This window comes from Pelobates fuscus, chromosome 5 (assembly GCF_036172605.1).
Source record: "Pelobates fuscus isolate aPelFus1 chromosome 5, aPelFus1.pri, whole genome shotgun sequence".
NCBI lineage: Eukaryota > Metazoa > Chordata > Amphibia > Anura > Pelobatidae > Pelobates > Pelobates fuscus.
In genome coordinates, this window is record NC_086321.1 from 291,250,924 (window position 1) to 291,539,281 (window position 288,358).

At 43.2% G+C, this 288,358-nt stretch overlaps 4 protein-coding genes across 5 annotated transcripts; all 4 read left to right on the forward strand.

Moving 5' to 3' along the window:
- Positions 1–883: 883 nt before the first annotated feature.
- On the forward strand, positions 884–38,391 carry TMEM38A (transmembrane protein 38A). Its single transcript, XM_063455428.1, has 6 exons — positions 884–1,079; positions 25,140–25,296; positions 32,371–32,555; positions 36,866–36,953; positions 37,041–37,158; positions 37,608–38,391. The coding sequence occupies exons 1-6, from the start codon at positions 956–958 to the stop codon at positions 37,821–37,823; spliced, it is 888 nt and encodes a 295-aa protein (XP_063311498.1). The 5' UTR covers positions 884–955; the 3' UTR covers positions 37,824–38,391.
- Positions 38,392–62,970: 24,579 nt separating this feature from the next.
- On the forward strand, positions 62,971–114,955 carry LOC134611501 (tetraspanin-33-like). Of its 2 annotated transcripts, XM_063455426.1 has the most exons (8): positions 62,971–63,096; positions 63,871–63,928; positions 65,239–65,363; positions 67,987–68,061; positions 68,821–68,916; positions 76,200–76,328; positions 89,501–89,662; positions 114,130–114,955. In XM_063455426.1, the coding sequence occupies exons 1-8, from the start codon at positions 63,040–63,042 to the stop codon at positions 114,385–114,387; spliced, it is 960 nt and encodes a 319-aa protein (XP_063311496.1). In that variant the 5' UTR covers positions 62,971–63,039; the 3' UTR covers positions 114,388–114,955. The 2 variants fall into 2 exon arrangements, with proteins under 2 accessions (XP_063311496.1, XP_063311497.1); XM_063455427.1 differs by lacking the exon at positions 89,501–89,662.
- Positions 114,956–124,037: 9,082 nt separating this feature from the next.
- NWD1 (NACHT and WD repeat domain containing 1) lies at positions 124,038–196,452 on the forward strand. Its single transcript, XM_063455429.1, has 22 exons — positions 124,038–124,187; positions 128,106–128,203; positions 128,628–128,713; positions 129,811–129,927; positions 138,544–138,898; positions 146,788–147,137; positions 148,170–148,493; positions 148,577–149,175; positions 150,793–150,996; positions 151,952–152,111; positions 152,241–152,358; positions 152,509–152,673; positions 168,973–169,170; positions 173,088–173,210; positions 177,139–177,335; positions 178,266–178,544; positions 182,210–182,300; positions 189,694–189,848; positions 190,409–190,685; positions 191,928–192,475; positions 195,093–195,198; positions 195,878–196,452. Exons 2-22 carry the CDS (start codon positions 128,110–128,112, stop codon positions 196,135–196,137), a joined length of 4,806 nt encoding a protein of 1,601 aa, XP_063311499.1. The 5' UTR covers positions 124,038–124,187; positions 128,106–128,109; the 3' UTR covers positions 196,138–196,452.
- A 24,315-nt stretch (positions 196,453–220,767) lies between these two features.
- Positions 220,768–264,565, forward strand: SIN3B (SIN3 transcription regulator family member B). The gene is made up of 20 exons (XM_063455430.1): positions 220,768–220,856; positions 222,812–223,027; positions 225,621–225,727; positions 226,139–226,292; positions 226,762–227,010; positions 228,905–229,048; positions 232,006–232,128; positions 232,219–232,308; positions 234,947–235,065; positions 237,526–237,736; positions 238,483–238,599; positions 240,145–240,383; positions 240,819–241,002; positions 245,228–245,825; positions 250,339–250,508; positions 250,896–251,069; positions 258,031–258,123; positions 260,663–260,757; positions 261,939–262,143; positions 263,453–264,565. The coding sequence occupies exons 2-20, from the start codon at positions 222,947–222,949 to the stop codon at positions 263,681–263,683; spliced, it is 3,384 nt and encodes a 1,127-aa protein (XP_063311500.1). The 5' UTR covers positions 220,768–220,856; positions 222,812–222,946; the 3' UTR covers positions 263,684–264,565.
- The last annotated feature ends 23,793 nt before the right edge of the window (positions 264,566–288,358 follow it).

The following is a 288,358-nucleotide window of genomic DNA, read 5'->3' on the forward strand; positions in this document are numbered from 1 at the left end:
TGCATGCTCAGTGTGCACTTCCTGTCAGTCCGGCCGGTTACAGGAAACAGAAACTCCGCGCGGAACAGGAGTTTCTGTTTCCTGTAACCGGCCGGACTGACAGGAAGTGCACACTCAGTGTGAACCTTCCCATCACTCCGGCCGGGACCGCGGACCGGAGACCAGCTCGGCCACGCTACAGGGGAGGGGAGGGAGGGAAAAGCTGCTGCAGCCGTCTGAGCGCTCTTTACAGAGCGCTCAGGCGGCTGCAGCATTTAAAGGGCCGGCCCACCGCGGCCGGTCCTAAAAGAATTTCGGGCGGCCTGGGGGGCAATTGCCTCCCTGCCCCCCGGCCCAGCCCGCCCCTGCCAACGTCCATAGGAAAGCATTGAGAAATGGACTGATTGAATATGGACTGATTGAATGCGCGCGCAGCTCTTGCCGCACATGCGCATTCGGCGGATGACATCGGTAGATGGAGGAGAGTCCCTTCAAATTAAGTCAAGCGGTAGAAATGTTCACTTGGCTATTAAACCTATTTAAAACCTTTTATTGTGCAATATACCACTGGCATGCTAATGTCACACATGCTAATGAAACAGAGTTTAAAAGTAATAGAACTACCCTGTAGCACGTTTTACTGCAAACACTGGGTGTGACAGGTTCTTGCTATCAGCTTTGACAAGCAGGCTTGTGTATCTTAGCTGATACAATGTTTGCATCTCGCAAATCACTATTTGCAAAAGCTAACAGGCCCCCTCCTTGAGCATCAGAGGAGTGGCTTCGCTGCAAGAGTCTGACAGCTAATTTTAGCATCCCCAACTGAGGCTTTATTTTTACTGAGTGGGGAGGTGGCTGTGGGGACAGGGATTCCCATAGAAGCGGGTTGTCACATCTAACCAAACCAGCCCCCCCTGAGATCCTTCTGCAGTTGCTGTCATTTCATCAGCAGCCAACAGCAAAGGACTGATCCAGCATGGACTTCTTATCTGCCCTCTGCTTAGAGGATCTCATATCCTCCTTCTCCAAACTACCTGTTTATCCAGTGTTCGATGTGGCTTATTATATCATCTCCATTCTATATCTAAAGTATGAACCAGGTGGGTGCTATAGTCTTATACCTGAAACAGTATACTGTAATTGTCCACCTGAGACTTCTTGCCCCTTCCCACTGTGAGGGCTATCTGTGTTTGCTGTGCAGATTGTGCTCGCAGAGAATTGTTCTTTTCTTTTTTAATTATTTTCTTTGCACGTTTTATTCACTCCTCATCTCTAAATGCTCCAGAACCTTTTAAGGGTGTGAAAAGTCTTGTCCAGGAACACAATGAAAGAATTGTCTGCACATTCTGTCTAAAAATGCTGTGCTAGAGTAATATGAAGTGTGTCTGAGGTATGTCGTATGTGTTACTTTCTATATTTAGAGAAGCTCTCACGCAATACTTTTTTTCAAGCAAAAGTACAATCACATTTTCTGCCCATATTTGAGGACACATTGCTTTTAAAAAAAAAAAAAACTTTAAATGTTTCAAATAAAACTGGACTGTCAGAATAGCATTATGTTGCATCAGTACATCAGGACTGTGTCTTAAATGATTGATTGGGCCAGATCATATGGAATGGAGAAAATAACTTATACAGACGTGGTTTCCTATAAAGTGAAAGTATTTTCACAGTTCAGATTTTAATTTATAGCAAGATTTTACTTTTCCAGTGTGACTGTAAAGCGTTTGATAAAGTTAATTGAAAAATCTAGTTTTTGTTAGAGTTTTGGGTGCATTGCACATTTGGGTTAGACATCTAAATCAACCCATTTGTCTAGACACATCTGTTCTCTTCTTTCTGTACCCCACTTAACCCCAGTTCAACCAGGAACGATTCATAATAAAGAAATTGGATTATTTGCCGTTATATTCTTGGCCCTTAATCTTGCATTTGTTTTGGGGATGTGTTCTTCCTGAATTTACCATTTAGAAATAATTTCTGTATGGACTCTTCTTAATACTACCTACTAAATCTCAATATGTTCACCCACCCATGGGGTCCATTCTGTCCCACAACGAATGTGTCACTCTGACCTACTGCATTAGTTTTATGTTGGTTGATGAGTCCATCCCCCCATTAATCTATACTATGCTCCCTGACTGACTCACCAACACTGTACACTTTATCTCCTGGTTTATTGTTACCAATGTTCTACTGTCTGTATTCCCTATTCAGTACACGTTGCTGTGGGTCTTTTTCATTGCCAAACTAGACCCAATATCTAGAATAACACTTCTGCTTCCTATTGATATTTACTTCTAATCGAACATGTACCTGCTTTGTCCTCAGCAGTGCCCAGTGTGCTGACCGAGTAACGTTTTGCACCCAAAGAGGACCTCAATACATTTTATTTGTTTAATTAGTTTTTTTATTCAGACCTCAAGAAATTGTAGTAAATACCTCAGGTTGTTACTCTCAGTATAAAATATGATAACTCTATACATACAATCCAATTTTTGGCCATGAATGCCGTTGGATTGCCTTGAACTATGAAGAGACCATTTATCAAATGGAGGTTAGGCAGCATAAATAGTTTATATAATATACATACCTTGAACGGTGGCACTGGCATGTCAGAGGTATTGCTCATGAGAGAAAAGAAAGTTGAATTCTAAAGACAAGTACCCCAAAATTCATTGTACCCAGGCAAAGGAGCATATCCCATGGTACCAAGGTCTCTTCATGGATTAGCCATCAGCTGCTATAATTGAAAGTCTCTCTGCATAGTGAGTAGAGTACTTCAGTCATCCCACTGGGAGTCACACTGGCTTTTTATTCTATTCTGTTTACATTCGCTTCAGCTAGGCATACACATCATCTATAAATTATGCAAGTGAAATCATCTTCAAATGCATAGGGTAACATTAATATTTGCTTATACCGCTTTCAAGGAGGCTTCTAGTATGGATACAAGTGGCTGCCTACGGAGAAATGCACCCACCTCAGATGATATGCACGTTATTCAACAATGCACGGTGCTTGTGCCATTTGGGGGTGGGCCCCAGAACTTGCAGATGCTCCCATTCATTTTTGGTGATCTACTATGCAGTTTGCAACTTGGCAATTTCCCCCAATGAAAATGTACCAATTCATTTATAGCACTACTAAATGAGAGTGTTCAGTTTGCCCTGTTTATCGACAAAACTAAAAAATATTTAAGCAGTCCCCAAAGAGTTTTGTAATTTTTATAAAGAGGAACTGTTATTTTACAGGAAACGAGAAACTGTTATTTGTGATATCTATTATCTAACTAGAAGTTAGCTATATTAGTTATGTTTTTTTCCCCCCCTTTCATTTGAAAGCTGTTCTGGTCCCGTCTGGCATTCAATGTAAACTCTAAAAGAGTGCTATTAGAGTGCTTTATGCTTACCCCTATGGCAAAACTCATTTCAGTACATGCCTTCGATAACTATTATTGGGGCTAGTTAAAGGAAAACTGTAATCAGAAAGGTGGCATTTCCACCTATCACTATGGGTATAATATACAAAACAAAAAGGGAAAAGGGTGGTGCTAATTAACAAAAGTGCTATTACTGCAGCATGCAGCAAAAACACCCAAGTGTACAGTCACTAATTTACACTTACATATACAAATAGCAAAACGAAAAAAAAGGTGATTGTGCAATTTTGGTATAACTCCAAGGTTATGTAGGTAATCCCTAGGCTCTGTAAATACAGAAAACCAACATAGGGTAATACATTTAGACACCAAATATTGGAAATGAAAGACTTGGGAAAACTCACAATATTTAGAGCATTTCTGAGTTTGCTCTAAACTATGAAGGCAGAATACATCAATCAGATGTGGATATGTCTGTCCCCTCAGGAACCAGGTAGCCAAATGAATATATAGTGAATACTTTTATTTATACAAAATAAAAAGCAATAAAAAGCACAACGCGTTTCTACCCAATGCAATGGGTCTTCCTCAGGTGTATGTGTAGTTACAACTGCATCAATTATCATTTATATATAGCAAACAATTAAAAAATGAATACAGGTGTATTAACAATGTTGTTAATACACCTGTATTAGTTTTTGGATTGTTAATAAACCTGTATTCGTTTTTTAATTGTTTGCTATATGTATGATAATTGATGCGGTTGTAAATACACATAACCTGAGGAAGACCCATTGCATTGGGTCGAAACGCATTGTGCTTTTTATTTTGTGTAAATAAAAGTATTCACTATATATTCATTTGGCTACCTGGTTCCTGATCCATCCTACAGAGGACTGCAAACACCTCCTGAGGGGACCAAGCACAGACATATCTCACTTCAGAGAGAAATATATATATTTGTAACTTTAGTATCTAAAATTGCTGTGAAGGTTTAAAAGGTGATTGGTGATCTCATCCAATGCAATGTTTCCCCATAGGGAAATGATGGGAGGCTAGTTCACATGCATGTCAAAATGCCACACAGGTGCATTTAACCCTTCCATGTAAACACGGCAGTGTCTGCAAAATGGCACTGTTTTACATGAAAGGGTTAAAATGACAGAACCACTGCACCCAAACTGGGTGAATTTAGTGGTCCTTCGCTATTAGAAGCATTAAGAACATTTGGTATCATCATGCTGGGTGTGATGACGCCAAACATGAAAAACCTTCATTTTTGAAGTTCCTAATGAGGAAATGACTAGTGTCTGTCAGCTTGACAGTCACTAAAGGCATGTTATCGTGAATGGAAATGGAAATGTTTACATTTGTCAGATTGCAGAGGCAGGGTCTTTGCGCCAAAACCAGTTCTTTAAGAGTTGTGGTTTCGGTGCTCAGAGTATCCCTTTACCTGGGACATTGCCTTGGGGTTTCTGTCACCATAACCACAACATTGCGCTGTGTGACATTAATTTATTCCCCCTGTAATGTGTTATAAAACTTAACAGACATAGAACTGTACAGTCATTAAAGTTCAGTGTAGGAGGAATGTAACAGCACAAATGTATGCTTTGATGTTTGCAGGATAAAGGTTCAGTAGAAGTATGGGCAAATCATTCTTAGCACATAGGGTTAGTGAAATATAAAGATTTATTTGCTGCTGTAGGCCCAGCCAAGTCTGTGCACTTGCCTGAAAAATACTTATTCACACCAGAACGCATAGTCCCACTTTACCATTTAATCATGTGTGATTAAAGTCAAACGTGTGTAGCAGAACTCTCTGAAACAAATCTAACAAGCCATGCTGTCTCTCTCAACAAAGTCAGCCACACAAACACACTAAATAACATCTGACACATATCGCAGAGGTCGAAAAATTCCCTCTCAGAGGTAGAAAGATTATCCTGTCTCCTCCAGCTGTAGTTTAGGCTTTTCTGGCAGTCGAGATAAGAAGGAGTGCTGAAGTTTGTAGCACTAATCATTCTCTGGTCTCTGGAGAAGCAGGGGAACTTTGCATGCGTTGCTTCCTCTGATGCGCTTCAGCTTGACAAACAGGGTTGCAATGCACAATACTTGATAAACTGTTGATGGTAAAAGTTTGAAAGTGTGTCACTAGAGGGCAGTGGAAAAGTGCTCTCTTATTGCAATCTATATATAGGGAAACAAGCTAGCAGCTGCTTTGAGAAACAACTACCTAATGGAAATGAACAAAAAAAAAAAATACCACACACGCTGTTTCTACTGCCCTCTCACTATCCTACCACTCAATACATTTGCATTTTGAAAGAGTTTAAAAGTTGGGCAATATCGTGACTTACTGACAGTGTGACAGTGGAGTAAAAGCAGATCTATCACTTTTTAGTATTTCATAAAGATATAATCTTTATGAAATACTAAGACCAAAGCTACCACACGAGAAAGAAGGGACTGCTTTGTCTTATTGTAAAGCAGGGGTGGGGAACCTTTTATCTACCAAGGGCCATTTGGATATTTAATACATAATTTGCGGGCCATACACAATTATTAACGTAAAAATTAGGCTGCTGTATTTGGTCAAACATTTAATGAACATTTAAACATTTAATTAACTCACTCCTAATGTGATGGCTCCAACTGCTTCTCTTTGGTGTGATGTTGGTAAGAGTGGTGCAGTGTGTGAGGAGTGCAGTGTGTGTATGTGAGGGGTGCAGTGTGTGTGAGGGATGCAGTGTGTGTGTGTGAGGGATGCTGTATGTGTGTGAGGGGGTGTTGTGTGTGTATGAGGGGTGCTGTGTGTGTGAGGGGGAGGAGCAATGTGTTTGTGCATGGGGTTCTGTGTGTGTGTGAGGGGTGCAGTATGTGTGTGAGGGGGTGTAGTGTGTGTGAGTGGTGCAGTGTTTGTGTGAGGTGGTGTATTGTGTTTGCAGCCCACACACACACTACACCACCTCACACACTACACCCCGTCACACAAACACACTGCACCTCACACACACATAACCACTGTGTGTTTGTGTGAGGGGTACTGTGTGTGTGAGGGGTGCTTTGTATTTATGTGAGGGTTGCTATGGGAGTGTGTGGGAGGAGCTGTGTGTTTGTGTGTGGGGTACTGTGTGTTTGTGTGAGGGGTGCTGTGTTTATGTGTGAGGGGTGCAGTGTGTTTATGTGAGGGGTGCTGTGTGTTTGTGTGAAGCAACTGAAACATCAGGCGCCAAAGAGGACCAGCAGCATGAAGATGGCGGCTGCGAGGGACAACCTGCAGTAAGTAAAACTCACCTCATCTGTCTGTTGCAAAATATTCAAAGACCCCCGAAATTGACAGATCCACTTTAGCTAAAAGGCCACAGAGAGTGAGGCCAAAGCCATGCAGTGCCTTGCTCTCTCTTTAAGCCATATTTCAGTATTGTAGTGTACTGAAATCAACTACTTTGCCTAATGTTTTTGGAACAGAATGGTTATATATGAATATATGATTGTATATGAATGAATCTTATATTTGTATGCTTGAGGCAATTTTCATGATTAGACTCTAGATATGGTAAAGATGTAAGAAATTCCTAATAAAGTAATACATTCAGTGGAGACTGAAAAACTAAGATTTTCTTTCATTTTACCTGTAAATGAAACTATATCAGTAAAGAAAGTCTAGTAGTAGTTTATTGTTGCAGGCAGTATTTTGCCACATGTTTTTTTTTTTAAAGGGACACTATAGTCACCTGAACCACTTTAGCTTAATGAAGCAGTTTTGGTGTATAGAACATGCCCCTGCAGCCTCACTGCCCAATCCTCTGCCATTTAGGAGTTAAATCCCTTTGTTTATGAACCCTAGTCACACCTCCCTGCATGTGACTTGCACAGCCCTTCTTAAACACTTCCTGTAAAGAGAGCCCTATTTAGGCTTTATTTATTGCAAGTTCTGTTTAATTAAGATTGTCTTATCCCCTGCTATGTTAATAGCTTGCTAGACCCTGCAAGAGCCTCCTGTATGTGATTAAAGTTAAATTTAGAGATTGAGATACAATTATTTAGGGTAAATTACATCTGTTTGAAAGTGAAACCAGTTTTTTTTTTTCATGCAGGCTCTGTCAATCATAGCTAGGGGGGGTGTGGCTAGGGCTGCATAAACAGAAACAACGCTATTTAACTCCTAAATGACAGTGAATTGAGCAGTGAAATTGCAGGGGAATGATCTATACACTAAAACTGCTTTATTTAGCTAAAGTAATTTAGGTGACTATAGTGTTCCTTTAATGGTTGCTCCTTGTACAGCTGTCATAGTATCTAAAGTGCTTTGCGATAATGGTTCCCTCCCAAAAATCATTTAGTGAATGGCAGTTTCTGGCAGGTAAGACTTGACTTTCAAGTTACCATACTGTATATATAGCCCATTGAAACAAGATATTCTCTCAGGTGCTTAACAGGGTTTTGACATAGGATGTTTTATTTTCACTTCATGTTTTATTAATTAAAGGGTTTTTATGTTTGGGTTTATTCACTAAACTGTGAATTATGGACAACTGACAATGGGATTGCAGATTGTATGCCAATATAGCCAATTGGAAAGATAAGTAAGTAGGAAAATATTTAATTTGGCACATTTACCAAAAATGTGCAATTATCTTGTTATTTCACCATAACTCAAAATTAAACACTTTTATTTACACAGATTTTTTTTGTTGTCATTTTGGAAATGTGTAAAGATTCTATTGAATTGGCACATTCTATTTCTGTTTTCCTGCAGCAATATAATAGCCCACTGTTGAATGAGATTTACTAATATTGTATATATGATTAATTATAGGAGATATATACTTTTTCTTTATGTCACTATCTCAATTGTTCCAATGAAACCGTAATAGAGCAGTCTGAGGGGATGGTTTCCTCAATGACAATTCATAGCTTTTATTATATAGTGCTAGAAGTAGTTCCTTTATAGATGGGATGGTCAATGATTTCCAGTAACAAGATTTGACTGACATTGCTGCAGTAAGAATGTGGCCTATCATGATTTGATCAATTTTGCTAATTGTTTTGTTCTTCTGCCATTCTAATACTGTGCATGCTGGTTGAATAAACTGTTAGATAAAAAAATGGATTTAGTCACATCTTATGGCTGAACAATACTTACGCTGCTATCTAAGTCAGAATACTTAAGTTTTAAAAGGCCATATTATTTTTATTATTTACTTAATACTTTAATAAATGAGGGATTACTTTTCCGAATCTTCCAGTGTTTATTCAATGCCTGAACACATCTTAATTAAAAAAAAAATCAATATAATAGTGAGAGCACACAAAACAAAAACAAGGTTTTTACCACAAGCTGTAAAGTTTAAACCTATAAAAAAAAAAAAAACATAAAAAAAGACCATAGAGTAATACAGTAAAACCAATATTTTATAAAACCCAAGTTTGGTACCACTCATATGGTGCTGAGCAACTCAAATAGTCCACCCCGACCCTTTTTTATGTATGGAATCTAGTGTATTTTAAGTGCTACAATAAATTGTTATCCCTTATCCCTGTACTTGCCTTGTATGCTGGAGTTCATAAGGCTTAAGGTGGGGAGCTGCACTAAACAGATTGCCAAGGAACATTCACTTTATCCTTTTGTTGATCAAGCTTCCAAGTCTGGGCCAGCGCGTCCTAAAGGCCTATAAAGTGTCCGCCTAAGGCCAGGGCCGGATTAAGAGCCCAGTGGGCCTGGTGCTGATAATTATGATGGGCCTAATTACAAAATCTTATTGACCAAAAACACTAAAACAGTCCTACCTCCTAAGCGTCATGTATCTGATGGAGATGATGCTGTAGGGAAACTCATAGGATGCAACTATGAGAAAACACATACCCTTTGCTAATCTCATGCTTTCATCTTTCAAGTAAACCCATACCCCCTAACAGCAGTGTCCAGTAAAGCAGGAAGTCTATGGATGCGGTAAAAGGGTGGGCTACTGACACAAATCACATAACCAGAACGTCCGAAAGGGCGAACATACACAAAAAGGGGGAATGTCTGTGTCCCTATGTCTCCCAGTCCCATAGTATTTGTGTCCTCATGTCTCCCAGTGTCCCCATGTCACTAGGGGACATTGAGAGACATTGGGACACTGGGAGACATGGGGACACAGATACTAGGGAACACTGGGAGACCTGGGAAATCTGAGACTCTTGGTGACACTGGGTGACAGACACGAGGGGACACAGGGAGACATGGGGCACTGAAATACTGTGATATATAGGGGACACTGGAGACTTGATAAAAACCTGGGTACAGGTCAAAATGTTGTGGTGTCCAATAAACCTGCTTAAAGCTATCACAGTGAGTGCCTGAGATTTTTTTCTTTTATACTAGGGGACACTGAGACACTACGGGCACAGAGACACTATGGGCACTGAGAGACATGGGGCACTGATACATAGGGGACACTGATACATAGGGGACATTGGAGACTTGATAAAGACCTGGGTACAGGTCGAAACGTTGCGGTGTCCAATAAACCTGCCTAAATCTATCACATTGAGTGCCTGAGATTTTTTCTTTTATACTAGGGGACACTGAGACACTAGGAGACATGGGGACACAGAGACATTGGGAGACTAGGGGACTTTGGGAGTCTAGGGAACACTGAGACACTAGGGACACTGGCACACTACAGACACTGAGAGACACCAGGGACACATGGCGATACTGAGATACTAGGGACACTGGCTGGGAGACATGGGAACACTGCCATGTCTCCTATGTCTCAGTCGCCCAGTGTCCCCATGTCTCCCTGTGTCTCCATGCCTCTCAGTGTCCCCATGTCGCCCAGTGTCCCCTAGTGTTTGTATCCCCATGTCTCCCAGTGTCCCTTAGAGTCTGTGTCCTCATGTCTCCATGTGTCCTGATGTCACTAGGACACTAGGGGACACTTAGAGACATGGGGACACTGGGAGACATGGGGACACTGAGACACTAGGGACAGTGGCTGGGAGACATGGGGACACAGACTAGGGGCCACTGGGAGACATGGGGCCACTGTGTCCCTAGTGTCTCAGGGTCATGGGCATCCGAATGGGGGGGTAAAGGGGGTACTTGGCCCCCCTGGATTTTTCAGCTTGTGCTGCTATTTTTCGTTTTAGTGTGAGAATACAGTGCAATACCAGCGCTGGCCAGTAGGTGGCGCTGTGAATTGAGAAAGACAGGAAGCTACAGCTTATCCCTGCCTCTCTCTCATGACTGAAACCGCAGGGGAGCAGCACAGAGGCAGCCTACAGAGCAGGTAAGTGAGGGATGGGGGGTGGGGGAGACCGCATAGAGGAAGGTAAAGTAGAAGGAGCAGAAAGGTTCTGCAAGGGGCAGGAGGGGCCAGCAAGGAATAGAAAGGGGCAGCAAGAAGCAGGAAGGGGTCGAAAGGTTTTCAAGGAACAGGAGGGTAAAGTAGAAGGAGCAGCAAGGAGCAGGAGGGGTCAGCAAGGAGCAGAAAGGGTCTGCAAGAGGCAGGAGGGGTCAGCAAGGAATAGGAAGGGGCAGCAGGAAGGGGTAGGGACGGTCTGCAAGGAGTAGGAAGGGTCTGCAAGGAGCAAGAGGGGTCAGCAAGGAGTAGGAAGAGGCAGCAAGGAGCAGGAAGGGGCAGCAAGGAGCAGGAAGGGGCAGCAAGGAGCAGGAAGGGGCAGCAAGGAGCAGGAAGGGGCAGCAAGGAGTAGGAAGAGGCAGCAAGGAGTAGGAAGGGGCAGGAAGAATCAGAAGGAACAGAAAGGATCAGCAAGGGGCTGCAAGAAGCTGGAAGGGGCAGAAAGAAGCAGGAAGGGCAGTAAGAAGCAGGAAGGGTATGCAAGAAGCAGGAAGGGCCATCAAGAAGCAGGAAGGGCCATCAAGGAGCAGAAAGGGATCAGAAAGAGAGCAGAAGGGCGCAAAATAAGCAGAAAGTAGCAGAAAGGTAAAGGAGCAGAAGGAGCCTCAGAAGGCAAAGAAGACTGTGTCAAATGAAGGAGAAGAAAATGAGATTGGAGCACTTCATTCTGGACACCACATCATTAGGCGTTGGTACCTGGGCCTGGCAGGGAAACTTTGGACCTTCTCATCTCCCCAGGTAAAAACAAACAATATCAGTGTTAATGTGTTCACTTTTATTTACTGAGTGTCAGGAAACACAGAGGGCCGCTGGGTAGGGGTGCCGCTGATTGGCTAGATGGGTCAGCTAGCACTCTAAGCCAATCAGTAGCTCCCCATTCATAAAAACGTAAAACATTTTTATGAATCGGGAACTAGCGATTGGCTTAGAGGCTCAGCTGACCACTCTAGCCAATCTGCAGCACCCATGCCTGACGTCAATCTGCACTTCCTGACACTCTGTTTCAGAAGTTGAATACCACTGAGCGACCTGGAGATCTGGAGCTGAAGGAAGCCTTTGGGGGTAAACCATTTGAGAGCGGTTTAACCCCTTCAAAGAAAGAGCACCCAGGGGCCTCCTTGCATCACATCATTTTCATTTAGATAAAGTTGTTATGGTGACCAGAATGTTCCTGTAATTTGATGAAAGGAACACTATAGTGTAAGGAATACAAACATATATTCCTGACACCATAGTTGTGAAAACGCTATTCACCCTGGCTTTATGTGAAAATGACTATGCTCCTTCCCTTTCATGACACTGTCAAAAAGGGGCCAAGCATGGATGTCATTACAATTATGTCCCCCCTCCCCCCCCGGAAAAATTCCTGCGGACGTCCATGCTCAGGGTCCCCATGTTACCCAGTGTCCCAATGTCTCAGCGTCCCCATGTCTCGGAGCTGCTGTCTGGACTCTCTGTGCAGAACTGGTCCCCGCGGATCAGTGAGTAGAGAGATGCAGGGAGGGAGATGCCGTAACTTCTTATCACTGCCTCTCTCCACACAAACAGCGACCCCTACTGGCCGGCACTGGTATTGCAGAATAAACTATGTTTATACTGAGACAGACATTTGTATTGCCGGTATTACTGCAATACCGGCACCGGCTAGGCAGCCTCAAATACCTGAGAAATACTTCTGAGAAATACCTGGCAACCCTAAGAAATACATGAGAAATACCTGGCAACCCTAAGAGTAGTGTGTAAAAAAAAAAAAAAAATGTTAAAAAAAAAAAATTTTTTTTTTTTTTTTTTTTTTTTTTAAAACCAATGGGCCTATTCCATGGGCCTGGGCCTGGAGCTGCAGCTCCATCAGCCCCTATGTTAATCCGGCCCTGCCTAAGGCGCTTGTTAAGGGAGGGCACCAGGTCAAATTGTGTATTGCGTGCCGCAGGTCATGGCACTGGGCGCTAGGGAGCACTTACATAATGGCAGACTAGCGCCCGGTGCCATCAACCTCAGCCCGCAAAGATCACAGAGTGCCGCCCTTCGATACACCTCTCATTTGTCAGCAGCGCACAGGCACATATTACGATTTCTACCGCCCTTTCCCCTGCACTCGCGGTCAAGTGGGCGGGAATATAGAGGAGGCGGAATTCAAAGAAAGTCAAGGCAGCCATGCGCAGCCCAGATGCCTGGAACCCACGGAGAGCTAACTTGAAATGAAGGCAAGAGGGGGACTTAATAGTGTGTGTGTGTGATTTAAACAATGTGTATCAACCTGCTTGGTTCGTGTGTGTGTGTCTATGCTTGCGTCAGTGTGTGTGGGTGTCTGCTTGGGTAAGTGTGTGTGTGCTTGGATCAGTGTGTGTGTGTGCTTGGGTCAGTGTGTGTGTCTGCATCAGTCAGTGTTTGTGTCAGTCTGCATCAGTCAGTGTGTGTGTGTCTGCATGGGTCAGTGTGTGTATGTGTCTGCATGGGTCAGTGTGTTTCTGCTTGGGTCAGTGTGTGTGTGTCACTCTGCATGAGTCAGTGAATTTGTGTGGACCATTCAATGTGAGTGAGTGAATGAGTGAGTGCGTGATTGTATGTATGTATCAGTGATTGCATTTGGGCAAAAAGGACCATATGAATAAAAATAGAAAAAGATCAGTACATTTAAAGGAACACTATAGTGTTAGGAATACACCCTGTTCCACATTATTATGCAAATTCTATTTAAGTGTCACAAAGATTAAATATTTTGTTTTTCAGTTGAACTCATGGATGGCATTGTGTCTCAGGGCTCTTTTGATCACTGAAAACAATCTCAGTCACCTGTGATAATTAGATTGCCAGGTGAGCCAAGTTTAAGGAAAATCTACTAAATGAGGGTGTTCCACATTATTAAGCAGAGCACCATTTTCATGCAATATGGGGAAGAAAAAAGGATCTCTCTGCTGCCGAAAAGAGTGAAATAGTTCAATGCCTTGGCCGAGGTATGAAAACATTAGATATTTCACGAAAACGTAAGCGTGATCATCGCACTATTAAGAGATTTGTGGCTGATTCAGAGCACAGACGGGTTTGTGCAGATAAAGGCACATTGAGGAAGATTTCTGCCAGATCCATGCATCGGATCAAGAGAGCAGCTGCTAAAATACCATTACATAGCAGCAAACAGATATTTGAAGCTGCTGGTGCCTCTTGAGTCCCACGGACATCAAGGTGTAGAGTCCTCCAGAGTCTTGCAGCTGTGCATAAACCTTCTATTCGGCCACCACTAACCAATGCTCACAAGCAGAAACGGCTGCATTGGGCAGAAAAATACATGAAGACTAATTTTCAAACAGTCCTGTTCACTGATGAGTGCCGTGCAACCCTGGATGGTCCAGATGGATAGAGTAGTGGATGGTTGGTGGACGGCCACCCTGTTCCAACAAGGCTGCAACGTCAGCAAGGCGGTGGTGGAGTCATGTTTTGGACCTGAATCATGGGAAGAGAGCTGGTCGGCCCCTTTAGGGTCCCCTAAGGTGTAAAGATGACCTCTGCAAAGTATGTGGAGTTTCTGACTGACCACTTTCTTCCCTGGTACAGAAGGAAGAACTATGCTTTCCGTAATAAAATCATCTTCAATGCACCATCTCATGCTGCAAAGAATGCCTCTGCATCAATGGCTGCTATGGGGATAAAAGGAGAGAAAGTCATGGTGTGGCCTCCATCCTCCCCTGACCTAAATCCTATTGAGAACCTTTGGAGCATCCTCAAGCAAAAGATCTATGAGGGTGGGAGGCAGTTTACATCCAAACAGCAGCTCTGGGAGGCTATTCTGATATCTTGCAAACAAATGCAAGCAGAAACTGTCCAAAAACTCACAAGTTCAATGGATGCAAGACTTGTGAAGCTGCTATCAAATAAGGGGTCCTATGTTAAAATGTAACGTGACCTGTTAAAATGTTTAAAAAGTTAAAATGTTGCTATAAGTTTGATTGAAATAGCTTTTGATTTCAGTAAATATGCTGCAAACACAACAAATGACAATTTTCAGTTCTTTACAACCTATAAAGTGTTTTGAAACTTACTGTGCGTAATAATTTGGAACAGTGTATTGTACGTTTTTTATGTTTAAAAATATGCTGTTTTCATTAGGAGGTTTGTTAAATAAAATTGTACTCTTGATAGTTGATAACATGAGAATTATGCTGACTGTTACATCAATTATTTAGGTAAATGAGAAAAATATAATTTGCATAATAATTTGGAAGAGGGTGTATAAACCTGTATTCTAAATACTATAGTGTCTCTGCCCCTACATAGATGTAAGCCCCCCTCTGCACTGCTTGCCTCCTAACCTTGCTCAATTTTACTGATTGGGCAACGCTGGTCCAATCCAATGTTACTCATACAGGAGCATTGGGGACCTGATGCGCATCAGTGGCAAGCGCTATGCACTTCAAATGCTTCTCATAGTTAAACATGGCATCTTTGTGGAGGCGCCTCTAGTGGCTGTCAGTGTGACAGCTAGTAGAGGCTTGTTTAACCCTTTAAGGTAAGGCAATGTTTTATCTTGTGGGGTTAAGCATACATGACCACTGTGGAGCTAATGGGGCGGCAAATTATTTTTGCCTACGACGGCAAAAATCCTTGCACCGGCCCTGAGTCTGAGCCAGCTATTTGAGTGGCTCAGCACTATGTGAGTAGGACCATACTTAGGTTTTATAAAATATTCGTGTTTTATTGTATTACCCTATGGTCTTTGTAATGTTTTTTTTTAATAGGTTTTAACTGTACAACTTTTGGTAAAAACCTTGTTTTTATTTTGTGTGCTCTCACCAGGGCCGGCGCGTCCAGAAGGCGGCACAGGCGGCCGCCTTAGGGCGCCAGAGGAGGGGGGCGCAAAAATCAGAATCCCCTGCCTCTGGCTGGAGACTCGGATTTTTAAACTCACCTCTCTCCCTGCAGCCTGCACACAGCAGGAGCCTGGCAGTGAAGTCAGCCGTCCTCCTCTGATGATGTCAGAAGGGGGCGGGACTTCTACTGCTCCCAGACTCCCCAGCGGTCCTGACTGCAGCTCCAGCCTCCAGTGCAGCCCATCCCAGCCGACCACCAGTTGTAAGGTTCTCCCTCCCTGGCCCAAGGTAAGCTTCTGGGGGAGGAAGGGGGTGGGGGAAGAACTTTTAGCATTTTTTTTTTTTTTTTTTAAATCAAAACGTTTTTTTTTTTCAGCCCCTTTCTACAGCCCCTGCCCCCACCATACTCCCCCTGCCCCCACTATACTCCCCCTGCCCCCACTATACTATCCCTGCCCCCACTATACTATCCCTGCCCCCACTATACTATCCCTGCCCCCACGATACTATCCCTGCCCCCACGATACTATCCCTGCCCCCACGATACTATCCCTGCCCCCACGATACTATCCCTGCCCCCACTATACTCCCCCTGCCCCCACTATACTCCCCCTGCCCCCACGATACTATCCCTGCCCCCACTATACAGCCCCTGCTCCCACCATACTCCCCCTGCCCCCACCATACTCCCCCTGCCCCCACCATACTCCCCCTGCCCCCACTATACTCCCCCTGCCCCCACTATACTATCCCTGCCCCCACTATACTATCCCTGCCCCCACTATACTATCCCTGCCCCCCCTATACTATCCCTGCCCCCCCTATACTATGCCTGCCCCCCCTATACTATACCTGCCCCCACTATACTATCCCTGCCCCACTATACTATCACTGCCCTCACTATACTCCCCTGCCACCTCTATAGCCCCTGCCCCCACCATACTACCCCTGCCACCTCTATAGCCCCTGCCCCCACCATACTACCCCTGCCACCTCCAAACTGCCCCACCATACTACCCCTGCCCCCTTTACAGCCCCTCTATAGTGCCCCTGCCCCCTCTACTGCCCCATGTGCCCCTCTACAGCACTTCTATTTCCCTATATAGCCCCTGCCCCCACCATACTGCCCCCTTTACAGCCCCTGCCCCACTATACTGCCCCTGCCCCCACTATACTGCCCCTGCCCCCACTATACTGCCCCTGCCTCCACTATACTGCCCCTGCCTCCACTATACTGCCCCTGCCTCCACCATACTGCCCCTGCCCCCACCATACAGCCCCTGCCCCCACCATACTGCCCCTGCCCCCACCATACTGCCCCTGCCCCCACCATACTGCCCCACCATACTCCCCCTGCCCCCACCATACTCCCCCTGCCCCCACCATACTCCCCTGCCACCTCTATAGCCCCTGCCCCATCCTACTACCCCTGCCACCTCTATAGCCCCGCCCCCACCATACTGCCCCTGCCCCCTTTACAGCCCCTCAATAGCCCCTGCCCCACCATAGTGCCCCTGCCCCCTCTACTGCCCCATGTGCCCCTCTACAGCACTTCTATTTCCCTCTTTAGCCCCTGCCCCCACCATACTGCCCCCTTTACAGCCCCTCTATAGCCCCCACCCCTCTATGTCCCTCTATATCCCCTGCCCCACCATACTGCCCCTGCCCCCTCTACAGCCCCTCTATGCCCCTGCCCCTCCCCCTCTATAGCCCCTGCCCCACCAAACTGCCCCACCATACTACCCCTGCCCCTTAACAGCCCCTCTATAGCCCCTGCCCCACCATACTACCCCTGCCTCTTAACAGCCCCTCTATAGCCCCTGCCCCACCATACTACCCCTGCCCCTTAACAGCCCCTCTATAGACTCTGTCCCCACTCTACTGCCCCATGTGCCCCTCTTTAGCACTTCTATTTCCCTCTATAGACCCTGCCCCCACCATACTGCCCATGTCCCCTCTACGTCCCTCTATAGCCCCTGCCCCACCATACTGCCCATGTCCCCTCTACGTCCCTCTATAGCCCCTGCCCCACCATACTGCCCATGCGCCCCCTATACAGCCCATGCCCCCCTCTACAGCCCCTGTCCCCACTACTGCCCATGCCCCCCTCTATTGCTTTTGTGCCCCCCTCTTTATACCTGTCTGCATGTCTCTGTATGACTGTCTGTCTGTGTATGAAAGTGTATGTATGTCTGTGTCTGTATGTCTCTATATGACTGTGTCCGTGTGTTTCTGAATGTCACTGTATGCCTGTGTCTGTATGTCTCTGTATGACCGTATCCATATGTCTCTGTATGCCTTGTTGTATATCTTTGTGTGACTGTCTGTGTATATATGTCCCTGCATGCCTGTGTAAGTATGTCTCTGCATGCCTGTATGTATCTGTATGCCTTGTTCTGTATGTCTCTGTATGCGTGCATCTTCATGTCTCTGTATGTCTGTGTTTGTATAACTGTGTCTTTATTTATCTATATGCCAGTGTCTGCATGTCTCTGTGTGTATGTCTGTATGACTGTATGTCTGTGTACCTGTATGTGTTGATTGTATGGCTGTGTTTGTTTGATGTGTGCCTGCATATTTCTGTGACTATGTGCCTGTATGTGTGTGTAGCTATATATCTATGTCTGAGGGGAAGAGGGACACAAAAAACAGGCTGAGGGGAGAGACCCACAGAAAAGGGCTGTGGGAAAGAAAGACACACAAAGGGGCTGGGGGGGAAAGGAGATACACATGGGGGTTGTAAGAGACATACAAGGGGGTGTAAGACACACTAAAGGGGGGTACAATACACTACATGGGGATTTCAAAAGGCTGGATATGAGACACCGCTAAAGATACATCTTATTTGTGGGGGGGGGGGGGGGGGGGGGGGCAAAATTCATCTTCGCCTGTGTAGCCAAAAATCCTTGCACCGCCCCTGGCTCTCACTATTGAGTGATGTTATTTGTGTGTTTAATGTGAACACATAGGTGATAGTAGCCCCAAATCACAATACCCTAAACTAATCCTTTAATTTATTGTGTATTTATACATCTTATTTTAAGGCATTTTCAGCTCGTATGTCTTTGCTGATTATATAATTTATCATCATTATGATGCTTAAATGCCATGGAGACAAACTATTTTCAACTGTTTTCAGTACTTTAAATTTAGTAAAATAACTTTATGGTGGGGATGCTTGCTGAAGAGTAGATATCAACACTGTTTTTGGGCAAATAATTCAAAATGGCCACCCAAACTTTGGTTCGACTGTGTTTTGGTTACACTTTGGTATGGGTTGCTCTGTCACAACATCTTTGTTCCAAGACTTAGCCTCAGTTTTGGAGACGCAAGAGGATCATAGGGTTTATTGAACCCTGATGTTTAGCAATTGATACAGTAATTGAAAGTATATCTTGGGTTAGCTAGGACCCACCCTGTAATCTCTATCATACAAGACTTTCACAATCTTTATCACCCTCTCATCTTTAAAACTTGACCAGATAATTTTGCTGCTATTGAACAAAGTAACGCATTGTTTTATCCAAGCTCCCATTGACCAGGCACCATATCAAGCACCAATACCTGCTCACAGAGACATCTGTTTATTATCTACATCTATTGCAGCAATATCACTATGTTATTTTAGGATCTTCCAAATCTTTTGAAAAAAAAGTTTAATTTGTTCTTAATCTAATGACTATTGGCTTGTTGTGTCTGTTAAAATGTTGATTTTGGGGGCGGGGCCGGACCGCCGAGCTGGACGGTCGCACTCGACACCAGCTCCTGCAAAATATGCCCAAATAGGCATTGAATATGCAATTTTGGGCAGAAAACCGTCCAGCACTGGTGGCCCTCAGCGGGCAGAGAGCCCTGGATCCAGGGAGAGGCTGGCCAGACAGGCTTCAGTCCTCGGGAGGAGGGTTCCTCATCGACACCTCAAGGCCTACTCAGGCGACGAGCGGGGTGGACGGCCGCTGCCCCGCCGCCTGCCGATCAGCGTGCAGTCAGGAGTCGGACCTGGTGATCCCAGTCCTCACCCTCAGGACCCAAACACCACAAAGCACCTGAGGCGCTGCAGCTGGGCCGCCGAGACCCGCAACCCAAGCACTGCAGCCAAGATGGCGGAGGCCACGTGCGAAGGCACCGAGCCATAAGCAGAAAGAGACCACCTGCATACACCCTCGAACCCAAATAAGCTACTCACCTCCGCTATGACTGGAGTCTCGGAGGCCCTCTCCCTCCTCTGGGCAAGGACCAAGACGACACACGGATTCGCCTGCTGCCCGCAACCACTACGCAATGGCGGGGCGCACCGACACGTGGTAAAGCAGCTAAGCAATCACCCCTGCTGTCGAGGAGGTTATCATATGCCGCAAGAACTCAACAGAACACCAGCCTAAAGAACAGCACCCAGCGACTGGCAGCAGACTGGGCAACCTGGTACGCCAACTTTGTAGCTGCAAGGGATCTGCATACCAACGGCTCCAAACAGTACCGGCTGCACTTGGCACCTCTGGAGCAGAGACTTTCCATCAGCAGAGGACTGTAAAGTAAAACTCACAGCCTAACCATTGTAACTGTATGCACTTGCATTCTGCACTCCGGTACGCTTAGGCCATGCTCTTATATAGCCTGTCACTTATCAGTATAACTGTGGTATACCTACCTGCCTAGCAACCTACATGTCTTAATTATAAGTCTGTTGTTTCTTTTTCTTCTATATGCATAACCTGAGATGCCAGCAGATTAGTTTAAGCAATGTCCTAGCCTATGTAACGTGTAACACTAATCTCACAAACTGTAAGTTTAAGCTAACCATAATATAAAATTGTGCCGTGTAATCAATTGTCCCGCATGTTTTGCGTGGTAAAACTTGAGGACTGCTCTCGGGGCACCTCATGCCTGCTTGTAACGTTTTATGCGCACTGCAAAAAAAAAAAAATTAAAAAAAAAAAAAATGTTGATTTTAAAATGAAGACTATGGCTTGAGCAAGCCTTTAATTGAGTTCTGTTTTACATGTAGCTGTTAAGGGGTATTTGGAGGTATTATTAGAAGACAAAGATAATTTGGGGCACATATCCAGTCAAGATGCTGTGTATTTTAGCTTCCATCATTTTGTAAATATACTTGAAATTTTAAATGCTCCTACCAACATGGGAAGGCGCTCAAAGAAGTTGCATGCCCCACCAGCTACAGGTTCCCGAGATATCTGCGACTATCTGTCCTGAGTCCTAAGCAGGCATTCTCCTAAGATAGTGGCTGCGCCTGTGGAGGAATCTTCATCCTCGGAAGAGCAGGTGTTGGATGCATTCGGTGACTTGCCCTCATCGGGCTTTTACCACCCTTACTCGCATAAGGAAGACACAATTCCCTGCACTAAGTGGGGCATTAAGGCTTTTCTCAGGGACCTGAAGCAGATACTAGCGACGGAGGTGGGGAAGGTCCAGAAAGAGGTACACAAACTCGGCGGCCGCATGACATCGGTGGAGAGAGAAGTCACACTGAAACCCTGTCTGACCTTCAAGGGACTTATGAGGCTATATATATATTGGCAACTACTGTTGGACATAGGATTATTTTGGGTGTTGCTTGTGCATTCATAACCCCAGAATGCATAACTTCTCATTTATCTACATTAAATTTCATATGTCATTTGAGAGCCCAGACTACTAATCTATCATAATCCCTCTACAGCAAATGACTATCCTGTTCTCTGAAAAGAAATTAAGCTGTAGTGGTTCTGGTGACTATAGTTTCCCTTTAACATGGTTTGAGGCTCAGTACGTGGGGGTTGCAGTGACCTTGTGAGGGTCATATCTAGCCTTTATCTGCACTTATTGATAGAAGAGAGTTAAGAACCTTTTATTCATTTAAATAAGAATGGGAAAGGATCCTGAATACATGCTTCATGGACAACAGTGAGCTAATGCCTTTCTTCTACACCAGAAGAATTTTATCAGTTCCAAGTACCAGAAAGTCCACTACAAATTACTTTCCCTTTGCTACTGCACCCCTTATCTGCTGTAGGGGCGAAGGGTAGTTAGGATTTATCCAACATATATGGTGGGATTTCCCACGTATTAAACCATTTTTGCAAATGAATAGGGATACTCTCACTGATATTTTCGAGACACCACCTTTATTTGCATTTGAAAGCATTCTGCTTGACATTACTCCTGTTCCCATGTCTAAATGTAAAAAAATATATTTATTGAATGCAGCAAAGTTACTTGTTCCTACCCTCTGGAAATGCCATGAAGCACTGAAGTACCCACTAAATAGCAATGGTTGGCTAGGGTGGAATAAATTCAGTATGTAATGCAGAGCTGCTTGGACATGACATATGACTTAATGGAGGACGAAGAACAGGAATAGTCGAAGGCTCTACATATTTGTATTAGGTGTCTAGAAATGTAGGAAGCACTTCAAAACTTTGCAGTAGTTGATAAAATGCAACATAGTCCTTCACACTCTAAAAGTGTTTACTGCGTTTACTTGCCTTTATTAGGTGTACAAAAATACTAGACTGAATTTAGGGTCAAAATAGAAAGAAAGTATGTTAATATGCAATAAAGTGCCCAGTACTGTATCTAAAACAACACTATTAAAACAACACCCTGAAGCACTAAACACTAAACAATGGTTGTCTCGGGTGGAAGCAATGAAGGTCTCTGAAGCCTTGATAGCATCTCTATCAAATAACAATGCTAAACATACTGAACTGGGGTACCCCTGGAAGCCATGTATGTCCAGAGGGAATGCTTAGTACTAGGTTCTGTAGACACTATATCATGACCTCTTCCATTATGTTTGGGTTTGCAACTCAGTAAGCAGGGTGTTCTCCCTGTCTTGTGTCCTTAATCTGGGGCTTCCTGATTGGGTGAATACCCTAAAGCCTGGAACATTGTCACCTGCCCTCCAACAAGTTTGGCACACTCACTGGGCAGTGCTCATTAACAGTGTTCACAGGATATTGTTGGAGATGGCAGCTTCTCTCTTTTACTGTATCCTACCATCTTTTCCACCTAAGTATCTTTACTATGTGTGGAAATTGAAAAGTCTTGAAATAAAGATTGTCAAAAAAATAAAACCTGCGTTGCTTATGAGACCTCTTCAAGTATGTGACAATCATTGAATACAATACAATACAGTTGAATTAGTATTATTAATATTATCATCATCATCTTTTGATGTTGTTGGTATAATATTTGAAAATGTGGTTAAAATGTGCATATTCATTTGTTATGCACAACCTGACAGCTACACAGGTGGCTCAAAAAAACTAAAGTACTAAAAAAAATTTACTTTTTTATAATTAGTACATTTATGGTACTGCTCTCACCCATGTGAACACAATTGCAGCTTTTATTGGAGTAAATAAGGCAGCAAAGTTAATTTAAAAAACGTACTTACATGTTGCTCCATGATGCTTTGGGTGGCCTCATGCACCCTCAGGCATCTACGTAGAAATTCTGTACAAGCACACGTCTGTAGCATTTTCTTCAGCAGTGCCGTACGAGTGCTTGCACTGTGCGTATGGGCACTTCAAAAGTTACGTAATCAATTTATATGTAAATAAAAAAAAAAAATTAAACTAGTGAGGTTTGTGTGTATATGAAATCATGTAGCACATGATAATAGTCCTATACAAACAGTAATATATGTTGTACATACTGTAAATAAAGATTGTGGGGGAAGAACCTTAGCGCAGGAACATATATCAAAATGTGCATGGTTTACTACTCTAGTGACAACAAGGTCTGTCCTTGTTGTCATGGTAGGTGGATGTTTTGATATCCAGCACATCCATTTTCCCAGTAGGACTCATTGTGGGCCTGTAAGACCTTCTCCTGGTCTATACACTCTACACTCTGCATTTCTGCCTTGTTCTTGTCATTATTCGTGACGACCAGTGACATGTGTTGCAGCCACTGCTCTACAGTGACCTGGCTCCTATTTATAGCACAATGCCAAGGCATCAGCTTTCTGTCTACTCCAAAGACTGCTCAATCTGAGTGTTATTTTCTACATCTTTATTGCCATAAGACTCAGAATAAAAAAAATATACTGAGAATAACTATAACTATACTATAACTATGAAGGCAAGTAAACACAATAAACACTTTTAGAGTTTTAAAGTTTTTAAGTGCTTCTGACATTACAGACACCTAATACAAATATGTACAGCCTTCGACTGTTCCTGTTCCTCTATATCTTTCATATGAAGTCAGAAGTCATGTTCAAGCAGCTGTGCATTACTTAGCATGCTGTTTCAGTGAAGGGGCACAGTTTGTATTTGGCCTTAAAGGTACGCTATAATGTTAGGTGAACAAACATGTATAGTTTTAATCTACTTATTCTGGTGTCGTTGTCCCCTGAAATGTGGGAGGGTTTAAAGGGAGAGTCTTGCCGCCCTGTTTCTTTGGCTGGCCAATCAGATGGTCTATATGAGATTATCTGATTTAATAGCCAAGTTGAACTCCGCTATTGTGGTGGAAGCGCCTCTAGTGTCTGTCTGGAAGACAGCCACTAGAGGTTGCTTAACCGTGCAATGTAAGCATTGCCATTCCTGCAGAATGGCAATGTTTTCAGTTGCAGGGTTAAAACTACACGGATGTGGCACCCAGACCACTTAATTGAGATAAAATGATATGGGTGCCTATAGAGTCCATTTAAACATGTTTATAGAGCCGAAGAGGTGCTCTTCAAAAAACAATTTTTGAAAGTCTTCACACGTGGCATTGCCAATACTATGAACGCTTCTCACAAAGGAAATTTAATTTGGGTGCTTTTCTATGAGAAGAATGCCAATGGCTGAGAGTGGCAATCATGCCCAGTAGGGCCCCATTGCTTCAATATGAGAAGCATTGGCTTGGACCAAAGATCATCTTGGCAAATGAGCTCAGAATAGGAGGAGCCAGGTGAAAACTGCCCAGAGATTTGATATTGAATTAGATTTTGTCGGCCTAGGAATGCCAGAATTGTCAATAGGCTGTTCTATATGCTCTTACATAAAGGGACACTTAAGGCATCAATAAAGCTTTAATTTATTTGATTAATATGCTGTATATTCTGCCTGCTCAAAACTATGGTTATGCAAGCTGTTTTTAGATATATCCCCAATGAAAAAATGCATAGTTAAATGCATACAATTTTTCGTTTTGGGTATTTCTACTAAACAGTGATTTGTATATTTTTTTTGTCTCTTTAATATGAAATAATTATGATGTATCATAATTGATGTGTTTTACTCTACCCCTCTAAATATTGAATTCATTATTTGTAAGCACCTTGTAGGTATATTGGTGGCGCTTGACTTGTTCCTGATTGTAGACTCCCTTGTACTTGTTTAATATACATTATATCAGGGTTTATCCCAGAGTTTTTTGTTTTAGTTTGCTTTTTTTTTTTTGCTTTGTACTTATCGTATTCTGATTGTCTCTAGGGAACACTTTAACCTTAGGTGCTTTGTGTATATCAGAGCATAAACGTTAACTAATTGTTTGTGTTTTCTCCCAGAGTTTACAGTTATACAGATGTGTGATACTTTTTCATGTTTTCCATTAATATACCTGCCATTGTGTTTCAGTGGAGAATATTTGTATTTATGATATTCCTTGGTATGTCCATTCAAGGTGCTGTGAATCTTTCCCGTCGTAGTCCAGTGGCATCATGGCTCTGTGCAATGCTATACTGTTTTGGGAGTTATATCCTTGCAGATGTCCTCCTAGGAGACTCTCCTATTCATTATTTCAGCAATAATGCCAACATACTCTTGGCGTCAGCTGTTTGGTAAGTGGATTTATGGCTGCTCACAGTCAGCATGATAATGGCTGTGGCATAATCACTGATTTAAGTAGATGGTACTAACAATACCCTTTTACATCAAACTCAAACATTATTAAACTAAAACTTGTGTAATAGTAACAATATGATACAATATACAGTATAGATATACACAAACACAGTTTGTGGTTCAGCTCACTAAAGGGAGGAGAGAGAGAGCTCAGTCCAATAAAGACCCAGAGAAACTGGGATGAATCTAATGAAGGTAATTTATATAAATGATTTTGCTATATATTATATTACAATTGAAGGATGAGTCACTGAACTAATGTTACATAGTTACATAGTTACATAGCTGAAAAGAGACTTGCGTCCATCAAGTTCAGCCTTCCTCACACCTGTTTTTTGCTGTTGATCCAAAAGGCAAAAAACAAACCAAAAAAAAAACCCAGTTTGAAGCACAATTTTGCAACAAGCTAGGACAAAAAATTCCTTCTTGACCCCAGAATGGCAGTCAGATTTATCCTTGAATCAAGCACATATTACCCTACATTGAAAGATTATATCCTTGAATATTCTGTCTTTGCAAGTATGCATCTAGTAGCTGTTTGAACATCTGTATGGACTCTGATAAAACCACTTCTTCAGGCAGAGAATTCCACATCCTGATTGTTCTTACAGTAAAAAAACCTTTCCTTTGCCTTAGACGAAATCTTCTTTCTTCCAGTCTAAACGCATGGCCTCGTGTCCTATGTAAAGTCCGGTTTGTGAATAGATTTCCACACAATGGTTTGTATTGGCCCCGAATATATTTGTATAATGTTATCATATCCCCTCTCAGGCGACGTTTTTCTAAACTAAATAGGTTTAAATTTGTTAACCTTTCTTCATAGCTGATATGTTCCATTCCTTTTATTAATTTTGTAGCCCGCCTCTGCACTTTTTCTAGTGCCATGATATCCTTCTTTAGAACAGGTGCCCAAAATTGCACAGCATATTCAATATGTGGTCTTACCAGTGATTTATAGAGAGGCAAAATGATATTCTCGTCCCGAGAATGAATGCCCTTTTTCATGCATGACAATACCTTACTGGCCTTGGCCACTGCTGATTGACATTGCACATTGTTGCATAGTTTGTTGTCTATAACAATTCCCACGTCCTTTTCGTGTGTTGTTATCCCTAATTCACTTCCATTAAGGGTATACGTTGCTTGTGTATTCTTTACGCCGAAGTGCATAACTTTGCATTTTTCAACATTAAATTTCATCTGCCATTTGAGTGCCCAGTCCCCCAGTCCATCCAAATCCCTCTGCAGCAAAGCAACATCCCGCTCACATTGTATTATTTTACAAAGTTTTGTGTCATCTGCAAACACTGAAACATGACTTTCAATGCGGTCTTCAAGATCATTTATAAAAATGTTAAATAGAAGGGGTCCCAGAACAGACCCCTGAGGGACACCACTTGCCACCTCTGTCCAGCTTGAAAATTTACCATTAACGACAACTCTTTGTATTCTGTTTTTAAGCCAATGTTCTACCCAAGAACAAGCATTTTCATCGAGACCGATTTCCTTGAGTTTGAACACTAATCTTTTGTGTTATGTTATAATTGACGACCCCAAACTGAGGGAAGCCACACGCTCTAGGCAGGCGGGCTAGCTCCCAACCCTCCCCCATGCCACTTTCTACTCCACTTGACCTTCTCCCACCACCTTCTCTTCCTCCCCATCTCTTGTTCCTCTCTTTGACTTTTTAATTTTCGCTACGGCGACTGCATCTTCTATCTTTCCCCTCCTCCTACACATACAGTCACATGGCAGGGAGGGACGACACTAAAACACTTACAGACACAGCAACCAACAGACACTCCGCAAACCCATTGCCATATACCCGCACTGACGGCTCTTCTAACACTGAGCGCTACCTACTGAGTAATGTTATCCTACATAAGACGTGACATCCTTACCCACCTCATGCTACATGGAGCAAGCTAGGACACTGTTTCTATTATTCTTGTACAATCATATACATTACGTTGACACTTAGCATGCATTGCAGACAGATTCCTTTCCGCTTCCTGATGCTTACGATATTGACCTTATTATACCTTGTTATAGGGATCTATGTTTCTAATATATTTGTTCCACTTACGAACATACTACTGAATGTTGCAACTGCCTCACAAACATATTGCTGTTCTGTTACATGGAAACGATCAGTATACTGTCCCTGCTGTTATTGCAAAATGTTACAAGGATACTTAGCCTGAATTATAGGACCCGTATTGGCTGCAATATGCAGCTTAAAGGACCACTATAGTGCCAGGAAAACATACTTGTTTTCCTGGCACTATAGTGCCCTGAGGGTGCCCCCACCCTCAGGGTCCCCCTCCCGCCGGGCTGGATGGAGAGGAAGGGGTTAAACTTACCTCTTTCTCCAGCGCCGGGCAGTGAGCTCTCCGCCTCCTCGGCTGAATGCGCATTCAGCCAGTCTCATAGGAAAGCATTTACAATGCTTTCCTATGGACGCTGGTGTCTTCTCACTGTGATTTTCACAGTGAGAAGCACGCAAGCGCCTCTAGCGGCTGTCAATGAGACAGCCACTAGAGGCTGGATTAACCCTAATATAAACATAGCAGTTTCTCTGAAACTGCGATGTTTATAGAAAAAAGGGTTAATCCTAGCTGGACCAGGCACCCAGACCACTTCATTAAGCTGAAGTGGTCTGGGTGCCTATAGTGGTCCTTTAATCTGTTACCATGCACAAGCCATTGAGACCTGCGTGTCTAATTTATCTGCTGCAATCTCAACCGTAATGTTGACTGTTATAACCTTGCTCAATAAACAGCTTTTTGAACTAATGTTATAATTGAAGAATGGTTGATATTCTAATTCTATATACAGTTGCAATCAAAATTATTCAACTCCCATTGAAAATCAGGTTAATTGTCAAAATGTACAGAATTTCGGCTGTTTGCAATGAACAAATCAAACAGAAGCAATTGAAACAAAGCTTCAAGTGGTCTCCCTGAAGTTCAACCTAAAATGCAACTTATAATGACTTCTCCAGTCCAAAATTATTCAAGACTTTTAGACGCACCCCATTCACAATTCTACAATATACAGAGAATACCTTTTTATTTGGTCTCAATTGCAAACACATTTTCTCAAAAGGAGATAGGGCAGGTCTGACAACTGATGACTCAAATTTGCTTTCATTCTGTACAGTGTGGTGATATTTATGGGATAATAATAGTAAACAGTTGAGAATTGCCCACTATTTCAATTCTCAGATCCCAAAGATCGTTATCGGGTAAGTGAAATGTATTCTAGATAAATAAAATCACAATTTGTTATAAAAATAGAATTAATTTATTGTGACATTTTAAATAATAAGTAACATGCGTGACAATAATCAATGAAATTTCAGTATAACATGAATATGCAATACAATATGGTAATGTAAAAACATCTCCCAATGGCTAAGACAAGATTTATGACTGTCTTTCACAGAGACAAAGAAAGTGAAAGTTTCACACAGAGAACAGAATTCCTCAGAGTGCAGCGTAAGGTCGTAAAAGTTTAGCTGACAGTTAGAATAACCCTTTCAATGCTGGCTAGACCTCCTAAGTAATTAAGATCTATTCTTATGTAATTTTTATTAAAATAACAATTAAACCAGTTCATTAGTCACTTCCTGGAACCATCAAATAAAATAAATCTATACAATTCTACAAGCTGAATTTTTAACTTGCCTAAACAGATATTTTATCTTATTTTAGAGCAAATCAATACACCTGGATAATATCACGATATGCTAACACGTGATATGTCACATAAATACAGAATTATTGTTTCTATCTGCAGAATAGAAAGTTTAATAATGTACTTCTTATTTAACTAAGATTTCTAAATATTGAAATCTGATCGTGATTTATCCAGTCATATATCATGCTATTAGAAAATTTTAATTAATTTAAATTAATTAAATGAAGCCAGTATAATTACCAGTTAAGTAGATATTTTCATCAGATTTTCTCAGGTAGCTAAGTGTCAAGGAATGTTTCTTTCTCGCTCTGATTCTGCTTGCTTCTTACTTAGCCTGCTCCCGACTTTCTCTGCATTCCCCTGCTTTCTCTCTTGATTCCCCTCTCTTCCCTTTGTCTTAACTTTTAAAGGGAAAGATTCTCTGTTCGTCACTAGGTAATAGACCAATAGAAAATTGGGGTGTGTGGTTGTCTTCTAGATAACAACTTAGTATTTGGTCTATAGAGGGCAGTCTCGTCCCACTAAACATACCCATCCAGGAAAGAGTTAACTTTTCCTGGTGGCTATTTTGACGTCATTTTGGCTTATCTATATGGTTGCCATAATTTAAGTTTTCTGTCAGATCAAACAGTTTCTTTAAGTTTTGTCCAGACTATGTGTCTGGCAAATTCTGCTATAATTTCTAATATGACAGTTATGACTAAGTGTGACCTCTAAACTTACAATGGGATCTTGTACATATAGAAAGTAGAATTAAATTATCTAATCTTCTCTGTCACAAATGTCTGGGCTTAGAATTTATTCCATACCATTAGCATTTTAGACAGTCTCTTATCACTTGGTTTGTTTATACTATGCATTCCTTTAGCTCTGGCAAAGTGGTTAGTTTTACAGAAAGGATAGAAATTTCGTGTCTCTTTGTTAACTTGAAAATAACAAAATGGAGTCTGGTCTGTTCAGAGTGACTGACAATATACACTTTTAATTTCTATCATAGCACAAAATGTCTGCCAATATAAATACCCTGACAACAGTAGGGCTTTAAGTTGCAAATAAGAGAATATGGTGTAACTAACCAGTTTAAACTGGGTTTACAGTTCAGCATATGGTTTCAGTGAGCCATTAGGGAAAAGATGGTCCAAGTGAGTAACTCCCTCTGTGGACCAGGGTTTATGATTACAGGTCGGCAAGCATATTGAGATTGAATGCAGTGGTGCAGCCAATGATATAGTGGAATATCCACAAAAGGTATCTTGTAGAAGATCCCACGTATTAAGTATCAGTTTTGTGGGAGGTTACATTTTGCAGGGGGCCTCATATGACAAAGAAGGTGGTGTAAGCCTCTTGGTATAGTCCAATAGGCCCCTACCTCCACCCACTGAGGATTGCAATTGGGTAGAGATAACAGTACTCATAAAAGGTGTTCGGTAATAAGCTTTTAGATTTGGCAGACCTAGTCCCCCCCTGCTTAAGTCCCTTTAATATTTTTAGCAAAATATTTTTTAAAAATGCAAATATAATTCAATGTAACCCACGGATAAGACACAATCATCAAACAGGCTCAAGAACAGAAACAGTAAAAATAAATGATTTCTAGATCATTGAAATCTTCTTGTTATAACATCATATTTAGAATAGGGGTATATTTGAACAAAGAAACATGTAATTAAAATGAAATAGCTGTCATTACACACAGTCTTTCAACAGTCACATTGTAATTCAAACATGCAACTGTAACCCCAATTCTAAAGAAGCCCAACTTTAACCCTAACTCCCCGTCCAACTACCGTCCTATCTCCCTACTGCCTTTTGTGTCCAAGATCCTTGAAAGAGTTGTGTATGCGAGATTGACAGGCTTCCTTGAGTCCAACTCTCTGCTAGACCCTCTTCAGTCTGGTTTTCGCGCAAAGCACTCTGAGGAAACGGCACTGACCAAAGTATCCAATGATCTACTCGCTGTAAAATTTCGTGGTCACTACTCTATCCTAATTCTCCTTGACCTTTCTGCAGTTTCTGACACTGTTGATCATCAACAGCTTCTTCTCATCCTCTGCAATATTGGTCTACAAGGTATTGCTCTCTCCTGGTGCTCCTCCTACCTCTCCCAGCGCTCTTTCAGTGTTTCGTTCTCTGGCTCTGCTTCTTCTCCCCAACTCCTCTCTCTTGGTGTCCCCCAAGGTTCAGTTCTTTGGTCCCCTACTGTACTCCATCTATACTACCTCCCTTGGTAAACTCATTAGCTCCTTTGGCTTCCAATATCATTTCTATGCGGATGACACGCAAATCTATCTGTCCTCTCCTGATATCTCCCCGTCTCTCTTGACTAGTGTCTCTGACTGCCTCTCTGCTATTTCTAATTGGATGGCTGCCCACTTCCTTAAACTCAACTTGACCAAAACTGAAATTCTGGTCTTTCCTCCCTCAAGTGTTGCTTCTCCTGTGTCTGTCTCCCTCCAAGTCAACAGTGCTAACATCAGCTCTACCATGCAGGCTCGCTGCCTAGGTGTTCTCTTTGACTCTGACCTCCCCTTCACACCTCATGTTCAGTCTATCGCCAAATCCTGCAGCTTCCATCTCAAAAACATTGTGCGCATCCAACCCTACTTAACGCCAGATGCGACTAAGGTGCTGGTCCATTCCACTGTCCTTTCTCGCCTTGACTACTGTAATCCGCTTCTGAGTGGTTTTACGTGCTCCCAACTTGCACCGTTACAGTCCATAATGAATGCGGCGGCGAGGCTCATCTTCCTGTCCGCCTGCACCGCCCACGCCTCACCCTTCTGTAAGTCCCTGTAAGGGCTCAATTTAAAATCCTGGTTCTTGCTTTCAAATCTCAACATAATGCTGCTCCCACCTATCTATCCTCCCTTATACACAAGTATGTCCCATCTAGATCCTTACGTTCTGCTGCAGACTTACGTCTATCTTCTGTCCATACTCCCACCTATGATGCTCGCCTTCAAGACTTTTCAAGGGCTGCACCATTGCTGTGGAGATCACTTCCCTCCTCCGTTAGATGCTCACCCCTTCAAAAAATCATTAAAAACCCACTTCTTCATAAAAGCGCATCAATTAAACTGTTAATAACTCCCGACTGATTCCTCTATTGCAACTGTCATTAGTCTAATACTATCCTTACCTTTTGTGCTTGGATATTGACTGACACTACGACCCAGTCTGTTGATGGGATGTTAACTAATGTACATATTTCACTTTAAATGAAATCCTAGCTATACATTGTCTGAGCGTTAATAAACTGTAGTCCTGTAACTAAATTGTACTTTTTTTTTTAATTGTCTCTGTTGTAGGTACCTGATGTTTTTCTGCCCCCTTAATCTGTTTTACAAGTGTGTTAGCTTTCTGCCAGTGAAACTCATCTTTGTCGCTATGAAGGAAGTAGTCCGGGTCCGTAAGATTGCTATAGGAATCCATCATGCTCACCACCATTATCACCATGGATGGGTCGTTATGGTGCTGATTGGATGGGTGAAAGGTGCGTCTGAACACCAGTAACAAGTAGAAAAGGTCCTCAAAAAGTATGGTCCAGGTACTCAGGGTCTTGTGCAGCAGTTTTATTATTATCATTATTATTTTTTTTTAAAAATTCTTTATTTTTGTATGTGCACAGGTTTACAACCGGCATGCAGAGCCACGACAGCTTCTGCACACTCTTGATATCATTTTACAGTGTAGACAGCACATTTTTTTTTTATAACATGAAGAATACAGGCATATAAACATAGCATATAAACAGAAAGGCAGTATGGGTTAGACTGAACAGTTAACTAACATTTTTAGGTGAGGTCCCTAAGTGGCAGGCAAGGTACACGCTACAAAGATCGACAATCATGACGTTACTTGCTGAGCATATACATGTTAGGTCGAGGAAACTTTAGACCATAGTAATAAGATATGATTGTAACAAGCGTGGCTAAATAGTGAGATTTCTAGAGTAAAGTAAGCTAGACATCGTTTAACAGTGCTAAGTTAGTGTCATCTATATGGGTAACAAGATAGTACTGTATAATATGCTAGACAGTTTGAAACAGATTGTCACGTTAGCTCTCCACACATGCTAAACACCATGTTAATTACCACGTTGGACCCTGTTGCAGATACAAAGTATAGTCGCTGCGCCTATCTGAGCATGGTGGTCTATCTACGCTAGGGTAGGCTGCATTATAGGCAATTAACTGAATTTAGGTACAGTTGAGTGAGGGCAGATTGCCAGTGGTGACCAAGCATCAATACAAATTATAGAGAGTTAGACAACAGTATTCTTTGTCATGTTTAGTCCCATAGTGGGCATAGGTTGGGGATGAGGATAACGCTTTGTGATAGACCCAGCGTTGTCATCTAAAGACTGTGGTGGAAGGGAGGCATAGTCCGCAGTTGACCTGTGGGAGATGTCTGAGACTGGGTATTCCTCTGTAGCGAGAGTTCGTAACAGTCCAGGTCAGGAATACCTTTGGGGCAGCGTGTCAGGCAATTCAGCCTATGCCCAGTGTTGGTAAGTACCGTGCATCTAGGTAGCTAGTCCCGGCAGTGCGGCCATAGGGTCCGGTGTCTCCTTTCCGAAGGACCGATCTGGCGGTGCCCCCCATGTTGTGGGCCCACGTGGCTACACGTATTGTGGTTTCGGGTGGGAAGATGGGCTTCATGTTGCGCTGGCCGCCAGGGTTCTAGTCAGGCTGGAGATGTGTGTGCGTCGCTTGGTTCACCTTCATGACTCTATTTATGTGAGTATAGAGGCTTGTACCTGATGGGTTTAGTGTTTTGCCCTGTTTCAGAGCCCGGCGATGTGTGTTGTTACGAGCGGCCATCTTGGGAGCTCGTGGTACCTGGTTGTAGTGGCTGCGCTTTGCTGCTGGACGGATCCACGAAGCCACCATTAAGTAAGCTTGTCGGTGGGTTGCTCCCCTGCTGTATAGTGCTCTCCTGAGGATTGTGCAGAGCCGGTCGAAGAGTTCCACAGGGGACACGTGTCTGTTCGTCTGGGTGCTCCGCTGTCTTTATGGATGCTGGTCGGCCATTTTGGCTAACCTTCGTGGGTCAGTTGCCCTTTTGTGCTCTGGTACCATTCCGCTTGCTGTTCCATCAGGTTTGTGCGTCCTGTGGGGACCGGGATATCCCCCGCCGGTCCAGGGGGGGGGGGGGGGGGGGTAGGTTGCAGCGCGGTCGTGTGTAGGTTTTAGTGCCGAGGAGAGCGGCCGCCTCCCCTCTGCTGCAGCTCCAGTAGGCCGCATTTGGATCTCCGCGATTCCTGCTCGGATCGGTCCTGGGGTGGTATCAGCGGGTTCGGCGGGGCACCCCCGACGTGGGCGGTGCACCCTTGGGTGAGTGTTGGCTCGGCAGCCGTCGATTTGATCCCCGATTCTGCCCGCGGGTCCGGAGCTCGCGCTAGTTGCGACCGCAGAGCTCGGTGGTCAGACTCCGCCCCCATTATTATTATTATTTTAACTCCCGTGGGAAAAGAAAAAACTAAATTAATTAATACATGATAAAAAAAAAAAGGAAAAAAACTATCTAATATCATAAAGACAAGTTAAATCTAACCTGTTCTATTTTATAAAGGTGCTCTCCCAAACTACAGGTACCGACCGAGATTTATTTGTAGTAACGGTAGCCTCTGGGGGACTGTCAGGATACACTAATATGTCAAACACGCAGAACTTAAGTAAAAATAAAGAAAACCCTAAGGCGTATTACCGGGCCTTAGAACGGCCGGATTTAATGTATAAAAAGAAAAACACAAGCAGGGCCGGACTGGCCCACCGGGATACCGGGAAATTTCCCAGTGGGCCGCGACATCTGGGTGCTGCGCAGGTAGGTGCCACCGGGTGGCCGGTCCAGTGGCACACTCAGAGGGGGGCGGCCGCGTTCCACCCATACACACATTGCCCCACACACCCTACACACTGAACCTTTCACACAAACTGCATCCCTCACACATTGCACAACTGCTCCTATACCCTACTACAGCCCCATATCCCAGCAGACCCCAGGTAAGTTGACAAACTGTTCTTAAACGTTTTGACCACTACTTACTCTGGGAGCGGGTCCCGGCACTCCTGGCACCATAACCACTACACAGAGCAGTAGTGGTTATCGTGCATGGATTATTTCTTTAAATAATCTATAAGTGCCCCTCCTGAGATCAGGCTCTGGATTCGCCACTGGTATATATATATATATATATATATATATCTCATGTATATTAATGTGTGTATTAGTTTTATTTATATATATATATATATATATAATTATGCCTATTATATTTACACATATATTAATGTACATTTATATATGCATAATGCACAGAGAAATTTCATTGATGTGTACCTTATGTAATGAGCAGATATTGGCCCAGTCTTGTTGCTAGGTGCATACTCCAGCACAATAACATGTTTAAAGTGAAGAGCGCACCCACAGGACTTCAAAATAAACAAGATAACATAATTTTTTACAGTTGTGCCCTACATACATTCACCATTTCAGTCCCATTACCAAGCTTTCCTTAATATGTCATGGTAGTTGGACTGAAACATTGGTTATATGCAAAGGCACGTCTGCTTAAAATAAATCTGCACTCTTGGTTTTTTTTAAGCCTATATGTGCATTTTTTCACGTTAGAGTAATAATTTTTTATTTTAAGTTATCTTTTCTAACTCTGTATCTGCACACTATGCTGGCGCGACGCATTATGGGGCTGGTAAATAATTTTTTTCCAGGGCTGCTTTTAATTCCCAGTCCGGCCCTGAGCACAAGAGTATACGTAAACGGTAGGTAAGCCAAAGGTCAATGAATACAGAAGTCAGAATAGTCAGGAGCCATGCCAAAGTTCAAGGGATACAGAGATCAGAATAATCAGTAAGAGAGCCAAGGTCAAAATACACAAGAAACAATACCAGAAATGCGCTTTTGGATAACCAGAATGGAAACCACGACCGAGCACAGAGAAATGGACAAAACAGTTTTAATAGCCTAAGGTGCTCCTTGATTGGCTGCAGAGGAGCATATGACAGTGGTTATTCACTAAAGGGTTAATTAAGAACCTTAAAAGGTTCTTACTTGCAGTGTCCAGCGTCTCTAATGTTTACAGACCCGGCCGCTGTGTGAGGAAAGGAGGTCCTGTCAGTGAGGCCAGCGGGTGCCGCAGGAGGAGGTGAGTAATTGGCGCCATTGCCATGTGGGAATGCCGCCGCAACAGGGTGCAACTGCTAGGTCCCTGTCCGCTCTGGCAGGAGCGGACCCGGCAGGTGTCGTGACCAGGGGTAAGTACTCGGTGGCATTCCCCTTGCGATGTGGGAATAAAGCGGCCAGACGGGTCCCAGACGCTCTCTGGCAGAAGCGGACCTGATGGGTGGCGTGACTGGGACAAAGTTCGTAAGTCACATGTGACTTACGAGCTTTGTCCACCAGAGGCATAATAATTGCGTAATAATCTATTGCTTAATTGTATGCCTTATATAAATTGTTAATGTTGCATTTTGGAGATCGAACCGTTGCACTTTGATTCTGTTTTCCAATAAAACTGCTGCACAAGACCCTGAGTGCCTGGACCATTCTTTTTTAAAATTATTGGAATAGGAGGTGAGCCAGCCCCAGGTCTGGAAGCACCGGGACCATTATAAGAGTGTGTATTCATCTCTTTTTTGTGGTTATTTGTTACCCAAAATTGTATAGACAATGTTGTCAGCTGGAGTGATTACTGACACAATAATACTATTTACAAAGTAATTTATTGCTCACCAGTCCAGCCTTTGTTAACATCCAATGCACATACTGTTTGTTTTTTTTCAGGTTCGGGAGTAGCCCTGATGTCTAACTTGGAACAACTTTTACGTGGTGTCTGGAAGCCAGAGACAAATGAGATTCTCCATATGTCATTGTGAGTGTGTACCTTGTTATAATGAGCTGCTGATTGTTCTGCAACATTTGAAACCAGATTGATATACAATGTTATGTCTCCTTACAGCCCAACTAAGGCCAGTCTTTATGGAGCTATCCTGTTTACTCTCCAACAGTCCCACTGGCTACCCATCTCCAAAACCAACTTAATCTTCTTCTTTACTCTCTTTATGGCTTCTTGTAAGGTATGGCTCACATTTCATGGTGCTTCCCATCCACCCTTTTCACATTTACTCTTTTATTGTCCCATGCTGTAGTGGTTATGTTCTTTTAACGTTTGAAAACAGTAGAATATGTTATGTTTGTTGTTTTATCATTTTGTCATAAGAATTAGGAAAAAGTTCATGTCATTCTATATTTTTAGGAGCTTACAGTTGCTATATGCTGTTTGCTAAAATTTCAGTCCTGTAGATCCCATTTTAGAACCTTGGAGCTTTGGAAGAATTTTGTGTGTACTGTATATAAATGGTCTTTTACATCTTCTGGAAAAAACATTATTTTTTCCTATTTATGTTTGAATACCAGAGGTGTGAGCATGTCTGTGAAATAAACATATTATTGTCTCTTCACTTATTCATAAGATTGAACCAATCTCATGTCCAAATTAACAGCTTCCTTTTCTTGCTTTGTTCAGATCTTCATGACCGCAACTCATTCCCATGGATCTCCATTTGCCCCACTTGAAGCTTTCATTTGCCCTTTCCTCTTTGGTAACCCTAATGGTGACCATGATGATCATGGTGACCACCACCATCACCATGACGACCATCATGTGTCCCACTCAGTGACAAAGTCCAAGGAAGATCTGAATGAAGGAACTCGGAAAAGAAAAGTGAAGAAAGCTGAATGAAACAGCAAGGACAGCTATTATATTAACCATAATTCCCATTAAAATGGCCATCAACAAGGCTGATTCGGTGTTATATGCCAAAGCAAAACAAATCCCCAACTTTGCAGTGTATATTTTTTAATACATTTTATATATGGTGAGAGGCTTTATAACATCTCAAAAGTCCCCTTGTCTTGGAGATAGTTTGGTTGATACTAATTGCTAGATGCTACTGATGTGGATGCCAAGTTTGCCAACAAAATCTTCTCACAATGCTATATTTTGGATTATTGCTCCTATTAGACATTTCATGCATCATGCCCTATGCCTGTTTTGTGAATTCTGCCCTGTGTCTAATATATTTAAGAATATTTTAGAAGATATTTAAGAATTAAAGAAACTGTAAATACACAATTTAAACATCACACCAGCAGTAATGTCAGTCAGCTTTTATTTTTGTATTTAATGTAAATCCTCATTTGAAAAAAGAGAAAAACATTATGTTCAGGTTTATGTTCAGGTTTATCAAGCCATATTTGTAACATATGTAACTATATTTAAGAAAAATAAAACACAATCTTCTAATTTATTGATTTTCTTTTCATTGCCATAATAAACATAATTTGCAGGTTAATTGGTTAAATAGTTAATATAAAATCGAAATGTAGGTGTTTTATAAGAGATTAGTCCTACAGTTTTAAGGAAATAATCACTTTTTCCCAAAAATGTATCATGATCTCACTGCAGCGGCACTACCTGGCTACAAGTTCCTTCTCATTCCCAAGCGTTGGACTCTGGTGTCATGTTGCATGTGGTTTCTCTAATATCAAGTGTCATAGTATTCTGAGAACATTGGGGGACATGTGCATGGGCATGGCTTAAAGTCAGTACACCCAGCAGTTGTTTTAAATGCAGGTGAGGCGATACCCACTTGGGGTGATCGCTTCCATGACCCGATTTCGCCTATAATGCTCAAGAGTACACTCCAGACAATATTCGACTATTTTGGTTTTCCTGCAGAAGAAGCCCAGCTTTTTTCAGTTTCATCATATCGTTAACTTTTCAATTCTTGGACCAAATTTGCCATTCTTCACCTGACCCCTCTCAAATGTGATATCTTGATTTCCTTAGCTATGAAAAGCCCCAGTTCCCCCCCAAAGACATCTTATGACAATGTTATGATCTTAAGAAATGTATATCTTTTAATCTATGCATTTGGTTGTAATATTGCTAGAAGGATGTGTATATTACATATGATTATCTACATAAAGCTCACCTCGTCATCCACATGTTTTATAGATGACAAGTTGTCTGTAAAGCGATCACAGCTTGTCTTGACTGGCCCTTGTTTCCTGATAAGACATTGTGGACAATAAATGTACACCCAATGGAAATTCTTTGCATAATATTATTCATATTTACTGCCGTCATCTCAATTGCATTGCCTTGGGCAACATACAAGAAATTCTTCACTTGAACAGGTTAGTGCTATTTATTTCCTGTTCATTGATTGGGCTTATATATTCAGATAAGAGTTAAGCAAACCCCTCCTTTGCAATACATACTTAAAAAAAAACGGGTAAATTTTCAAAAGTCTGATTACGCCCAAAAATGCATTTTTCATAAGGATAATTTTTTATGAAATACCACTTTGACTGTGTTGGAATTTCACTAGAATTCCAACCAAGTCAAAACAAATCATAAGACAAAGTATGGACAAAGAGAAGTTAGTCTTCACTTTGTGCCAATGACATCTTGAAGAGAAAATGGGATAATATATTTTAAGCATTTAAATATACTGCATTTATAACATGTGAAACATATTAAAATTCTTCAACCTGGTCATGAATTTCGTTTTTGCACCACCAGTGTCCCTGTCTGTTTAACGTAACATTGCCATCAAAAATGTATACATTCCATCTTTTCACCTATATATATATTTTTTGATAGTTTTTTTGTAAAAAAAACATTTTTCACTGAATAAATTGTCTAACTAGGAAAGAGATATAAAAACATGTACTATTTCCTCCGCTATGGGAAATTAAGAGGTACCCACCATTCGCAAGTTCTGGTTGGCTGTTGTAGTCAAAATGCTTTCAGTGGATGTCAATCGGGTGAAGATTATCAAGGATTGAATATTCGGAACATGAACTGGCTCAAGCATAGCAAGATCATATCTTTGGGTAAATGGTAAATCCCTATTGAGGACATCAGCAAACTCCACACGATCTATTAAAAGGGAACTGTTACTTTTCTGAATTTTTAATATTGGGCATACTTATACCTGTATTTAAAAAATGTGTGAGGTATGAAAAATGAAATGTAGAAATCCACACCTGTTTATCCAGCAACTGGGCACCATCTTAGCTCCCGTTCAGTCATTGTTATAAGCTTTGTCCTTTGCATCTTATAGACAGCATGGAGAAAGCATATAGAGAAGAGGAGTAATAAAATAATGTTTCATTTTTATACTCATTTGCAATAGTTGCCCTGGTTTTGTCTCGTCTGAGCTGGATTATGATTTAATTTGGGAGAAGGCAGGCCAAAGAAGCTCAAACTATAATGTCTGGTAGGGGCTAGTTGTGAGGCGTCTGTTAGAGAAACGGCTGCAAACCGTGTTACAGGCACAGGACCTCTCGCAGTATCCACTGTGTATCCACTGTGGCGGGAACACCTGGAATGCCCTTCAGGAGCAGTGTTATGGAGCTCCAACTCGTCAGTGTGTCAAGACTGGTCGATAATGCTAAATGATAATATTTAGCATCTTGGGAAAAGGTTAACACAAGTTATAGGTGATTTTGAAATGTTTTATTTAGTGGTGTAAAGTGACAGTTCATCTTTAAAAGCATCAAACTTACTATGGCATAATGTTGGGGTTTTAGTGCCAAGACTATGTCCCTGCAGTCTGACAAATATAATCATTGCCTTATATGTGGAATGTTTAGATAATTCTGTCAAAATGCTGTCAGTGGATGTCAATCAGGTGAAGATTATCAATGACTGAATAATTGGAACATGGACTGGCTCAAGCATAGCAAGATCATATCTTTGGGTATATGGTAAATACCTCTTGTGAGGACATCAGCAAACTCAGCTGAAGTAGCAAAGGAACAAAACTGGCCATTATCTACAACCATCAGTACCAAAGTGTGCTCCTTAGAAAAAGGAAGATCTAAGAGGAAGTTCAATATATGATTTCGACTGTGAGAGGCATTTTCCTCTTTGTCGTGGAAATCCTGCTACTCTTAGCATAGCTCTATGAAGTATGCAGCAGCCTTAGAGTCATGCAGTCCTTATTAGGTATGAATTGCAGAATCTTTACATACGTGTTTTACAAGAAAGAGAGTGCAACACAATATGTAATATGTAATAATAAATGCTCCAATGTATGCCTGGGCCATTAATTTTCACTTACGGATGTAAGGATGAAATGGTGATTGGATTTTGTTAGTACAACGTATTATATATAAGTGAGACACTAAAAATATAGCGAATTATGAAGCAGAATTAACAAAATGTGTGCCAATATAATGATGCATAAAAACTGTCATGGCCAGGTATAACGGAACACAAAAAACTGAGATAGATAAAAGAGAGAGGACAGAGTATATAAGGACCAGGCTAAACCCAGGACAACAAAGGTAAATAAGTAGTAGATTAAAACAGGTAATTTACCATCCGGGTTCCCAAGGATCCGGGTCCCACAAAGCAACAATACGAGAGTCACAGCTGAGGTCAGAAGTACATGAAGTCATGAAGTCCTCTTACAAGCTCCAGTACTCTGTGATTCAGTGTTGCCGCCAGTTATCATGGCCACGCTCTGAATAGTTGGAGCCAGGGCCGCCATCAGAAATTGTGGGGCCCCTAACACAGCTCAAGGTCTGGGCCCCCAGGTGCCCGCCTCCAAGCCCCGCCTCCAAATCCCACCCACAGAAATACACCCACAGATACAAAAGAACACAGACACACACATAGAAAGATACACACATACTAACAGACACAAATACTGACACAAACATACAAACAAGCAGGCATACTGACACACACATACTGAAACAGACACACACACATATACAGACACATACACATGCATAAGGAGATACAGATACACACACACACATACTGACATACAGACACACACACCGACGTACATACATACTCACATACTGACACACACAGTGGTGTATCCTGGTTTTGTGCTGCCTTAGGCATGACAAAACTCAGGCACCTCCCCCCTCCCCCGGCGCCACCCCACCCTTCTCCCCTGCCCCGCCTTCTAAATACACACACACACTCACTGACAGACACGCATACACTAGCTAACAGACATACACACTCACTAACAGACACATACAGTCACTAGCAGACACACCCATTCACTAACAGACACGCATACACTCTCAGTAAGAGATGCACACATAGTAACACACTCACTAACAGACACACACTCACTAACAGACACACACACACACACACACTAACAGACACACACACACTCACTAACAGACACACACTAACAGGCACACACACACTAACAGACAAACACACGCTCACTAACAGACACACACACACACACTCACTAACAGACACACACACACACACTAACAGACACACACTCACTAACAGACACACATACACACACTAACACACACACACACTAACACACACACACACACACTAACAGACACACACTCACTCACTAACAGACACATACACTCACTAACAGACACACACACACACTAACAGACACACACACTCACTCACATTAACACACTCACTTTTTTTTTTATTCAACCCCCCCACCCTCCTTACCTTTGGAAATGCTAGGGGGGGTTCTCCTTTCCCTGGGGTCCAGTGGGGCTTCTGGTCGGGCGGTGCTGGTGAGGGAGCACTTTCCCCTGAGCTCTCTCCTCAGCTATGATGTCATATTCTGGCTCCAGGTGACCGGCATCACTCTGCGGCGCGCAAGGAAGCTGAGCAGAGAGCTCAGGGGAAAGTGCTCCCTCGCCAGCGCCGCCTGCCCGACCGGATTTTTAGTTAGCCGCCAGGCTAACAAGACATTTGCCCTGGGCATTTGGGTGCGGCTTTTTTTGCCATCCCCTGGAAAATGCCCCCCAAGGCAAATGCCTTGTTTGCCTCGCGGCTAATACGTCCTTGCACACACATACATAGCGAATTATGAAGCAGAATTAACAAAATGTGTGCCAATATAATATTGCATAAATACTGTCATGGCCAGGTATAACGGAACACAAAAAACTGAGATAGATAAAAGAGAGAGGACAGAGTATATAAGGACCAGGCTAAACACAGGACGACAAAGGTAAATAAGTAGTAGATTAAAACAGGTAACTTACCAGTCAAAGACAATCAAGGATCCGGGTCCCAGAAAGCAACAATATGAGAGTCACAGCTGAGGTCAGAAGTACATGAAGTCATGAAGTCCTCTTACAAGCTCCAGTACTCTGTGATTCAGTGTTGCTGCCAGTTATCATGGCCTGGGCCTCCATCAGAAATTGTGGGGCCCCTAACACAGCTCAAGGTCTGGGCCCCTAGGTGCCCGCCTCCAAGCCCCGCCTCCATATCCCACCCACAGGAATACACACATAGATACAAAAGGACACAGACACACACACAGAAAGATACACACATAATAACAGACACAAATACTGACACAGACATACACACATGCAGGCATACTGACACACACATACTGAAACAGACACACACACACATATACAGACACATACACATGCATAAGGAGATACAGATACACACACACATACTGACATACAGACACATACACACATTCACTGACAGACACACATACACTAGCTAACAGACATAAACACTCACTAACAGACACATACAGTACCTAGCAGACACACACATTCACTAACAGACACGCATGCACTCTCACTAACAGACACACACATAGTAACACACTCACTAACAGACACACACACTAACAGACACACACACTCACTAACAGACACACACTCACTAACAGACACACACACACTAACAGACACACACACACACACTCACACACTAACAGACACACACTCACTCACTAACAAACACACACACTCACTAACTAACAGACACACAGACTCACTTACATTAACACACTCACTTTTTTTTGTATTCAACCCCCCCCCCCCAGCCTCCTTACCTTTGGGAATATCTACTGATAGATATAAACACACACACACACACAGGCTGGGGATTATGGGAGCGTATCCCTTTCCTCTCCTCGGCTGTCTCTCCCCCCGTGCGGAGTAAGCTGGGAGGAAGTGACCGGCCGTCACTTCCTCCCAGCAGCCCTTGTGATGCAGCCGCAATTTTTTTTAAAGGGGCCCGGTCGCGCTATTACACGGCCGGAACGCTGACCGGGCCCCTGAATATGCTTGGTCCACCTGATGGGCCCCGGTGCAGATGCACCTGCGGCAGTTTTGCTGCTTCACGTGGTGCCTGGGCGGCCGGGCCCCCCAGGGCCGCCAGGCCCATGACAACCGTCATAGTTGTCACCCCCTGATAGCGACCCTGGTTGGAGCAAGCTAGACTTGGGTCTTCATGCTCCCTCCACCTATTGCATTAGGCTGAATTGGGCTGGTAAGGGACATCATAGGTCTCCCTCCCAGGTCATAAAAGCACATAGAAGACTTGGCAGGAATATTAAGACCATACAGTCAAGATTATATCTGTTAGGGAGGGTTATACTGATATATACTCCCTATAAAATGCAGAATAGTCAAACAGGTCAATGGTCAATACCAAATATGAACAGGAAAATCTATAAACGCACTATTTGGCACAAAAACCAGACATCACAGCAATGGAGAGAGGTGTTTACTGATGTCAAATTGACACCATGAAAACTAGTGCCCTAAAATGACGTAGGCCTACAGCATCATTTTAAGACTGGTCATTGAAATGTCAAAAAGGTCTTTGGTTAGTGAGGTCATTCAGAGTCAGGGACATCATAGGTCTCCCTCCCAGGTCATAAAAGCACATAGAAGACTTGGCAGGAATATTAAGACCATACAGTCAAGATTATATCTGTTAGGGAGGGTTATACTGATATATACTCCCTATAAAATGCAGAATAGTCAAACAGGTCAATGGTCAATACCAAATATGAACAGGAAAATCTATAAACGCACTATTTGGCACAAAAACCAGACATCACAGCAATGGAGAGAGGTGTTTACTGATGTCAAATTGACACCATGAAAACTAGTGCCCTAAAATGACGTAGGCCTACAGCATCATTTTAAGACTGGTCATTGAAATGTCAAAAAGGTCTTTGGTTAGTGAGGTCATTCAGAGTCAATAATGATGCAGGAATGAAACACTGCCTGAATAAGAGAATACCAACAGGGGTAGATATCATGACAAACACACACTTACATAGTTCCTGTTTTCACAGTACTACTAGGTCCAAGTCCAACACGGATAACTTTGGTCATGTCTAGCTAAAGTAGGAATGTAAATAGAAATTACCGATCCTTAGAACTGGTGGGGCTTAGTACAGATGCTGATTAGCAGCAGCCTTATTTTTAGGCGAAGGAATAGTCAGAGAAAAAGCAGAGGTCTAGCATTACAGAAAAGTATGTAAACAGTAAGACAAGACACAAGACACAGTTAAGGAGTATAGCGTGAGAAAAGGTCAAAGAACCAACTGGCTATAAATTAAGTAATAAAAACAAAGAAAAGAATGTACTCTTGAATCACCACATGGGAAACCAACAATAGGCCACAGTACCTGCAGACTGTGCTTAAATAGCCATAGAGAGCATACACTGGCAGCATTTGTGGTGTAAAAAATACAGAAAAAAAACAAACTGCGCCAGGTAAGAAATACTGGATAATCATATACAGCTATATATATATACAATACTAATATAACAAGAAAATATTGATATATAACAATATTGAAAGTCCCAGCAAAAAAAGTGATAAAAAAGCCTATGGGTGAAATGCGTTGTGATTATATAGAAGCCTTTTTTTTTTTTTTTAAACCTGTTTTTATTTTGGGTGGTATATTACAGTAAACATTGTTTTAACCCTCAAAATGTTGTGTTTATTTTTTATGTATTTTTTATCCTGCTTTTTAAAAAAAAAAAAAATCTAAAGGAACTTCCACATCTTCCTACATATACCCTTGGTGGGGATCACACCACCCAAGCTGATATCATTGAGCAAAAGGTGCTTGTGAATTGTGAATAGATTTTATATATATTTTTTTTTTTAGAAAGTACTATTGTTCAAACCGTGAGCATTTTATCTTGTTTTATTCCATTCACATGCTGTTTACATTGTGAACATCTAAAGGGGACAGCTCAAAATTTATCCTTGAGCGGGGATTGTACCGCTCAGAGCTGGGGGTGCCACCTGGCCGGTATTTTACTGGCACAGCCGGTATTTCAGGAAGTTACATATCCCTGCCTCTACTCACTGAATCCGCGTGGGGAGCAGCTCAGAGAGTGCAGCCAGCAGGTCCCAGCATGCGGAGACACCTTACAGATAACTAGGGGTGGATGGGGGCGGTGGTATACAAGTGGGACGACATGCTCCTCTCAGAAAATAAACATCCCAGTCCAGTAACATATAAACTTTACAGTCCTTATGATCTAGGACTTGGACTGTTTTTTTCATGGAAACTAGCTGGGACTCATCAGTTTCAGCATTATAGAAAATAATTAGTCTTTTCTCTATTAAGTGAACTATCATTATCCTTTAGGGAATGATGAAAGGAGAAACATGTTTCTAATATGACACACTAAAAGACAAATGTCCTGATTTCAAACCTGCAGTTTTTTTTAAAAAATTCTTTATTTGTAGTTTTTTTGTGCAGGTGAGTACAATATCTTTGTCAAGACGCCACAATAGCGTATATATATGCATGAATACACATCTTAGGTAGTGGCATAGTTTCCTTGCACTTATTTAACAGGTATAACAGGTTCAACGTTAGAAGTCTATAGGTTGAATACATGGCTAATATTCTGTAGCCCAATGTAGCTAGAGCGCAGCTAAGCGGAAAAAGGCCTTGAAAGGGGTTAGGAGGCGGGCTTAGGAGGAAGTAAGCAAGGATTGGAGTTATGGGTAAGTAAGTTTGGCTATTTAAATAGGCAGCCATTTTAGGTGAGTCATTCTAATTTCCTACCTGGTTGAGTTTGTGTTCACCCCTGTGTGCACAGATTTGGCTTGGAGGGATTTTCTTTTGTTTCCTCTGCAGGGCCAATGGACGACCTGGAGCGTTTACTGGAGGGGATCAGGTCGGCGGCACGGCATCAGGGCGCAGACTGGCTGCGGGCCCAGCTAGGCCCTGCCTTGGCGGAGGCGGCGGAACGGGACGGCGGCGGTGGCAGACCGGTCCGGGCCAGGAGGCCCCCAAGGAGGCTAAGCCCGGGCATGGGGCCCGGTGAAGATATCCCTGGTGGCAGTGGAGTTTCCGTTGCGGGCGGCAGCAGGCCCAGTAGCCGCGTGGTTGAGGCTCCGCCTCCCCGCGAGCGGCCGGAGCCTCGGATGAGTGCCCGGCGGCGGAAGGATATCGTGGACGGGGGCGCTGCGGCTCCCGGGTCGGAGGTGACTGGGCGGCCCCCTGGAAGGCCGGGGACCACGGAGGTGCGGTCCAGGAGAGCCTCCACCCCGCCGGAGCTCGGGGATGACGGGGCCGGATCCGGGAGGACGCATGGCCGGCCCCTGAGGCAGCAGGCAAGTACAGGGGGCTCTGGCCGGGGCCCTCTTGGCGGGAAGGACACTGGGGGGAGCTCTGCTAGGGGTGGGGACCGGAGTGTACCAGTGGGGGGCGTCCAAGTCTTAGTGGAAAGGGGGGGGCTCAGGGGCCCCTAAGAGAAAGTGTGGCTTAGGGGGGGTTGGGGCTAGGGCTGGAGGGGTGTTAGTGGGCTCTGCTGGGGTAGTGAGTCTGTGCAGTCTGGGTCGGATAGGCGTGGGGGGAGGGATAGGGGGGCTGAGGCTGTCAGTGCAGAGATAGGGGTTCAGGGAGCGGCTAGGCAGGGGGTCGGTGTAGGTGGGGGGTTGGGTCCTTCCATGGGGGGTGGGCAGTTGGGGGGTCGTGGCCTTAGGGGGGGTCGGGTTCGGGGGGTAGTAGTGGCAGTCCTTCGCCGGTCAGAACCTCGGGGTCCAAAGGGAAAGGGGGTAGGTCCAGACGGCATCGCTCCCCCTCAGGCAGCTCAGCGGATGACGGGGAGGCAGCCCCCAGGTGTGGTCGGCGGGGGTGGTCCCCGAGTAGGGATGGGAGGAGTCATAGTCCCAGGGGTTCCCACACGCCACGGGTACACAGCGATCAGCGGGAGGCTTTGGTGATGGGCAGGCGCTCCCAGGGTCGTGACGGAAGGGGAGTTGGTGCTCGTTACACCCTACCCAGGACTTCTTCTCCTTTTTCCAGGTCTTGGAGCCGTTCTCTCTCTTCACAGGCGAGGCACCGGGTTGGCTCCCCGGTTGGCGAGGCTGTGGCGGAAGTCTCTCTTCCTGGACATCGGGCGCTCGACAACGCAGCCCCTACCGCTCTGGTGTCGGGGGGCTTGGCCGGTGAGTCCTGCGGGTCATTACACTCCAGCGCTTTAGTTACCACACTTCAAGCACTACTCCACTCATTGGGGGCGGGGAGTGACATGGGGGGCGGCATTGGTCAGGTGTGGGCCCCAGGGGCTGGGGTTACAGGTTCTCGGGTCGGGATTTCTGCAGGGCCTAGTTCAGGCGGGGACACTGTGGTGACGCAGGAGGCGGCGGAGGCTGGGAGTGAGCGGGCTGAGTTGTCAGGGGGTATTCCCGACGCGGCTAGGCAGCACGCGTATGTCTCCTTCGCAGGCCCGCTGGGGGTTCACCTGAAACAGGACGTGAAGGAAAAGATCTGGAAAGGTGAGTTTTGCAAGATCTTTTCCCTTCTCCCCTTGGAGGACTTTATTGACCTCAAGGAGGAAGATAAAAAGGATGAGAAGAAGGAGGAGGAAGAGAAACGGAAGCGGTATCATAAGATTCCTAAATCCTTTGGTAACTGGTTGAGGGCCTTTTGCGTGCTGGCCAGCGTGCTCGGCAAAAAATCGCCGGGGTTATGCTCGTCCCTGTTTTGCTATTTGGACGGCATTTGGGAAGCGTACCGTACCTATGGGGGGTTGGCTTGGTGGCGGTATGACGAGCAGTTCAGGCAACGGCTAGCGGCTAATCCAGGTATGAGGTGGGATCAAATGGACCTGCCTCTCTGGATGAAGCTAATGATGGCGCAGAAGGCGCAGCCCTTTCAACACTCGGCCGGCGCAAGGGGGCAGTCCGCCTCGTCGGCCGCCTTACAAAAGGGCTTATGCTGGCTCTATAATGAGAGCCAGTGCAAATGGGGGGCCACCTGTCGGTTCAAGCATGAGTGCTCTGGCTGCGGGGGCGCTCATGGGCTCAACCGCTGCTTCAAGAAGGGTAAGTCTGGAAGCGTCGGAGCAGCTGTTGCGGCTGGGGGAGGGGGCGCTTCCGCTACCTCAGGGCCTAACCCCGGTGAGGCTAGGCGCGATGGAACCGTGGCTAAGCCGCTACGGTAACAAGGCCGACGCCGCTGTACTCCGGGCGGGTTTTGGGCGCAGGTTTTTTATTCCGTTCCAGGAGCGGGGGGGGGGTCGGGGAGGCTACACAACCTGAGGGCCTCCGGGTTTCCCCCCTCGGGGTGGTCCCAAAGAAAGAGCCGGGGAAGTTCAGGCTCATTCACCATCTCTCATACCCGAAAGGGGAGTCGGTGAATGATGGTATTAGTAGGGATTTGTGCTCGGTCTCGTATGCGTCATTCGACCGGGCGGTCGAGCTGGTCAAGCGGGCCGGGCGTGGGGCTCTAATGGCTAAGGTGGACATTGAAGCGGCTTTTCGACTGCTGCCGGTCCACCCGGACTGTCATCACCTACTGGGTTGTTTTTTCGAAGGGGCCTACTTCGTGGACTTATGCCTGTTCCATTTCGTGCTCCTATTTTGAGAAATTTAGCACTTTTCTCAAATGGGTGGTACGGGTGGAGGCGGGGAGCCGTTCTGTAGTACACTACTTGGATGATTTCCTGTGTGTGGGGCCGGCTGATTCCTTGGAATGCCTGCGCCTGCTGCGGACGATTGAGTGGGTGGCGGGCCACTTCGCCGCTGTGGGGTGACGGGTTGCACGACCGGAAGGTGGTCTTTTTCTCGGACAACATGGCGGTGGTACACGCAGTAAATCGTCAGTCTGCAGCCTCTAAGCCGGTGGTTAAGCTACTTAGGCATTTTGTATTGCTGTGTATGTCTCGGAATGTTGTTTTTCGCGTGCGCCATGTCCCTGGGTATTTGAACGAGGTGCCTGACGCTCTGTCTCGTTTTCAGTGGTCTCGATTTTGGATGGTGGCGCCGGGGGCATTGAAGGAAGGTCAGGCTTGCCCGGACGAGATATGGCAGCTGGGAGCATCCTGCTTGGAGGACTTGTGAAGGCTTCGCTGGCACCGGCCACCTGGGCCTCATACAGTAAGGTTTGGGATTCTTGTGAACGGTCGCTGGACGGGTTGGCTCTGGACAACGGGGATGCGCTGCGGGATGCTTTCTTGTGGTACACCTGTCAATTGCTGGCTAAAGGGGTGTCCCCAGCTGTGGTTGACAGGTCCATGGCGGCAATGGCATTTTGGTTTAGGTGGCGCGGGAAGGAGGATTTTACCAAGACCTTCGTTATCAGGCAAGCATTGAAAGGTTATCGCAAAGGCCGCAAGTCACCGGATACTAGGCGCCCGGTATCGGTTCGGGTGTTGGGGGATTTGGTAGGTCTGTTGCCCGAGGTTTGTTTCGACGGGTTTGAGGTCTCTCTGTTCAAAACGGCGTTTCTCTTGGCGTTTTTCGGGGCGTTCCGCATTGGGGAGTTGGTGAGCGCTACTAAGGTGGTGCCCGGGGGCCTGCAAGTTTCGGGAGTTCGTAGTTTGGATGGGAAAGTGGTGGTGCACCTTGGCAGATCCAAAACGGATGTCCGCGGCTTGGGCCAGGATGTAACACTATGGGCCTTGCCGGGCTCGGCATTATGCCCCATGGCCGCCACGGCGGAGTACCTGGCGCGGAGGCCGGCGGTAAGGGGTTCCTTGTTGGTACATGCAGATGGCTCGTCCCTTTCTCGGTTCCAGTTTACGAAGGTTTTTCGGTTGGGTCTAGGTAAGTTGGGGCTTCGGGCTGAACGTTTTGGAACTAACTCATTCCGTATTGGAGCGGCCACGGAGGCCGCGCGGTTGGGACTGGGGGATGAGGTCGTGAAACGGATAGGGAGATGGGAATCAGTACGATTCCGTTCCTATGTGCGGTTGGGTTTGTTGGATTAATTAGGCTACAAAAAAAAAAAAAAAAAAGAAACAGGCGAGGAACACTGTAATGTTTTCGGGTTGGGGTGGGGGGGTCTCTCTCGGACTTCCCTCACCGTTTGTTTTTCTCCTCCCCAGGGCGTGTTGCATGGATCGTGGGCCATTCCTTCGTCTTCTGGGCCGTGAGGAGGGCCGCCGCTCGAGCACAAGGCCAGCAGCTGGGCTTTCCGAGGGACCAGTTGGCGGTCCGATAGTTTGGGGGGCGCTGTTTAGGATGCTGGCAAGGGGGCACACGCCGGACCCGCTGGTCCTCCATGCGGGGGGTAATGACCTGGGTCTTACGCCACAACGCCGGCTGGTGAAGTGGATGAAGCAGGACATTAACAAGTTGAGGGATCTGCTTCCTGGAATTATGTTAGTTTGGTCGGAGATTGTCCCGCGGCGCCGGTGGCGGCACGCACGGGATCCGGTGGCTGTCGATAAGTGCAGGAAGAAGGTGAACAGCTTGATGACAAGCTTTGTCAGGAAGGTGGGGGGAGTGGTAGTGAGGCACCGCGAGTTGGAGGAAGGGTTGCCAGGGTACTACCGCTCGGATGGTGTTCATCTCTCGGATGTGGGTCTGGATCTGCTCAACTTGGGTTGGCAGGATGGTATTCAGATGGCGCTATTTCTTCGGGGTGGCGGAGCTCAGACAGCTTAAGGGGTCAAGGTCTGAGCTTGTGGCGGGACGGGGAGCTGAAGGAGAGGAAATAGGCTCCCCAGGATGAACGTGAGGTGAAACAAACAAGTTGTGGTCATCGGTGGTTGATAGGTTTCGAGTCCTGTCGGTGGCTCAGAACCTGGTGGGGTAGGGGTATCCGGGTTAATGGATGGTTGGCACTTTTACAATTGGTGGATTGGAATAATGTTGGTGTATGTTATATGTATGTATATGTGTTATTTATATGGGGGTCATTGCCTTTTATATGTTATCAGAAGGAACAGGATGCGAGGGCGGAGTATGGGGGGCAATGACCCATGTTTACCTGTTAATTTATTACTATCGTTATTATCGTTATTATTATTATTATTATTATTATTATTATTATTATTATTGGTTAATAAAGCTGTGGACAAATTTTCCCATATTCCTTAGTGTCTGCGTGTTATTGGGTTAGGATATGGGTTTGGTTGTCCTGGATTCCGACTGCCCAAATGGCGACTATACACCTGTCAAGTCAAATTTAACATTACATTGAAAAGAAAAAACTGTTAGTAGAGTACGCTTATGTTGCGGGGATATATTGTTCGCTATGACATTTGCTTCACAAAGAGCAATTGAAAGGAGCGTTATTACATGGTTAAACAAATTAACGGTATCAGCCTTGTTTGGAATGTGCTCCCAAGAGAGTCTGCCACGGTTTTATGGTGTATGTGCAGTTTAATACAGGCTAGGTTTACTTATTGCATGAAATTAACAAAATAAAGGTGAAAAATACGGTAACTGCGTTTCACGTGAAAATTATAGTAAAAGGAGCATGTTATACGAGATGTAAGCACAGTGCAAGCTGAGATAGTCTGTCTCATGCAGTGTGTCATGGTTGGGTCAACACGCTTGTGTCCTTAAACATATCAGCCTGCTCAGAGAGCGTTAAATGTGGTAGAGTTGGCTTTCAGGGATATTGAAAACAAGGATGAAAAGTCAGAATTTAACTACCGTATGGTAGCTTAGATTGACCGGTTAATTGTCGTCTCAGGGGATACGTTATGTATAGGTTATCTGTAGTTATGGGGGTCCCTCAAGGAGAGCAAAACTGACTCGTTTACTACTATCAAGCATCTAGAGAGCACTAAAGGTGCTCACATGATATCTTAAGAAACACATTGCAACCATCATTTGAGTGGCAGATCTCTGATCCACTTTAGGTCTGTGAGGATATAGCCAATTATACCGTATTTAGCAAGCAGACTCTGTTTAACATTTTTACCCAATAGTAGAATAATAGATCTGATTATGCACTTAGAACCAGAGATAGGCTGTGGACCAATTATCTGTAAATATATATACCTGGTTTGTGTGTCTTTCTTTTTTAGGCATTGGAGAGGGGGTACATTGTTATATGAGTTAGCATCACAGTAGTAAAACATACTAGGCGGAACGTGAAAACATAGGATGGCATGCCTCCGGTGACAATGTTAAAAACAAGAAGCGAAGAACACGCTGTTTAGCAGGCTGGTGTTGCTTACACTGCTTGGTCATAGGTACTTTTTGGCTAAACTGGGCATGTTCTAGGGTAGCATGCATTTTGTTCGACTAGCGGTGCGGTGTGTCGCTTGTGTATAATGCTAGATTACTGATATGTTGTGTGAAAATGGGAAAACTTCCGGTTAAGAGAGCCTTGTACATGTGAGGGAATATGCTGGCATAATCAAGTAATAGTGGAGCCTGTATGGAGTCCGCCTACCTTGTGGGAAAGGGGATTTGGCCCATACTGCTATTGTGGGTATTATGTGACGCTGGAGATGCGGTATAATTAGTGGGGGAGCATTGCTGTGCGTCTTCGGAGGGCAAGGCAAGTGGGGGGGGGGTCCTGTGTCCTAGTGTCAGTGTTGGGGGGGGGATGAAGGCGATAGGTAGGAGCTTGTGTCAGCTGGAGTACGTTCACAAAGGTGGTGGTTTGGGGTCGGAGTTGAGGCCCTTTCGGAGTGACTATTAGTGTCCTTAAAGTTAGAGTCTCTATTGCGAAGTCCCATATCCAGTGGAGGTCTCGCTCAAGGCGAGCTGAGTGTCAGGTCGGTATTTCTATTCCGTACGGTACCGTGTACTCCTTCAGGTGGTGATCGCCACATACGGGTCAGGCGTGCCTCCCATTGGTACGAATGGGATGGATCTCTCCGGGTCCCACGAGAGTTGTTGGGGAGTTGCCCTCTCAAGGTCTGCCGGATTGAGGGAGTCTAGTGGTAGACCTAACGCTTGCAGGAGCGGGGCTGCGTCGTCTAAGTCCAGGATCCTGTGGGAGTCTGGTCCTAGCTGCACAGTGAGTATGTGTGCCGTCTGCCATCTGTATTTAAGGTCCCGTTGGCGGAGCAGTGTAGTGAATGGCTGGAGGGAACGCCGCCAGGCCAAGGTGTCCCTCGAGAGGTCGGCAAAGAAGCTCACCGCCATCCCTTCAAATTGGTGTGGTGTCTTGCCCCGCAGGGCGGCTTGGACCGCCATTTTGTCCTTCCTGGCTTGGAAGGCGAGTATAACGTCTCGCGTGGCTTCGGTTGGCGCTTTAGGTGGTTTTGGGATTCTGAAAATGTTGGTGAGGGCCATCTTGTTGGCCTTAGCGGGTGGTAGTATAGTGGCAAGTAAGCGCTGGACCACTTGTGGTAAGTCTGTATCGGGGATCGTTTCAGAGAGCCCCCTGAATTTCAAATTATCTCGCCTTCCGGCGTCCTCCTGTTCCGCCATCCGATGCTCGTGTAATCTTTGCTGCCGTTGGAGATCTCGGACAGCCTGTTTAAGTTCCCCAAGGTCCTGAGTGTTGGTGCCGGTCGTGCATTCGAGTGCAGTTAGGCAGGTTGTCAGACCCTTCAGGTCACCCCTTAAGGCCGTGATATCGTCACGCAAGTCTTTGTGGTGGCCTGCAAGCAGCCTCGTGAGGACCGCTATAGTCACTGGAGTGGTGTCAGGGTCGCTGTTAGTCGGCTGTGTCGGCTTGCTCCGTGTTGGGGCTGGCAGATATTCCTCCCCGGATAGATCATCAGAAAAGTCGGAGCAGCCACCGTGAAGCGCCGCCATGTTGGTCTCATTTGCCTCGCGGGCCTGTCTCCACATATCCTCAATTGTAAGCCCTGGAGTGGGTTTTTCTTTGGGTATTTTTCTCGTTTTTCGCCCCATGACATGCAGGGGGGTATATAGTGTCGTTTTTGTAGTTTGAGGGCTTGTAGTCTGGTTGTTTTTCCGTGTTTCCCTGTTTTTGCCGCAGAGCTCTCCTTCCATGCGACTGCTCGGCTCGGCAGTCAAGCTCCGCCCCCTCTTCCTGCCTTTTAACAGACCATTTCTCGGATATTAAGCTGGCTTTAGATGTCTCAGCATTCCTTCTTATGTCTTCCAGCAGACCTCTCCCATATCTCTCAGCACACCTTTCTGTGTCCTCCATTTTGCTCCATTTCTTGGTTCCCTGCCGGGCTTCAGTGCTTGCTGGAGGTTTAGTGATGTGCTTCCAGGTTCTGCAGGGCCACAGAAGTCCAAACCTGCAGTTTTATGAAAGGTCTGACACCCGCTGTTTTGCTCCTAGACTGCAGTTGTGAGCCATGAAAAGGCTGCAGTCTTTATAACTGGTCCTATCAAACTTCTCTTTTATGGGATCCATATCCTGGCTTTTCAGACTTGGCATATTAAATCTTTTGCAGGACTGGATCCTTGATGTTGTTGAGGAACAGGGGGTGCTTGCTGCGTGAGACTCTGAGGAGGCAGGCTGAAAGCTAGCCAGGAAAAGGGACATGTGTGAGTGAGAGGGAGGGTAAAATCAGGGCAGGGGAGGTGAGTGAGCTAAGGGGTGGAGCCCTGGGAAAGGGTGGTGTTACTATATATAGGTGGCCATTTTCTGTAAGGGGCTCAGCCATCTTAATAATCTCAGCTTGGAGAAGCTTCCCTGTGCTGTTGCCAGAGCTTGTTTTCGGCCAGAGCTTGCATGGATATCGATCATGTCCTTGATGCTCTTCGTGCTGAGGCCCTTCAGGATGGCGGGGCGCTGGGTCGGCTGTGTCCCTGGCCCTCCAGGGCCTGGTACGGCTGAGACCCCTGTTCCGGTGGGGCCGGCGGCGTTGGCTGCGCTTGAGGCGCCCGCGGTTCTCGGGGCGGTCCCTGCTACGGTATCGGAGGTGGCTCCGGCAGCACATGGTGTGTCGTACATGTGTTAATCGGGCCAGTTGGGGCTTCATTTGAAAGCGGAGGTGAAGGAGAAGATATGTAAGGGGGAGTTTGTGGAGATATTCTCCCTGCTCCCTCTGGAGGATCTCCCTCTGTCTGATAGGGATGCTAAGGATGCCGAAAAGGACAGGGAGAAGTTCCGTTACCAGAAAATCCTGAAGACGTTTGGCAATTGGATAAAGGCTTTCTCTATTTTGGCCAGCGTGATCGGGAAAAGGCCCGGAGCACTGCCCCGCCCTATTTTTTTTTATTACCAAGACTTAGTTTGGGACATATGTCAGGTGTATGGGGGTTTATGCCCTTGTATTAAAAGAGACATGAGTGACTGCGCATTGACGGTGCTTTCCTCAAAAGGTGAACAATGAACTTTCTAATGGAACACAAATACCTTTCCTTTAGTTTTAACATACTGACCTGCTGGTTTATTGCAGCACTCATAACCCCCATCCCAGTTTTTCTATGGTTCATAAATGTTGAGAAAGCGCCACATCAGCATGAAACCAGCTCAGCCACGGTCTATCCCCCTGCTTCTAACTGTATTTATAATTTTAATTTGATAATAAATGTTGATATATATATATATATATATATATATATATATATATATATATATATTTGTGTTAAGGGCTCATGATAGTACAGAAGATACAAACACTGATAAGTGTAGGATGGTATTAAAAGAGCAAGTCGGTTGTGGTGTGCCGGAACCGACGATGAGGTAGGCCTGTAAATAAAGAGGGCCCACCAAGAAGAAATGTAAAGAGAAAAGGAGTTAATAATGAGGAGTGGGTGGGAGGGTGATGCAGCGCTGACCTCGAACGATATGGAGCCAGGTAAGGGGTGTCCCTTAAGTAGGGAAGAGGTGTGTCATACGCCCCTCCCACAATTACAGGCCAAAAGGCCTTAATACTTGTGTTAAGGGCTCATGATAGTACAGAAGATACAAACACTGATAAGTGTAGGATGGTATTAAAAGAGCAAGTCGGTTGTGGTGTGCCGGAACCGACGATGAGGTAGGCCTGTAAATAAAGAGGGCAAAAGTAGAAAATCAAATTTATTACATACCAGCAATATACATACTTTAACCAGACATGTCTTGAAAGGCATTTCTTACTTCTTGTACCGGGTTAGGTATGTATCTACAGTAAGCCGATGATTTCCAGCGCCCTAGTGACTTGATAAACATGAACTGGAATGTTTGCACTGGATGCTGTGGAGGCCGCTCCTATGCGGAATGAGTGGCCCGAATAGTTAGCTGATTTGAGGCCCAGCTGTGTAAGTAAAGACCTGACATGTGTCATAAAGGTGGTGGTAGTGAGTACCGAACCTTGTAGACTGAAAGTGGTTGAGATGGTGGTTCGTTGTTATGCTGGGTATACGAGTCCAGTAGTTTGACGGGGCTCCACCTGTTGTGAGTAGGATAGTACTTAACCTCTACTGAAAGTGCATGTTGACTTGTTTTGGAGTGAGGCAGAGTCAAGATATAATAGTCCATGTGTTTGTTAAGTGTGAATGAAGTAGGATGTGAGTGGACTGTGTTGTGCTGATGGCGGTAAATTCTCTTGGTCTCAAGAAACCATAAACAAGGCTACGTATATGGCGGTTTTAACGATGAGGTTTGTGTTGTTGGCAAAGGGTTTAAATCTAGTGAATTGTATAAGTCTTTAAAAATATGGAAATCTATGGGTAGCCTCTGGGCCGTACGTGGGGGTTCGGATCTCTGAATACCCCTAAGGATGTTCTTAATTGGTAGGAGGACACTTGATTTGTCTGGTTGTAAAGTTAGCATGTGATGTTGGATGCCTGTCAGATATGGTTTGATTGTGTTGTATGATAGTTTGAGGTGGCAAAAAGAAGCAAAGCCCAACCAGGATGTCACGATGAAAGGTTGTAAGATGTTGTGTTCAGAAAGGAATCTTTAAATCAAATGAAAGCTCTATCGTAAGTTTCCCGGGTATTAGTAGACAGTGCTAATTGGGACAATGTTCTGCTATGTTGCATAATAGCATCTAGTCCATTACTAGATGGTGGAATAGTGGGGTGTTCGTGGCTGTGAGTGCGGCTGATGGGAGTATTTGACGAAAAGCCTGGAAATTAAAGCGAGACAAATTGTAAACAGCAGTGTTACATACACCTGGAACATGAATACAAAACAAGAGAAAATTATGACATGCAGCCAGCCAAGTGAGTTTCCTCAAGAATCTCATAATAGTCAGTGATTTGGATCGGCCTTGTTTATAATGTGACAAGTTACTTGGTTGTCTGAGTAGCAACGTACAGACGAACCTTCCCATAAATGCACCCATGCCACGGCAACCGTCACGATGGGATATATCTCAAACAGAGCTGAGGTAGTGGAAAAAACCTCCAGGTCCTGAACTTCTGAAGGCCAGCTGCCCCAAAGCCATTCGTTCCTGAAAAATTGCTGCAAAACCTGTGGTAGACGCCGCGTCTGACCAAATGGTAGGTGAGGAGTCAGACAATTTTGGAAGGAACATGCTTTTACCATTCAAGGTGGTTAAAAATTTTCTCCACATAATTACGCCTGCCGTGGCTTGGGTATCCAGGGGTGACCTGTGTCCATCATGTTTAAAAGTGGGAAACATGTAAAGGAGTTGTGAGATGAAAGCCCGGCCTTGAGGTATGATGCGAAGGGCAAAATTCAGTGACCCAAGCAGAGACTGTAATTCTTGCGGTTGCAAGTACCGAGTGTATGTAGAGATTATGTTGATCAGAATGTTTTCTACCTTGGGCATGGCAGGCTAGCTTGCATGGTGGCTGAGTCTAGTATGATACCCAGGAATGTGATGAAGGTATCTGGTCCTTCAGTCTTGGTGGAGGAGACTGGGACACCCACCTGTTCGAATAGACCGATGGTTTCTTTTAGGCTACTGGGAGGGGAAATATTCTCCTCGACCAGTAAGAAATCATCCAGATAATGTATAACTGTAGGGCATCTGGCTATATTTAATAAAACCAGCATAGGGTTTCGGCGAATACGTCGAAAATGTCCGGACTACTTTGGAACCTAAATGTTAAACGTGAGCAAAATAGTAGTTCCCTGCCCACATGATACCATGCAGGTGACACAGTGTATGGTGGATAGGCAGTAACTTGAAAGCATTGTTATATCAGTCTTACTGAGCCATGCTCTGGCCCCTGCCTGCATGATAGCCGTAATGGCGTGATCTATGGTGGAATATTGCAGTGAAAATTCCTCAGAGGGTATGAGGGAGTTCAGACTAGGAGTGGCAGAGGTGTGAGGTGTTAATAGATCAATGATAAGTCTCTGTTTGTGAGAAGTTTTCCCCGTGACAATACCGATGGGGTTTGTCCGCCATGTGGTGAACGGAGGGGACTGGAAGGGCCCCCATAGGAAGTCCTCTGTCACTTCCTGGCTATGAGTGTCTCCACCGCTGTAGGGTTTGTTGTGCGGATTGTAAATTAGGACATTCCAGGATTCCGGAAGGCATGTGTATGAGGCCTGTGTGAATCCTTCTGATAGACCCGAGATAATGAATTCCACCAAATGTCTAGATGGATGATGTGGCAGTAATGTCGTAAGTACAGAAATGTTTATTGATGTTAAGTATAGTTTTGGGATACATTTTATTTGGACACAGATTTAGCATGTGCCCTGAAACAGATGGCTGGAGAAAGTGATTGCAACTCAACCAGTGCTGGAGGGGTCGCAGCGGCCGACCCAGCCATGGTAAGGGGTGTAGTGACCGATTCTCCAGGGGTGATACTGGCAGGCTAACTAGGCCTGAAAGGCGAAAAATTCTTGTTTTGTGACAGGTGAGGCCCTGCTAGTTGCCAAGTGGCTATGAGAGGCTCTGTCTATGAGTTGGCGCGAGGGGTTATTGAGGCCACCCGTCGTAGTGGCAGGAATCGTAGGCCTCTCGGTGATAGTAAAAGAAAACAGGGGGAGGGAGTGACAGGTGAGGCCCTCTCTATAATATTGCGAGGCGGCTAACTCACGTGTGGCCCGATGGCGTTTGCCTCCGAAACGTTGAGGCGGGGTGTTGGCCTCGCGGACCACTAAACGATAGGCAGAAATGCCAAGAAGGGAGGTACCTATTTGGGCCTATACCCCTAACTTGCCAGTACTCTATGGCCTAGAAGAATGAAACGTATGTGAACTACAACGTGAGCAGGCTTACGTACCTGGTAGTATGTATGAAGTTTTGAGATTCGACAGGTATGAAAACCTGGATAAACCTAAAAAGGGATAGAGTGAGAATGGATCCTGTGAGACCTGTGTAATCTGTATAGGCTGGGATTAGGGATTCTAGCAGTATGTGTGGGAGGTGTAAAATCTATGAGTATGATAGTGACATGACTGCCCTTGCTTGGTGACAAGCGTTACGCTGAGTCCGATACCTGGCAGCAGGGGATTGGCCGTGTAATGTGTATATATGGAAGGTGATCAGATGATATGCATGTCACTAAACTGATCTGGGAATGCAAGGGACTTTTTAATGTGAAGTGACAATATGCAGAATCATAAATGTTGCTGTAAAGTGACGTATGAATGTATGAACCAGAACGTGTGATTCAAAAACCGAAAGTCTTGTGAGACGTATATGCCGTGTTCTTGAATACTCGTGTTACGTCGTCTGAGTGTGTCAAGAAAAGGCCTGAGTTTGTAAATGCCATGTGAAATTATGTGAAATGACCATCTATGCAGAAAATGTTGTAACGTGACGTATGAGTGGTTGAACCAATGCGTGTGATTCAACCCGAAACCCTCTGTGGAAGGTAGGACTGTGTTCTTATATACTCGTGGTATATCGTATGAGTATGATAAGAAATGGCCTGAATAGTTAGTGCCATGTAATCGTAATGTACATGGTTGTAATAACATCATATCTCCATTATACTCTTTGAAAATAGGACCGTGTCCTTGAACTTGTGGTATGTCGTACGAGCATGACAGAAAAAGGAGCCGTAATGTAGGCTAACCATAACAGTAATATACATGTAATATCTGCATTGTAAAATAAAATAACTATCGTGTAAAATAAGTATTTGAAAGTTTAACCGATTACTGTGCAGGAAACGTATGATTGGTTGGATCAGTACGTGTGATTCAACCCGAGTATGCATGAAAAGGAATTAAATCCTTGTGTCATGGTTAACAACAAATAAATGAGGCCTGTAACGTAGGCTGATTTAATTGTAATGAAATGGATAATTATTAAAAAAAAAAACTCCAGTAAGCGTGGGAGTCCAATGTCTATACAGAAATGTTAGCTGGTTTTATACCCTTGATGTAATAAGTGATACCTTAAAAATAGCATGAAAATGGTCTGTCTATTTAACCAAGCAACTTTTTAACCAAATGTAAATACATGAAATGATGAAATGTAACTCACGAAAAAAGATCTATGTGAATACATAGCAGAATAACCGAATCTTAGTATGAAGGGAAACAGAAGTTAGCATGAATAGCTTAACCGTATGCATTTTAATGCGAACAGCAATCGTGCATAGAATATACTATGAATAAGTGCCGACCAGAAAACACAAACCGAAATGGCAATCGTTTAAATGAAGCAAGGTTGTTTTTACATGAAATGCAATAATGTCTGAGAAGCCTGTAGTACACTGAATGACCGGTAGGGGTCAGTGTGTAGGCGAAAATGCAGTGGTTCGATGGTTTGTACATGAAATGCAATAATGTCTGAGAAGCCTGTAGTACACCGAATGACCGGTAGGGGTCAGTGTGTAGGCGAAAATGCAGTGGTTCGTTGGTTTGTACATGAAATGCGATAATGTCTAAGAAGCCTGTAGTACACCCAAAGACCGGTAGGGGGTTTAAACGAATGATATGCATGAACATGCAATGGTTTTAGAACAGACTTAGACAAAATGCAGCCGTAAAGTGAGGACCTGACCCGTGCATGGTGCCGTGGGACTGATGCCTGGCATAACGGGTAGGTTGACTTACAGTTTGTGAGTCACTTGGACACCATCCACGGCGATGATTGAAGAAAGAAGGTGGTAGGCCGGAAAAGCCTGTGGCTGGATTCCTGACACAGCTCTGCTTAAAAACCTCATGGAGTAATCAGGTAAAATGGCGTCTGGATGACCCGGAAGTGGAAATGATGCAGCGCTGACCTCGAACGATATGGAGCCAGGTAAGGGGTGTCCCTTAAGTAGGGAAGAGGTGTGTCATACGCCCCTCCCACAATTACAGGCCAAAAGGCCTTAATACATATATATATCATATGGTCCAGAGAGGCCAAGATGCTGCTGAAAGTTGAGTGCTCCAGCATTGAGTGGCTATTGACTAAATGAGGCTGTGGCGCGCACCACAAGACAGGATCCACAAGATGTATCTGAATATGCTGAATTGGGATCACTTTAGCTGTTTCTAGCATCTTTCTAGAAACTTAGCTAGATGTGATGCTGTTGTGGCTGGAATAACTTCTATAGCCCTGCTTCTTCATTTTCTAATTTTATTTATACATTGAGTTCCATGAGAAGTTAATGAAAAACCAACAGGTGAAAGCAGTATAATCACCAGTGGAGATTTTTCAAAATGTTCTGTTCTAACAAAATTGTTCAAAAATGGAAAAGGAAAGAATCACCAATGGAATTTGTCTTCTGGTTTCACTGGTTTCCATGGTGATTGCACCATTTGTTTTTTAGCATTTTAGACCACTTTTTTACAACAGTATACTTTGCTAAATCTCCACTACTGTGTTGGTTCACCACAGCCATCATTGACTGGCACAGCTCAGAGTTGTGGAGTAGACCATTCTAAAATTACATCTATTACATACAGTGATTGTGACACTCACAATGGATATTTGTACTGCAGCAGCGACATACGATTAGGTAAATCTTGGCTCAATACATAAAGCAAGCAACAAACGTATGAGTGCACATATAGCATGATCGTACATGTCTGTTAGTTTACTCACTCCTCCCTTCCTTTCCCACTGCCACATATCTTTGTTTCTTATTATCTCTCTGTTGAGCTGTGTATCGTGGATTACAAAGTTCTTTGAAAACAATCTCAGGCGACATGAGGACCACTCACATTGCAAAGTATTGTCTGTTTGTGTCATGTTATATTTTTTGGGTGAGTATTGCATTTCGTTTAATTTTGCTGTGCTTATAAAATGTGGTACACCGTACAACTGTATATAAACAGGAGTGAACTGCTTTGGATGAATCAGTGAGAGTAAAGGGAGACAAACCCTAGAGCGTAAAGACACGATATGCGTTTGTGTGATTGATGTAACTGTCATAGAGTTTAAAGCAGAGTGGACATACGATATAGGTTCTTTATCTTTCTATGTTTCTATGTTGCTAGGTTATACTGACTGTATAAAAGAACTTGCTGTAGTTCAAGTGGGTATTTTTAGTGGAAAACTGACACTAATGTATGATAGAAGTAATTTCTGGTTTGAACAGCAATGATGCTTAAATCCAGTTAGGTTTAATCACCAAAATGTTGGAAAATAATATCATCAACTATGTTTTTATGTACAGCTATTTTGTTGCAAACAAATGTTTTGAAAGGCAATGTTTACATAGCTGCCTATTGCAGCCTCTAGCGGCAGTCACTCGGAAAGCCAGTAGAGGGACTTCCTAGACGAGGTCCTGCAATCTTTCCAGACAATACGCCCCTGTCCAGTGCGCCCCAAGTTGGCCACCTGTGTTGCTTTATGGAATTAAAACAGACACTGTAAGTGGGGCAGATAAATTGGAGTGTATTGTGAGTCAAGATGTTCAATAATTAGTTAGAAATAAGGAAGTGCTCTGGAAAGTAATACTTTAAGGAATCGTGATTTTGTCTTGTCCAGTGAATATATTAATGATAATGAAAGACATTTCTCCTCTTTCTGAACAGGTGGCTAGCGGACTAATGATTGCTGTAGGATTGTATGCTAAACTCAGTAGTGAGAAAAGTGAGTATAACCACACTGAAACCAAAACCAACCAAACCTAAAACAGATTGTGGAGAGTTATGAAAGTGGCATGTTCTGGAAAATAATGCACGTAAGGCATTCACCATTGGAAGCCAGTAAAACCAGTATGCACATTCCATTGGTGACTCCGTCCCTTTTACAAAAAACTTTGATAACTTACCCCGTTTGAGGTCTGTTCCCTAACTGACAGTAGGGATGAGCAAGTGCGAAAAAATTTGATTTCGGAAATTCGGGTAAGTAAAAAAAAATAAATAAAAAAAAATTCATCTGCTTAGGCAATTCGGACCAATGGCATTCGGTTCGGCACTTCAGAGCTTCGGACATTCGTAAGCATCCGAATTTCACGAAATTCGGCCAAATGTACATTTGGAACGAAACTAATTGCTCAAGTATAAATGACAGTCAGTTGTACAGATTCAGCTAGTTTGCGCCTATAACGCTAAACCTCCAACACTCACCTGCTGCAATGAGACATAAACCTGTGTCCATTGTTGTTTCAATACACAACTTCTCAGTAATGTTATCACTTAATGAATGTGCCCCTGTGATTAACTTGCTAAATACACTTTCACACAGGACAATCCTTATACCAGTGGAAACTAAAATTATAAGCAAATTATAGTCACGCTGCACAGGCAATACTAATTATATAAATAGCTGCAGTCACTAATGCTACTGCTCTTCTTAAAATGTAACCATGTATAAAGGAGTGTATTTTGTGGATGCCTTTGTTATCGTATAGTATAGTCAGACCTCTTTGAAATGGAACAACAACATTGCAAAGCATCTAATAATGGTGTATATATTGTACATAATACCATAAATAATGAATTGCTAAGCTATTGCCATATTCATAGACGGAATCCCCTTTAAAGTTTAAAGGGGCATTCTAAACATGTTCACAGCAGCATCGTGTAGTGGCTATGGTGTGGTCCTATGTGTTTCTGTCAAACCCTTCTTGTCCTCAATGTTCTAAGGTTATCAATGTACCTACAGATGAGTCAAACTATGGGAGTTGGGAAAGCCACGTATTTTCTCAAACTGACCTAAAATGTGGTGACAGAAAAAAAGATGGTATAAATAGCTGAATAGGAAAAAAATATTTAACTCAGCTTACTGACCATTTGGTTTTGCACATTCAGTTTTCAATTTACCATAATGAATTCCTTTACTTGTATACCATAGGAATATATACTGCTCGCAATATTAGACAATACCAGTAATGTGCTGCTATTCGTCAATGAACAATGTATAAAAAGAAAATAACTGGATTCAATCTGGTCCATCAGGTATTGTGGATTCTTTTGTCACAGACCCCTCTATCATACTGATTGCGGTGGGAATTCTAATGTTTGCTATAACCTTCATAGGATGCATGGGAGCCCTCAGGGATATGCATACACTACTTAAAATTGTAAGTAGACATTTATATGTAATGGTATATGATGTATATGACTTCCACTCAGTCTGCGGCTGACTTTCATGGCATAATTAGCACCATGTAAAGATTTCTAGAATGAGCAAGCCTAGAGAGGCCATCAAGCAAATATCCACATAAAATAGACTCTTTATTTAGCAGATAACACAATACTAAATATACCAAACAAAAACACACAAGTGACAGAGGCTAATACCAATACGCAGTACAAGTGAATTTAAACAAACACTTACACAAAGCCTCTAAGTGCTGGACACTTGGTGCTGGAAACCTACAATCCCAACGTTTCGGCACTAAGAAATGTGCCTTTCTCAAGGGACAGAATAGTATCTGCATCAGCATCTATGCATTTCTGTACAGCTTCACATAAGATACAGAACTAGATTGCAAAGAGGACTAGAGTTATTGTCATGGTCTTAAACAGGGTCAGGTAAGAGACTTTGGCCAGGGTTAACGTTTGGTTCTTTATTGGTAACTTTAGACATGGTAACTCACAATTTAGTACAGCTATGAAGCCAAAGTGGGAGGAGGAACTTATATAGAGGAAGGTAAGTTAAAAAGGGAGAACTGCAAGAAAATAGAGTCAGGTTAATCTATAAGTGAGATATTGACAGAAGGTAGACGGAGAACCTATAAGTGAAATTATAGGTATGTATAAGGAGATAAAACAGAAATCAAGAGTTAGGCAGTATGCCCCAGATACAAATACAAAAAGAGAAGTCCTGCGCTTAGTCCCATTACCAGCTGGGCCAGCAGAAAGGACTACAATACACATCAGCCCCAATATATAGTAAAAACCAAAGAAAAGAAAATGTTACTTGCGCTTTCTCCTTAATCCCTATGTATATTTAGACAAATGGAGGTAATTTAGTTGCTCCAATGGCCATTGGAGGGAATGCCCGCCTGCCAACGTCAAGGCAGACCCCCCTAAGCGGGTCCTAACACCCCAGATACAGTTGCAAGAAAAAGTATGTGAACACTTTGGAATGATATGGATTTCTGCACAAATTGGTCATAAAATGTGATCTGATCATCATCTAAGTCACAACAATAGACAATCACAGTCTGCTTAAACTAATAACACACAAAGAATGAAATGTTGCCATGTTTTTATTGAACACACCATGTAAACATTCACAGTGCAGGTGGGAAAAGTATGTGAACCCCCTAGACTAATGACATCTCCAAGAGATAATTGGAGTGAGATGTCAGCCAACTGGAGTCCAATCAATGAGATGAGATTGGAGGTGCTGGTTACAGCTGCCCTGCCCTATAAAAAACACACACCAGTTCTGGGTTTGCTTTTCACAAGAAGCATTGCCTGATGTGAATGATGCCTCGCACAAAAGAGCTCTCAGAAGACCTACGATTAAGAATTGTTGACTTGCATAAAGCTGGAAAGGGTTATAAAAGTTCATCAGTCCACGGTAAGACAAATTGTCTATAAATGGAGATAGTTCAGCACTGCTGCTACTCTCCCTAGGAGTGGCCGTCCTGTAAAGATGACTGCAAGAGCACAGCGCAGACTGCTCAATGAGGTGAAGAAGACATCCCAAGAATATTGCTGAACTGAAACAGTTCTGTAAAGCGGAATGGTCAAGAATTACTCTTGACCGTTGTGCACGTCTGATCTGCAACTACAGGAAACGTTTGGTTGAAGTTATTGCTGCCAAAGGAGGTTCAACCAGTTATTAAATCCAAGGGTTCACATACTTTTTCCACCTGCACTGTGAATGTTTACATGGTGTGTTCAATAAAAAACATGGCAACATTTCATTCTTTGTGTGTTATTAGTTTAAGCAGACTGTGATTGTCTATTGTTGTGACTTAGATGATGATCAGATCACATTTTATGACCAATTTGTGCAGAAATCCATATCATTCCAAAGGGTTCACATACTTTTTCTTTCAACTGTAGGTTATTAACAAGATATAATTAGATAGTAGAGAAAACCTATCGATTAAAGTATAGGTTATTTAGAGGGACAAGACAAACAGAACGGTTTCAGATTTGCAAGTAAAATAGACGTTTAGAGAATCAGCCCCCTGTTTCAAAAGAAGTACTGGTATTTCAGGTAAATTACACTTCGCAATCCTGGTTAGTAGCGTAGATCAGGTTCATATAAAGCAGGTTAGTAACCTTAAGCAGGTTTATATTGTAGATCAGGTTCGTATAAAGCAGGTTGGTAGTGTAGTTCAGGTTGGTTTAAAGCAGGTTGGTAGTATGCAGGTTGGTAACCTTAAGCAGATGGGTAGTGTAGATCAGGTTGGTATGAAGCAGGATGGTATCCTTAAGCAGATTAGTTGAGTAGATCAGGTTGGTTTCAGTTACGTTTATAGGAGCCAGGATACGAAGTTCTTTCAGGTAGACCATATCTTCAATCAATGTAAAGGCCCCCTTATGAGCAAGGTGTGGCTCTTTATAGACAGATGTAGTCATTCATTCGAGGCAGGTGAGAGAGAGACTGTGGATTAAGACTAGTGGCTTGGGAGGCCACTATTGGTGGAAAACTGGAATTGTTAAAATAAAATAAATGAAACATGATTTTGGATGTCAGGATAGGATCCTGACAGTTATTGATGCTGTTCTGTTTTACAGTTTGCCTACATGCTGGTCATAGTACTGATTCTTCAGTTCGTGGCCGCAGTACTTGGTTTTATGTTCTCTGGAATGGTAAGTACCTCTTCTTGTTTCTATGGAAATACAACACAAGTGGCCATGATTTGTTTTTGTTATCACAGCATGATACCTTCTTTCAGGTCTGGACTGGGAGAAGAATTCAGCCTTGGCATTTTTTAATCACAGCAGCCCACTAAGAATGGGGCGGGGCAGAGTGGGTGTGTTTTGTTATCACCAATGACAAGCACAACCCCTCTCAAAGTGAGCATGTTGGTTTAATGCTATTCTAGGGCAGACCATGCTCAGAGCTCTGCTGAAGAGCTCTAGCATGAGAAAAAGGCCCTGTATTTGTTCTGCACAGCGCAAGCAAATTAAATAATATGCTTGCGCTGTGTTTCCTTGCAACTTGTCTCTGGTGTCTTTATAAATGGATTGCGCGGGCCCTGCAAGCACCAGCAGGGGAGATTCTGTGACCTCCCCTGCCAGCCCTGGCCCATAGCCATCGCCGCCCCCCGGACATTTGCCAGGTGTGCCAGGTGTGCCTGTTTTTTTGTCTTAATCATGAAATATGTTTAAAGAAAGCCTCTGGAACCCCTAAAGCAGCTTTTCAGCTTGCTGGAAAGCTTTATGTGTGAAGAGTGTGTCCTCTTTTTTCATTTTACAAAAGTGCAAATTTCAATAAAAATCATTTTGTCACAATATTGACAAAATTGGATTATTATGGTAGTATTGCCATTATTTTTGCATTTATGCATTTTTTTGTTTGTTCTCTAATATTTATACATGAAGATAATGGTATTTTTGACTTTGTAGGTTCTAGAAAAAGCTGCATCTGTGATGACAAAAGCGATAACTCGATATCGAGATGATCTGGACCTGCAAAACTTTATTGATTACATTCAAAAGAAGGTAAGAACCCATTCACATCCATTACAGGGCCATTGTTAAAGGGACACTTTATTCACCCAGATCACTTCGGCTCATTGAAATTTCTGGGTGCAGTGTCCCTTTTAGTCCTGCAGTAAAAAAAACATTGCAGTTTTAGAGAAAATGTAATGATTACATTGCAGGACTAACACTGCCTATAGTGACTGTCAATCATATTGGTACTTGCGAGGGTGTGGAGATAAGGTGATGGCGCACACAATGGTAGATGGTTATCTTGATATTGGTATAAAATACCGAGGTGCTGTAAACATAAAAGACCAACATAGGGCAATATGTATATACAGAATAAATAAGATAAGATAACTTGGAACACTCACAATATTTAGAGCCCATATAAGTCAGCTCTAAACTGTAATAGCGGGTTCATCAATCAGATGCAGGTGTAAAAGTGTATTTAGGTCCCCCGGAAGGCGATGGAATTTCTCTGTATGGTAAATCAGGAACCAGATTGATACAGGATAAAAACTTTTACTCACACAAAATAAAAGAAAGCACAATGCGTTTCGACCTTATAGAATAGGTCTTCCTCAGGGTCATATGACATAGCATATGAGCAAATGTTCATATATACCATTAACAATCAATTAAAACAATACACATTTGGTAATTAAAACAAACCCATCCCCTTCTCCATATATGGAGTAGTTCCTGAGTATTTCTGCCTCAACAAGTATAGAGGATGAGGCTGTATCCTGAATGGGCGTGTGCACGACCTTCCTAAGATGGCCGCGCATCTATTGCGTTGTTCGTTCTTCCGGCAGGCGTCAACTTGTACGCCTGTAGATTTCGCCAATAAGTCCATGCCTTACAAAAGGAGTTGTCCATATAGTCCCGCATATATATAGAGCTCAAAGAAGAAGTAAAAAAAAGCCGCCATTTAAAAAAAGGGAAAAGTGAGGGTAAAAAACATTAAAGGGACACTATAGTCACCTGAACAACTTAAGCTTAATGAAGCAGTTTTGGTGTATAGAACATGCACCTGCAGCCTCACTGCTCAATCCTCTGCTATTTAGGAGTTAAATCCCTTTGCTTATGAACCATAGTCACACCTCCCTGCATGTGACTTGCACAGCTTTCCATAAACACTTCCTGTAAAGAGAGCCCTATTTAGGCTTTCTTTATTGCAAGTTCTGTTTAATTAAGATTTTCTTATCCCCTGCTATGTTAATAGCTTGCTAGACCATGCAAGAGCCTCCTGTCGTCAGTGGTGTATCCTGGTTTTGTGCTGCCCTAGGCAGGACAAAACTCAGGCGGCCCCCTCCCGCCCGCGCCACCCCCATCCAACCCTTCCCCCTGCCCGCACCACCCCCACCCTTCCCCCGCCCCGCCTTCTAAATACACACACACACATTCACTTACAGATACGCATACACTAGCTAACAGAAACACACACTCGCTAACAGAAACACACACACACACTTACAGACACACTCACACTCACTAACAGACACACACTAGCAGATACACACACACTAACACTAACAGACACACACACGCACTAACAGACATACACACTAACAGACATACATACACACACACACACACACACTAACAGACATACACAGACACACTAACAGACATACACAGACACACTAACAGACATACACAGACACACTAACAGACATACACACACACACTAACAGACATACACAGACACACTAACAGACATTCACACACACACACACACACACTAGCAGGCATACACAGACACACTAACAGACATACACAGACACACTAACAGACATTCACACACACACACTAACAGACATACACAGACACACTAACAGACATACACACACACACTAACAGACATTCACACACACACACTAACAGACATTCACACAGACACACTAACAGACGTACACACACACACTAACAGACATACACACACACACTAACAGACACACACACTAACAGACACACACACTGACATACACAGACACACTAACAGACATTCACACACACACACACTAACAGACATTCACACACACACACACACTAACAGACATACACACACACACACACACACACACTAACAGACATAAACAGACACACTAACAGACATACACAGACACACTAACAGACAGACACACACACTAACAGACATACACACACACACTAACACACACACACACACAGACATTCACACATTCACAAACACACACACACACACACACACACACACACTAACAGACAGACAGACACACACACTAACAGACAGACACACACACTAACAGACAGACACACACACTAACAGACAGACACACACACACTAACACACACACACACACACACACACAGACATTCACACATTCACAAACACACACACACACACACCGACATTCACACATTCACAAACACACACACACACACTAACAGACATACACACACACTAACAGACATACACACACTAACAGACATACACACACACACACTAACAGACACACACACTGACATACACAGACACACTAACAGACATTCACACACACACTAACAGACATACACACACACTAACAGACATACACAGACATACACAGACACACTAACAGACAGACACACACACTAACAGACATACACACACACACACACTAACAGACATACACACACACACACACACACATTCACACATTCACAAACACACACACACACACACTAATTGACATACACACATACTCACTCACTCACATATTTAACACATTTTTATTTTTATTTTAAATTTACCCCCCCCCCAGCCTCCTTACCTTTGGGAATGCTGGGGGGGGGGTCATCTTTCTCCCTGGTGGTCCAGTGGCTGCTCGGCAGTGCTGGCGGCCAGCCGGCCGGCGAGGGAGCACTTCCTCTGAGCTGTCTGCTCAGATCCCTCGCGCGCCGCACAGTGAGGCTGGGAGGCGGAGCCGGAATATGACATCATATTCCGGCTCCCAGCCTCACTGTGCGGCGCGCGAGGGAGCTGAGCAGACAGCTCAGAGGAAGTGCTCCCTCGCCGGCCGCCCGCCCGCCCGCCAGCCCGCCTGCCAGCACTGCCGAGCAGACCGCCCAGACGGCATGTCAGTTAGCCGCAAGGCTAACAAGGCATTTGCCCTGGGCGTTTGGGGGCAGCTCTTTTTGCCGCCCCCTGGAAAATGACGCCCAAGGCAAATGCCTTGTTTGCCTTGCGGCTAATACGCCCCTGCCTGTAGTGATTAAAGTTCAATTTAGAGATTGAGATACAATTATTTAAGGTAAATTACATCTGTTTGAAGTGAAACCAGTTTTTTTTTTTCATGCAGGCTCTGTCAATCATAGCCAGGGGAGGTGTGGCTAGGGCTGCATAAACAGAAACAAAGTGATTTAACTCCTAAATGACAGTGAATTGAGCAGTGAAATTGCAGGGGAATGATCTATACATCTGATCTTTATTTAGCTAAAGTAATTTAGGTGACTATACTGTTCCTTTAAAAAAAATAACACGGATTAGTTTTATAATCATCTTACTAGTAAATAAAAGAAACATAATATGTTAATTCTTCCAAGAAATAAACCGTTTAATATAACATACACAGTACAGGTTAAAAGCTTGTTTTAATAAAAATATACATTTGATTAAAAAAAAAATTGTAAAAAAAGATAAGAGAGGGTGGATTGATTAAAGGACCACTATAGGCACCCAGACCGCTTCAGCTTAATGAAGTGGTCTGGGTGCCAGGTCCATCAAGGATTAACCCTTTTTGCTGTAAGCATAGCAGTTTCAGAGAAACTGCTATGTTTACTTTAGGGTTAATCCAGCCTCTAGTGGCTGTCTCATAGACTGTAATTTTCACAGTGAGAAGACGCCAGTGTCCACAGGAAAGCATTGAGAATGCTTTCCTATGAGACCGGCTGAATGCGCGTGCGGCTCATGCTGTGCATGCGCATTCAGCCGATGACGGGAAAGGAGGAGGAGAGTCCCCAGCGCCGAGGGAGTCTGGCGCTGGAGAAAAGGTGAGTTTTTAACCCCTTCATTACCCTAGAGCCCGACGGGTGGGGGGCCCAGAGGGTGAGGGGGTCCCAAGGACCCTATGGAGCCAGGAAAACGAGTATATTTCAAAGTCAATATTTAGCCCTTTTGGGCACAAAGTCTGTAATTCGAATATCCAATTAATTATTTTTTTTACTTAAATTAAAAACATTATCACCACCTTTCCAGTGGGTTGATACTTTTTGGATTGCCATAAATTCCATTTCTTTTGGATTGGAATTATGTATTTCTAAAAAATGCTTTGACACACTGTGGTTTAAAAATATCCAATTTTGATATTTCTAATATGCTCATTTATTCTTGTCTTAAGGGGTCTCAATGTCTTCCCTATATATTGCAATCCACACGTGCATTTTAATAAATACATTTAAAAAAATTGATTCACACACATGTGATAAAAGAAAAAAACATTAAAATCCTTTTTTGTTATGGTGGATGTAAAGTTTTCTTTCTATTTCTTGATAATAAGGGTATTTTTACAAGCATTACAATTCCCACGGTGATAAAAACCTTTTTGTTTCCTTTCTCCTTTTGAACATAACTAGAGGTTAAAATGTGCTTAACATTTTTAGCCCCTCTAAAAATAAATCTGGGTTTATCACCTATAAAATCATAAATATCATGTTCTTGTTTAAGAATATGCCAGTTCTTAGTTATAATTCTTTTAAAACACCTATGTTACTGCAGTAGTTAAAAATGAGTGGGATTTGTTTTTGTTGTATTGTTTGATCTCTTTTTTCATAATTTAGTAATTGTGATCAATTTAGAGCTTTGATGCTATCAATACTTTTTTGAAGATTTTCTTCTTTGTATCCTTTCTGTAAAAATAGTTAAAAAAAAAAAAAAAAGATGACTGGCTATTAAAATCTGTTTGGTCCAAACAATTTCTTTTTAGACATAAAAAAATACCTTTAGGTATATTTTGTAGCCATGGGTGATGGTGGCAACTGCTTTTTTCAATAAAACTGTTAACAACGACACGTTTAAAAAGAGAGTGCATATTTTAAAACTATTATCTGGGATATAAATATTAAGATCTAAAAGGTCGATACTAGTGGAGCTGATGTTTTTGGTTAATTTAATACCCCAAGCATTGGAGTTAAGACAATTAAAAAAAAAATTGAATTATAAATGTCATCACTTAAATAGGACCAAGTTTGCTCCACAGCCATGTCCCTGGTAAATAAATAATATTTCCCAATATGACATAAAAAGATTGGCATAGCTGGGAGCAAACTTGGTTCCCATAGATGTGCCTCGAGTCTGGAGGTAAAAATCATTTTCAAACCAGAAATAATTATTATTTAAAATCATCATGACTCTCTTAGTAATAAAATCAATATGTACATCTAAAAACTATTTTGATTGTTTTAAGTAAAAATCTACTGCTTCAGTGCCTATACAGTTTTCTATAATTTTATATAAACTGGTAATGTTACAGGTGATTAAAAGATATCCTTCTTCCCATTTTTGGTCTTCTAAAATTTTTAAAAGGCTCTTGGAGGTATGAGGGGCAAGATTTAACTAATGGTTGTAAAAAATAGTCGTTAAATTGTGATATTGAAGATAAAATAGAATCTATGCCTGAAACAATTGGCATGCCTCTGGGATTTTCTAAATTTTTATGAATTTTTGGCAAGGCGTAGATAACTGGTATTTTAGGGTGTTCGGTCAAAAGAAAGGAATGCTTGTTTTTATCTAACGCATTGTTATTCAATCCTTCTTGTCAAAATGATTCATATTAGATTTTTATTTCTGTAGTAGGATTTTTATTTAGTTTTTTATAAGTAGTCAAATCTCGTAGCTGGTATCTAATTTCATTAAGATTAAGATATGGAGGGGTCTTGCTTAAGGTCTTTCATAACCTTCCTCTCTTTAAAACATAAATTATGTTTGTATTTTGATAGAGGTTTTATCTTGTAAATTTCCTCCAAGCATGCTTTTTCAAATACTTCCATGCTCTGTGATTTAAGAAATTGTGGATAAAATGTAGATTTTTTTCTTAAAATTAGTGTGTTTAATTGTAATACCATTATGTTTATCGTTATCAGCTATAGTTAAAACTTCACCTTTACTTGAAATTTAATTTTTACATAAAAAAATGTTTTAAACAATTTTCTAGTAAATCTATTTATATCAAAAAAGCATACAATTTATTAATAGAGCAGCTTGGGGCATATTTAACCTCTAGTTAAAACTTTTTCGTGTGTTGGAGATAAGATCTTCTTTGATAAACTGAAAATCCTTATCTCCGTTGTTTTTTTCTTCCTTTCCTGGTTTCACTCTCCCTCCTCTAGTACCTCTTCTGACATTCTGTGTCTTTTTATAGGAGTTTTGTATAGTTTGTCCCTTCTCCAAAGGGGCAGCGGGAGGGGGAGAGGGGGTTGGTGTAGTACACCATGTCTTGAGTACCGGAGAGCGCGTGCTCCTTCTTTACAGGAGCGGGTACGCTCCGAGATAGTGAGCTTCCCAGGGTTATGAGGAACATATGAGCGTTACCATAAGTAATCTATAAGAATGTAACATGTCGGAACCATAGAACAAAATAAAACAAGATATATGGGGACTCTCCTCCTCCTTTCCCTGGTTTCATGCCTATTGTTATGCGAGAGTGTGTTCCTGATCTTGATTTTCTGGTATTTGACTTTGGCTTATTTTTTTTTACTTCCCTGATATCTGGTATCCTTGACTTTTGGCTTTCCCTCATCTTTGTGTCTGATTCTGTGTCCCTGACCTCGGCAAGTATTTTGACTACTCTTGGAGACGTTAAGTCCGGCCATTCTAAGGTCCGGTTATACGTTATCCTTAGTCCTAAGTGTGACACAGTGCTGCGTGCTGGATCAACTTGTAATCCTGACAGTAAGTAGCTGTGGTGGGCCAACAAGACATGGACACCGCTGGATCAAAGGTGAGTTTAAGTTTCTTATTTTAATCTCTACAGGGAGGTCCTGAATCTAAATGGCACCAGGGACGCTCTAACAAGATATATATTTATAACAATCCGTTAAGAAACCCGCTTTCACTTTTTAAACAGTACATACTACACTTCTCTAAATAAACACCTTTATTAATCTCACCCAATATTACCCCATGAAACTACATTTATAGGGTAAAGTCACCTAATAGTGTACATACAGATTTATGATATGATTATGTGATACTGTAAAGTGAAAAGCATTGCATTAATTGTTAGTAGTTATGTAATACGTAAGCAAACTTATTTTCTCATTTTCTCTTTGTCTTACAGTTTGAATGCTGTGGTGTCAACGCCTATACAGACTGGTCCCAAAATATTTACTTCTTCTGTGTAGATAACAACCCAAGTCTGGAAAGTTGTGGGGTGCCCTATTCTTGCTGCATCAGGGAAAAAGGCGAGGTAACAAGTACTGCTACTGTGCACTTTGCTATTAATAAATAAAACACACCTGATGGGTTCTACAAATCATAGAACCTGCTCTAGAACCTTAGAATTATCAAGAATACATACCTTTCATTAACCCCTTAAGGACTGGACTTTTTTTGCGATGTTGTACATTTGCGACCAGGCATCTTTTTACACTTTTGTGGTGTTTGTGAAAAAAATACATGTTTTTTGACTTTTATGTGAAAAATCTTTTATTCATCTACAAAAGCGAATGAAAAAAACTGCTAAATAGATTCAAAATTTTGTCCTGAGTTTAAAAATACCCAGTGTTTACATGCTTTTTGCTATTTTTTTGCATGTTATAGGGCTATAAGTACAAGTAGGATATTGCGGTTTCAAAACATATATTTTTAAAATGTATCAATAGTGACATTGTAACACTATTATCTGTCATAAATCGCTGAATAACACCCCACATGTACATATTTTTTTTAAAGTAGACAACCCAGGGTATTCAATATGGGGTATGTCCAGACTTTTTTAGTAGCCACTTAGTCGCAAACACTGGCCAAAGTTAGCGTTCATATTTGTTTGTGTGTGAAAAAAGTAAAAAACTAAATTGAACGCTAATTTTGGCCAGTGTTTGTGACCAAGTGGTTACTAAAAAAGACTGGTCATACCCCATTTGCAATACCTTGGGTTGTCTTCTTTCGCAAATGGTATGCCATCATGGGGGTAATTCTCATTCCTGGGCTACCATACGCTCTCAAAGGCAACGTAACCAACCTGGTCATTTTCAATGTAAAAATATTTGACCCATATATTTGACCCTGTAACTTTCAAAAACGCTATAAAACCTGTACATGGGGGGTACTGTTATACTCAGGAGACTTTGCTGAACACAAATATTAGTGTTTCAAAACTGGAAAATGTATCACAACAATTATATCATCAGTAAACGTGCTGTTTATGTGTGAAAAATGCAAAAAAAGTCACTTTCACTGACAATATCATCGCTGTGATATGTTTTACTGTTTTGAATCACTAATATTTGTGTTCAGCAAAGTCTCCCGAGTAAAACAGTACCCCCCATGTACAGGTTTTAGGGTGTCGTAGAACGTTACAGGGTAAAATACAGTGCTAGCAAATTAAATTCTCTAGACTTTTGGCCTGGGTTGGCAGGCAGGTCCCTTAAATTGCAATCAATAAAATAACTTAATTATGTAAAAATATTACATAAATACGCACGTAGAATTTAAATATATATGCATATTTATATATTTGAAGTCTACGTGTATATTTATATAATTATTTATGTCATTTTGTATATGGACATATGAATAGTTCGTATTCTTTTTATTTATTTATATATACATAGATATATATACAATTTCATTCTAAGTGTATTTTGATATAAATATATATATATTAATATCAAAATACAGTTAGAATAACATTTCGTATAGATATATAATTTTTTTTAATTTTTATTATTATTTTTAATTTTTTTAATTTAATTTAAATTATTTATTATTCGTATTTTATAATAATATATATATACAATATATATATATAGTTATTATATATATTATATATATACGTGTGTAAATTAATTATAAGTGTATTTTTATATTAATATATGTACATATTAATATAAAAATACACTTAGCATGACATTATATATATGATATATAGACATATATTATATAGGTATAATATATGTCTATATATCATATATATATATACACATATATAATAATATTTTTTTTTTATTACCTTTCACTTTAAATTTTTTTTTGATTTTACACTGGCAGGGAGACTGCCTGTCAGCACAGACAGTCCCCCTGCAGGCAGAGACTAGGACACCTATTGTGACCATGTGGTCGCTCTGTTGAGCGATCACATGGCCCCAGGGGTCCTAATCCGCCATGGGGAGACTGTCTGGGCTGCAGGCAGTCTCCCCACAACGGGAGCAACGCCGATCGCCGCCGGGGGAACGACGGCGATCGGGTAAGTACATTTTAAATTTAGGACGGTTCAGGACCGTCGTCGGTCGGCAACGCAAAAATGCCGATGACGGTCCTGAACCGTCTTGCGTCCTTAAGGGGTTAAAGGAACATTATAGTCACCAGAACAACTATAGCTTATTGACTTTGTTCTGGTGAGTAGAATCATTACCTTCAGGCTTTTTGCTGTAAACACTGTCTTTTCAGAGAAAATGCAGTGTTTACATTACAGACTAGGGATAACTTCACTGGCCACTCCTCAGATGGCTGTTAGGGATCCTTCCTGAGTTATGGCTGCCTAAAATGCATCCAAACATTCAGTGTCTCCTCTCTCTGCATGCAGACACAGAACTTTCCTCATAGAGATTCATTGATTCAATTCATCTCTATGAGGAGATGCTGATTGACCAGGGCTGTGTTTGAATCCTGCGGTCTCTGTCCCTGTTCTGCCTCCTTGTCAGTCTCAGCCAATCCTATGGGGAAGCATTGTGATTGGATCAGGCTACCACTTCTTATGATGTCAGCACACTGCTTGTTTTTCTGAGTCTAACAGCATGCAGATTTACAGCTTCAAGCTTGAATACAGTAAGATTTTTACTATATGTATGGAGGCATGAGGGACCCAGGGGGGCTAGATGGTGGTTTTAACACTATAGGGTCAGCAATACATGTTTGTGTTCCTGACCCTATAGTGATCCTTTAATTTATTTGCACACAGCTTTATCGAGTAGGAAATTACAGGATATACTTACACCATTGGTTTATTTACGATAATTGCATATTTTTCTCCGCTCTGTGAGTTTTATTGACGTGAAGTTCTCTGATTCCCTCACACATGAAATTGTGAGCTTTATTTACATGGAGCTTTGTTATACAGTCATGCATGACAGCTTTGGGTCGTTTTAATGCATTCTTACATAGTACACATTATTGTGTGTTTTGTTACTGTGCAGCTCTGCTATACCATCATATACACAGCACATTACAGAGAGCTTTATTGCTCTGGAGCTCTGTGATTCACTAATTACCACCACGTTTGCTGTGAGTTTAATTGTCATGGAGCTCTGGGAAACACATGTATAGATAGTACATTACTGAAGCTGTATTCCTGTGAAGCTCTGTGATTCCCTCATGCATGCAGATTCAGAACTTATAGAAAACACACAGTGTGAGGAACACTATTGTAGTAATTTGGGTCCTTTATGAGGACCCCCCCTTTAAAATAAGATACACTTGGGAGGTGTGCTGCTATGTCACATCCATAAGTGCTTATAACTAGTTATATTTCATTTTTAGATTATACATTTTAATTGCAATATGTTGAGAAATAATGTAAAATGAACATTGCTGTTTTCATCAACTAATTTTTTTTATTTTATTTTTTTTCATGAGAACACAGTATCTATTTTAATACTGTGAGTTACAGTTCATTTTTCATGTACAATAGATTAAGTCTTGAAGTGCAGTACTTCAAGTTCTATATGTTTGGTCCATACAGTGGGTTGAGAGACACACAGGGTTTGACTAAACAATGATAAACAAGATAAAAGTCAAGCTGTACCTATAGATGATGTGGCGGCCTTTTCTATATGAGCTATTCTGCCTAAATTCACTGCGATTTACTGTTGGGTGGCTAAATTAAATTGTCAAATATTCAGCAGTATTCAAAACGTATTAAAAAAAAAAAATCAGAAACTGCAAAAAGAAGATGATTTCATATTTACTCTAAATTCTTAAATGTTAGAAATGTTTATGGAGAAAGCGCTATGGCTGTTTTACATGAGTGAAATCTACCGGCTGATTTGAATCACTAGAAATGAAAAAAAAAAAAAAAGACATTTACAGCTATAACATGGTCTCCTCACCTATTCCTATACATTTAGCGAATAGCCATAAGGTGGGTGTGCAGTTATCTCTGCCTGCTCTTATACAAAGAACAATATCTGAAGTAATGATTTCAAGCAGACATGATGGCAGAAGGTGTTGTCACCGTTACATTAACCCTGGAAGTAACATTTTGAGAGCCAGGGGTGTAACATAGGACAATGCAAAGAAAATCAGTGTGCTCAGCTCTCCGGCACTTACAGAGTTAACTGTATTGATAAGCTCTGATGTCCAATACTGGCGGATCCTGGATAACGGGATATAGTGGGAGGACACACACAGGACACACACGTCCTACTTCATGCTGACTGAGCCCACATTGCCGCAGAATCGTCCAATCGTCTTATACCTTCCACAAGGGAAAACTATGTCAGGTGTTCCCTGCTCACTAATCTTCTGCCTGCTTCAGATTTTGAAGCTCGGTCACCAGATCTGATCCAGCATCTCCTGCCTTCAGGGCAAATCGCATGACATTTGCACAGACGTTATTCGGCATGTGCTAAAACTTTATATAAACCTTTTGCACAGACGTTATTCGTCATGCACTATAACCTTAAACTCAATAAGACACGGACACTGTTAATTCTGTTTGGAGTATAAAGTCCACAGCTTTTATTAATTAAATTATTAATTAAATTATCATAAATTAACATAATTAACATAATTTAGGGTCATTGTCCAACTATACATTAAATTACTATACCCCCCACACAGTACCCCTGACAATGACCCTACCAATTGAACAATATATAACCAAATAACAATTCACTTGAAACACGGCCTACCAAAGAGGCCCCACATCATATTGTTAACTGTAGGGGTGTACCTCAGACACCCCTACACCCACAGGTTCGTCGCCACCGAAGAGCTAGAACCAACCAGTCCTTAATTCCATCAGCCCTACACCTCGGCCTGTCCAGTTCAAACTCCACGCCAAATTCCAATTTTTACTATGTCCTGTTCCGCCACAGCACATGGCTTGACCTCCTTAAGCGCATGTGCGACCCCCACCACACCTAAACAGGGCCTGCTCAATACCTTCGTGGAAGCCAAGGTTCAACAAATCATTCCCCACGTCTGACAGGTGCACCTCGTCCCTCCTAAAATACCCAGGCAACATGCCCTCTAACTCCCTGTGACGCACCACTACGCCCCCAGAACGTCTGATAAAAACTGCCATTATCTTATTAATTTTACCCCTTGATCGAGCTATTGCAGCCGGATCCCTGGCGTGCCTCCACGCAAAGCGTGGAACCATCTCGGACCACACCACCACCACACCAGGAACCAGCTCCCTCAGCCGATCCACATCCCTTTTCATCCTTCTCACCAATTCCCTTTGCGGAATCCCACCTAAGTCGTTCCCCCCTCCATGAATCAACACCACATCCGGGACCGACCCACCAACCACTTTCTGAAACAAGAAATTACATAAACTCTGCCAACTAGCGCCCCTAAAACCAAACCAACATAGAGTCACTCGTTCCAAAGGAAAGCCCAGCTGTGATCCGCTTCTGCGAACTGCGGCTCTCTTCTCCGCCCAGTACACATACGAGTGGCACAGCAACCAAACTTCCAAACCCGAAAAGAGACAAAATTAGTGGCAGAAAAAAGCAACGTCCCCATCCCATATTCTTGCACCCAAGCAATTACACCAACTTATCTGGCCTTACATACGAGCGGAATCGCACGGACTCCCACCTCCCTATTTGTTTGATCCTCTCGTCCCCCAAACCTAAACGCGCAGCCTCCGTCGCTGCCCCTATGCGGAAAGAGTGCGTCCCAAATTGACTCGGCTCCAGGCCCATTTTCTGCAATCCCATTCGAAAGACCCGCAGAAACTGAAAACGCGACAACGCCGAACCATCGGCGTGTAAAAAGAAACAACCCTTCCCTTCCGGCCGAACCTCACAGTACCTTGAGCCGCAAGCCACCGGGCAAGCCCCTGATCCTGGCAACTCATATAGTACCACCGCACGTCCCTTGCCGTAAACGTCCGTTTTAGACCGGCGCAGCCATATCTGCACCCGATCCCTACCTATGACCACGTCCTCAAACATCAAACCGCCGTTCCCCAACTTGTTGGCACTCACCAACTCACTAATGCGAAAAGCACCAAAAAACGCCCAGACAAACGCCCCAGAAATTAGTGCTACTTCGAAAGGGGAATTACACAGATCGATCAACACCCCTAACAGGTTTTGCAAGACCGAAAACGACACCGGTCGCTTCGGTTCCGCGAGCTTCTTACCCCTCTTAAAGCCTTTCAAAGCCTGGCGTATTAGAAAATTCTTCGTAATGTCCTCCCACCCGTTGAACTTGAACAAAAACGCCATGGCAGACATGCACCTATCTATCACGGCCGGTGACACCTGTTTAGCAAACAAGCGACACAGTACCCACAACAGCACGTCCACCCTCTGCCCCTGCGAACTGTCACCCCCTACCTGCTGTACCGCCTCGTCCCATTCTTTCCAAACCTTGACGTAGCCTGACCAAGTGCTCGGCGCCAGAGAATTCTTTATACACTCCCCAAGCATGCGGTCCCGAGCTGCCACATCTCGCCAGGGCAAGCCTGCCCCTGCGCCATAGCTTCCAGCGCCGCTTCCCGAAATCGTTCCCACTGAAAACGAGAAAGCGCATCAGCTACCACATTCAACATACCAGGGATGTGCCTAGCCCTAAACACCAAATTAAAAGACATACAAAGAAGGACAAAACGCCGCAGCAAACACAAAACAGGGGGAGACGACGCCGACAAACTATTGATCGCCTGTACTACCGCCATGTTATCTGAGTGAAATACAATATGCTTGTTGGACAACACCTGCCCCCACAAACTCACCGCTACCACCACCGGGAATAGCTCCAGAAACGCTAGGTTTTTAATCAGCGAGCTCTGCCTCCAGGCCTCAGGCCATGGCTCAGCGCACCAGTGACCCCCCAGGTAAGCCCCAAAGCCTCTGCTACCAGAAGCGTCGGTGTATAGACCAACAACCTCCCCTGATGTCGCCGGCTCTCGAAAAATCACCGTCCCATTAAAAGCCTGCAAGAACCGGTCCCACACCATTAAATCCGCCTTCATATCCGCCGAAACCCTAATGTAATGCGACGGCAGTCGCACCTTACTCGTAGCTTGCGCAAAGCGCCTACAGAAAACCCTCCCCATGGGTATGACCCGGCACGCGAAATTAAGGCTCCCTACTAGCGATTGGAGCCCACGCAGTGTCACCTTCTTGGCCCTCCCTACCGTGGCCACCAGCCCACGTAGCCGTGATAATTTGTCCCCCGGTAGCCTGCATTCCCCTTTACCGGAGTCAATTTCCAAACCCAGAAAACTAAGGCACGTCGTAGGCCCTACCGTCTTGTCCTCCGCCAGGGGAACCCCTACTTTGTGCGCCACCCACTGAAACACGTCCAATATCTGTTTACAACGGTCCGAGTCCCGCGGGCCCACGCAAAGAAAATCGTCGAGGTAATGCACCACCGCGCCCCCTGCCGATTCCGTCCGCACAACCCACTCCAAGAAGGTACTAAACCTCTCGAAATAGGCGCACGAGATCGAACACCCCATAGGCAGGCACAGGTCAACAAAAAATTCCCCCTCAAAACAGCAACCGAGCAGATGATGGCAGTCCGGGTGTATCGGGAGCAGGCGAAATGCTGCTTCCACATCTACCTTTGCCATCAGCGCCCCATGCCCCAGCCTCCGAACCAACTCGACTGCCTTGTCAAATGACGTATAAGAGACGGAGCTAAGAGCCGTGTCGATGTCATCATTCACCGAAGCCCCTTTCGGGTACGATAAATGATGAATCAACCTGAATTTGCCTGCCTCTTTCTTAGGGACCACGCCCAGCGGGGATATTCGCAAATCGGGCAACGGCGGTGACGAGAACGGTCCCGCCATCCTCCCCAGTTGCACTTCCTTATTTAGCTTTTCCTTCACTACCTCCGGGTGTTCCCGTACTGACTTAAGATTCCCACATAACGTACCAGGTCCCCTAACTACGTAGGGAATAAAGAACCCCTCCCGAAAATCCCGCCACAAGAAAATAGCATCTTCCCTGTTAACGTATCGCCTTAGCCAAGGCAACATCACGTCTATTTTCACCGGAGACACTCCCAACGGAAGCTGCAGTAGCCGCCGCCCCTGCGGGCCCACTTCCCCCGCCAGACTTACCCTTTTTGAAACAACGGTTGACACCGTGGGTCCCCCCGCAGCCTGAACATTCGTGCCGGAACCTGCAATTATTTCCCCATTTGCAATATCCCTCGTTGAACATCCAACAGAAACCTTTCTTTTGCCCAGCCGACCCGGCCCCAGAGGCCGCGCCGGCTGCCCCGGGAAAGGGCGCCGTCTTTTGTGCCATCATAAGGCGCATCCATAACGGCAGGTCCATTTAGTCCCACCGCATGCTCGCATTCGCTGCCAGCCGTTGACGAAATTGTTCGTCGTACCTCCACCAAGCCAAACCTCCATAGGTTCGGTACGCATCTCCTATCCCATCCAAATAACAAAATAGTTCCGAGTAACGCCCTGGAGCCTTCTCCCCGATTACACTAGCTAGAATGCAGAAGGCCCTCAACCAATTCCCAAAGGTCTTAGGTATCTTGCGATACCTCCGCCTTTTTTCTTCCTCCTCCTTTTTGGCATCCTTCTTATCCTCCTCCTTCAAGTCTAAGAACTCCTCTAGGAGAAGGAGGGAAAATATCTCCACAAACTCACCTTTCCATATCTTCTCTTTCACTTCCACTTTTAAATGACATCCGAGGGGGCCCGCGAAGGACACGTGCACATTCTGCCGCGCCGCATCCGGGACATCACCTACCTCACGCTCCTCGCCCCCTCCTTCCAACCCAGACAACTCAGCCCCCGCTCCTGACTCACCTCCGCCGGGCACGGACAACCGTGTCCCTCCGAGCCCCGCCGCCCTGTCCCGACTACTCTCTCGCGCCCACACCTTCCCGAATTGCGCAGGCGACCCCTCCGTCCCAGACCAAGAATCTAAAAATGTTCTTAAATCCTTTAACAACTGTCCTGGGTGTCGTGTGTGTGGGAACTCACCACTCGAACCTCTGGCCGCAGCTGGCTGCAGAGGCGCCGTCCTTCCGTCCACCTTTTCAGGCACCGGAGAATCCTGTTGTCGCCGACTCCCATCCGCCTGGACTCGCCTCGAGACCGTAGGGGTATTGCTCCGAGACCTGTAGGGAGAAGGAAATCTGGGAAGTCTATCCTGAACCGTCCTCACCCGCCTTTCCTCCCTACGTTCCTCCCAATCCTCCTTAGCGACGCTTCGTCTCGCAGGGCGACTGCCCTCACGAGGTGGTCCCCTCCACCGATCACTGAGCCTCCCTCCCGGTGAACCTGATCTTCTCCGCTGACTCCTCCTCCTGCTATCCCTGGAATCACGCCTCCTGCAACAGGAGCCTGCTACGCTGCACCCGCTCCGCGCAGGTGATCTTTCCCTGCTCCCTGAACTCCTTGTTCTGCTCCTCGAGACGCTGCGCCTGACGCCAGAGAAGCGTCGTTCTGCTCTCCCCTCACTCCCTGCGACCTCCATGTCATGAAGCTGACCCTGAGAGCGGCCAGATGGGCCCTCTCGCCTACCGCTGACATCCCGAACTAACTTAACAGGAGGAGCACCCTGCCCTTCAACTGTCAGTGCCGAGCCTGGCCTCTCCTCGGCCGTCTGCCCCAAGCCAGATTCCTCATCACTATCCTGGCAGACTGCCGTGCGCCCAGACCCACTCGCTTCTTGTGAGGTCCCCTTGTCCCTGCATCTGTCTCCCTGACCTGCCTCAGCCTGAGACGTCCCTGCCATTACTCCGCTGTCCTGGCCTCCCCCCAAGGCCTGAGGGGCCGTCATGTATCCGCCATCACCATCACTCCCCTGCCCTCCAGCATTCACACTAGTGGCTGACTCACATGACTCCCAGCCAGCCTGGCCTCCGTCCTGGCCGTCTTCTGAGATCCGCCCGGACCGTTCCTCCTGCCAGCCGCGGAACCGCGTGGCTTGGATCCTTCCGCCACCATGCGCTGTACGGCCGTCCTCGCCAGGCCGCTGCCGCGCCCACCGGAGCGAGCCGTGCGCCTGCCTGGCTCCGTTGACCGGGCCTCACCCGGACCGTCGGTCACACCACATCCCGCCGAAGGGCTCCTCCTCCGCCGCGCTGCGGGCCCAGCGCCCGGGCTCAAACGCTGAGGTGGTCTCGTCCTCCTCGCCGGTCGACGGGCCGGTACCGCAGGAGCAGGCCCGGCAGTCCCCAACTGCTGATGAAGCCAATCCAGTCCTCTGTCCTTCACAGCTGCCCGAACACCATCCAGGATCTCATCTAGCGACGCCATAATCCTGCAGAAACGACAAAGAAAAAGAACCTCGCCGACCTGACACAATTTACAGGTAAGAGAGGCTCTGGTTAAAATGGCCCCTATTCTAAAATGGCTGCTCTTTATACTCCCTGTCTCCGCCCCCAAGCTCCATTAAACTAGTCCAACCCCCAAACACTAGCACCTGCCCACTCCCTGGCTCTGTCAAGGCCCACTCCTCCTACTGCGTTGTTCCATGGGCTTCAGAGCTGCTTGTGAGAATCCCAGTGTGCGCAGGCTGCGAGCATAGTCTGCAAACACGGCAGAGATCAGTTTATTATTCTCATCGCTAACATCAATTGCCGAACACCGCAGGCAGGCTTCCAGGAACAAAGCTGCTCGGTCAAAACACCTCATGCTATGCAACATTTCTATAACTCTGCGAAAGCATCCAAGAGAAAGGAGGACCAGAATCACTTTGTACTTCTGATTTATGTGTGGGGAACAGAGATGGTCCACCCATCTTTTTAAGACTTCAGCGCATTCCTCTGGGTTTAATCGCACCTTAGCCAGCCAAGCAGCGTGGTTCCATTCATTATAGGTCTGCAGGTAGCGACAGGCGTCTGCAGCCTTGTCTATCAGGCAGAGTAACTGCACTCCCTCTGCCAGCTTTCCATTAGCGATCATGTTTATTGCCACTAACTTGATTGTGCTCTGGGAGGGACCAGATGAGGTGACAGTAGTGACCAGGCAGGCCTTTAGGGAGTCGCAGTAATACTGTGGGTTATCAGCGCTGGTCTCCAGCAGTAGCTGAACTGCTCGGTCAGTCTGTCCTAAGAGGAGAAGCTGGTCTGCACATTTTCTGGTGTGTTCATAGCTAGAACGTTTTACTTCTTGCAGATAAACTCTGTCCAGCTGAAATTTTGTAAGTGGAGCTCTGTTGCAATGGGCTGCATGGTGACCGGTCATCCGTTTTCTTTCAGGTGCGGGTCTCGCTCCTGGTTGCCGTCTCACCTGTGTGGAGTCGCTGCGTTTTGCAGGCGGGAGTGCTCTTCTGCCTCGGGGTTGCGTGAGGGCTGGTGCTTGTGGGCCTCGAGCCTGGAGACCATCATTGCGGTGAGGAATGGTAGTCGCTCTTCGTTTGTGGGATGTTGGGCGAGTGTGTAAGCCTTTCGGACGCTGAGGTCGTCTCGCAGCGGCCATTTTGTGCTCTCTTCGTGGGTGTTTTGGTGAGCGGGCGCTATGTGCATGTATGGCATGCTGCTGCATGCGCCGCTCCAATTTGGTCCAGAACGCCTCAAATATTGCCTCTAGTCTTGCGGCTTGTGCAGCTTGTTCAGCGTGGTAGTCTCTTGGGCCCTGTGTGCTCTCCCCGAGTAGCGTGGTCGTTACCACGGCAGCAATTTCAGGAGCACTTTGAGTCCGGTTGGTTAGGCCGGGCCCGGAGCGTCCGGAGCTCGGTCCTGAGCGGGAAACTGCAGCCCGTGCTGTAGCGTGTGTCCAGTCGGTGGAGACCGGGATAACCCCCTCCGGTCCATAGGGGGGGGAACGGAGGTCCAAACTGCGCTTCGCTGAGTGTTTCCGCGGCAGGAGAGCGGCCGTCTCCCCCACCGCCGCCATGCTTGCAGGCCGCAACCTCGGGAGGGTCGAAACCGGAGCAGAGAGCCACCTGCGTGGTGTCGGCTCGTAGGTCTCAGTAGCCTCTGTCGCTTGGGCGTGACTAGGAGTTGATTCGAGGCCTCAGCTCGTCGGTAATTGCCGGTTAGTGCTTTTAGAAGCGGGAGCAGCCGCGACATGCGACCGCTCCGCTCTGCAGTCAAACCCCGCCCCCTCATCAACTAATTTTAACACATTAAAGGTAATCTAAACAACGAGGAATGAGTTATAGAATTATAAACAAAATTATATAAAACTAACCAAATACAGTGTGTTTCGTTTGCCAAGCGTATTATTAAAAAAAAAAGTACTAGAAATGCATTTTATGTTGTCTTGCATTTTATTTTGAAAAACACTTAAAGCGACACTGTAAGTATCCAGACAACTTCTTCTCTCAATTAAGTGGGCTGGGCGCCATACCCCCCCTGTTTAGATCCTGCAGCTGAAAACATTGCCGTTCCACAGAATGGCAATGTTTTCGTCACAGGGCTTAAATGCCTACAGTGGCTGCCACTCAGTCAGCCACTAGAGGTGTTCCAGTCCAAATAGAAGAAAAATAAACTATTTCTATTCAGGGTAAAACTATTCTACATTTCTATATGTGAAAGCATAGGATTGGCCGATATCATCGACCTCAATGATCTCAGCCAAGGAAGTAGAGCATCTCTGAAGAGACTGGTACTGCAAGGGAGAAAAGGTATTTAAATTACTGTTTTTTTCTCCCTGCAGGTGGGGGCCAGGTACCTAAATGGCTCACGGGGCACTATAGCGTTAGGAATACACATTTGTATTCCTAACACTATAATGTTCCTTTAACTATAATGATATGTTTAAATCGCACAAACAATACAAGTTGTGAACTGTTCACTTCTCCCTGTTTCATTCCCTCTTCCTCTCCTTTTCAATTGACTCTTGATTTTCCAGCATCGCGCCATTTCCCTCTCTACAATTTGTATTAATTCCTCTACTGATTTACCCTATCTACCAACTCCCCCGCTTTAACTGAGCTCACCTGTTTTTACAGGTCAAAAAAGTGTTCTAGTATGCCCTGCCACATATTTTCAATGACGAAGATCCTGATCTCTTTCTTTAAGTCAATAAACAGAAGCCAATGTCTTTTTCAGAGTAGTTTATGCTTTTTTTAAGCCACTGAGAACCCAAAGAAAACAAAATACTGATAGAGTAATTTCTATGCAATTTTATTCTGATTTAAACAAAATAAGTTACTTAAAGCTCCTTCTGTTACACCATATATTTCAATCTATTTCCTGATTTATGAAATTGCATATACTAGTATAACTCAATCCCGAATTGACTTGTTCCCGCAGAATGTCATTAATACAATGTGTGGGTATGAGACCCAAAGACTTAAACGGTGGGATGCAGAGGATCGTATCTTTGTAGATGGCTGTTTGGATAAGATTGTCAGTTGGGGTCGGGTGAACCTTCTATTTCTTGGTGGCTTAGCCACAGGACTAATTATCCTAGAGGTAAGCAGCTAACATATTAACACTCTGGTGTATCATAAAAGTGTAACATGTCTTCTCTATTTTTGGTTTGTTGATGCTATAGGGGTTGTCAAATTACTTGCCTACTAGTTTTGTTTAATTTAACTCCTATAAATACTATTATTAATAATTAACAACAGTGGGGCTGAAAAGAGCTCCCAACTCTAAATAAGCAGGGTATGCTAAGCTGGCACAAGTATTCTGGAATAGATATATGCAAAATGAGGATACAGCTGTAGATCTACAAAGAATAAATTAAAACAATAGTTTAACACTGTATGATAAAATATGAGTGCGCTAAGTAGAATAGAACTCACAAGATTGATGAATGGTTTGCGCCCAAGGGTGCCTCCCCTGATATCATTGGGGGGGCGTGAACACTGCTCCTGCTCCAAGGAAGGTGAAGTACGACTCAGGAAGTGGAGTAAAAAAGTATTTCTTCTTTATTTAAAAAGATTAAAAGTATAAGTATACAAAATAAGCTGTTATAGTACCAGGTCCTACGCGTTTCGTCCAAATGGACTTCCTCAGGGACCTCCTGGTATACAGATAGGTAACAGCAATAAAACAGATACAAGTGAACAATTGAACTATTGTTCACTTGTATCTGTTTTATTGCTGTTACCTATCTATATACCAGGAGGTCCCTGAGGAAGTCCATTTGGACGAAACGCGTAGGACCTGGTACTATAACAGCTTATTTTGTATACTTATACTTTTAATCTTTTTAAATAAAGAAGAAATACTTTTTTACTCCACTTCCTGAGTCGTACTTCACCTTCCTTGGAGCAGGAGCAGTGTTCACGCCCCCCAATGATATCAGGGGAGGCACCCTTGGGCGCAAACCATTCATCAAACTTGTGAGTTCTATTCTACTTAGCGCACTCATATTTTATCACACAGTGTTGCACTATTGTTTTATTTTATTCTTTGTAGCTCTACAGCTGTATCCTCATTTTGCATATATCTATTCTATATTCGAGGGATTATTGCTGGGATATCCCTGGAGGAAGCTGTCACCTCTGTCTACTAAGATAAGTGTTGTATATTCAGCTTTTTGTTTTAAGGGCAAAAAGTGATTGTTCTTTTGTATTATATACATACAAGTATTCTGGAACCTGACAGCATCAACCATTTATCCTTAAGAGGTCAATAAAATAAGCACCATTCATTTGTGTTATGAAAATAAATACATATTCTGTTAATTTTAGATGTATTGGGTACATGTTACAGGTTAAATAGGTAGTATTTGTTTCTAAAGTTATATTTTGGCAATGAGAGATCTGTGTAACTTGTATATACACTAAAATTCACCCCCTGTCAATTGATATATTATTCATCATAGAGATGATAAAGAGAAACAAAACCATATGAACCATACATACTTTATGTCCGCTTTGCCCTAAAATGTTGATTGGACTGAATAACAAATACATTTTTTTTTTTAGAGAAAAGTGACAGGTCCTTGCTTTTTAACTTCAGTAAACTTATTTTTTTGTACTTGGGAATTTGAGCATCAATTGAGAAATGCTGTATTCACTCATGCACAGCAGTAATTTTCTCTAGCAGTACCATACCCATGCACGTGCTATGCATACCACACTGGGAGAGGTAACCAATTTGCATATTTTTTTTCCAATTCTCTTTTTATTTGTGATTTAAGCAAGGTACAAGTACATAATGTAACAAGCAGGCAGGGGATCAAAGCTGTTACCTGCGCAGCATATTGAAATATACATTCAGACATAACACAAGCGTATGTGTGTACGATTAAAAATAAAGACATACAAAAGAGCAGAAATGGTACCTCAGACAGGGGCGAAAACTACATTTCGTTATTCACCAAGGTGCTACAGATTTGAGGTATCCAATTTGCATATTTTGACAAAGTTTGTAAACAAATACAAATAAACTATAGAGAATTTTAAAATATTTTGTAGAATACCCTATTGTTAACTTTTAGTTACTAGCTATTGGGTTATGCTAGAAAAGTGACAGTTCTGTAAAGCTTAAATAAAATGTATTTTTATTTTTAAGAATGGGTCACCAGATGTTGGAGGTTCAAAAATTCATGGGTCAAATATTACTTTATGCAATGGCAACTACTGGCTATTAAAGAAGTAGCAGGGGCCTGAATAAAATGAGAATGAGAGAGACTAAAAAGGATACCAGCTACGGTAAAATAAACTGATACAAATGCTCATATTAAAGTTAATATGTGTACGGTAAAATTATGCACTCAGGATTATGAAACAGCAGCTCCCTTGACAAATATATCTTCTCTGCTGCAATTGAAACACTAGGGGGCGATAAGATCTATAAAATCAAAACATTGGATAGTCAATACATTGTTAAACACGTATCTGTGTCAACTACTCACTGACTTCAGGTGAAAGGGGTTTCCAATCACTTCCACCTATAACTTTCTTGCTGTGTAATCAAAACATTAGAAGACAATAAAACTGTCAATTCTTAAAAAAAAATGTATTGCAGTGAGCAACAGGTAAAATGCTTTAATTTTCCCATCAAATATTATTTACATTCAGTCAGGGCCGGCCTTAGGCATTTAGACGCCCTGTGCGAAAAATCTTCACAGCGCCCCCCCTCCCCCCCCCCCCCGTCATCCATGTATGCTCTAATGTTTGTGTTGTCTGTGTATGTGATAGTAGGTGTGATGACTGTGTGTGATATGTATGCAATGTGTGATATTTGTAATGGGTGTATTAACAGTGTGTGATATGCGTGTATTGGTTGTATGTGACACACACACACACACACAGAGTCAGACGGCCATACACACACACACAGGAAGACATCCACACACACACAGACACACAAAGGCAGACAGTCTCACAAACACACACAGACACACACAGGCAGACAGTCAGTCATACACACAGACACAGACAGTAATACACACAGACACACAGAGGCAGACAGCCATACACACAGAGGCAGACAGCCATACACACAGAAGCAGTCATACACACAGAAGCAGTCATACACACAATCACACACACAGAGGCAGACAGTAATACACACAGACACACACACAGAGGCAGACAGTAATACACACAGACACACAGTGGCAGACAGTCATACACACACACACAGACACACACATGCAGATAGTCATACACACAGAGGCAGACAGTCATACACACAGACACACACACAGAGGCAGACAGTAATACACACAGTGGCAGACAGTCATATACACACACACACAGACACACACAGGCAGACAGTCAGTCATACACACAGACACAGACAGTAATACACACAGAGGCAGACAGTAATACACACAGACACACACAGTCATACACACAGACACACACAGAGGCAGACAGTCATACATACACACACACACACAGAGGCAGTAATACACACACAGAGGCAGACAGTCATACACGCAGACACACAGAGGCAGTAATACACACAGGCAGACAGTCATACACACAGACACACAGAGGCAGACAGTCATACACACACACAGACAGTAATACACACACACAGGCAGACAGTCATACACACAGACAGTAATACACACACACACACACACACACAGACAGTAATACACACACACAGGCAGACAGTCATACACACAGACACACAGAGGCAGACAGTCATACACACACACACACAGACAGTAATACATACACACAGGCAGACAGTCATACACACAGACACACAGAGGCAGACAGTCATACACACAGACAGTAATACACACACACACACAGACAGTAATACACACACACAGGCAGACAGTCATACACACAGACACACAGAGGCAGACAGTCATACACACAGACACACAGAGGCAGACAGTCATACACACACACACAGACAGTAATACACACACACAGGCAGACAGTCATACACACAGAGGCAGACAGTCATACACACAGACACACAGAGGCAGACAGTCATACACACAGACACACAGAGGCAGATAGTCATACACACACACACAGACAGTAATACACACACACAGGCAGACAGTCATACACACAGACACACAGAGGCAGACAGTCATACACACAGACAGTAATACACACACACACACACACAGACAGTAATACACACACACAGGCAGACAGTCATACACACAGACACACAGAGGCAGACAGTCATACACACAGACACACAGAGGCAGACAGTCATACACACAGACAGTAATACACACAGGCAGAGAGTCATACACACACACAGACACAGACAGTAATACACACACACACAGACAATAATACACACAGGCAGAGAGTCACACTCACCTGACAATCACACAGTTACCTGTGGAGTTCATTGTGGAGGCAGTGCAGCTCCTGGTGACTGTTTGGTGGGGAAGCAGGGACTCCTTCCTGCTTCCCCTGTAGCAGTTTTCCGGCGCTTTTAGCTCCGCCCCCACCGCACAGTAAGCTCCGCCCCCGCTGCAAATTTAAAAAAAATAAAAATAAAAATTTTTTTAAAAAATCCCTGTGCGGCCGCACGGCGCCCCCTGCTACATGGCGCACTGTGCGGCCGCACAGCTCGCACACCCCTAAGGTCGGCCCTGCATTCAGTCAATTTTAGATTTGTCTTTGTCAAGGCAGACTTAATTCAGAATTAAAATCTGGAGATATTTCTATATCGCATTTATTTTCCTGGCAAAATACAGTTAGTGTTAGTGTACAAAATCCTAGTTTTTCTTCTATACAAACCAATGAATATGAATAACTGTTATGTATCATCAGCATATCTCACATAGGACCTGGGGAAAGATCTACCTTTCAAAAGATTCAGAGAAACCATATCTCCACAATTCTCAAAATTCCCATAGAAGTTGCGCCTTTGTACAATCAGGAAGTCGCCACAGTTGCATCAGTTGGTGCGCAGGCTCAGCTGGCATAATGGAACCGATGCGCCCCTTACCTGGATCTTAGGAGGCTCTGCCAGGGTCACCTTGCTCCTGCGTCAAGCAAGCGCCCTTAGGCAGACCCTGCCTATAAAACCCTAGAGCATGCCTGACCCAGTGCTGTTATTCTGTAGCACCCTGTTCTGGCGACCTACACTCTGAGCCTTCTCTCCTTGCTCCATTCCTTGTTACTTGACATGACATTTGCACAGACGTTATTCGGCATGTGCTAAAACCTTATATAAACCTTTGCACAGACGTTAATCGTCATGTATTATAACTTTATACCAAATAAGACACAGACACAGTTAATTCTTTGGAGTACAAAGTCCACAGCTTTTATTAATTAAATTATTCATTAAATTATTACTTAAATTATCATAAATTAACATAATTAACATTGTCCAACTATACATAAAGTTACTATAACCCCCACACAGTACCCCTGACAATGACCCTACCAATTGAACAATAAATAACCAAATAACAATTCACTTGAAACCCGGCCTACCAAAGAGGCCCCACATCATACTGTTAACTGTAGGGGGGTACCTCAGACACCCCTACACCCCCAGGTTCGTCGCCACCGAAGAGCTAGAACCAACCAGTCCTTAATTCCATCAGGCCTACACCTCGGCCTGTCCAGTTCAAACTCCACGCCAAATTCCAATTTTCACTACGCCCTGTTCCGCCACAGCACATAGCTTGACCTCCTTAAGCGCATGTGCGACCCCCACCACACCTAAACAGGGCCTGTTCTATACCATCGTGAAAGCCTAGGTTCAACAAATCATTCCCCACGTCTGACAGGTGTACACCGTCCCTCCTAAAATACCCAGGTAACATGCCCTCCAACTCTCTGTGACGCACCACTACGCCCCCAGAACGTCTAATAAAAACTGCCATAATCTTATTAACATAACCCCTTGATCGAGCTATTGCAGCCGGGTCCCTGGCGTGTCTCCACGCAAAGCGCGGCACCATCTCGGACCACACCACCACCACGCCAGGAACCAGCTCCCTCAGCCGATCCACATCCCTTTTCATCCTCCACACCAACTCCCTTTGGGGAATCCCACCTAAGTCATTCCCTCCTCCGTGAACCAACACCACATCCGGGACCGACCCACCAACCACTTTTTGAAACAAGAAACTGCATAAACTCTGCCAACTAGCGCCCCTAAAACCAAACCAATATAGAGTCACTCGTTCCAATGGAAAGCCCAGCTGTGATCCGCTTCTGCGAACTGCGGCTCTCTTCTCCGCCCAGTACACATACGAGTGGCCCAGCAACCAAACTTCCAAACCTGAAAAGAGACAAAATTAGTGGCAGAAAAAAGGCAACGTCCCCTTCCCAAATTCCTGGACCAAGTCATTTACACCAACTTATCCTGCCCTACGTACGAGCGGAATCGCATGGATTCCCACCTCCCTATCCGTTTGATCCTCTCGTCCCCCTCACCTAAACGCGCAGCCTCCGTCGCTGCCCCAATGCGAAAAGAGTGCGTCCCAAATTGGCTTGGTTCCAGGCCCAGCTTCTGCAATCCCATCCGAAAGACCCGCAGAAACTGAAAACGTGACAACGCCGAGCCATCGGCGTGCAAAAGGAAACAACCCTTCCCTTCTGGCCGAACCTCACTGTACCTCGCGCCGCAAGCCACCGGGCAAGCCCCTGACCCTGGTAACTCATACAACACCACCGCACATCCTTTGCCGCAAACGTCCGTTTTAGACCGGCGCAGCCATATCTGCACCCTGTCACTACATATGACCACGTCCTCCAACATTAATCCGCCGTTCCCTAACCTGTTGGCACTCACCAGCTCGCCAATGCGAAAAGCACCAAAGAACGCCCAGACAAACGCCCCAGAAAATAGCGTTACTTCGAAAGGGGAATTACACAGCTCTATCAACACCCCTAACAGTTTTAGCAAAACCGAGAACGACACTGGCCGCCTCGGGTCCGCGAGCTTCGTACCCCTCTTAAAACCTTCAACGCCTGGCGAATTACAAAATTCTTCGTAATGTCCTCCCACCCGTTGAACTTGAACAAAAACGCCAGGGCAGACATGCACCTATCTATCACGGCCGGTGACGCCTGTTTAGCGAACAAGCGACACAGTACCCACAACAGCACGTCCACCCTCTGCCCCTGCGAACTGTCGCCCCCTACCTGATGTACCGCCTCTTCCCATTCCTTCCAAACCTTGACGTAACCCGACCAAGTGCTCGGCGCCAGAGAATTCCTTATACACTCCCCAAGCATGCGGTCCCGAGCTGCCACATCTCGCCCGGGCAGGCCTGCCCCTGTTCCATAGCGTCCGGCGCCGCTTCCCGAAAACGTTCCCACTGAAAACGAGAAAGCGCATCAGCCACCACGTTCAACATACCAGGGATGTGTCTAGCCCTAAACACCAAGTTGAAAGACATGCAGAGAAGGACAAAACGCCGCAGCAAACATAAAACAGGGGGGGATGACGCCAAACTATTGACCGCCTGTACCACCGCCATGTTATCTGAGTGAAATACAATTTGCTTGTTTGCTAACACCGGCCCCCACAAACTTACCGCCACCACCACCGGGAATAGCTCCAAAAACGCTAGGTTTTTAATCAGCGTGCTCTGCTTCCAAGCCTCAGGCCATGGCTCGGCACACCAGTGACCCCCCAAGTTAGCCCCAAAGCCAATGCTACCAGAAGCGTCGGTATACAGACCCACAACCTCCCCTGTCGCCGCCGGTTCTCTAAAAATCCCCGTCCCATTAAAATCCTGTAAGAACCGGTCCCACACCATTAAGTCCGCCTTCATATCCGCCGAAACCCTGATGTAATGTGACGGCAGCCGCACTTTGCTAGTTGCTTGCGCAAGGCGCCTACAAAAAACCCTCCCCATGGGTATGACCCGGCACGCGAAATTAAGGCTCCCTACCAGCGATTGGAGCCCCCGCAGTGTCACCTTCTTGGCCCTCCCCACCGTGGCAACCAACTCCCGCAGCCGTGATAATTTGTCCCCCGGCAGCCGGCATTCCCATTTTTTGGAATCAACTTCTAAACCCAAAAAACTAAGGCACGTCGTGGGCCCAACCGTCTTGTCCTCTGCCAGGGGAACCCCGAATTTGTACGCCACCCATTGAAACACGTCCAACACCTGCTTACAACGGTCCGAGTCCCGCGGGCCCACGCAGAGAAAATCGTCAAGGTAGTGCACCACAGCGCCCCCTGCCGATTCCGTCCGCACAACCCACTCCAAGAAGGTACTAAACTTCTCGAAATAGGCGCACGAGATCGAACACCCCATTGGTAGGCACAGGTCAACAAAAATTTCCCCTTCGAAACAGCATCCGAGCAAATGATGGCAGTCCGGGTGTATCGGGAGCAGACGAAACGCTGCTTCCACATCTACCTTCGCCATCAGCGCCCCACGCCCCAGCCTCCTGACCAACTCGACTGCCTTGTCAAATGACGTATAAGAGACGGAGCTGAGGGCCGTGTCGATGTCATCATTCACCGAAGCCCCTTTCGGGTAAGATAAATGATGAATCAACCTGAACTTGCCTACTTCTTTCTTGGGGACCACGCCCAGCGGGGATATTCGCAAATCGGGCAATGGCGGCGCCAAGAACGGTCCCGCCATCCTCCCCAGTTGCACTTCCTTACCTAGCTTTTCCCGCACTACCTCCGGGTGCTCCCGAACGGACTTGAGATTCCCACATAACGTACCCGGTCCCCTAACAACATAGGGAATAAAGAACCCCTCCCGAAAACCCCGCCACAAGAAAATCGCATCCTCCCTCTTAACGTATCGCCTTAGCCAAGGCAACATCACGTCTATTCTCACCGGAGACACTCCCAGCTGAAGCTGCTGGAGCTGCCGCCCCCGCGGACCCTCCTCCCCCACCAGTTTTGCCCTTTTTGAAACAACGGTTGACACCGTGAGTCCCCCCGCAGCCGGAACATTCGTGCCGGAACCTGCAAGTATTACCCGATTTGCAATGTCCCTCGTTGTACATCCAGCAGAAACCCTTCTTTTGCCCAGCCGACCCGGCCCCTGTGGCCGCGCCGGCTGCCCCGGGAAAGGGCGCCGCCTTCTGGGCCATCATAAGGCGCATCCATAACGGCAGGTCCATTTGGTCCCACCGCATGCTCGCATTCGCCGCTAGCCGCTGACGAAACTGTAACGGAATGCAGTATTATAGTCCACGATCTCCGTTGGTATCTTAGGTAATCCACAGTCAGAATAGAAAGCACGGCAATATTCCCAATCCTCCCAATAACCGGACGAAACACAGTTTGGGAGTCAACTAACTTGCTTTATTCACAGACTTCCATATTTATGCAGTTCCCCTTGCAAGGGGTTTCCTTACAGATGTTACAGGGGATTTCTCCCATCAGGCAGTATGATTATCCCAACAGGCATTGCTGCACGAGAGGGATACTCCCACTAAAATGGACGATTAAGTGGATTATCTCCTCGTGCAGCAAAACTGGCAATTTATACAGAAATCCATATTTTACACAATTTTACTCGCTTTTATACGAATGACCGTTCGGTAGATAGCTGGGGTCGGCGGGCACATTTAGTGAGAATACCGCTCCGATCCCAGCTAAACTAACCGAACGCCGCACCAAATACATTTAACCATCGAGTTCGGTTTGAAACTACCGAACATCGATGGGGAACAGAATGTGACGAACGCGGAGCTCCCGAACACTCTGGAAGTCCAGCGGTGTTCGGATCATTGAGTAGCCGTTTTCAGTTCCAGGCTCTCAACGACCGAACACCGCTGCAGAGACGAAGGATCCAAGATGGCCGACCGCCGCATGGTCGGTAGCCAAACGACGGCCACCTAGGAGAGCCTATAATTACCGTTTGCAACATTGTTGCAATCGGTGAATTGGTGCCACACGACTTGTGAGTGTGTGGTCTACCTGGGGAGCCCGTATTCGTCTGGCGAACGGCCCGGATAGCCATGTTTCGTCGAACGAAAGGTTTGCATGCTGGTAGCGTACGGCGGCCAGCATGCGAACGGCCATAATACATTACATACACAGTTCAAGATATACAGTACACATTCAGCCTACGGACAACCTTTAGTAACTATAGTTCAGAAGTGGCTAGGTTTGCCACAATGCTCCCCCAGAACCAAGCCGGCATACACAGTCTGATCCCAACGGATCGGCTTGGGGATGTCCGGGAGAGTACTCACAGATCACTTCTCGAGTTCAGTTTGTCTGGATAACCCGTCGGCGTTACTGTTTTGTTTTCCTGGGCGGTAATGGATAGTGAAGTCAAAGGGCTGCAGCGCCAAACTCCAGCGCAGCAGCCTGGCATTGTCCCCAGACACACGGTTCAGCCACACCAACGGGTTGTGATCTGTGAGTAAGGAAAAAGGTTGTCCATACAAATACGGCTGTAACTTTTTAAGGGCCCACACCACGGCCAGGCATTCTTTCTCAATGGCGGCGTAGCTCACTTCCCGGGGCAACAACTTTCGGCTTAAGTAGGCTACGGGATGCTCTCCGCCATCTGCTCCCACTTGGCTCAGCACTGCCCCCAATCCAAACATTGAAGCGTCTGTGTGGACAAGAAATCTTTTAGTTGGATCAGGAGCAGTTAATACAGGAGCATTAGTCAGAGCCGTCTTGAGTTGTTGGAATGCCCGCTCACACTCTGGGGCCCAGACAACCAGTAGGGGAAGGTTCTTTTTGGTCAAGTCCGTCAGGGGTTTGGCCAGGGCGCTGTAGTCGGGAACAAATTTTCTATAATATCCGGCAGTCCCTAGGAACGCTAACACTTGAGTTTTGGTCCTTGGGGTAGGCCACTTGGCTACGGCCTCAATCTTGGCTGGCTCGGGTCTCTGCTGCCCACACCCTACTCGGTGTCCCAGATACTGCACTTCGGCCATCCCTATGTGGCACTTGCTGGGCTTTAAAGTTAACCCGGCTTCCCCAATACGGTCTAAAATCGCCCCTATATGGCGTAGGTGGTCTTCCCAGGTCTGGCTAAATATGGCTATGTCATCTAAGTAGGCACAGGCATACTCCTGAAAGCCGTCCAGTAGCCGATCTACCATCCGCTGAAAGGTAGCCGGAGCGTTTTTCATTCCGAAGGGCATGACCTTGAATTGCTACAGGCCAAACGGAGTGACAAACGCCGACTTGGGGATGGCGTCATCGGCTAGAGGAATTTGCCAGTATCCCTTACACAAGTCAATGGTAGTGAGATACTGACCCCGTGCCATCTTATCTAGCAGCTCGTCTATCCGAGGCATCGGGTAGGCATCAGACACCGTTTTGTCGTTTAGCCTCCGGTAGTCGACGCAGAACCGGGTTGTGCCGTCCTTTTTAGGTACCAGGACTACCGGCGATGCCCAGGGGCTATCGGATGGTTCGATAACCCCTAGCTGTAACATTTCATCTAATTCCGCCTTCATATGGGTCCGGACTGATTCCGGAACCCTATATGGAGCCTGTCGCATAGGTAGCTGTCCCGGGGTTTCGACTCGGTGGGTGGCTAGCGGAGTGTACCCAGGTAAATTGGAGAAGGTAGCCCCTTTAGCTACAATCAGCGCTTGTACCTGGGCACGCTCGTGAGGGCTGAGCCGCTCCCCCAGCTGAACTCCCCGGGAGGGCTCTATCGGCTCTTCCGGTTCTAGTAAGTCAGGTAGGGGCAGGTTCTCCTGATCTTCTAAGGCGGAGGCACAGATCGCCGTCACATCCTCTATCCTCTCATGGTAGGGTTTGAGCATGTTCACGTGGAGCATGCGTCTCTTCCCTACCCCTGAGCAGGGGCCAATCACATAGGTAGTGTCGCATCGCTGCTCTACTACCTGGTATGGGCCTTGCCAGATGGCCTGCAGCTTGTCTGTGCGGACGGGTTTTAAAATTAAAACCTTCTGTCCCACCTGAAAGCTGCGGTCTCTGGCTCCTTTATCGTACCAGCGCCGCTGGCGTTGCTGAGCCGCCTGGAGGTTGGTGCGCACAGCCTGAGTTAGCGCCTCCAGAGGGTCTCTGAACTCCAGTACGTATGATACTATAGGGGTTTCGTCTGTAGTACTCTCTCCCTCCCAGTGTTCCCTAATCAAGTTCAAGGGTCCCCGCACCCTCCTTCCAAACAGTAGTTCAAACGGGGAGAATCCTGTCGACTCCTGGGGGACCTCTCTATACGCAAAGAGTAGGTGAGGCAGGAACCTCTCCCAGTCTTTGTGGGTCTCCCCGAACGTCCGAAGCATCTGCTTCAGCGTCCCGTTGAACCTCTCACATAGTCCATTGGACTGGGGATGGTAGGCGGAATTGACTATTGGCTTAATGCCACATACCTTCCACATATGTTGGGTGACCTCGGCAGTGAATTGGGTGCCCCGGTCCGATATTATTTCTTGGGGAAACCCTACCCTGGAAAACACCTTCATCAAGGCTTCAGCTACGGTTTCAGCATGAATGTTAGTGAGGGCCACAGCCTCGGGGTACCTGGTGGCGTAGTCCACTACGGTTAAAATGTACTTTTTGCCAGAGGGACTGGGTTTTGGCAGGGGCCCTACTATGTCTACAGCTACCCTGCTGAAGGGCTCTGTAATAATGGGTAGGGGACAGAGCTTGGCTTTGTGGCGGTCCCCTCGTTTACCTACTCGCTGGCAGACGTCGCAGGAGGTGCAATACTGTCGCACGTCCTGAGAAATTCCGGGCCAGAAAAAAGCATGCGTTAAGCGATATCGGGTGCGGGTCATCCCTAGGTGTCCTGACAAGGGAATATCATGAGCGATTCTAAGTAGCTCCTGCCTATATTTCTGTGGTGCCACTAACTGTTTGTTGGTCAGGGTGACCGACCCCCCCACTTCTTTTGCCGTGACACGGTATAATAACCCTTTCTCCCACGTGTACCGCTCCCCCTCTAGCCCTGCCTGGTCAGCGTGTGCCCGGTCCCTATATACTTGTAGGGTGGGGTCTGTCTGTACTTCGGTCGCAAAGGTAGTCGGGGTATCCCAGGACGTGGGAGTCGGGTGGGGTTCATGGTCTCTTACCTGAGCCTCAGAGTGTATCGGTGTAGCCGTGGTGCGAGCCTGCTGTCGTGTAGTCACGGGATGGGCCTCCTGGTATGGAGCCTGGGGTATAAAAGCAGACGTCATCTGGCCCAAGTCATTCCCCAGTACAACATCTGCGGGTAAATTTTGCATAAGCCCCACTTCCACAGTTCCCTCTCCCACACCCCAATTCAAATGTACCTTGGCAGTGGGTAGCCGGTATACTGCTCCCCCTGCCACCCGTACTGCCACTGATCCCCCAGTGTGAGTTGCGCCTGGTACCAAATGCGGTGCAACCAAAGTTAGAGTGGCTCCCGAATCTCGGAGCCCTTGTACCTCCTTCCCCTCCAGGGTCACTAGCTGCCGATTATGTTGTCGGTTGTCGGTGGCTCGGACCGACATTACCTCGTGGAGTACTCCTAGAGGTTCCTCGGTTTGAGCGCTCAGCATTTCCTGGGTGGCTGGTGCTACCTGATAGTGATGCGCAGCAGCCCTTGGTGTTAAGTTTTGTTGCACCTGGTTCCATGCTTGTCGGCTCCGGTTTTGCGTACACTCACGAGAAATATGTCCCCACTGCTTGCAGGTGTGACATTGGATGTTAGCCCGGCCATTGTATCGAGAGGGGGGTGGTGGGTTATTTAGTGTTGGCCTGGACAGGGTTACTGTGGGGCCGGTAGGAGAAAAGTTATTGGGTGGCCCGGTAATCCGAGGGAGAGTCTTATTTTGAAGTCCGTGATGCCTCCTGGCATCAAAATGCTGATCCGCTAATCTAGCTGCTTCGGTTAGGGTGAGTGGTTTCCGATCTCTCACCCATTCTTGTGCTTCTGGGGACAAGCCATTAAAGAATTGCTCCAGCAGCATCAACTGCCGCAATTCTTCCATATTGGTAGCGTTGCTGGCTTGTATCCAGCCTTGTGAAGCTTGGTCCAGCTTATGTGCCCACTCTGCATGTGAATCCTTCTCAGGTTTGCGCAAGCCCCTGAACTTGCGCCGGTACGCATCTGGGGTAATGGCATACCTCTCCAAGATCGCCCTCTTTACTTTAGGGTAATCTTTGCTGTCCTCTCGGGGCACAGCGCGGTAGGCTTCGGCTGCCCTACCCGATAATTTGCCTGCCAGTAGGGGTACCCATACTGCGGGTTCCAAGTCGTGCAAATCACACAGCCTCTCGAAATCCTGTAAATACCCGTCGATCTCGTCCTTTTCTTCACAAAACACTTTAAATGCGTGATGTGGGACTTTGGGTTTTACCTGTCCGTATATGGAGGCAGTAACAGACTCTGCCCTAGGTGGTGTCTCTGGTGTGCGGTTTGCCATCAGATAATCATGCACATCTGACATCAGCACGGTCATTATTTCCATGGGTACTGGCTGTGGTAGGAATTCCATCCTGGTTCTCAGCTCTCTCTGGTATGGGGTCTCTTCCATGGCTGGTGGAGGTGTAGCGCTGCGGGCTCTGTCTCCCTCCATCAGCTCAGCGATCAGCACAGCTTTAGATTTGTTGCTGGCTATCTTACCCCTGGCTTCCAGTAGTTCCTTTAAAGTCTGTCGTTTCAGTACGGTATAATCAATCTCCATACGAATTGCCCTTGCTTTCCTTGTTCGGTAGTTTCCGTTTACACGAACGCTGCTTTTCGGCTGTAAGGTTCGGATCCCGTCGCTTGCCACCAATTGTAACGGAATGCAGTATTATAGTCCACGATCTCCGTTGGTATCTTAGGTAATCCACAGTCAGAATAGAAAGCACGGCAATATTCCCAATCCTCCCAATAACCGGACGAAACACAGTTTGGGAGTCTTGCTTTATTCACAGACTTCCATATTTATGCAGTTCCCCTTGCAAGGGGTTTCCTTACAGATGTTACAGGGGATTTCTCCCATCAGGCAGTATGATTATCCCAACAGGCATTGCTGCACGAGAGGGATACTCCCACTAAAATGGACGATTAAGTGGATTATCTCCTCATGCAGCAAAACTGGCAATTTATACAGAAATCCATATTTTACACAATTTTACTCGCTTTTATACGAATGACCGTTCGGTAGATAGCTGGGGTCGGCGGGCACATTTAGTGAGAATACCGCTCCGATCCCAGCTAAACTAACCGAACGCCGCACCAAATACATTTAACCATCGAGTTCGGTTTTAAACTACCGAACATCGATGGGGAACAGAATGTGACGAACGCGGAGCTCCCGAACACTCTGGAAGTCCAGCGGTGTTCGGATCATTGAGTAGCCGTTTTCAGTTCCAGGCTCTCGACGACCGAACACCGCTGCAGAGACGAAGGATCCAAGATGGCCGACCGCCGCATGGTCGGTAGCCGAACGACGGCCACCTAGGAGAGCCTATAATTACCGTTTGCAACATTGTTGCAATCGGTTAATTGGTGCCACACGACTTGTGAGTGTGTGGTCTACCTGGGGAGCCCGCATTCGTCTGGCGAACGGCCCGGATAGCCGTGTTTCGGCGAACGAAAGGTTTGCATGCTGGTAGCGTACGGCGGCCAGCATGCGAACGGCCATAATACATTACATACACAGTTCAAGATATACAGTACACATTCAGCCTACGGACAACCTTTAGTAACTATAGTCCAGAAGTGGCTAGGTTTGCCACAGAAACTGTTCGTCGTACCTCCACCAAGCCAAGCCTCCGTAGGTTCGGTACGCGTCTCCTATCCCATCTAAATAACAAAAGAGTTATGAGCAACGCCCCGGAGCCTTCTCCCCGATGACACTAGCCAGAATGCAGAAGGCCCTCAACCAATTCCCGAAAGTCTTTGGTATCTTGCGATACCTCCGCCTTTTTTCCTCCTCCTCCTTTTTGGCATCCTTCTTATCCTCCTCCTTCAAGTCCAAGAACTCCTCCAGGGGAAGGAGGGAAAATATCTCCCCAAACTCACCTTTCCATATCTTATCCTTCACCTCCGCTTTTAAATGACATCCGAGGGGGCCCGCGAAGGACACGTGCACGTTTTGCCGCGCCGCATCCGGGACATCACCGCACCCTACTTCACGCTCCTCGCCCCCTCCTTCTAACCCCGACGACTCAGCCACGGCGCCTGACTCACCTCCGCCGGGCGCGGACAATCGCGTCCCCCCCGAGCCCAGCCGCCGGGTCCCGACTACTCTCTTGTGCCCACACCTTCCCGAAATGCGCAGGCGACCCCTCAGTCCCAGACCAAGACTCTAAAAGTGTCCTTAAATCACATAACAACTGATCAGGGTGTCGTGTGTGTGGGAACTCACCGCTCGAACCTCTGGCCGCAGCTGGCTGCAGAGGCGCCGTCCTTCCGTCCACCTTTCCAGGCACCGGAGAATCCCGTTGATGCCGACTCCCATCCGCCTGGACTCGCCTCGAGATCGTAGGTGTATTGCTCTGGGACCTGTAGGGAGAAGGAAACCTGGGTAGTCTGTCCTGAGCCGTCCTTACCCGCCTTTCTTCCCTACGTTCCTCCCAGTCAACCTTAGCAACGCTTCGTCTCGCAGGGCAACTGCCCTCGCGAGGTGCTCCCCTCCTCTGATCACTGAACCTCTCTCCTGGTGAACCTGATCTTCTACGCTGACTCCTCCTTTCGCCATCCCTGGAATTGCGCCTCCTGCAACAGGAGCCTGCTACGCTGCACCCGCTCCGCGCTGGGGACCTTTCCCTGCTTCTTGAACTCCCTGTTCTGCTCCTCGTGCCGCTGCGCCTGACACTAGAGAAGCGTCGTTCTTCTCCCCACCCGCTCCCTGCGGCCTCCATGTCATGAAGCTGCCCCTGAGAGCGGCCAGATGGGCCCTCTCGCCTACTGCTGCCATCCTTAACTGACTTAATTGGAGGAGCACTCCGCCTCCAATCTGTCAGTGCTGAGCCTGGCCTCTCTTCAGCCGTCCGCCCCATCCCAGATTCAGCATCACTATCCTGGCAGATTGCCGTGTGCCCGGACCCACTTGCTTCCTGTGAAGTCCCCCTGTCCCTGCAGATGTCTCCTTGTCCTGCCCCTGTCTGAGACGTTCCTGCCATGACACCGCTGTCCCAGCCTCCCCCTAACGCCTGAGGGGCCGTTACATACCCTCCATCATCATTACTCCCCTGCCCTCCAGCACTGTCACTAGTGGCTGACTCACCGGGACGTGTCTGCTTCGAGCCGCCGCTCACATGACCTCCAGCCGACCCGGCCTCCGTCCCGGCCGTCTTCCGAGATCCACCCGGACCGTTTCTCCTGCCAGCCGCGGAACCGCGTGGCTTGTATCCCTCCGCCATAGTGCGCTTTACGGGCGTCCTTGCCAGGCCGCTGCCGCGGCCGCCGGAGCGAGCCGTGCGCCTGCCTGGCTCTGCTGACCGGGCCTCACCCGGACCGTCGGTCACTTCACGTCCCGCTGAAGGGCTCCTCCTCCGCCGCGCTGCGGGCCCAGCGCCCGGGCTCAAACGCTGGGGTGGTCTTGTCCTCCTCGTCGGTCGACGGGCCGGTACCGCGGGAGCAGGCCCGGTAGCCCCCAACTGCTGATGAAGCCAATCCAGCCCTCTGTCCTTCACAGCTGCCCGAACACCATCCAGGATCTCTTCTAACGACGCCATAATCCTGCAGAAACGAGAAAGAAAAAGAACCTCGCCGACCTGACACAATTTACAGGTAAGAGAGGCTCTGGTTAAAATGGCCCCTATTCTAAAATGGCTGCTCTTTATACTCCCTGTCTCCACCCCCAAGCACCATTACCCTAACCCAACCCCCAAACACTAGCACCTGCCCACTCCCTGGCTCTGTCAAGGCCCACTCCTCCCACTGCGTTGTTCCATGGGCTTCATCCCTCTTGTCATACTGGATTTCTGGATTTCAGAACTTTGGTTCTGATCTGTGTGCCCCAACATTTGGACGAACTCTGGCCTCTTCCTGTTCCAGTCTCCTTGAATTAAAAAAAAAAATCTTGTTTTATTTATAAAGCTCCCGTGGTACTGCAGACTTCCTGGGAGCCAATCTTCAGAACTTCCCTAGCAGTGGATATTCACAAAAGCATGCAGTTTGCCACAATAATTTTTCAGCTCTTTGTACAAGTGAGTCTCTGTATTTAGACTCTCACACACATGTTGCTTACTGTATATCCAATATATACAATCAGGTTTATTCACTAAAGTGAAGTTGATGCAGAGTGTATGTTAGTGTAGTGAATGCAGAGTGTGTGTCAGTATAGTGAATCCAGAGTCTGTGCATAGTTTAGTGAATGCAGAGTGTTAGTGTGTAATAAATGCAGAGTGTGTGTTAGGGTGTAGTGAATGCAGAGTGTGTCAGTGTAATAAATGTAGTGTGTGTGTAAATTTGTAGTGAATGCAGAGAGTGTGTTAGTGTAGTGAATGCAGAGAGTGTGTTAATGTGTAGTGAATGCAGAGAGTGTGTTAGTGTGTAGCGGATGCAGAGTGTGTGTTAGTGTAGTGAATGCAGAGTGTTAATGTGTAGTGAATGCAGAGAGTGTGTTAATGTGTAGTGAATGCAGAGAGTGTGTTAGTGTGTAGTGAATGCAGAGTGTGTTAGTGTAGTTAATGCAGAGTGTGTTAATGTGTAGCGATTGCAGAGTGTGTGTCAGTATAGTGGATGCAGTGAGTGTGTTAGTGTGTAGTGTATGCAGAGTGCATGTTGTATTAGATAATGCAGTGTGTGTATTGTATTAATGTATTAGTGTATGCAGTGTGTGTTGTATTAGTGTGTACAGTGTGTGTGTTGTGTTAGTGTATGCAGTGTGTGTGTTAGTGTATGCAGTGTGTGTGTTGTATTAGTGTATGCAGTGTGTGTGTTAGTGTATGCAGTAAGTGTTGTATTAGTGTATGCAGTGTGTGTTGTGTCAGTGTATGCAGAGTGTGTGTTGTGTTAGTGTATGCAGTGTGTGTTGTGTTAGTGTATGCAGAGTGTGTGTTGTGTTAGTGTATGGCGTGTGTATTGTGTCAGTGTATGCAGAGTGTGTGTTGTGTTAGTGTATGCAGTGTGTGTATTGTGTTAGTGTATGCAGTGTGTGTTGTGTTGGTGTATGCAGTGTGTGTGTTGTGTTAGTGTATGCAGTGTGTGTTGTCAGTGTATGCAGTGTGTATTGTGTTGGTGTATGCAGAGTGTGTTGTGTTAGTGTATGCAGAGTGTGTGTTGTGTTAGTGTATGCAGTGTGTGCTGTGTTAGAGTATGCAGTGTGTGTTGTGTTAGTGTATGCAGTGTGTGTGTTGTGTCAGTGTATGCAGAGTGTGTGTTGTGTTAGTGTATGTAGTGTGTGTGTGTGTTGTGGCAGTGTATATAGTGTGTGTGTGTTGTGTTAGTGTATGTAGTGTGTGTGTGTGTTGTGTCAGTGTATGCAGTGTGTGTGTGTTGTGTTAGTGTATGTAGTGTGTGTGTTGTGTCAGTGTATGTAGTGTGTGTGTGTGTTGTGTCAGTGTATGTAGTGTGTGTTGTGTTAGTGTATGTAGTGTGTGTGTGTGTTGTGTCAGTGTATGTAGTGTGTGTGTTGTGTCCGTGTATGTAGAGAGTGTGTGTTTGTGTAAATGTGCAATCTGGGGGGAGGGGGAGAGGGAGGGGGAGGAAGGGGCATTTTCGCATAATTTTTTAAAAACAAAATTACATTTAATTAAATTGTTTCCCCCCTCCCTGCTTACCTTTGTCCAGGGAGGGGGGAGATTCCATCCCTGGTGGCCCTAGTGGTATAGTGTCCCCAAATGTCTCAGTGTCCCCATGTCTCTGTGTCCTCAAATGTCTCAGTGTCTCTATGTCTCCCAGAGTCTCCATGTCTGTATCATCAAGTGCCCCCATATCTCCCAGTGTCCCCAAGTGTCTCAGTACCCCCATGTCTCCCAGTGTCCCAAGCATCTGTGTCCCCGTGGCTCTCAATGTCCTCATGTCTCACTGTGTCCCCATGTCTCTCAGTGTCCCCTAGTATCCTAGTGACACGGGACACATTGAGACATGGGGACACTGGGAGAAATGAGAACACTGAAACATTGGGAGAGTAGGGGACTGGGCGACATGGGGACACTGACACTGTGATACATAGGGACACTGATGCCAGGCTGGCCTTCCAATTCTTTGGACAGACATGCCCCCTTTTTGGGCATGTTTGGCCCTTTTGGCAGTTCTGGTCACGTGATTCGCATCCGTGGCCCACCCTTTTACCCCACCCATTGACATCCCGCTTCACTGGACACTGCTGTTATTGGGTATCGGTTTACTTGAAAGATGAAAGCATAAATTAGAGAGATTAGCATAGAGTATGTGTTTTCTTATAGCTGCATCCTTTGAGTTTCCCTCCAACACCATCTCCATCAGATACGACGCTTGGGAGGTATGACTGTTTTAGTGTTTTTGGTCGATAAGATTCTGTAATTAGGCCCCATCATAACTGTCAGCACCTGGCCCACTTGGCTCTTAATCTGTCCCTGGTACCAGGGCATTCGCTACATAGTCCCCCTGAAGTCTATTCGCGGTTTTGGTCCATGTGAACAAGCTGGCCGCCACCTTGTGGTAGTCTATTGGAATTGCGGCCACCCAGGTGAACACTTAGACCACAGAGGTGGGAATTGCAACCATGTATCAATTAAACTTAAAAAGCTCCAGGGTGGTCTCTGGTTTGTGCCGCTGTTCGGCAAATGATTCATATAGCCCCAATTGCACGAACAGAGCCTGTTATTAGTCCAAGAGGCACAATTTGTGTTTTTTAACACAGAGGCCATAGTCACAGGGTAGGAGGCTGGCAAACAAGTTCTCCAAAAGCCAGTGGCGAGGTCACTTTCACCACACTACCTAATAAAATGTGAACAGGATATTGCTTTACTGCAGAGGGTGTAGATAGATTGGGGGACTGGGCACTAAAATGGCAGATGAAATTTAATGTAGAGAAATGCAAAGTTATGCACTTCGGGGGTCAAGAATGCACAGGCAACTTACACCCTAAATGGTAGTGAATTAGGGATAACCACACACAAGAAGTATTTGGGAATTGTTATAGACAACAAATTAGGCAGCAATATGCAATGTCAATGTGCAGTTGCTAAGACCAGTAAGGTTTTGTCATGTATAAATAGGGGCATAAATTCTCAGGATGAAAATCTAATTTTGCCTCATTATAAATTGCTGGTAAGACCACACCTTGAATATGCTGCGCAATTTTGGGCACCTGTTCTAAATAAGGATATCATGGCACTAGAAAAAGTGCATAGATGAGCTACAAAATTGATAAAAGGAAAGGAGCATTTTAGTTACGAAGAAAGGTTTAAACATGTAAATCTCTTTAGTTTGGAATATATTCGGGGCCAGTACAAACCTTTATCTGGAAATCTATTCATAAACAGGGCTATACATAGGACACAAGGTCACGCATTTAGGCTGGAAGAAAGGAGATTTCATCTAAGGCAAAGAAAATGTTTTTTTTTACAGTAAGAGCAATAAGGATATGGAATTATCTTCCTGAAGAGGTGGTTTTATCAGAGTCTATACAGGTGTTTAAACAGCAATTGGATAAATACTTGCAAAAACATAACACAAAGGGATATAATTTCTAATTAGTGGGGTAATAGCTGCTTGATCCAAGGAGATATCTAACTGCCATTTTGGGGTCAAGAAGAAATTTTTTCCTAGTTTGTTGCAAAATTGGAAGCGCTTCAGACTGGGTTTTTTGCCTTCTTTTGGATCAACAGCAAAAACATATTTGAGGAGGCTGAACTTGATGGACGCAGGTCTCTTTTCAGTTATCTAATTATGTAACTATGTAATATCTATAAGCATGAGAACAAAATACACCGGACTCCATAACCACTCCATAACCACTACAAGCTATAAGGGCTACAATGCCAGGCCTCTCTGGCACTGTCTCATTTTTAAGAGTTAAAACTAAATTTCAATTGGTTTGACATATATCCCAGACACCTATAGACTGTCCATTTTCACAGATAAAGTAAATTAAGCAACAAATAAACTGTTGTACCTGGTTACACAGGATGCAATAGTATATCCTATGTAGTAGGCTTAGAGTACTTAGGGTTAGAGGGTGTATGGTTATGGGGTAATTAAGGTTAGTTTTGACTGGTTGAGAATGAGTGGAGTTACAGTCTACAGGCTGGAAGTCTTCCTTAACACTTAGCGCCGCCCCCCCCACCCCCAATTTGTAATACCCCATAACCCAAACTCCATACGCCTAAGGACGTCCTCAACTTTCCCCTGACCTCCCACTAACACTAACTTTACCCTAATCTCTGTCCTAACCATATACTTGTGGCTTCGTTATATATATTATGTTGCATTCTTATAAACACAGCATCATTTCACTACATTAACAGCATTTAAAACATGTTCTTTCAGTCCTTAAGAGAAAGATTTGGCCCCATTTTATGCATAAAGCGTTAACTACCTTTGGACAATAATGCTACCCCACTAGCTGGATAACACAGCTACTCTCCAAAATCTATAGTCTGCTTCAGAAGGGGTCCTCAGCTGCGGTCCTTGCTCCCTTTCAAAAATCATGGGCAGCTACACTGCACATTCAACTGACAGAAAGAATCGACAAGAATTGCCAAAAAAAGAGACTGGTCGCATATTTTCCAGAAGGTCATGTTCACACCACTTAGCCATATCAAGAGGGAGTCATTCTATAAGAGGGTCACTCGTTGGTAACGTACTATACAGATATTACATACACTCTTCCCCAACATCAGTTATAATTACTGGTGTTGTAATTCAGGAGAAGGCACTACAGAGCAATTCTGGAAACAAGTGCTCAATTGCATTAAGTTATTCTACCTATCACTAATTCACCTTCGCAAGTTTTTACTTTGTTCAAGATATGAGTAATCAAAGACTACTACGGTTCCTCTGAAATTATTCTAATTACATGATTCCTAAAACCTCAACCTCTAACTCTACAACAGTGGGTGAACAGAGTAGATGATACAAGATCCAATGATAAATTGCACGAGGGGGCAGACGGCAATGCCCATCAATACAGGAGAGTATGGAAACCATGGCTAGATTTTTGGTCCACTAACTGCAATATGACCGCATAGCCTATCATGCTACTTCATCTTGATTACACATGCAACACACTCCTCCTACCTCACTAACTTCCCCTGAGACACCGCCTTGCTGGGTCTCAATTGCTTCTCCAGGCATCCTGACTTATATTCTAACTAGCCTCCTGTGCTTTACGTACTACATAATTAATGACTATACTGACGCATTTTTTTTCAAGTATACTTACCTACACAATTGGCATTCTTTAACCCTTGTTTATCTTCCATTATTCTCTATTATTTTCTCACAAGTTCACTTAATCTTTCATTTTGAGTTTTTTTATTTGTATAAACCATGTCAGGGCCTAGCACTATATGCATGATTGGTACAGAGTGTTTGTGATTCATATGCAATGTCACCTTATAACACACTTGACTTTGTAGAATGCTTTAAGCCAAATGTACATCTAACAACCTCACGGTGACCTTGAATGATTGTACATGTTATAACATGCATATTTCGACTGCAGCTATTTTATTGTTGATATCTCTTGCTCTTTATCAATAAAAAAGCAAGCATGTATTTTTGCCTTGTAAATTAAAGCGGCACTGTCATGGCCGGATCCAGTTTTTTTTTTTTTAACCCTGCCTCGCAACTCCACTACATCTAATTGTCCCTCTAGTCATCCTCAAATGCCTCTAAACCCCCCATATTACCTATTTTCTTATCTTTATTTTCTGCCCGGACCTAGGTCCTGGGGGCTGCCATCTTTGTGTGGTTAGATGAAGTTCCTGTGGGACACGTTATCTGCCCATACTAGATAGTGCTGTGAGAAAGAAGAATAAATTAATAGAAATTTCAAACGAATGAACAAAGACCTAATTTATTACAAGGAGGGAGCTACCGGCGCACAGCTCCCTCCTGGTAATATGTAAAAATAGAAGCAGCAGGGAGCAGTGCTCCCCGCCACTTCCTAAGCCCCCCATGTCCTCCCTCACTCTATGGGGGTTAATATGACCCCCATAATAGCATAAGGGAGAATAAAATCTAGATTAAACTCGCTATGCCGCAAGTAGGGGTTTGTATACTAAACAGTGAGCAGCCAGTGGTTGCTCACTGTTGTAAAAAAAAAAAAAGCCCCCATCTAAAAAATGGGCACTCACCCGTCGCTCATGGCGGGTGGGGGCCCTAAATGAAAATGGGAAATTTGGTCGTTTTGCCGGCATTTGGGAATACGGAAAGCAGGCATCGCAAGAACACGGAGGAAATGTGAGAATTGTGGGAACATTTCTCTGACCCCAGGAAATGGAGCACATTTTGCTCCGCGCTGGTCATAGATGGTCAGGCATAGGAAACCTCCATAAGACAAATAGTCTCTACTTTGTCTTATGTTTTAAAGAAAACTAGAGCAGACAGGAAGAAATGGAGAACAGATCCTGAGAGAGGGAGAGAAGAGGAAGCAATAAGGGAAAGGTAAGTTCGGCATGACAGTGCCGCTTTAAGTTATACATCGGTATTGTAGTCTGAAAGGAGCCTATCTATAATTGTAACGCTTGCTTATTTTTATTCTCATTCCTAGCTTTTTATCATCTTTTTGGCATTTGTTTTGATCTATGAGATTAATATTGTGATGAAAAGACGAAAGAGCACAGTTCCTATGACAACAACACAAAAAAAGATTGATGGAGGTGAAATGTTTCTGAGAGAAATGGAGTGCATAGAGAAAGAATTTGAAAATGAACTGGAGTACATGGAGGTAGAGGAACGAGAGGAAACATTTGTCAGACAACGGGGTTACATGGCTGCCATAGAATGTGAATACCATGAACAATCATGATACGAAAAGTGACTGAGCACCAACAGACCCTAAGGACAAAAATTCCAAGTAGAAAAATACATGTAGTCTGGACATTGTATTTTGAGACTGCTTTTCTTGGATGATTATTTAACTGTGAATAATAAGAAACAGAGACTGTGAAAACTGGCAATAGGCTATGATCTGGTTACAGATATTATGGTCCTGGAAAAGTTCAGCATTTCAGATGTGTGAAAAAGAAATCTGGTTCTATTGGTACTATGAATTTTAATCTCTCGTCAAAGGATCAGAGCTTGTGACATATGTGTTCTCCAGGAAACCAATGTATTGGCATTGACATGTGAAATGTTATTAAACAAAAATATTTCATAATTGATGCTTCTGTTATGATAGAGTTGGGCCCTGGCAAGTTGATTATTCATTACCACCTGCATTCATAACAGTTTGTGGTTCATTACAAATATTGAAACATTTTCTGGGCAATTTAACACCGCTTGATGCTTGTCATTAAGAAGTGCTACTCTGCGTGCTTCTCATTCTACTTTTTTGGGGGGGAATTATGTTTTATCTGTGTGTAAAAGTGTATGTTTGTGTCAGTGTGTATGTGCGTGTATCATGGTGTGTATGTGTCAAGGTGTGTGCATATGTCAATGTGTATATGAATGTGTGTGTTTATATGTGTATATTTGTGCACGGAATTTTCTAATACGTAATGGAATGTAGAAGGGGAAGCAAGGTTGGTTGAGGTGTGCCGAAACCAACGTACGAGTAGGCCTGTAATAAAAGAGAGCCCACAAAGGTGAATTGTAAATATACATGGGTGTAGGTGGGTTGGGACAAACGGCTTGCAAGACAAAGGTAAGTAGGAGGGAAGGGGTTTAAATAGGGTCATAACTCCTCCCACAAATTCAGGTCAAATGTCCTTCCAACTTGTGCTCGGAATTTTCTAATACGTAATTGAATGTAGAAGGAGAAGCAAGGTTGGTTGAGGTGTGCCGAAACCAACGTACAAGTAGGCCTATAATAAAAGAGGGGTTCAGGGAAAACACACTTTATTGCAAGTTTATACAGCATGAGTACCGAAAGCTTGTAAGGAGCTTTACTCTGATTGAGGTATGTATGTAACTGAGCTGATGATTTCTTGTGACCCCATCGCTTAGTGATGTAGATTGGGGTGTAAGAGTTTTAAGCTGCAGCTGTAGCGCTTGCTAAAGAGACCAGCGGAGGAGACAGGATGAAGCTCGAGCTCAGTGGAAGGGTTAGACGTAAAGTAATGGATTAGGACTCATAGTGAGTGGTTGCCTTTGGAGACGTAACAGCTGAGTGACAGCATAGAAGGTTTTAATTAAGATGCTTTGTTTGTAAGTTTAAAGAAAGAGGCAAAAATGACCATGATTTTAACTGCAAAAGTCTTGAATTCAAGCAAACTTCTGCTTGTGACATGGTACAATACACAAAGCCCTGGCGTAAGTGATGGAATAGTCGTGAACCTGCGTGAAGCGTGCATACCTGTGTGTGGTGAAATTGTGCTTAGTCCCAGATTAGCTCATGGAATGGTGGTATCTTGGATGGAAAGTGGTGGGCCATGGGGAGTGCCTGAAAGAAAACATTAATAAATTGGGAGCGTGAAAGAGCGTTGGCTGCTGTGTTGTGGACACCAGGAATGTGGATACAGACTAGAAAGAAGTGAGAGGTAGCTGCCAGCCACGTCCGCCTGCAAATCAGCCTCATAATTGTTAGTGAGGAGGACCGACCTTTGTTAATGATGTCGCAGGCTGCGGAGTTGTCGGAGAAGCATCTAACTACTTTGCTGGTCCAAAGATGACCCCATGTGTGGGCGGCCGCTACGATTGGGTAGATCTCAAATAAAGTAGACGTTTCTCTAAAGGCCGGCAAGGCATCCGTCTCAGTGGGCCAGTCGTCCCTAAACCATTGATTGCCGTAGATGGCTGCGAACCCTGTATGTGCCACTGCGTCTGTATGAATCAAAGGTGAGTGCTCTGAAAGTGGGTGAATGAGCAAAGAGATCCCATTCCAATCGGCCAAAAAGCTACTCCACATGTGTAAATCTGCCCTAGCTGGATCGTCCAAAATAATTGGGCAGGAGACGGGCACACCGTGGAGCAAGTTGAGAAGCCTGGAGACAAAAGACCTCCCCTGCAGAATGATATGCATTGCAAAGTTGATGGACCCCAATAATGACTGGAGGTCCCTCCTAGTGCACGTAACACTCCGCAGGAACAGGACAATCTCGTTCCTAATGTGGGACAGTTTGTCTGGTGGTAGACTGGCTTGGAAGGTAGCGGTGTCCAGTACTATGCCCAAGAAAACAAGCCTGGTAGAGGGACCGAGTGTTTTGCTTGATGACAAAGGGACCCCGAGTGTCGTGAAAAAAGCTGTGGCAGAGTGTATACTGTGGGGATTGTGAACCTGGTTCTATCAATAAAAAATCATCTAGATAGTGGATGACATAGGGACACCTGATTATATTTAGGAGCAGCCAGCAGAGGGCTTCTGCGAAGATATCGAATAACTTAGGGCTGCTCCTGGAGCCAAAAGTGAGCCGGGTGGCGAAAAAATACCTGTCCCTCCATTTAACACCGTGTAAGTGCCATGGTGAAGAATGAATAGGTAGTAGTTTGAAGGCATTAGTTATTTCTGTTTTGCTCAACCAAGCCCCACTACCTGCTAATATGATGGCTTGCATGGCGTCATCAATTTTAGCGTAATGTAGTGAGAACTCTGTGGTGGGAATGAGGGAGTTGATACTGGGAGTAGAGGAGGAGTGAGGTGTGGAGAGGTCTATAATCAAAGTTTTTTGTTGGAGTATCTGTGAGTAGCTTTACCGATGGGATTGGTACGCCAAGATGAGAAAGGTGAAGACAGAAAAGGGACGATCATGAAACCGGCTGTGATTTTTGTGGACAGAAGGTGGTCCTCCGTAATGGGGTAAGTGGAAGAGGATAAAAGGTTAGGGCATTCGAGTGTACCTGTGGGGATGGCGATAAGGCCCATGTGAAACTCCTGTGAAAAACCCATCACCAGATGATCAACCAGATGCCAGCTGGATTTGACTGAAGATAGTATTCCAGGATTTCAATGTTAACCTCGGTCAGGCGTTTCTTAGGTGACAGATGGGCTGGGCAAGTGGACTTGGTGTGTGCTCTTAAGCAGATGGAGCAGATGTGCAGTGCCCCGCATGCCGTGAAATTACATACCCCTGCATTAAAGTCACTGCACACCCGAGCCTTGCCCAGAAATGTAATGGGACTGTCCGGCGTGTCTCTGTGCCCATCTCCCTGACTAGTGTGTGGGGTGAGGGGGTGGTGAGAAGTGGAAGTGTCTGTCTTGCTAGTGAGCGTAGTTTGGGAGGTCAGCAGTAGGGACATCAAATTAACGTCTTTACCCTCAAGAATTCCCTTTTTAATGGACTTTGGGACAGGGTGGGCCGGGGAAACGTATGTAGTGGGTATGACTGAGACAACCAGGGGAAGGTTTGTCGAGCCCAACAAGACACCTGGTGTGGCTATAGCCGATTCCACTTTCGCCAGCCTGTGATTGATCGTGTGGAATCCAAAGTGTGGGCTGGCAGTCTTTGTGAAATAAAGACTGGCCTAGGGACGTTGGCCTGTGTGGTCATGAGACTGTATAGTTCGGCCTTCCTGGCAGTGGCAGAAAAGGGGATAACCCTGAGTCTGAGCTCTGCTGAGATTTTTGGAATGGTCCAGTATCTCAGGGACCTGTGGGTAGAAGGGGTGAGGGATTTCTCCGGAGACCCAGGCCTGACTGGCAAGCTGGGTATTTTGTCCGATGGTAGATCGATGATCGGTTCTTGTGACATCTGAAAAAGGAAAAATGATTTGGATAAGTAGGGTGAAGAGGAGGTGAAGGTGAGACCTCTAGAGAACTGGCCTGCTAGCTAGTGCCGAGGTGAAGAGTTTACCTAGACCAAGTGACAGGTGAGGCCCTGCTAGTCCCAAGTGGCGGAGAGAGGCTCTACTTATGATTTGGGCCGAGGGGATTTTGTGGCCACTCGGTGACCGTAAAGAGATTCAAAAACGTGTGGCCGTGACTTGGGAAGCCCTAGCTATAGCCCAAAAGAAGGGCGAGCGAGGTGGCTAACTATGATTTGGTCGTGGGGCCGAACCTCTGTGTATGAGGTGGGGTGTAGACCTCGCGGGACTGGGTAGTAACTTTGATAGCGAAGGCCAGAACCTAACCCTAGGAGCCAGTTCTCTAACCTTGAGTATTAGTCCTGTTTGTTTGGACAAAGCACAGGAAGACTTTGATATGTCTTTATATTTGCTTCTGCAGGAAGCGGGCTCGGTCCGGAAACCTAAGGGTAAAGGAGATGCTAGTGGGCCTGAGGCGGGCCACTGGTGTGCCAAGTGTGAAAACGTAGAACGTATGGGTAAGTGTGTATCAGAGATACTGTAACGTAAGCCTGTGTAAGCTGAGGGACCTCAACGTTGGTCCGTAATTAGAGACAAGCCCCTGGGATCCCACAGATGTGAATTTTTTTGAATGATACGAAGGCGAAGTGAGGCCTTAAAGAGAACGTAATCGTAGTGAGTAAGATAAAAAATACCTGGTACTGAATGCCAGGGACCGGGAAGCCTGTTGGTTGTTGATAGCGCAGGTCTAAGTAATGATATGAAGAAATGATAAACAGGAATTTCATGTTAATATAATAGTAGCACGGTTGTGTAGGTTTATGAGATTTGTTGGCATCTTGGTGAGGCGTCTTAGACCTGGTGTGTTTGAAGTTTAGAACCCACTTTGGGAGGTGGGGGGGTTTTGCATAAGGTCGTGGAGGCTGAATGAGGCCTCAGGAGAAACGTAAAATTGGTAAACCTTTTTACCTGATACCGTGAAACTGGATACCACTTCCTGAAGATTTGATTGAATAAGAGTAGTAGAACCTAAAACATATGCATTCTAAGTATGAGGCACCAGAGAATAAGGTTTTATTTAAGGAACAGAGATTTGCAATATGAGCTACTGAACTGAAATAAGCCTGGGAAACAGGGGAGAGGGGGGTGGATTAAGTTACTGCAGGGTGAAAAATTAGAGGGTTGACGGTGGGTTAGCCTACTGATATAAAAGTGTAAATAGGCCAACTGTTCCTTTAAGAAGATTCCCCTGGGAAATTGTGTTCATAATTAAATGTGACAGTGGGCTGTGAAATAGTGCCACACAGACTTAGTTAAATACGTGGTGTAGAACCAAGCTATACATAATTAATAAAAGGAAATAAAAGAGAAGGGAAAAAAATAGGTGGGGGGGGGGGTGCTTAGTTATAGTAAAATGCCATACTGAGGTACATGCATAACTTAAATAGAAAAATACATGCTTAAACCTCCCGCGTTCGGCTAAACGAACGTGCGAGAGGAATATAACTAAATCAGCTGCAGTCTGTTTAAGTAGAAACTAACGAAAGGCTGCACGAAAAATCCGTATGCAAACATATTCGGCTGTACGAACGTACGAAAGAACAGACGAACGTAGGGTAAGTATGGGCGGTCGATAAATTATTTAGACGAAAGTGAAACGAAAGCGTGTGTACTCTGCGTTCGGCTGCTAGCCATCCTCATTTATAAGTCAACATTACATCCAAACACACATCTGCACTCAAACGCAAACATTACATATAAACACACACCTGTATTTAAATGCTGAAATTATATACAAACACCAACAAGCCAACATTACACACAAACACAACCCTACATTCAAATGCAAATACTACACACAAGTGAACATCACTGCATTCCATTGGCAACAGTACATACAAATACATACACACACATGCTCTATGCAAAAACATGCTTACATTCAAAACGCACAAAAATTGCTCATAAATACAACCCTGCAAGGATGGGAAAATGGTAGATCCCCAGCTGGAATAGCATCATGGACGTTGTACGATAGAGGGGGCCCAAAAACTTCTTGCGGGGTCCTCTATACGTTAGTTCTGCCAATGCTTGGGATGTTTTTCACATGATTAGCCATCAGTGGAATAAATATACAGTATGTTTATTAATTATGTTACCTTTATATGTTATTTTGCTTTTTACACATTGTCTATTTATTTATGTATTATTGTATATTTTTTAACATTTTTCATCTTTGTGCAGATTGATCATTTTAGGTTCTGGCAAGATGACCAGTTATGCTATTCTGTCTACTACTTTGGCTTGTTGTTTTAGTTGGACAGCCTTCCTGGGCTTTGGTCTGTCTTTTCCCTACCCTTCCTTAGGTTTTTTCTTAAGGTTTTACAGTTTTTGATTCTTGCTAGCCCATCTGTGGATTTTCAGACTGTCCAGTGTCAGCCCACACATGTGTAATGATCGACAAACATGGCAAAATGTTTTTACGCGAGAATGACTTGAGTAGGGCAGTGGAAGCCATGGCGACCATCTTGGAAGTGAAAAAAGGCCACAATCTAATTCAAGGCTACCAAGTGCCCCCCAGTAACACCTATTATGAAATATATAAATGGAGGAGACTAAAGAGCAAATTTGAACTTCAAACTTACTACCTGCCTGGATTCTTACCTGCTTGCTCCAATTTGCCATTTTGCTCCTTACCATAGGTAGGAGACTCTGCTTCCCTCTACTAATAGATGTTTAGCTAAACTATGTAAATATTACATATATTTATTTTATGCTATATTTTAGTAGCCCATATGGCCTATTCTTCAAAGTCCCAAAAATGACACTTTGTTTCAATGTGAATTGGATGTAATGAAGCTATATACTTTATAATCATCATTTTATAAAATATTTTTGATATTATTTTAGTAAAAAGGAAGGGATAATCTCTTCCCCACCTAAAACAAAGAAGGAATGTACGAGATGTGAATGCAAAGCAGTAGAAGGTAAACATATGTGCTATAATTGTCTCCAAATGGCAGTGTCTACTGCTAGTATACATAATATAGCTATTCGCTAATGGATATGAAAAGAAGTTGCACAGGGCATTTCAGAAGCCATTAATCTTAAAAAGAAAGCAGAAAAGAGTCCGCGGCATAGAGAGAATTCCTCAGACTCTTCAGACGCTGAAATATGACTAAATCGAATCAAATGAAGAGGAAGCTAATTTGGTTCCTGAATCATTAGATGATAAGACACTTGAAAAATGAATTCAGATGTTGAGAAATACCTTGGAGATAACCTAGAGCACCTCAGATAGGTACCTTGGTGATCTTAAAAGACAAAAACATTATTTTTTCTTTACATCAAGCCATTAGAATATCATATTAACTGAATGGAAGAAACATGTCTCCTTTCAAGGTAAACTATGTTGGTATACAACCATGAAGAAGAAACAACCAAACTTTTAACCACTCTTCCCAAGATGGACACACTAATTTCCAGAGTTGCCATAAAGTCTGGCCTACTACTAGATAGTTCTGCCTCTTTAAGAGAACCAATGGATAGAAAACCTGATACAGATTTATCTAATGTCTACACTGCAGCTGGTGCTAGTTGTCATCCAGCAATAGCCTTAACTTCCGTATCCAGAACCATGAGGATTTGGCTATGTTAGCTGGAGTCATAGAGAGAGGGGTCAAGAGATCTGACCTCAAGGATTCATTATGGAAGCTAAGAATGGTAAGATTTATTTTCAGAAGCCCACTTGGATATAGTTAAAAACATTCTCAAACTATGGTGCTTTCTCATTGCAGCAAAATGGGTGTTATGGCTTTGGTATTGGGGAGCAGATGCATCACCTAAATCTAATTTATGCTCCCTTCCATTTGAAGGTGATCTATTATTTGGAAAAGCACTGAAATAATCCCTCAAGGGAACAGTAGAGGGAAGAATGATTTTTCTCCCCCAAGAAAGAAATGCCAAAAGCCACCTTCTTTATGGGTGACCAGGAATCTTATTTTAGGGATAGCTGGGCCTACAAACCGGGAATAGAATTTAATAAATCTCCATTGTGGTGCAGTGGACAGTCATCTTCAGCCAGAATCAATTGTAACAAGAAAAAAGAACAAGTCCATTTGTTCAGGTAACAAGACATTCTGACTATAAGTTGTGTGTAGGAGTCTGTCTATTGGCATTCAGGACACCTGAGAAAGAAATATTAACGACTCCATCAGAAGCCCCAGAAGAAATTTCTTTATCCAAACACGTATACCTCCAGACAGTGCCCTAAAAGATTATGTGAAAGATCTGCTAAGAGAACAGGTGATTATTACGATTCAACCTCAAGAAAGATTTCAGAGTCATTATTAGTGGGTGAAGTTCTCCTACAGTCCCCGGTGTCAGATCTTGATAGAACTGCACTACTTCAATCCATGGTGGGCAATTCTGTGCAGCATGCACTAATGCTTCCTAATTTGAACATTCTCTCGGTTGGGCAGAGGAGGCTGTCGGGGAGTGCAGAGTTCTGTGGGCACGGTCCATAAGGAAACCTGAGAGAACGGTAAAAATAAGTGTTCAAAAACAGTGAGTGTCTGGATGGCAGTAAGGCTTTTTCTGGAAAGTGTGTTGCTTTTACTTTCTGCCACTGCCAATGATGGAAGAAGCGTCGGAATGTCTTACACGCTTCAGGGTTAATTATAACGGTCTATAGCTAATGTTAGCATGGCTAAAACGCATGAGTTTCCGGAGCTCTAACAAGCTGCGGTCATTCTCGATGGTAGTCAGGCTCTGCAAACCATAAATGAAATGATTTATCTTCCAAATGGGAAAGAATTGAGCAGTGACATTGCAGTGGCATGAACTATACCCCCAATCAACCTCACTAAGCTAAAGTTGTTTTGGTGCTTAGTGGGTCCTTTTAATTTGCATTTCAGTCACTGCATAGTGCTCAGTCTGTAACACTGTAATCAAACAATAGAGAGAATTGCACGGGGATCGTCCCTGGGTTTGCTATATGTCACATATATCTCAGGTATATGAATTGGGAAGTTAGGTTGTACGTTTCAGAGTACTAACCAGACAAACACTCTATTTATGTGCACATTATATTTGCATTTTCTTGCAAGGGTGAGCATACATCTCTGCCTGCCGGACTCCCAACCCAGGTAAGCCCTGACAGTTTCACATCCTGAACAAATGATGGCATGACAGTGAATTATAACAGAGCTATAATTATTATTATTATTTTATTATTTATAAAGCGCCAACAAATTCCGTAAACCACTATCCCTGGTAATTTGGGTAGTAGGTCTATTCATGGATTGTTGTATTTTATTGAAAATTTTTAACAGGAAGGTAATTAAAAAAAAATCGAAGAAATAATAACAGTTTGAAATGTAAATTGTTGCCGTCTTTTCTGCATCACCAACAGCTTTGTGAATGACAAGGTGGCCGTTGATAATGGTCAAAAGACCATCAGAACAGGTTAAGCCTGTCTGTCTCACAATGACAGAGCGTGTGTGTGTGTGTGTGTACAAGCCAGCCACAAGAATAGAGATCTCCCCACTCCCAGAGGGCTCGTTTAAGCTCTACCCAGAGGAAAAACATTTGTTGTTATAGAGATGGGACAATGCTATATACACTGTTTCTCTCACAACATTTTATTTGCAGAAAATCTGATGAACTTCTTCTAACGTCTTCATTACCAATACAACCACTTAGACTTTTAACAAAACAGTGTTTTTCAGTTTAAATTCTAGTTATAAGGTTTTTTTGTTTTTTTTTACATTTATTTTTCTTGAAATTCTTAAAACCTCCAGGGACAATATGTGTAAAATGTTCTGACTTCTGAAATTTTTATTCAGGAAATGCAATTTGTAAGGCATTTAAATTGGACATAAGGTATTGGTCCCCCAGAAAATTGGAAGAAAAGAACAGATTATCCAGGTAAATGTGTGAATGTGTTTGTATGACAGGATAAAGTCAGGAGTGGAGTTACAGTAACATAGATAATCTTGCAAGGTTTGATAAAAAAAGATGCTTGTACTGTGCCCATTAGGGCAGGATGTACATATTTCAGTATGTTTACTCATTGATGTGGAGTTGGCAGTCAGATAATTAGTTGGTCCCTTTTTAGGATCTTTTTATTCAAAAGCCAGTAAGCTGTCCAATGTAGTGCAAAAGTGTCTGTAGGAACTTGAATGGGGACAAACTAGTCGTGCATTAGACACATGTTGAGCACACTTAGGCAAATATCAGGTGACAATGCTGTGGAGTGCCTTTTTAATTTCAGAAGTTAATGTTATTTGCCATGAATAACAACGATGTTATGGAGAAACACAGCATATATTCATACTTGGTCTGGAAAGGGATTTAAAAGAAAATGTCATATTTTATGCCAAAGAGCTTAATTTTAATTTTGAATATTTTCATATTACATTTGCAATTCACTTTGAATTCCAGACAATTCACATTTTAGTGAAAACCCTGTACATCTTAACAACTCCAAGGTCTACACAAAGTTCTAAAGATGTTTAACTTCAGATTATGATCACTGGTGCAAAAATATAGCACTGTGATAATCGACATGGATAGTAGAATTAATCTGTTCCTCTCTGCCTGGGAGAACCCGGTATAGATAGTCAGACACGTAGGTTTTAATAAGTGTAAAATATAAATAATTAGTAAATGTTCAAGCTTTTGTGTTCAAGTCAAGTTAACAATGGACTGTTTGGACTTCACAGTTCTTCAAGAGTATTCAAGTATTCCTGAAAGGCAAAAGAGACACTCTTATAGAGCTGACACTGAGAACAGTGGTGTATCTTGGTTTTGTGCTGCCCTAGGCAGGACAAATTCAGACACCCCCCTCCCCCCCCGCGCGCGCGCCACCCCCACCCAACCCTTCCCCCCTGCCCAGCCTTCTAAATACACACACATTCACTGAGAGATACGCATACACTAGCTAACACACACACAGTCAGACACACACAGTCGGACACACACACACACTAACAAACACACACAGTCGGACACACACACTAACAAACACACACAGTCGGACACACACACACACAGTGAGACACACACACTAACAAACACACACAGTCGGACACACACACTAACAAACACACACAGTCGGACACACACACTAACAAACACACACAGTCGGACACACACACACTAACAAACACACACAGTCGGACACACACACACTAACAGACACACACACTAACAAACACACACAGTCAGACACACACACTAACAAACACACACACTGACAAACACACACAATCGGACACACACACACTAACAGACACACACACTAACAAACACACACAGTCTGACACACACACTAACAAACACACACAGTCGGACACACACACACACTAACAGACACACACAGTGAGACACACACACTAACAAACACACACAGTCGGACACACACACACTAACAGACACACACACTAACAGACACACACTGTCGGACACACAGTCAGACACACACACTAACAGACACACACACACACTGACACACACACACACACTAACAGACACACACATACACACTAACACACACACACACACAGACACACACACTAACAGAAAAACACACACACACACACACACACACACTAACAGACACACACACACACTAACAGACACACACAGTCAGAGACACACACTCACATTAACACTTTTTTTTTTTTTTTTTTACTCCCCCCCCAGCCTCCTTACCTTTGGGAATGCTGGGGGTGGGGGGGTTCTCCCATTCCCTGGTGGTCCAGTGGCTGCAGGGCGGCACTGGCGGGCAGGTTGGGCAGCCGGCGAGGGAGCTCTTCCCCTGAGCTCTCTGCTCAGCTCCCTCGCGCGCCGCCCGCAGAGTGAGGCTGGGAGGCGGAGCCGGAATATGACGTCATATTCCGGCTCCCAGTCTCACTCTGCGGGCGGCGCGCGAGGGAGCTGAGCAGAGAGCTCAGGGGAAGAGCTCCCTCGCCGGCCGCCCAGCAACCAGCAACCAGCCCAGCATGTCTGTTAGCCGCAAGGCTAACAAGACATTTGCCTTGGGCATTTGGGGGCGGTGTTTTTTGCCGCCCCCTGGAAAATGCCACCCGAGGCAAATGCCTTGTTTGCCTCGCGGCTAATACGCCCCTGACTGAGAATACATGTGCATATATTGTATAAAATACAGGTTCATATGTAGCCCACATTTTTAAACATTGTGGGCTAATAATGAGTCTACTTTGAGATAGAATGTGTCCCTATTTAGGGGCAGTTCATAATTTGGGGCCGAATCCATCTGTTCCTTTTTTCTATCTAATGTCCCTAGAATTCTGGTTAATAGTGTTATTGTGTTGTGATAGAATGCAGATTAATAATGTGTCTGCACTGTGATAGAATGTAATACAACAATAGTGTGTCTCTTCTTTGACATAATGCAGGTCATTATTGTGACCATACAGTGCCAGAATGTAAGTTAACAGTAGAACTGGATTACACTTTATATGGCCTAGATAGCTGAGCTGGCAGAAGAAACAAAAGACCTTTTTGCTTGGCCCTGCTCCCTCTTAAAAGTGCAGATCACTTTAAGTAATAGCTCACAGTCCCAGTGCTTCTCAATGACTTAGAGTGAAGGCAGACAGTGCTCTGAGTCAATGACTGAGTGGTATGACTGGAAGGAGCTCTGACAGTATCTGCAACTGACAGTGGTGCAGACCACATGCTCTACCAATGGACTACCAGGGATCCTGCCCAGAGTGTCCCTCCACTGGGCCACCAGGGATGAGCAGGAAGGGGGGAATTATACTTTTATTAAATGGAAGGAATGATGTGTGGACACAAACACAACATTCTGCAGCCACACGCAGTGAAAATTAGCCTCCACCGAGAGGCGCCACACTCAGACACCGAACGTACAACAAACAAAACTCAGCCCCCCACCCAGACACGCACTATTCAGCCACTACACACAACTCCAAACAAAGTGCTTCAGATGGGCAATCAGCCCAGGGCCCGGGCTATCCTAAATTAACTCTAGTTAAAAGTGTGCACATTTTGCGCTAGAATGTATGATAATACTGAGCTCAGTCTTTGACAGCATACAGGTTACTCTGCTACCTCTTATCTCCCCAGTTTACCTGTTGTATCGGTCTGTTCTTATTGTGTTGTCTTTCCAACTGATACAGCACTGTGGAATATGTTGGCACTTTATAAATGCCAGTAATAAATAAAATCAATAAAATTGCATGAACACATTGCTACAGATTGCAAGTAAATATAGGGCCAGAGCTGCGATGAAAAGAAAGTAGTGTTAAAATGCAGGTTAATATTTTGCCTTCACTGTAACAGAATGCAAGTTAATAGTGTGCCAAAATGCTTTGTAAAATTCAGGTAATGTCCAAATTGTTATTAATCCCTCCTACCACCCCCCCATCCCCAGCTGCGGACTTAATCCACACACTTTCGAAAACACGGACGTCTGGCTCTGGCTACAGCTTGGGAGCCCCTAGATAGACTAAGACAACAACTTTCCAGGGACAAAGGCACCATAACATTAGGCCCTGCGCCACCAAGAGGTGACCCACGCACAACAACCCCTACAATAGCACACTTTGACACCTCAGGGCCCCAACAGAACCACATAAGAATCCTTACTAAGAACCCTACTAAGAATACACAACACACTTCCCAAGATTTCTAAAACAGCAACTAATTAAGGATGGCTAGGGCTGAAAGTACTTGATGCACTACCGAGCAACCTGTCAAATTTCACCTATTTGATGTTGAGACACTAATAAAGACTGATTTAACACAAATTGTTATTAAATGGAAATTTTATAAAATTTACCTCTCCTGTTCACTCAACAGTAAAATGGATATTAAAAATATACTTAGAGGGAGAAAGACCACCCTTCCTACAGAACCATCCAACTCCGTGAGAATTTTCATAAGTTCCACTTTTTCAGGTAAAGTATTATACATCATACATACAGTATGCATGCCAGAAAAAAAAGCCTAGACACTCATACGCTAAAACTTTAGTACTTCTTATTTATTTTTTAAGAGATTGGATTAACACCACAAAATGAATGCAGATACACAATTTGTCAGGAAAATAAATTAGAACAATATAGTGAGAAATAGTGAACAGTGTACTGCTTTTGAAAAAAAAAAAAAGCTGCATGTTAAGTGCCTTTATGTCATCTAAAGTACCTTTAACCCAAAATCACACACCATTTGTGGTAGGAATGCTTTGATTTTCATACCTTCATTTGGTGCTTGCAGTTGCTGGGCAGCTATTACAAACAGCAAACATTTTAAATCCATGGACCTAGTTCTACCCCAAAATAGCCCTGAATTAGATTAGAAATAACAATGTATGTTTTCTAGATATGGCAGAAGAGCGTGATATGCTTATGGAGCTGGCCTATCCGGAGATACAGGCTTTTTGCCAGAAGAACGGACTCACATTTGAGGTACTATTTGGGCAAATCATTAATATAACAAAATGAAAGTGAAATTGATTTGGGTAAATGATGGTATAGCATTTCCAGCATGGTTCTAAATCTTATGTCTACAGTGTTTTACAATAGTAATGTGCTTTGGAGAAAATGTTTGGACTTCCAAGACTAAAGGAACACTTCTGTGTTAGGTATACAAAGAAGTATTCCTAACACAAATGTGTTCATCTACCCCACTCTAACCCCCTGTGCCCCCTCCCCTAAAGTCAAATAAAGGCTCCATCATGCTCTCCTCAGATGTTCACGCTGAGGAGTGACCTAATATGCATGGGCGGCAAGTGCATTAATCCTAGGGGATTTTCAACACGCAAATGTGAAAAACTGCAGGAAGTGAAACTGCAGGAAGTGCCTCAAGAGGCAGGCTCAACCCTGCAGGCTCAACCCTGCAATATAAACATTGCTGTTTCTCTGAAACTGCAATGTTTTAGATTGCAGGATTAACAGAACAGGGACACTGCTCCCAGACCACTTTAATGAAATTAAGTGGTCTGTGTGCCTATAGTGTCCCTTTAAAGTGTTAGTAGATTGGATTTATTTTTACTTAGATTGTGTGTCTTCAGTTAACACACTCATATTCAATTGTAACTGTCATTTATACTATTCAATGTTGCCAGTAATCCCTCTGCAAATACAGATCATGGCATGGAAGCAGAGGGCAAGGTAAGTGGTGACAGTTTCACTTTAAATTCTAGTGTAAACCCCCCCTGGCAAGTGCAAAGGTATGTGTAAGTAACAAAGGGAAGAAAAATTGTCCTTTGAAATAATAGAGTTGACTGCTGTAGATCCAATGCCAAGTCCTTTGTTTGGGTTCCATAAAATGAAACAATAGGAATGATAACCATGGCAGTAAAATCTCATGTATGTACAAAATGTTGATTCTCCAGGACAGCACAGATCATTAGACCCGAGATATACCGGTAGTTACTCATATTATTAGGACTCTGTATAGTAACTTAGAACAGGTTATGAAGAACACATTATTTATTTCCTATTTAAAGCACCATTGTCCAACTGCTCTTCAAAACTGTAACTCTCACACCTTTTCCCCACAGGTTGTAGATATGCGGTGGGGAGTCCGCGACTATGCAACTGTAGATCATATGACAACAGAGCTATGTATGAAAGAGATCGAATTCTGCCGGCGGACATCAATGGGGCCTTTCTTTATTGTGAGTTTGCTTTTACACTCTGGGGAAACTGTCAAGCTAAAATCTAGAAAAGGTACGAATAAGGGGAAGGTGTATTGAGTTCAATGTTTATTTGCAAAGATCAGAGATTAATGAGTAATGAGTCAATGAGTGCTCTGAAATTTCAGAAGTTGGAAATCAGCCAGTAAAATGGATGGAACGAACGGTCTTTGTAACGGACTGAGGGAGATATGCTCATGTAGGAAAAAATACTTAATACTTTTATTTAATTATCACACAGTAATCTCAGTTTTTAAAACTGACCCTTATTGAAAAACACATTTTAGGAACTGTATTTAACCTACTACAACCCTGAACTGAAATACTATTCTCTTTTTTTTTTTTTTTTGAAGGGGGGGAGGGGGGGGGGGGGGGTTCAATAGCAGAACTGGGGTTACAAAGCAGCCCTGGAAAAAAAATCGATGCCCGCCACATAAGTCATTGCGCCATATATTGTTGCATGTAATATGTAAGGCTATGTCTTGCCACCCCAGATGATTGAGAGATATAAAAAGTAATATATATATATATATATATATATATATATCAAATAGATATTGCTTTTTCTAATATAAAATATTGGTCCTTTCAGAGTAAAATGTTTAATTATACAGTAAACATACTCACATATAGACACAGACAATCTCACTGACACAACAAGCTCATTGATACACAGCCTCATAGACAAACAATCTCACTGATATACATAAGCTCATTGACATAAAAACACAAGTTCACTCACTAGCAGGCACACACACACACATGCAAGCAAGCTCACTCACTAGCAGGCGCACACACACAGTTTAATGTAGTGGTTCTGGTGTCTATAGCCTGTCCCTGAAAGCTTTTCAATGTAAACACTGACTTTTCAGAGAAAAGGCAGTGCTTACATTGCTTCCTAGTGACACTTATAGTGACAGACACTCAGACGGTCACTAGAGGTGCTTCCTGTGTCAGTGCAGCACAGTGTGCAGCACCTACATTCAGGGCCTCCGCACTCTGGAGGCGCTGAACCTGCGACCGGCAGACAGCTGTCTGTGCTGGATGGCCACAGGGGGAGCTGTGATGGCGGCCGCTGGGGGAGCTGTGCTGTCACTGCTCTGCTCCCCCACCCCAGCGCGCAGCTTAATGAGACAGGGGCTAGGATATGATGTCATATTCCGGCCCCGGTCTCATTAAGTAGCGCGCGAGGGCAGGGGAGCAGAGCAGTGACAGCACAGCTCCCCCAGCGGCCGCCATCACAGCTCCCCATGCGGCCATCCAGCACAGACAGCTGTCTGCCGGCCCCAGGTGCCGACGGCCCAACAGGAAATTTCCCGGTATCCCAGTGGGCCAGTCCGGCCCTGACAGCCTCTCATACAAATCATGCTCTTGAAATCTTGTGTGGCAATATAATACAAATACATTCAATATCAAATACATAGAACATAAAACGACATATAACAATAAATAAATAAATAAATATATAAATAAAAAAATAAATGGCAGACATTGTGGCTTAGCGAGCTGTTATATCGAAAAGATCAAAGATTAAGAGAGAAAAAAAAGAGAGGCAGAGGTATAATAATACATCTCCTCCCGTCTTTTCCTACATTGCCTTCCCTAGTCCTTCCCCTTTTCACTTCCCTCCCCTATCTCTTTCAAAGTTACTGGAAATTCATACATATTTTAAGTTATTTTTCATTTAATTTATTAAAGTGTCCTTGCTTGCATTATATCCTACTAATTTATAATTCATTTTCTTTTAAGATATTTAACCATTGGAGCCAAAAGTCTTGATCTTTTTTTTTTATTCCAGTTTATTAGATAAGATATTCCTTTCTCCATTTCTAATTGCATAATTATTGGATTTTAATTTTTTTGCCAGTTTGTGATTTTTTGAGATTTTCGTGTTCTTGCAATTACAAGTTTTACTGCAGTTAAGATATGTAATATAATTTTTTTTCCGCATGATTACCGGTATTTTGATTTAGGAAATTTGAATGTAGTAGTGCTCTATCACAGGTTAAATTCCATTCATTTCCAAATCTTTTTAGTTAGTCTTTGAAAAATATCAAGCTATATGGTATGTATTTTTAGACATGACCACCATATATGCATGTGATTAGCATGTTCAAATCCACATCTCCAACATTTTTTAAAGGCATTTGTATATATTCTATTAATAACAGAGGGAACTCCGTACCGTCGGTTTACTAGTTTGTATTGCATTTCATTTAAATCCAAACAATGTATTGATCTATAACATAGATTTGATGCATTATTCCACTCTTCCATATTAATCCGAATATGTAGAACTTTTTCCTTTCTAGATATGGATATTAGTGGTCTATCTTTTTTACATATTCTAATTATTTCCAGGCATTTGGCTGTCAAATGTCTATAATCATTCTGTTTGGAAAATGTTATTTAAAAAAATTAACTATTTGGCAGTTGTCATTTTTAACTAAATTATCATTTCGAAATCCATTAACTCTAAGGTATTTAAATATTTCATGATCCATAAGATTAAATTATTTTTGAAGTTTAGAGAAAGGCTTTAGTTTACTTCTTTCTATTAGATGATGCATTTCCATAATTCCTCTATTTATCCATATTGATAAATGTATGTTTTCCATTAAACCACTAATTATTTTTAAGGTTAGGCAAGCTTTCACTTTATCCTTTATCTTACTTTTGTTTTTAAATTTAAACCAGTTTGGTAAAATATGATTGAGAGGTGAATTCCATTCTGTTTTATCTCGAGTTTTTAGCGTTCTATTCTTTCCAAAATTGAGGCTTAAAATCTTTCCTTTCTATTGTAAACCAGCTTTCAGATGAAGCTTTATTTATTTGTGATGTAATTGGGTGTGCTAATAAGGCTGCATCTGCGTTATCTTGAGTAGTTGGTATTCCTAACCCCATGACTGAGGGAGATATGTTCATGTAGCCAAATTGACTTAATACTTTTACCGTATATACTAGAGTATAAGTCGATCCGAATATAAGTCGAGACCCCTAATTTTACCCCAAAAAACTGGGAAAACTTATTGACTCGAGTATAAGACTAGGGTGGGAAATGCAGCAGCTACTGGTAAATTTCTAAATAAAATTATATCCCTCAAAAATTACATTAATTGAATATTTATTTACAGTGTGTGTGTGTATATAATGAATGCAGTGTGTATGAGTGCTGTGTGTGTGTATGAGTGCAGTGTGTGTGTGTGTGTATGAGTGCAGTGTGTGTGTGTGTGTGTGTATGAATGTAGTGTGTGTGTGTATGAATGTAGTGTGTGTGTGTGTGTGTGTATGAATGTAGTGTGTGTGTGTGTGTGTGTGTGTGATGCAGAGTGTGTTTGTATTAATTTATTTTAATTCTATTATTATTTTAAATTTTTATTTATATTTATTTTCGTCCCCACTCCCTGCTTAATACATGGCCAGGGAGGGGGACTCTCATTCCCTGCTGGTCCAGTGGATGGGCTGTGTAGGAGGGGGCTGGCAGGAAGCGTTTACTTACCTTTCCTGCAACTCCTGTCAGCTCCCTTCTCTCACCTCCGGTCCGGTCAGCTCCCCTGTCAGCAAGTCTTGCGGTGTGAGTGCCGCGCGGAGCGTGTAATGAGCCCGGCGGTCCTTGTCATTGTTATGGCAATGTAAGTTGCCATAATACAGACACTCACTCGAGTATAAGACGAGTGGGGGTTTTTCAGCACAAAAAATTTGCTGAAAAACTCGTCTTATACTCGAGTATATACGGTAATTATCACATAGTAATCTCAATTTCAAAACTGACCCTTATTAAAAAAAAGACATTTTAGGAACACTAGTTGAAAAACATTGCCCTACATTTCTACAACAAGTGAGAGATATTCATTCCCTTAGGAATGATATTAACTTCACAATTCCCAACACAAAAATTGACAATATCTGGTCCACATAGCTGTCCTAACCACATTCTTTATCTACCTTTCCATTAATACATGAACCAGCCATACCCCTCGATTTATCTTTTTAAATCTTTTTTGTTTTTTCTTATCCCTTCCTTTGACTGAGGGTGCCCCTCCTTTCTATGTAAAAACTGTACCCAATGTTTCTTACAACCTTGTCGTATGAACAATGAATTGTATAAAATAGTGTTGTTGGATCACAGTCTTCTGGTTGTCTTTTTGTCAAAAAATAGAGGAATATTTTTTTTAACTTTCCTGTTTCTGATTGTATCATGTATACTGGTATTTCTAATTATCAATATAAATGTAAACAATTAGAACACATTTACTAATGGAAGGTATTATTTTAGAATGTGATTTAGCTTTAGTAAATATTTCTCTCGATGCAATACTCATGAGGTTGTTGTAGTACCTAACTTTTACTGTGCTTACATGCACATCTTAAGTAGTATATTTAGATATTTATCTATTCTAACGTGTGCTTAGGAGAGACAGCAAACCTCTCTAGAGTATCACCTCAAGTGAATAATGATTCAACAAACCTCTCTTGTGAATTTTAATTTTTTTGTTATGTAAACAGATCTGATGGGTGTTTAGTACTTTGTTTAATAACACGCATACCTTCTCAGTAAAGGTAATAGAGACTAGCAGGTTAATTAAGGCAATGTAAATGTCTCTGAAATAAAGGTTGAATATGGAAAAAAAATATTCAAGAGAAATTAAATAATTACATTTTTATTGGTGTTTTATAAGTGAAAGGAATGAGGTGTCTAAGTATTACAGCTGCAATTTTAAGGATCATAACCACTACAGTCTAGTTATGAAGGAGGCATACCCTATCCATTGTTTCTACATCAAACTATTTTCAAATGATTTAATACTAACTTAGGGTCCCCTAGGGCTCAGGGCCTTGCTCATTGGACTACTGATGCAAATGTTCTACTTAAAGGCTTATTCCAACAAAATAACAAAAAACTAACAAAAAAATACAAAAGGATAATAGATAGAGGCAGCACACCTAAAGGGAATAGGGTTCCCTTGTAAGCCCTACACAGTTATGGAAACAGAAAATAAACTAGGATGAAGGTAGCACCAATAATAGAGTAAAATAAAAAAGATATAAAAAAAATACATTTTAAAAAAGGAATATAAATGCTTGCTTGGACCTGAACCCCATGTAAGACATCTATCTCTATCAAGATTTGGCTGTTCCCATACCAGTGATATTTGATTTAATTTTTAGTTGGACTTTTAATTGTGGACTTTTTTATTCATATTTTTCACACTTATATATTCCTTTTTTAGTATAAAGTTTTAATTTTTATTATTGGCGCTACCTTCATCCTAGTTTATTTTCTTATTCCAATAATACACAGTGTTTTTAGCCTTGTTTGCACCCTCACCCCCAAACGTAAAAAGAAACAAAACTAAATATTGCTAGTACTTCTTCAGCCTGAACTTCCTCTACTGCTATCACTCTCCCTTGCTGGGGTGGGTAGAGAGTCGTGGTGGGAAAACAGCGAGGACAGAGTGAGGGAGGATGGGATGGCGGATCCAGAGCCTGATCTTAGGAGTTTGACAACTTACCTGGGGTCTTCTGGGATATGGGGCTGTAGTAGGGCATAGAAGCAGTGGTGTGTGTGAGGGGTTCAGTGTGTGTGTGGGAGGGGGGTGTAGTGTGTGAATGTGTAGGGTGTGTGGGGCAGTGTGTGTATGGGGGGGCAGAGTGTGTGTGGGGCAATGTGTGTATGGGGGGGACAATGTCTGTATGGGGGGCTGTGTGTGTGTGTGTGTGGGGGGCAGTGTGTGTATGGGTGGGCAGTGTATGAGTGTGTGGGGCAGTGTGTGTGTGGGGAAGTGTGTATATGGATGGGCAGTGTGTGTATGGGAGGGCAGTGTGTGAATGTGTATGGTGTGTGTGGAGGGCAGTGTGTGTATGGGTGTGGGGCAATGTGTGTGTGTGAATGTGTATGGTGTGTGTATGGGGCAGTGTGTGAATATGTATGGTGTGTGTGTAGGCAGTGTGTGTATGGGAGGGCAGTGTGTGAATGTGTATGGTGTGTGTGGAGGGCAGTGTGTGTATGGGTGTGGGGCAATGTGTGTGTGAATGTGTATGGTGTGTGTGTGTGGGCAGTGTGTGTATGGGAGGCAGTGTATGTGTGTGTGTGTGTGGGACAATGTGTGTTGGGGGGCAGTGTATGGGTGTGGGGGGCAATGTGTGTATAGAGGGGCAGTGTGTGAATGTGTATGGTGTGTGTGGGGGCAGTGTATGTGTGTGTGGGGGGCAGTGTGTTCATGGGGGGCCAGTGTATGTGTGTGTGTGGGCAGTGTGTGTGTGTGGGGGTAGTGTATGTGTGTGTGTAGGGCAGTGTGTGGGGGGGAAGTGTATGTGTGTGGGTAGGGAAGTGTGTGTATTGGGGGCAATGTGTGTGTGTGTGTGTGTATGCGGGGTGCAATTTATGTGGGGGTGTGGAGGGTAGGGGGGCTTGTTATATGTATAATACATTTGTGTCCACCCTCCCTTTACTAAGGAAGGAACCGCGGCAATGCTCCCTGCTCGCGAGAGAAGGACCCGGAGGAGCTGCAGACTGAGCTCCCGGATTCTCTCTCCCTCCGTCCCCTGCTGGCTGCCAGCACGGTGCCTGCGGACCGTGGAGGGAGATCTCTGATCTCCCCTCCGGTCCGTGAAGGCACATTGCAGGGCTGCACTGTCCAAGCGCCAGCCCTGCAATGTGCCTTCACGGACTGGAGGGGAGATCAGAGATCTCCCTCCCTGGTCCGCAGGCAACGTGCAGGGCTGGCTCTTGGACAGTGCCTGTCCTGCATTAGCCGGCAGGGGAGAGCCTCGGGGGGGGGGGGGGGGCGGGTGGGAGGGAGGGAAGGGCAATTGCCCTGTTGCCCCCCTCCTGGATCTGCCAGTGGATGGGGGGTGCTGTGCTTGACACCAGCATGTTTTGTGTGCTGACGTCACACGCAAATTATCCTCAGAATGGAAATTAACAAGCTTGGAGCTGTTGTTCCTGGACGGCTAATAATGACGCTGGTGGAGGTGTAGTTACATCTCTGGGTAAAGAGGGGTTTACCTCTGTATGTGCAGCATTTCATAGTGAAACACTGAACTTACAGACTCTAGGCACCATGACTTCAAATGATCATGGTACTTGGAGTAACTCTTTAAATGTCTCTACTTTCTTCTGAAATCTATAATCATGAGGATGGCTCACTAGTATACTCCTGTTGTCCAGTGGTATACTAGTATACCACCAACCCATTGGCTTTATAATAATCTAATTATTTAAAAAGTGTACAATGACATCCAGAAAGACATGGAGCAAGTTAACCTTATTTGGTCCTTTTTCTTTGATTTTGCCAAAACACTTCACTGACTACAATATCTTATTAAATAATAGTATATCTCATAACTCAGAAATAGTCAATGAGATCCTAACCTAATTTCACTCAATTCAGGATAGGTGTTAGGGAGGGTAGAGAAGGGAGATGGAAGGGAGGGGTTTCGGGAAAGTGTTGGATGGGCAGAAGAAGAGGCTTTTTGGTGGTGAAGAAAGTGGCAAGCCTTGGCAGGCATAAGGCCAGAGAGAGGGGAGCAACCTGTGCCAAGGCATGAGTAGGGGAGTAGAAAGGCAGTTACATGATGCAGAAACAGACCAACAAAGTAAACCTAGATCACCTGAAGGAGAGCAAACTGTTGCTGGGACTATGGCATGAAGGGCAGATTCAGAGAGCAGAGGTTCATGTGCAAGTAGAAGGCGTCCTTGGTAGTTGTATATCCATTCAATACCTTTCACCTGGGGAACCAACCCTACAAGCCTGTGTAAGCAGCTGCCTGTGGAAGAATGCTATATATGCCCTCCAGGTTATCTATCACCGGTACTCCAAGTCCAGGAGGGCAATGAAACTGACCATAGCCTAGGCGGCCTATTCACTTCGCCCATGTCTTCCATTCTATGTTCTGCTCCTTATTTTATACTCCCCACCTCAAAAAGGAGCTGCACATTCATATAATAACTTGCTGGAGAATATCTAATCTGTCATCTGTCTGAAGACCCTTTAAAACATCTTCACCCATCTACCATCAATAAAAAAAACTGAACTCATTGTTAATATATAATTGTATTGTATATATATATATATATATTATACATGTAACAATGTGTTTATGCTAGTACATGATATTGGGCAATATAAGCATAAGTGGCCACTGGGATGTCCACTGAACTATTGAGCAATTTAAATACAATGGGCACTTATGAGGTCAGTATTGAAAAAAATAAAAAATGTAATAAATAAAATATACAATATGCAAGTCAGTAATGGAAAACAAAATTAGAATAAATTAAATAAAACTAACAAGCAAGAGTACTTGCATATTACTGTATATAATTATCATATGTGCATCATTGTACTATCTGTGCCTATCTGGCTCTCTTGAAAATTATATTATTTATAAATATACCAGGGCTCAAAATGTCAAGTCCTTTGCTACTAAACACTAAAACTAAAACTGAATCTAGACTCGTCGGGTCTAGTGGGTGAGGGGAAAATTTGAGCTCTGAATAAAGAATATACTGTTTTGTACTATTATTATATAAATATGTTTAACAAATAAATACGTAAGTGTACTAATACAAATTTTTACCTGATTCTCTATAAGGGTCTGGTTGGACAGCGTTATGGTTTCAGACCCATCCCTAGAATCATTAATGAGGAGGAATTCATCATTCTCTATAACAAGATTCAAAGAAATGATTCTGATGCTCAGCTATTGACTCACTGGTTTTGGAAAGATATGAATGCAGTTCCCCCCAATTACATCCTACAACCAATCACAGTTCACCTTCCCTACTATGGTGACACTAATCCGGCCCGTGCAGATCTACAAATGCAGGATATGAAAAAATGGAGGTGGATAGAAAGACAGCTCACTTTAGCCCTTCGATCAGCTGCCACTGATGCACAGAAAGAAGGACTAATTACGTCAGAACAAAAACACAAATATTTTAAGTCAGGTGTGTATGAGTGTTATTATTACTATTTTTTTTTACATTCTTTATTTTAGAGCAACATGTTAACAGTACAGGTTAAACATTAGCAGTTAACAGGGTATAACAAGTATTCCAAACTCGATAAACCTTTATGTCTTTTGTAGTTTTGTCTCTCTTTTTTCCTTACTTCTCCCCCCCCCCTCCTCGTTTCTTTCCCTTTCCTCCTTTCTTGGTCTGTCCTCTTTCCCCTTGTCCTGTCCCTAATATTCGTAGTGGTTAGTAGTACTGGGTCAGTCTTTGCGGGGAAGATCAGTCGGGGTCCTAAGTCAAGTCGGGCTGGGCTCTTAGCATTGGGCTTGCCGGAGGGTCTTTGTTTATGCGTTCTGCTTTAGCTAGCGTGTGGCCACCAGATCGCGTGGGCGTGTGCATCGGTTTGTTGGGTGATATATAGTGGCTATGCTTCGTTGTTGGAGTATTTCTCCTCTCAGCACGCCCGGGGAATGGGGGCCCATCCGTTTCTGCAAATATTCCCCCCGAGGCCCCCACTCGGTCCAACTCTATGCCCTTATGGACGTAGCATGCGGGGTAGGTTCCTCGCGTCAACGTCGGTCACCTCCCTCCCCCTGTAGGGAGTAGTGGAGCCGCCTCAAGCAGGTGATCTCTGGCACGCCCACTGTCATAACCCTCTGTGTTTCCAGCTGTGGATAAAAGCGTTAGGGTCCCCCAGGTGCGTAGTGGTCATGCGTTGTTGGATTGAGCCACCTTACTGTTATGCCCATAGGGCTTGGCGACCTCTTTGCAGGGTCGGGGTCCCATCCAATTGTGTCGTCCTCCTCCCCTTTGCCCTTGTCCCTGTCTGGCGGTGAGTCCCCCCAGACAAGGTCCCATATTTCACTACCAGTCGCCTGAGTGTGGCCTCATCCGCATCCGGGCCTACGGTAGTGGGATGAGGTTGTTGAGTTAGTGTGGTGGATTGTGGGAGGAAAAAAAAAAGGGGGGGAAAGAGGGGGGAGAGAGTTGGTGCAGCTGCGGTCCAGTCCGTTCCTACGCTACTCAGCCTCCTCTCTGGGTCCCGGGCGGGCAGCCTCCGATCGCCCCCACCTCCGGTCGGCGACGTATGCTATCCACGGCGTCCATAGGCGGGTGCAGCGTTCTTGTGTCCCTCGGAGCTCCGCCTTAAGGGATTCCATTGTATAAAGCTCATCGACCTTGTCCATCCACTGTGAAACGGTTGGAATATCCGGCAATTTCCATCTGGCGGGGATGAGGCTTTTGGCTGCGTTGAGAAAATTTCTGATGAGGGTTTTCTTGTAGCGCCCTAAAGGCATCTGAGTGTGGTTGAGTAGCATGGGGAGAGGTTCCATGGGGATGTCCTCGTCTAAGATTTCGCCAGTTTGTCGTGGATCTGTCGCCAGTAGGGGATGACCACCATATGTGCAGGTCCGTCCCCTCAGCGGTTTCGCATCGCCAACACGTGTTGTTGGGTGCGATCCCCATGGAATGTAGTCTTGCTGGGGTCCTATACCAGCACGTCAGGATTTTGTAATTAAGTTCTTGCATTTTGGAGCTGAGTATTCCTTGGTGGGATAGAACATGTATTTGCTCCCATTGCTGTTCAGTTAAATTGATTCCTGTAGCCTGTTCCCACATTGAGTGGAAATGCGCTGGGGGTCCCGCGTCTGCGCCCAGGAGCATAGTGTACAGGGTCGAAACGCTGCGTGTCGAGTGCGTTCCCCTAGAGCATAGCGTTTCAAACTGAGTGAGGTCTCGGTGGACTAGGTGTTTCCCCTGTAATGTTGCATAGTACCGGTGTACCTGAAAATATCTGTATCGTAGGATGCCTGTCGCTCTGGTCTGGTCCAGCATGTCCTCTAACGGCCTCAGTTCGTTGTTCATACACCGAGCTTGTAGGTGTTGTGCCATTCTCCCCCCAAATCCCTCGATGTCACTCTGCAACAGACCTCCCGCCAGGTCCGGGTTGTGTATCACGGGTGTCATTGGTTTCGGATTCGTAGTGAGCTGTAGCTTGAATCGTATGTTTGTCCATGTTCTCAGCGTCGCGCCTATGAATGGGTGGTTCCGCAGCTCCCTGTCACGTGTCAGGTTTTGTATCCATACCACTGGTGGGATACGCCCACCAGCTTGAAACCGCTCTATATGGACCCATTGTTTCTCCGAGTTCAGTACGTGTCATTCTATGATTCTTAAGAGTTGAGTCGCTTGATGGTATCCCTGTAGTGACGGGAGGGCTGTCCCCCCTCGATGTCTCGGGAGCTGCGTCTTTCTTACCCTCGGAGGTCCCACCGCCCAAACGAATCTCAGTATCGCCAAACCCAAGGAGTTGAAGTAGGCCCGCGGAATCATGATCGGGATAGCTTGAAAAAGATATAACAGACTTGGCAACAGATTCATCTTCACTGTGTTTATCCTCCCGAACCACGACACACACAGGCGTCCCCATCTAAGCAAGTCTGCACGGAGTGTTTGGAGGATGGGGAGAAAATTCTCTTGGTATAGCCTTGTCAGGTCCCTGGTCAGCCAGACACCGAGGTATTTTACCCGTTGCTGGCCCCATTTGAAGGGGAATTCAGTTGTCAACCGTTCAATCAGTTCAGGGAGTATAGACAGGGGAAGGGCTTCCGACTTATCTGCATTGAGTATGAAGTTAGAGATCCTTCCGAACCTGTCAAAGGCAGTTAGTAAGTTAGGTAGTGTAACCAATGGGTTGCTCACGAAGAAAAGGAGGTCGTCCGCATAGGCCGCCACCTTGTGTACCCTATCTCCCTGGGCGATCCCCACGATACCCCCGTCCCGTCTGACCGCCTCGAGAAATGGTTCCTGAGAGAGGGCAAACAGGAGAGGGGACCCCTGGCGCGTCCCGTTACGTATCTTGAGCATTGTGGACAGGACCCCATTGATGCGTAGTTGTGCGGTCGGGTCCGTGTATAAAGCGGAGATCCACTGCAGTATATTAGGTCCGAACCCCATTGCCCCTAGCGTATCAAGTAGGTACTGCCAGTCCACCCGATCAAAAGCCTTTTCGGCATCAGTGGAGAGGAGAAGGCTTCCCTCCGTCGAGTTCCGTTGTGTGTGCATGATGTTTAGCGCTCTGATGGTATTGTCCTTGGCTTCTCGACCAGGTATGAATCCGGTCTGATCCGGGTGGATCAGAGATGGGACTATTCGGCCTATGCAGGTCGCCAAAATCTTTGTAAACAATTTAAGGTCCGCATTCAGCAGGGAAATGGGCCTGTAGCTAGTAAGGCCGCCGGTTCTTTTCCCTCTTTAGGGATAACCGCAATAGTTGCCAGGAGGGTATCTCCTGGAAGTCGTGCACCCTCGAGGAGAGAGTTCATGCCCTTCAGCAGTTCTGCTAGTAGAATGTCCCCGAAGGCTTTGAGGTATCTGGCGGGAAGGCCGTCGGGGCCAGGTGCTTTGTTAAGTTGTGTGTTCTTCAGGGGCGCTGCCAGTTCCTCAGGCGTAATGGGGGCGTCAAGGTCCTCTCTTTGTTCTTGCATGGTTACGTGTTGGTCCAGGTATTCCCGCGTCAGTCTCGTCCTCCTATCAAGTCCAGCGTTCATCTCGTCTTTCTGAATGTTATAGAGGCTGGCGTAGAAGTCCCGGAATTCCTCGACTATCTTGTCGGGTACCTGCGTTATGGGGCCGCTCCGTGTTCGGAGCTTAGTGATTAGGTTCATGCGGTGCTGCTGTCTCAAAATTCTGGCTAGCATACGGCCGCATTTGTTGGAGTGTTCGTAGAAGTAACGGTGGGCTTTCCTGATCGTGTGGGCCAGGTTTCTCGTGAGCAGGTGTTGCAGGCTCCGGTGGGTCTCCTGCAGTGCTCGGTATACCGCCTCCGTCTGGGTGGATTTATGTTCTTGTTTCAGGCTGGCGATCTTCGAATGGAGCTCTTGTAGTTGTCTGCTGTGTTCTTTCTTCCTAGCGGTACATACCTTAATAAAATGTCCCCTAATGACGCACTTATGGGCCTCCCAGCGGATCATTTGTGGAGTGTCAGCGGGGTCATTTTCTTCGAAATATTGGCAGAGCACCGTCTTGGCTCCTGCTATGGTGGCATGGTCGCTGAGTAGTTGTTCATTTAGTTTACACTGTCGTCTTGTAGGTTTGTGCAGAGGCTGGGCCAGAACCGGCGAGTGGTCTGACCAGGCATCCTGGAGAATTTCACATTTTTGTAACAGATTGAGGTATTCTTGCGCGATGAGGACGTAATCTAATCGGCTGTAGCCGCGGTGTACCGGGGAGAAATATGTGAAATCTTCGAATGTAAGATGGCCTCCGGATGTAAGATTCTCCAGCAATCTGCTAGTCCCGCCATTCTGAGTGTCGATTGTACAGTTTTAATGCATGTGTCTGGTAGTGAGCTGCGTCCCCGGGAGGTGTCTATTGGTATGCTGAGGTCCCCTGCCAGTATTAGGAGTCCCTCCCGAAAATGCTCCAGTAGTTTTAAGGTTCTGGAGACAAAACAATGTTGTCGGGTGTTGGGTGCATATATAGAGGCAAAGGTGTAGCGCCTGTCTGCTATGGAGCCCTTGATAGCAGGGGACATGAGTGGCGAAGGGGACATGAGTGGCAAAGAGTATGGCCACTCCTGCTTTCTTGGCATCTCTATGATTAGCAAAGTATCCCGTGGGAAACCTCCGGTCTCGGAGTACCGGTCCAGTTTGCCCACGGAAATGGGTCTCTTGTAGGAGGGCCACTGAGTTCAGACCCCGGACGTTGTTGGACCAGACGCGAAGGGGTGCCGGGGCAAACCCCCCATTGCCCAGTGAGGCCATTTGGGCTGTCACAGCTGCACAGGGACGGTTGGGGGGGGGGGGGGAGTTAGGGATGGAGGGTAGGAGAGAGGAAAAAAAAAAGGAGGGGGGTCTGGATGCTCGTGTGTTTCAGTAATGTGGTCTTAGTTGGTGGGTCGTCTAAGGAGTCGGTTGTCTGTGTAAAGAACAGAAAAACTATATACAATGTCAGACTCAGCTGTCTAGGTTGGTGAGTCGGGAAGGGGTGGATTATCCCTTTTAAATATATCCCCCCCTTGTCGCTCCCCCCTAGTATTTTGCACAGTGTGTCTGTGAGTGCGTGCGCGTCCGCAGGCACAGGGTAGTGTGTGGAGCTGGAGTGTGTCTTTCGTGCTCCCCCTTAGCCTTCGTGATCCCGCGTCAGTCCTCCTCCTCTAGGAGGTGACAGGTCAAGGCCGGGCCAGGCCCGTCTCCCTCCCCCCAAGTAGCCCCAGTCAGGGGGGTGTGCAGGCGTCCACCATACATTGCAACCTGTGGGTACCCTATCTAGGTCCCTCCTTCTATAGCTTGCTCCCGGCGCTGTGTACGATTGTCATCTTGAGCTAGTCAGACGGCTGCTATATCAGCCTCCCCGTCTCAGTCGTCTGTGGTGGTCTTCCTCCCCTATTAGGCATGTCTCCCTGGCTATACACCCTGCTTAACTCCCGCCTCAGTGTTCCAGGGGTACCACTCCGGCTAAATCAGCCTAACCCCAGCGTATGATGGTGTTCCCTCCTCTTCCCCCCATTAACTGAGAGCAATTCCCACTTTGGCAGGTGTTTGTCAGGCACTATAGTGCGGTATTCATCCCACCCCCCGCCTCAGTGCAGGGCATTGCCCCCTAGCGTCCCGCCGCAGTTCAGGGTGAGTCTGCGAGGTCCCCTTCACCCCCCTGCGTCCATTTGAAAGCAGTTCCACAAGCGTCCCATAGTAAATCAGTTTCATCACTGTGCCCTCCCCACTCCCCCCGGCAGCCGGCCCCCCAGCACCCCACAACAGGTCAGCAACCAGCCCGTGTCCCCCATCACCCCACAGTCCCAGTCTCACCCCCGCCCCCCCCCCCCCCCAAAGCCCAATGAAATCTCTGTAACTCCCAAGGCCTAAGCTAACCCGGGGCGGCAAGTCCAGGGGCAGGGAGAGGGGGCCAGTCCCCGACCCAGGTGTGGCGGGCCAGATCCCGCAAGGTGTGGGGAGAGGGGGTGCTCCACTTCCGAGGATTCCCTCTCCATCAAGGGGGGGCTGCGATCTCGGCTTGCAAGTGAGAATTCTTCGCCTCCCTCCCCACCTAAGTACCCTACTCCCCCTAGGGGCAGATGCAGGCCCGGATCCCGGCGAAACCCCAGTACCTGGCGGCCCGCTGTTGCCAGGCCGCGTGCGCTCCTCTTCTTACTCCTCCATGCCTCGCGGGCCTCCCAGCATCCATGGAGCCCAGTCACCTCCTCTCGGGGTCGGGGGTGGGCGATCGTCGCCTGCCGCGTCTTGCTGCTGTGCTAGCGGTGTCTCCAGGAGCCAGTTCCTAATGCGGATGGTCGGCAGGCGTAGGGCTCTCAGAGCTCATGGCATATCCTCCGGCCAGCGCACCTGGAGCCAGGCATTCCCCTGCCGAATCTTGAGGCTGAATGGGAAGCCCCACCGGTATGCAACTCCTTTATCTCGCAGGATCATCGTTAGAGGCCGGAATGCTCGCCTGGCATCCAGAGTGAGGCCAGACAGGTCCTGGAATAGTGCCACATTCGCTCCCCTGAAGTGTATGCTGTCCATGTCTCAGGCTGCTGCCATCAGGCATTCCTTAAGGCTATATGCGGGAAGGCAGCACAGGACGTCCCGTGGCCTGCCATTCGGTCTCTGCGGTCCCAGGGCCCTATGCGCCCGGTCCAGTTGGATCTCCGCCGGGGTCTCCTGGCCCAGGATCTGCCGGAAGAGGGCCTGTAATGTTTCTTGCAGGGGTGCCGTGTCGGGTTCAGGTAAGCCTCTAATCCGAATATTCTGTCTCCGGCTACGGTTTTCCAAGTCCTCAACCTGGCGCCGGAGAGAGAGGAGCAGGTTCCCTTGACGCGTCGTAGCAAGTTCAGCAGCTTGGTGTTGCATACGGCTCGCTTGGGCCTCCATTTCCAGCGCCTCTACTCTCACCTCCACCGCTGTTAAGTCGGCCCTCAGTGCTGTGATTTCTTCTTTGATGGCTGCCCGGAGTTCTCGCAGGAGCCCCCCCGTGTGTGCCTTGGTAAGCATCTGCACTGATATCATGGACAACTCCTGCCTGATCAGCGCCAGCGTGTCATCCTGTGTGCAGTCTAGTGAGGGATCTCCCGCGCTTTCACTGCTCGGGGGGCCGGGCGCCATATTGTCTGGCGGACGGTGGCTGCTCTGTGCGTTCGGGGTGCACACAAAGTCGTCCAGTGTGCCGGTATGGCAGTGCGGAGTGCCCCCCAGGGTCTGGGGCTTATTGTTCCGTACCATTTTCGAGGAGGTAATCGCTGAATTATCACTTTTAATGGCATGGGGGAGCAGAGCTCAACTACTACACGTCCTGTCGCATGCTCGGCTCGGCCACGCCCCCCTCCTACTATTTTTTACAATGTTCCATCAAAAACCATCATGCAAGACTTGCAGGGGCATGCTTTTACCAGTTTACAGTCTTGTTTAATCAGTCCTTTAGGATATAGTGCATAATTTAGTAATCTCTTTTTTTTTTTAATAGTTACATACCTGAAAATAGTCATGCATCCATCAAGTTAAGCCTTTCTCACATCTTTTTTTGCTGTTGTTCCAAATTAAGGAAAACAAATATCTCATTAGATCAGTAAGCTAGTACCCCACTCATTAAAAAATATTTCCCTGAATATTATGTTATTATTATTATTATTACAGACAATTTCGTGGCCCACGTTATATAAGAAGTATAGTTATAAGAGTGTACAAGTGTGTAAGATGTTGCTGCCATCTGCATTGTCTTTAATTCATTTTGACAATTACTTGAATTTTTATTTTTCTTGCATGTGGGTAGTTATTAAATGCTTTAAAAGGGGGGTGGGAATTCCACTCTAAAAAGTCCCCTTAACTTTACAGATGATGACTCTGTTCTCTGGTTTAATTTACTATCTTCCATATAATGTATTCCAGTGACTGAATATGAAATTGAAGCTGGTCTCTTGGCCTCCAAAACCAATGAGTTGAGGTCAGTGATGTTTTTCCGGGAAGTGAAGGATCTGGAGTTCAGTGCTAAACGTTCCAAATATCTGGATGTCAAAGAAGATGGCAGCTTGGATACAGAAGCTCAGGAATTTCTGGGTTACCTCAAGGAGAGAATTGCCCAGAATCATCCACATGAAGTGAAGAAACATATAGTTGAAATAAGCAAACCAACAAAAAGTTCATACTTTAAGGAACTTTGTGATCAAGTCATTGCTGTAGTCAACCATCAAATATTGAACTATCTGACCAGAGAGATACCAAGCGAGACAGGATCAGAGGTGCATCTTTCGAAACTTTAATGTCTTCTTTTATATAGGGTTTTTATAAATTGTAAATGTGTGTACACTAGTCTAATAATCCCAGATGAGAATGTCTTTTAAGAAATCACTTATTTATCGTACGAAATTAACTTCATCATGACATTTTAAAATGTAAGGTAGCACTTATATGTATGTTCTTCAGTGATGCTTTATTTCATCAGTACATATATGCAACATACCAACCAACACACTTGGTCTTTATCTTTTTTTTTTTATATATTCCCTATCTGCATTGCTGTGATCTCTAAGTTAAACAATTGTGAGTGCTGTGATATATATCATTATTCACTAAAATGTAAATTGTCGTGATTTCAAAGTGAATTTAAAATTTTGGGTAAGGATTGTTCCAGTTCAGCTAATGAGGTCTAAAATTTAAAACACACTTTGAATTCCCAATAATTCACACTTTCTTGATTAAACTTGACAGTGCAGATTTAGTTACCTTTCAAACCCAAAAAGAGCTGAATGTTTTCTGCTCTGTCTCAACCTATACTGTGTGTTTAAGTGATCAATCCTTTAAAATGTAGGCCAGAGTACTCCAACTGAAAGCATAGCTTATTTAGAGAATTTCTCCAGTTTTACTATTTTGACTTTGAATTCTCATTTTAGTGAATAACCCTTTATGTTATTTTAAGAATAACATGGATAAAGGCCATGATCATAAAGTTCCAATGAAAGTGATATTTTAAAAGTGGTTAGACCACACTCTAGTAGCAATGCATAATAATAACTTCCCTTCACAGTCTAAGGAACTACTTCTTCTAAGATGTCCATTAAGTGTCCATTAAAAGTGTCCATTAAAATATTTAACGTGGCATTGGACACTGGAGTTATTATTGGACTACATTTCCTGTTTTCCTGTATAATATAAAAGGATCTTTTCTGAAGGCAATGAATGACTGCTACTTTATGTAAATACGTACTAATGATGGGAGTTATGTTGTGTCTGAAATATGCTTAACAATATTGTACATCATTTGCATTTACAAGATTCAGCCCTGGCTGGGATGGCTAATGCAAGAAGTAACACACCATTTATCCCTATCGCATGAGAAATCACAAATCTTCTGTGGACAGCAGGAGTTGCTGCATAGAATTTTGGGGAATATAAAAGATGAAGCTGATCGTATTCGCCCCCCACTTGTGATTTCTGGTACCTCAGGTTCTGGAAAAACTGCACTAATGTGCAAAATTTTCGAAATGCTAAGATTAGATGCATCCAATAATGGAGGTCCTGTTCTGGTGCTACGGTTGCTTGGGACCTCACCTCAAAGTTCAGAGATCCATGATGTCCTGAAGAGTATTTGCTACCAGGTAAGCGGGCTCTTCATTTTGATCTTTAATTGCAACCAAAAATTTTAATAACCTTCTAACATTACATATGCTTGTTTGTTTAGGTATGTTTAGCTTTTGAACTGCCAGCTCCATCTACCCAAGTCACTAACACTTACAATGAGACAGTGAGATTTTTCCACCAACTTCTCACACTTGTATCTGAGAAGAGGACAGAGCCTCTGGTGTTGATCTTGGACTCACTCGATCAACTCTCACAATCTGACGGTGCCCACCATCTACATTGGCTTCCAAAAGAATGTCCAATTAATGTGCATATTCTAGTTTCCACTTTACCTGAAGAAGGAGGTATACTAAATACCCTACATGCATTCATCAAAGACCCCAAATTATACCTGGAGGTGCAGCCACTGTCTCCTGAACATTGCGGTCAAATGATTGAGAAGCTCATGTCTTTAACTGGTCGCAGTCTGATTCCTGCTCAACTAGAAATTGTCTTAAATAGCTTCAAGATCTGTGGACAACCATTGCTCCTCAGATTAGCTTTTGATGAGGCCAAAAGGTGGGCATCTTATACACCACTCACAGAACTCAAAATTGCCACAAGCACAAAAGAAGCAGTGCGTATGCTGTATCAGCGTCTGGAAGTGCTTCATGGTAGTGTGCTAGTATCACATGCCTTGGGATATATTGTAGCTTCCAGGTTAGTACCTAGTATCCTTTTGCTTAAACCATGTCTGATTTCTTCACTAGGTCTCCTCATCCCTCCTAAATTTTTTATCTTTCTCTTCTCACTGCATTTGTATTGTTTCTTTTACTTTCACTTCATTCTCCCTATTTTCCTCTTTTATATTGAATCCCCGTAGATTCAACCTGGGACCATTCTGTTCTTAATCTATTTTAGCTTACCTTTGGGTACCAATTATATATATATTTATATATATATATATATATATATAGCATAAATATAAATTGTGCTTTTTTTCTGACCTCTTCTTGGATTATGTTTGAAATGGCATTTGATCCAACGATTACTAAATGACATTCTACTTTGTGGAAATGATCCTGATCGAGACTACTACTTTCCCTACCTCAAGTATCAATCCTCATTTACAGGGACTTGCTTGATCACTTGTACAATCTACAACCCTTTTCTTCAAACTCTAAAAATTGTCATTATTAATATTGAATTGAACTTTCATTTGTTGCATATCCAGTCTTTCTCCATAGTGTTTCCTACATTAGCAGTTCCCAATCGTTAAATACATTTTTCATCTACAATGCCCTATTCAGCTTTGGTATTTAGGTCATCCCCATAAAAAATGATTTAAAAAGTTATAAACTTACTTGAAATCTATAACTGGGTGGAGCTCTTCACGCTGGTTTCCATGCCCCTGTCAACATCACAGCTTCCCTTAAAAGGTCCAATCACATGCTTCTTATAGCATTACTCTGAGCTGGTGGCAAACTATTAAAAAAACAAAAAACAACATGATAATTAGCCATTGCAGGGAATGCTAAAATAAACTAGTGAGAGAGGGAATGGCGCATTGAAGGTTCCCCTGACAAAAGCTGATAATGTATTTCGCCAGTATGCAAGAGTGCACTGACGACAGATGTATTTTTTGCACAGAAATGACATTGGGCAGCTGGGCAGTGGCGTACACACCATTCAATGGGGCGCTGGTGCGAAACTGATCCATCGGCCCCTCCCCGGCAGACACACACACAGACACCTACATACAGACACACATACATACAGACACAGCGCTGACCAGGCCCCCTGGAAATCTATAGCCATCTGGTGGCCCTAACAGCATGGGCCACCTGATGGGCCCTTTGAACGTGCAGCCTGGCGGTTTGCCGCGTGGGCCGGGACTGCAACACATGGCGGTGGGCACCCGGTTGCAGGGGTCTGCAGGGCGGCCGGGCCCCCTGGAGTGACGGGCCCAGTTGCAGCTGCAACCGCGGTTGTACGCCACTGGCCAAGGATGTAATTTACAGTCCAACTCAATGAAAGCAAGTTAGTTCAAGACAACAGAGGGTAGACAAGATATGATGCGAATCTGGCAATGTAAAGTGAACCAATGCACCTAATGAAATACTTTAGATTTTTTGTGTTTTAACAATGTATTACAATTGATCACCACATTTATATGATTCTGCTTATTTCAGCAATTACAATATAGTATTAATGGCGAAAAATTTATTTCGGTGGATGCAGTCGTGACCCATAATCAGATTACACTATAAATAACCTACGCCAATCCCAATCAATGACAAGTGTATGAGCACTGATCTTCAATGTTATATATTGCAGGAATGGGCTCTCAGAAGCAGAGCTGAAAGACATACTGTCATTGGATGATGACATTCTCTCAGATATATACCAGTATTGGGCCCCTCCTAGCAATGATGTAATCCGATTTCCTACTTTGTCTTGGACTCGTCTACACTATGACTTGGAAGGTTACCTAGTGGAGAGGCAGGCAGATGGTAGTACAGTACTGGGCCTATATCACAGGTATGCCAAGTATGCACATCTGGTTATATATGGAATGAAAGTGGGTAGTAAAATGTGGAACTTGGACTGAGGGGTAGTTTTAATAAAGAAAAGCATATAAAGGAAGAGCAGATTAAGTAGATGTGGGAGGTGTTGGACAGAGTATATAGTAGAGGATAAATTCAGAGGTTTGAATTTGAAATATATATATATATATATATATATATATATATATATTCAAGGTAATAAACATTTAGTGTCATATCTAATAGTTGCTCAAGAGCTCAGTGCTTCTCAAACAATTCCAAAAAGGTAAACGAACAGCCCAAGCACTATGGATTAACTAGTACTATTCCAATAGACATATTGAGAAAGCTGGATGGCCCATGTTTCAATTTTGATTTGAGAACCACACAGAAAAAATCTTGTTATTAATCCCTTGGGCATACGGCATCAGCAACATCAAGAGGGCCAGAGTTTGAGAGGCCTACTGTATGCCCAGGATTGTGGACCACCTGTCCCTTGTGATGGGGTAGAGGGCTTGACTGAGTCTCCCCTCCCTATACTGTACACAGAGAGAAGTAAGGGTAAGCCATTCAGACTTTTTACTGGACCTCCCCTGTTTAATAGCCGGGTTGTTTATTATTATACAGGAACATATGAGGGACAGTTGGCTCTTTCTTGTTACATACTGTGGTATCGAAGGAAAAAAAAGTATCGAAGGTTACTAGTTGTTTATATAAGGCAAACATAAAACTATAAACATTTAAGGAGTTAGTACTTATCTCAGCATTTAGTATTAAACATATTGCAGTTAAATATATATATATATATATATATATATATATGTATATATATATATATATATATATATGTATATATATATATATATATATATATATATATACACACACACATTAGTGCATCAGCATTTCTTCCCGTCACAGTCAGAGCTCTATTCCCCTTTTGTCTGCAGGCAATTCATTGAAGTGGCTCGGGACATGTACCTGACTGGCTCTGAAAAAATCAAATTGCATCGTACAATGGCTGAATATTTTATGGGCACATGGAGTATGGGTAAAAAACGTCCCATTTACTTAGCATTGATCAAGAAATCCCTGAACGCTGACAGGAAGGTAACTGTAAAAACTCTAATTCATATCAATGTCCTATTTTTGAGATTTGTATTTGAAACAACATCATCCGCTAAGCTGGAGTATGGGCAGAAAATGTATTTGGTCTAACTTTGCATCATCTCCTTTTAGGTTGCACCACAGCCCTTGTGGTTTTCAGGTGATAGACCAAATCTGAGAAAAATGAGTGAGCTTCCATACCACTTGCTGAAAGCAAATCGCTTTGGTGAGCTAGAAAGTAAAGTTTTAGGTGAGGATGGACAATCTTTTATAGACATTATGCACTTTATCAGTGTATTATTTCCCTTGAATTTATACTTGCTGCAAGTGTAATATTTAATCTACTTGCACATCTGCTTGTTGGATGATAAATTAATATCTGGTACTTTATATTGTGTAGGTGACATGGATTGGATAGTCAGCAAAATTGTCTCATGTGGAATTAACAGTGTTATCAAAGACTTTGAGATGTCTGTGGGAAGCTTGGATAACGATCAACTGCACCTTGTGCTTGAAACATTGAGACTCTTCCAGCCAACTATTAATTTTATTGAGGGTTCTGTAGGTGAGTGAATCAGGTAATATACCATTTGGCCACCCACTATATATATATATATATATATATATATATATATATATATATAGCGATCACAACAAAACACATAAGTAAAGCAGAGCCAAAAGAAAACAAATATCTCTTGTAGTAAAAGGGTCATAACGTGTTTGATAACTAGGAATTGTTTAAAGTGAGTTAGTAGTGATTATGTATGCCCAATGGTAATCAATTACTGTATATAAAAACTAATTTTATTAAAGACACGGAGGCGAGTATATGCATTCTTTCTTTTTTTTTTTTTTTCTCAGCAGCAATAACAAATTTTTATGAGAAAAAAAAAATCATCTGTATAACACAAACATTGCCTAGAAAAACTGCAACCAATTCTAACACAATATAGGCCATAAAAGGTGTGACATTCCTAGACTCCTCCTCTTTCTTTGCTGCTCCATCTTACTTCTCCACCTGTAGTTTTAATATAATTGGTATTATATATGCTTTTATCAGATTATTATCCTCAGTGACTTGGTGTTCCTATTATCACCCTGGGAGTGTTGACTTCCCCTTTTCTCCTTGCTCCTTTGTTGGACTTGCATTTTCCATGCTCCTTCTCATTTGGGGCCTTTTTCCCTGAAGCCTCCCTCCCTACCATGGTGCCTCTTACCCTATCTCTTGCTTGACCGTCCACACTGTGGCAGTGGTAAATCTGCGGTGGCCTTGGGCTGAATTTTGTGATCTTTGCTGCTGTCTGAGGCGTGCCACGCACAGAGGGGACTTTCTCGGTGGCTGCTTTTACCTACGGCCCACTGAGTGTGTGCAATTCTTCTTGTGGCGACCACCTTTTTAAGTTTTTTTTTGGTTGCCGTGTATGCGTACTCGCACTTGCATTAGCAGCGGCCATCTTTTTGGTTTTAGTCACTGCGTATGAGCTCTCGCACTTGCAGTGCCGATATTTTAGCTTCCACCCAATAGCTGCACCCCCAAAAGAGTGTGAATTTGGGAGCCTCTTGCTGGACACAATCCCTACCTCTCCATGGCACACTCCCACCCTGTTTTGTCTACTACAGTGAGTTATTTGTTGTGTTACTTAATCCTTTACACCACCTTTCTTTCTCCTTTAGACTTTTTACCTTTTCAGGTTTCTGGGCTCAGTTGCCTGATTATTGTGCTGTTTTTTTCCCTATTCTGACTATGCTAGTTTCTGGGTTTACTGTGTAGTGTTGTCCTAGCGCTACTATTGTATTTGCTTCTTTGCAAATCTATTGTGCCTCTGGATCTGCACTTCCCCTGTCTGGGGTTCCCCCCTCTGACAGGGATGCTAGAGATGAGGCCACTCTTATGGCTTCAGAGGAGTTCCAATCTCTCCTAGATTCCACTATGACACACTTCATTAACAAGGCCTTGGCCTTAGCAATGGGAGTCATGTCTTCCTCTATCACACACTCTATTAACCAGGATTTTATGCAGGTGCAGGGCAATAGCCCGCACGCTGTTCAGACACAAATAGCCACTAAATCGGCTCAATCTGGCAGCAAAGCTCTCTGCAGGGCCGGCGCGTCCATAAGGCGGCACAGGCGGCCGCCTTAGGGCGCACCGGCCCGGGGGCGCAAAAGTCCGGGTGACCGGCAGGAGGGAAGCGCACAGCTCCCCTCTCCTGCCGTTCACTTCTTGTAACGTGGCCGAGCGCCAACTGCAGTGCCGCGGACTGTGTGGAGGGGGCGGGGATATGACACGTCATATCCCTGCTCCCTCTGTAGCACACAGCGCGACTGGCACCCAGCAGGGGCGGAGCAACAGCCGGCCACCTTCAACTCAGCATGGCAGGAAGTCCTCCCAAGAAGACTGGAGCACGAAAAGGCAGAGAGGAGGGGGGCTGGGCAGAACCAGCTCCTCCAACTCCCAACTACCTCAGGCTGCACTTTGGATCCCAGGGAAGCCACCCTCCTGAACCTGTCTGTCAGTGTCTCTGTGTGTGTATATGTCTGTCAGTGTGTCAGTGTGTGTATATGTCTGTCAGTGTGACAGTGTGTGTATATGTCTGTCTGTCTGTGTGTGTATATGTCTGTCTGTGTGTCAGTGTGTCTGTGTGTGTATTTGTCTGTCTGTCAGTGTGTCTGTGTGTATGTCTGTCTGTCAGTGTGTCTGTGTGTGTATACGTCTGTCTGTGTGTGTATATGTCTATCTGTCAGTGTGTCTGTGTGTGTATATGTCTGTCAGTGTGTCAGTGTGTGTATATGTCTGTGTGTCAGTCTGTCAGTGTGTCTGTGTGTGTATATGTCTGTCAGTGTGTGTCTATGTCTGTCTGTCAGTCTGTCAGTGTGTCTGTGTGTATATATGTCTGTCAGTGTGTGTATATGTCTGTCAGTGTGTCTGTGTGTATATGTCTGTCTGTCAGTGTGTCTTTGTGTGTTTGTGTATGTCTATCATTGTGTATGTGTTTATCTGTATGTCTGTCAGTGTTTGTGTGTATCTGTGCGTCTGTCTATCTGAATGTGCATCAGTTTGTGTATATGTGTATATGTGTATCTGAATGTGTGTCAGTGTGTGTATCTTTGTGTATGTGTATCAGTGTGTGCGTGTGTGGCAGTGTATGTGTATATGTATATGTGCATATATCTCAGCATTCAAACACCAACACTACACACAAATAAACACCTGCATGCAAACGCCAACACAACATACAAACACACCCCTGCATTCAAATGTCAACACTACATACAAACACACCTCTGTATCAGACACCAAAATTATATTTAAACACTCACCTGCGTTCAAAAACCAACACTACACATAAATGCATGCTTGCATTCAAACACAAACACTACATACAAACACACCCCTACAATCATACAAACATACTCCATACAAACACATGCTTACAGTCAAACACACAAATACTGCTCCATGCTAAATACAATCCTGCAAGCATGTGGAATCGGTAGAGCCCCAGCTTTCAAAGCATTGTTGAAGTTGCACGACAGATGGGGATCTATCTTTTAGCCATCTGTACAGTCTGTATGTCTCTGTATGACTGTGTATGTATTCAAAAGGAATAAACGCAGGCAACACTCCAATAGTAAGGATGGTATATTTATTGATAGGTGAACCACCCCAAAGAAAGTGCGAAGTTTCGGCTCAGCAGAGCATTATTGCATGAGCTGAAATGTCACACTTTCTATGGGGTGGTTCACCTACCAATAAATATACCATCCTTACTATTGGAGTGTTGCCTGCGTTTATTCCTTTTGAAGACTTTACTGGTGGATCCAGCAACGTCCGCCTGACACGGAGCATCCACCACTGTGGATGGCCGGAGCATTTACACGGTATCAGTGTGCAGGGTTCTTTGTTTGTCTGTGTATGTATGTCTCTGTATGCCTTGTCTGTATGTCTCTTTATGACTGTCTGTGTATGTATGCCTCTGTATCATTGTGTATGTATGTCTCTATATGCCTATCTCTATGTTTCTTTATGTCTGTGTCTGTGTCTGTATTTCTGTGTGTGCCTGTGTATGAATGTATGTCTGTGTTTGTACGACAATGTACCTGTATGTGATGGTTCTGCTGAGAAACCATCTGGGTAACCCAGATGATCTACATCACCCTTGTTCAGCTGAATAGAAGCCTCCCAAGCACAAAGCTCAATACCTTGCCTTATGGCTTGCAAATCCCTGTCTAAAGACAGTCACAGTGAATTGAGTGCTAAATGCCCATTAAAATGACTAAATGACCCATTCTCTGGATTTGTTTGGTTTCATTCATGGTTACATTCCTGAGCAAATCTGGATGGAAGCCTAGAAAAGGCCATCACTTCTCATTGAAGAACTGTCAAGATACATTTTTGGACACCTAGAGCTTAAGGATTGCTGTTGGGGCACCACAAGCTAGTTTGTAATATTCTTATGCACTGCTAAAACACAAAATAAAAAAAAATGTTTTGGACACCCTGGGCCCTATAACAAGGTTGTATGAACTTATTGAGTCCGCTCTTTGACTTTGACGTGACTTAGGGTTGGTTACAATGATAAGTTTGCCTTGTAGGCAACGCTAATACAGCAATGTCTTCTTTTTTTATATAATTCTTTCTTTAATGAGGCATAAGCAATCAGCAATACAGAATAAACAGAAGGAGTTTTTTTTTTAGTAACAAACATAGAGAACCAAACTAAATATACATGTCTACACGGTAGTATTAGTGAACAGTTAGTCTCAGGATTAAGGCAAGACATGACCCCCTACAGCGATGTCTTCTGAACATTGCAAGGCGATTCTTTTAAAAATCGAACCTCGCAAACTATGTAAAGACGTTTACCGCTTTTTACAAAGTGCAAACGTGACTTAAGTGGGTGTTTCCACCCAAGGTTTTTGGAGGGGCCGGTAGAGGAAGTAGCTGTCTGACTGTGGATTTAGGGGATTGTACAGAGCAGACAGAGGTCCCTTCAATGCTCAAAGACTGGTACAGGATCATACCATCCATCCATTCTTCCCATCTTGCAGACGTCCTTGTACATCCTGCAGAGCACGGGAATCTGCCACCAGAAGGTGACCTTATAGTGGGGGCAAATTTGCAGTGTTTTATTAGCCATGGACTGGGATAACATCAAATGTTTAGGTTTTACAGATGGCACAGGGGTACTATTTAGAACTCATCTCTCATCCTATACAGGTAGTCCAAATGATTATGCCCATCGACCATCAAGACTTAATTACGAAGGAAAGTTTGGAACTGGAGCCAAAATACGCTATTCAAGAAGTCCCTTGGGACACACCCGGTTTTGTAAGCATCCTTTTCCTTTTGCCGAACAAAGGAGGTGGGGTCTGACCGGTTATCAGTCTCTGCCCTCTAAACGCTTCGTTCAATACCACCACTTCAAGATGGAAGGTATTCACTGCCTCCGGGACATTTTGTTGCCTGCAGACTGGAAGGTAAAAGTAGATTTTAGAGACGTGTACCTGAAAATTGCTATTGCAGAAGAGCATCAGAACTTTCTCCAGTTTCGATAGCTAAGGTCGAAATGGAGATTTGCATGTCTCCCATTCAGTTGTTACTCGGCTCCTTGGTGCTTCAACAAGGTTCTGAAGCCTGTGATTGTTTTTCTATGGACGCGAGGCGTTCGCTTGATAATTTACTTCGATGATATCTTCCTCTAGTCTCAATCGCAATCACAACTTCACATTCATCTATCTTGGACTTTTCACCTGCTCCAAAACCTGGGATTCCTGATAAATTAGGAAAAATTTGTCATTCAACCAGAACACATAGACTTTCTGGGATTCCATGTCGATTCAGTACAAAAGATCCTATGGTCAAAATAATGACCATCAAAAAAGAGATCAGACATTCAATGAGCCATCCGAAAATCTCTCTCAGACAACTAGCGGGAATCCTAGGGTTCCTAGTGTCTTCCATACAAGCAGTCTTTCCACGGCTTTTCAAAGACTCAAACTTCGCATCTGCGTTCAGGTCACTCTTACGAACCTGTATCTCACTAGACACAGGATCCAGAGAAGAACTGCAGTGGTGGCTCGCCTAAAAGGAGGCGTGGAACGGATGAGCAATCTTTGCCGCTGCTCAGGACCTAATCATAGAATTGGACGCCAGATTACATGGCTGGGGCATGCGCTGCAGGACGGTTTCTACCAGTTGCAAATGGTCCACAGAGGAGTGATCTATTCACATCAACTGTCTAAAGTTAATAGCGGCATCCTCTTACATTTGCAGTCTTTCTCCCAAAGGCATATCTTGCTCTATTCTTCTCAAGTTATACAAGTGTCAACTGTTTGCTATATCAATCATCTGGGGGGAACGAAATCCAGGATGTTAGCGATTATGACTCGAGAGTTTTGGCATTACAGCCTCCGTCAAAGCATATCGGTGATAGCAGAACACATTCTGGGCCTGAAAAATACCGAAGCGGACAGGAACTTTGCAAACACCTTTGGGACTCAGGAGATTGGCATCAACACCTGTCCATTTTCCACCGTCTTTCCCACCTGTGGGCACCCCTCCACAATGATCTCTTTGTGTCCCAGCTGAACACCCAACTCCCTTGGTTCTCCTTCAGCTGGCAGCTGGACCCAGAGGTGAGGGCAACAGACGCATTCCTACAGAACAGGACTACGCTCTCCCCCGTTTCAATCTCATATTCAGGACCCTTGTGTATCAACGATGTGTCAAGGGGACCTTGGTTCTGATCACCACATTCTGAAGAGCTCAACCTTGGTTCCTTTATCTATTAGAGATGTTAATAATTTCCCCTTGTCTCATACTGGACAGAACTTCCCTGTGGCTGATGTCAGGGCACTGGACTGGCATGCGTGGGATTTTGTTCCAAACAGAGTGTCTTTTAATATTTCCTGGAGAATGAAGTATTTTACTACAGAAGTATTTAATCCGAATTTCATGAATAACTCCAATCTTTGCCCAGTACTATGCCAGAAAGAATATGAATGTCGTACGGTATCATTAAGTTCAAACCAACATGATCCTATGTTCATCTCCTTTCAGTTTGTGGCTCAGCTTTAAAATAGCATAATAGGAGTCTCCATGTCTGTTATAAAATTCCCAGATTGTACTATTAACATGATGGAAAGTAATGATTTTATTAATGACATGGAGGCAAGTATTATTCCCACGCCCAATTGTTTTTTCCTTCCATTATTTTCTACTATCAGTATGTCCTGGTAAGTACAGAAAATACCTAATACACAGGTAGGTAGGGTTATGTTCTTCATGATATGGTATTTTCATTACCTGTATTTTGTTAACTTACTGCTAGACAGATGATTGTTGATTATGAGTCACAGACCTGTGATATTACCATATTCTTTCTTTTCTTGTAGTTGAATACTTACATTTTTTCTTTTTTTGCAGAAAGTAATGAAATTTCTTTCATTTTTTTTAAATTGATATAGATACATTGAACAGGAAAATTAGATTATATTCAGGTCATTTTTCATTGTCTATTGCAAACTGAAATTAATTTTAAGTTGGGAGATTTCATTGCACAGAATTACTGCTCATGCTTTCTTTTACTGTATCAGCATTTTTTTTGAATTTTTTCCATAGACGTTGCCAGTTTTGTAGTTTTTATTATTTTATTTTTTATTGAGTATTGATTTGCAATAACAGTCAATGGTACATTGTTATTCGTGATACATGACATATGAACATTTGTCGGAGAATACAGTATTGAACAATGACAATGACATTGCAATAATTATAGAAAGTTTGTAGACCTTTGGAAAGTTTCCTGTAGAATAACATTGTCATAAATATCAACAATATGACCATTAATCTGACCCTTATGGTTATCGTCCTATACTAGTGGCCTAGTGTCATTTTAGTGGCCTAGTGTTATTTTGTGTCATTTTACCCCACTCCCTCTAGCATGTAAGCTCATTGAGCAGGGACCTCAACCCCTCTGTTCCTGTGTGTCCAACTTGTCTGGTTACAACTACATGTCTGTTTGTCCGCCCATTGCAAAGCGCTGCGGAATTTGACGGCGCTCTATAAATATCATAATAATAATAATAGTGTCTACTACATCTTGGTGTTGGTACTGCATTTTATGTGGCAATTATACCATATGTGCCTTTGGGTATTACCTAAGACAGATTATAGGTAGGAGAGGGAGGGGGGATGGGGTTTGACCAGGTTAGGCATCAGGAGGGCTTGCTTCATTAGTGGCTAAAATCATTCATTCTGATTATGTCATCCAAGGAGGCAGATCGGTGGTGGGCGAACCCACACAGCACTGGAAATAAGGTAGCCTTTTTTACCTTTTTAGGGGAAAGGGGGCAAACCACGAAAATGGTGGTTTTAACAGCATAGGGTAACATACATGTAAAAATTCATGTTTGTGTTCCTGACCCTATGGTGTTCCTTAAAAGTTAACTTTAGCTGCACAGTTTGCAGAGGCTGCTGGCAGCTTTAGACAACACCTTCCTTCACCAGGATAAGAGACTCCAGTCACAATGGTCTGATTCTCAACTAAACCCATAAACTTCTTTTCAAATATTTTTAAATAAAGGTTTTAAATTTTTTTTTTTTTTTAATTCTTTATTTTTGAGCAGACGATTTTGAGATTTACCGTATAAGCTTTTACATTTATGCATTTGATATCACATTTGCTGGTATAGTTTTACAGAGAGTCAGCGGTATAAGTTACATTTTAAATTTTTTATACGTTGCTTTTCCGTTATACATTTCGTCTGTTATTTTCTATTTTGTTGGCAAGCAAAATCAACTATGTACAATAGCATGTAGCTAGAGGGTAGGGTTGGGAAATAGTGTTTCGGTCCCTGGCCCCGGAGGGTATGTGACCGTTTACCTGCTTCCCATTAGTTGCTACTGCTAATAGGTGTTGTGATTTATTCCCTCATTTGTCAGTTAATGAATTACTAGAGCTTGCATTCAATAAAAGAAAGTTAAAAGGAAAGTAAAAGGTAAGTAGTAAGAGACAAGTACATAGATATCCGTTGTTGCTGAGGTTGCGTTTTTTTTTTGTGTTTTTCGAGTTTGATCCCTCACACGTCCGGTGGTGGTGCCGCTGCCACCCGTCCGGGTGATGGGGTGATAATTGGTAGTAATCGTGTTTTTAGATTTCCGCTTTTTGAGCTGCGTGGATGCTGCCCTGCTCCCCGGGTTGCTCCCTTAGGTGTCGTATTGTTCCCATAGGTCCCATACTCTTTGGAACTTAGGCATTGAGTTTCGTACCTGGGCGGTTAATTTATCCATTATATAGTTATCTCGCATTTTAGTTTTGACCAGGGAAATACTCGGGAGGTCTGGACAAGACCATTTTTGTGCCAAGGCCCTGCGGGCCGCCAGGTAGAGCATATTGAGTAGCCTTTGTTCATGCCTGGGGAGGCCTTCAGTGGGTCTCGAGAGTAGGCACGCCCAAGGGTCCATTTCCAGTCGTCGTTGTAGGATTTGGGAGCTAAGGTCTACTATATTGCGCCAGTAGTTTGCTACCTCTGGGCATTCCCACCACATATGAATATATGTTCCTTTCCCCCCACATCCATGCCAGCAGTCATCTGTGGGGTTCAGTCTCATGTGCTTCTGTTTTACCGGTGTCATGTACCACCTAAATAGTGTTTTATAGGATTGCTCTTGAAGTGTTATACAGATTGTGGTTTTGGTGCATGCTTCCCATATCTCCTGCCACTCCGTGCCCTCTAGTGTCTCCCCCAGGTCGGTTTCCCACTGTTTGGTATAACGCAGTGCGTCCTCTCCGTCCGGGGCCCCTATGAGATGGTTGTACATTAGTGTGATGAGTTTGGTTTGTGTCGTCTCGTTGTAGCATAGTTTTTCGTAGAAAGTCAATGGTGTTAGGGCTGCTTTCCTTACGTCGGGTTTGTGTGCAAAGTCCCTGATTTGCATGTATCTAAAGTAGTCTCTGGTATGTAAGGTGGCTTTGGTGGCTAGGTGATCATAAGTTACTACTTGTTGGTTTATATATAGGTGGGTATATCTTTGGAGCCCTGTGGCTTCTATCCCCTTGTAGTCACCTGCCCTCATTCCCGGGGGGAAGGCCCTGTTTCTAAGGATCGGTGTCATGGGGGATAATTGGGTACTGAGGGTGTACTTCGTTTTAGTTTGGTCCCAGATCTGAATGGAGTTGAGTATGGCTGGGTTCGCGGTTCTTAGCATGGCTCTTTGGGATTTGGGCGCCCATATGAAAAATTGTGGGAGGTCCTGACCTGTCATCAGCGACTCCAGGTCCACCCATCTTCGTTTTCCTGGTGGTGCGTGCCACTGTATTATCTGTGTCAGCTGTGCAGCTAGGTAGTAGGCGTATATGTTGGGCAGTCCCAGTCCCCCCCTAGGTTTTGGTCTATACATGAGGGCGCGCGCTATCCTTGGTCGTTTATTATGCCAGATGAAGGCATCTATAGCTCTTTGGATGCCTATTAGGTCCCCTTTGGTTACCTGTATCGGGAGAGCCTGAAAGAGGAATAAGATCCTCGGTAATACGTTCATTTTTATAGAGTTTACTCTTCCCAACCATGAGATGGGCCTGTCTGTCCACTGTTCTAGTTCCTTAAGGAGAGTTCGGAATAGGGGTGTATAGTTGCGGGTAAATAATGAGGAGGTGTTAGCTGTCAGTCGTATCCCCAGATACATGAATTCGTCAGTGGCTATCTTGAAGTGATACCTGTCGTGTATGTGGGCTACGTCCGTGGGTTCTAAGTGGAAGGGCATGGCCACGGATTTGGAGTAGTTTACTTTGTACCCCGCAATCGTCCCAAAGCGCTCCAGTACTTGTGTGAGGTGTCGGAGAGACTGCATGGGTCCTGAAGCGTTATCATGACATCGTCAGCATAGGCTGATACTGTGAATGGTGTGTCTCTTATTACGATGCCCTGTATGTTTGGGTGCTGTCTAATGGCTTGTAATAGTGGTTCTAAGGTTAGAGCAAAGAGTAATGGGGACAGTGGGCAACCCTGTCTAGTGCCGTTCCCTAGCGTGAAGGGTCTCTTGCGGGCCCCTGAGATGAGTATTTGCGCTTTTAAGTCTGTGTATAGTGCTTGTATTGCTGTGACAAAGGCCTCTGGGAACCCTTGAAATTGGAGTAGTTCAAATAAATAAGGCCATAGCACTCTGTCAAACGCCTTCTCCGCATCTAAAGAGAGTGCCAGAGAAGGCGCCTTGGAAGCCCCCATGTGCCAGATCGTGCTAACTCCCCTGCGTGTGTTTTCATATAGTTGGCGGCCTGGCATGAAGCCCACCTGGTCCGGGTGGATCAGGCGCGGGAGCAGGGGGGTCAGTCTGGATGCCAGGATTTTAGCGAATATTTTAAGGTCGGTGTTGATTAATGAGATGGGCCTGTAGCTCGGGGCCAGTGTCTCGTCCTTCCCTGGTTTTGGCAGAAGGACAACATTTGCCATTGCCATGTCGCCATCGGGTGTCCCTCCCTGTAGAAAGTGGTTGCTAAGGGTTGTGAGGGGTGGGGCCAATACGTCTTTGAATTGTTTGTAGTAACTAATGTCATAGCCGTCTGGTCCTGGTGCTTTGTTGCCTTTTAGGGATGCTATTGCTGCCTCTACCTCCATCTGTGTGATTGGTGCCTGCAGGTCATCGGCTTCGGCTCCGCTCACCCTTGGAATAGTGAGTTCGGAGAGGAAGCGACGCACGTTTGCCATATATGTCGTGTTGGTGGTCTTGAGTTGGGGGGAGTGGTTGTAAAGGTCGGAGAAGTAGGATGTAAACACTTCGTTTATAGTTTCAGGAGTTTTGACTAGTGTGTTTGTTGTTGTGCGTATTTTTGTTATGGTTTTGCCTTGCGGTCTCGGGCGGAGGACTCTTGCTAGGAGTGTATCTGTCTTATTGGCCTTTTCATAGAAAAGTCGTTTTGACCATAGAATGGACCGTGAGACCGTCTCTAGAGTGATGTCCCTGATTGAGTGTCTGATGTCATTGAGTTCCCTGAGGAGTGGGTCTGTTGGGTTTGTCTTGTGTTGTTGCTCCTTTTTGCGTAGAGCAGATTGTAAGTCAAGTAGCTGTTTCGTTTTGGCCCTCTTTTTCTGTGTGGCCAGTTTTATGAAGTGTCCACGTATTACTGTTTTATGTGCTGCCCATACCGTGGTGGGGCTAACCTCGGGGGTCGTGTTTATGTCAAAGTATTCTGTGATGGCGTGTTGGATGGTTGTTCGTGTTGTGTCATCCCTTAAGAGGCTATTGTTGAGCCTCCACGACCAGTTGGATTTGTAGCATAGATTGCTGAGTGTGAGTGTGATGTCTGCGTGATCTGACCATGTGATGTTGTTAATTTCCGTGTGGATTGTTTTGGCCATCCCTGCTCCGTTGAGAAATATGTTGTCTATTCTGGAGTATGTGTTGTGTGGTGCTGAGTAGAACGTGTAGTCTGTTGTGGTTGGGTGTTGCAGCCGCCAGGCGTCAAGGAGGCCTGTGTGTGTCAGGAATGTGTGTAATTGCTTGTCCTGGCTCCCTCTGCCCTGTGATCTGACGGTGCCTGGTTTTGTGCTTCTGTCAGCTGCTGGGCTGGGTACAGCATTGAAGTCGCCCCCTACCAGGAGGACCCCTCCCCCTGTTCCCGCCACCAGCATTTCCAGGCTCGCCCAGAACTGTTGGTCTGGCTCGTTGGGAGCATAAACATTAATGATGTGTATTTTAGTGGTGTAGAGTGTGCCCCCTATGTATATAAATCTCCCCTCTGGGTCGGCTTGAATGGTGGTAATGTTTAGGGGACAGTTTTTATGTTGGAGAATTGCTACTCCTGCCCGTTTCCGTAGTGCTCGTGCTTCGTGAACTGTCGTGTAGTTTCTGTCCGTCAACCTAGTGGTCGCCGACCTGGGGAGGTGTGTCTCCTGTATTAGTGCTATGTCAATTTTTTTGGCTTTTAAGTCCCTCACCAGCAATCTGCGCTTGTTGGGGGGAGTTAAGGCCTTTGACATTTAACGATAGTACCTTAAGGGCCATTTGGAGATGTATTCAGGGCATTGAATGTGGCGGGGTCCCCCTTCCTCCAGGAACCGTGGGCTGAGGTGGGCGCTGAGTTGCTTACGGGGCTCCTCCTCGGGGGCGCAGGCAGCATCCAGGCAGAGAGAGCGGGTGAAGAATCTGTACTTGTCTTAAAGAATAGAGTAGGAAAAGAAAAATAACTTGAGTAAGAAAGAACATTTGCATCATATATTCACATAAACAATTAACATAAACATTCGTGAACCATCTGGTCTTAACCTGTGCCAGATGAGAATGGGGGTGTTCACCCCCTCCGAGTGGCGTAAAAAAAATCACCTCTCGGAGTCGGTGATTGCCCCGCGTTAATCCACTGTGGTGTGAGCCACAACCATCTTCGTGTTGTCGCCCCTGGGGCCTGTGGGACCTCCCCTGCGAGTGTTCGCTCTAACTTTCATACCCTCCCGAGTTAGTCTATATAGGGTGTGGTTAAGGTTTACAGGAGTGTTGTGTGTCTTGCTGTATGCCCTCCCGTTCTCCCTCCATCATTGTTTCTCGTCAGTGCATTAGGAAAACATTCCTGCCCTGTGTGTTAGGCACATTAACGGGATGTCTGAGTAAGGTGTAGTTGGGAGTGTTTCAGCATGCCTAGGAGCGTCCCCCTACCTGTGTGCAATCTGTACCTGAGAGTCACCCCCCCCCCTCCTCCCCCCTCCTCCCCCCTCCCTCTTGTGCTCGGGTGACCATCCCGGCTCCTTAGTAGTAAAATGTATAAAAGGTGTAATATATTAAGTCGTGATGACATGGGATTTGAACTGTCTCAGTGCATCACTCCCAGTGCAAGCAGCACCCTTGCGTTAAGTCCATTCAGGCTGTGTTCGTGGTCTGCAGTGCTGTTGGTGTCAGTGCCGCTGTGCAGCATGCAGTGAGGTCATCTGCTCTCTCCTTCCTCTCTCTCCCCCTTGTTTTACTGAAGACAGTACCATCCATAGGTTTTAAACAAATTGAGGAGAGGGTTGTCGGGGGTTTAAGGGGTGTGTGAGTCCTGGTGTCTGCTCTCAGAAGAACTTAATCGTCCAGAGCGCCAAAATTGCTGCAATAAGTCTTGTGAGCGCTCTTTTGGAGTTGCGCCTGGCTGTTTGCGGGTCTCAGTCCTCTCGGTCCGCTTGTGCCGTGATCGTGTACCACTCTCTCGGGAGGGGTGTAAGGGCTGGTCGGGTAGGCCCAGGTAGGGCGAAGTCTTGCGGTGGCGTGATTCCTAGGTCCCTGAGGAACTTGTGTGGGTCTCCTCCCGGTGTGTAGGCAAGTGTTCTTCCAGCTGTGAAGGCCACTATTTTGAATGGGTGTCCCCAGGTGAAGCGGATTTCATGTTGCCGCAATATATCTGTCAGCGGCCTCCATTCTCTCCTTCTTTGCAAAGTGCTCGGGGCCAGATCTTGGTATAATGCGATGGATTTGCCTTTGTATGTAAGTTCATGTTGCCGATTATACCACAGTAGGGCCTCTTTGGTTGAGAAGTGATGGAAGCATATAATGATATCTCGTGGCACATCTGTGTTCGAGCGTCGGGCCCGCAGGGCTCTGTGCGCCCGGTCCATAGTCCATTGGGCTTTAGGGATTTCTGGTAGGAGATTGCTGAAATATGCCTCCATGATTGGTGCCAGGGGGCCCTCTTGTGTTGCTTCTGGCCATCCTCTGACTCGGAGGTTATTCCGCCTCGTGCGGTTTGATAAATCCTCCACTTGCATTTCCAGGTCGCTGATGTAAAGGTTTAGGGACGTGGAGTGCTGTATCACTGTGTTATGGCCTTGCACTATGGTTTCCACGCGCTGCTCCAGTACAGCGGTGCGGGCGCCTAGGGCCTGAATCTCGGCCTTGATATCTCGGGCGCTACGGGTGATCTCTCCCGCCAGATAGGTTCTCACCTCTGCAAGCTGTTTCGAGATTTGTGCGGCGGTATCCTCACTCTGTTCGGGCTGTCCCCTATCTGTGTTGGAGGATGGGGAGTGGGAGCCTCGTGTGCCCGCCCGGCGGCCATCTTGTGCGGCCTGTGTGGATCTGGAGGCCGCGAACATGTCGGCCACTGTGGGAGAGGATTCTTGCGGTCCCCCCTGTTTTTTCTTGCGTGGGGTGGCTCTGGGACCTTTGTGGGGCATGTGAGTACCTTTTAGCGGTTGCGATGCTGTTTGCCGGTGCTGGATTTAGTGTGGATTCGCGGGAGCTCCCTTGTTAGGCTGCCATCTTCGTCGGCTGCCAGCGAAGAAGTGGGTTTTATATTTTTACATCAATATATGCAATACTTTTACATTGAATATATTTAAGACAAATTGTATATGGAGATACATACATCAAATGTACAAAGAGTACAAACAAAACAACAAAACATTTGTATATAGTAACAACAATACAATTACTTCATTATATATATTTTTTCCCATGTGTAGTTAACAATTAGCTTTTTAAATCAAAAAGAACCCATAAACTTCTGTGTGGCAGAGTAGTAATGTATCTCTCAGCTCTATGATAAATAGAACTGCTCTATAAATTGTTAGTAGCCATACTGTAGATCAGGGCTGCCCAACAGGTAGAGATCCCCAGATGCTGTAGAACTACAACTCCCATGATGCTTTGCATGCCTTTAGAATGCATTTAGAATGACAAAGCATCATGGGAGTTGTAGTTCTACAACATCTGGGGATCTACCTGTAGGGCAGCCCTGCTGTATATGTTATATGTTTGCACAGTTTTAACAAAATGGCTGTGCAGCCCCGAACTGACATGCTTACAGCCTTCTTGTGTGTATGGTGTGAGCTTTAGTTGAACACATGTAACTAGGAAGAAAAAACAGTATACTTGCTCTGTAACCAACTGTGCAAGCTGAAGAGTGACCCTTTACTCTCTGTTCTATACAATCACACCATTTTAACCTAAGTTTAACCTAATTTATTTTAAATGGTACTGTAACTTTTTTTTATGCGGAACCATATCAAATGCTTTAGCAAAACTATATTTCATAAAATACAAATAAGTTAGCTTAACATAGTTAAGCTATGTTATCTAAGTTAATTATATCTACAATAATCCACTCTGTGAAGTTCGAGGCTGTAGCAGAGGTTTCTTTGCACCTTGCAATTGTTTTGAACAAGTATTGTTGATTTGAGGCTACCTTACTCATTTGATGCTGAGGCCCTTGGATCTCAGGAACCAAGTGTATAGCCAGTAATCTGCTGGAGATCAACTGCGTGTTTCCTGAGGATCACTTTACTCTGCCATTGTTGGAGCACCCAATGTGCCATGAGGACCAGGATAGTGTGGTGTTTGAGATCAAAGGACAATTGTCTTGTAATAAAATTATATTCTTCCTTCTACTCGGAACCTACATGTTAATCACAGGTAGACTTCTTCACTATCCAGAAATTTTGGGACATGATGCGGCATTCACAAACCCTCCTAAAGCTGGAACTGGATGTACTATTGCCAAAACTTTGTATTACAATAAGATCAGTGTCCATATTAAACAGAACTTGCAATAAAGAAAGCTTAAATAGGGCTCTCTACAGGAAGTGTTTATGGAAGGCTGTGCAAGTCCTAAATGGCAGAGGATTGAGCAGTGAGGCTGCAGGGGCATGTTCTAGACACCAAAACTGCTTCATTAAGCTAAAGTTGTTCAGGTGACTATAGTGTCCCTTTAAGTATGGTGTGCATTATTTTGCCTTTATGTACCTGTTAGCTGGCAATTTAGAAAATGCCTCTGTAGGATAGCACCCATTGGATTTTTTATGACAAATGCCCTCTATATACAGTTGTTGCTAATTACTGCCAATATACAGTTGAATACAGTTTTATATTTAAAATATGCTGTCTTGCATTTCTCCCACACAGACCCTTGCATCATATACACAGAGATGTTAGCAAGACTACTCTTCTTCAAAGAGTCCTGTTCATCCCTAATTGGTGAGCTGTGTCAGCAGAGTAAGTCTTTGTTTGACAAATATCCACATCCCACCTTCATACCTAAATGTGGCTTTTTCCAGCCTCCCGGTGGACCGCTGCAAACTACGCTTACTGGCTTCAAAAAAGGTACAACATTCACTGGAGGGCTATGTATACTTTATAATGTTTAAAAAAAACTATAGGAATTAGAGCTATCCTGAAGATGATATTCACAAACAATGAAGATTCACAAACATGTCTGTATTTTGTTTAAAGGGACAATATATCCCCAAAGAAAACATGCATTTAATTATGCATTTTCATCACTGGAATATTTCTAAAAACTACTTGCAAAAGTGCTGATGCTGTCTTCAGCCTTTGCAAGCACTCCTCTTGTTCCCCAGAACATCTCTCCAATCACAGACTGTCATGGTCAATCTCCCTAGCATGCAAACTAAGGGACTCAATGGATACACTAAGCCAGACGTATTACCGGCCTTAGAAGGGCTGGACTTAACGTATTATAAAGTAGAGCGAGAAGAATAAAATAGTCAGACAAGCCAAGGTCGGGATTGAAGATGGAAGAATAAACGTAGAACAAAGCCAAGGGTCAAGGGTTCCAGAAGAACAAATAAACGGGAAACAAACTGAAGTCAGATACCAGAAAAGATACACTAAAGAAACGCACTCTCTGGCTACAAAAGACCATGACAGGGCAAGAAAGTGATGCAAGAGGGAGGTAAAAATAGGGCAAAGTAACAGCTGATGGGCTAAGGAACCAATTAGGGTAATTAAACAGATATAAATGGAGTGCTAGCCCAGATGTAAATTATGCTACATCCCTTTTAAGGGGATAAAGAGGGAGGTAAAAATAGGGCTAAGTAACAGCTGATGGGCTAAGGAACCAATTAGGGTAATTAAACAGATATTAGGGTAATTAAACAGATATAAATTGAGTGCTAGCCCAGATGTAAATTATGCTACATCCCTTTTAAGGGGATAAAGAGGGAGGTAAAAATAGGGCTAAGTAACAGCTGATGGGCTAATTAAACAGATATTAGGGTAATTAAACAGATATAAATTGAGTGCTAGCCCAGATGTAAATTATGCTACATCCTTTTTAAGGGGATAAAGAGAAGGAAGGCGCACTCCCCCTAGCTGGTCAATGAATGAATGTGCACACACTTGCAATGTCGTGATGAGCGTCTTCACACTGTGGGAGAGGCATGGGCTGAAAGGAGGCATGAGAGAGACTTCCCGATGCAACACATTGAGATGTTTTTTCAAGGCAAATGCCTCCCTCTTGAGTTTAGCTTCACTGAGCTAAACAACCAAGAAGTTACAGGACTAGTTTTCTGGTTGCAACTGGGTGGGAGGGCGGTAACAAGGTTAATTTATAAAAGTGCCATTTTCTATGGTAAAAATGACAAAGAAATAAAAACCTCAACACATAAAACACTTCAGCATGTGTAAGTGCTTTAATTGTTTGGTGTGTTTCTTGTATAAAAGATTTATATGGTACAAAAACTGATTCACAAAATTACACTGGCCGCAAGGCGAGCGATCGCCTATACATGGCTGAAACCAGAGATGCCCCATATAGCAAGTGTTATTGCGCGAATTAAAGAGGTGTGCCTTATGGATGACCTGACAGCTAGGAACAGGGGAACAGGGGGTCCCTGGGAACGTTCGGTAGGTTGTGGGAACCGTGGGACGAGAGCCCGTTGAGCACATAGAATACGGGACGAGACCTGTGCGGTTCTGGGGACCGGCCCGGGTCCCTCTTCCCTCCTCCCCTCCTCCTCCCCCTCCCCTTCTCCGCGGCTGCCTCCCTCGCGCTTCCATGCCCCATCTTGCCTCTTCTTTACACTTTTCTTCTCTGTTCTTTCCGTATACACTCTTCTCCTATCGGCACCACGAACCTTCTCCTATAAGGAGTGGGGCTGATCATTCTCAAAGCACAGCGAACCTTGTATTTGCATCAGGAGGTAGCATACTCTATGATTTAGTCAGAAAGTTTCAACAAGAGATTGTGACACATAGGTTCATGTCCAAATGTTGTTGTTAAGAAAGCTACTTCTGGGGCCTACACGAGACCGCAAAGGGGAGAGGCGGCCGCTCTCCTCGACAGCAATGTCACACGCGGTACCCTCGACATGCGGGCCTCCTACCCCCCCCCCCTATGGACCGGCGGGGGATATCCCGGTCCTCCCTGGACAACAGGGGCGGCTTGACAAGGTCTCACCACAAGATCAAGCCAACAATACAGCGGGGCAGCCCAATACAAGATGCATCCAAGATGGCGGCGGATAGAGAGGCCTCCAGCATCGTGACGGACACGGAGCTCCGACTAGCCACGATCTTCGACTCCTTTTGGGAGAAGCTGGAGGCACGCATGCGACCTCCCCTCCCGGACACCCTGACAAGAGGCAAGATACAATGCCCGGTCCAGGTGGCCGCACAATGGCAGGCTAACAATCCCACAGGCTCCATGCACCTGAAGGGCCGGCGCCACAGGGGCACTATCCCGAAGAAAGACCTTCCCAGGAATACCAGCGGCAGCCTAAAACAGACCCGGAAGACCGAGAAAGCGAAAAGCACGGAATACTCAAGTCCCCCTTACCGACAAGCTGCAGCCAGCGACGGACATCACGACTACAATATCGCACCTTACTGGAGGCGGGGACGGCGAGAGATGAAGCTCATAACAGCGGCGATTCCGAGCAGGACCACCGAAAGCACTCAAACACAAAAAGGGGTGCCTCACAAGCACAAACAGCAGCTGAGACCAAGACACACAACGACACCAGAGTGGGACTATGGTATTCCCCTTGCGGGGGTTGGCTGACCGGGACTCTAGACACTACAGATGCCTCATATAGTATCTATCTGCAAATGTTGTAGTTTTAATTGCTTTTCCTTTGATGTTACTCTTTTATGTTATGCTCTACAATTCAATGTTTAGGCCACTTCTCCAAGACACCAATTGGGGGGCCCTCCCTCCTCGTAGTAATCTCTCTACCCCTTAGTCAGGACAACCAGCTATCCTATTTCTGTGGCAATTCAAGAGTTGCAATGGCACCTGAGAAGGTAGTAAATCTTACTAAACTCGATCACACTAACCTAATGTAACATAGCACATACACTTCGGATGTGCCTATCCTCATAATCACTAAGTGCTCCACACTCCCAGACTTCAGCATGCAACTCACTAATACATACACACTATTACTAAGTACTGTTAACTTGTTAACTTTATTTTTATTCTTGCACAATCTTCTATGTACATTCTCATGCATGCGCCATGCTCTCCTCCTATGTCTCTTCTTTAACTATCGCTCCATGACATGTGCGTTATGCTGCCATATTCCAAACTAACGCGAAACTAAACTACTGTTCCAAACATCACGTAAAAAAAAAAATGTGCCCGTATATCATATACCACAACATGCTATACCAATGTTAACCTATTTTACCGGATGTCGCTGTTGTGGCACAAACCGGCTGTTTGTTCATCCTGTGCACAACCAAAATAAAGAATTTAAAAAAAAAAAAAAAAGAAAGCTACTTCTTTTTGTTGAAAACGTGTAATACGCTACCACGGGGATAACCAGGTGCTGTACTGAAATACCTAAAATGTGTTTTTTCATATGTCGGATTGTGATACTATATTGCACAACAAAAATAAAGAATTAAAAAAAAAAAAAGATTTATATGGTGTAACATATATAGTTTGTGTGGTGTACAAGAGAGCAAAATACATACTATGCATTTTTCTGTAAATAAGAACCAGTAGGTTTATAATAATTTTCTTCGAGGTTGGCTCACAAAGAAGTCTGTATCAAATTATTAACTGTACAAATACGTAAATATCTTCAATGGCAACTATGCAGTTTGATGGAAAACAGATAAAATATATCAAATAACTCTTTTAGTTTAAATTAAAGATTTAAGCTTTTTCTAAAGCTATATTATACGTTTGCTAATACTTTAATGTAGAGGACACCATACAATTCCAAGGGGGAATATGAATCAATGTCTGTTGCATTTATCATCATGTTTAGGCATCACTGTTACGGAAGTCAGCACAAACCAAGATCTTCTTGTTGTGGGCTCTGAAGATGGGACAATGATAGTGTGGAACATTGAGGACATTGAAGTTATTCATACCCTGATTGGCCACACTGGTTGGTAAAGTTGATAATTTCTCTTGAATTGAACGGCTTTCAAGCATAGATAGTGCATAAGCATACTGCCATATTAAAAATAGTTTACAGGAACTGTTACTTCCTGGCTTTTTTAACATTATATTAATTTGTCACTATATTTAATATTTAACAAATGTGTGTATTTGAGGTGTGAAAAATAAATTGTAGAAATCCACAAATCTGTATTCTTTATCCTCCATCTTAGCGTCCTGTCAGTCATTGTTGTCGGTCATTGTTGTAGGCTCTGTACAGAGAAAGGATTGGGGGCACACCCGAGACCTGCATTATGCATGAAAGATGCTGCCGCAGTGACCAAACTACATACATGAAAAAAATAATTGCAGCGCACTTAGACTACAAAAAATACAACACAAAGAAGGCTTCTAGATTGCCTATCTAAGAATAAATATGGGGATTTAGTTCCACCATATGGCCATATGATGTTAAGCCCACCACTGCTTTCAAATTACCCCAATGTTGGTGGGTCCTGCGCTAAAATGTGGGGGACAAATTAAATAGTACTAGTGTTAAAAATAAAGTGTATTATTAAATTCTTGTAAGAGCAAAGTAAGTATACAAAAATGAAGTGATGAAAGCAATTAAAAACAGTTTTAAAACTGAACAATTAGAGTGTTAGTGCTATAATGGGTATACTAACTATTGCAGATGATATCTGTGTTGAATGGAGAAAATAAATGTAATTGGTGTAGGCTCTGTCATAGAAGAGGAAAAATTAAACATTGTCAGGGTAAGGGTTAACTGTGATGGCTGGCCAGTACTTGAAGGCTATTGGGATCAAGAAAAAACACCTATTAAAACCTCCCTTATGCTTCCACCTGCCATGTCACATCCCCTACAAAATTATAAGGGGGGGTGGAGGAGGGGGCTTGGATCTCCCTGTGCCTCCACCTGTGACATTTGGTTGGGTCTTAAACTTAAATAATAGGGGTAGGCAGATCACTAAAGGCTAAACTTGATGGATACATGTCTCTTTTCAATGCGGTGTCTGGCAAGCAAGCGCTGGACTGAAGCCACATAATTCCGTCTGTGGGAACCTTGGCATAGTGGGGCCTCGGTAGCCCCGGTGGGAGCCCCGTGATGAACGGCTGGACAGGCGGCCCCGGTATCTGCCAGCCCCCCCAAAAACCTTTGGGGAGAACACCCGTTTCAGGTTTGTTTGCACCTTATCCAGGGCTGTAAATGTGCTCACGTAATTGCCCAGCTCTTTTACAAAATTGTCTCCGAAAAGGAGGCCTTTTGTCTGGGGTCCAGGCTCGGTTATGGCCATGTTGACCAGCTTAGGGTCTATTTTCATGAGAATTGTCTTCCGCCTCTCAGTACTTAGTGCAGCATTAGAGTTGCCGATGAGGCAAATAGAGCGCTGCGCCCACTCTCGGATCTCTAAGGGATCTAGTGGTTTGCCACCTGAGAGTGCCGCTTCGAGCAAGTCGAAGATTTTTGCGCTGGGGCCCAAGGAGTCAAGCACCTTGTCCTGGCAGTGGCGTAGGGAGTAATCCAGACCTTTTTTGGCTTTCCAGCCAGCTTTTCCCAGGAACTGGGCAATCTTAGGGTCCACCTCCGGTGTGGCGCAGGCCATATCAGGGACCGTTGGGCGTGGGCACTCTGCCCTAAGCTTATTCCTGGTCGTTTTATCCAGGGGTTTCCTGATCCTGGCCGCTATATATTGGGCCACATGGTCAGCTGGGAACCAGTCTGTAGACCTAGGGTGTTGTAGGTCGTCCGGGTTAAAGGACCACTCTAGGCACCCAGACCACTTCAGCTTAATGAGGTGGTCTGGATGCCAGGTCCTTCTAGGGTTAACCCATTTTTTCATAAACATAGCAGTTTCAGAGAAACTGCTATGTTTATGAATGGGTCAAGCCTTCCCCCTATGTCCTCTAGTGGCTGTCTCATTGACAGCCGCTAGAAGCGCTTGCGTGATTCTCACTGTGAAAATCACAGTGAGAGCACGCAAGCGTCCATAGGAAAGCATTATGAATGCTTTCCTATGTGACCGGCTGAATGCGCGCGCAGCTCTTGCCGCGCGTGCGCATTCAGCCGACGGGGAGGAGAAGAGGAGGATCGGAGGAGGAGAGCAGGAGGAGATCTCTCCACCCAGCGCTGGAAAAAGGTAATATTTAACCCCTTTCCCCTTTCCAGAGCCAGGCGGGAAGGGGTCCCTGAGGGTGGGGGCACCCTCAGGGCACTCTAGTGCCAGGAAAACGAGTATGTTTTCCTGGCACTAGAGTGGTCCTTTAAATAGGGGCTTGCCCTGAGGGTCTAGGATGATGGAGTCATCCGTGGCCACCTTACCCGTGCAGGCTTGTGTGATTGCCAGGCTGCGTTCAGGAGAAGAGTTCCCCGATTCCAAAGAGCCGATTTCCTCGGACTCGCTCATTACCTCCTCTAGGTCCGAATCAGAGTCGGATGTTTCTGTCTGGGCTTTTGCCCATTTCCATGTCCTCACCGTTTTTTCCCGGCGGGTGGCTCTTTTACGTGGTGGCCCCACGTCCTCAGTAGTGACAGGGCGTAACCTGTCCGTCATGCTAGTTTTGGAGGTGTGTTTGCCCATATGGTGGGTCTTTTCCGTAGCCTTGCGGCCGCTGACGGGCACAGGCTTGTCAGCTTGGGCCTTGGGGCGGAGGCTGCTGGGGTTGTGGTTAGACGCCAGGATGGCGTTACTAATAGATTGTGTCAGGTTCTCTGACATCGCCCCCATTGCCGTGAAGATGGCTTGGGTGAGCGATTTGGTCATGGTCGCATCCAGAAGAGAGTGGAACTCCTCCGAGTTCAACTGCTCCATGGATGCCACGTCCTCTCTCTGTGGTAAGCGTGGACGTGTGGCAGGGGACACGTGGTGCATGGTGTCCTTACTGGCATCAGCGGGTGTGGAAACCCCTTGGTCCCTGAGGTGCTGCATTACAGCCAAGTTACTCAAGCACTCTTGGGACACTGAGCTAGCAATCAGATGGAGCAGGGGTAGACTGATTGCACACAGGAATTATACTTGCACAAACTTGTATAGAGTGTGCCTAGAATAATGCTGTTCCTTCAAACCCTATGTGGGGAAGTAAAGAACTGTACTTAAATACACTAAGTGGGCAGTGAGCTCTGTGGCCGGCTATGGGGTACAGATCAAGGCACAAACAAAAGCTGTCAGCTTACCGAGTGTTCCCTCCGGAATGGCCGCAAGGGAGCACTGGCAAGCTGCCAGCCAATGCCAGTAGCCAATCCGCGCGCGTCCGCCGTCAGTGTGCAGGGGGCGGGCTGTGCGGCCACTATTGCGCATGCGGTATCTGGATTCAGAACGCTCGCGCCGGGAAACTGCCGCCACGGGTCGCTTGGGGGGAGGACGAATATGTGAACGGGTAATACCCGGGGAGGTGCGGGAGGGAGGGGGTTAACCACGGAAAAAATTGTACCTGCACTAGAAGTAGATCGAACCGATAGTAATGCAGGAATAATACCAAGACATATGCAGAATTACATGTAAGCATCAAAGACATAAAAAAAGCTCTAACAATCTAAACATAAGTTGCTCTGAGGAGAGCTAAAATTAGATGGTACTTAGCTGAGGCAGCAGCAAAGAAAGAGGGAGAGGAAAGGTCACATGAGTGGTTATAGATAGGTGGCCTGTTCCTATTGGTTAAGGGTATAATGTTGTGTTAACCCTTTGAAAACCTGTTCAAAATTTATTCTATGAATGTTTATACCTTCTCTTTGCTGCTGAGGTACAATAAAGAAAGAGATAAGCATAATATTCGCCTCCGTGTCCTTTAATAAAATTTGCAATTGTCTTGACAATTCCCTATAATTCCTAGCTAAGTGAATAAACCCTAATGTGCTTTCTGGATCAAAATGCATGTGATATGGTAATGTTATCTAATGTTTCAACTTTTGTTTAAAGCGGCAATAACATGTGTAAAAGTGTTTGGAAAAGGAGCTAGAGCAGTTTCTGGCTCCCTGGACAATACCTTGCTCATCTGGAACCTGATAACTGGCAAAGCATGCCTGCGAATTCAAGAGGACCACAGTATCTATGAAAATGCTTATCTGCACGTTGATGAGAAGACTGGGATAATTTACTCAGCAGCAGGGTCTCAGGTAGGATAATAGATCATGTATGAGATGTAACCTGTTTTTTTTTTTTTACCTGGGAAATCATGGAAGATATTACTGTAGACCTACATAGTACTATGTGTAGTACAGTGCCTATATTCCTCAAGTATAAGTGGTTGTATATGACAATCTCAAAGTTATATAAATATTTTAAAGTATGAAAATATACCATGCTGTGAGCATAGAATTAATCCTGGTTACTATAATGCAGAGCTGTGCATTCAGAGCCTCTTAGGCTCCTGTTAAGTAAGGTGATTGAGGTTAGTCTAGATTTTGGTTACCGGTACATCATGCTAAATTATATGTAGCCTTTCTATATATGCGGTTGGGAGGAAACAATTTAACTTCTAATATTAGAGCACTAGTTAGGCTAACACGTGCATTTGCATGCACTATCACAGGGCTCTATCCTCAGTCCGTTTTTTCATCAATGTGAAATAATGTTGACCAAAAATTAACAGTCTGTAGGATAGTGCCCATTTGGAAGGATTGTACCCAATGTTCTGTTGTTTTGTGCTATTATAAGGGCTAATAAAAGCATTTCAAATTTACCCAACCACTAAATGTAGTTCATAACAGCAGACACGTTACTCCCTTCAAAGAGCAAATACACAGGTATGATTTAACTTACACTGGTTTCAATAATGAGATATTACCAATATGAATTTGTCTGTAATTTTACACAGAGCATACTAAAGCAATTCTTTATTTATTGTTTATTACGTGGGATTGTGTTAGGTATTAAATACAGAGAAATTTGAGTAAATTTATCATACATGCGAGAAAACATACAGACCATTCCACAAACTGATATTACATATTATAACATACAGTTGAAAACTTTACGACTATTTCGAAGTATAATACAAGACAGTTTCCTAAACAAAATACACTGGTTTGTTTCTGTCCTTGTAGGTCAATGCCTGGAATATGGAATCAGGAGAACTCATTCTAAACTTCTCGCCTGGGGTTCCTAATGTCCCAATTCAAGCAGCAGTGCTGTTACCACAGCAGCTTCTAATCACTGTAACAGAAGGTGGGACGGTTCATTTTTGGGATAGTGCCACAAGAGAGCTCCGTGGATCACGTCAGCTACCAGGAGTGTCCGGAGAGGCAGCAGAACCAGTCTGCAGCTGTGTCATCCCCAAACATGGGAAAATTGTGGTTGGGTTCAAAAATGGTGCCTTGGCACTGGTAAGTACAGAAAATAAGTAGTGTTCTAATTATATTTCCTTAAAGTCTTACTCCAACCTCTGCTTTTAGAAGAGGTCAAGGAACAAGTGATCTGTATGTGTAGTGTTTATGCTTGGAATGCTGCTTATACAAAGCACACTTCACTTTTCTCATGGGGTTTAGCACATGTGAATGCACATGTGAATGTTAACATAGCACATGTGAATGTTAACTCTGTGCAAAAATTATGTCTGTTAGCACGCATTGTGCAATCAGCATCTACCCTTGCAGACAGCAATGTGAACGCCTGCAAGGAGAAGCCTATATGTCCCCTCCCTCCATTCCATGATCCCTTCCCATCTCTCTACATTGGTAGAGGTGTAGAAAGCATTAGGAGAGCTTCATCTGGCACTGGATTTCTCACATCTGTTTTTGCTGTTGATCCAGAAGAAGGCAAAATAGCACTTTGAAGGGCAATAGGGCATTAGAAATAAAATAAAAGTAACTGTGAAGAAGGGTTAGATTAACTATTTAACAGATGTATACCCATAAAAAATTCACTCTGGGGAATAAATCTGTCTGGATTGAAATATAAAAAGGACACATTGAAACATAATTTAAAAATTATCTTGTGCAATGTTTAATTATTCACCAGTAATATTTATGTTAGATGATATATATATATGTTTAGTAGGAAGAGCACCTTTTGCGGCATAAAAGAAAACCAATAATGCAAACATTCATTAAAGCAATATAATCACCACCGCTACTTTAAAAGACATAGAATGAATGAGTTTTAGTGATCTACACATAATTGTTAATGAAACCAGATGCATCGCACTTCACACTTTCTAGCAGCCAGAGGAGCCTTAACTACCTCTGTTCTACATAATAAAATTATCTGTTTCTCCTAGTTTTCACTCTTCCATGAAGCTTTATGTACCTTTGAAGCTTTTGCATCTTGGTGTCAAAGTCTTGTATTAAAATGTCAGTGTGCCCAGACTATTTCATTGAGATGAAGTGGTTTGGGTGGCTGTAGTGGTCTTTTTTTTTTTTAATTCTTTTTTTTTGGTGTGCAAGAAAGATACCATAAGCCTCGATGTGCCACAACAGCGATATCTGGGTACTTGATTAAACATTTGTTTTACATGTCATGGAAAACGATTGTCATGCACATTTTGGTTATAAATAATAAAATTGTAGCATTTTAGTTGTACATTTAGCTTATTCAAAAGAGTGTGTCCATGCGATTTCAAATTATACATTGTAAAGTATAACGTATATTTTAAAGTAAATCATAAGTAACTTATAAACATGAGTAGCTCAGTAATGCTTCGGTCTTAAAGGTGTGGGAACCATGTAGACTTTCGTGTGTGCCCTAGATAGCCATGTTAGGTTGAACTCACTAAGTCAGTGGGGGTCTGGATGGTGTCTCTCTGTGTTGTACATAAATGTGTCTCAAAGTATGTGGTCCTTGATCATATGGGGTAAGCAACCCTCATCGGTACTCCCTAGCCTGCCAATTCGTCGTCGGTGTATACCCCGAGTTGAAGGTGTGTAGGTATAGCTTGGTATGAGAATGGGGCACTCGGTGAGGTGAAAAAGCTTGTACTGCCATACTTCTGTATTGAGTAGTTTGCCTATCAGAATGCTCAGGTGGTGTGGCCATTGTAGGGTTGAGAAAATATGTTTGCTAATTGTGGGGGTAACGCGTTCTAGCTCTGACTGGCGGCTAGACCCATGGATTTACTGTCACCTACGTGGTATCTCTGGGTGACCAATATTCGGGGATTTAGTGTGCAGGGTTACACTGAGTTCGCTGCCCGCAGAAAGTTAAGGAGCTGCCGGCGGGAAGTAATAAAGTGGTGGGGCCTATTCCTGTCAGTTAGCGGTCGTTACCAAGACAGAAAGCTAAGGCTCAGGGGAGTTAAGAGTAATGTAACATGCTGTAACTGGGCTGTTAACACAAGCAACGTAGCATAACTTAATAAGAAAATTGCAGCAAAAATAAAATGTAAACTCAGCAGTATAGTCGGACAGTTCTGGTAGCCTGTTCTTCTGTGTGCCCCTCCATGGCTCAGGTGCCCATCGGTTGATGGCTAACCCTCTGCGCTTTGAACGCGGTAGGGGGTGAAGCGGGAGTCCCAGTCGGCTGGAATGGGCGCCCTTTTGTCACGTCCCAGACGTGGGGGTGCCGCTGTCTCGTGGCTTGGGTAGTTGGCGCTGGGTGTGCAGTCAGTCCAAGGGCTAACATCACCGAGTCCATCTCTGCTGCTTCCGTCAAGCGGGTTGTGGCTCCTCCATGGGAGATGACCGGGTTTCTGGGAAATGTCCATCTGTATGAGATGGAGTGTTGTCGGAGCGCGGAAGTGAGGGGCTTGAATCGGCTTCTCCAGAGCACCGTGGGCCGAGACAGATCCCAGTAGAAGGACAAGGTAGAGTTTTCAAAAAGAAAGGTAGGTTTTCCTCTCACAGCTGTCATGAGGGTTTGTTTAGCTGCCCGCGTCTGTAGTTGTAGTATGACATCCCTTGGGGTGTCCGCCGGGGTTTTGGCGGCCCTCGGGATGCGGTAGATCCCGTCGATCACGGCCAGAGTTGCTTGGGGTGGCGTGAGTAGAGCGGCGAGCAGTCTTCCGGCGTATTGCGGTAGATCATTCGGGGTCACTGTCTCCGGAATTCCCCGGATTTTTACATTTCTGCTCCTGTGCCGATCCTTTATCGCGTCGAGGCGGCAGGAAAGATGTGACTGGGTACGCTGCAGCTCAGTATTTTGGGCTTCTAGCTGTATGCATCGGGCTGTTAGGCCTTCGGAGTGTCCCTCTAAGGTCTTGACTCTCCCCTCCACCGTTTGAATTTCCTCACGCAGAGCGGCCAAGTCTGCGGCAAATAGCGTACGGAGGTTGCGGAGGAGGGCTTTAATGTCTCCCTTCGTGGAGGGTAACTCGTTGTCCTCGTCGGAGGAGGCCTGATGTAAGCCCCCAGAGCTCGGGAATTCATCCAGCTCGTCCATAGCTTGTTCCTCGGAAGAGGCCGAGGTCGCGTCGCCATATTGTTTTGGCGCGGTGAGGCTTGAGGCCTTTGCGGGACGGAGGAGAAGGTCTCCGATATCGCGTGCCCCAACTGGTTTTACGGTTCCCTGGTGTTTGGCTTTCTTCCCCATCCTGCGATATCGTAGTGGGGGTTGGTGATGGGGCTTTTAGGGTGAGTATATCGCTTTTTTAGGCTTGTTTCGGCGGAGCTGTGCTGACATGCGTCTGTTCGCTTTGGCTGTTGGCTCCGCCCCCTGTAGTGGTCTTTTAAGGTTGTTATATCACATGTGATGGAAAGATCCCAGCATTACCTGGATAGCCATTACCATTTACCTCAACTACAAATAGTGATGGCAGAGAAGAGACATTCTGTGGTGACAATTTTTCTTTTGGGGAGAGATGTTATGCAAGTACTTCCTTGGCTCTTAAAAGAGCTGTTTTTTTTATTTTCTCTGATATATATTGCAGGTTCTTCCTAGTGCCTCAACAAAATATTGTATGTCTATTATAGGTCAGTGCTGCAGCTGAGAGCAGTGCTTTACTGATCTCACCTTCAGTGCTAAGAAGAGTTACTAAAAAACTTTTTCACTGGATACTAAATAAAAACATGTATTTCTTGATGGAGAGGAACACCTTTGCCTTTTTCTTATCTATCAGATTTCTTCCGGTGGGGCTGTGTCAACAGAGATGATGCCCAGTGCCCTGTCCTTTGTGGTGGCAGCTGATGATGAATCATTGTTTGCCGCAGGTAAGAATAAATAGCTAACATTTGCACTAAATGTAGAACAGCTATTTTATATACAAAAAACTATTTGAAGATATTTAAAAACTGTTTAAAAATATATATATATTTATCTTTGTTAGACTAATTCTGCGAGATGAACAGACACACAAATACAATTTTTCTCAATAATTGTCGGTATGACAAAATGATTCGTAAAAATGGTTATGGGTATTTGTAAGGAAACTGATAGTATTTTAAGGAATGCGGATTACTAAAAATGCCACCAGAAAACAAAAGTGTGCACATGTGCCCTTAATGCAGAATTGTCTTTTTTAATATAACAAATCATAACCAGAACAATCTCACCTATCGCTGGGTGATATTTCTGTCAATGGCAAACAGATATAAAGGTATCCCAATGAAAATACAGATGAAATATTAGGACAAATGGGAGAATTAAAATCTACATGAAATATAATAAAAACCTTGAAGCAGAACATTGCGATTTTTACACAGCCCATCATCTAAGTATGCTCTATTAATGGAATGCCCCAAAGCACATGTGTTTGTGTAGCATATCTATGCAGAGAGTGCCCAGAGCAGTATCCGAGCTGATGTTAAAGTGAACATGGACATACAGAGGAAGTGCTCACTCCATCGCACTAATCACTCAAGTAAATGCTTCAATAATTTTTACTGTGGTGAAGGAATAAGGAATTACCAGATGAATGCAATTCCACTTTAAGCAATGTCTAAATTACACGCTGCAGACACAGATTAGTAAAGGCACAATCTTTTCTATATTTTGAACAGTATACCATTTGAATTCTATATAATTATTAACTGCTGATTCTTAAAGTATCCATTTGGTTCCATCTCAATAACACATTTATTAAGTATTATTTTCTTTATTTTTAGGAATTATTTGGTGCCCCTTAGTATAGGGGTTACTGCTGCCTTTCATCTACACCTAGAACAAGGCTGCTTTTTAGTATAAACAATAAAGATGGAATCTGCCTAAAGAGGTTGTTTTATCAGATTATGTACAGATTTTCAAATGTCTGGATGCTTTTTTGTAAAACTAGTATATTAAATAACAGTTAGTAGTTTAGGACATAATAGTTAAAGGGACACTGTAAAGGAAATAAATAAAGGCCAATAGTGTAGCAATGGGGTGAAAAGCATGGGAGAATAGAAGCAGGGACGGCTCTACACTTTGCAAGGCCTTAGGTGAAACTCGAACAGGAGGTCCCTAATGACATCCATGCCTCCAACAGATTGCAGGTTACTTGCCTATTATTTTTTTTAATTATAATTATAATAATAAAAAAGGTATCTAGGGTTCCATTAATTGTATTATTGCAATAATTGCTCTTTATGGATACGTGGGCATGTGAAGTTCAGAGCCTGTCCAGGACAGTACATGCACAAAGCTCTATTAAGAAACTATCACATAGTTAAAATCCCCTGTATATATTAAATTAACACTATTTTAATGAAAATTATTTTGTGTTACCCTACCTATAATGATTAACGGGCTATTGAGAACGAATACAAATGAAGATTTACTTACCTTATTTCCCCAGTTTGCCACCACTGCTGTGCCTCCTCTAGCTGAGATCATCAATACTGATGATCTCACACAATTGAATGCTTCCCCATAGAGACAAACTGGGAGCCAAGTGTGCATGTGTACCACACTGCAACCAATCAGCATCTCCTCATAGAGATGCATAGAGTCAATTAATTACTTTAGGGGAGTGTTCAGCATCTCCATGCTGACAATGGAGATGCAGAACATTGGTCTTGCAAGCTCTGGAAGATGATTTAGGGAGTAGCACATGTACTGCATTTGTTTTAGAAAATACAGCATTTATACTGCTCAGCCTGCAAGGTAGGCTGTTTGCCCTAGAACCACTACATTAAGTTGTAGTATTGTGTTCTGGTGCCTACAGTGTTCCTTTAAGGACTTAAATGAGACACTGGTGACTTGTTTCTGATGTCTTCATAAATGAGACACGAGAGGATAAAAGAGGGACAGGGCTGAAATAGGATGTTGTATGTGCACATGGACATTGCTTGTGGTGTTGTATGTGTTTGGAGGCTACTTGTGAGTTTGCGCATCTGAGGGATGTTGCTTCTGTTGTGTGTGTGTAGGGAGGCTTTATGTGGTTTTTCATGGGTGTGGGTGCTTCGTGTGGGGTTGTGTGCGTAGAGGAAGGCTGCTTGTGGGGTTTGGGATGTTTGCAGTGTGGCATTTGTGCGGAGAGTGCTGATTGAAGTGTAGTGTGGGTGAATAAGGGCTGTGGTCTGTGTGGGGGGATAGGGGCTGTGGTGTTTGCCGGGACGGTTAGGGGCTGTAGTATAATTTTATGAGGATAGTGGCTGTAGTGTGTAGAAGCAGGGGAGGGCTGGCAGCCTTAGGCCTGGGGGGCAAATCCAGTCAAGTGGCCCATTGCACCACAGAATCAGCTCACCATCCATGCCCACCTTTTCCTGGTTTTATAACAGATATAGGTGTAGTCCATTGTCAAGATTACAGTATGATTCAGAACGTAGAACTGTGTAACACAGGAGACTAATAGGTAACGTATTACCGGACCTTAGAATGGCCGGACTAATGTACCAAAGAATAGTCAGAGAAATAGCCGAGGATAGGGGACACAGAAAGGGACACAACGATAAAGGAAAGCCAGAGGTCAGGGAAACCAGAAAACAGGGAAGTCAAAATCAAAGCCAAAGTAAAAAAACAGAATAAATAGAAGGAACGTGCTCTCTGACAACCTCTAGGGAAACCACGACAGGGCAAAAAGGAAAGGTAATTCTAGGCTTTTATACCTGCTTTACCTTTCTGATTGGCCGGGATCACTCTTTGACCCCAGAACGTGCGCGCACGGCGCGTGCGTGACGTCACGTGCATGCTGATGTCGTCAATTACGTGAGCGGACATGGGGTTATAATTAGCCTTAGATCCGCAGCGGCCGGCATCCATTAACATGCCGCAAGTGTTCATGCAGATGCACGGCTGCTGACCGCAAGGTGAGGATGATTATGTTACATTCATATAACGTTCACGTTTTGTATACATTGATGGGATTACCATCCCATACACCGTCACCAGGGCTTGACAAATTTAATTGGAATCTAGAAGATAGCTAGTTTTTCAATGTCAAAAATACCATTCTAAAGGGACACTATAGTCACCAGAACTACTCCAACTTAATGTTGTTTTGGAGTCTACATCCTGTCCCTTCACGCTTTTCAATGTAAACACTGACTTTTCAGAGAAAAGGCAGTGTTTACATTGCTGCCTAGTAACACTTCTAGTGACAGTCACTCAGACGGCCTCTAGAGGTCCTTCCTGGGCCAGTGCTGCACAGTGTGCACCACCTACATTCAGCGTGACTCTTAATTCTACCTGTAGAGATGCATTTATTTAATGCACCTTCATGAGGAGATGCTGATTGGTGCAGCATTGTGTATTGGCACATATGCGTAAGAGCTTTCCATTGCTTTCCTAAGGGCAAGCATTGGATTTTCTAAAATCAAGACTAATGATCTCAGCCATGGAGGCGGGAACAGCCACAGTGAGTCTGGAATGATGTGGGACTTCCACAGATCGAGGATGCAGAAAAAGAGGAGGTTTCTTGGCAAGACAAATCTCTCCATGGGGTGTACCACCAGCAGATAGTGGATGTGGCTCACATGACAAAATTTTACCAGTGGTTGGAAAAGGCAGGAATGAAAGATAGCACCGTGGCACTAATCCTAACAGCACAGGAACAGGCTATCAGCACCAGATCAATAGAAGCTGGAGTCTACCACACCAGGCAAGACTCAAGGTGCAGACTGTGCAAAGAGGCCTCTGAGAAAGTCCAGTACCTAGTAGCCAGATGCAAGATGTTAGCAGGAATGGCATACACGGAGAGACACAACCAAGTTGCTAGGATTGTGTACCGAAACATCTGCACAGAATATGGATTGGACCTGCCTAAGTCCAGATGGGAGATACCACAAAGGGTAGTTGAGAATGACAGGGCTAAGATCCTGTGGGACTTCAAGGTCCAGACAGACAAGCAAGTGCTGGCGAACCAACCCGACATCGTGGTGGTAGACAAGAAACGAAAGACTGCAGTCGTGGTGGATGTGGGAATACCCAGTGATTATAACATCAGGAAGAAGGAACATGAGAAGGTGGAGAAATACCAAGGACTGAAAGAAGAACTAGAAAGGATGTGGAAACTGAAGGCAGTAGTAGTCCCAGTTGTGATAGGAGTACGTAGGGCTGTGACTCCAAAGTTGGGGGAGTGGCTTCAACAGATTCCAGGTGGAAAATCTGAGATTGCTGTCCAGAAGAGTGCAGTTCTAGGGACAGCTCAGATACTGCGCAGAACCCTCAAACTCCCAGGCCTCTGGTAGAGGACCAGAGAATGAGGAATAAACATACTAGAAGATAGCTAGTTTTTCAATGTCAAAAATACCATTCTAAAGGGACACTATAGTCACCAGAACTACTCCAACTTAATGTTGTTTTGGAGTCTACATCCTGTCCCTTCACGCTTTTCAATGTAAACACTGACTTTTCAGATCAAAGGCAGTGTTTACATTGCTGCCTAGTAACACTTCTAGTGACAGTCACTCAGACGGCCTCTAGAGGTCCTTCCTGGGCCAGTGCTGCACAGTGTGCACCAGCTACATTCAGCGTGACTCTTAATTCTACCTGTAGAGATGCATTTATTTAATGCATCTTCATGAGGAGATGCTGATTGGTGCAGCATTGTGTATTGGCACATATGCGTAAGAGCTTTCCATTGCTTTCCTAAGGGCAAGCATTGGATTTTCTAAAATCAAGACTAATGATCTCAGCCATGGAGGCGGGAACAGCCACAGTGAGTCTGGAATGATATGGGAAAAAAGAGGAGAGTAAAAACACCTTTCCCATGTGATTGAAAGGGGGGCAGTCACCTAAACAGACACAATGCAAGATCCAAGCCATCAACACATATGCCCTACTGGTCATCAGGTACCCAGCTGGAATAATAACCTGGCCAAGAGAAAAACTGGTCACCATGGATGTCAAAACCAGGAAACTACTCACTATGAATGGAGGATTCCACTAGAAAGCCAGCACCCAGAGACTGTACACCTGCCGGAAGGAGGGAGGTCGGGGCCTGATGAGTGTCAAGGCCACAGTCCTGGATGAAACACAGAGCATCCACAAGTACATCACGACGATGGCTCCCAAAGATGAACTGCTAAGGGAATGCCTGAGACTTCCACAGATCGAGGATGCAGAAAAAGAGGAGGTTTCTTGGCAAGACAAATCTCTCCATGGGGTGTACCACCAGCAGATAGTGGATGTGGCTCACATGACAAAATTTTACCAGTGGTTGGAAAAGGCAGGAATGAAAGATAGCACCGTGGCACTAATCCTAACAGCACAGGAACAGGCTATCAGCACCAGATCAATAGAAGCTGGAGTCTACCACACCAGGCAAGACTCAAGGTGCAGACTGTGCAAAGAGGCCTCTGAGAAAGTCCAGCACCTAGTAGCCAGATGCAAGATGTTAGCAGGAATGGCATACACGGAGAGACACAACCAAGTTGCTAGGATTGTGTACCGAAACATCTGCACAGAATATGGATTGGACCTGCCTAAGTCCAGATGGGAGATACCACAAAGGGTAGTTGAGAATGACAGGGCTAAGATCCTGTGGGACTTCAAGGTCCAGACAGACAAGCAAGTGCTGGCGAACCAACCCGACATCGTGGTGGTAGACAAGAAACGAAAGACTGCAGTCGTGGTGGATGTGGGAATACCCAGTGACTATAACATCAGGAAGAAGGAACATGAGAAGGTGGAGAAATACCAAGGACTGAAAGAAGAACTAGAAAGGATGTGGAAACTGAAGGCAGTAGTAGTCCCAGTTGTGATAGGAGTACGTAGGGCTGTGACTCCAAAGTTGGGGGAGTGGCTTCAACAGATTCCAGGTGGAAAATCTGAGATTGCTGTCCAGAAGAGTGCAGTTCTAGGGACAGCTCAGATACTGCGCAGAACCCTCAAACTCCCAGGCCTCTGGTAGAGGACCAGAGAATGAGGAATAAACATACTACCCAGGAGGGGTGAGAAAATCAATTTAAAATGTTTAGCTGGCTGGGTGCTGGTTCAAATATGCTGTGGGCTGTACAAAATTATAATATTATATATATATATATATATATATATATATGCTGGGGGCTGTTTATGTACTGGGGGTTGTAAAAAATATCTTGGTGAGGATTGTATATGGGCTGGGGGGCTGTATAAAATATGTGAGGGGACTGTATATATGCTGGGGGACTGTACATGTACTAGGGGTTGTAAAAATATGTTGGTGGGGACTGTATATGAGCTGAGGGGCTATATAAAATATATGGGGACCGGGGGGCTATATATGTGCTGGGGGCTGTATAAAATATGTTGGGGGACTATATATGTGCTGGGGGGACTGTAAATATTTATATACGTACAATATTTATATGCTAGGGGCCTGTGTAGGTGGCTGGGGGTGCGGGAGGGGAGGCTTTGTGGGTGGCTGGGGGTGCCGGAGGGGAGGCTGTGTGGATGGCTGTGGGGACTGAGGGTTGCTGTGTAGCTGGCCAGGGGGGCTGCGCTGCACATACCTGTGTCCTGAGGCTGTGTACAACACGTGTTGGCAGCACGCATGGGAGGGAGGTAGTGACGGCCAGCGCAGTCACAGTGAGACCCTAGCACACACAGCCCCCCCCCCAGGACATTAGGTCCCCCCCTTATTCTTGTTAAGGGCCCCCACCCACCACTCAGGGGTGGGGGACAGGGGGGAGGACATTAGGTCCCCCCCCCCAATTTTTATTTAGGGCCCCCACCGCCGCTCAGGGGTGGGGGCCGGTGGGGAGGACAATAGGTCCTCCCCCCTTTTTTTACTTTAGGGCTTCCACCCGCTCAGGGAGGGGGGACCCTTTTTTTATTTTTTTCATCACTATTGTGGCCAGAAAGAGTCCCTGTGGGGTTTAAAATTCGCCTGCCCATTGAAGTCTATGGCGGTTCGCCCGTTCGCGAACATTTGCGGAAATTTGCGTTCGCCGTTGACGAACGGAAAATTTTATGTTCGCGACATCACTAGTGGTCACCTAACTCCCCTAATTAGAGATCCACCTCTGATTAGGATTCGTATGTTACAGACCTTGTGTCATGACAGCGTTGAAGAGTAAATATTAACTGCTCTGAAAGCAATTAAATACAAGTAATATTTATGATAAATAATATGGAAATACATGAAAAGAATTTGAATATCCAGCAAACACAGGTTAGAGAAAATTTTTAGCATATATGGCTTTATTTACAATACTTTGTAATTACACTATCACTTATTGTTACTCAAATATATTTCTGTATTAGGGTTTGGGAAGCAGGTTCAAGTTTTCCGAGCTGATTCGAATAATGTTAGGACATTTCTGGCTACCTTCTTGGAACATCAGGATATAGTAGAATCTGCTGCCATCAACAGCAAAAAGAACATTATAGTGACCGGTTCACGAGACGAAACAATCAGGGTCAGTATGGATCTACATGACAATATCAGTGGGTGAAGAGCGCATCAGGAAAGTGTTATCAATATAGCTACAAATAGACAAAATTGAAAATGGAAAATAACATATTGCTGCACAATGAAACAAACTACCTTAGTCTGTACAAGCAAAAACTGTTATATGCAAGAGAGACTATACTTAGAGTATATACACAGATATATATATATATAAACAGAATTTATTTATTCATTTATAAAATATTTTACCAGGATAATTCCAACAGTCTAACAAATAGGAAATCTCAATAGCAATCCAGAGAGATATGTTATGGGACAAGTGTGTGATCAAGATACATAAGAATCAGCCTAAGAAAAAATACCAATGGAGATAACAAATGTCAATTAATGTTTATGGTTTGATGGAATGTTTTTGTTTTAGGGGAAATAGGACATTGTCTATAAACTAAAACAAAACATTTTAATTATGTGCCTTATATATGGCATATCTAAAGGGACACAGTCACTTTATATCCAATAAAGAATAAATAGCAGCGTGTTGACAGATGTGCCCTTTTTCCCCCCCAGGTATGGAATTTGTCTCAGAGAGGTATGCTTATGGACAGTTTCTATGGAATGGGAATGCCGGTCACTGCATTGGCCATGAAAGGCAGCACTGTAGTGTCTTCTTCACGCAGTGCTTACTACCTAAAGTTGTGGAACCTGGATTATGATCAAAAACACAAGACAATACCGCCGTTCCAAGACCTCAGTGGCTGTGTTACATTTTCAGATTCAGGAAACCGGGTGTATTTCCCAAGGACTGGAGATCAACACAAGATTGTTGTTTGGGACTCTGTGCAAGGTAGCTGAGTTAAAACATCATTGTAAACACTAATGAAGTGACAGAAAGTAGTAGCAGAAAACATATACACTTTGGGTTGTTCACTAACTTAAAAACTATGGGGAGATTACTACCTGTCTTTTAGATTTTTAGTCTAAACTTCGTTTAAGCTGCTACCTTAAATTAACTTTAGATTTATGTTTAACGGTAGAGTGTTGCTTAGTAAGTTTAGAAAAAGGGGCCCACGTTGTAAAAGGACATTAAAATTACCTCTAATCCAGTGCCATCATCTCTGGTCCAATCAGAAGCTGTGCACACCTATGGCAATTGCTGCATTCTGCCAATCCAGTGCTTCTCTATGAGAGCATTAGCTCTGCTCGATGCCATGATGTTGGGTGTGATGAGACTTATCCTAATTAAACACCTGCAAAAAAAATATCTGGTATGTGACTGAAAGCCTCCAGAAACATGTTTTAGACAAATATAAACATTCCTGTTTCTCAGAAACGGCAATGTTCACCATTGGAAGATAAAATGGACAGCAGCTATGCACCAAAGCCACTACATTACGCTATAGTGGTTTTAGTGATTATTGTCTTTTTATGTTTTTTTGCAATTGCATCCATAAGAATGCTGAGCTGTAAAACATAGGATTTAGGAGAGCAGCAGTAAATTGTAAAGCATACAGAAGAACTACTGTGATATGTTGAGTGCTAAGGTAGGCTGAATGTATATTCAAACAATCACAAGGCAAGGGATGACCAATTAGAAGGTGTAAGAGTAAACAAGTGAGTAATGTGTCATTCTATTTTGCCAAGACTATGGAAGAATCAACTTGGATATTTAGATGTTTACGTAGAATATATTTTCAAATTTACTTGTTTTGGAGACAGGGTAGGTAGGGGACACTTACTGCTCATAGGGTATTGGGCATTTCTTTATCTTGTTTGATAGACAAAGATTTCAGGCCAAGTGCTCGGGTACCCACCAGTAAATTTTTTTATAAGACTTGGGTTTACAAAGTTACAGAGATTTATACGATAGGTTGTTGGTGGTATCTTACAAATTACAGAAGATGTTTAATAAAGTCCAGTATCTTCAGCTTGGTATGTGTCACCTTATGATTAATAAAGCAGCAAAATTAGGTATTTTGATATATATATTTAAACTGTACCTCATGATTGTGTTGCATAGAAGCTTGCATTTACTACCCAAATTTTACATTTAAATAATGTTTATATATAATCTATCCATATTCACTAGGGCGGATGGATGATTTACTAGAAGCCTCTTCAGAAGTGACCTGCTTAGAAGTTGCAGAGCAGAAGAAGGTTCTGTTTTGTGGTTTGAGCTCTGGCACAGTGTTATTGTTCCCTCTGGACCAGAGACAAGATGTTGAATGCATACCCCCTCCTGACCTCAATTTGACTGTGCTGTGTTTGTCACTAAGCAAACTTGAGAGTAGACTTGCTGTGGGTTACCATAACCTCATACTTCTGTTTAATGTTACCCAAGGAAACCCTCTGCCATCACTGGATCCTATATGCTCAGTTCATCCAAGTTTCTCCAGCCCTGTGTACCGAGTAGCCGCCCTGGAAAATGGTCACATATTCTATGGAACAACAGGAGGGGACCTTTGTCTTTTCAAAAGTGAAGAAAATGAGAGTTGCTCGATGGAGGGTCATAAGAGTAAAATTACATGTCTGGCAATAAGTAACAAGGAATTATATGCACTTAGTGGCTCTGACGATGCAGTCCAACGTCTTTGGAACCTAAAAACCATGGACTGGGAACATGAGATGTGTTACAAGGTAACTAACCTTCCTTTCTAACCTGATATTTATAAATATGTTATTTTAAGACCCTCAAAATGTAAAAAAAAAAAAAACACTATTTTAACAGAAATACATAAATCCATCTCTGCATTTCTGTACTTCTGTGGCCTTCCAATAAAAATGAAACATTTAAAAAAAAAATTTAAAAAAAAATACATAAAGCCACAGCCCTAATACTGAGTTCAACATATGAAATTAATCCCTACATCCCACTCAGAACATGGTTTTACACTGGAGTGTGAATTGTCAAAGCATATTTCAAAACCACTGCCAAAACAGTTGTAGCATATAAAAAATATATACTTATATTAAAGTATTTCAGTGATAATAATAAAAAAAAAATTCCCACACTGTGTAATTTGACTCATAAAACTCTGATTGGTGGATTAAGTAACCAATCAGAGAGTTATGAGTCAAATTACACAGTGTGGTAAAATTTCAAACTAACTTTCCCACACTGTGTAAAATGACACAGAGCACTCTGATTGGTGGATTTCAAACCAACCAATTAGAGTGCTGTGACAGGTAAATGTATAGACTTACCTGTCAGTTTTTTCATTTACCTGTCAGAGCACTCTGATTGGATGGCTTAAACCCACCAATCAGAGTGCTCTGAGCCTAATTGCAGGGCGGGGCAAGGCTTTATAAGCCTTCTCCCGACCTGCAGAGCTCAGTCTGCGCGGAGCCTTCGCTGGGTGAAGATGGATTATTATTTTTTGCGCGCGTTTTTATTTTTTTAATTGCGTCGGTTATTATGGTTTTTTATTTGGCCTTTTCTGGGGCTGAAAATATAAGATTTTAGAAGAAAGAAAACATTGAATGGTAAATTTTTTTGTTTTTTTTACAGGTACTTAGTTAAAGGTCCCCCCCTCATTATTTTTAGGGTGAGTGGGGTAGGTAGGGGGATACATTTTTTTTGGGTGGGAGGGGGTGACTAAAGGTTTGGGGACTCAGGGGTGGGGGCGGGGACATTAGGGCCCCCCCATTGGTATTTAGGGCCCAAACCCGCCGCTCAGGGGTGGGGGCCAGAGGGGAGGACCTTAGGTCCCCCCCCTTATTAGTATTTAGGGCCCCCACCCACCGCTCAGGGGTGGGGGCCAGGGGGGAGGATATTAGGTCCCCCCTTATTCCAATTTAGGGCCCCCACCCACTGCTCAGGGGTGGGGCCAGGGGGGAGGACATTAGGCTCCCCCCCTTATTCCAATTTAGGGCCCCCACCCGCCGCTCAGGAGTGGGGGCCAGGGGGGAGGACATTAGGTCCCCCCTTATTAGTATTTAGAGCCCCCACCCACCGCTCAGGGGTGGGGGAGGACAATAGGTCCCCCCCATCATTTTACTTTAGGGCCCCCACCCGGCGCTCAGGGGTGGGGAGTGGGGGGGGGCAATAGGTGGGACCCTATTTTTTATTTTTAAACAGTGTGCAGCCATAGGCTGCTCACTGTTTACTAGACATGCCCCTACTCGCGGTATAGCGAGTAGGGGCAAAATTTACTAATACTAAGTAATTTTTACTTAGTATTAGTACATTTGGCTGAAAGACCAATTTAGGTCTTTCAGCCTTTTGGTAGATAACTCCCTAATACCGTGGGAATTAGGGAGTTATCTACTAAGTGGCTGCAATAGAAGTCCCGAAATGCCGAAGTTGCCAAATTTCCGAAGTGTCGAAGTTCTGAAGTCTTGAATTGCGAAAAATCCCGAATTTAGGAATGCCGAACCGAAAATGTTCCCCATGCACATGCCTACTTGACATTCTGTTTCTAGCATTAAAACAACACTACAGGCACCCTGTCCACTCCATCTCCACTGAAGTGGTCTGGGTGAAGTGCTCCTGTCCCCTTAACCCTGCAATGTAACATGCTTTCTGCATTTTCGCGGAGTTTAACTCCGTGAAATGACGTTGGACGTCCTCACTCTGTGCATAAGGATGCCCAATGTCTTAAGAATCCCCGTTGGAAAGCATTGATTTAATGCTTTTCTAGGAAAAACTATAATGTGTGAGCAGCACTCACTGTACATGCACATTAGGTTCCCACATTGGCGTGACGTCGCTGGAGGAGAGGAACCTTGATGCTGGAAACAGGTAAGTGAAAATGGTTTTTTACCCTTACAACACAGGGGTGGCGCAGAGGGACACTATAGCATTAGGAATACAGTTTAGTATTTCTAACGCTATAGTGTTCTTTTAACTGCAGACTGACAAGAAAAAAGTTGCAATTTTACCCCTTGTCCTTCTCACTCATGGAGCCTTTTAAGATTTATTTAAATGTGTCAAAGGTAAAAATGTCATTAAATGCATCATGCTTGACTGTTAGAAACTGTACCATTATTGAGAATTTAACCTATTGTTTGTTGACAGCTATTGAAGCTATAGTTAGCAGAATACATTTAGTAGGAACTGAAATGGATGGATTTTAAATTAAGAACCCCTACTCTTTTTTTAATACCTAGATACCTTCCAAAGTCTTAGAAAAAAAAAAAGTCTGTGCAAAATGTTTCACCCAGACCTATTTGTAATGGAACTGAACAAAAAGAGGTTTCTCTGTGCTTTGGCTTCATGAGAAATATAACACATTACTCCTCATTTTCTAATTAGGGATTCTTTTTCAATGGTGTTGATTGTGCCTGCTTCTCCATGGATGATCACTATATTTATACTGGATCTAAGGATCGAGCCATCAAAGTGTGGGATGTTTTAACTGGTGAGTTATTAAAATAAAAAAACATTTATTCTTTATCTGCTTTAAATTGTTAATATTTCATTTTTTTCCATCTTTTAAATCCTTCCCCTTTTGTAATGTCCATTCTTCAATATTTTCCCTTCCCTAAACCTACTACCGCAAACGTCTTGTATTTGTGTCACTTCCATTTCAGTAGTGAAACTAATTTAGGTCTAAATATTAGCATTAGTTCCTAATACTGGACTATTACTTTAGCAGCACTGTGTAGTTAGTTGCACCTTGTGACACATTGACTTGGTGGGACACAATTTGCACAACGGATCTGAGACATGGAAACACAGACATCACACACACACTATATATATATATATATATATATACACACACACACACACACACACACATTATTATATATAATATTCATATTATATATTGACATATATCACTATTTTATCCCATATTCACTTCTTCCCTCTTCTCCATCTCCACTTTCCCTCCTCCATTTTGCATTTCTTGCTGTAGCGTTACAGGTAAAATTGTATCCATGCATAACTCGTTTCAGAGAGTAATAATAGAATTATAATTTCTCATAATCAAGTCCTGTTTAAAGCACCTCAGAAAACAATTATGACATCCCTATGTTGGGGAGTATATCTAATTTAATTTTAATTTTTTTAATTTTTTTGTGTATGTGATCTAGGTTCACTTCTTGCTGTACAGTATGTGTACGCAACCGTCACTCGTATTATACCTACTACCGATGGTTTCATTGGCACCACAAGGCTTGGATACATTATACGAGAAGAATTCCGGTGCCCAGAGATCATCAGCCCTCAGTATAACCCAATACAGAACATCAAGGCTACCTGTACACTTAATTCCAAGAAACCTAAAGACAGAAACCATAAAGCTGTAATAACTTCCAAGCCAAAAAAATCACGAATCTGTCAAATTGTATAACTAGATCTCAGTAATGTCCTATATGGTAACATCTGCATTTGAATGAAAATATCAGAATGGTTACTTTGTAGTTATTAAATCATCCAGCGTTTATAAAATAAATATTTGCTGGGTTTTATGAAATTCCTTAAATATAAGCAAAACTAAAAAAGGCAGACAATTTTGTGTTTAGCCATATCTGATATATCAGAGCTGTTTTCTCAAAACAGTTGTTCACCAAGACAGAGGAGGCCGGCTGTATCATATAGCCTATATAACTGACAGAGAACCAAATATCAACAATATAACATATGAAACTCAGCCAGCCTTTGAGGAAGATGAATTTTAATTGGATATATATGCTAAAAGATAGCAAGTGTGAATATAAATATCAAGACTGTAACTTGGGTAATTTAAAGGGTTACTTCAACCACCATGACCATTTCTGCATTTAGAAGTGGTCATGTTAGTAGGAATCTGTAAGTGTAGCATTTCTACTTAAAACACTGTGTGTTAGTGTGGGGCTACTTGCTCCCCTGGCTCATGTGCTGTAGGCAACCCAGAACTCTTTTCCGGGTTACCTAATGTCATGCAAAAATTATTATTTTTTTAAAACTTTATAATGAGGGGGACCTAATTAGCAATGCCCATGGTATAGTAAATAAAGAAAAGGGTTGGAGTAACCCTTTAAGTTTTGCAGGAAAAAAAACCTCCAACAAACTACTGAATGACCAGAGAGACCAGTTAAACTTTATTTAAAAAGTTGCCCATCTGCTAAACACATACAGTATAGCCTTATATGGGACGCAGAGCATTCACAATGTTGTGTAATAAATAAAACAACTTTTTATAGTGGAGGGCTATCAATATAATAACGGGGTGGACTTAATGTTTTCCACAGCCTCCACCCATGGTCAGAGGCTATAATAAAAATAAACCGGGAGCCTATTGTTCCACCAGCCACCACCAATATTTTAATGCTATGTTCAATATTGATTTTATAGATGAAAAATTTATATGATTTAAAGCAATATTTTACGGTTCCGGATAATCCTTTTATCAGCATTAACGTAATCTATTTGAACCAATTAAAATTTTATCGGGAGCCAAAAAAACATCAGCTGGATTGTAATCAAGGCCAAAGTTAACGAGATGAAGACTCAATGAGCTGTTATACCTGGAGGGTATTATTCGATTGATGTTTCTATTAATTATTTTAAATGTTTCATAGGAGATGAGTGACATAACTGGATGCAGAAAATAGATTTGGCAGTGAATCAGAGACCAAGAAAAGCCTAAGCATTTCTGAGGTGTACGAGTGGGTGAACAATATGTGGGAAAAAGTGAGAAGACAGACATGTAAAGGCATTCAAACACCTTAGCATAAGTAATAAGATGGATGGTACTGAAGAAAGTAATGGTTTAAGTGAAAATAAATGGATTCTATTAACATTATCAGCAAAGAGGATGAAAACGTTGCAAGATTTGATGATTCATAAGTTTATCATAATTATAGTACTGGTTGTTTTATTTTTTTACATTAAACTTCTAGTTGAAATATAAGGGTGCATCTACCAGGCATACACATAGTGCCATCTTGTGGTGGAAGAGATAAAATCTCAGGGTTGTGTACTAAAGTGTGATCAATTGTGATTTTAAAGTCCATCCCAAATTATATGTAAAAATAACAAAACTTGAAAAAAAAGTTATTTTTAAAATTTGATAATTTTGGCCTAGTATTTAGCATTGTACTTTGTACTTTCAGCAATTCACCTTCTACATTCCTTCAGCTGCTATTTTTCCTGGATGATGTACCTCGATCCCCTGTAAAACTGACACTCTAATACTTATTAAACCAATTACTCCTATTAATTAGCTAAATTTTTATACAGGCCTATGCTGTTGCATCAGGTTCTCGTCATTTCTGCACTGTTCAAAAGAAGACACCAATATTAAACATATAAAACAGCGCAAAGGTCACGCGTTGCATCATTTACACTAGTTTAGGGTCACAATGATGCGACCTGGCAAAGATTATGTTGCATCGAATTTGTCCAGACCAAGACGGAATTGATGTAAGTGCATCAATATGGAGCGATTACCAACAGACTGGGAATTTTGCTGGATTTAGGCAGTTTCAGTATTACAGCAAGTGGGAACGGACTGTGAACATGTCTGGATTGACGCCTCTGCATCAAATTTGGTAAAGATTGAATATGAGTTAACAACTATTTAGAATACCCTGAAAAGTATTTAAGACCAAATTAGATAATGAATTGGAGGATCTTAAACTACAAATTGAAGCCCACAATTGGGCTAAATTTTAGGTAGTACTCAAAAGAATTCTTTACAAAAAGTGTACCCCTTCTCGCGCCTGGTCTGGAACTTCAATACCACCATAATAGAGGCTACTTAAAAATCATCTAACCCTAAGGCAACACATGAAACTAGTCTAGGATAATGAATCTAGAGAACCCTCCTTACCCCTTTACATCACATCATAGGAAAAACCTACACGCGTTTCTGTGCCCTTACGGCACCTTAGTCATGGACCAATAAAGTTCTTCAAATTGGTTGCTATAATGGGATAGCTTTCATCCTCACTCACTTAGATGTAAGATACTAGTAAGCCAATACTTAGATCTAAGAAGACATTACACAATGAAGATTTTGAACGAAAAGCAACAATCTTGAGAGAACAGTTTAAAGCTTACTGGCGGGCCTAAGATGGCTGCCTCACCCTTTCACTGCTCCAAAATCTCTCTAGCTTATAACTTAAAACAGGAAGTCTGGCAAAAGACACAGATTCTACTTCTTTTCATTTGTCTGCTTGCTAGGATTAACGACTCTTCCATTTGCCTCATTCCCTGGTACTGCCCACCCCACTGCTCCAGGAGCCTGCTACACGATACCCTGTACGCAGACAGCCTCAGGACCTGCAGTACCTCTCTCTGCAACCCGCCCCTCCCCCCCCGCTCATCCCCCTGACTATGCTTAGAGTAATATTTTTTGTAAGCCGTAGAAGGTTGCCATTTTAGGGTGAAGATTAAGAATGAATTCATACTCATCACCTCAGCAACCCTCCTCTGTGTCCTTCATCTAAAATTCCTTTATACTCCTGAAATAAATCATTTGTAGGGCCTGATTTCAAATTTCTGTAGATATTAGTATTGTTCAATACCCAATAAACCATACTGACGTAGCTAACTGTAACGGATATCCTATACTCCGACTGAGTATATCCGTTTTAAATCTCCCGGCTCCCAAGTTGAAGCAGTGATTATAACTCAGGTATTAAAATAAAATAATTTGTCTGCTTCTGTGTCACGTATCCTGCATCTCCATGTGACAAACACGGATATAATTACCTTCCTAAGACTAAGAGGAGTGCCGCTCGGCGGTCCTCTGCAATGATTCCTAGCTTTTGAGACATGACGATGGACGCCGGCCGCTGTGGATCCACACTATTATACTGCCCCACGTCCGTCAACAGTAAAGACGACGTTGATGTGCGGGTGATGTCACACAAAAGACGCACACGCACGTTTTGGATTCAAAGGCTAGGTACGGCCAATCAGATCTGCAAGAGGGTTATTTAAACTCACTTATTCCTTAAGCTCATTGCCCTGTCGTGGTTTCCCTTAGATTGTTATGGTGGGGAACTCCTCGGCGTCCTTTTAAGTATGTTCAGGGGAACTCATCGGCATCCTTTTAAGTACTTAAAAAGACGCAGAGTAGTTCCCCTGAACATGCCAACTGAGGAAGCCACCACCATAGGTCGAAATGCATTTTGGTCTGATTAGCCATTGAGCAGTATCTTCAAAAGGTTGATAAGTCATATTTTGGACTTTTTTATTATACCATTTTATTTTTAGCACACAGTGCACTTTATTTACCTTTTAATAAAGCTTTGTTGGAGAAAGGAGCTTGCACATCTCATCTTTATCCAAAAGCTTCGAAGGTTACCCAAGACCAGCAAGAAGAAGGATGGGGACATCCTATTAAGAGCCCCTCTGCACTGTTCATGAGAGCCATATGCTAATTTGGCTCCAGGCTTGTGAGTACTTCACATTCACCATACTATTATACCAGTTTATTTGACAATACTGTACCATGTTATTCTGCTTTGTTTTATAGATACATCAGACATGTCCCACCTATTGTATACAAAATAGATATCTACAAAGGGGAAAAATAGAGACAACTCATAGGGTAATAAATTCTAAATAAGTGAATATCTCTGATTCAAGGTTGCACTCACGCACATTAGTTGATTGTAGGCATATCAAAAAGGTATAATGCTGATAGCAGAACAAAGTAGACTCCTCAGACTTCAAACCAAAGGGCATGTGGAAACAAAAATAAATGCAACAATAAGTGCAGACTTTAAAGACTAATAGTAGCGCTGGTATAGGTCACACTTACACACTGAAGGTGTAGTTCAGGCACATAGCTGCTCCAAGAACGGAAGATGACTTTCTTGGTAAAAAATAAATTTATTATAACAAAGAAATAAAATAAAGAAATAAAACATAAATAAATAATAATAATAAAAGTTCCACAGGGGCCCAACCCTACGCGTTTCGTCCGGTGATCCGGACTTCCTCAGGGGTATCGTCTCGAAGTGGAGTCAATCTGATGTCTTCTGAACTGTTCCTGCCTTTTAAATGCCACTTGCCGCCCTTTTCCGCCGAAAAACTAATCCGGCATCATAGACAGCAGCTGTGAGTTCCGGAAATGTCACGTGTTCTTCCGTGCGTCATTACGTAAACGTGTGCGTTCCATTCGTGCGTTCCAATCATGCGTTCCATTTACGAACTGACTTCCAGCACGCACAAATATTGACTTCATTCTTTTTTTGTGGTCTCCCAAACGTTCATAATTATGGACAATGTAGCAGAGTAACCGAAAATTAGACATGTGAAAGAATGTTACTATATACTTGATAACATTTTGGGACATGCATTACTCTTCATTTAAAAAGGAAGAAACATTAATTTAAAAGAAAAGGGAAAAATATATTCTAAAATATAATGTTCAGCATTAACCTTTTAGAGTTTATTCTTAACATATGAAATCCTTAAAGTGATATGTCACACAAATTGATTTTTTTATATATATATAGAAATAGATGCATATTAAAAAACATATGTTACAATAGCATAAAAATACCATATAGAATAATGAATGGTAATAAATGATAAACAATGAATAGCCAATCCATGTAACTCCAAAAACACAACAATAATCCGTGTAAAAGTTAAATTTGATAAAAAGTTGATAAAAAAGTATATTAAAAATATATGCAAAAATATATATATGGAAAATATAATATAATCTAATATATAAAAAACATAATTCTATAAATTAATAATTGATCTTAAAAACGAGTATATGAATATGTAAATTGATGAGTGATCTTAAAACCATATTAAAAGCTATACTAAAAAACATATCAAATCGAAATCAACGTTTAGGCCTCTTGGTTGTAAAGTTTTCAATCTATGGATCCAGAACCCCTCTCTTTTTCTAAGTTTTAACATAATGTCACCCCCTCTCTCATCTAGAGCTACCTGTTCTATAGCTATAAAATTCAGATTATTAGCAAAAGATGGACAAGAATTACAGTGTGTGGGGACTGAATGAGTGGTGATTTTTTTACGTACATTGTTGTAGTGTTCTAAACATCTAACTTTCGCTTTTCTGCCCGTCCTCCCCACATATTGTGCCCCACAGCCACAGGATATTAGGTACACAACATGTGAGGAGGAACAAGACAGCTGGCCATTAATTTTAAAAACTTCACCTGTTTGGTTACTTTTAAATTCTTTAAATGTCTTATAGGAATGACCACACGCTTTACAATTACCACAAGTCTGGAATCCACTATTAGATCTCCTGATAAAACCCTTATTTCGAAAAGTGCTAGGTGCTAAAATATTCTTGAAATTGTTTCCCCTTTTAAAAATAGTTTTGGGGTATTCTGGAATCTTTACTTTAAGGAAGTCATCTTCTAGAAGAAGTTTCCAATGTTTTTTAAGGATTCGTTGTATATCGAAAGCCCTAGAGTTATATTTAGTATTAAAAGCAAATTCCAAACTTGAGTTCCCTTTTTCGTGTTTATTGTTTTGGAGTAAACTATCCCTTTCTTTACTGCCAACTTTTATAATTTCTTCGTCTAGGAATTTTTCACAGTAACCTTTCTCTAAAAATCTGTCTTTTAAAATATTTGTTTGTCTAAAATACATATTTTTATCCGTACAGTTTCTCCTAATCCGAGTGAATTGACTCTTAGGGACCCCGGTCAACCACTTAGGGTGGTGGCTACTGTTTCTGTCTATGTAGCTATTAGTGTCAGTGCTTTTAAAAAATGTTTTTGTTTTGATCACAGAATTTTCAATGTATAGAGTAAGATCCAAAAAATCTATAGCTTCTTTCCCAAAGTTAGGGGTAAATTTGAGGGCCATATCGTTAGTGTTAATAAAATCCAAAAAATTTGTCAACAAGGAATCCGACCAATGCCAAATGATTAAAATATCGTCAATGTACCTTCTCCATAGCACCAAGTTCGCACCAAAGGGATTGTTATCCCATATAGTTGTTTTCTCCCAATTATCCATAAAGATATTGGCATAACTTGGCGCGAACTTGGTGCCCATGGCGGTTCCATTGAGTTGGAGAATTTTTTTTTAATTGAAACTGAAAAAATTGTGAGTTAAAATGAATTCAATAGACTGTAATAAAAATTTCCTCATCTTGAATAAGATTTCGTCTAACGGCTTCAATTCCCTTAGAATGCTCAATAACCGTATAGAGCGAGGTTACATCTAAGGTTACCCACATGATATTCTCTTGCAAACTAATAGATCTTAATTCTTGTATAAGGTGCTTAGTGTCTTTTAATTGTGCATTCTGTGCGTATTTTTGTAAAAAGAAATCAATAAATTCTGAAAGATTTATCCTTGAATCAAGCACATATTACCCTACATTGAAAGATTATATCCTTGAATATTCTGTCTTTGCAAGTATGCATCTAGTAGCTGTTTGAACATCTGTATGGACTCTGATAAAACCACTTCTTCAGGCAGAGAATTCCACATCCTGATTGTTCCTTACAGTAAAAAAACCTTTCCTTTGCCGTAGACGAAATCTTCTTTCTTCTTGTCTAAACGCATGGCCTCGTGTCCTATGTAAAGTCCGGTTTGTGAATAGATTTCCACACAATGGTTTGTATTGGCCCCGAATATATTTGTATAATGTTATCATATCCCCTCTCAGGCGACGTTTTTCTAAACTAAATAGGTTTAAATTTGTTAACCTTTCTTCATAGCTGATATGTTCCATTCCTTTTATTAATTTTGTAGCCCGCCTCTGCACTTTTTCTAGTGCCATGATATCCTTCTTTAGAACAGGTGCCCAAAATTGCACAGCATATTCAATATGTGGTCTTACCAGTGATTTATAGAGAGGCAAAATGATATTCTCGTCCCGAGAATGAATGCCCTTTTTCATGCATGACAATACCTTACTGGCCTTGGCCACTGCTGATTGACATTGCACATTGTTGCATAGTTTGTTGTCTATAACAATTCCCAAGTCCTTTTCGTGTGTTGTTATCCCTAATTCACTTCCATTAAGGGTATACGTTGCTTGTGTATTCTTTACGCCGAAGTGCATAACTTTGCATTTTTCAACATTAAATTTCATCTGCCATTTGAGTGCCCAGTCCTCCAGTCTATCTAAATCCTTCTGCAGCAAAGTAATATCTTGCTCACATTGTATTATTTTGCAAAGTTTTGTGTCATCTACAAACACTGAAACATGACTTTCAATGCGGTCTTCAAGATCATTTATAAAAATGTTAAATAGAAGGGGTCCCAGAACAGACCCCTGAGGGACACCACTTGCCACCTCTGTCCAGCTTGAAAATGTACCATTAACGACAACTCTTTGTATTCTGTTTTTAAGCCAATGTTCTACCCAAGAACAAGCATTTACATCGAGACCGATTTCCTTGAGTTTGAACACTAATCTTTTGTGTGGAACTGTATCAAATGCCTTGGCAAAATCCAAATAGATCACATCCACTGCAACACCCTGATCTATACTTCTACTTACTTCTTCGTAGAACGCAATCAAGTTAGTTTGACATGACCTGTGCTTCATAAAACCGTGCTGATTTTTGCTGATAACCATATTCTTCTCAAGGAATTCTTGAATATTATCCCTTAATAACCTTTCAAATATTTTACCAGCCACAGAAGTTAAGCTCACAGGTCTATAATTTCCAGGCAAGGAAGGGAAAACTCTTCAGGAGAAAGGGGGCAATTAGATTTGTTAAAAATGCCTAATTTCTCTAAGGCTCCATCCTCCCACTTATTCTCCTCCTTTTCCCTGGAGTATTGGGACTTTCTAGTGGGGCATATCTGTTGCATAAACTGAGAGTTTGTGATCTCGGTTGGAAGAATTTAGTTATTTCTCCCCTTCTTGGGTCTCGCCCCTTCCCTAAAAAATCCCTTGAATTGTTTCCATCATTAGTGGATGGGAAAGGGTTAGGTCTGTTATTTCTTTGAGGGATATCTTGTGACCTACATCTTTCTCTACTCTCTCTCGGTATATGGTCCCACCTATTGTATGTATTTTAGGCTAGTATTCTGACTATTCTCTGGTACGTTAAGTCCGGCCATTCTAAGGTCCGGTTAGACGTTATCCTTAGTCCTAGGTGTGACACTATTCTGCACTGGATCAACTGTTACCCTGACATTCGAGAATTCGGACCAATGGCATTCAGTGCGATTTGCACTTCCGAACTACCAAACTTCGGCAATTCAGAACTTCGTAAGCATCCGAATGTCCGAATTGCATGAAACAAATTACACATGTCTTGTAAGTGGTTGTGGTGGAAATCCTGGGCAACCCTAACCATTTACACATCTGTAGGGCTCCCAGTGCCCGGACTGCCACCACAACCACTTACACATATATAGGGCTCCGAGTGCCAGAAATTATTGGTCAAGATTCCGGTCAGCATTCATGTAATATTCCCTCCCTCTCTCGTTTTGCCACTTTTCAGAAATCCGAAGCACTTCGGAACTTCGGCAATTCTGTTCGGTACAGCACTTCGGAACATTCGTAAGCATCCGAATTGCACGAAATTCGTCTGAATGCACATGTCTGTCAGGTATACCCAAACATCAACCAAGACTTGATGATGGGTACAAGAGGCATGTTTTATTATGTCCAGTGGCCAGCTTATATACACAGACCCCCAGCATGGGATCTCCATTCACTTGTACAGTAAGCCCGCCCAGGCTTGTCTCCTGACTGGGAGACAAGAGAGCTAACATTTGCTTAATCTAATTATCTCCCACTAGAGGTACAAAATATAATACAAAATCCTCAAAATATACATAACACATATATGAACCCCCACAAGCATTATATCCTCGGATAGCCTGGATTTGAGCGCCCAAATAGCGCTTAGATCCCACGAACACAGCTGAATCACCACTAGGGTAAAGTTTTGACCGACCACACATGTGGCGTCTGCCCAAATTAGTTCCAGAGAAATAGTGGTAGCGGTCGGTCACTTTCGGGAGTTCAGAAACGAATAAAATGTCGAACAGTTCCCCTGGCACATAGGTAGTGATTGTTCGCCTAGTTCGTGCAAACAATCCTACCGAACAGCGCTCTCCTGTCTTGTCGGAAAAAGAAGCAGGCGTAGACACAGGATCACCGAGATTCACACGAGGATGTATGCGACTTTGAGTTCCATATGCTCGACGACCAAATGCCGGTGCCTGCGTTTGTGCGACAAGCTGGCGTTTTGCACTGCACATGTTCAGTTATACGAACGACAGCCACACAGGGAGAGCACTTGAGTTTGTGGTTATTTTGTAGTTAATGAGCCAGGGGGGTGGTAGATTGCAGCTCCCAAACTGGTGAAACGTGAATGGGGTTCGGGGAACATAAGATACGAAATAGAAGGGAAATGTCTTCAACACAGGGGAAATAGTGAGTTTGTCACATTAGCAATGTATACAATGACTGTTACCCCCCTTATCAGCCAGTTTCACAATAATCTCAACCGTCTTCTTCAATTATTCTAAAGCTTGTTGTTCTTTTTTGTTCAGATTGCTGTTAAGTTGGATGTCAAGTTATTTTGCATTCACCCTTTAAATCTCACTTTTAACTGCTTCTAGAAAAAGTTAAATATTGCGAAAATTACACATATAAGGTGTAAATTTGCTATTTGGTTTGAAGTCAGAATGGTTCAAAGGCCTCAGACCTTCATTCTCATCCAGAAGGTCCAACAGTGTCTGCAAACTCATTATCACCATATGACAGGCCACAGGGCTTGTGTTTCCTCTCAATTCGAAGTGGATGAAATTTGTGCATCGACTTCCAGGCAAAGAGATGCCATAAAAAATTGTTAAAAACAGGGAATGACACTAAAGACCTTTCTCTAAAACTTTTAATTGGTGTATATCAAGAGTATATGTAGATAGATTAATCACTCTGAATAGTCTGAAATTTCCATTTGAACTGTCTCTAAATTTTATCTCTTTCTCCCTCTCCCCTTTATGTTGCAAAATGTATACCTCATCCTGCAACCTGGGCTTTCCTCCTGGGTTCCCAAATTTAAAAAAAAATAAGTAACTTTTTTGAGAATACTGCGATTATTAGTAGAATTTTGAGCCTGCAAAGAGGAAGTCTGAAGCTAAGGTTGTGTTTGTACGTTCTCCTTATCATTATCTAAAGGTCTCAAGACGTTATCGGCGTCCTTGGACCACACATTGAAAACGGGTTTTGTTGATAGAAATCTTGCCATATTGGCTAAACTTGTAAAAACCCTCTGGTATTAAAACGTTTCAAAAAGCCTCATAAAATTGGTTGGTTGGTAGGCCATCTCAAGGGCATAACCCTAAATATATTTGACAACTATTAAACTCAGGCTCCACTCAGGGACCTGACTTTAAATTTATATAAAAGAGATATTACTTTTTAATATTAGTTTGTATCAGACAAATTGAGAAGTTACATTTACCCTCAACTGAAACATGGTGACTATAATTCTAATATTATTAAATTTTTTGCCTTAAAGTTTGAAGTAAATCATTTGAAACTGGATTTATCCAACTCTACCTCCTAGGAGATTTGTGGGTAGTTTATATATATTTTTGGATGCTTGGGGTGCATATAGTTTATTTTCTCTTTGACTAAGATCTCTTTCTAATGAGAAGTATAAGAACATTTGCTTATACTTAAATAAACTATCCCTTTACACTCTGGAGTTGTTTTAGTTTGTTAAAACATTTCCTATGGTATTTACTTAACCTCCACCCCTCCACTCTAATGGTAGCTAAATTATACATGAACCAATATGCCAATATTCTCTTTAGAATTATTTAACCTTATGTACATAAGTGCGGCAGATTTGGGTCGTTAACCTTTTTGAGGTTTTATGCCACACGTGTAAGTTGAGAGATTTCTGTGATTGTCGGTTAATTGACAACTAATTCTAAATATACATTACACTTCCACACGTTTTTCACTCAGGTATACCTATTTACTGCCAGATAGAAGAGACTCTGGTTTGGGAAGTACCAGCTGCGATACCCAGATCTAACAAGCGCTAGGAACCTCACCATCGCACGTATTTGAACCCTTGTGTGTATATTTTTCTTTATGTAAATACTTATATTTTGTCTTTGACTTATGTGAATTAGAGATTTTAAGCCATAAAATAAAGGTTATGTTTTATTAAGGCTACCTCTTATGAAGCCAGGTCACGAGTGGAGCCTGACTTTATAAGTTGACAAATATATTTAGGGTTATGCTCTTGAGACGGCCTATCAACCAACTCTGAGCTTTAGTATTATTTTCTGATGCTTTTTGAAATGTTTTAATACCTTGAAGATCAGAGTGTTTTCCCAAATTTAGCCATTGTGGCAAGATTTCTATCAACAAAACTTGTTTTATTCCTAGATTTTTATAGCGAATATGCCGCCCACTAGGGACAACTCTATGATACTGTCAGGATCGGGACAGGGATCCAACACGCAGAGTACAAAGAGAGGAAAGGTACGTATACCGGGCCTTAGAATGGCCGGACTAACGTACCGAGAGTAATAGAGAATAGTCAGAGACAAGCCGAGGTCGAGGGAACGAGAAGACAGATAAGCGAGAGACAAGCCGGGTCAAGGGATAACAGAGAAGCAGGGTAGTACAACGAGCCGAGTCAAAACCAATAGAGCAAACAAGAATACCAGAGCGCTGAGTGACTAGACAAGCTAGAACCACGACAGGGCAATGAGCTGAAGTGAGAAGTAAGCTTAAATACCCTGGCTCTGGATGGTAATCACGCCTCTGACAAGTACCGATTGGATATCGGAGACTTGAGTGACAGGTCGCTCGTGATAGCGTCATGACGTCACGTATTGAGCGTCCTGCTAGAAAAGGACGTGGATTCCTCGCGGCCGGTGTTTAAGTGACTGGATGAACCGCGAGGAACGGAGGAAACAGCTCGCCTGGACGGATAAACCACCAAGTCTCTACCTCCCTTAGAGGTAGAGGCCTCAGGTACCCTGACAGTACCCCCCCTCTCAGATACGCCCACCGGGCGGAATGAACCGGGGCGAGATGGGAAGCGGAGGTGAAATGCTCTGCGAAGGCGAGAAGCATGAACGTCCTCCTGAGGTACCCAACTCCTCTCCTCAGGACCATATCCCCTCCAGTTGACCAGATATTGCAATTTTCCCCTTGAAATTCTGGAGTCAATGATGGAGCTGACCTCGTACTCCTCCCGACCCTCCACCTGAACAGGACGAGGTGAGGAGGCCTTGGAGGAGAATTTGTTGCAAATAAGAGGTTTCAACAAGGAGACATGAAAGGAGTTAGGAATGCGTAAGGCAGGTGGCAGAGCAAGGCGATACGCAACCGGATTGATACGAGTGAGAACCCTGTAAGGGCCTATGTAACGAGGAGCAAATTTCATAGATGGAACTTTTAGGCGAATATTCTTGGTACTCAACCATACCCTATCCCCAGGAACAAAAACAGGAGCCGCTCTTCTATGCTTGTCAGCGTGTTTCTTGAACAGCGAGGAACTATGTAATAGAATTTGCCGAGGCTGATCCCATAATTTCTTCAGGTTGGCGACATGATCATCAACCGACGGTATCCCCTGAGAAGAGGAAACCGAAGGAAAAATCGAAGGATGAAAGCCATAGTTCATGAAGAAAGGGCTAGAGCGAGTTGAATCGCAAACAAGGTTATTGTGTGCGAACTCCGCCCAAGGAATCAGACCGACCCAATCGTCCTGGTGTTCGGAAACAAAGCAACGTAGATACTGTTCGATCTTTTGATTAGTACGTTCAGCAGCTCCGTTAGACTGAGGGTGATAGGCAGAGGAGAAGTTCAATTTGATGCCCATTTGAGAACAAAAGGATCTCCAGAAACGTGAGACAAATTGAGAACCTCTATCAGAAACAATCTCTGAAGGAATCCCATGTAGGCGAAAAACCTCTCTCGCAAAAATCTCCGCCAATTCAGGAGAAGTCGGAAGTTTAGGTAATGGCACGAAATGGGCCATCTTAGTAAATCTATCCACCACCGTGAGAATAACAGTCTGTCTCTTGGAAGCAGGCAAATCAACGATAAAGTCTATGGACAAACAGGACCAAGGTTTCTCAGGAATGTCCAAGGGGTGTAACAGACCACATGGAGATGCATGAAGTAGTTTAGTCTTGGCACAAGTCTCACAAGCTGCGACGAACTCCTCAATATCCTTTCGAAGTGAAGGCCACCAGAAATCCTTGGATATCAGAGAGTATGTCTTGCGAATACCAGGATGACCAGCTATTTTACTTTCGTGAAAGCATTGTAAGAGCTCCAGTTGAAGTTCAGGAGGAACAAAGTTTCTTCCCTCAGGAGTGTTTCCAGGAGCTAGATGTTGTGACTTCAAGATCTGGTCAAGTAGCGGAGAATGAATTTTGAGACTGGTATTAGCAATAATATTGCATTTGGGTACAATGGAGGACAACAGTGGTTCAACTGAGGCAGAGGGCTCATATTGGCGAGATAGCGCATCGGCTTTAGAATTCTTTGACCCAGGTCTGTAAGTCAGAACGTAATTGAAATGGGTAAGAAACAACGACCAACGAGCCTGCCTGGAGGACAGACGTTTGGCCTCTCCGATATAAGACAAGTTTTTGTGGTCTGTCAGGATGGTAACAGGATGTAAAGTACCTTCCAATAAATGTCTCCACTCTTTCAAAGCCTTGATAACCGCTAGTAATTCTCTGTCACCAATGTCATACCTGCTCTCAGTACCGGTCAATTTTTTAGAGAAAAATCCACATGGATGTAATGGTTTATCAACACCCAACCTTTGAGATAGGACAGCACCTAAACCAGTCTCTGATGCGTCTACCTCAAGTAAAAAAGGCAGAGAAGTGTCGGGGTGAACTAAAATTGGAGCGGAAGCGAAAAGCTCCTTGAGAGTTTTGAACGCCAGGAGAGCTTCAGTAGTCCAATTCTTAGTATCAGCCCCCTGTTTGGTCATGTTAGTGATAGGTGCGATAATGGAAGAATAGCCCTTAATAAAGCGCCTATAATAATTAGAAAAACCAATAAATCTCTGTACGGCTTTAAGACCTTTGGGTAAAGGCCACTCTAGAATGGATTGGAGCTTATCCGGATCCATCTTAAATCCCTCCCCAGAGATCACATAGCCGAGAAAGGTTACCTGGGTTTGATCAAAGCTACATTTCTCCAACTTGCAGTACAAGCCATGCTGGAGAAGCTTGTGCAAAACCTTCCTGACTTGCTTGTGATGAATCTCAATGTCACTAGAATGAATGAGTATATCATCTAGGTATACAATGACGCAATCTTGCTGAAATTCCCTAAGAACCTCATTTATCAGATCCTGGAATACAGCTGGTGCATTGCATAACCCAAAAGGCATAACAGTATATTCATAGTGACCATATCGAGTATTGAATGCCGTCATCCACTCATGTCCCTGCTGGATTCTCACCAAGTTATATGCCCCTCTGAGGTCTAACTTGGTGAAAATTGTAGAGCCCTTCAAACGATCGAAGAGTTCGGTAATCAAGGGGATGGGATAGGCATTTTTAATGGTTATCTTATTTAGGCCTCGATAATCAATACAAGGCCTCAGAGAACCATCCTTCTTTTTAACAAAAAAAAATCCAGCCCCGGCAGGGGAGGAGGACCTTCTAATGAATCCCTTGTCTAAATTTTCGTGAATATACTCCTCTAGAACTGAGTTCTCTTTCGTAGATAACGGGTATACATGACCTCTGGGCGGCATGGTACCAGGGAGTAGGTTAATTTTGCAATCAAAGGACCTGTGTGGGGGTAAGGTATCGGCTTTCTTTTTGTCAAATACAGCCTTTAAATCTAGATACTGAGACGGAATTTGTGTCTCTGTAGGATTATCAGAGTTAGCCGCTGTATTGGTTAAGCCGAGAGGTGAGACTTTCCGCAAGCATTTCTCTTGACAATTCTGTCCCCACGAAACTATCTCCCCTGACTCCCAATTAATAATAGGGTTATGTCTCCTCAACCAGGAGTACCCCAGCACTATGGGAATAGACGGAGAAGAAATGAGCAGTAAGGATATGTCTTCTCTATGTAGGATGCCAACAGTTAAGTTAATCGGTATGGTCTCATGGAAAATAACAGGCTCAAGTAACGGTCTACCATCGATGGCCTCAACGGCCAGTGGTGTCTCTTTTAACTGGGATGGAATAGCATACTTGGCAGCAAAACCCTGATCTATAAAGCTCTCAGCAGCTCCAGAATCGATTAGTGCCATAGTCTTAACTACTCCCTTCTCCCACTTTAAAGAAACGGGTAACAGAAGCCTGAGCTCTTTGTAGTTGTGAATAGAGGACAAAGTAGAAACACCCAAGGCCTGTCCTCTAGAGGAACTTAGGTGCGAGCGTTTCCCGAACGATTGGGACAGTTTAGGCGTAAATGACCCCTGACTCCACAATACATACATAAGCCCTCCCTTCTCCTGTACTGTCTCTCACTCTCTGTGAGATGAGTACTGCCTATCTGCATAGGTTCAGGAATACGTAAGTCCTCGAACTCAGAAATTTGAAAGGTAGGCGCTAGTTTAAAGGAGGGTCTACGGGTCCTATCTCGAGTGTTCAGCCTCTCTCTTAAGCGTTCATCAATACGAGATATAAAAGAAATTAAATCCTCCAAATTTTCAGGGAGTTCTCTAGTAGCGACCTCGTCAAGAATTACATCTGATAACCCATTCAGAAACACATCTATATAAGCCTGTTCGTTCCACTTAACTTCTGCCGCCAAGGACCTGAACTCTAGTGCATAATCCACAAGTGTTCGATTGTCTTGTCTAAGGCGCAACAGTAATCTAGCTGCATTGACCTTCCTACCAGGGGGGTCAAAAGTTCTTCTAAACGCAGCTACAAAGGCATTATAATTATAGACTAGTGGGTTATCATTCTCCCATAAAGGATTGGCCCATCTCAAAGCTTTTTCAATGAGTAGAGTGATAATAAATCCAACCTTCGCTCTATCAGTAGGATAAGAGCGGGGTTGTAATTCGAAATGGATGCTAATCTGGTTTAGAAAGCCACGACACTTCTCCGGTGACCCGCCATAACGTACTGGTGGGGTAATACGGGAAGAAGCACCTACAGTGGCTACCTCTAGACCTGAGACTGCAGGAGAAATAGAAGGAGTACGTGTCTCCTCAGGTGGATTACTAGCACGGGACAAAAGTGCCTGTAGTGCCAAAGCCATCTGATCCATCCTATGCTCCATGGCGTCAAACCTGGGATCCGAAGAACCAAGCTGACTGTTTGTACCTGCAGGATCCATTGGCCCTGTCGTAATGTCAGGATCGGGACAGGGATCCAACACGCAGAGTACAAAGAGAGGAAAGGTACGTATACCGGGCCTTAGAATGGCCGGACTAACGTACCGAGAGTAATAGAGAATAGTCAGAGACAAGCCGAGGTCGAGGGAACGAGAAGACAGATAAGCGAGAGACAAGCCGGGTCAAGGGATAACAGAGAAGCAGGGTAGTACAACGAGCCGAGTCAAAACCAATAGAGCAAACAAGAATACCAGAGCGCTGAGTGACTAGACAAGCTAGAACCACGACAGGGCAATGAGCTGAAGTGAGAAGTAAGCTTAAATACCCTGGCTCTGGATGGTAATCACGCCTCTGACAAGTACCGATTGGATATCGGAGACTTGAGTGACAGGTCGCTCGTGATAGCGTCATGACGTCACGTATTGAGCGTCCTGCTAGAAAAGGACGTGGATTCCTCGCGGCCGGTGTTTAAGTGACTGGATGAACCGCGAGGAACGGAGGAAACAGCTCGCCTGGACGGATAAACCACCAAGTCTCTACCTCCCTTAGAGGTAGAGGCCTCAGGTACCCTGACAGATACTGATGGTGGTAGATCAATTCAGCAAAGTGGCCCATTTTATACGCCTAGCCAATCTTCCAATTTCAGCCAAGCTACACAAAATATTTGCGTGAGGTATTCCAGTTACATGGCATTCCCTAAGTCATAGTCTCTGAGAGAGGCTTTTAGATTGTTTGTAAATTTTGGAGGGACTTTTCGGTCACCCTATCACTGGTAAACTAATAAAACTACCAAGCGTGCTAAACAGGTCTTAAAACAATATCTGCGCTGCTTTGTCTCTGAACGTCAGGAAAACTAAGCTGAGAAGGGCTGAATTTGCTCACAACAATGCTTCCCATACATCTGCCGATTGTATGTTTATTACAGCTACCATCTTGCAATCCTTCTGGCCTCCTTTGCCAATGTTAGATTTGCATTAAGCCAACTAGCAGAGGGCCTGAGGGCAGAACCAGGCCACCATGAGAGAAAACGCTATGCTCCAAAAGAAGCATGCTGACAGTCATTGTACGGCACCTCCCTTGTATCAAGTGGGTGATATGGTCTGGCTCTCTACCCAAAACATACATCTCAGCATCAGCTAGAAAGGATAGCACACCATTACATAGGCCCTAATAAGACCTTATACAAGATTAACCCTGCATCTTATGCCTTGGATCTGACACTCAGGCAGTTTGTAACTTTAAAGGACCACTCTAGTGCCAGGAAAACATACTCGTTTTCCTGGCACTATAGTGCCCTGAGGGTGCCCCCACCCTCAGGGTCCCCCTCCCGCCCGGCTCTGGAAAGGGGAAAAAGGGTAAAACTTACCTTTTTCCAGCGCTGGGCGGGGAGCTCTCCTCCTCCTCTCCGCCCCGTCGGCTGAATGCGCACGCGCGGCAAGAGCTGCGCGCGCATTCAGCTGGTCGCATAGGAAAGCATTTACAATGCTTTCCTATGGACGCTTGCATGCTCTCACTGTGATTTTCACAGTGAGAATCACGCAAGCGCCTCTAGCGGCTGTCAATGAGACAGCCACTAGAGGATTAGGGGGAAGGCTTAACCCATTAATAAACATAGCAGTTTCTCTGAAACTGCTGTTTATAAATAAATGGGTTAACCCTAGCTGGACCTGGCACCCAGACCACTTCATTAAGCTGAAGTGGTCTGGGTGCCTAGAGTGGTCCTTTAACCATTACACTGTTTTGTCATTTGTTCTCACATTGTGCACATATACATATGTAGCGATTTACATTAGCTTATTGCTTCCTTTTATCCTGTCTCTTTAGCAGTTAGCTGCAAAGGGAGTTAGGGTGGTTCAGTAGGGTTAACAGGGTGTTTCCTCTGCTAACTGAAGTAAATCTTCTGTTTCTCTTTTATTTTCCCTGTCTGTATGCACCAAGTATTAAGAGTTATTGGCCTTCAGACACCTCAAATGGGCTAATTTGCTTGACTCGGCTGTGTTTATTTAATTGGAATGTTGTATGTTATTTAGCTATTGTTTCTCTGAGGAGGTATATATAGACCTGTTGGAAACTTTACAATTATTGATTTATTTCACCTGTTACTGCCAACTAATCTAACATATATACATATTTTAAGAACAATGGTCAGAAAGTCACAGGTGTGTGTGTGTTTTAGTGTTGTAATTTAGATGTCAATTCCCATCTCCCATTAACAGCCTTTCTATTCTGACAAGTTCAGTAGTTTACATGCAACATTTACCCTATAGGCATCTTCACAATAAAGTGTGGTGTGCTTATTAAAGGGACACTCTGGCCATCAATACAACTTTAATTAATTTGATAGATTTTGGCCTCAATAATATGCTGCATTTTAAATTACTTGTTGTGCATGCTCAAATCTTTATAGTTTTAGCACAAAGTAAATAAATGTTTCACAGAATCCTATAATATAAGCCTGCCTCCTTAACCACTGTATATTAATTGGGCCAAAATCTATCAAATACACTAAGGTAGTGTTGGTTTCTGGAGTGTCCCTTTAAGTAGGTCTTTCTTTGACCAATTTTATGGTTTTCTAGTTAGACTTGTATTTAGACAGGCTAATTCATAATCACTTGGGAGGTCATTGTTATAAATGGTGTTACTTTTGTTTTATACAAGGAAACATCTTTATTTACCAGGTAGGATTAGCCCCTTTATGATATTTTGGCAAGGGTCATTCTTTACACGAAATAGGAAGAACAAACCATTGAAATATACATATCGGTGGTGGAATGCACGATCACCGCCAGGGGAACGCAGACTTCATAGTCATGCGCCACTGGAAAACGGCGCACCAGAAGTGACGCCCGAAAATACGAAATGAGCTTCAGACTGATCTTGAATTAGAAAATGTGACAGGAACAGATGAAGAACAGCTGAGAAACACCTCCTGGACCACCAATAAGAAGACACAAGAGCCATATATAAGGAGAGACTCAGGGGGGGAGGATGGTATACTGCTTTCTGCATTGTGATTGTTTTATTTGATGTGTCACTTTGCTGGTTATTTTAGCTTTATTTTATTTGTTGCTAAAAATCATTTGGAGAGTCCCTGAGAAAGTCCTTTGGGGCAAAATATGTAGGATTACTCCTAGCAACTAATTTTGTTTTTAGCTTATTTTACTCTAGTGTTTTTATATAATAAACAGCAGTCTTTTTTCACCAGACACCTGAGTCCGGCTCTCCATACTCGCAGCATCACTGCTACAGGAAGAGGCGTTTTGGATTAGCCCCCCACAAACATCAGGGGAGGCAACCTTCTGCGATTTATTCTACATTATCTTGTGAGTGCAATTTATGCTTGCGCTTTTTTATTCATGTAATATAGTGTTGCACTATATATGTTCCTTTGGGTTTCCTTATCTTATTTGTAGATCTACAGCCATATTCTCCATTACTTTTCCTGCTTTTGTACCATATAGAAAGGAATATAGTCTGGGATATTCCTGGAGAAGGCTACTATCACTATCTATTAAGATAAGTGTTTTGTCCATCACACTATTTATTTTGTTTAAAAACATACCTATCAGCTAATTGATATACATGAGCAAATGACTGCATGATGTCCAACTGGGATGAAGATACAGACAAAATTAATATTGCGGAGATTCACCTCAGAGCTCTCTAACAAGGTAGGTATCAGGTTGAAGACTGTACTGCACAGTTTAGAATGTTTAGATTGGACTCTGACACTAAGTGGAATTCTGCTGCATTCAGAAATCAGCCAGTTTACTAGCCAGTATATATTTTTTTCCCATATGGGAATTGCTTTCTGCCGGAATCACTGACTTGCCTCAAGACTTGGATAAATCCACATTTTCTGTTACTTTCTTATATTTGAACAATCTACCATGAAATGTGTTTCTTTTCTTACTACTAACGGCTAATTAATTTACAAGGTTAAGCAGCCTATTTTATTTAGCAAGGGTGGCTTCTTTTTTTTATTGTTCAAAATCAGGTTCTGATTCAGACTAATTTAAAATAGACTTTGTTTTATCTAATTTTTTGCCAATAAAAGTCTCTGCAATTTGATCTACTATTTTCCTGCTTGATCTGTAAGGAACAGGAGTGAATATGACTCATTATCCTTTAATGAGTAAACCAACTTAAAAGGAACAGTCCAAGCAACATAATCACTACAATACAACTTATCTAATAAAAGTTTAGTTGAAACTATTTTTATTGAAGCTAACAGGGTGTATAACCAAGACATGTATATGTGTTTGAGGCAAATGATAAATACAACAGTTTTGGAGAAGCTCAAGATTTCTTGTTTTAACAAAATTTCTCAAAACCCCTCATCCTCCCAACAAACTCCTATGATTCATAGAAATTAAAATGAATTATTTAATACCTTTTTAAAGGGACACTATAGTCACCCAGACCACTTCAGCTCAATGAAATGCCAGGTCCCTCAGGTTTTAACTCTTCACATGTAAACATCAGAGAAACTGCTATGTTTACATAGCAAGGTTAATCCAACCTCTAGTGGCTGTCTTCCTGACAGCCGCTAGAGGCGCTTCTGCGACGCTGGATGAGAAATTAGGGATTATTCTAGCTTTAGTGACTGAATAATCTAAATTTTTGTAACAACAGGAGGCGAATATTTGCTTATCTTTCTTTACTCAACCTCCCAGCAGCAAAGAAATAGTTAACAATGATGTAAAACATTTTTTTCAATATCTTGTTTTTATTGATATTTTCAAATATAGCAAATCAAAAAGGGGGGTACAGAAAGTAAGAGGGGGTGGGGGTACAGACAATGGTATAGCTCAATATGGTTCTTGATAACGCAGATCAAGTATAACTATTAGTCAGATACAACAATACAAAGGATGTACACGCTGGGTTAATAGAAAAATACATTGCAACGGAGATCCAAGGCACGGTGCACTGGGGTCGTGTGACACTATTGTATGTGGATTGAGTCATCCTACGTCACTGCAAGTATATTATATTGGATCGTGTTGGGGAGCCGACTCATTATCTGGACAATGATGTAAAACATTTAACCAATCAGTGTACAAGCATAGAATATAGTGTCCTTAAGCTCCTCCCAAATCCTCTTTCTTTCTGTAGCCGAGCGTGGTGTAGATCAACCGTGCAAACAATAATCTTTAAGAACTATGGACAAACAGTAAGTACTGTGCGTTGTTCAACCATGTAAACGAAACTGTGCACTGCTGGATTCTTCACACCAGAAGGGAATAGAGTTAACAAGTCTGGCGAACCTCAGTGATTTGAGCGGAGGTCGTTCAAATATGTAAACAGAGAGTATTATTCACATAGGAGCCTGTTATAAGGTGTATTGATGTTATGAAATATGATGTAAATGACTGTTAGTGTTCAGGTATATGTGAAAATAATTATTAGGTGGTGAAAGGAAAAATGAAACATGTGAGAACATGTATGATAATAGTAAAATAAAGAGTGTGATAGAACTGTACAAATATAGGCAATAATATAGACAAGTAAAATGTTTAATTAGCCTATACCAAAGCAATATAATTGGAATAGACTCACCAGGGAGGCAAGCAGCAAAGAAAGAGGATTTGGGAGGAGCTTAAGGACACTATATTCTATGCTTGTAGACTTTGATTGGTTAAATGTTTTACATCATTGTTAACTATTTCTTTGCAGCTGGGAGGTTGAGAAAAGAAAGATAAGCAAATATGAAGCCTCCTGTCTTGCCATAAAATTTGCATCCAGCGTGCAAAACGTCCATAGGAGAGCATTAAGAAATGCTTTCCTATGGACTGTTAGAATATGCGCGCGGCTCTTGCCGGGCATGCGCATTCCGCTCCACTCGGGAGCTGACGTCGGCGGGGGAGGAGAGGTCACCAGCGCCGAAGGAGCCCGGCGCTGGATAAAGGTAAGCTGCTGAATGGTTTTTAACCCCTTCAGCTCCACGGGAGGGGCACCCTGACGGTGAGGGTACCCCAAGGATGACATAGTGTCAGGAAAACAGGTTTGTTTTCCTGACACTATAGTGATCCTTTAAGTTATCAAGAAAATTAATCTTTTTTCTTTCACCTGCCCACAAATTTAAATCTGAAAAAAGCCCAGTTTAGGCGAATTGTGTCTTATGAAATTAGACACAAAATGGACATACAGTTAAGTATGCTATTACTCATGTTTATCTTTTGTAAATCTTTCTTTTATTGAGAATTACATCAAATACAGATGCAAACAGCCTGTACCCAAGCTTATTTTTTTATATTTATTTTTAAATTGATGTGAGTGAAAATTGCCAAAGGCAGAGTGCTATCTAACAAGCTTGCATAATTTGAACCAGTCACCCTAATTCTCAGAGGTATATTGTTTTTATATTTATTATATACACCGTATGGCTATATTTCTTGTCTCCTTTTCCTATATCTATTGATGTATCCCAAAACTAAGGAGTGAGTTTACAGTTGTAGAAGTTTGTTCAACCATATCAGTGCTTTCTAACTTGTGAAGTGGTGTAGGTGGAGAAACCCATGAGTGTTCTAACTGCTGTTTATATAATTACATAATAGATTAACCACCTATATCACATTTGTTTTATTGCAAAAAAAAAGAAAAAAAAAAAAGAATTATTGATTATTGGGATGTAGTGTATGCACCTGCATCGCAAACCCACCTTAATAAACGTAGAACGTTATATAATTCGTTCTGCCACTTTGTACTTGAATGTAATAACTTGACCCACCTTTGTGACATGTTAAAAAAGCTAAACTGGTTATCGCTGAAATCCTGATGCATTCTTCATCTTTCCAGCCTTGTACATAAGAGCTTTTCTGGGAAGCTCCCACCCTATCTAAGTAGAATGCTTTCCCCAGCTGTTCCCACCTCCTATAACCTCCGATCCAGTACCAGCACGATACTTAGCATACCGCAATACAAAAAAAAAAAGTGGCTCGATACTCATTTTCCTACAGAGCACCGCAACTATGGAATAACCTCAGGGACACAGTCAAATCTTCATTCAATCTAAAATCTTTTAAGATATCTATGGCAACATACCTCAATACAGAACGTACCTGTCATGGTTGACTATATTTATTGCCTGTTATGTGTTACATTTATATATGTGTGTATGTATATATTGTATCCTATTGTAACAATGCAATGTTTTGTGGACCCAGGAGATACTTGAAATGAGAGAAATCTCAATGTGTCCTTCCTGGTAAAATACTATATATATATATATATATATATATATATATATATATATATATATATATATATATATATTTATATATCCAAGTTAGATAATTTATCATGACTACCTAAAACTAAACTGTAAACTTCCCTTGATAATGCGTACAATTTCAAATGGAAAATGTTAGTCCAAATTACCTGAAGCAGAATTTGACTTGGATCAATGTTCATACAATTTTGGCTTTAACCTTGACATTGACTTGGAATCCCTGACATTTACCCTTTTAATGAATAGCCCTGCTATGCAGCCAGTCATGCTTGCACCAAATACACTCCATAGGAAAACACGAGCCCTCTCACCGTCTCAGAACGTAAACCTCCTCTCATTACTTGGTAAACACTGCCTTCCTGTCCCCCTCTCCTGCACACTATTTGTCATAGCAGCAGCAGCAGCAATCGCCCCAATCCCTGCTTCCCCTCATTGCTCTGTATGCACGCCATGTTGCTCTACCCATTCCCCCCCTCCGTGCGTGTCAGCTCTGCGCCATGACGTCATGTGACGAGCAGTAGCGGCCGCGGCGGCGGATTTCCCGTCGTGCTCCGGGTCAGTCTAGGAGGTTGCGACCAATGCACCGTGTCACCGGCTTGGGGGACAATGACAACGGATCCGGTAAACAGGAGGACCGGGATGGAGGGAGGGTGAGCGGGATAAGGAAGGAATCCGGAGCCGGGAATACAGGGAATACGATAAACAGAGAGAGGGGGGGGAGACAGAGGGAGGTGGAGAGAGACATAATAAGAGAGGATGGAGAGTGGGGAGAGCAGCACACAATGCTGTGTACAGAGAGAGGACATGGATTGGAGGGCAGCACTGGGGGAGGAGGGGGGGGGGGGGAGAGAGAATAATATGTCTTGGCAGGGAGATACACAGGGTGTTAGTATGGAGGGAGGGAGGGCAGATCTGCATTGCAATGGGGGGGGGGGGAGCTGGGCAGGCAGGCATTAATGGGGTTTAGACAGGAAAAGCAATGCGCCTGTGAAAAGTATAAAGAGATGTCAGATCATAACAATAGCTGACTGCTGTGAACAGTGCTTCTTAAAGGGTTAATGCAATATGAACACAGAGCCCTTTAAAGGGTCAAGACAATTGGAGCATAGTGTCATTTAAAGGGTTTAGGCAATTGGAGCATAGTATCATTTAAAGGGTCAAGACAATTGGAGCAGAGTGTCATTTAAAGGGTCAAGACAATTGGACTACAGTCTCCTTTAAAGGGTTAATGCAATATGAACAGAGAGCCCTTTTAAGGGTTAAGGCAATTGGAGCATAGTCTCCCTTTTAGGGTTAAGGTAATTGGAGCATTGTGTCCTTTTTTAGGGTTAAGGTATTTGGACCACAGTCTCCTTTTAAGGGTTAATGCTATATGTACACATATCCCTTTAACCCCTTAAGGACACATGACATGTCTGACATGTCATGATTCCCTTTTATTCCAGAAGTTTGGTCCTTAAGGGGTTAAATAATTAAGGTAATTAGAGCATTGTGTCATTTAAAGGGTTATGGTAATATTCTTCTACTGGCGTTATGGGCTATGAAATCTTGCAGTGTTCACATTTGCTTGATGTTATATAGGATACAGCCAAGTTGCTATAGTTTTGTCTCATTATGATAAAAGCACAGATTAATGTACCATTTTTTTAAATGTATTCTCAACAGCACTGGTTGAATTTCAGAGGCGATAAAGGGCTGCTGATGCGATACTGCGATACTTCACCAATATATTAACTATGAAAGCATGTGAAAGATCGTATAGTCAGAGGTATTAAAATGCGAAAGGGAGTTCTCACCGAGCATTAAGGGGACATTATAGTCATCAAAACAACTTTGGCTTAATGATGCAGTTTTACTGTATAGCATTTTGAAGTCTCACTGCTCAATTATCTGGCATTTAGGAGTTAAATCACTTTTGTTTCTGTTTATGCAGCTACACCACACCTGGCTGTAACTTGTGCAAGGACTAGCAGGCTATAAACCGTGCAGAAGATGAGAAATTCTAAATCAAACCGACTGCACAATAAAGGAAGCGTAAACATTAGATGACTCTTTACAGGAAGTGTTTTCAGAAGGCTGTGTAAGTCACATGCAGGGAGGTGTGACTAGGGCTGTATAAACAAAGTGATTCAACTCCTAAATGGCAGATAAATTGGGCAGTGAGATTTCTGGTGTATGATCTATACACCCAAACTGGTTCATTAACCCCTTAAAGACCAAACTTCTGGAATAAAAGGGAATCATGACATGTCACACATGTCATGTGTCCTTAAGGGGTTAAGCTAAACTTGTTTTGATGACTATAGTGTCCCTTTAAGGCATATAGAAAGTCCTGCATCCTATTTGGTCATCCTTAATCATGGATTTTATATAGTGGTGGAATGCATTGGGTTATGTATTGTTAAATATGTAAATTCTATTAAGATGTTAGCCCCCAGTAGAAAGTTAATTGTGATATTTTATAGAAGTGCTAATTATTGTATAGTGTGTTTTATACAGAACATTGTTTTTACATTATTTTTTACCTGTTTCTTTCACATGCTAACAAGATATTGAAATATTTTTTCTTTATGTAGTAATCGTTTAAAAGTGTACTAGCTAGTACACACAGAGAGCCGTGGGTCATGTTATCCTGAATGTGCCACTTTTTCATTGAATTCTTCTGGAGAAGCCATTTTACCTGCTAAGAGGTATTACAATTGGAACCAAAAATGTCAAATGTCAGTGGAGGAGGGAGTTGTAAACCAAACTCAAACAACTGGAATAAATCACAAGAAAAGCTTCCTGTACATGTAAGTAACCTAAAAAAAAAATTAAATTTTACATTATTAAATACTTTCAACTATATCTTAACACAAAATGTATTTCCACTGAGTGCCTATAATTGTCACACATTTAAAGGATCACTATAGGGTCAGGAACAGAAACATGTATTCCTGACCCTATAGTGTTAAAACCACCATCTAGCCCCCCTGGGCCACTCATGCCTCCATAAATATAGCAAATTCTTACTGTATTTAAGCCTGAAGCTGTAACTCTGCATGCTGTTTGTTTAAGAAAAACAAGCAGGCTGCTGACATCATCAGAAGTGGTTGCCTGATCCAATCACAATGCTTCCCCATAGGATTGGCTGAGACTGACAAAGAGGCAGACCAGGGGCAGAGCCAGCATGATTCAAATACAGCCCTGGCCAATCAGCATCTCCTCATAGAGATTCATTGAATCTCTATGAGGAAAGTTCAGTGTCTGCATGCAGAGGGAGGAAGGATCTCTAACAGCCATCTGAGGAGTGGCCAGTGAAGTTCTCACTAGGCTGTAATGGAAACACTGCATTTTCTCTGAAAAGACCGTGTTTACAGCAAAAAGCTTGAAGGTAATGATTCTACTCACCAGAACAAATTCAATAAGTTGTAGTTGTTCTGGTGACGATAGTGTCCCTTTAAGGTTTCAAGACAGCTGCAGGGTAAATAGGCTAAATGCAATAAAACATAAGAAAGATGCTAATATTTTGTTGTACTTTTTAATTAGCTATTCGCTGCATGTGTAATTTGCAGCATTCGACAAGTAATTCTTGTCCTCCTCCACCTCATTCATTCTCACACATTATGTCTCCCTTATATGTCCCTTCCACCTGTCCCCTCTCTCTAATTTTGGCAAATCTGCATCTTACTATCATTTAGTCAGCATTCTGTTTGTTTCTTAACAAACCCTCATGGGCCAAGGGTTGGCCTGCCCACTTGCCAAAAACCCCAGCCCTTTACTCTTTCTTACTGTCCTTAAAGGGACACTTCAAGCACCCAGACCACTTCTGCCCATTGGAGTGGTCTGGGTGCCAACTCCCACTACCCTTAACCCTGCAAGTGTAATTATTACAGTTTTCATAAACTGCAATAATTACCTTGCAGTGTTAACTCCTCCTCTAGTGGCTGTGCTTCATAGCACAGGTTTTCACGCTGTTTGAGGACCTTCGGCGTCGCTCAATTCCCCATAAGAAAGCATTGAAAAGCATTTTCAATGCTTTCCTAAGGAGAGCTCTAATGCGCATGCGCTGCATTAGGTCTCTTCAGCCGGCGGGTGGGATCAGTCTCCCCCACCAGCTGACGTGATGAAGGGAAGGAGCGACGGTGACCCGAAACCACCGCTGAGGGACATCGGCGTGTGTCTCAGGTAAGTCACTGAAGGGGTTTTCACCCCATTCAGCAACCGGGGATAGGTGGTGGGAGAGGGGACCTGCAGTGCCAGGAAAACATATTGTTTTCCTGGCACTGGAGAGTCCCTTTAAATCATGTTGTTCATTCTTCCTACTTACATTTGTAAATGCTGCTTGCTGAATAAATTGAATTACTCTGCATTATCTTAAAAAAAAAAAAAAAAATAATAATAATTAAAATAAAAAAAAGGGTGAAAACCCCTTCAGTCACTTACCTGAGGCAGCGATGATGTCCCTCGTCACTGTCTCCTCCTCCGTGCCGCTCCTCCTACTGTCTCCGTCGGCCGGTGGGCGAGACTGATCCCGCCCACCGGCCGGGGAGACCTAATGCGCATGCGCGGCAATGCCGCGCATGCGCATTAGCGTTCCCCATAGGAAAGCATTAAAAAATAATTTCAATGCTTTCCTATGGGGAAATGAGCGACGCTGGAGGTCCTCACACAGCGAAATCTTTGCTATAATCCAGGAAGTTCCCTCTAGTGGCTGTCTAGTAGACAGCCACTAGAGGTGGAGTTAACCCTGCAAGGTAATTATTGCAGTTTATAAAAAAAACTGTAATAATTACACTTGCAGGGTTAGGAGTAGTGGGAGTTGGCACCCAGACCACTCCAAAGAGCAGAAGTAGTCTGGGTGCCTGGAGTGTCCCTTTAAATTCAGCAGTGACAGTGTAGTAGAGTTCCTATCCATTCTTTCTATTTACTTCTTCCTCTAAGCATAACATAAATAACACAGAACACAACTAGTGGATGGCTAACTGAAAAGGAACACATTTTGTTTACTTTAGAAAATTGATTATTCAGTAATGGGTGGGGGGGAGCAATAAGCAGATAAAGCATTAGAGGTAAATGTATCTCCATGGAGTACACTATGGTTAGACAATTACCTTGCTCCCCCAGGTGCCCACAATTTGACCCCTTATCACAGATAAAGCTAAAGGGGTGGTTCCCCTTCAATATTACCTTTTTTGAAACCATCATTCGCAGCAAAAGAATTCTGCCCATATTCCGATGGCATTCATGGGTTAATGCTTATATTGACCCTGGAAAAGTATTTTAGGTTATTAATAAACTGGCGCTGCAGTTTGAAATTGACCTCTGAAACAGATTTATTTCAATTTTAAATAATAATCGTTCTATGCATAGCAGTTATGACATGCCTATTATGTAATCTTTCAGGTAGAGGATGCTCTGTCTTACCTGGACCAGGTAAAAATCCGTTTTGGGAGTGATCCAGCCACGTACAATGGATTTCTGGAGATTATGAAGGAATTTAAATCTCAAAGGTAAAGTTAGAATGTTTTGTCTTATTTAATGAATTAAACACTCCATAAGGATTGAAAATCACTTATTATGAACCAACAAAGTTCCCAGCATTGTTAAATTTTAGAGGTTATGATAATGCCATATGATCTGTTAAAGGAACACTTTAGTGTTACAAATACAAGTTTGCATTACTAAGGCTATAGTATTCTAGTACATAAAGATTTCTTTACCCTCCCCACCCCGCCTTCCCCCCAAATAAAAGGTAAAAAAAAGTTTTACTTGCCTTGCTTCTAGCGCCAAGACTCAGTACTTGCAGTCGCCATCCCCGGTGTCATTTGTATAGTATATAAACTAGATTTACATTACCATAAGCAATTTTGAAAGGATTGCCGATGTGGTTAAGTGAGTTTGTTCTGTTCTTTTTTTTGCAGTATTGACACTCCTGGCGTAATCCGTAGAGTCTCCCAGTTGTTCCATGAGCACCCAGATCTAATGCTTGGTTTTAACGCTTTTCTACCACTTGGTTATAAAATTGAGCTTCCGAAGAATGGGAAAGTGGTAGTACAGACTTCTCTGACCAGCCCTGTGAGTAATTAAGAAGAGTATTGGATTAGGGGTAGGGGTAAAAACAGCTTTAAATAAAAAAAGCTAACCCCACAAACTTCAAGGTTCTACCACACCTTTATTTGGTCCATTATTTTTTATTATATCACCTTAATATTCAAGGATATAATCTTTCAATGTAGGGTAATAACTGCTTGATCCAAGGATAAATCTGACTGCCATTCTGGGGTCAAGAAGGAATTTTTTTTCCTAGCTTGTTGCAAAATTGGAAGTGCTTCAAACTGTTTTTTTTTTTTTTTTGCTTTCTTTTGGATCAACAACACAAAAACAAGTGTGAGGAAGGCTGAACTTGATGGACGCAAGTCTCTTTTCAGCTATGTAATAACTGATTTACAATATGAGTCTTTTTCTGTTAACATTAATTGTAAGCAGTTTTGTAACAATTACTCGTTACATATTAAAGAATTATTTATCCCCCACATAACTGCAGGTACCTTCGGATGTGGCCACCAGCTCTTTGCCAAGCAGCCGTGCTACGCTGCCTACTGCACCAGAAAATTCTCACAGTGAGATAACAGAGGAAGCCCGGCAACTGGATAAAGAAAAGGCACAGCCTCCCCCAGAATCCGACTCTCTAGAGTTTCACAACGCCATCAGCTATGTCAATAAAATTAAAACAAGGTTTCTGGACCGGCCTGAAATCTACAGATCTTTCTTGGAAATTCTTCACACATATCAGGTAAGAAAGTAATTTACCCGCAATTATCAGCCCAGTATGTTTGAACAGTATGCCTTAAATGAATACTCCAGACCCCTAAAGCAAGCTGAAGTGCTTATATTTATTCTGAAGTCTGTGATTGGATACCACAGAATGTCTAGAACGGCTTGCAATGCTTTACACGAGATCTGCAAGTGTTTCTTTGTTATACCCCCCCCCCAAATGCATAATTAAATGCATGCATGTAATCATTTGAGGTATAAAAAGCTATATAACAAAAAGGTACAAATAGCTTGTCATAAATTATATAATACAAATAGTAAACAAAAGAACAGCTACATACACGGGTCAGCGAATTAATGAGTACTAAACTCAGATTGGATAAATAGATATGTGCGCTTTAATTATAAAACCTCAACAAATATAAAATGAATATAAATCTTTTATCTTTATATGTATGTATGTATATATATATGTGTGTGTATATTTATTTATATATATATATATATATATACACACACAGATATAGTGGCACTCACCCTTTCAAAAACAGTGAATATGAAAAAATATGCCCTGGTGCAATCCCACCCTGGATATAGATAGTTGAATGAAAAGAGATGCACTCTGTGGTCTTGATCCTGAGGAAGACCTGAAGAGGTCGTATTTTTTGTTACTACATTGGATATTAAAATACCAGTAATTCTTTACAAAGACCACAGAGTGCATCTGTTTTCATTCAACTATCTATATGTGTGTGTATATATATATATATATATATATATATATGTGTGTGTGTGTGTATGTATGTATATGTGTGTCCCCAGAAAAATCCCCCAGACGATGTATAGGTGAATGATGGAGGGCAGCCAACAAATACCGAGCAGCCTAATAAAGGAAATTCCCCTTTTTGGTGCACCCTGATACCGCGGTCGAGATCTTCACAAAAGACCGCGGTAAAAAAGAATAATAAAGAATAGGTGCAGGAAGGTGGATGTTAACCAAGCCGCCCAGAATGTGAGTGCCCTTGTAAGTATACCGCGGTCGGAGTCTTCACAAAAGACCGCGGTAGTCAGCCAGGTGAGATAGGGCACCAAAAAACAGGGATAGACCAGAGGTAAGGAAACAGCCAGCAAAGCGATGTACACAGATCAGCGCGTTTCGTTCCAAAAAAGTGGAACACACCCAGGGTTTAAATACCTAATCTGGGCGGACCCAGAAAGTATATACCTGACTGGATTTCAGTATACAATTAACCCTTATCGGGGTACAAGCCACCTAAATGGTGGGTTTAACACTATAGGGCCAGGAATACATGTTTGTGTTCCTGACCCTATAGTGTTCCTTTAACAGCAAATCTATTGTCTGTGCCTTTGCCAGCCCTCCCTCTACTCCAGTCGAGACATTTTGTAGCTGTCCAATCACAGACTTCCCAAATACAGCTCCATGAGAAGTATTTGCAAGGCAGGTGAACAGTTCTGAACAGTTGAGTTTAGCCCCAGTGAGCTAAACAACCAGAAGGTGACTGGATTGGATGTCTGATTAAAAGCCAGGGGAGAGGGTGGTGTAACATGGTTATGGTATAAATGTATCAATTTCTGTATAGAATGTCCCTTTTAGTGAGCAGCATGCTTGGCTGAGTCACTTCCTGGTTTGGTGAGAGTTGATTGCAAAATGTGCACATCCTGTAAGTTTGCAGCATGTCCAAGAACTTCCCAAAAATATTATTTTGGGCATTTTTTTGTACACTAACTAAATTAAGAGAATCTTACAATGAAATGAGTCCTGGTTACTTAAAACTCCTTAAAATATAGCCTGTAGTTGTAAATGAAGATTTAAAGTATTTTAAGCTTGCCTACTACCCTGTTTTATAGCACAGTGGCAAACACTGAAAAATAACTTTCAGTTTCATTTTCAGAAGGATCAGCTTAATCCAAAAGGTCGCCCGTTCCGTGGCATGTCTGAAGAGGAGGTATTCACAGAAGTTGCCAGCCTATTCCGAGGGCAGGAAGACCTTTTGTCTGAATTTGGCCAGTTTCTACCAGAAGCAAAGAGATCTCTGGTAAAGACCTAGGGATATTCACTGAACTGGGAACTGTTTTTTTGGGTTTTTTTCCAACAATTTCTCGTTTAGTGAATGTACCCTCAACAGGATTACAAATTGGTAAAAAAAAAAAAAAAAAAACACCACACACCACAATATCGAAAAAGCTATAAGGTAAAATACTTTGCATAGCTAGTGTTTAATAGCAGGGATCGGTCCTTAGACTATAATTTATCACATCGATCCTCATGATTCACCAAACCACCTGAAAATCAAGTTATACCTGCTTCAGCATAGGTCATCAATGGTTCCTTTTCATTGGGATACTTGAGAACTGATAGGGCTAAATCTGAATTCTGGCATGTTGTAGGCTATGTTCTAATACTTTGACTTAGAGCAGTGTTTTCCAAACCAGTCTTCAAGAGACACCAACAGTCCAGGTTTTGTCAATCTCTCCATTGGATTAAAACAGGCAAATGCATAAATCCAGAATTTTTGGTGGGCCATGACGACTGGTTTGGGAACCACTGCCTTATAGCATTGCTATCAAAATCTAGTTCATGGAAATCAGAAGCAAACTTTCGTGGTTATACTTGACACATCACTCAGTAATGAATAGTTAATTACTTGTTAATTAAAGCCCTTGAGCACTTTTGCCGCCAAGTGTGTTTTCAGGAAAGGACTAAACACTAAAATGCTTCTTAATGAGCTCTGTTACAATGTAGGATGGGTTCGAAGTTTCCTAATAAAAAAAAAAACACCTATTTTCATGTGAATGAGGTAATTGCTGTCTGTTATCTTCATGCAAATCTTTTAATATCAGAGGAGGCTGTAATGCACATCTTTGCATCATATTTATTTATGGGAGTCTGTTTGGAGTGGATATTCTTATATTAAAGGAACACTATAGCATTAGGAAAACAAATATGTATTCCTAATGCTATAGAGCCCTTGTCGCCGTTTAGGTGACACGGGCCCTGTTCCACGGCAAATGAATTGTTATCCATTTATTTGCTTACCTTAATCCAGCATCGACGTCCGTGTCCGAGTGGAGCCGAATGCACATGCGCGTGAAGACGTCCAGCGTGAAATACGTTCGATTTACTCCGTGAAAATCACGGAAGCGCCTCTAGTGACTGTCAGGGAGACAGCCACCAGAGGCTGGATTAACCCCGCAGTGCAAACATAGCAGTTTCTCTGAAACTGCTATTTTCAGCTGCAGGGTTAAAACTATGGGGACCTGGCACCCAGACCACTAAATTGAGCTGAAGTGGTCTGGTTGCCTATAGTGGTCCTTTGAGCTTTTAGGTGCTTAACTGAAGGTATATGTCAGATATGGAAGATGTTTTTTTTTATTTTTTTTATATACAGGTGGTCCTCGTTTTGCGACCTACCTGTTTTACGACGGCTCGCACTTACGACCCTCTCTCTTGCAAGGTGGTAAGTGTGAGCCGTCGTGGGAATTATAGGGATTCCCTGCTCTGCTGCGTTCTTCTATGTTCGGGGATATTTCCCTAATCATAGATGAACGCACCAGAGCGGGGAATCTCTCTAATCTATGTTCGGGCAAATTTCCGCGAACATAGATTAGAGGGATTCCCTGCTCTGGTGCGCATGTCTGTGTTCAGGGATATTTCCCCGAACATAGACGAACGCAACAGAGCAGGGAATGCCTCTAATCTATGTTCAGGGAAATTTGCCCGAACATAGAATGCAGCAGAGCAGGGAATCCCTTAACTCCTCACTTACCAACCAATTAATTCTACAACCGGGTCGTAGGAATGGAACCCGGTCAATAAGTGAAGTGTGTCTGTACAGCTGTCAAAGTACCTAAACTTCACTTGCTGATTGATTAATGTATTAGAAAGAATAAAAGGGTTATTTTCTAAAGTAAGAATTCTAAGTGAATTTCAAATTAAAGGTGAAAATAGTCGAGTTAGAAACTTCAGTCAGCTATTTTTCTCTGGCCTTAAATTTGAAATTTACTTAAAATTCTCACTGTAGTGAATAACCCAGAGAGATATCGGATCTTTCCTATTATCTGCCCTTCACTCTTTCCCCCTCACAGCTAGGCAATCATTGGAGCTCCTCCTTCCTCGGAATCCCTATGTCTGAAAAGGCTACTCGGTGAGGTCCTGCAAGGTCAGTAAAATTGTCACAATCCACTTATAGTTAGGTGCTTTACTACAGCACAAGGATATGGAACAATTCAGGTTAGATTTAGGAAATATTTGTTTTTACAGATTTCTGATACCTAGGGGGAAAAATGACAATTATTTTAAGGGTAAATGTCAGCCTTTACATCTAGGGATTGAATAGGAATTGAGAGATGCTGCAGTGCTTGAGGTAGGGAACAAGCTAAATATTTTCCTAACCCTAATTTACATCTTTATCCTAATCCTAAATGTCCCATGTCCCAATGCTGCAGAGAAGCCACTAACTGTAAGTTGAGTGTGACAGTAAGTTTACTTACCTTGCGTTTACTTACCTTGCAGGACCTTGCTGAGCATCTTTTTCAGGCACAGGGAACCAGAGGAAGGAGGAGCTCCAAGTATTGCTGAGATGTGGGGGGGCAGATTACAGGAAACATCTGAGATATTTTTTTTTATTTTTTTGAAATTTAGGTTTAATGCCAAAGCAGCCAAACTGAAAGCATAGCTGACTATTTTTTTTACTTTTTTTTAAATTTTTTTTCAGTTTGGCTATTTTGGCCTTAAATGTAAAATTCACTTTGAATTCCTGACAATGATCACTTTATGGAATACCCTGCATGTGGTAAATTTGCAACAGTAAAATAACAAAAAAATAAAACCTTTCAACCCTGCGCTGGATTTTATTTTGCAACATATCTGACATTGTCACAGACCTTTTTCAGTTGTAGAAACGTCATGGATTTCCACTACTAAAATGCTCATACATATAAATGAATATTTTTTTATAATGTCTGGGTTGGGTTGTTTTTTTGGCAACTTTAGTTCACTGGAAACGGAGCTTGTGATCTTAGTAGCGCCAGGAAACTCGAGTACCAGCGAAACCTAGAGCAGAGCCGGAAGCGTTCAAGGTCTCTCCTGCTACGCCCCATGTCTTGTCCTTCCAAGGTAAAAAGTTAATTAGGTTTTAATTTCTCGTGCACAAAAAGTCTGCGAAATGATGTCTAACCTTTTCCTTACTTAATTCCCTCCTCTTAGAAAAAAATGAAGATTCGTAAATCTAAGGATCAGTCTGTGGCCAGCGTGGGAAAGTACGGGACGCTACAGGAGTTCTCTTTCTTTAACAAGGTTAGTTCTCGCTTTATGTTTGCATTGGTATTCATGTACAAAATATATTTCCTTCCATGGAATACTCTTTTTGCTATTCACTAATCACTATATTTTAGCAAATCAAATACCAAAATGTAGGTCAAGTTGATACAATGCTTTCCTATGGCAGACAGTCCAGAGAATTTAACAGGCAAGCCCTATATTTAACCCTGTAACTTTCCAAAACACCATATAACCTTTACATGGGGGGTATTGTTATACTCGGGAGGCTTCGCTGAACACAAACATGCGTTTTACATTTTTTTTTTTAAAACTTATCACGATGATGATATCACCAGTAAAAGTGCAGTTTTTGTGTAAAAACAAAAATGCAAAAAACAAATATGAATGCTAACTTTGGCAAGCGTTTGTGACTAAGTGGCTACTACAAAAGACTGGACATACCCTATTTTGAATACCGTGGGTTGTCTACGTTTACAAATGGTATGCCATGATGGGGTTAATTTTCATTCCTGGGCTGCCATACCATCTCAAAGGCAACATAGGCCCAGCAAACCAATCTGGCAAATTTCAATGTGCAAACATGAAAAAGGGGAACGCCCTACATTTGACCCCTGTAAGTTTCCAAAAACCCATAAAACCTGTACATGGGAGGTACCGTTTTACTTGTGAGACATTTCTGAATACAAATATGTGTATTTTATTTCAGTAAAATCCAACAGTATTATGACATTCACAGTTAAAATGTCATGCAGAAAAATAACATTTCTTAATTTCTCTTACTTTTTAACATTTTATTCATATCAAATTATGTTTCACATAAAAATATATATATTTTTTTGTCAATCTTTCTTTTATTGAGGCAAACGTGAATAGGAGTACAGAATCACATAAAAATATTTGATATGAAATGAAAGCCCTGTTTCTCCAGAACAAAATTTATATAAAATAAGTGTGGATGCACTTTATATGAAAGAGGTGAATAATGGTTGACCCACATATAATGCAAATTCCAGGTTTTGTTTTGATCAGAACTTGTACAATTGGCTCTGTCTTAACCCCTTAAGGACGGCGGGCGTGCTATGCCGTCCGTGGGGACCAGTCTGTAAACTCTGGCGGGCAGCATAGGACGTCCCTTCCGTCCTATACACTTACCAGTTCTCCGGTGATCGTGATGGGGTACTTGCCTGGCATCCCAGGCAGTCCCGCTGCGTCTGACCCGGCCCTCCTGGGCCATGTGATAGTGAGGTCCTTGCGGTTGTCTACTATTGCAAATGGTATGCCATCATGGGGGTAATTTCCATTCCTGGCCTACCTTAAGGTCTCAAAGGCAACATAACCAAACTGGTTAAAACCCCTTCAGTAGCTTGCCTTAATCCAGCGCCGGGCTCCCTCTGTGCTGGTGACCTCTCCTCCCCCGCCGACGTCAGCGGAGCCAAATGCACCGCGCGTGCATTCAAAGTGTCCATAGGAAAGCATTTCTCAATGCTTTCCTATGGACGCTCTGCGCGATGGAGGCATACTATGTCCGAAAGACAGCCACTAGTGGCTGGCTTAACCCCAAATGTAAACATAGCAGTTTCTCTGAAAACTGCTATGTTTGCATCTGAAGGGTTAAAACCTGAGGGACCTGGCACCCAGAGCACTTCATTGAGCTGAAGAGGTCTGGGTGACTATAGTGTCCCTTTAAGCAGCAGCTTGTGATTCGTTTAAAAAAATCAATTTCAAAATTCAGATTAAAATAATGAGACTGAATAGCTGAGTTGGAGTTGTTTTCCATAGTTCAATACAATTTACCGTTTAGTGAATACGCCATATGCTTCTAATCTTGTTTGTGACCAAGTGGCTACTAAAAAAGACTGCACATACCCCATTTGCAATACCTTGGGTTGTCTACTATTGCAAATGGTATGCCATCATGGGGGTAATTCTCATTCCTGGGCTACCATACGGTCTCAAAGGCAATGTAACCAATCTGGCGAATTTCAATGTGAAAAAACTGAAAAATTAGTAGAACTAAACTTTTTTTTTTTTTTTTTTTTTTTTTTTTATGAATTCTTATTTTCTCCCATTTTTAAAAATATTTTATTCATATTAAATTGTTTTATACCTAAATATTTGATGTTAAATGAAAGCACTGTTTCCCCTGAATAAAATGATATATGATAAGTGTGGGTGCACATAATATGAAAGAGGTGAATCACGCCTGAATAGACATATAGCTCAATTTCAAGTTTTTGTTTTCTTTTGATCACGTGTACATTTGGCTCAGTCCTTAAGGGGTTAAAGGAACACTTTATTAAAAAAATAAAAATAACAATGTAGTCAATACATCTCTTTTCATGCTTTCTATGGGGTATGTGAAATTCTGGCTTGCAAAAGTTGTAGTTCTGGTATCTACAGATGCTGCTCAATCCATCTTCATACCCAGCACAGACTTTTTGTGACTGAGCAATCACGTGTTTCAATTAGCTTTTTTTTTTTGCATCTGATGGAGAAGTTGTTGCAAGGCAGGTGCTCTGGGCAATTGCCTGCGTCTTGCATTTAGCTCCATGCTGTAACAGGACTGGCTGTCTAATTGTAACAGGATTAATTTCTATTGAACTGAAGTGCTTTATGTAAGGTCCTTATATGCTGTCCATGCTTCATTGTTAAGGTCCGCCGTGTGCTGAAGAGCCAAGAAGTGTATGAAAACTTCCTGAGGTGTATTGCTCTCTTTAACCAGGAACTTGTTTCTGGTTCTGAACTTTTGCAGTTGGTTACACCATTTTTAGGGTAAGTGCAATCATATTCTTACTTTATTCAGAGGATGTTTTTTTTTTTTTTTTTTACCACAATTGTTTTACACTTAATGCTTGAAAATAGTCAAGGGAATGGTAGGTGTCTGTTCAGTCTTGCTGGTAGAAACTTTTTTTTTTTTTCCTGTGCCCTTCCTTCTTTTATGATTTTGCAAGGTGGCCATGTTGTATTGATAGTAGGTGCTCTGTTGGTTACAGAAATCAGAACAACAAAACGACCTCTAGATACATTATTCAAATATTATTTTATTTTACTTTTTTCCTGATCTGTGCTTTTGAATGCAAATGAGAAATTAAGAGAACAGGCACGTATACAGTGATAGAAATGCAATTGTAACAAAGTAAAATGCCCATTTTCCCTAGTCTTATCTTGCATGCCAGTAATGTAGGGTCCTTCATATCCCATTGTGATAGGCTGGAATGTGAGCAGCTGTACGGATTCTGTTGGTGAATGTCTCCTCACTAGTGATGTGATGTTAAACCTCATGGGATACGGGCTCTATGTATGAAATGTGATCTATATTGTAATACACCTTTGGGATTCTTACATAAGTTATGTTGAGTGGTATTCATACCATGTGAATCATGTGAGAATCTGAAATAGGTTGTTGTAACGAGGATTAACAGCGACAGTTGTCACTGGCAATCACCCAGCATGCTCAGAATGATGTACTGTTTGTGATTCACTAGCCTGCTGGACTATGTTAAAGAACATAATGTGTTATTCTGTGCTGAAAAGATGAGTAAAAATGAAAATTAAACCTTTTTAAAATAGATATTCTTTTCACTGTCAACATGTGATTCATTATTAGTATTTTTCTCTTCACATTTGTGAATATGTACTGAAAACCGAGGAAATTATTCAGAATATAATACAATATATGTCGTAATTTGTTGTTGGAAATTGCTTTAAACAATGGCTCAGAACCCATGATTTCAACTGGAGATGATTTTATTTTCCTTAACTGGTGTGCAAGGTGTGATTTGTTTATTATTTATTTTTCTTTTCTCTATGCTAAACCTGTTTATTGGCAAGCATTAGGCCCCCGTGTGCATACCAAACACTGACTAGGAACCTGTGCTAAAACGTTCTCAGATATTTCTCCTATGTCTTGTCTGAAACGGCAAAATAAAATGCTGCCAAATGCTAAAGTGATTGTAATAGAATACTTTTGTGCAATACCTTTTGTTGCACGTTGATGCCCTTTTACCATAGCAGGCAGTGGTTATGGTGCCATTGACAATGTCAGAAACCTAAGGGTGTATTTTAAATGGAACCAAAATCTATGGATATGCATGCTATTGCAGAAACATTACGATCTCAGGAAATTAAAGCAAACCTGACATTAAGCTTTCCTAGGGTTTGACAAATCTCAGGCGCCAGGTCACCATAATAATTTGTGAATGTGTGAGAGAATTATGTGTCTGTTTAGGTTACCGGCCCCCCCTCCAATCGCGTGGGAATTGTGTTTTTACTCCCCTTTTTACTCATGAAGTGCTGTTCTCTCCATGGTTGGCTCGCCTCCATGACTGAGATAATCAAGCTTGATGTTTTCAGACAATCCAACGCTTTTCCATAGGAAAGCTGCACCAAGCAGCATCTCGTCATAGAGACGCCTTGAATGCAGTGCATCTCCATGCAGAGCGTGGAGACGCTGAATGTAGGTGCTGAGATAGGAAGCACTTTAGTGGACGTATGAGTGACTGCTGCTAGAGGTGTTACTAGGTAGCAATGTAAATACTGCCTTTTCTCTGAAGCTGTAGTGATTTTAGTGTCCCATTAAGAATTGTATTTTTGCCAATTTACAACACAATTAGACTGTCCCAGTTAAGGCACTACATTGATGATATCTATTAATGGTTGCTTATCAAGTCTCCAAAACTCGAGAGAACTTATGTAAATGTTAATTCTTTTGTCTGTTGTAAGCCTTTTGTGCTTTTGTTACACTCCCTATAATTATCCTATTATCCCCATACCCTTGTTTTATCTATTTTCAATCTGGTTACGTGTTACTCTGCTATACCAACTGTGAAACCTTTATCTATATTAACCTTCCATAAGCCAACATACAGTAATAAATGGAGTTATGTTGGAGTGCTGTGGAGTTATGTTGGAGTGCTGTGTTAATATGTAAGCCATTGCTTTCTCACAAAGTTGTTGGGGGGGGGGCGCAGCATCTGGCAGAAGATGACTGAGAAGCCTCTACAGGACCACCAGGGAATGTAGTGTTCCCACTCCCTGGCCTCAAATAAGAGTGGGGGTGATATTTAATAGAAACATTTTTTTTAAATGTACTGCTCCTTCCTCCCCCCTTCCCCCATCTCAACCCACAAATATGCGCACTGCATATACTAATTGTATGATTTTGCTTCTAAAATGCAGTCACTGTGCTTATTTGCTTATTGGTCATCAGTCTATTTCTTTATTGTTCCGTAGGAAGTTCCCAGAGCTCTTTGCACAGTTCAAGTCTTTCCTAGGAGTGAAAGAACTCTCGTTCACCTCACCAGTCACAAATGACCGTTCCAATGAAGGCATTGGACGTGAGATTGATTACGCATCCTGTAAACGCATTGGTTCCAGCTACCGAGCACTGCCCAAGACCTACCAGCAGCCAAAATGCAGTGGGAGAACTGCAATATGCAAGGAGGTATGTATATCACCTTTTTTTATTCAGTGTCAGAATTTGTTAATGCACATCATAGTATGGCTTACAAGAACAGTTGTTCATAAAAATAATTGTCGTTTTTTCTAAATTTTCTATTCTATAACTTGCTTTTTTTTTGTTTTTGTTTTTTTTTTTACTTCAAAGTTTTATTGCTGCTTTACCATATTAATTTACACATGGGAAACCTGTAAAAAATATTGACAATTGAATCTATCAGGGGTGGTCAAACAATAGGCCCCCAACTTAAGGCTGGTAAACCCTCATGGGATCTACCTTTTTTGCGAAAAATATTACATGCATTTGGTGTACAAAGGTCTAGCAGAAGCAGGCAACTCCAGATGTTGTGAACTTGATCTCCCCTGATTCCACAACATTTGGGGTGCCAAAACATGCCTGCCCCTTTGCTAGACTTGGTGTAGCAGTTTATTATAGATGGGATGCGCATACACTCTCCACCATAGTAACATATCTTTTAGGCACTCTTACTTCAACAACTTGTTACAAGAGCTTCCTTTTGTGTTTCTAGGAGATACCAAGAATAAGACTCTATAATTAATTAGATTAATGCATGATAATATGTGGGTTCATTGAATCGGGCAAAACAAAGTTGTATTTAAGTTGTTTGTTTTTTTGTACACTGTGTCTTTTTCAATGATTTATCAGAAACCGTTGTTTTTTTTTTTGCTGATGTATGCTAATACAATTTTTTCACCTCTGGTCTCACACAGGTACTAAATGACACCTGGGTTTCCTTCCCAGCATGGTCTGAGGACTCTACATTTGTTAGCTCCAAGAAAACACCATATGAGGAACAACTTCACCGCTGTGAGGATGAGCGGTTTGAGGTAATTTAATTTATATCTGCTTGGATTTAAAGGAACACTAGTGTCAGGAACACAAACATGTATTCCTGACACTATAGTGGTAAAATAACTATTTGGGGTACTGGCCCCTTTATCTTACCTTTTTTTTCCCCATGCTATAACTGTCTCGCCACAGCTAGCCCCGCCGTTGCTGAGATCATCAAACCTGATGATCTCAGCCTGTCCAATGCTTTTCCATAGGAAAGCATTGGGAGGCTATTGCGCATGCACTACACCAATCAGCATCTCCTTATGGAGATGCATTGAATCATTGTATATTATGGGGAATGTTCAGCGTCTGAGTGAGTGCCACTAGAGGTGTCCTAGGCAGTAATGTAAACACACTGCCTTTTCTCTGAAAAGGCAGTCTTTACCTTAACGAACAGGGGCAGGCTATAAAAACCAAAATAACTACATTAAGCTACAGCACAAAATATAATAATTATTAAATAGCTTGCTTCATACCAATTGTATTTATTTTATAGCTGGTACCAGGCTTAGTTTTAGATTTTGAAGTTAAGCTACTAAAGACAATGTTAGAGAACCTGTACCTTATGCTTTTGTCTATACATTGGGCTGGGAGAAATGACTAACTTCACTGTGTTCAAATGCTGACATCTCAGCCAACAAGTCTACATCCTAGAATAACTTTTCCCTGCTTGGGAAAGGCTGTCACTAGTAAAGGTGGGTGCGAAAAGAGTACCACCCACAAATCTCTGCATATGGTGGTGCTGCAACAGAGTTGAGGTGAGTATATCTCAAAATTTGACATGGAATATATCATGTATCTGTATAATTTGCATTTGGAGTAGATTCAAGGTAAGTATAAAAATGTATGGCTAGTTGAGTTGACAGGGACACTCCACTGGCCAAATGTAAAATAAATAAAAATCAATGTTTAGTGTAAAAAGAAAAAAAAAAAAAAGTAAATTAGAACTTGCATGCATTTAATTTCGCATTTTGTTTTTTCAATGGGGCAAATCTAAAAACAGCTTGCACATCTGTAAAATCCTGCAGTTCTCCTGTCTGCTGCCTTTGTAAAACCTCCCCTTCTAACCCCGCCCAGACTTTCTGTGGCTGTCCAATCACAGACTTCCCAATACAGATAATGAGAAGTCTTTGCAAGCCAGGTGCTCTGGGAAATTGCTGCATTTTGATTTTACCTCCACTAAGCTAATCAAAACAGGAAGTAACAGGACCTGTGGTCTGCCTGAAAGCCAGGGGTGTAACCAAGTTCATTTATAAGTGTCTATTTCTGTTGAAATCTCCACTTTTTACAAAATGAAAAATAGGACATAATCTTAATGCATAGAGCTTTTCAGCAAGTTATAGTGTTTGTTTAAGTCTTGGGGCAGAAATCTCTTACAAGTATAAACACAATTTAACAAAATGATGATTAAGCCATTTGCATTGCGTGTTTTATTGTATTATTATTTTTTACCGTGCTTCTACTTTTCAATCTGCTTGCATTGCATTGTTTTTTTTGTTTGTTTATTTTGCTTACTTTATGTATATATTTCTTTTTAGCTGGATGTGGTACTGGAAACCAACTTGGCTACTATCAGAGTGCTGGAGAGTGTCCAGAAGAAAATTTCCCGTATGTCTCCAGAAGACCAGGAGAGGTTCCGTCTGGATGACTGTTTGGGTGGCACCTCTGAGGTCATCCAACGTCGTGCAATTTACCGAATCTATGGGGACAAAGCTCCAGATATCATCGAGAGCCTCAAGAAGAACCCAGCTACTGCTGTTCCAGTAGTACTGAAGAGGTGAATGATTTGTTGTGCATTAAATGCAGATTATATCACTTGAAGATCTGCAGAGTGCTCCTACTGAGAGTGAAAGCATTGGGATTGGCGTAATGGTTTCAAATGCTTTCTGGGTAGGCAGAGACCCAGGTGCAGAAACTGCAAATTCAAACATGCAGCATTCACTAAATCAATATAATGTGTTTGTCAATTTCATTCCATATTGTTCTTTTAAACACTGCATTCAAGTTAATTGCAATTGAATCTTTAACATAAACGCTGGCTAATGTGCATGGCTTTACATATCTTATTACAAGCAAATACAGCCAGCTCCATGAATGAACCAACATACCACCAGTTGTAGATCTAATTACACAATGACCTTTTTGTTTACTGAGATATTGTAGGTTTTTTTTTTTTTTTTTTTTTTTGCTCACCTCATATGTTGTACTACAGGTTGAAAGCAAAGGAAGAAGAGTGGAGGGAAGCACAGCAGGGATTCAATAAGACATGGCGGGAGCAGTATGAGAGGGCTTACCTCAAGTCTCTCGACCACCAGGCAGTCAACTTCAAACAGAATGACACTAAGGCCCTTCGTTCAAAGAGTCTGCTCAATGAAATAGAGAGCGTATATGATGAGGTGAGCATTTCACATGGCTTGGTTAGGGATGTATTTTGATTTAAAGCTCTTAAAGTACAGTGAATTTTGGCTCTATAAGGCTTCAAAGAGTACGTGGACTGGTGACAATAAACCAACACGTGGTAAGTGGATTATGGGCGTCACCAGAATCTCAAGTTAAGATTTAGGTCAATTGTAGAACATTTACGGTTGTGTTTTTGGTTTTTTTTTAAGTACTTTAGTTTGATGATCAATGTTTTGCTGGTTGAAGTTGATAGAGTACATTTTGGTTTAAAGGGCCACTTCAAATGAAAACATGCTCTTTCTTTCCTACAGAAAAGGTCTCTTTTCAAATCTGCACTTTTATAGCTAGTCCAGACAATGCCATAGTTTGCTGTAATTAAAGGAGCGCTATAGAGTCAGGAGCACAAACATGTACTCCTGACCCTATAGTGTTAAAAACACTATTGAGCCCCCCTATATATAGTAAAATAGTACCTTTTATTCCAGTCTCCTGGTGCTGTCTCTGCCCCTGATCTTTCTCCTTGGCTTACATCATCAGAAGTGATGATCTCAGCCAATCACAATGCCTTTTCTCTGAAACAAACCATGTTTACTACAAGTAAGCCTGCAGGGCTGTTTATACTTACCAGATCAAATCCGATCAGTTGTAGTTCTTCTAGTGACTATAGTGTCCATTTAAATGTAGTTTTCTATTCACAGAACCGAAAGACATAGTGAGAGTCTAACATGAAATACTTCCACAAAAATATTTACACAATAAGCTGAGCAAGTTTCCTTTTGGTAATATTTCCTTTTTCTGATTAGGGATGTATACTGCACCATCGGTCTCTCTAATATTTTTATCTTTGACAACTGCCAAAGTACCATACACATGAAAGGTGGGGTGCTGCATTAAAAGCACAGCTGCATAGCTAACTATTCCTTATGGGGCTAATCACCTGATGCATAAATAGAAATAGATGGCCTTGCTATTCAGGTTTTATTAATGTTATATTTTTTTTCACTTGTTGGTTTAGACTTTTACTTTACTTTGGTATTAAGTAGGCTTTACTGCCTATGCAGCACATTAGCCAAGGTACTTACTGTGATTGAATAACTGTGGGACTCAGTATATATTTATGAGGATACTTCTTTCTCATCTTTTCTTTCTTCATGATTACTTTTCCCCTGAGTAGCACACTACCAATTCTGAAGACATCTTATTTTTTTTATTTTTTTTAATTCTTTATTTTTCTTGTGCAGGTATAGACAGTTAACATTTTCTTACAGTGCCACAACAGCATTGGAAAGTAAATTAGAGACAATTGGTTTGACATGGCATGCTATATGACAGCACATTTTTTATGATATTAGGCTAAATCCAGAAAAGTTGTGTCACAAGATGCGATACAATTTTAAACTAGGAAAAACATCAGCATTAATAGTGAGTATGATTGGTACGTGAGGTACAGTCCCGTTTTCAATGCAACATAATTAAATGAAAAGTAAACTATTAAGCTTAGGTCAGAACGCAGAAGGTTGGGGCTGGTTAGGGGCTGTTCCCTGTGTGTAGTGTTACCTAAAGGGTCTGATGCTAGGTGTCCTCCAGACCCCTTCCTGGCGTTTAGTCCGAGTGTTAGGTCAGGTGTCCGTTCATGCAGGTCTGTGTGCTTGGGTAGATAAGTGTGTCTCCGCGGTGAGCGGGCTGCTTAGGCAGGTAAGAGCTCTAGATTAAGCTTTCGTTTAAGTGAGTTTGCCTGCGCTATTATGGGTGCCTCTCCGCCTGTGTCAGCGCTGGTCGCCCTGTAAGTGCGGGTGAAGCATCCGTCAGGTTAAATCATTCTTAAAAAAAAAAAAAAAAAGATAAACACCCTAAGCGAGCTTGCTCTCCATCTTGTCGGGTGCAGCGTGTGTCCTATGTGCGTTGCTGACTCAAGGCTCTTTAGCTATAATGGGTCTGAGGTGAGGGGGCTCAACGGCTGGGGCTAAGGGTGGTCATGACAGTGTGAGGGCTATACTTGCTATTAGTCTTCTAGTGCCCAGTTTAAGATGTCGTAAGAGATCCGACCAAACAAGGAACATAAAATGTAAAACAGTACCGAACATAAAATGTGAAACAGTAAGGCAATCAGGAAAGCGTCCCAATCATTATCAGTCCCTATCAGGGAGCCTTACAGGGCTTCATGTGGTTGCTGTAGCATACGGTTCCGCAGTGGGTCTTCGTGGGGTGAACGGAGTGACCCTGCTTGGGTCCCAGTTGTGCGAGGGTCTGTTAGTGGGTTGCGGCTGTGGCTGTGTGAGGTAGCCCTGTGGGAGTCCTAGGTCCCTTAAGAGTGCGGCTGCATCTCTCAGGTCCTGGAGCGGGTAAGTAGTCTCTCCATGTAGTCTCTCCATGTGTCACTTGGAGCGTGCGGGGTGAGCGCCAGTGGTATCCAATGTTGCACTGTTGGAGCAATAAGGTGAGGAGCCTAAGTGACCGCCGCCAGGCCATTGTGCTGCCTGATAGGTCACTGTAGAATTCTAGGGCCATATTTTCGAAGCTGTAGTTTGGCTTACCCCTGAGTGCCTTCAGGACTGCCATCTTGTCTGCTCCATTCCGGAATTGAATGTCGGGGCTTTGGCCGGTTTAGGGATACGAAAAAGACCGTCCAGGGAAGTTGCTTTGGCCTGTTTTGGCGGTAGCAAGTCTCCCATCATTCTCCTGATTAAGTGCGGCAACTCCGTTTCGGGGACCGCGTCGGGTACCCCCCTGATTTTCAAGTTGTTCCTTCGACGTAGGTCTTCTTGGGCCGCAAAGCGGCCTTCATGGGCCTGATTCTGCCGTTGGAGGTCCTGTACCGCCTGCTCCAGCGCCTGTATCCGCTGGGAGTCCTGGTGAGCAGTTACTTCTATGTTCCCGATGAAGTCTGTCAGGCCCTGCAGACCACCTCTTATCGTGGCAATGTCAGCTTGTAGGGTGGTCTGTAGTTCCGCAAGGAGCCCCTTCAGTACCGAGATTGTGACCGGGGATGTGTCCGGTTCTGTCTGTTTTGGCAGGGGTTTCGCCGGTGTGTGCAAGAAAGCCTCGTCCTCCTCTGAGGCCAGGTCGTCCGAGAGATCGGAACAGCCGCCTGATAACGCGGCCATCTTGGGCCCGCTCGCGCCATGTGCCTGGCGCCATAATTCGCCGATGTTCATCCCTAGGTTGGGACGGTCTGGTTTGGATTTTTTTGTCTTGCGTCCCATGGTGGTTAAATATACAGGTGCACTGTCTGGGTGCTCGGTATTGCCGGTTAGTGCCCGTGAAAAACGCTTTTTTCCCCCGCTTTATATCCGGAGCTGCAGTGGCTTGCGACCGTTCGCTTTGGTAGCTAGGCTCCGCCTCTACATCTTATTTTTTTATATATTTTTTTTTTACTTCATTTAGTAATGGGAGGGTTTGGAGACAGGCAGTAAAGCCTACTTTATACCAAAGTAAAGTAAAAGTCTAAACCTACAAGTTAAAAAAAATAACACATTTATTCGTCAGGTGATTAGCACCATAAGTTACTAGAGGAAATTGTGTAAATACTTTTGTATGCAGCGGTGCTTTTCAAGCAGCACCCCACCTTTCTTCTGCATGGTACTTTGCCAATTCTCAAAGAGAAAACAAATAATAGAGTGACCAATGGTGCAGTATATCCCTGATCTCATCTTTATAGGATATTTATTTAAAGCTTTATTGAACATGTTTCAGCACGACAAAGAAATGTTAGTATAGGATTTTTATGTTCACTATTTATACTTACAACTGCATTGGTTATGTTTTTATTTTCCAAATGCACCATGTGAATTTCTGTCTTAAACAAGTTATTAAGGGTAAACACAATTTTTGTTATAGCACTATGCTACAAATTTCTTTTGAATGTTTCCCGTAAAATGAGTCATGGTCCATTGTTAATATTCGGGTGCGGGTCAAAGGAGAAATGCCTACATGAGTGTTGAGCTGCTCTGGACTTGGAAGTTTTCCTTTCTTTGTGTTTTCCTTGAATAAATCAAATATAGAAAGGTTCTGTAAAAGTTCTCTATGCACTAGTGTACACTACATACTGGGTAAAAAAAGCCATCTTTGCAATTACCTGAAGGCCTTTCTCATTTTCGCCATTTGGGCATTGACCATCACCAAGTATTCTGAAATCTAAATCCTTACACTCATACTTTTATAGATCAGGTGGCAGTTATCGTGAATTTCTCATTTTTTTTACATATGTTCCTTGTTTCACAGCATCAGGAGCAACATCCAGAAGGCAGGACAACTACATCCAGCGGACCCCATCTTATCTACACATATGAGGACTGGCAAATAATGGAAGATGCTGCGTCACTAATCAGTTATTATGTGAAAAGACAGCCAGCCATTCAAAAGGAAGATAAGGACACCATTCGACAGGTGCTAAACCAATTTATCCCTGAGCTGTTTTTCTCTTCACCCTCTTCCTGTCAGTCACCGTTTACTGGCACTTCAGAGGAGGCTCCAGCAGAGACCAATACTGACACTACTCCCATACCAGAGCTTCCTGAACGCCGGAGGAAGAGCACTACCCCAAGTGAAATCCAGGAACCCAGCACACCTACACGGACACCCCCTAAGCCACCTCCCAAGACCACAGAAGAGATGTACAGCTTGTTTTTTACAAACAATAACTGGTACTTTTTTTTGCGGTTGCACCATACGTTATGTGCTAGACTTCAGAGAATCTATCAACAGGCACAGCTCCAGCTGCTGGAATACAGGACTGAGAAGGAACGAGAGAAACTGCTGTGTGAAGGCAGAAAAGACAAGTCAAATGGTCCAGCTATGGAGCTCCGACTAAAACAGCCCAGTGAGATATTTACTTTTTTTTTTATTATTTTCTTGTTTTGTTACCATGATCATTTTTCCATTTAGGTACTGTATAATCTTCTTTTATTTGATGTCTGAATTGTTGAGCAGCATATTTTTAAAGGGGAATCTAATACAGGAAAGGAACATTGGTTTCTGTTCTTCGAGAGAACCAGATTGGGTGCTATATTTTAGCACACTGGAAGAAACGGTTGCATTTAATTTATCCTACTTTTGTAGTCAGTCGTTGCTGTAATATAAAATGAGTCTTTTTATGTTCAACATTAGTGTTCTAATGTTTATGCCATTGCAAACTATATTTAAACTTTCCCTGTGTTTCTCTTTGCCTCCTAGTATGCTGCTTTTAGGGTTTTCTGGATATATGTATTTGTAGGAAGAGAAAAATGTTTTGACACAAGGAATACCCTATTGCCACAAAAAACCCCATGTTTAGATTTTTGTATTTGTTTTGTATTGTGTTCTATAGTTGTAGTAGTGTACAGAATAAACGGGTAGCAATAAACAGATTACCGTGTTAAGCATTTGCAACATGTGGACATACATACATTTTCGTGTTTTCAAGGTGATATGTCCCAATTTGTTACTTATGTCCATGAGACTTTATTGTATTGGACCAGAGCTTACATTTTCAAGTCTTAACCTTTAGTCTAAGTTAGCCTAACTTATTTGGCATCGCAAACATTGATGAACAGCATCATGTCTTTTATTTGATGTGTCAGTGTGTGTGAATACTGTGCTCTGTTTGTGTATGAATGAACCTGAGTATTTGAACCCATTCATCCCCTCCCTATTGCCATAGGTAGCCTATATGGTGTGTTCCCCTCTCTGCAGTAGAACGCTGAGAGAACATCCGTTTAGTTTGCTCCATGTAACACTAATCAATGCTGAATGTGGTGACACACATAATTCCAGATAATTCCATTGCAAACCACACACATCTGCAAATATTTACATGATCCATTCTCCATGTGGCTGCATTAATTTCTGCTGGTGACTGATACAGGCGCCTACAGAAAGCTTATGGTGGCATCATTTTCACCCACCGTTTGCCTACATGTGCTGTGGATAGAAAAATTCCAATTCACTGCCAGCTTGCCATGCTTGATTTCCATTTATAAATCGCAAGTAGAAGTTTGAGCCCTCTTAGTCTTATTGTGGGTAGTTGGATAATATACATTTGAAAAAGCCAACTAAATCTTGGGAGCAGTGACCATATCCTGTCCGTTTTAAAGTGAATATTACCAGTTCTTCTACTTGGTTATCTCCACTTACACCCAGTACTTTAAAACATAATAGACTATAAAACACATGAATATGAGTGGTAAACGAAACGTGTGACATCTCTACGATATTCTAGTAGATGTCTTTGTACTTCCTAAAGCACAGTAATATAGCCACACAATGAATATTATCTCAGCCAATCAAATCCTGTCTTGTGTCCATGTCACCCTTGGAAAGGCTAAATTCAGTTTATGCACCAGTTAAAGGGACACTATAGTCACATGAACAACTTTAGCTTAATGAAGCAGTTTTGGTGTCTAGAACATGCCCCTGCAGCCTCACTGCTCAATCCTCTGCCATTTAGGAGTTAAATCCATTTGTTTATGAACCCTAGTCACACCTCCCTGCATGTGACTTGCACAGCCTTCCATAAACACTTCCTGTAAAGAGAGCCCTATTTAGGCTTTCTGTATTGCAAGTTCTGTTTAATTAAGATTTTCTTGTCCCCTGCTATGTTAATAGCTTGCTAGACCCTGCAAGAGCCTCCTGTATGTGATTAAAGTTCAATTTAGAGATTGAGATACAATTATTTAAGGTAAATTACATCTGTTTGAAAGTGAAACCAGTTTTTTTTTTTTTTATGCAGGCTCTGTCAATCATAGCCAGGGGAGGTGTGGCTAGGGCTGCATAAACAGAAACAAAATGATTTAACTCCTAAATGGCAGTGAATTGAGCAGTGAAATTGCAGGGGAATGATCTATACACTAAAACTGCTTTATTTAGCTAAAGTAATTTAGGTGACTATAGTGTTCCTTTAACTTTGCTTGTTAATGTTGTCCACAGAATGACAGGTCCAAGCTTCTTCTGTGACCTGTTCAAGGCAGAATCTATATGAGTCCTCGAAAACTTCAATTAAAGAGCAATATTTGTATAGATGCCACTATTAATAACTTGTTTATATATACCATATCTAGAGTAGCTTGTCAAACTATACACCTAACAAACTACTTACCTTTATCCCAACCTAACGGGCAGCGGTCACTTCTTTGGAATTCACATGGTTGGGAAAAAGCATTCAAAATCACCTAGAACTCGTGGTGTTTTTTGTTGTTGTTGTTGTTCATTTCTTTGTTTGGTGGTTTGTTTTTTTACATGAGATTCTTAGTTTTGTTTTAAATTGACATGAACAATTTAGCAAATGCCATCAGAAGCCATTTCAGGCAAGGCAAAGCTAGGGCAAGTGTTACAGATATAGAAATATGGTTTAATTACTTCTCTTTAATTACTTATCTTCTCTAAATGCTTTCTCTATGCTGACTGACAAATGTAAAGTACTGAGTTATTAACGATGAGCTAAGACGGAGGTGCCTAGTTGCAGGATAGAGGTGTGGATGTCTACATTTAGCTACATTTTCCCAAGCAGATTACAGGCAGTACAATCCCATATTGATTTACACTGTCTTCTGCAGTATAGACATGCTCTAAAAATATACAATATAACATTCCCTAATCGCCTCCCCAATAGGTGTAGCATGGAGAAATCCCCCAGTTTACTGAGTTCTCTGCCTGTCTTCAGCTGACTTTTTCACGAGTTTTCAACTTTTAAGTGCTGGTTGTTTGTTATATAGAACAATGGACAGAATGATTTTCGTAAATTAGTCTGCTCTTTTCAAAAACTTTTGAAAAGGCACAGTCTCAAAAATATATATTTGATGTTGCTTTCTATTTATGAATTTTTCTTTTTGCTATTTTTCCAATAGGCAACACTTTTGAGGAGATATTTAGTGTAACCATAATTTTTTTCTGGGGTAAATTGTGCAGGTATATATAAAATATACTCATCCTAAGAGCACTTCAACGAATGGTAATCTCCCCATGATGCTCTAGTCATGTACACTACACCATGGAGTTAAATGTTCTAGCTGTGCCAGGACAAAAATTTACAACAAAAAAAAGAAAATTTACAAAAAAATAATTCAAAGAATGGCACAACACTGTATGCAACCATTTCCTATTTAAGAACACACTCTAAGCACCATAATAACCTATGCTTATTGCAAATGTTATGGTGCAAAGAGTTCCCTGTATACTGCTGCTTAAATCCTTAAAGCGTGTCTGTCAATTTCAGGGGTCTTTCCATATTTCGCAAAGAACAATGGACAAAGAGCCCACAAAAGGACAGATCCCATGTGAGTCTAGTGGCCTCAAGGTGCAGGGCAGTTCCACTTACCTCAGGCTGTCCCTCTCTGCCACCGCAGGTCTATGGAGGATTCTACAAGACAGTGGGATCCTCCTTGTACAAAGCCTGAATCCTACAGCCATAATTCGTGACGGCTGTTGGGATTGAACTAGAGTTGGTGGCAGAGCTCCTCCTTTTGTCAACCTCAGGTTTTACCATAAGACAAAGTAGTACCTACGTTGTCTTATGGTATCTCTGGATTGGCTTAATCAGTGTTTGATAAATGTAATATATTTATGAAATACTGAAAGTGAAAAATCTAAGTTTTAAGTCTTTTAAAGTTCCCCCTTCCCACTCCGACGAAAACAAACTTTGTCTACATGGGGCGCACACAATGAGAGTCCGGTCTGTTACTGCCCTGATAAAGTGACTGTAGATGCCTATATATAACATGAGATCAAGTTGTTGTTATTTTAGTTGAGAGGAAGATGACTGAGATCACAAGAACAATTGTTCACTTTCACATGCTTAAAACTGTATGTTTTTGTGTGGCAACTTCTTTTTACTTATTTTATGTAATTTATGGCCTCTATAATTTTACCAATATTAAAGGCACTTGAACAGTACCATCACATTTATAGAAGTTATTTAAGTTTAAAAATGTTAAAATTTTTGCTTCCTGTCTTTAATGTTTATCCCATACAGTCGATAGGGTTTCCTTATTTGCTGCAAAAGTACTGCTATACATGATGCCATCACTTACAGCTGTACAGTTATTATTACTATTTATAAACCTTCAACAAATTCCATAGCGCTGTACACTAGGTGGAATAACAGACATGTATTGGCAACAAGACATATTAGAAACACAGGAACAGATTGTGTGGATATCTTTAAAATAATCTAATACTCCAACGTTGAGTTTTTGTTTTTAAGCCGTGCATATTCTGAGTAGTGTTTCTGTTTCTGCCTTCCCATTCTTTTTATCATCTCAAGTTACAGGATCTTATGAGCAAGTTGCATGCACCCACTTTGGAAGTGTCCCTTTAAATCCCTATGCTGACATTTGTACCTGGTATGTTTGCTTCGGCAGGTGAGGTGGAATTAGAAGAGTTTTACCCTGCTTTCCTGGACATGGTGAGAAATCTGCTTGTTGGGAACCTAGACCCTACACACTATGAAGACACTCTACGGGAGATGTTCACCATACATGCTTACATTGGATTCACAATGGACAAGCTCATCCAGAATATAACACGGCAGGTGAGCCATGAACAGGAAGAATAACTATGAAAGCCTGCTGATGAGTTGCTGTAATGTATGGGTTAATGATGAGAGGTGCAGGCCTCCATTCCAGCTGACAAGTAGACACGTATTTTCTTGAAAAAAAACAAAACCTTGCCATTAGTAGATATTTATTGATACATAGTGCCCCTTCATGTCTATATTCTGTAAATGAGTTTCCAGAGTGAACAAGAAAACTTATTGAAATAAAAATAAATGTGAGGTCAAACTGATTTGTTCATCTGATCATTAAATTCCAGTCTTTTAGCTTTCTTCTTATTTTAAAAATGTGTTTGAATACCATAACATAACTCAGGATGTCCTTAAATAAACAGGCAGGATTCATGTGATACTTTGTGTTCTCAGCTCCACCATCTGGTGAGTGATGAAATCTGTCTGAAAGTGGTTGAGCTGTACCTGAGTGAGAAGAAGCGTGGGGGCGCTGGGGGAAGCCTGGTCTCCCAGTGTGTTCGAGCTGCTAAGGAAACCAGTTACCAATGGAAAGCAGAACACTGCATGGCAGATGAAAATTGCTTTAAGGTAAACCTGTGTTCATGCAGTGGAGAAGTTCTTATTAATTAAAAAGTTAACTACTGTGTATGCTTGTTTTAATTGTCACTTGTACTAAAACATACATGGCGAGTTGAACCGGTGTAGCATGCACAGTACAGCATTATCCTCCAGTCACACCTCTGAGATGTCTCCTGCTTATCTTTCTGATGTCTCATAATAGTGGCAAGAAGGGCGCTCATTGGATTCCTCCCTCTCAACTTCCTGGTTTTTTTTTGGGGGGGGGGGGGGGGGGGGGGTTTGTCCTGTACCAGATTGTAAACAAGACAGGCTTTTGTGGGTTAGGCAAACCATGGCAATTGATCTGTCTAGAACAGTGATGACTAACCTTGACACCATAAATTGTTTCTGGACTACATTTCCCATGATGCTCAGCTAGCTTTTAGACACTAAAAGCTAGCTGAGCATCATGGGAAATGTAATCCAGAAACAATTTATGGTGTCAAGGTTACCCATCACTGGTCTAGAATGAGTTAAGGATTATTCTTATTTGCCTCAAATGTGCATCAATTTGCATCCTGACTGAAAATAGCAGCCTTATTTGGGCTTGTGGTCCACCTCCTTCAGTAAATTCCTTCTCACTTGTTAGACAAGAAAGGGGTTATTAAATAGGTTAAATTCTGTATAAGTGGCATCGCTGTATGAATCCAGTGATTGCAGAGAAGGCCTAAAACTAAATTTCCCCTTTTCGGGATATTCACTCAGAGCTAATTATAGAGCTCATAAACCCACTGTCTGTGTAAGATCGCTGAGTTAAGCTTATCTTGTCACTACTGAAGGCAAAACCATGGAGATGTTTCATTTGTAATTTGCAAAGCAGGCACAGCACATCTAAAGTGGTTTTATTGTCCTGCCTTAAAGTGGACAAGTCATGCACAACGTCACGGTTGACTTTATAAAGGACAATTTCTGTGCTGTGTTAACAAAATGATGGCAAAATGCTAATTTATAACATCTAAAGTGCGTAAATCTATGTATTCCACCAAAAAAGACAGTATATAAATAGCTCATTCTCCAAGAGGGAGAACTAGTGAGATATTTATTTACCAGGAATGAGGATTTTTCCATATGGACCATGAACTACCATGGGTTTATTGTTCATTCTCAAAAGCCTATTTCGTCTAGTAAATTACATTAAAATATGTATTTCACTAGGCCAAGAGGACACAAGACCCACACCTAAGGGACATTATCCCCTCTAGAGTTTCGGTCACGGCCAGAAGGGGGAGGAATATAAAAGATATATTGGTACCCAGCCATCTATCCACATCTAGACACACATCAAAAAATTGGCTGACGGTGCAGGGCACATATCGGTGTGGGAGATGTGTCGCGTGCAGCTTTATTGCCAAGGGGTCCAAAAACAATTATGGACTCAACTGACACCACCACTATCCCCATAAAACAGTTTTTTAACTGTAATACGTCCGGAATGGTGTACCTGCTAACATGCAAATGTGGGATGAAATACGTTGGCAAAACCATACGCCCATTCAAGAAAAGAATAATGGAACACGTGCATTCAGTGACGACAAATAGAGACACTCCAGTAGCCAGACATGTGAGATCTCACCACATCGATACCAGATCTCAGGTTCAGAACTTCAGTTTAGCACCTCTGCTACAGGAGTACTAGTGTGATCACTATTATGCCTAGGGTGTGCTGCAATTTAATGATGCCTGTATAAAATTTCTAGTGGTTAGACAACATTATATTAAGGAGTACCAGTGGGATCACTATTATACCCAGGGTGTACTGCAATTCTTTGGAGAGACTTTAGTTTAATGATGCCTGCATAAGATTTTCAGTGGTTAGACAACAGCAACTTGGGGCATTTTACCCCGTCTGTAGATAATTCAACGCAGATTCAGAGATATAGGTTTAATAACCCTCCGATAAGAGTAATAGCGTGTTTATCTGCTGCTTATGCTGTTGCATACCACAGCAATAGCCCTTAACTTCTGGGCTGAGCAACTCACATATGGTTTTGGGGTATCCAAACCCCTTATACGAATAATGTATTGTTTGGAACTCAAATGAAGGTTAAACTACTTTCCAATAGGCACAATATCGTCCGGCAATTTAAGCCTATACGAATAGTGTATTCTTGGCACTCGTGTGCAGGCAAATTATTTCTAATAGGCACAACAGTGTGGTTACACGCTACTCGAGCTAGATACTAAATAGATATTTTTTCTATCCTAGTGCTTAAGTAGTACACCAAGCACTGGGAACGTCCTTAACTCTTTTTATGGACAGCCTAATCAAGTGGCCATATGTTGAAGCCCAGCAACTAGAAGCATCGAGCAATAGATAGGACTTTTTTCAGTCCTGGATACATTTGATACTATGTTCTAAGCTTTATTACCTAACTGTATCTATCGCATTGTTGACAAAGTTATAGCTCTACATATAATACTATTTCTTTCAAGGGCTCTTTTAGCCCTCAACAAGCCGTGTCTGTATTTTACACAGACCTCTCAGATACATAAGTTTCCCCTGGTCAAAGGGTCTTAGGTACCCTATTGCTCACTCCTGTCTCATTTATATATATTACTACCTCCCTCGATTTATTTTATTAGATGTGTTAGCATTATTTATAAGTTTCCTTTATTTTTTGGGGGGAATGTGTACCCTATAATAAAGATGGTTTTATTTCCATACAAGAGTAAACTCATAGAATCTTCCTTGGTGCCCCTGAGCCCTGTTTTGTATTGGGCTTGGGTCCACCAGCAGTTCCTACATTCAAGAGGAATTTAAAACTTTACTTTATGCAGACGATGTTTTAATCACTATATCAGACCCTATAACAGGGGTAGGCAACCTTTTAGCAGCACTGTGCCGATATAGGATTGTGATGTCCCGTAGCGTGCCGGTCCTATTTTTTTTATAAATCGAGGTGTGTATGCCGACGTATTCTGCTTGTTATTTTTACTGTAATTTCTTTGTATCATTGTATTTGTGCGTATATATGCAGGGCTGTCTTTAATAATGACTGGACCCTGGGCAAAGCATTTGCTTAGGGCCCCCTGGACCCTGTCCCCCCTTCCCAGGCATGCAATCACGTCCTCCACTTTAACACAGTGGCGGACCTAAAGTAGAGAGGTGCAAGAATTCTTGGCGGTCTCCCTGTTGCACGGGTGATTAAAAGGTAGATCCCCATCTGTCGTGCAACTCCAGAATAGCATTGACAGCTGGGGCTCGACCATTTACTCATGTTTGCAGGTCTGTTTTTAGCACTAAGCAGTTTTTGTGTGTTTTTGTGGAATATGTTTGTATGTGGTGTTGGCGTGATTGGACACACAGACACACAGACACACACACACACTTTAAAACTCACCCTCCAGTTTCCTACCTTTCCTGCTGGTGGCTGAAGGCGTTGGGAGTTGGGGTCTAGAGCTCTTGGCCAGCCCCCCTCCAATCTGCCTACTCTTCTTTCCTGCGCGCTCCTCTCTTTGTGGGAGGAAGTGATGCGTGGCCGTCACTGCCTGCTGCCGAAAAGCAAGGGGCCCGCTCACGCTGTTAAAGCACCTCAGCGTGTGACCGGGTCCCTGCTGACAGAAGCCCAGCGGGTGGTCCTTTGTGCATGGGCCACCCGGTGGGCCTCCTTAGTGTGCAGATTACCAGCCAGAGGGTTAGAAATAGTTGAGGCCAGCAGGGCTCACGGTGCAGCTGCCCGGTTTGCCCCGCGTTAAAGAAGGCCCTGCGTATACAAGCTATTATATTGTTTATGTTCATGAGTAGTTTATGGTATTGTGTATGATACATATGAATGTAAGCTGTGTATGGGTGCTGCTTGTGGAATTGTGTGTGTGTGTGTGGATGGATATGTCAAAGTGTGTGTTTGGTAGTGTGTGGGGGCTGTTTGGGGTATTGCATGTGGGGTTGTGTGCATGTATGTGGATTGTTAGTGGTGTTTCATTTGTGCGGATTGTGTGTATGTTTGTGTGTGGGCTGTCCGTATTATTTGTATGAAGGGAGGGTTATTCTGCATTTCTGTGTATATCTAGCAGTGTGGGTGGCTTCCCTGGGTTCCAGTGGGGACTAGGCTGGCCAGGTACATGTCAAGGACAGGAGCTGCAACAGCAACTGCGAGCTGCTCTACTACAGAGTGGCTTCCTATTCACAAGTGCTGGGAGGAAGTAATCTGAGATCACTACCTCTACGTGCTGCAATGCATAAATTGAGAATTGTCCTTCACCACCTTTTCGGATTAGCAGATATATGAAGTTTTACTGGGACTCCTGATAGGCCAGAGCCTGTTTGGCTCTAGCAGCCTTGAGTGCCGTGCAAAGACACCTCGAGTGCCGTGCATGGCACTAGTGCCGTAGGTTGCCTACCCCTGCCCTATAACATCAATAGATGAACTATTAAGGGTGATTTATGAATATGGGCATTATTCCAACTTTAAGTTAAATGAAGATAAGACAATTATTCTGGCCAAAAATATAAAAAAGGAAGAGAAAATACACATTAAAGCGAAATATAGTTTTGAATGGGCAAAAAAATTTATCATCTACCTAGGCATAAAGATTTCTAGAAATCCTTTTAAGATTCTAGAATACAACGTTTTACCTCTAATGATGCAAATTAATAAACAACTGAAAGATTTGAGAACAGCAGAGATATCATGGACAGGCAGAATTAACATCGTAAAGTCCTACCTGATCTCTAGATGGAGTTATGTATTCCGTATGTTACCATTGAAAATGCCTAAGCCATGGCTCATGATGATTCAATCTGCTTTAGATAAATATATATGGCTGGGGAAAAAACCCAGGGTTAATAAAAAAATTCTGAATTTAAAGCCTAAGTTGGGAGGGATGGGAGTCCCTGATATCACGGACATATATGAAGCTTGTTCACTGGCGCATGTTATATCCTCTATGAAAGAGAGCTCTAGGGGAGAATCATGGGAAAAAATTGAGGCTAGAAAAGTGGCAGATCTGGATTTAACGACTTTATTCTGGAGTATATACAAGTATGAGAGAGATGACATGGGTTTAATTCTAGCTAATTTATTGAGTCAATGGAGAATCTGGAAAAAAAGACTCAAAATTGAAGATAAAATTATTATTGATTTACCCCTGCATGTATTGTCCACTAATATTGAGGATTTAAATCTAGATCCATGGTTAAGTAAAGGTATTAATAGAATAGACCAGCTATTCCAACAGCAACAAATTAGACCCTTTGAGGAGATTAAACAAGCTTTTTCGCTTTCTTATAGAGAAAGTTTTGCGTATTTAAGGATAAAACATTTCCTAATGAGACATAGAATAACTGAGATTTCTGAGGAACTACAAACTTTCCTAAACTTGATAAACACCAGACATAATAAAAATTTAGTTTCTAAAAGCTCAAAAATTTGTAGTAAATATAAGTCAATCCCTGAATTCCCAGCCCTAAAAGCATGGGAAAGAGATTTACAAATTACTATTACGAGAAACGAATGGCTTAAGGCCAATAAAGCAGTAATGAAAGCTTCACACTGCCTAAACTTAACGGAAAGTCATTATAAAGTTATTAATAGATGGCATTACGTTCCAGCTAAATTAACAAAAATATATCCAGGAACTCAATATCTCTGCTGGCGATGTGCCTCATTGAGAGCAGATTATGTTCATATATGGTGGTCATGCCCGATTATATCTCCACTATGGCAAAAGGTAGCGAAATTCTGCAGGGAAGAAATAGAGGTAGATCTTGATTATACTTGTAGTTCTATGATATTACATCTGGGTTGGCCTACAATTCCAAAGGATAAAAAATAATTAATGATCCATATTCTCATAGAAACTAAAGCTACTCTTGCAAGATTCTGGAAAATTCCAGACTCCCCAACTTGGGAGCTGATAAAACAGCAGGTCTTGAATAATTGCAAAATGGAAATCGGGATTTTAAGACGAGCACTATTTTAATCCGCGAATTGAACAATGGCAGAAATGGATTATAAAACTAGGTAGAAGAAATGAGTCTTAATGTACACTATGGTTTACAAGCAGCGGATTTGCGGACGGGTGGCGAACCCTGCGCATTCATTCTTAGGATATCCATGGTCATATGGAACCTGATTAGTAGATAGAATGATTGATGAGTGTTGTCTTTCAGGTCCTTAAGATAGACTCGGGACCAACCCTCAGCGAGAGCTTTTTTTTTTTTTTTATTCTTCTGTCTAGGTTTTGTTAATGTGAGGCTAGGGTATGTTGGTAAATTAATGACAATCCAGAAATCTATAAGGAAGGGATGTAAAACGAAGAGAATGAGAAAGGGGGAATTGAGGGGTGAAGAAGAAGAAGGAGGGAAAGAGAAAAGAAAAGGAAAGGGCCCTTAGAAATTATTACATACATTTAACCTCTTCCTCTTTGATCTGAAAACTGCCAAATTATGATTGAACTGTAACAATTTTATACATACCCTATGTCATTTTATTCTTATTGTGTAAATGTTTAATGTTTAATTTATGTTTTCGTATCTGTTTGTAATAATGCATGTGAAAGAAAATATGTATTTCACATAGTTTACCATTGTTCGTTTTTGTTTTTTCTTCTGTTGCAAATCATAAATGTTTTAGGAATCGTGAATTAAAATGAGGTTCAGATCAAAGAATCCAACATTAAAACAGTTTCTTTATCAAAATTTTACTGAGAATTATTTTTAATTTAACTGTGTGTGTGTGTATATGTATTTCATTTTAATATATATATTTTTTTATGTTTGCTAGCATAATGAAATCAATGCAAATGTGGAATGCATGATACATGTGGTGTCAGATGTGATTTTTGTATTTCATTTTCTTTGACTTTTTCACCACACTTGAAACCAGTTGTGTGTTTGTAGGCCGTGGTGTGCATTCAGTAAATACTCTGTAACAGAGTAGTTGAGGCAAAAAGAGCTGACCAGTTGATATGGAATTTTGTCTTTTGTCAGGTAATGTTCCTGCAGAGACAAGGCCAAGTAATCATGACAATTGAGCTGCTGGATACAGAAGATGTACAGAATGAAGATCCTGCAGAAGTCCAGGTGAGGACCTGCTCTCTAATTCAACTGTAGTCATGTGGGGTTATCCTTGTAGTGTTTACTTGAAGTAGAAATTCATGGAAAATGAGATGTTCTGTATAATTATTTCTTGGCAAAGTCATAAAGGAAACAAAGCCAAAATTACAGTGACACGCTTATTGAGTGAATAATAGTAAAGTCGCACTTAATACCTTATAAGTGGTGTTTATGGATCTTTCTGGATCCCAAAATATTCTTTTTTTTTTTTTTTAATTTGATGAATATAAAAAAAGACCCTATAGTATGAAGCCTTTTTTTTACAAATATTTTTGTGTAAAAGTGACAATGGAACACTCACATTTTATAGCTATCAAACCTAGCTATGGTATTATTAGCTATATGGTCTGTTAATGCAACCCTTCCCCCTTCTTGATGTCATTTGTCCTCCCAATTTGTCATGTGGAGTGACTCAAAAGGGCATATACATAGATTAGTACTGTATTGTGATCTTTTTATAAAAATCAATATAAAACCAGGGTACTCACTAGTAAAGAGCCTCCAGATAGGGCTCACTTTCCACACTTTGTATGGCTAAGGGCCATACCACCTTCCTTGGAATGATGCAGAAACCAAATTGCAGAGTTATGCACAAAGTGCAAAACATTTATTGTACACAAACAAAAATAAGATTCATTCAAAATAAAATAAGTCCAAATGGATGTCAAAGTTCCAGAACGCGTTTCGCCTCTATCTTTAGCAGCTGAATGCATATATCCTGTAGCAATGTTTATATACCCCCTTTAAAGGGAATAATTGGGACCAAACATGCATGATCTCCAACTTCGCCAGGAGCTTATCACGTTCTAAGATTTTCGTCACGTCACTTCCAGAATTTCCAATACGTAATCAGATTTATAGCAGCTTGCGTTTCAATCTTGTATGCACATTCCCATGGCTACAAGATCGGAGCAAGGAGTCCATAAATAGATTGTCCATTGATAACCTGAAATAAAGATAAAGAGTTATTACATATAAAAATATTTGAAGTACTTATATATTTTTACTCTGAAAAGGAAAAAAATATATTTTAAAAACAACCTTTTACGAGAAATTCTTATATAATCTTTGGTCTTATTTATGAATTATCAGATGTAACTACAAGATAAATTGTAATAAAATTAATGGAATATAAAAAAATAGAAATGTATATAAAGACTAAAATACCTTATATTTAAGAATAAATGTATACTGAACTTATAAAATTGGTTATTACAAAAATACCTCATAAAAAAAAAATCTGTATATTGGATGAAAAGAGGATAATCTAATAAGGAGGGAATTTTTTTTTTTTATATAATTCTTTATTTTTGCGTGCTTTGTAAGACATTTCATGAGGGATATTCAACGGTCTATGACGCAGCATAGTTTAAAATGTCATGAGAGAACATTGCACATTTTTATAATACAGCGACAAGATGTTTTAACAGGCTAGATTCAGCGTTTAGGAGAGAAATATTTATAAAAAATTCATTAATAGTTAAAAATGTATAAAATATTAAAAATGGTTTATAAAAAAAAAAAAAAAGATGGTGAATCTCAAATTCCTGATTAAGACCATGTGGGATAAGGGTTTATAGATCCATTCCATTTCCTTTTTACTTAATCTCTGATTGAAATTTCCTCCTCTCCACTCATAAGAGATGTTGTTATTTATACTCATAAACCGCATCCCTCTTGGATCTTGACTATGGAAATGGGCCTACACGCTGTGATTCTCAAATCCTTTATTTATACTACGTGTATGTTCTTCTAGACATGTGTAAAGTGGCTTAGTAGTCTTACCCACATAATCCAGACCACATGGACATTTAAAAGATAAATTATATTTTTTGAGTAGCAAGTCATGCATTCTTTAAATGTCACCTTCCTTTGTTTTAAATTGAATTATTCTCCTATGGTTTTCTGTTCTTTTACAAGCTAGACATTGTCCATGGCCATATTTTTTAAATTATTTACTTATCTGTGGGAAAAATGGGTTTATTAGGTAAATAAAATGGCAATAAAGGGGTCTTCTAATAAATAACGTGCCAATATTTATTAATTAATTTTTCGATTTTCTGTACTAAAATTACATATAAAATGTACATCCTCTATTGTTTCACTTTTATTGTATCTTCTAATAGATTATTTATTTCTATATCTTTAATATCCAACCTTTTACTTTTTAAATATTTCTTTGCCATATCCCTTTTCTAAAAAAAATCTTTAATACGCGAGGACTGTTTTTCATAATATCCTATATCTGTTCCTCCTTATTTATATTTTCAAAGTCCTAAAGACAGATCAGTCACCACTGAAACCAACTGAATGTTCTATAAATCGCTTCATTTTTTTGAGTTTTGTCACAATTTTTACATCTATTCTGTCCATTTATCATTGCGTTCCTGTTGATCAGTACGAGCATTACAATGAACAATTGTGTTTTTGGGATGTTGTGTGTTTGCCCTGTCTATTGTATTGCTGGCTTCTCAGGGAATGATTGAATGTATTCTCAATTTTGCAGCACCTGGCAAATTACGTGGAGCAGTTCATTAATGTTGAAGGAGGCCAGAACAACCAGAGTGAAGGCTTTTTACTGAAACCTGTGCTGCTGCAGAGGTGAGTAGATCTTTTTAGTGTGCCATATATAAACTCATTAGGAGCACTATCTTTAATGATGTAAGTGTTTCTCGGCTGCTTTTACAGAAATATTCTCACATTATTGGTTTTACTCTACCCTGCTGTTTTGACAGAAATTGGGAAGCGGAGTGCAGAGCACGTCAATAGCCCTCTTCCTAGTCATGACAGAGTCTTCTCGTTGCCATGCAGACTGTAGTCGTTTGACTGGCACTGACTGAATTTCTGATAACTCACACCGTATTGAATTAACCTGTCAGAATCCAGATAAGCTAAACAAAGAGAATGAAAACATTTAGGCCACTCTAGTTGAATTGGATAGAAATGTTTACGATAGACTGAGCATAAAAAAAATTAAAGATCTTGTCAAGCAACTGGGAATGTTTATCTGTTTTTAAAACAAAAGAAAAAAAGTATTTGTTATGGGAAGAAAGCCTTTCAATCCTATTGATGCGTTTAAAGAGGAGCGGTCACTTCTCGGAAGCTTCACCATTATATGAAACACTGAAAGTCCTCTAAAAGTTGTTTCACCCCCTTTTACTTTTCACAACATTACATAAGTTTAACCCCTTAAGGACACATGACATGTGTGACATGTCATGATTCCCTTTTATTCCAGAAGTTTGGTCCTTGAGGGGTTAAAAGGGAAATTCTAACTTTAGAAATACAAACTAGAGTTTCCACATGCATATTTAGATCCCCCACCCTTTTAATCCCTTTTAATCCTGATATAAAGATTTACTCACCTTTCATTCCTTGCTGTTGCCGCTCCCACCCCTTTGAATTAATCTGTAACGATGATCTCAGCAGCCAGTCCATTGCTTCTCCATAGTCCATAAATCCCTAATGGGACAGGTATTGCTTTGGACTCTTCTGTTTAAGCCTCCTGTACATCTCTGCTTATTAGAATCAACTAGTAGGCAACCTTTGGCACTCCAGATGTTGCGGACTACATCTCCCACAATGCTCTTACGGCCATAATGCTGGAAAACCATCATGGGAGATGTAGTCTAAAACAAACTGCCACAGGTTGCCTATCTTGACAAAGGCCGAGAAGCTTTGTGTTAATTTGCTGGTCAGTGGTTGTGTGTAAACATAGATTGCCTTGCGTTATTATTGTTGCCCTTGTATGGTTTTTAATTATTCATATTACCTCTACCCAGAAATGTCCGAAGTTTCAACAGCTGGCAGTGCAGAACAATGAAAGTAATGAAAGATGAAGTAAAGTCTTCTTGGAAGAGGCTGATGGGAGTGGAGAGTGCCAGCAACATGGACTGCCGTTTTAGACTCAACAGTCACAAAATGATGTTTATAATTAACTCTGAAGACTATATGTACCGCTGGGGAACACTAACAAGGGCCAGAGAGGTATGGTTTCACGTGTTATTTTCATTCCTGAGAATGGACCTTTCTATAGGTTCTTCAAGTACAAATGTCATTATTCACTGAAGTATGAATTGTAGGGAATTTAAAGTGAATTTCCAATCTAGGGCCAAAATATTCCAACTACAAACATGGCTGACATGGAGAAATTATCCAGTTTTTGAACTGCGGCCTAAAATTTTAAACTTTGAATCCCTGATAACTCATATCTTGAGCTATGTATGAACACTTAGACCTCTGACTTCGTGATACTCCAATAAAACAGATTTACAAAAAAAAAAAAAAAACTCATATCTTGAGTGAAAAACCTTATGTGTCCGTAATGTGGAAAAGCATGTAAAACATTGTTATATTATCTTGCTGCTATACAGTGCTTCTTGCAAATGAAATGGCCTGCACAAAATATACAAAGACTCTTTAAACATATCCATGTGACAATGCCTTTAACCACTTGTCCCTTCTTTTGAGGACTCATGACATATCAGGACATCATCATTTCTCTAACTCTGTGTGGCTGACTTCCAGATAGTAACTCTTTCAGAATCAAACACTGCAAATACAATAATAACATACCATGTAGGAAATTTAATTAAGACTTAAACACCTCTTTGTCAGAAAATGTAAACATGATGTTATGACTCTCATATATCATTAATAGCTCCACACTGTCTGCAGCCGCATTGATATCAAACTACATTGATCTGTGATATGTCATTCCTTACTAACTCTTAAATGGCTGCACAATGGCATATACGTGACACTAACTTCTTCAAGAATAAGTGAAGATTTATTTTCACATTGTGGAAAAATGTGTAAGTAAATTGTTTGGATATTGTGGTTAAACAAATGACTGTTTTCAAACTGAACTAGTGTCATTAAAAAAAAAAAATATATAGATATATTTGATAGGATTTAGTGTAAGTACATATTTACCATGAAGCTGTAGACTTTATATATTTTTACTCCTCGGATGTCACTATGAGCGTCATCATCTACAGCATGGGTTCCCAAACCAGTCCTCAAGTACCCCCTCTACCAGTCCAGGATTTAGGGATTACCCTGTTGTGTCTAAAATGTTTTTTTTTTCTTTTCTAAAAACATTCGACACAACTGGGTAATCCGTAAATCCTGAACTGGTAGAGAGGGTACTTTGAAGACTGGGTTGGGAACCACTAAACATATCGTCCTTGAGTGGTTCCTGGAGATCAGTTCCAAAATCTATTGTTAATTGTGTGTGAACTATTGGTTTTGTATGTAAAGCTAAACTCCTAATGCTACTATCAACCGTTTCTAGTTCCAGCCAATGGTCTTCCAGAAGCACCATGAGAAATTTAAAGCCTGGCACAATCGCTGGCTGCAGGAAAACGTCAGCCCCAGAGCAGCCGAACTTGTGCAAGACTGGCTGACCGGTGAAGAAGACGAAGACATGGTTCCCTGCAAGACTGTATGTGAATTCTCAGACGTTCACGGCATGACGGTCACCAAATACAGAGTTCAGTACAGCCGCAGAGCTGTCTCTCCCTGACACGTATTCACCACCACCAATTTCTATTTCCTGCTTTTTTTTTGGAGGGCTGCTTTTTTAATTTATTTATTTTTCTTTTCTTTTTTAAAGGAGCACCTCATTGACATTGAGGTTGCTGGACGTTAACGCCAGTTCTATCATTGTTGACTGTAATAGTCAAGAGACTCTGTGCTTAATACCATCACTAGCAGCTGGGCTAGTGTATGAACTCGTCTTTTTCAGGCAATCACATACATCCTGAAAGTTCAATCAGTGCAAAAATTGGTTAATCAAACGCAGGAAAAGGATAATGAAATGAGTAATTGTTTTAATATTACAATGAAAAATGCAATGTTATTTGTTAGTAAGGTCAAAATCTTTTTCCCCAGGATAAATTCCACAAATAATTTAAAATGAAAAAAACTCTGAGAACAGAGAGAGTGCAGTCGGTTTTAATCCCTTAATGACCGTGCTAATCACTATTATATAAGAGAACATTTTTACCTTGATTATCCATTCCTGAAGGTGTTCTCTTTGCAGCTATTCTATTTAAACAGCTTCTTTCAGCCGCTTTGTATGATTTTGGTGCGTTTTGATTATTTAAAACTAATAAGAATAAATGTAAAAAAAAACTTCCTTCCTCTCTTATGGAACAAGCAGCATTACATCTGGAATTCAAAGCACTTGTATATGAACAGTTTATAAAACTTGTTCCATTAACCCCAAACTCTGGAAGTGTGGCTTCAGTATTTAAAATTCAAAAATAGTAATTATGTGAAAAAGAGGATTACGTATTCCTATGAATTATTATATAGTACCACAAATCATGATTTTTTAAGGGTTTTTTGTCTATATTGACTTGCATAATGGTTACATTAAATAAAACCTGTGCTTTAAAACCGGTAGAGTGTGCTTTTTCGTGACTTGTCCAAAGATATGTTTTTTTTTTGTTTTGTTTTTTAATTATTTTATATATATATATATATATTATTATTATTATTTTTTCTATCTTGTGGATTTACTAATAGACTTTGTTGATTTAAAAAAAAAAAAAAATAATTAATTGTACACAACATATATTATTTGTTATACATAGTTGTCATCAACATCAGTATTTAACAATAAATATTTTCCATGACATACTTCACTGATATACAAAAGATAGAAACAATGTGTGTACAATTTCTTTCAAAAAAATTTAAAACCCTTGTTTTGCTTGTTTTTTGTTACGGTAGGCATTATTGATCATCTCAATCTATGGTTACAGCTGTCAGATCATCTACAAAACCTGGTTATGTAATCTTCCAAGGGAGTACCTTGTTATAATCACCTAAACAAAATCTTGTGTTTTTACAAATCTGTTTTTATATATCAATCCCATTTGGACCAGGCTTCCTTCCAAAAGGTTTTTTGTAGATTAGTTTGTCTAGCCATTTGTCGATTTTTACAGCACTAGGGGGACTGCCTGACAGTCCACCTGCAGGCATGTGATCGCTCGCGGTTAGATTTAATAGCTAGTCGATCCTCATTTTGGCAGCAATAAACTAACCTTTTTGGTAGATGGGAAGGCGGAGCCTGGAGTTGTGGGAGGGATTGATCCAGCCTATAAAAACCCAAACCTACTACTGGGCTAACGTCGACTGGTCACTTAAGGTTTTGCCAAGAATTCCCTCGTGGCTCTACCAGGCCTACCTACATCCAGGACAGCGGCCAGGCGCTCCAGCATGCCCTCACACTGCGCTTTAATGACACCAGCTCCAAACCGCAGGAACACGATCGCTCCCAGCACCGCTGAACTTCCGGGTCGGCTACCAGGCACCCTGTAAACGGTGAGTACATACGAACGCGGTTAAACTTAAGAACGGGGGTCGCATGTGCACTAACGCAATTACACTTAAACATATAACTCACACAAAAAACGAACCGTCATTCTCCTAACACATAGTTGTTCAAACAGACGATACCCATACGGCTACTCACCTCGTAACGAAATGCAAGCTTTCAGTTCGGCTAAATCAGACTTACGAACTCTATACAAAAACATGCGCCAACACTGCCATCTACGGTAAAAAAATCACTAACTACACGTAATTTCAATTTTAACCTGCTAGGTCTAGAAATAACCCAACCATACTTACAACCCATTAACCCCTTAACGACGAGTGACGGACAAGGTCCGTCACTTAGGGGATTGCCATAACGACGAGTGACGGACCTTGTCCGTCACCTGTTAAAATTAACCCCGGCGATCGTGGGGTTAATGGTGCTCTGGTCTGCCTCTGTATTAGAGGCAGACTGGGAGCACCGGATCGCGCTGTCCCAGCACATGTCAGAGCGAGCACGTGCTGTGTATACTCACTTTCTGCCTCCCTGCACTTACGGGTTCACTGTGAAGTGCAGGGAGACGGATCATCAGTGATCCTGCCCCCTGTGTAAAAAAATAAATAACGTTTAATTAAAATCCCACCCCCCTATACCCATTTTAATAAAAAAATTACCTGCCAATTGATCACTGACTACAGTGATCAATTGGCAGGGATTGCATTTTACTATAATCTGATTATTTATTTTTTAAACCCCTGAGGGTTAATTCTTTCTTTTTTTTTCTTTTAACCCTCAGGGGTTAAATTTATTTTATTAATTAATTTAAGTATTTTAAAATAATTTAGCTAGCTGGGGAGGGTGGAAGTTAGTGGGGAATTGGGGGATTAAAAAGTTAAAAATTAAGTTAAAAAAAAAGTTTTAATAACATTTAAGTAAAAAAAAAAAAAACACCCCCCTTTACCCAGTCCAAATAAAAATTAACCCCTTCCCTGCCAGTCGATCACTGCCTACAGTGATCAAAATACAGATCACCGTATTATACTGTGATCTATTTTTTTTAAACCCCTGACGATTAACTTTTATTTATTTGTTAAATTCTTTATTTTTGACAGTGCAGTAATTAGGACATCATTTGGCAATGATATGGGTAAACATAGGTACATCGGTAGTTGACATAAGACAATGTTAGTTAGTATGAAAATTCAAAGCATACTGCACTGTTATTTTTGTTTAACCCCTTAAGGACACATGCCATGTGTGACATGTCATGATTCCCTTTTATTCCAGAAGTTTGGTCCTTAAGGGGTTAAAGTAGCGTAACAGCATATAGGAACATAGCTCTCAGATATTTCAGCCTGCGTGTCCCAACTAAATATGGTACTGATGTTTACATCAATTATCTGAGCTGGAAGTGGGTCAGTGAGGTACGTGAATGGGACACAAAAGCAGAAAAAAGAGAAAAGAAAACAAAACAAAGATGAGAACTGTAAATAAACATATCGGGCAGTCCTATCTGTCATTCAAAATATGTAGCCCAGGCAGGTTAGGCTTAACCCAGAGTGGGCATAAGGTTCGGGGTCACTAGTGGCTAGCTGATTCTTAAGATGTTACATAGTTACATAGCTGAAAAGAGACTTGCGTCCATCAAGTTCAGCCTTCCTCACATATGCTTTTGCTGTTGATGGTGTGCTAGGACATACGCACAGAACTTACGTAGGTAATTAGATGCCCATTCGATTAAGTTGACCGGGTGCTTAAAATATATATATATATATATATATATAGCTCCAACTCAACTGGTTACAAGCAAGAAAATTAAACTTGAGAGAATAGTAAGCATAAAGAAAACGATAATAATAATACCACATAAAAACAGACGTTATGGGGGGGCGTGGCTTGGAGGTCCGCGGAGATGGCAGCATAAACTGTGAGCTCCCTGCCGGCCTAACTTTCAACCTCACGGACCGCACTAACAAAAGCTGAAAATGGGGAAAACAGCGCGCATCGTGTGCCCAAAGACCCGGGGACACCCCGAAAAGCACCTTGACCCCCTCCGTGAAGCTGTACCTCGTGGCACCAGCGGACCTAGACCAGGCCTCAAACGAATCCACGGCCTCCGTTTTTTCCCGCCCGCGATCCCCAGAGGGTGACCATCCACTACCGACCTCCCAAGCCTCCCTACCTGAAATAATGTCTATACTGCAACAACTGCCCACGAAAGCGGATTTGAAGACCGCAAACGCGGAACTCCACGCGTCCATTACTGCTGAGCTACATGCCATGCGAGAGGAAATACAAGGCCTCAGCCAAAAGGTGACTCAGCTAGAAGCGGACAGCGACCACATGTCTGCGGTTCAGGCAGCAACCACAGACTGCAATCCCATACTAAGGTACTGCAACAAATGGCACTTCACATTGAGGACTTGGACAACAGGGGTAGGAGACAAAATATCAGAATCAGAGGGGTGCCAGAGGCGCTGGACAGGAAAAACCCAATCCAAGACACCTTGCTGGACTTATTTAACAAATTGCTGATGCGACCACTCCAGACACCCATTAGCTTTGTACGAGCGCACCGCGCCCTGAGGCCTCCGGGCCCCCCAGATGGACCACCCAGTGACATTATTTGCTGTCTGGAAAGCTTTCCACTGAAGGAGGAAATCCTCCGCAAAGCAAGGGGCACGGATAAAATACTACTGGAAAACTCTGAAGTCCACCTGTTTCCTGACCTGTCCCCAGCCACGCTGTCATTCAGGCGAGCTCTGAAAACCCTTACAAGGCAGCTACAAGCAGCTCAAATAAGGTACCGCTGGTGCTTTCCCACGGGCCTACAGGTTGCAACCCCCAACGGCCCCTTCTCGATCCTAGGGGAAGAAGACGCCCAGGCGCTGCAAAGAGAGCTGCACCTTTCGCCGGAAACTCTGACATGGCCGAACCCGCTTACTTTCTACGCCTTTGCCCCCAGATCACAGGACACGGGCCCTCGCCCTCAGAGACTTCGTCCCCCCCGTACTCAAACGACCAGACCAGTGGGGACACCCAACTGAAACCCGCTCCATCCCTGGGAGGTTACCCCCCCGAAACCGCCATTTTGACATCACTAGCGGACTGTGAACTGTAACACCCTCAGCAGACCACCCTCGGCACTTCGCCGCCATTGTGAACTTTGACTATCATTTTGTCACAGCAAGTATCATGGGAGCTGAAGCTCCACTTTGGGCATGGGGGAAATTTAGGCCTAGATAGGATCGCCCTGGGGGGAGGAAGGGGTACTATACCCACACTATCATAGAGAGGAAGGGGACCCACGAAGGGCCTAGGCCCGAGAGGTAAAACAATACACCTCGCAGCCCCATTGTCAGGCCCCCCACACTCTAACACTCAGGGGCCCACTGTATTAATTGCATTCATTGAGATTGGTACATTAGGCTGGGGAAGGAGGGGGTATCTAGCTTTGGGAGTGGGAGAGGGGAAGGTGATGGGGACTTGGGAGGGGGGAGGGAAGCGGCATAGTAGGCCAGAAGACCTGCCAGGTTCTGCCGTACAAGGGGGGAGGGAGGGTAATATTGAAATGTTGATATGTTTTGTGTTATGGCTATTACAATTGCTACTGTTTTTACTGTAATTATATGGTGAGGTTGACATATATGCTGAATTTTATATAGATTGTGCCGTAAGTCGGGAGACGATGGATCCTAACTGGGTGGTGCTCAGAGAGGTCACAGTGGTCTGTGACGACCATTTTGAGAGCGCACTTGGCCCCCTGGGCCCTACTCACTTGGGACTGCCCTACTGGAGTGAGCGACAAGAATCAGGTGAGCGGTCCCCCTCCGCCCTCTAGCGGACGGGGGGGTTCCAGCCCCCCTACGCTCTTTTCCGATACCGCTGGTTATAGCGATTTCGTACAGACTTGACGACTGTGACTCTTGACTCCTGACTTTTTCCCTCCCCGTCTGACCTAAGCCTTCCTGTACCCCCCCCCCCTCTCCCTATCCCACCCTCCTGCTTGCCCGCCGGACGGACGAGCCTACGCTGCTACACGACTGCTAGAAGAGCCCCGGTCATGTCCATTGCCCCGGCCCCCATCACGATACTATCCCTGAACGCCAGAGGCCTTAATCAACCCGAGAAACGGTCGGGAGCGGTGAGGGAATTTCTCTCCCGTAAAGCATCGATAGTGTTTGTACAAGAAACACACTTCAGGGAGGGGTCACGTCCCACACTGACTAACCACCACTATCCTGTAGGATACTATAGCGACTTTCAGGGAGGAAAATCCAGAGGAACTGCGATCCTCATTCACAGACACAGCCCGTTCACAGAAAAAGCGTACAAACCGACCCGGAGGGTCGATATACCTTTTTAAAGGGGGAGATAGCGGGCACGCTCTACACCAAATCGCAGACAATACCGTTTCCTGGCCCGGACACTTCGCTCACTGCGGCACTTCACAGAGGGGGTACTGGTCCTAGGGGGCGACCTAAACGTAGCTCTAGACCCTAAATGGGACTCCTCCTCAGGACGCTCACCCGTCCCTACCCAACACATCGCGGCAATCAGGGCCTTACTGGCGAGGGAGAGACTAGTGGACTGCTGGAGAGCACTGCACCCTGACGAAAGGGACTATACTTTCTACTCTCACCCGCACAATTCCTACACTCGCATTGACTACCTCTTCCTTTCACAATACCACCTACCGCTGGCACTCCGGGCTGACCAAGGCACCGCAACGTGGTCGGACCATGCACCGGTATCGGTCACCCTGGAGTCTCCCCTATTTAGGCCTAAGGACTCTAAGTGGAGGCTGAACGAAGCCCTACTTGCCATACCAGAACTGACTGCAGACATAGACGCCACACTCCGGGACTATTTTACACACAATGGCGACCAGACGTCCCCCACCATACGATGGGAAGCACACAAAAGTGTTATCAGGGGGCATTTCATACAAAAGGGCGCTCTCCTGAAAAGACAGAGGGAGATACGCATGACTACACTATTGGCAGACATACACCGCCTAGATACCCTCAACAAACACCTCCAACTCCCTACACACCAGGCAACGCTGTTAGGACTGAGGAGGGAACTGACCACACTCATACAGTCCCAACACCATAGGGCAGTCCTAAGACATAAGGCATTCTTTCATGTTAACGGTAACAAGAGTGGGAAGCTCCTAGCACGCATGCTCAACAAAAGAAGGCGGGACACATACATAGACCGCATTCGGGACAAGGAAGGGAACCTCCACAGACACCCTACCAAGATACAGGAGATCATCCGATCATATTATGCAGACTTATACTCCCTACCACGACCGCACACAGACATGCACACCCTCAGACTCCGCGACTCTATAGATGAGTACCTCTCGGCCCATACACTCCCCGCCCTAGCGACAGGCGTGTCAGACCGACTAGAAGAACCCATCACCTCGGAGGAACTTGCGCTAGCGATTAAAAGCTCCAAATCAGGGAGGAGCCCGGGCCCCGACGGGCTACCACTAAAATATTACAGGACATACGCTGACATACTTTACTCCCCATTGACAGACATGTTTAACGCGATCAGAGAAGGACACGAACTCCCCGGACAGGCACTAATGGCGCACATTACTATCATCCCCAAAGAGGGGAAGGATCGGGAGCACTGTGGCGGCTACCGACCCATATCCCTCATCAATACAGACATTAAACTCCTGGCAAAGGTCCTGGCGACTAGACTCCAGACGCACGTACCCGGCCTGGTCCACGCAGACCAGGTTGGGTTTGTGCTGGGTCGGGAGGCTAGGGACAACACTATCAGGGCCCTGACACTAATGCATAGGAACACCAAGACAGACACGGGCCTTCTCCTACTCTCCACGGACGCGGAGAAGGCCTTTGATAGGGTCAATTGGGAATACATGTTCCGGACATTGACACACTTGGGAATGGGACCACATCTTCTGGGCTGGATCAAAGCCCTGTACTCCAAACCGTCAGCACACGTACTGGTCAACGGGGCCCTAACAGACCCGTTCCCTATACATAATGGTACGCGTCAGGGATGTCCCCTCTCCCCGCTGCTTTTCGTCCTAGCGTTGGAGCCATTCCTGAACACCATCAGACATCACCCCGACATCACCGGCATTCATACAGGAGACACGCACCACAAAATTGCCGCCTATGCGGATGACCTACTTTTTTTCCTCACACATCCAGAGGTCTCCCTGCCCAACCTAGTGCAGGCCTTCCATACATTCGGACTCCTCTCAGGACTAAAAATTAACTTCTCGAAATCATATATCCTAAACATTAGTGTACCCGCACCTCGCGCAGACCAGCTGCGCAGGAGCTACAAATTTCAATGGGCCTCGGACAAGATACGCTACCTGGGTACCTGGCTGACAGTGAGCGTAACCAACCTGTACGCGACAAACTTTACCCCATTACTGACCCAATTTCAGAAAGAGTTGAGGGAATGGGCCTTCCCCCACATATCCTGGTTGGGTAGGGTGCAAGTGGTGAAGATGAATTTTTTGCCACGACTGCTCTACCTTTTCCAGGCCCTGCCTATCCTGATCCCAACATCCTTCTTCACGACACTCCGGGGAGACCCAGACTGAAACACTCACTGCTCACACGGCCCAAAGACAAAGGAGGACTAGCCCTCCCAGACTTTCTACTATACTACAAAGCGTGTCACCTACAACGAGTAGTGGAATGGTCCAAACTAGGGGTACACAAGCTGTGGAAGTCCTTAGAGGAACACGCAGCGGGTGTCCCCACCGCCTTACTCCCGTGGCTCCCAGTGGGAGGATCAGGGAGGGAAGCCCGTTACACACCCTACACAAGAGCGACTCTGACGGTATGGAGGAGGAGTATGGGGCATCATGCTCTTAGTACGTACCCCTCCCCCTTACTACCTCTCACCCATAATCCGGACTTCCAACCGGGCCTTGACCCGAAAGCCTTACAATCTTTGGTAGACGACCCCCTACCCCGACTACGACATGTCTGCTCCAGCCGGGGACTGAAAGACCTGACAGAGTTACGTGGGATGACCCCTCAGCCCTTCCTGACACGCTTTCGCTATGCACAGGTACGCAACTACATAAAACTTCTCCCACAGGGAAAGGCCTTGGGCAGAGATCTCACAACCTTTGAGAGACTGTGCTCAGCCCCTGACCCACTATCGCATGGAATTTCGCACCTCTACTCCCTTCTCCAAACGCAAACCCCAGTAGAGACACCTAACTTTATGGGGAAATGGGAGGAATCCCTAAATAAGACGTTTAGCGCCACAGAATGGGAGAAGATTTGTAACAATGTCCACCACTGCTCAACATTTAGCAAAAGTCAGGAGACAGCTTATAAACTACTCACGAGATGGTACCACACACCAGCTACAGCGCACCACATAAACACTCAAGACTCCCGCCTATGCTGGAGGTGTGAGAAGGAGATAGGCACACTCTTACACATTTGGTGGAACTGTGAACTGATCCAACCGGTCTGGCACACTATCCATCAAGTCATAGCCCGCTTCTCAGATAATCCCCCACCTCTTGAACCAGCAGCACATCCAAATATAAAAAGACACTCACGATCCAGATCATTAATGTAGCAAAACAATTAATCCCACAGTTTTGGAAGAAAAAAACGGCCCCGCCCTTATCCCAGTGGTTTGCCCAAATGGAGGACCTCAGAGCAGTTGAGGAACTTATCATGTACGCAGCTGGCCCGCAAAAACAACAGCAGACTTACCTAGACATATGGATGCAGTGGATACTGATGACAACAAAACCGGAATGCCAGTCCATGCTAACGGACCACACGACCGATACCCCACCGACCTATTCATCTGAAGACCTGGTCGGTAGCCGAACTCGCAGTGCCCATTACGATCCTATATATCACCAGACCAAACTCATGATAGCTACAGATCTAGTCAGACAAAATGTTGCTTGTAGACTTCTGAAGAAGACCTGCGAGCTCTGAGCTTCATAGGGCCTGCGCGCCCACAAGAATGTGTTTTTGTTCTTTTGTTTTCTCCCAAAGGGACACACGGCATGTCCTGAATCTTAGGCGTGATTGAATATACAGTGCCTATTACGACTTTATGTGACCCCAGATTCAATCTACCACGAGACAGCTATCATCTGATAATATGGTTACGTGGAGCATAGCGGAGAAGTTTTCATCACTGACGAGGACCTGCGAGTCCACTGCTCCATGGGGCCTGCGCGCCCACAAGTTTATATTTGTGCTCTATTGTTTCTCTATGGTTGGACACACGTTGTGTTCTGAATATTGCTAATAACTGTACATGGAGACTTGCACGTCTCGGAATGACTCTTTTATCTTTGAAATAAAAATCATATCTCCAGTTTAGTGGGGACTTTGCTGGTCAGTGATCTGCTTGGAATCAGCCGATTCCCACGTCTGGGAAGCAGAGACCTCGGGAGTGGGGTTTAGTAGGGCAGCAGGTGTCTAGCAGTTATAGTGAATAAATCTAACAGTGGTAGATAGTATCGTGATGCTTCCCTGCTGTTGCCTGTGTAGGCTGGTCGGTCGCCTATCTCATACATTGAACACACAGCGTAGTTGGATTGTGCTATATCGTGTGGGAAGTTAGGTAGGATCAGCGTGCGAACCCTCTTGCTGTTGTGTAGAGTCTGTTATGGGTTCCCCAGGGGTAGTCGTCGTGTCAGACATGTTGAAGGTTGCAAGGGTATGTGGGGGGGCATTCTTTACTTGGCTTACACTAGAGTGTCGTGTGTGTCAGGTTCCCTAATGGCCAGTACGCCGTTGTTGCAAGGTAGGCTTGCGTCTAGAGGTGTGTGGAGGTGGATATGTTGGGTGATCTAGTATGTGTGCCTGGTCAAGTGTATGGTTGTGTCTGTAGTGTCGGCAGTTCGGACTCCAGTATCTCGTCTGGGAGCCCTCTAACTTTTAAGTTTTGCCTTCTGGCGTCCTCTTGGGCCGCGAAGCGGCGTTCATATAGCTGATTCTGCCCTTGTAAGTCTTGCACCGCCTTTTGTAAGGACGATAGGTTCTGCTGGTGGCTTTGTGAGGATGCCTCCAGTGTGCTGATGCGGCCTGTCAGGCCCTGCATGTCTCCCCTGAGGGCCTTGACGTCCGTCAAAATATTGTTTTGGAGTTCCGCCAGTAGGGCTTTCAGAACCCCTGTGGTTACCAATTCTGCGTCGGTTCCCTTCTTCTGGGACCTGGTCTTCTGTGGTATGGCTGGGGCTGTTAGGTAATCGTCTGAGAGAGATCATCTGAGAGAGATTATCTGAAAGAGATCATCTGAAAAATCAGAGCAGCCGCCGTGGAGGGCCGCCATATTGGGCTCCGTCGGGCCTAGTGCTTGCCTCCACATCGCCGATCGTCAGCCCGGAGGTAGGTTTGTCTGGCCCCGTTTTTTTATTTTTCTTTCCCATTTTGTTTTGGGGGGTCTTTGCAGTCGTTTTTGGAGGGTCAGTGGTAATTTTTTTACAGGTGTAATTAGATTTTCGTCGTGTGCCGTCTGGAGCTCTAGTTTCTGCGACCGCTTTCTTCTGCAGTTCGGCTCCGCCCCTCAACTTTTATTTATTTTTTAACCCTCAGGAGTTCAATTTATTTAATTAACTAATTTAAATATTGTATAATTAAATATTTTGCTAGCTGGGGTGGGTGGGAATTATGGGAAATTGGGGAATTTACTGTTAGTGCTGCTTACTGCTAGTTAGGGGTTAACGGTAAAAAAAAAAAAAAGCTTAGAAAAATGTTAAATCTGTAAAAAAAAAAAAAAAAAAGTTTTAAGGAAGTTTAGGAAAGTTTAAAAAAATTAATAAGCAAAACAAAAGTTTTAAAAATAGTTTTAAAGAGTAAAAAAAGTTTTAAAAAGTTAAAAAATACATTTAAAAAAATGCTCATTACCACTACACCTGGTACAAGCTAGCGGAAAAATGATCCCAAGCTAAGGTTCAAAATATGCCTTTTGAAATACCCTAGGATGTCTTCTTTAATAAATAGTATGTGTTTGTGGGGTATTTGGATTATATAGCCTGGTAAAATACTCTAAAATGGGACATGGGCACAGCGTAAAAATTTAAAGTTTGAAAAAAACTGGAATGGCTGTGTCCCAAATGTGCCCCTCCGATGTCCACATATACCTGGCAAAGGTACATACGGGGGTATTTTTGTACTCGGCCGACATAGCTGAGCAACATATGAAGTATTATACAGTGGTAGCACACATAAGGTTTGCAAAATATACTGTGCAAACTCACTTTGTGTGTCAAAAAGGCAGAAAAAAAACGCTTATTACCACTACACTTGGTACAAGCTAGCGGAAAAATGATCCTTTGTGGGGTAGTTTAAATTTAAAACCTGCGAAGATGCTTGGAAATTTCACATAGGCCCAGCGTCAAAGTTCGGTAAAAACTAATATGGCTTTGTCTCCAATATGGCACTGTAGCTTCACGAAATAGTGCCAAAGACATTTTTTGGGGGTGTCTTTTTACTCAGAAGACTTAGCTGAGCATAATTTAGGGGGGTTTGAACTTAGTGGCACATATGAAATATATATAATGCCCAGCAAAAATGCAATCCGTATGTAAAAAATGCACAAAATTATTTTTTACCACATACTTTGGCATATATTGGTGAAAAAATGGGGGCATGTTAAGGCACAATATGCACCTTATGAGATACCCTGGAGTGTCTACTTTTACAAATGGTAGGCCTTTGTGTTTTTTTTTTTTTGGTTTTTTTTGAACAGTCAAACTACTATAATACCCCAAATGGAAGCATAGGCTCATTAAATCTGTTTCTACTGTGAATACTGAAAAGGACAGGTCTCCTATATGGCACTGAAGCTTCACGAAATAGTGCCAACGACATACAATGGGGGTGTCATTTGTACAGGAATAGCACACACCAACTTTACAAAATACACATGAGAAGTTCTTTGTTATAAGTTTGGTGCCAAAACCCCCCCCAAAAACTAAATTTTACTCCAATATTTAGAGGTTGGCGGTGAAATGGCTACGTAGAAAGTGTCAAAACAACCTTAGGTAAATAGCCTGTGGTGTCTACTTTATATAAATATATACTTTTGTGTGCCAATTTTGTTTTCTTTTATGGCTATTAAGCTTACAAGACAAACATACCAAATTCTAAAATCATTAAAAGTTTATTTTACTCCTTGTGTTTTGTGACCTGTAACTACCAAAAAAAACTTAAAATCCCAGACACATTATATATTCTGTAAATCAGAACAACTAAATTAATTTATTTTTAATTACTTTCCTTAACCTGCACTAATTGTGCACACATTATTATTATTGCAAAAACTGTAAAAAAAACCCACAAAAATTTTCATTTTTTTTTTGCATTTTTCTGTATTTTTTTTTATAATAAATAAGCATTTATATATATATATATATATATATATATATATATATATATATATATATATATATGTTACATCATATTAAAGCCCTTTCTGTCCTTTAAAAAACGGTATATAATATGCGTGAGTGCAATAAATTAGTAAAATGCAAATTGCAGTTGAACACAAACAGCAAAAAATGCTGTTGTCATTAGGTGATTGTCACAAGCTTCTGAAGCTCTGTCCTTAAGGGGTTAAGAGGAGAATCGGTTTACCCAGGTATGTATCACTTTAAACTAATATTAAACACTCACACAATCATAGTGAAGTTACCAACTATATTACAAGAGAATATAGACTTTTTACCAACAAGTGGAGCGCTATAACAATGTAAATGATATGGAGGTACACTCACCCCTTCAGTGCAGTGACAGTCTATACACTTGAATGTACATACGGAAAAAGAACAAAAGGAACTTTACCTTATGATTGGTCAACCATACATCATGTGACCCCAAAAGGGAGGACCTAGATGAACTCTTGAACATTTATAGAGCAGAAGATCTCTGAGGCTACCCCACAGCTACTGAGGAAGCTCATAGAAGAGTGAAACGCGTTTAGCTGAATTTTGGACTTTTTATTTGGACTTTTTTATTCTTAATATAGAGTACCTTTTTGTTTTAATTTATTATCAATAAATTACTTTTATAATATATTTTTTAGTCCATCAAGTCCTTCATAGCCTTCAGGAACCTCACTTGGGGAGTGCTATCCCAACGAAATTAGCACACTGTCAATCAACCTCAGAGCCGGGAATCCAAGGCTCTGTTTAAGGTGAGCACAACCATTACCACCAATACTATATTTATATTTAATACAGTACTACACATCTGGCTTATCTCTTTCTTGTTCTATATCCCTGGAGGAATATCGTTTGGGACAAGGGGTGTGTTGCTGCCCAAAAATGATTTACTTACAGAGCTAATATCACATAGGCTCCAGTCCATGTGAGTGGTTCTAGTCACTTATTACTATCACTCATCCTTATTTTGAAAACCATCTACACTATATTTTCCTTTTTGTTCTTTTTCCGTATGTACATTCAAGTGTATACTTTCAAGACTGTCACTGCACTGAAGGGGTGAGTGTACCCCCATATCATTCACATTGTTATAGCGCTCCACTTGTTGGTATAAACAGGGCTGCCATTAGAAATTGTGGGGCCCCTAACACAGCTCAAGGTCTGGGCCCCCGTGTGCCCGCCTCCAAGCCCCGCCTCCAAATCCCGCCCACAGGAATACACACACACAGACACAATAGGACACAGACACAGAAAGATACACACATACTAACAGACACACACACATATAGACACATACACAGATACACACACACACACACTGATATACAGACACACACACTGACGTACATACATACTCACATACTGACACACACACATACATACATACTGACAAACAGACATACATACAAACTGACATACAGACATACACATAAATACATAACGGCATACATACACATACATACACACACAGATAGTGTGTATGTCTGTCAGTGTGTGTATGTATGTATCTGTGTATGTATATATCTAACATACACACAGACAGACAGACATACACATAGACAGACATACACACACACAGACATAAAGACAGACATACACATACAGACATACACACAGACAGACATACACACAGACATACATACATACACACACACAGACATACACACACACACAGACATACACACTGACATACACACACAGACATACAGACATACACACTAAAATACAGACATACACACTGACATACACACAGACTGACATAAACACACGCAGACATACACACACAGACAGACATACACACACAGACAGACATACACAGACATACATACAGACAGACATACACACACACACACTGACATACAGACATACACACAGACAGTCATACACACAGACAGACATGCACACACACTGACAGACAGACATACACACAGACAGACATACACACAGACAGACATACACACAGACAGACATACACACTGACATGCACACAGACAGACATACACACTGACAGACACACATACAGACATACACACTGACATACACACACAGACATACACACACCTCATTTATCAGCCACCCTCCTCTTACCTTTAAGTTGCAGGAGGGTGGCTGGGGATGATGGGAGTGAGCGGATGCCTCTCCTCTCTCCTCTCTTTTTTCCTCTCCTCTGCTCTCCCTCCCGCGCGCAGTAAGCTGGGAGGAAGTGACCGGACGTCACTTCCTCCCAGCAGCCCTTGTGGTGCTGCCGCAATTTTTTTTTTTTTTTTTTAAAGGGGCCCGCTGACCGGGCCCCTGAAGATATAGGGCCCATCGGGTGGCCCTAAATGCTTGGGCCACCTGATGGGCCCTGGTGCAGATGCACCTGCGGCAGTTTTGCCGCTCCTTGTGGGGCCTGGGCGGCCGGGCCCGTGACAACCATCATGCTTGTCACCCCCTGATGGCGACCCTGGGTATAAAGTCTATATCATTCTCTTGTAATATTTGTTGAGCTGCTTCTTCTGTTTCGGCACTTTAGAGTATCACTCACTATCCCTGTAAAGAGAGAGTTGTTTTTTAAGTTACCAACTCTAGTCTTGGTTTCTACAGGTGGTACATACCAATAAATCAGTCATCCCGTCAAGCCATAAGATCCCTTCTAAAAAGTTAATAGATATGCCATGTCCTCCATACCTTTTACCCTAAAGCATTGTTAACTGGCAGCTAGGGTACTGGAACGGCTCCATATACAGGTAAAGGTACTTTGGAAATTTCCGCGAGATCAACACCCATCTTCACAGAGGTATTTTCGCCCAGCGGTCCAAATCATAGATATAGCAACACTCTGCTAAGTGGTTTAGAAAGGGCATCACCTTCCCTATCTTTTTTACCACTTATCAAGTTCCCCAAAAGCTGACACCCTGCCTACGTTTTGATGGCACAGCACAGGGCCAAATCATAGACAGCGCCTCTACCAGCCACTTGGCAATTAGCAGGGCCTCACCATCTCACAAGTAGTTAAGTTCTTTGCCACCCGGCATTTAAAGAGACGCCAGTTAACACAAGCCACAAATATCCATATCGGGATAAGACTCACATTTAAATTTCATTATAGCATATCTCACGTGTCAGACCAAAGAGAGGACTTCCCCCTACCCAGCACGCCAGCTAGACCATCCACTCCAACTGATGTCCCTGCATCAGGCTATAATCAAGCCCCTGCAAGGCCCTGTTCTTTAAAGGGACGCTAAATTCACCAGTGCAACTACATGTATTCTTGACCCTCTAGTGTTAACACCACCATCTAGCCCCCCTTGGCCCCTCATGCCTCCATAAATATAGTAAAAATCTTACTGTATTCAAGCCAGAAGCTGTAACTCTGCATGCTGTTTGCCTAAAAAAAACAGTCTGCTGACATCATCAGAAGTTGTAGCCTGATCCAATCACAATGCTTCCCCATAGGATTGGCTGAGACTGACAAAGAGGCAGATCAGGGGCAGAGCCAGCATGATTCAAACACAGCCCTGGCCAATCAGCATCTCCTCATAGAGATGAATTGAATCAATGACTCTCTATGGGGAAAGTTCAGTGTCTGCATGAAGTGGGAGGAGATACTGAATCACAGGATGCTCGTGCACAGCAGATCTGAGTGGATTGAGGCATATTATGCCTCCATCAACTCCGAAGTCCCTCTTGTTCACTCTGAGTGACTGCAACTGGAGGTGTTCCTAGATTTCAATGTAAACACTGTATTTTCTCAGAAAATACAGAGTTTACATGAGAAAGGCTACAGGGAGCTATAGTTCTCACCTGAACAACCTAATTAAGCTGAAGTTGTTCAGGTGATTATAGTGTCCATTTAAGATCATGGACGAGGAGCTGAGGTGTAGGGGGATACATTATCCTGCCACAGCCAGGAAGGCAGAGTTATACAGAATTATGAAGACCAGTACGGATAATCCACAGCCAGGGTCCAGTACCCAAGATAACATTTACGACACCCTAACAGGGATTCAGACCACAATGACAGCAATGCTGTCATCCATCAATAATTTGAACCAAATAATGGAAATGTTGGAATCTCCAGCACCAGCCACCGTGTGTCCCCCAGATAACCCTCTTACACAAATCATCAACCAAACTGTCACAGGTACACAGATTTCACAGAGTTCCAATACACATATCGTCACACCACCCCATATGGTCCCTACCAACATCAAGAAAGACATATTGGAGGGAAAAGACGTAAACCTTTGTCCTTACTGATTGCATCACAAGATGTACAACCACGGTGACCTGTCAGTAGTGCTCAAAGCCAAAGATCCTAGGCTAAGTAAGAAGTTGTCTATACCACACTTTGTACTAGCCTTCTGGATATATAGAGATGTAATATGCTGCAACTTTCCTCAACGTAGAGAGGAACTGGACTCGTACATGCACAAGTTGGTAGATCTGGGAAACAAGTATGGTGGTACCAATTTTTACGAGTATCGCAAATCATTTTCAGCCAAGGCAGCAGCAGCAACCTTTGCGCAGTTCAACATCAGGATAGATTGGAGTCACATGGACACTGAATTGTTTTGTCGCCACTTTGCCGGGCTAGTACCACTGGCTTTTGCAATTTGCTCTCCAACGAGCCCAGTTTACCCATCACTAGTTACATGACCCTTAGCACTAGTAGAGCTGAACAGAAAGGATTTAAAGACAAGCTGGGGAGACCTATCGTGTTTTTGTGCAACAAACTTCAATGCAGGAGGCTACAGTTTCAGCGCCTGCAGGTTGTTGCATGTCTGCTCTGTTACCGAGCCCACGCTAAGACCATGTGCCCAAACCGCCTCTTCCCCAGGAAATGACTGACCGAAGTTCAGGTCGTCACGTTGGCTTTTTACCTTAACACTCACCCTTCACAGGATTTAGTACAATTCCAAAATCCAAAACTAGTATACAAAAAAAGTATAGTTACCAGTGAAGACGCCACAATCACAAATGTGCAAATGTAATTGCCATTCAGCTCATTGAATTAGGCATGTAATAGAAAACAAAAGAGAAAATGTATATAGTGAAGTACTTAATGAGAAACGGAAAAAATAAATGAAAACAATGGATACACTCACAAAATAAATGGCACAAAGAGAAATATATCTATTTGTGCTAATGAGCTTGTCAGCCACCAAAGTGCTAAGTCCCCATATAGTTGGTATCAGCCTTGGTACCTCAGGATGTCAGTCACTCACTGTATTCACCAATCTTCAAACAAAATGTGAAAGGAGCTGAATGTTGTCCTGTAGGTCTGACAAGTATTGGCTTTTTGGCTTTAATCCTTGGGGATACTCCAAGCTTCTCTCTGCTCGACGTGTTTCGTCTGGCGACAGCTCTTGATGAAGTCACCAGACAAAATGTGTCGAGCAGAGAGAAGCTTGGAGTAGCCAAGACAGTAGAACTATTTTCCACATTAGGGGTGCCAGAAGCTGCTGAGAAAACCATAGGTCCCACCACCAAACTGACGTTTTTATGGATATGCCTAGACTCCGTTGCGATGCAAGCTAGTCTCCCCAGTGACAAAGTTCAGAGAATCAAGGCAGAGGTCAAATCAGAGGGACCACTTCTCGGAAAGACCTGCAATCTCTCTTGGGTTCTTTGAACTTTGCCATGAAGATAATCCCACAAGGTTGCGCATTTATTGCAAAACGACTTAGTCTATTACCATACCTACCACACAATGACAGTATAATCACACTGGATGGACAGGCTAGGGCATATTTGACTATGTGGAGCCAATTCTTGGCACACTGGAACAGGGTAAACATGTTCATCCCACCTTTAACAGAAAACTCTGCTGTGTTATGGACAGACGCAGCAGCACATTCAGGGTTTGTATCCATTTTCGGCGATTAATGGTTCAGAGACATATGGCCAATAGAGACGACAACTCTGCCTTCATTCAACAGTACCTCTGCTCTGTTCGAAATCTACCCGATAGTGGCAGCAGCTCTAGTGTGGGGCAACCAGTGGAAAGGAAAGACCATAAAGTGCTACACAGACAACACGGCGGCATGCAAAATAATTACCAGAGGCCGGTCCTCTACCCTGACAATCAGGGCCGGCCTTAGGGGTGTGCGAGCTGTGCGGCCGCACAGGGCGCCATGGTGCAGGGGGCGCCCTGCGGCTGCATAGCTCACACGGCATGTCTGTTAGCCGCAATGCTAACAGACATGCTGGGCGGTCGGGCGGCTGGCGAGGGAGCTCTTCCTCTGAGCTGTTTGCTCAGCTCCCTCGCCGGCCGCAGAGTGAGGCTGGGAGGCGGAGCCGGAATATGACGTCATATTCCGGCTCCCAGCCTCACTCTGCGGCGCGCGAGGGAGCTGAGCAAACAGCTCAGAGGAAGAGCTCCCTCGCCAGCCGCCAGCCCAGCAGCCACTGGACCACCAGGGAGGAAGAGACCCCCCCAGCAGGTAAGCAGGCTGGGGGGGGGTGTCTAAATAAATTTTTAAAAATGTGTTAATGTGGGTGAGTGTGTGTGTCTGTTAGTGTGTGTCTGTTAGTGTGTGTGTGTCTGTGTCTGTTAGTGTGTGTGTGTGTGTCTGTGTCTGTTAGTGTGTCTGACTGTGTGTGTGTGGCTGTTTGCCTATGTGTGTGACTGTCTGCGTGTGTGTGTCTGTCTGCGCGTGTGTGTGTGTGACTGTCTGCGCGTGTGTGTGTGACTGTCTGCGTGTGTGTGTGTGTGTGTGTGTGTGTGTGTGACTGTCTGCGTGTGTGTGTGTGTGACTGTCTGCCAGTGTGTGTGTGTGTGTGTCTGTCTGTGTGTGACTGTGTGTGTTTGACTGTTTGTCTGTGTGTGTTTGACTGTTTGTCTGTGTGTGTTTGACTGTTTGTCTGTGTGTGTTTGTCTGTGTGTGTGTGACTGTGTGTGTGTGTGTGGCTGTTTGCCTCTGTGTGTTTGGCTGTCTGCCTGTGTGTTTGTGTGTGGCTGTGTGTGTGGCTGTCTGCCTGTGTGTGTGTGTGGCTGTCTGCCGGTGTGTGTGTGTGGCTGTCTGCCGGTGTGTGTGTGTGTGTTTGTGTGTGACTGCCTATGTGTGAGGCAGACTGGGCAGACTAGATGGGCCGAATGGTTCTTATCTGCCGTCACACTCTATGTCTTTGTGTGTGTTTGTGTGTGGCTGTCTGTGTATGACTGCCTGAGTGTGTTTGTGTGTGTGTATGGCTGTCTGCCTGCCTGTGTGTGTGTGTGTGACAGGGTGTGTGGGAAGGGGTAAGGAGTGGGGGGGGGCGCTGTGAAGATTTTTTGCACAGGGCGCCCAAATGCCTAAGGCCGGCCCTGCTGACAATAATGAGTCTCATCAGGAACTCATCCTAAACTAGCAATACTAATGGTGCACGGGAGAATGCTGGCACAAACAACACTTTCAGCTAACACCAGACGTTCATACACCTGAGCTCTCATCTTATTAAACAGATTCATCACCGAATACCGAATCAAAAACCCGTTCACATTAGATACTATGGTGGCATTTGCCTCTTTTTGCCACCTAAATCTAAAACTCGCACATAATACGATAAAACTTTATCTAACAGAAAGGGGCGGAGCCAGCTTCTGAACGGAAAAAGTCGCAACTCACCGCAGCTCCGAGCACCGTCCAGATAAAACGTCTATTTCTGCGGCAAAATCATCTCCGGAGTCCGGAGAAAACGACCCCCTGCACGCCCCAGACCATGGGGAAGAAAGCTAAAAAGCACAGAACAGACCTGGGCTCCGGATCCAAAGATATAGGCGCTTACATGCGCCCGACCCAGCGACATGAGCTCGCCAAGATGGCGCCGGCTGAGGCCTACACCTCGCAGTCATCGGACGAAGACAGCATACCAGACCCCCTGCCTGCACATCCTAAGGTACAGTGTAGGCCCCTGCAGCCAACAGACTTGGGCGACCTGGCACCATCCACAAAAGCTGACATTAAAGCAACGATGCAGGAAATCAGGGCAATGTTTGACGCCGATATGGCGCTTGTTAGGGGGGACATTACCACGCTTGCAGGCAGGGTAACCTCAGCAGAGGAGGCTGTCAGAAGCACCAAGGTGGCACAAATTGCTACAGAAGCAACTTTAGGATCCCTACAGAAACAGTGCAATACATTGACAGCAAAATTAGCAGGCATGGAAGACAAAGCTAAGGCACGGAACATGTGTATACGGGGGGTACCTGAAACAACCAACGCAGGAGAATTACCACATTACTGCAGACGGCTCATAGCCACGTTGCTGATCCCAAAACAGGCGAAACAGGTTGGAATTGACTCCTGCTTCCATCTCCCTAAGGCCACCAAGGCACCACAGGATGCCCCACGGGATGTTCTACTTAAACTAGTTCGGGACTCAGACCGGGGGGCCCTTATGGGTGCAACTCGAGTCACCCCCACGATCTCCTTTGAAGGTGCAAGCTTGACACTATACAGAGACTTATCACGACACACTATCACATGGCGCAGAACATTCCACCAAATAACGCAGCACCTCCGAGAGAATTCCATCCCATACAAATGGGGTCCCCACAGGCTGATGGTAGACCATGCTGGTAAGACGCACCTCCTGACGAGGGCTTCAGAAGCACCAACCCTTTTTCAAACACTGGGTCTCCCAGCGCCAGTGAGCATCACTGACACCCGTCCACCGTGGAACGTCGCAGACATCACACCCTTTGTGCCCAGAGGAACGTTGCCGAGAGCTGCAGACCTACCGACCTGAGCCGAGCAGATATCCACCTCTATAACATGTCATAATGTACTTTGCAGTATGCACTACAACACCTAGTTGAAGGCCTACTAGGCCCATAGCATATACCAGTTCCTAAGCACAACTGCGGGACTTTTCCATTATGATAGTCACATGTTACAGCGTTTATGTTCTTTTACGTTACTCTTATATTGCCTCTGTTTAGGAGATACAATCTCAACCTGGCTCCGTAAGCGGACAGCCAATGATATGACCTAAGCGACATCCATCCCCCCCACCCCCCCTAACCCAGACCATGAAGGCGAACCACCTGACAGTCAGGGACTGATCATAAAGCATGCAAATGGCCATGGGTAACCACAGGCCACATTATCTAAACGTCTCCGACTCCCGACGCACTTATCCTAAGTTAAGCATGTCACCCCACATCCTTTGGCAGGGTACATCAAGCATCCCACCCAAGCCCCCCTTGACATTACCACAGTACCTTCTCCGCACAGGCTAGGGGGATTAACCTAACCTGACTCATAAAATTAAAATTGGGTAGACGTAGCACCTGTGCAACTTTGAATACCATAATAATTCTCACATATGTAACTTGTTATATACTATTCTTTTGTGCACATGTTGTACCTTGAGTTCTTCGCTTGCAAACCCTCAAAAATAAAGAATTAAAAATTAAACTTTATCTAACAGGCATACAATACCACGTCATAAACACATACCCCAGTCACAGTACCTTCATCTCATCAAACCCAATAAAGAACACCTTAAAAGGCATCCTACGGTTAAAATACTATCAAAACCGCTATATTTTTGGCCTTCTACGGGTTTTTACAGCCTAATGAATTTACAGTAGAAAAAACAAACAATACTACCATCATGCTCAAAATAGCAGACCTAAACAAAGTAGGGGGCCACTTCGTTTTGACACTACACCAATCCAAAACAATCCAAATGGGACCGCCTGTTGACATACAACTATTTCCCACAGATAACAAATGGTGCCCAGTTCAGTTGCTCGACCACTTGCATCCGACCCGTACCTGAACACATAATCAATAAACTGGGACGATGGAAATCGTCTGCATACAACCGGTACATACCACAACTGGTACATACCACAACCGGAAAAATAACTAAGACAAGCTTTTCAAGAGTTCGCTAATTAAATTAAACTGTCACATCTGCATGATTGTTATTACAATTTCATACGTATTAAAGTTTGCATTGTTAAATATCTTTTTGCCCTCTTTATTTATAGGCTTGCCCGAACATCGGTTTCGGCACACAACAACCGACTTTAGTAAATATAATGGTTAACACTTATACAGCTTTTTTACCTGACCACAAATGGGAAGGTGGAGCCTGGAGTTGTGAGAGGAGTTGATCTGGGCTATTAAAACCCAAACCTACCTCCTTACTGGGCTGAGGTCGACTGGTCACCCTACACGCCACTCCCTTTATAAAATTACATCTTGGTGGGTGACCTGTCAGTCTCTTCATCTACTTGTCAGAGCACTCTGTTTGGATGGCTTAAACCCACCAATCAGAGTGCTCTGAGCCTAATTGCAGGGCGGGGCAAGGCTTTATACGGCTTCCCCCGCCCTGCAGAGCTCAGTCTGCGCGGAGCACTCCATGGGTGAAGAAGGATTTTTTTTTTTGCGCTCGTTTTTTAATTATTTTTTTTATAATTGCATCGGCTATTATGTTTTTTTATTTGGCCTTTTTGGGGCTGAAAAAAAGAAGATTTTAGAAGAAAGAAAACATTGAATGGTAAGTTGTTTTTTTTTTACTGGTACTTAGTTAAACGTCCCCCCTCATTAGTTTTTAGGGTGAGGGGAGTAGGTAGGGGGATAATTTTTATTGGGGGGAGGGGTGACTAGGGGTTTGGGGACCCCTAGTCACCTGGGGGGGACATTTTTTTTAGGGCCCCCACCCGCTGCTCAGGGGTGGGGGCCAGGGGGAGGACCTTAGGTCCCCCCCCTTATTAGTATTTAGGGCCCCCACCTGCCGCCGAGGGGTGGGGGCCAGGGGGAGGACCTTAGGTCCCCCCCCTTATTGTACTGTAGGGCCCCACCCGCCGCTCAGGGGTGGGGGCCGGGGGTGGACATTAGGTCCCCCCCCCTTATTAGTATTTAGGGCCCCCACCCACTGCTCAGGGGTGGGGGCCAGGGGGGAGGACATTAGGTCCCCCCCTTATTTTACTGTAGGGCCCCCACCCACCGCTCAAGGGTGGGGGCCAGGGGGGAAGACATTAGGTCCCCCCCTTATTATAATTTAGGGCCCCCACCCACCGCTCAGGGGTGGGGGCCAGGGGGGAGGACATTAGGTCCCCCCTTATTCTGATTTAGGGCCCCCACCCACTGCTCAGGGGTGGGGGCTCGGGGGGAGGACAATAGGACCCGCCCCCCATTATTTTACATTAGGGCCCCCACCCCTGAGGGGCTCGGGAGGGGAAACTTATTTTTTGGGGGGCTGCTCACTGGTTAATAGACATGCCCCTACTCGCGGTATAGCGAGTAGGAGCATAATTTACTAATACTAAGTAATCTTTTCTTAGTATTAGTAAATTTGGCGGAAAGACCAATTTAGGTCTTTCAGCCTTTTAGTAGATAGCTCCCTAGTACCGTGGGAATTAGGGAGTTATCTACTTATTCATTCCAGTCATTACATTGACTGGCCAAGTAACTTACATTTTATATGAATGTATGTTACTTGATTGT

Coding starts and splice junctions, on each gene's coding strand:
- TMEM38A (XM_063455428.1), top strand. CDS start 956: ATGGACTTCTTATCTGCCCTCTGCTTAGAGGATCTCATATCCTCCTTC. Junction 25,297..32,370: donor CTCTTGGCGTCAGCTGTTTG/GTAAGTGGATTT, acceptor TCTCTGTTGTAG/GTACCTGATGTTTTTCTGCC. Junction 32,556..36,865: donor GCTGATTGGATGGGTGAAAG/GTGCGTCTGAAC, acceptor GTTTTTTTTCAG/GTTCGGGAGTAGCCCTGATG.
- LOC134611501 (XM_063455426.1), top strand. CDS start 63,040: ATGAGGACCACTCACATTGCAAAGTATTGTCTGTTTGTGTCATGTTAT. Junction 65,364..67,986: donor TGCATACACTACTTAAAATT/GTAAGTAGACAT, acceptor TCTGTTTTACAG/TTTGCCTACATGCTGGTCAT. Junction 68,917..76,199: donor TTGATTACATTCAAAAGAAG/GTAAGAACCCAT, acceptor TTTGTCTTACAG/TTTGAATGCTGTGGTGTCAA.
- NWD1 (XM_063455429.1), top strand. CDS start 128,110: ATGGATATTAAAAATATACTTAGAGGGAGAAAGACCACCCTTCCTACA. Junction 148,494..148,576: donor TGAAGAGTATTTGCTACCAG/GTAAGCGGGCTC, acceptor TTGTTTGTTTAG/GTATGTTTAGCTTTTGAACT. Junction 177,336..178,265: donor ACTCAGCAGCAGGGTCTCAG/GTAGGATAATAG, acceptor CTGTCCTTGTAG/GTCAATGCCTGGAATATGGA.
- SIN3B (XM_063455430.1), top strand. CDS start 222,947: ATGTCAAATGTCAGTGGAGGAGGGAGTTGTAAACCAAACTCAAACAAC. Junction 227,011..228,904: donor AAATTCTTCACACATATCAG/GTAAGAAAGTAA, acceptor TTTCATTTTCAG/AAGGATCAGCTTAATCCAAA. Junction 258,124..260,662: donor AAGATCCTGCAGAAGTCCAG/GTGAGGACCTGC, acceptor TCAATTTTGCAG/CACCTGGCAAATTACGTGGA.